General features: G+C 35.1%; 31 protein-coding genes, 6 long non-coding RNA genes, 3 other non-coding genes and 3 pseudogenes across 58 annotated transcripts; 23 read left to right on the forward strand and 20 right to left on the reverse strand.

The window, feature by feature from the left end:
• Positions 1–1,755: 1,755 nt before the first annotated feature.
• Positions 1,756–4,130, forward strand: LOC104725937 (flavone 3'-O-methyltransferase 1). The gene is made up of 4 exons (XM_010444689.2): positions 1,756–2,203; positions 2,999–3,309; positions 3,397–3,461; positions 3,569–4,130. The coding sequence occupies exons 1-4, from the start codon at positions 1,791–1,793 to the stop codon at positions 3,869–3,871; spliced, it is 1,092 nt and encodes a 363-aa protein (XP_010442991.2). The 5' UTR covers positions 1,756–1,790; the 3' UTR covers positions 3,872–4,130.
• A 257-nt stretch (positions 4,131–4,387) lies between these two features.
• On the forward strand, positions 4,388–4,734 carry LOC109127676 (uncharacterized). Its single transcript, XM_019232889.2, has one exon. It carries the CDS (start codon positions 4,388–4,390, stop codon positions 4,634–4,636), a length of 249 nt encoding a protein of 82 aa, XP_019088434.2. The 3' UTR covers positions 4,637–4,734.
• On the reverse strand, positions 4,645–7,251 carry LOC104725938 (uncharacterized). Its single transcript, XM_010444690.3, has 6 exons — positions 6,431–7,251; positions 6,172–6,334; positions 5,888–6,064; positions 5,701–5,784; positions 5,415–5,496; positions 4,645–5,320 (listed from the first exon to the last, which is right to left on the reverse strand). Exons 1-6 carry the CDS (start codon positions 6,784–6,786, stop codon positions 4,821–4,823), a joined length of 1,362 nt encoding a protein of 453 aa, XP_010442992.2. The 5' UTR covers positions 6,787–7,251; the 3' UTR covers positions 4,645–4,820.
• Positions 7,252–8,113: 862 nt separating this feature from the next.
• Positions 8,114–10,048, forward strand: LOC104725940 (transcription termination factor MTERF8, chloroplastic). The gene is made up of 2 exons (XM_010444691.3): positions 8,114–8,454; positions 8,578–10,048. Exons 1-2 carry the CDS (start codon positions 8,217–8,219, stop codon positions 9,849–9,851), a joined length of 1,512 nt encoding a protein of 503 aa, XP_010442993.1. The 5' UTR covers positions 8,114–8,216; the 3' UTR covers positions 9,852–10,048.
• Positions 10,049–12,014: 1,966 nt separating this feature from the next.
• LOC147935424 (B3 domain-containing protein At1g43171 pseudogene) lies at positions 12,015–12,471 on the forward strand (annotated as a pseudogene).
• Positions 12,472–20,426: 7,955 nt separating this feature from the next.
• Positions 20,427–20,647, forward strand: LOC147935425 (small nucleolar RNA U3). The gene has a single exon (XR_015573249.1). It is a non-coding gene; the product is annotated as a small nucleolar RNA U3 (small nucleolar RNA).
• Positions 20,648–21,349: 702 nt separating this feature from the next.
• LOC104725941 (uncharacterized) lies at positions 21,350–21,816 on the reverse strand. The gene has a single exon (XM_010444692.3). It carries the CDS (start codon positions 21,729–21,731, stop codon positions 21,366–21,368), a length of 366 nt encoding a protein of 121 aa, XP_010442994.1. The 5' UTR covers positions 21,732–21,816; the 3' UTR covers positions 21,350–21,365.
• A 132-nt stretch (positions 21,817–21,948) lies between these two features.
• On the reverse strand, positions 21,949–23,851 carry LOC104725942 (protochlorophyllide reductase A, chloroplastic). Its single transcript, XM_010444693.3, has 5 exons — positions 23,727–23,851; positions 23,510–23,617; positions 22,881–23,409; positions 22,444–22,802; positions 21,949–22,340 (listed from the first exon to the last, which is right to left on the reverse strand). Exons 1-5 carry the CDS (start codon positions 23,778–23,780, stop codon positions 22,185–22,187), a joined length of 1,206 nt encoding a protein of 401 aa, XP_010442995.1. The 5' UTR covers positions 23,781–23,851; the 3' UTR covers positions 21,949–22,184.
• Positions 23,852–24,143: 292 nt separating this feature from the next.
• Positions 24,144–28,509, reverse strand: LOC104725943 (uncharacterized). 3 transcript variants are annotated; one of them, XM_010444695.2, is made up of 7 exons: positions 26,557–28,509; positions 26,234–26,324; positions 25,816–25,973; positions 25,675–25,726; positions 25,506–25,588; positions 25,316–25,409; positions 24,144–25,088 (listed from the first exon to the last, which is right to left on the reverse strand). In XM_010444695.2, exons 1-7 carry the CDS (start codon positions 28,099–28,101, stop codon positions 24,532–24,534), a joined length of 2,580 nt encoding a protein of 859 aa, XP_010442997.1. In that variant the 5' UTR covers positions 28,102–28,509; the 3' UTR covers positions 24,144–24,531. The 3 variants fall into 3 exon arrangements, with proteins under 3 accessions (XP_010442997.1, XP_087331800.1, XP_087331801.1); XM_087475674.1 differs by lacking the exons at positions 24,144–25,088; positions 25,316–25,409; positions 25,506–25,588; positions 25,675–25,726; positions 25,816–25,973 and having other exon boundaries at positions 26,291–26,429; positions 26,557–28,456; XM_087475675.1 differs by lacking the exons at positions 24,144–25,088; positions 25,316–25,409; positions 25,506–25,588; positions 25,675–25,726; positions 25,816–25,973 and having other exon boundaries at positions 26,323–26,441; positions 26,557–28,455.
• A 6,856-nt stretch (positions 28,510–35,365) lies between these two features.
• Positions 35,366–36,484, forward strand: LOC147935426 (uncharacterized). Its single transcript, XR_015571597.1, has 2 exons — positions 35,366–35,494; positions 36,207–36,484. It is a non-coding gene; the product is annotated as an uncharacterized LOC147935426 (long non-coding RNA).
• A 361-nt stretch (positions 36,485–36,845) lies between these two features.
• On the forward strand, positions 36,846–37,309 carry LOC109127622 (putative defensin-like protein 66; annotated as a pseudogene).
• A 4,957-nt stretch (positions 37,310–42,266) lies between these two features.
• On the reverse strand, positions 42,267–44,127 carry LOC147935427 (uncharacterized). The gene is made up of 2 exons (XM_087472976.1): positions 42,713–44,127; positions 42,267–42,682 (listed from the first exon to the last, which is right to left on the reverse strand). The coding sequence occupies exons 1-2, from the start codon at positions 43,212–43,214 to the stop codon at positions 42,279–42,281; spliced, it is 906 nt and encodes a 301-aa protein (XP_087329102.1). The 5' UTR covers positions 43,215–44,127; the 3' UTR covers positions 42,267–42,278.
• LOC147935428 (uncharacterized) lies at positions 43,326–43,964 on the reverse strand. Its single transcript, XM_087472977.1, has one exon. The coding sequence runs from the start codon at positions 43,962–43,964 to the stop codon at positions 43,326–43,328; it is 639 nt and encodes a 212-aa protein (XP_087329103.1).
• A 257-nt stretch (positions 44,128–44,384) lies between the features above and the next one.
• On the reverse strand, positions 44,385–45,472 carry LOC147935429 (uncharacterized). The gene is made up of 2 exons (XM_087472978.1): positions 44,942–45,472; positions 44,385–44,828 (listed from the first exon to the last, which is right to left on the reverse strand). The coding sequence occupies exons 1-2, from the start codon at positions 45,470–45,472 to the stop codon at positions 44,385–44,387; spliced, it is 975 nt and encodes a 324-aa protein (XP_087329104.1).
• A 450-nt stretch (positions 45,473–45,922) lies between these two features.
• LOC104725944 (defensin-like protein 69) lies at positions 45,923–46,483 on the forward strand. Its single transcript, XM_010444696.3, has 2 exons — positions 45,923–46,080; positions 46,185–46,483. The coding sequence occupies exons 1-2, from the start codon at positions 46,008–46,010 to the stop codon at positions 46,403–46,405; spliced, it is 294 nt and encodes a 97-aa protein (XP_010442998.1). The 5' UTR covers positions 45,923–46,007; the 3' UTR covers positions 46,406–46,483.
• An 8,186-nt stretch (positions 46,484–54,669) lies between these two features.
• On the forward strand, positions 54,670–55,282 carry LOC147935430 (uncharacterized). Its single transcript, XR_015571598.1, has 2 exons — positions 54,670–54,802; positions 54,902–55,282. It is a non-coding gene; the product is annotated as an uncharacterized LOC147935430 (long non-coding RNA).
• A 343-nt stretch (positions 55,283–55,625) lies between these two features.
• LOC109127435 (uncharacterized) lies at positions 55,626–56,283 on the forward strand. Its single transcript, XR_015570685.1, has 2 exons — positions 55,626–55,769; positions 55,946–56,283. It is a non-coding gene; the product is annotated as an uncharacterized LOC109127435 (long non-coding RNA).
• Positions 56,284–58,495: 2,212 nt separating this feature from the next.
• On the reverse strand, positions 58,496–60,282 carry LOC104725945 (transcription factor MYB41-like). Its single transcript, XM_010444697.2, has 3 exons — positions 60,032–60,282; positions 59,716–59,845; positions 58,496–59,372 (listed from the first exon to the last, which is right to left on the reverse strand). The coding sequence occupies exons 1-3, from the start codon at positions 60,162–60,164 to the stop codon at positions 58,667–58,669; spliced, it is 969 nt and encodes a 322-aa protein (XP_010442999.1). The 5' UTR covers positions 60,165–60,282; the 3' UTR covers positions 58,496–58,666.
• A 3,414-nt stretch (positions 60,283–63,696) lies between these two features.
• LOC104725946 (uncharacterized) lies at positions 63,697–65,159 on the reverse strand. Its single transcript, XM_010444698.2, has 2 exons — positions 64,458–65,159; positions 63,697–64,208 (listed from the first exon to the last, which is right to left on the reverse strand). Exons 1-2 carry the CDS (start codon positions 64,947–64,949, stop codon positions 63,849–63,851), a joined length of 852 nt encoding a protein of 283 aa, XP_010443000.1. The 5' UTR covers positions 64,950–65,159; the 3' UTR covers positions 63,697–63,848.
• Positions 65,160–66,799: 1,640 nt separating this feature from the next.
• On the reverse strand, positions 66,800–71,764 carry LOC104725947 (cyclic nucleotide-gated ion channel 4). Its single transcript, XM_010444699.3, has 8 exons — positions 70,646–71,764; positions 69,816–70,031; positions 68,933–69,246; positions 68,672–68,780; positions 68,314–68,550; positions 68,140–68,226; positions 67,290–67,654; positions 66,800–67,033 (listed from the first exon to the last, which is right to left on the reverse strand). The coding sequence occupies exons 1-8, from the start codon at positions 71,258–71,260 to the stop codon at positions 66,880–66,882; spliced, it is 2,097 nt and encodes a 698-aa protein (XP_010443001.2). The 5' UTR covers positions 71,261–71,764; the 3' UTR covers positions 66,800–66,879.
• Positions 71,765–74,167: 2,403 nt separating this feature from the next.
• LOC104725948 (double-strand break repair protein MRE11-like) lies at positions 74,168–80,217 on the forward strand. Of its 3 annotated transcripts, none has more exons than XM_087473493.1 (23): positions 74,168–74,394; positions 74,750–74,785; positions 75,188–75,323; positions 75,480–75,637; positions 75,809–75,899; positions 76,000–76,119; positions 76,202–76,270; positions 76,338–76,429; positions 76,522–76,624; positions 76,724–76,831; positions 76,950–77,012; positions 77,086–77,157; positions 77,261–77,338; positions 77,537–77,599; positions 77,686–77,746; positions 78,195–78,277; positions 78,421–78,534; positions 78,648–78,725; positions 78,816–78,887; positions 78,992–79,224; positions 79,335–79,458; positions 79,626–79,826; positions 79,948–80,217. In XM_087473493.1, exons 2-23 carry the CDS (start codon positions 74,778–74,780, stop codon positions 79,978–79,980), a joined length of 2,160 nt encoding a protein of 719 aa, XP_087329619.1. In that variant the 5' UTR covers positions 74,168–74,394; positions 74,750–74,777; the 3' UTR covers positions 79,981–80,217. The 3 variants fall into 3 exon arrangements, 2 of the variants coding, with proteins under 2 accessions (XP_087329619.1, XP_087329621.1); XR_015571599.1 differs by having other exon boundaries at positions 74,205–74,394; positions 77,420–77,599; XM_087473495.1 differs by lacking the exons at positions 74,168–74,394; positions 74,750–74,785; positions 75,188–75,323; ... (7 more) ...; positions 76,950–77,012; positions 77,086–77,157 and having other exon boundaries at positions 77,263–77,338; positions 77,420–77,599.
• A 569-nt stretch (positions 80,218–80,786) lies between these two features.
• On the forward strand, positions 80,787–83,126 carry LOC147935431 (uncharacterized). The gene is made up of 2 exons (XM_087472979.1): positions 80,787–81,825; positions 82,531–83,126. Exons 1-2 carry the CDS (start codon positions 80,787–80,789, stop codon positions 83,124–83,126), a joined length of 1,635 nt encoding a protein of 544 aa, XP_087329105.1.
• Positions 83,127–84,245: 1,119 nt separating this feature from the next.
• Positions 84,246–85,040, forward strand: LOC147935432 (uncharacterized). The gene is made up of 2 exons (XR_015570990.1): positions 84,246–84,338; positions 84,838–85,040. It is a non-coding gene; the product is annotated as an uncharacterized LOC147935432 (long non-coding RNA).
• A 176-nt stretch (positions 85,041–85,216) lies between these two features.
• LOC109125492 (uncharacterized) lies at positions 85,217–85,759 on the reverse strand. Its single transcript, XM_087472980.1, has one exon. It carries the CDS (start codon positions 85,757–85,759, stop codon positions 85,217–85,219), a length of 543 nt encoding a protein of 180 aa, XP_087329106.1.
• Positions 85,760–96,269: 10,510 nt separating this feature from the next.
• LOC104754088 (chlorophyll a-b binding protein 3, chloroplastic) lies at positions 96,270–97,684 on the forward strand. The gene is made up of 3 exons (XM_087473499.1): positions 96,270–96,776; positions 96,873–97,034; positions 97,113–97,684. Exons 1-3 carry the CDS (start codon positions 96,651–96,653, stop codon positions 97,620–97,622), a joined length of 798 nt encoding a protein of 265 aa, XP_087329625.1. The 5' UTR covers positions 96,270–96,650; the 3' UTR covers positions 97,623–97,684.
• On the reverse strand, positions 97,619–104,701 carry LOC104725949 (myosin-2). 3 transcript variants are annotated; one of them, XM_087473498.1, is made up of 23 exons: positions 104,262–104,701; positions 103,316–104,004; positions 102,889–102,990; positions 102,646–102,789; positions 102,398–102,548; positions 102,258–102,285; positions 101,974–102,142; positions 101,756–101,819; positions 101,623–101,636; positions 101,452–101,536; positions 101,237–101,340; positions 101,005–101,143; positions 100,809–100,927; positions 100,576–100,728; positions 100,396–100,485; positions 100,238–100,315; positions 99,994–100,152; positions 99,684–99,869; positions 99,261–99,602; positions 98,926–99,169; positions 98,715–98,830; positions 98,418–98,630; positions 97,619–98,322 (listed from the first exon to the last, which is right to left on the reverse strand). In XM_087473498.1, the coding sequence occupies exons 2-23, from the start codon at positions 103,775–103,777 to the stop codon at positions 97,837–97,839; spliced, it is 3,648 nt and encodes a 1,215-aa protein (XP_087329624.1). In that variant the 5' UTR covers positions 103,778–104,004; positions 104,262–104,701; the 3' UTR covers positions 97,619–97,836. The 3 variants fall into 3 exon arrangements, with proteins under 3 accessions (XP_087329624.1, XP_087329622.1, XP_087329623.1); XM_087473496.1 differs by having other exon boundaries at positions 101,005–101,340; XM_087473497.1 differs by having other exon boundaries at positions 101,005–101,340; positions 104,365–104,634.
• A 2,496-nt stretch (positions 104,702–107,197) lies between these two features.
• LOC104725952 (G-box-binding factor 3-like) lies at positions 107,198–108,570 on the forward strand. Of its 8 annotated transcripts, XR_015571600.1 has the most exons (5): positions 107,198–107,343; positions 107,432–107,565; positions 107,880–107,936; positions 108,082–108,156; positions 108,325–108,570. XR_015571600.1 is itself a non-coding variant. In XM_010444705.2 (4 exons), exons 2-4 carry the CDS (start codon positions 107,488–107,490, stop codon positions 108,496–108,498), a joined length of 309 nt encoding a protein of 102 aa, XP_010443007.1. In that variant the 5' UTR covers positions 107,223–107,343; positions 107,432–107,487; the 3' UTR covers positions 108,499–108,570. The 8 variants fall into 8 exon arrangements, 1 of the variants encoding a protein (XP_010443007.1); XM_010444705.2 differs by lacking the exon at positions 108,082–108,156 and having other exon boundaries at positions 107,223–107,343; XR_757984.3 differs by lacking the exon at positions 107,198–107,343 and having other exon boundaries at positions 107,393–107,565; positions 108,082–108,241.
• Positions 108,571–111,603: 3,033 nt separating this feature from the next.
• Positions 111,604–115,058, forward strand: LOC104725954 (cytochrome c-type biogenesis ccda-like chloroplastic protein). The gene is made up of 12 exons (XM_010444709.2): positions 111,604–112,256; positions 112,611–112,745; positions 112,864–112,922; positions 113,236–113,366; positions 113,459–113,544; positions 113,653–113,684; positions 113,913–114,074; positions 114,162–114,234; positions 114,316–114,416; positions 114,529–114,621; positions 114,716–114,762; positions 114,857–115,058. Exons 1-12 carry the CDS (start codon positions 112,178–112,180, stop codon positions 114,930–114,932), a joined length of 1,074 nt encoding a protein of 357 aa, XP_010443011.1. The 5' UTR covers positions 111,604–112,177; the 3' UTR covers positions 114,933–115,058.
• LOC104725953 (uncharacterized) lies at positions 114,983–116,667 on the reverse strand. The gene is made up of 2 exons (XM_010444708.3): positions 115,750–116,667; positions 114,983–115,672 (listed from the first exon to the last, which is right to left on the reverse strand). The coding sequence occupies exons 1-2, from the start codon at positions 116,372–116,374 to the stop codon at positions 115,251–115,253; spliced, it is 1,047 nt and encodes a 348-aa protein (XP_010443010.1). The 5' UTR covers positions 116,375–116,667; the 3' UTR covers positions 114,983–115,250.
• A 1,986-nt stretch (positions 116,668–118,653) lies between these two features.
• On the reverse strand, positions 118,654–123,018 carry LOC104725955 (ADP-ribosylation factor GTPase-activating protein AGD5). Of its 4 annotated transcripts, none has more exons than XM_087473503.1 (11): positions 122,729–123,018; positions 121,946–122,004; positions 121,764–121,854; positions 121,291–121,345; positions 121,105–121,195; positions 120,757–120,988; positions 120,312–120,498; positions 119,997–120,172; positions 119,482–119,721; positions 119,290–119,372; positions 118,654–119,018 (listed from the first exon to the last, which is right to left on the reverse strand). In XM_087473503.1, exons 1-11 carry the CDS (start codon positions 122,777–122,779, stop codon positions 118,850–118,852), a joined length of 1,434 nt encoding a protein of 477 aa, XP_087329629.1. In that variant the 5' UTR covers positions 122,780–123,018; the 3' UTR covers positions 118,654–118,849. The 4 variants fall into 4 exon arrangements, with proteins under 4 accessions (XP_087329629.1, XP_087329630.1, XP_010443012.2 ...); XM_087473504.1 differs by having other exon boundaries at positions 120,312–120,495; positions 122,729–122,999; XM_010444710.3 differs by having other exon boundaries at positions 120,312–120,510; positions 122,729–122,999.
• Positions 123,019–126,262: 3,244 nt separating this feature from the next.
• LOC147935433 (uncharacterized) lies at positions 126,263–127,041 on the forward strand. Its single transcript, XR_015571232.1, has 2 exons — positions 126,263–126,626; positions 126,733–127,041. It is a non-coding gene; the product is annotated as an uncharacterized LOC147935433 (long non-coding RNA).
• Positions 127,042–135,130: 8,089 nt separating this feature from the next.
• Positions 135,131–135,803, forward strand: LOC147935434 (uncharacterized). Its single transcript, XM_087472981.1, has 2 exons — positions 135,131–135,444; positions 135,500–135,803. Exons 1-2 carry the CDS (start codon positions 135,131–135,133, stop codon positions 135,801–135,803), a joined length of 618 nt encoding a protein of 205 aa, XP_087329107.1.
• Positions 135,804–147,203: 11,400 nt separating this feature from the next.
• Positions 147,204–147,276, forward strand: TRNAF-GAA (transfer RNA phenylalanine (anticodon GAA)). The gene has a single exon. It is a non-coding gene; the product is annotated as a tRNA-Phe (tRNA).
• A 1,043-nt stretch (positions 147,277–148,319) lies between these two features.
• LOC104725956 (uncharacterized) lies at positions 148,320–149,740 on the forward strand. The gene is made up of 3 exons (XM_010444711.3): positions 148,320–148,582; positions 148,677–149,013; positions 149,098–149,740. The coding sequence occupies exons 1-3, from the start codon at positions 148,360–148,362 to the stop codon at positions 149,549–149,551; spliced, it is 1,014 nt and encodes a 337-aa protein (XP_010443013.1). The 5' UTR covers positions 148,320–148,359; the 3' UTR covers positions 149,552–149,740.
• A 157-nt stretch (positions 149,741–149,897) lies between these two features.
• TRNAF-GAA (transfer RNA phenylalanine (anticodon GAA)) lies at positions 149,898–149,970 on the forward strand. Its single transcript has one exon. It is a non-coding gene; the product is annotated as a tRNA-Phe (tRNA).
• Positions 149,971–150,277: 307 nt separating this feature from the next.
• LOC104725957 (receptor-like protein kinase THESEUS 1 pseudogene) lies at positions 150,278–153,443 on the reverse strand (annotated as a pseudogene). The gene has a single exon (XR_015573083.1). The product of XR_015573083.1 is annotated as a receptor-like protein kinase THESEUS 1 pseudogene (transcript).
• A 5,791-nt stretch (positions 153,444–159,234) lies between these two features.
• LOC104725958 (3',5'-bisphosphate nucleotidase AHL) lies at positions 159,235–161,682 on the forward strand. The gene is made up of 4 exons (XM_010444714.3): positions 159,235–159,484; positions 159,591–159,883; positions 160,336–161,369; positions 161,473–161,682. The coding sequence occupies exons 2-3, from the start codon at positions 159,730–159,732 to the stop codon at positions 161,301–161,303; spliced, it is 1,122 nt and encodes a 373-aa protein (XP_010443016.1). The 5' UTR covers positions 159,235–159,484; positions 159,591–159,729; the 3' UTR covers positions 161,304–161,369; positions 161,473–161,682.
• Positions 161,683–164,147: 2,465 nt separating this feature from the next.
• Positions 164,148–165,935, forward strand: LOC147935435 (uncharacterized). The gene is made up of 2 exons (XM_087473506.1): positions 164,148–164,896; positions 165,504–165,935. The coding sequence occupies exons 1-2, from the start codon at positions 164,398–164,400 to the stop codon at positions 165,884–165,886; spliced, it is 882 nt and encodes a 293-aa protein (XP_087329632.1). The 5' UTR covers positions 164,148–164,397; the 3' UTR covers positions 165,887–165,935.
• Positions 165,936–176,713: 10,778 nt separating this feature from the next.
• On the reverse strand, positions 176,714–178,060 carry LOC147935436 (uncharacterized). 2 transcript variants are annotated; one of them, XR_015571308.1, is made up of 4 exons: positions 177,922–178,060; positions 177,343–177,363; positions 177,137–177,228; positions 176,714–176,932 (listed from the first exon to the last, which is right to left on the reverse strand). It is a non-coding gene; the product is annotated as an uncharacterized LOC147935436 (long non-coding RNA). The 2 variants fall into 2 exon arrangements; XR_015571307.1 differs by lacking the exon at positions 176,714–176,932 and having other exon boundaries at positions 177,088–177,228.
• Positions 178,061–193,421: 15,361 nt separating this feature from the next.
• LOC147935437 (uncharacterized) lies at positions 193,422–196,406 on the reverse strand. The gene is made up of 2 exons (XM_087472982.1): positions 195,645–196,406; positions 193,422–193,580 (listed from the first exon to the last, which is right to left on the reverse strand). Exons 1-2 carry the CDS (start codon positions 196,404–196,406, stop codon positions 193,422–193,424), a joined length of 921 nt encoding a protein of 306 aa, XP_087329108.1.
• A 19,692-nt stretch (positions 196,407–216,098) lies between these two features.
• LOC104728878 (uncharacterized) lies at positions 216,099–216,872 on the reverse strand. Its single transcript, XM_010447803.2, has 2 exons — positions 216,390–216,872; positions 216,099–216,116 (listed from the first exon to the last, which is right to left on the reverse strand). Exons 1-2 carry the CDS (start codon positions 216,870–216,872, stop codon positions 216,099–216,101), a joined length of 501 nt encoding a protein of 166 aa, XP_010446105.2.
• Positions 216,873–219,411: 2,539 nt separating this feature from the next.
• On the reverse strand, positions 219,412–220,500 carry LOC104728879 (uncharacterized). Its single transcript, XM_010447804.2, has one exon. The coding sequence runs from the start codon at positions 220,489–220,491 to the stop codon at positions 219,412–219,414; it is 1,080 nt and encodes a 359-aa protein (XP_010446106.1). The 5' UTR covers positions 220,492–220,500.
• A 1,130-nt stretch (positions 220,501–221,630) lies between these two features.
• Positions 221,631–222,719, reverse strand: LOC104728880 (uncharacterized). Its single transcript, XM_010447805.2, has one exon. The coding sequence runs from the start codon at positions 222,717–222,719 to the stop codon at positions 221,631–221,633; it is 1,089 nt and encodes a 362-aa protein (XP_010446107.2).
• Positions 222,720–229,666: the final 6,947 nt, after the last annotated feature.

Below are 229,666 nucleotides of genomic sequence, written 5' to 3' on the forward strand. Positions count from 1 at the left end.
TTCCTCCTGGGAGAACTAGAAGACAGCGACAAAGCTCCCGGTGAGACATCTTGATTTGTACGTTGCTTCTCAAGTTTTAGCCGTGTCTTAAATATTGATTATGTTTGTGTAATTGTGAAACCTTGCAGATGATGGTGATGGTGATGATGACTTCGACAAGATTGGCAACTTTGTAAGTTGACATTTGATTCTCTCTTTGTCTTCAACAGATACAATAAGAGAACAAACATCTTGGTTGAATCTAAATCTGCATTCACGTATTTGCAGGATGCTAAAGAAGAAAAAGAAACCAATGCAGCAAAAACATAGAAATATATTAGTTTTGTTACACCCAATTGTGAGGAAGTAAATGAAGATGGTATATGATCGATCTTTTTCAACATCAGTGTATAGCTTTTGCTTTAGAGCATCTCCAATGCATCTCTATTTTTTTTTCTCTATTTTCTCTATAAATAGAGAAAAATATAGCAATCTATTTTAGAGGCAAATTTGCTCCAACTCACTTCTATTTTCATCTCTGAAATAGATATTGCTATATCTTCCTCTATTTATAGAGGAAAAAAATAGAGTTCCTCTAGATATAGAGAAAAAAATAGCAATCTCTATTTTAGAGATGAGAATAGAGGTGGATTGGAGCAAAAATGCCTCTATTGTAGAGTTTCTCTATTATAGAGAAAAAATTAGGGAAAACATTTGGAGATGGTCTTAGCGAAGATCCAAAAGAAACACATTTTATTCATTCAAATTGGCAAAAAACTTTTTTCTTTATTGTTGTAGTAAAAAAAAAGCTTACGAACTTGAATAAAAAATTACCAAAAAAAAATCGAAGCTTTTGACATAATGTATTCGTTGCTGGAGAGGTTTTATTATTAGTTTAGCTCTGTGATTGTAATGACGAGTACATCTCTTCTTTCGGCGTCTCCTTTGACTACAATGTTTTTATTTTATAAATATCCTAAAATTCAATAATCAAATCTCACCAAATACCAAATCATTTTCTCATCAAATTTATTAAAAGTCTCTAACAAATAATGAAATCTCCTAAAATTACACTTAAATCTCTCAAAATTTCAAAATATTAAAATCCCATCAAATCTCCTAAAATATCAAATTCAATACACTCCCGACATATCTTTTACAAGAATATGACAACCTCATAATCATAGCACACTGACGCAACCTCAAACAATATATGATCCATTTATCATTTAGATATAACCTACTCTGTTTGAAATTAATTTTAGTATGTACATTAAATCAACTTGTGACAACAAAAAAAGTAGTACATGAAATTGTGAAGACACTAAGCTAGATCTCGCTAAAAATGGCATAGTTGTTACTTGTTACCGAATTTAATAGCTCCATAAAAAGTAGATATTAAAAAACTACTTAAATAGTAATTTTTTTTTTAGAAGGGATCTTAATAATTTGTTTGGATGTATTATTTATTTGTGTAAGAAATACATAATTTACAATGGCCTATAAGGGCGTATTATTATTTTTTTATTATATTTTCGACGTTAGGCAAGATATTATTCATATGGTAGAATACAAAAAAATACTGACATGACTCGATTTTCAATTGGAGCAAATCATGTTGCCAGATCAGAATTTTGCGTTAAAATATGCCAATCGTCTACCTTCTCTATTATATATTTTCATATAAATAAAACTCTCTCAACCTCCACTTCTCACCCATCACACAATCCTCAAAACAAAAGAAACCCAAAAAATAAAAATAAAAACAGAGCAATCTTTTTTTTAATTTTTAAACTCGAGATCTAACTAAAATGGGTTCAACGGCGGAGACACAGATAACTCCAGTGCAAGTAACCGATGACGAAGCTGCCCTTTTCGCCATGCAGTTAGCGAGTGCCTCGGTTCTTCCGATGGCTTTAAAAGCGGCTTTAGACCTTGACCTTCTCGAGATCATGGCCAAGAACGCTTCTCCCATGTCTCCGACCGAGATCGCTTCTCAGCTTCCGACCAAAAACCCCGAAGCTCCTGTCATGCTCGACCGTATCCTCCGTCTTCTTACGTCTTACTCAGTCCTTACCTGCTCCAACCGTAAACTTTCCGGCGACAGCGTCGAGCGTATTTACGGGCTTGGTCCGGTTTGCAAGTACTTGACCAAGAACGAGGATGGTGTCTCGATCGCTGCTCTTTGTCTCATGAACCAAGACAAAGTTCTCATGGAAAGCTGGTAAGGCTTTTTTTCGATATCTTTCCTCAAAATTACCATGATAGTTCTTATTTTTCAATAGATCTTATGGTAAATCAAGTTAGAAATTGAGTTCATAAGCTATGATTCTTGGTTGATGTGATTATAGTGCAATTGTGCAAAGGTAAAGGTTAAAGGTGATAGAGAGAGGCACAAAGTGTCAAAGACAATCAGACAAATACAGACACAAGGACACGTTTACCATCTTCCACTTGAAAACCATATAATATACAATTCTTTTAGTGGTTAGACGACCTTCTAGACAAATTATTTGTTTGTTTTTGGCTTTTTGCACACTAGACAAGACTATCTCTTTGTTTATAAATTTATTTGTTATGTTCTTGACTAATGTTCTTGGCTTTAAATATACAACTTCTTCCGATTACTGAGTAGCAAAAGAGGGAAATAGAATAGGTAGGTATACATTAGGAAAAGAATTGGTCTTCTGATTATTGAACTACAAATAAAGAAAATAGATGAATTAAAATCTTTGTTCAAAAAAAAAAAAAAAAAAAGATGGCTTAAAATTTCTGGTTTTGGTTCTCTCTAATCAAACCGGCTGGTTCTCTTTTGCATACCGGTAGCTCTTTCTCAACTTGACGTGGATCTAAAATAGAGTTCAATCCTGGGACCAATCTAAACTATTGTTAGTAGTGATAACCAAAAGTTGAGGGTTTAGAATTTGAATGGAAAAAAAAACAATTAGGTAAGGATTAATTTAAGTTTGAGGAGTGTGTGTGTGTTTTCTTAAACTGATACCAATGAGACATGTTTCAGGTACCATTTGAAGGATGCGGTTCTTGATGGTGGAATTCCATTCAACAAGGCTTATGGCATGAGCGCGTTCGAGTACCACGGAACTGACCCTAGATTCAACAAGGTCTTCAACAATGGAATGTCTAACCATTCCACAATCACCATGAAGAAGTTACTTGAGACCTATAAGGGTTTCGAGGGCTTGACTTCTTTGGTTGATGTTGGTGGTGGCATTGGTGCTACCCTCAAAATGATTGTCTCCAAGTATCCTAACCTTAAAGGCATCAACTTTGATCTCCCACATGTCATCGATGATGCTCCTTCTCATCCCGGTATATTACATTTTCCTCACATTTGGCATATCCAAATTTTTTTATTTTTGTTATAAAGATTGTGGTCTTATCTATAAATTAATGCAGGAATTGAACATGTTGGAGGAGATATGTTTGTAAGTGTCCCTAAAGGTGATGCCATTTTCATGAAGGTTAGTGATAAATCAAGTTTTTCAGACCAAAGAAATTGCTAATTACTAAAATTCTTGAAATTTTAAGTAAAGCCTCATAAAAAAACATTTTCTCATTGTTGTAACAGTGGATATGTCATGACTGGAGCGACGAACACTGCGTAAAATTCTTGAAGAACTGCTACGAGGCGCTTCCAGAGGATGGAAAAGTGATATTAGCAGAGTGTATACTTCCAGAGACACCAGACTCAAGCCTCTCATCAAAACAAGTAATCCATGTCGATTGCATTATGTTGGCTCACAATCCGGGAGGCAAAGAACGAACTGAGAAAGAGTTTGAGGCTTTAGCCAAAGCATCAGGCTTCAAGGGCATCAAAGTTGTCTGCGACGCTTTTGGTGTTAACCTTATTGAGTTGCTCAAGAAGCTCTAAAACAAAAATGTCCTTTTAATGATGATTTATACGTAAACATGATATCATGTCTACGTATACTTCTTCACCCACCACCTTAATTTGTTTACTCGTGTTATATTATTGTTCTCCACTTCTCCTACAAACTATGGTGTTTAATAATGGTTTATCAAGAGTTTGATTAGAGTTGGCTTTTCTATCTTCTTATACAAATATCGTACTTTGTATTCTTGTTTATGTAATTATAAGAAAAATAAAACAATGAGCTATTATTGAATCAGTCAAATATATTATCCGATTAGAGCAATCAATCTCACATTCAGACAATCATCCACGTGGACTCTGTTCCTTCACCGACCAAACTAGTTTCAACGAATCTTCATTCAACTCAAAACTTCTCAAACTTCTCAAACTTCTCTTACTCTTTCTAGACTCTTCTACCTTTGCTTCTCTCGTTACCGATTATAAATATATAGTCTCCTTCAACCTTAATCTCGTCAAGAAACAAAAGTTTCAAAAACTAAAGTCGAATTCAAGATGATGTCTATCTTTAGCCCCTTCGAAGCTCTTTACGCTGAATCCAATGGCTTCAAGATGAAGTTCTCCGGTAATCAGAAACAGAGCTCCGGTGATAATCAGTCGGCGGCGAGAGAACAACACAAGAACTCCGCTAAAACTTCGTCGGACGATGAAAAGAGTAATAAGAAGACGAAGAAGATCCAACCGATGAGGATAGCTCCAGAGCTCGATGGTGTTCATTGTTTTGAAACAATTTTTCCTTTTTGATGATCATAGATGTAAAGTTTTATTTTATTATTACTTGTAAAAAAAAAATGTTGCTTTGTATAAAGATTGATCAGACAGCTTACTCCAATTCTACAAAACTAATCTGGAACTATCTGCGTTTTTGGATTATTCTCAATCTGCTAATTCCGTATGTTTATATATCTATATTCTTGGTTTCAAGATTCTATGAAGAAGTAGTCTGATGACTCCGACTTGTTGTTGTTGTTCCTTCGAGCTGACGTTTTCTTCCACCGTTACCAAACCTCTTCCCAAACCCTAAAACAAACGCAGGAGGAACAAAAGCCCCTCCGCTCAAACTGCAGACAACAGCAATAGCTCCACCGATGATCAACAGTTTCTTTAGATTCGCAGCTTGGTTTCCTTGGTTTTGAGTAACGGGAGTTTCAGTGACAGGTGATGCGCCGTTGCTGAGTGAAATGAGATGTTCTGATGTGATCTTGGTGTTGATTTGAGCCATGAAAGCAGGCCGAGAAAGCTTGGTTCCTCCTTCTGAGAGTCTTTGCGTTTGGTATGCACGTAACCCCGGTTCCATCTTCTTCACTGCTCCCCACATTCCTCGTTTCACTCCGAGCTTTGCGATTTCTCTCGGTATCCCCATGTCTTCGTGGTGAAATAGAAGCACTTCGCATGCACTTGTTACTCCATCGTCTCTTCTTGATTCCACTGCATTGAGTTACCACATTAGGAAAAATGTTACACTATGTTTTGAGTTATTCGGTTCTTGAAAGATGACAAAGTGTTGGATACGGATCCTTACCAGGTCGAATACACCAGCTCGAGTAGAACAAGTCCACACGTTTTTGTTTGTTGTTAGGCGGTACAGAAGGAACAGATACTCCCTGAACCAAGAACAAGAAACGATCTTAGAGTGTTGTTACTGGAACTGATTCGTTGCAGTGCAAAATTGAATATTTTCACCATCTTCCTGTTCCTTTTTGTCATAACTTCCAAACTAACCGATTTAGAGGCAAACTAAATGATATGACTTCTACTCTTTATGACATAATGTGTAAACGGTTCCATTTTTGTTACTAGTAACATACCTTTGTAACACAGTAATAAGAGTTCCCACAATTCCATATCCTGCGACCGATCACATACTCTCTATCACTGCAGAAGAATGGGAACTGCAACACAAGAACATACACAAAAGGAAAGATCAAACCAGGAACTAATCATCAAAAAGATACCAAATCGAAATTTGAAGTAACTAGAGAGTCTAATTTTTACCTTGCGTATCCATCTAACAATCATGGTTCCGGAACTAGGACACTCTTCAACAGTAGTGGAATTAGAAAGCATTGTATCCCAAGTTGGTCTAAACTCATCATCCCAGAAAAAGTCTCTTAACATCTGAGGAGTTGCATCTTCAAACACAGTTCTGCTTCTATACTCAGTAGGACCATTCTAAAAAACAAACACACAAAAAGACCCAATTCAAGATTCAATACAATGAGAAACAAATCCTTACTCTTCAAAATACACAACACAAGAACAAATAATATTTACATTACCTTAGGTTCTCTCAACCAAGCTTGATATCTCATACCAGAAGTGAAACGATCCATCATCTGAATCCAAGCTTGACCACCATCTTTCCTCTCAACCAATTGCACAAGATGCCTCAAATCCAACTCCGTTACAGTATTGGGTAACCTCTCCTCATTTTTCTTCACTCTACAAATCCCAAAAAAAATACACAAAATCAACAAACAAAGAAAAAAAAACAAAATCCATTTTCTCAAAATCACGATCCTCAAAATTGTAACTTACCTTGAAACTAAACCCACATGTTGTTCCGAAGTATCAGACGACGATGAAGATGAAGAATCAGGAGAAACAGTTGTTCTCTGTTGTCTCAAAGCCATAGTCCATGTATCACAAACAAGAGCCTTTAAGCAAGGAGCTGATCCAAAACCCTTTAACGGAGAAGAAACAGAGCTTGGAGAAGGAGATGGGAAAGACAAATCAAAAGATCTCGGAGCAGAACAACGCAATTTGACTTCTCCGTCACTAGAAGAAGAAGAAGAAACCCATTTGGGTTTCCATGCCCATCCTATGATCAATCCAACAACAAAAGCGAACCATCCTGTAATTAACCCTAAGATTATACTCTCAAGCAAAGCCATAACTTTTTACACAGAGGATAATATAGAAAAGGGTCTGGCTTCTTTATATATGTTGAAACTTAGAAGAAAAGAATAAAACGAATCTTTGTTTGTTGGATAAAGATTGAGAGAGGCGGTGAGAAGGAAGAAGACAAAGAAAGGGACACGAGTGGTGGTGGTGAAGAAGAAGAGGAGAGCTTTAATCTAATGGTTAAAAGGGTTATTTCGTAGACGCTAAGTAGTAGTGGCCATTGATGTATAGCTTCGAAAGGGCAATGCTTTTTTTTTTTTTTTTAAGAGGCAGAGAATGAAAAAATGGTGGACGGAGAGTGTGAAACGACGACTACCACCGTCCATCAATTAGGACTATTTCTATATTTACGGTTGATTTTTATTTTGGGAGGAGGAAGACTTCAAATCTTTTAGGTAGGGTTTATTTTTCTTTACCCTAATTTAATTTTTGAATTTTATTAGTCCTTCCTTGTTATACCGTAACATTTATTTAATGTCCTATTTTCGTAAGTGTGTGAAAGCCAACTTGACTATAGTATAAAATTTTTGACTTTATTTTTTCTTTTTCTTTGGGAAGACTTGACTATGGGGGTTGTGTCTCACTAGCATTATTAACTCATCTATCTCATGTTCCACGTTTGATCATCTATTTACCGGGTCTTTGATTTCTGTGTCATATTGGTTTAGTTGTGGTCTTGTGGATGTAACTAATAAAAAAAAAAAAAAAAAATTGTGTTGGTTGTAATTTGTAAAATATATAATCCATAATAAGCGTGTTTCACAAATTTATGTAACAATGTTAGTGATGTTACTTACTAGTAATCCAGAATATCATTTACCATTGACTAATGAGTTAAATATATTTGTGTTTTACTAAAAGATAATTTAAATTTATCGCCAGTACAACTTATGCTGTTTGTCATCATTCACCGTGATTAAAAATTGTGACTATGGACGGTAGTGTGATATGGTGGCTATAATAGTAGTGATTGTGTAATATCGATAATGGTAATGATAGTTGCGGCGGACTTAACAATGATTGGGAGTGGTTTCTATGAATTTTTTTAATAATAATTATTACCTAAATAATGTATTGAGGCTTTATATTGTAAGGTTTTTAGTGTTGAATGGCACTATTGCATTTTTTTGGGAAAATTAAGGGTATATATTTACATACAATTGAAAGTTTGAGAAGTTAATTTTTTTATTTTCCCATATTTAAAAAATTAAAAACTAAACATAATTGAATATTATCTAAGTTTGTAACAAAAAAAGAAAAGCAAAAAAAATAAAAAATAATGAATATTCTCATTAGGCCCAATAGTCCAATACCATTGAGCAGCGGCTTTTGTACATCTCAAAAGTTAAACCCAATCTTAAATCAAATACGACCGTTAAATCAAAACCTTCACGGTTTTGTTTTGGATATAGGAGGAGCCATGGTGATCTTATCTCTCGTCTCTTGTTCCTTCTCCGTTTTCTCACCGCCGACTAATCTCCGTCTTCATCTCCCGCCGGTTACAGCTGCTCTCTATTCTCATGGAGCCTTCCCTGCTTCTTCTACATTTCGGTCTGAGCTACGGCCATTGCTTTTCCGTTGCTTAGATCGTCGGGAAACTGCTCTTGTTTTCCGATGTAGTTGCGTTAGTTCTCCGATTGAAGCTGGAAGTAAAACTGGTACGTGAAATCTGAATATCTGATACACTTCTCTTAAACTATTTGTGTTTATTTTTTCTCTGGAGCATATTCACAAACACTTGGTGTGCGTTTGATCCAGTAGCTGTTTTTTTTTCTTTGCAGTTGCAGAGTCTCTGTTTTCGTTATTCCGAGATATTGGGTTTAGAGAAGAAGAAACTGAGATGGTTTTAGAGAAGAACCCAGATATAAAGTCGGCATCTTTGGATAAAATCAGTGCTCGTGTTGCTTCTCTTCAATCTCTGAAAATCAATGGCTTTGCGCTTCAGGGGTTGATAGCAAAGTGCCCTAATTTATTGACTTCAGTAGAATTGGATCCCGTTATTAGTTTCTTGGTTGATGAACTCGAAGGAAGGCTTGAGCCTGAACTAGTTGAGCGCTTACTCGCTGTGGTAGAAACATCTATCTTGCTTAGTTTCATTCAGAAGGTGAGATTGCTTATCCTCCATGGTATACCAAAAGAAAAGATCTCTCACGTATTGAGCAAAGTGTACTTAAATAAACTGCTGTATCAGAAATCAGTTGTAGACATTGAGAGATTGATTAGTTTCTTGGAACCTTTTGGTGGAATTGGTATAATAGCGAGGCGTCCAGTGATTCTCAACAGTGACTTGGATAGTCAGTTGAATCCTAGGGTTGATTTTATTAGGGATCTAAGCGGGGAAGACGATTTCGCCACTGGAACCGTGCTACGTAGACTCCCTGCTATATTGAGTTATAGTGTTGAGCATATGAACAGCCATGTTGAGTTTCTTAAGTCTTTTGCTGGCTTGACGACTGAACAAGTGTTTAAGATTGTTCATGTGTTCCCTAATGTTATCAGCACTAGTAAAGAGAGGAAACTGCGGCCGAGGATAGAGTTTCTGAAGGAATGTGGCTTTGATTCCCCTGGCATGTTCAAATTCTTGAGCAAAGCACCGTTGTATCTAGCTTTATCTGAAGATAATCTCTCGCACAAACTCGGGTTTCTGGTGAAGATTGGATATAAGCATAGAACAAAGGAACTGGCTTTTGCGATGGGAGCTGTGACCAGAACAAGCTCTGACAATATGCAGAGGGTGATTGGACTGTACTCGAGCTACGGTCTTTCGTTTGAAGACATTCTAGCTATGAGCACAAAGCATCCTCAAGTCCTGCAGTATAATTATAGTTCCTTAGAAGAAAAACTGGAGTATTTGATCGAATACATGGGGCGTGAAGTCGAAGAGCTTCTTGCATTCCCTGCATTTCTTGGGTACAAGCTTGATAGCAGGATCAAGCATAGGTATGAAGAAAAGTTGAAGAGCAGAGGTGAAAACATGTCTCTTAACAAGCTTTTGACAGTATCAGCTGAAAGATTCTCTAAGGCGGCCAAAGACATCGAAATGATTTGTTTATGATTGAGTGACAAAAGTTCATTAAGAACTTACAACTGAGAGTTTATATCACAATTTTCTCACTTGGATATCATCAACATTAATACTTTACATGCCTTGATTTATAGAGTTAAGCTAAGCTTTTGTATATTCATTAATGTTCGTGCTTGGATTAGTTTGTGCGTGCGTTAGTCCATGAATAAAATGTAACATATATAGCATTGTCTCTCTCTCGGCTCACATCGGTTCTTCTCCTAGGATCAGGGAGAGCACAATCTCTAGTTTATACAGTTATCGGTGTTTCGTCTATAAATCTTGGAAAGCGACTGATGATTTTACAGGAAATGTACTTCTTTTGGTGGTCATTCGCTGACTATGGGTACCACCAATTACCGGAAGGGCTAGGCGGTGCATGATTGATCATGTTTCTTGAACTGCAAATGTTAGTGCGAACTTTTTGGCATGCCAAAGGCGCACAGCTCCGCAACATGTTCGATTTGTAAACAACTTATCTACTTATCTTCTAATTGGCTCATATGAGCTGATCTATTGATGAAAAAAAAAATTGTTTTTCTTTATAGTAAGTTTCTTTTTTTACTAAGCTCTAAGAATTGCCATTTGACACCCTCTTCTTTCTTTCGATATGTGTCATTTTCTCTTTAGTAGTTTTAGTGTATTTTTAATTGACTTTATATGATATATATTATCTTATTTATCTTCATATTTAAGAAAAAATATATTTTGATATTATACTTTTATTTCTTGGTCTCATTTATTTCTCTTTTAATAGATGTAACTACATCTTTATCTATTAAAGTAAAGAAATAAAAGAGAAAATCATTATAGGACAATATGCTAATCAAATTAAAGAATAAATTGAACATCTTATAACGTATAATATCAAATTATATTTTTTCTTAAGTATAAAGATATTAAGATAATGTATATCATATAAAGTCAATTGAAAAAAATACACTAAAAGTATTGAACAGAAAATGACACATGTCGAAAGAAAAGAGTGTCAAATGGCAATTTCTTAAAGCTTGTTAAAAGAGTGCCTTACTTGATTATATAATATATGCAATTTCATTCTAATTAAAAAAATCTAAAGTATATTTAAATATATAAAATTTATAAATGTTTAGAGAAAATATCTATTAAAGTAAAGAAATAAAAGAGAAAATCATTATGAGACAATATGCTACACAAATTAAGAATTAAATTGAGCATCTTATAATGTATAATACTAAATTATATTTTGTCTTAGAAATAAAGATAAATAAGATAATGTATATCATATAAAGTCAATTGGAAAAATACACTAAAAGTATTAAAAGAGAAAATAACCCATGTCGAAAGAACAGAGTGCCAAATGACAATTTCTTAGAATAATGTATATAAAATGACACATATATATAATAACTACAAGGAAATTGCTACAATTTCAAGATATTTTTTTATGTATACAAAACTTTGTCAAGTTTTTAAAGTATGAGTTTGAGAAAACCTTAATTTATTATATAAACATAAACAAATACACTAAGATAATGTTAGTTGAATACAAAAAATAGAATTTATAAACTTATGTGAGATTTGAGATATGAGTGTTATTGAGATGCATCTATTTAATAGATATAGATGTAACTTCCATGATATGATTAGAAATAGAATATGATCATTGTTTAATAGATATAATTAACAATTATATGAGTATTACATTATTTTGTAATTTTATTCTAATTAAAACAAACTAAATTATATTTAAATATATATAATTTATAAATATTTAGAGAAAATATCTACTAAAGTATATTGAAATTCCTATATGTATCATTATTGGACAATATGTTACATAAATTAAAGAATAAATTAAATATCTAATAATATATAATATTAAATTATATATTGTCTTAAATATAAAGATAAATAAAATAATGTATATCATATAAAATCAATTGAAAAAAAAAATATTAAAAATATTAAAGAGAAAATGATATATGTCCAGAAACTCTCAAATGACAATTTCTTAAAAATTGTCAAAAAGAGAAATTTACTTTATTATATAATATATATATATATATATATATAATATATATGTTGGCATCGTGAACACACAAAATTAAACAAAATACTCCCCACTTTATAAAGGCATCTTCGCTAAAAAAAAAAAAGAATTATTTAGCTAAGATGAATTGTGATAATCCACTAGATCCAGCTTTGATCATCACAAGAACGATTTCAGAGTCTGATCTTGTCAGTAGTGTGGCATTACCGAATAGACAAGTAAAATCTGTCATCGAGAAGATGAATTCCGATGTCGATGTTAACAGTGATCAATATATTACCAAAGAAAAAGTGGAGAAAGAGGGTATTCTAGTGAAAGTCCACGACCGCAAAGAGAAAGATTTGTATATGGTTACTCTGAAGTGCAAGAGTTATAAATATTATTTCGGGTCTGGTTGGAGTGATATGAAGCATTCGTTAGAACTCGGAGTAGGGGATAAACTGGAGCTCTACTGGGATCACTTGGAAAAGGAATTCGTTCTTCTTAATTTTAACTATACTTTATTACTTTTTTAGTAACGTATTTTTTTCTATTTAATGATTTGGATTTCATATTCTATTTAAGTTTGGCCTAAGTTAAGTATTGGTTTTTGTTTTTTTCTAGTTTTATTTATCTAATTATAATTGAAATATCTTAAATTCCAATAATAAAATAATAATAGTTGTTTTGTTGTTTCTTTCTTTCTTATTTTCTTCTGTGTCATCTCTTATTATTATTTTTTTTTATATATCCAACTATAAAAAAATATCAGATGGAGAAAAATATATCAAAAATAAAACAAAAAAAAGTATAGTTAAACATTGTTCTTAGCAAGACAAATCGCACTTTGAGAGTCACAAAATATATTGACCGTACCTTGTTTGAATCCTAATTCCTCTGTCAACCCTTTCAGCCATATGCCTTCTTTGACTGCTTCTACTAAAGCCATGTATTCGGCTTCTGTTCTTGAAAGAGATGTAACGTGTTGCAGACCCAACTTCCAACTCACTGTGTTTTTTCCTGCAGTAAACACATATCCAGTGATGGATCTTCTGCGATCCAAGTCTGCTGCAAAGTCAGAGTCTGAATAACCTTCAACTCTAAAATCTGGACTCTTTCTAAACACCAAACACTTGTCTTGACTTCCTTTCAAATATTTGAGTATCCATTGTACTGCAGTCCAATGAACTCATCCCAGATTACTCATGAACCTGCTCACTAGTCCCATTGCATAAGCAACATCCGGTCGTGTACCAGTCATAACATACATGATGCTTCCTACAACATTTGAGTAAGGAAACTCACCCATCTCTGCACTTTCTTCTGCATTCTGAATAGCAACCAGCTTGAAGTGAGCGCCTATGGGAGTTGACACAGGTTTTGCTTCATCCATTCGAAACACTTGCAGAACTTTCTTGATGTAAGTAGATTGTGATATTGTAAGAACTCCACCTACACGATCTCTCTCTATATCCATGCCCAAGATTCTCTTTGCTGGACCCAAATCCTTCATATCAAACTCACTCTTCAGAAGACTCTTCAATTTGCTAACTTCTGACATACTCTTTGATGCAATTAGCATATCTTCTACATACAACAGTAGATAAACGAATCCTTCATTCTTCAGATCCTTAAAGTATACATAATGATCATATGCACTTTTGAGAAAACCATGTTTGATCATGAATTGATCAAAACAATTATTCCATTGTCTTGGAGCTTGCTTTAAGCCGTACAGAGACTTCTGCAGATGACAGACCAATTCTGTCTCACCTTCGACTTCATAACACTCAGGTTGATCCATGTAGATGTCTTCTTCTAAATTACCATGTAAGAAGGCAGTCTTTACATCAAGCTGTTCCAGTTCCAGGTCTTGATTCACTGTTATCGACAACAACAGTCTTATAGACACATGCTTGACTACAGGTAAATATATCTCATGATAGTCAATTCCTTCCCTCTGTGAATATCCCTTAGCAACCAATCTAGCCTTAAATCTAGGCTCTTCAACTCCAGGTATGCCAGGCTTAATCTTGAAAACCCATTTAGAACCTACTACCTTCTGATCCTTTGGTAGATTCTCTAAATTCCAGGTCTGATTTTTCATGAGAGAATTCATTTCTTCATCCATGGCTGCCTTCCACTTCACCCAGTACTTGCTTCTCCGAGCTTCATAGTAGTCTCTAGGTTCTTCTGATTCAACCTCCTCTGAAACAAAGAGTGCAAAGGCAGCAGCATTTCCATCTGTAAACCTGCTTGGACGAGTGATCTCTCTTCTGACTCTGTCTCTGGGCAGCAGATAATTGTCCAAGTTCTCTTCTTCTTCACCAGATTCATTTTCACTATCATGAGCTTCTTCCGCTGCTCCACCTTCAGTTGTATCATCTGACACACTCTTACGAGTTTCAGCATCCTGAGCAGCATCAACTATTACCTCGTTGCTTCTAATTCTTTCAATCTCAAATTGAGATTTCTGTAGTTTCTTCTCTCTAGACAAGTCTTTGTAGAGCTTATCTTCCGTGAATACAACGTTTCTACTAATGACACACTTCTTTTCATTAAGAAGCCACACCTTGTAACCCTTCACTCCATAAGGATATCCAATGAAAATTCCTTTCAATGTTCTTGGCTTCAGCTTTCCTTTATCAACATGAATGTAAAGCACTGAACCAAATCTTCTTAAATGTGAATATCCATGTGTCTTTCCCAGCCATAACTCTTCAGGGATGTTGTAATCGTTTGCAGACGATGGCGTCCTGTTGATGATGTACACTGAAGTAGCTGCAGCCTCCGCCCAGAATTTCTCCTCCAAGCCTGATTCATTCAACAGACATCTCACTTTCTCCATGATTGTTCTGTTCATACGTTCAGCAACGCCATTCTGTTGTGGGGTGTATGAGCATGTTATGTGTCTCTCATTGCCATTATCTTTGCCGAAACTATCAAACTCAGAGTTACAAAACTCCAAACCATTGTCATCCCTGAGACACTTCACCTTCTTGTTAGCTTGATTCTCAACAAGAATCTTCCACTCACGAAACTTGTTGATAGCTTCATCCTTTGTAGCAAGAAAATACACCCACACCTTCTTCGAGAAATCATCAATGATGGATAAGAAGTATTGCTTCTTTGACAGGGAGAATTGAACGTTTGGGGATCCCCATAAATCCGAGTGTACATACTTCAATACTTCCTCACTGTTGTGTTTACCAACATTGAAACTCAGCCTTTTGTTCTTTCCCATTACACACACTTCACAGAACTCCAAGTTGCTGATCTTCTTCTAGTCAAGAATTCCTTTCTCAATTAGAACTCTGAGATTCCTCATACTCATGTGGCCCAGTCGACTATGCCACAAAGCAATATCATCCTTTGACATAACACTATTTGATTCACCAACAACAGTTTCTCCATCAAGATAGTAGAGAGTTCCGCACAACGTTCCTGGCAGTGCCAGCTTGTTGTTCTTAAAGAACTTGTATTTTCCATAACCACCAGTCTGTTTGTAACCCTGCAGGTCTAGAGTCCCAACAAAAATCAGATTTCTTTTAAGGTTGGGAATATACCTGACATTAATTAGTCTCCTGACTGTTCCTCCTACAGCTTTGATTGCAATTGTACCAATCCCTTGTATTGTGACAAACCTATCATCTCCCAAGAGAACCTGCCCAGTTGTAACTTCTTCAAAGCTATCAAACCAATCTCTTCTAGAGGTCATATGATACGAACAACCAGAATCGATAATCAATCATTCTTGAGATCTTTGATCTGAGACGGAGAGAGCCTTCACTTCCAGCAACTTGTCGATGATTACATCTGCATCACCATCTTCACTCTCCATCTTCTTTTTTCGTGCAAAGCAATCCTTCTTTAGGTGTCCTTCTTTCTTGCAGTACCAACAAGTAATTCTGGACCCAGACCTAGATCTTGATCTGCCTCTGCTTTTGTTCCTGTTGAACGGTTCTCTTGTTTCAGCTATTCCTCTAGCAACATAACTTTTACCATTACCAGCGTTTGAACCATTCTTCCTAACTTCTTTCAGCTCTGTCTCCTTTGATTTTGCAGCTTCTGCAACCTCCTCTAAGGAGAAAGTTTTTCTACTGTTGAGAATCGCAGACCCCAATTCACCTTTGTAGTGAACCGCATACCGCGACTCTACCCCTACTCCTCATCTACTTCACAGATCAGTTTGCATAACATAAACATAACACAGAGATTTAACGAATTCCCCTCATGCAGAGGGTACATCTCGTGTGGGAACCTTCTCCCACAAATCATCACTATCAATCAACCAAGGTTTACTCTAGTGTTTCATATACAAGCTTAGAGAACTAACAACTACAGAGAAACCTGAAGAAGAAAACACATAATAGATCTAGCTTTTCTTCTTCCTCTCTCTCTGTCTCTGGTTCAGCTCTCCCCTCCATGTATAACCCTGAAACACCTCCAGAACCCCAAAGAAGCAGCTCCACCTTCGCCTCTCATCAGAGTGTCCTGAAGACACCCTAAACCTACACAAGGTTATGTCCGGCTCTCATCCCTTCGACCCCAGCCAAGCTTCTGCTCCTTTATCATGGTTATACGCACAGCTTCAAGCTCCATTTACGACGCCTTACGCATGCTCTCTGCACTACGTCTTGCGTCTCTGCATCTGCCCTGCGCTGTGCCCTACAGCCGCCACCAAGGTACCACCAGCTTTTTTAGTACGTCTTTGTGCTTACCGCTTGTTTCTTCAACCATATCTTCCCTTATATAGTGAAACCCTAGAGCTTATGTTGGTTTATCCTTGCAGACTACACAACCTGGATCATGTATGGGCTACACACCAATATAGGCCCAATTCATGGTTCAGACCAAATAAACCCATATGAAGCAAACATTTACAACATCTACCATACTTAAGTGTCTCCTTAATCTGATCATATTGGGATGGTAAAGAACTCAATAACAAGATTGCTTGAATCTCCTCTGTGACTGAGATTTGCAGACTATTCAGATCCGAGACTATCTTGAGGAAATCATCAATATTCTCATCTATAGTCTGTGATTCCAGCATCTTAAACGTATAGAACTTATGTTGCATTTAAATCCTATTAGGCAGAGATTTAGAAAGATATAACCTCTCTAATGTAGACCAAGTTGTTGCAGCGGTAGTAGACCCATCAATTTTCCTGAGGACATGGTCTCCAACATTGAGAATAATCAGATTCATAGCTTTCTCTGATTTTTCAAGCCTTTCGACTTCTTCTTTCTCCACTCTTGCCTTGTATGATTCATCACTTTCGTCTTTCTTGATCTCAGGTCTTGCAGAAGGTGTTGTTGGTTCTGACAGAACATCCTTCAACCCTAGAACCGACAGATGCGCAAGCATCCTCTTCTTCCACAATGAGAAAGCTCCTTTCCCATCAAACCGTTCCACCTCGATCCGTGCGTTCATCATCACTTCGAGCAACCAGAGGCTCTGATACCACTGTTACAACCTCACCCTCGAAACCACCACACACAGACTTGTGTAGTTGTACGCAACAGAGAACGATAATAGTTTAGAAAAGTAGAATAGAGTAGTAAAACAAAGAAGTAAGAGAGAAAGACACACAAAGCTTTAACGAGTTCAGGTATCGAATGATAACCCTATGTCTCGGCTTGACGGCACAAGCAATTCACTAATATTTTCCTTGTGTTATGTTACATCACGTACAAAAGATCCTTATATAGAGAGACTAGTCCTAGATTTGAACTTATCTCTATCTTTGTACCTATCCAACTATGATTCTAGCTTATCACAATAACAAACTCTCCTTATCACTCATATAGATAGAGTGAGCCGGTTACAATTTGAGCCAACCAAATAACAACCACTTAACCAATGATCTTCAATGGACTCTTTGTACCTGTTTGAGTTACAACCAAAACCGGTTTAACTCAAACCACAAGTGTTGTCTGTCACATGAACGATCAACATAATCACTTTGATTTAACGATTCTCGTCTGCATTGATTTTGATTGTTGATGTTTAACTTTGTTGTACTTGTTTGTTTTCATAGGTATCTACTCTCAAGTTGTTGCAAATGCAGAGGTTAGTATACCAACAAAGCCATTACTTGTATTTTCTTTGCTTAGTGTGTGTCATTTATTTATCTTTTTGTAATCCATTCATTGGTCACTATAGTTATCGTCGAAAACCTAGCAAAACAACTTTGGCAGAAGCTGTGAAACCAGTGGCATGTAAAGTGTGACTTTTGAATACGACGCCCAAGGTAAAAATTAAAATTGAAAATCTTTCTAAAAGAAAAGCTTGCATATATATATACTAGGATCGGATCCGCGCTACAGTACGGGATAATATTTATGGATACATATAACTTGTAACGGATTGAAATATGTTACATTTTTATTTTACTATTGTATAACATAGTATTATTAAAAAAAATGAGTACATTAAATGGTAATATAATGATTTTTATATAATAAAATAAATAAAACTTAAATTTGGTGACAGCATAAGAAATATTTACGGGTATTATCATCTATAATGATTGGATACACTATTCATTTTCATTTTATTATAATTTGATTGATGGCAAATAGTCTGTTTTGACCAAAATAGGTTATCGTACCAGACATTTTAAATATGTAATAACCCAAAGTAATATATTGTTGTGCTAAATTATGTTAGATGTTCTCATCCATTGCAAAGTAATAGTTATCTCTATTGAAATGAATTTTATTAATTACTCCAATAATTGTTATAAGCAGTGATGGAGAAATTGATTCAATTAGGAAAATTATTTGTGAAAGAGAATACATTTATCGTTTGAATATAAAAATTTGTCGGATAAAATATACACTACAATTAGCATATGATATGCTCAATAAAATATGTTTAATATTTTGAATTGATGTTTTTAAAAAAAGTATAAAATTATTACATTATTTCTTTTTTTGATCATGTGATCATTATGGTCTCTCCTTTCTTTAAACACTTTCTTCCTATATATTTAGATATAGCATTAATTTTAAAAATATATTTTCTTATAATCTATCATAGAGATTTAGTTATCTGTAATCAAAATCTCTAATTATTATGTGTTTCGTAAAAGAAAATTTGTACTCATGTAATCATCATTAACCGTATAGATGAAAATCATCACTAAAATTTTGAAAATTTTCAACTCCTTAAATCGTGTATTTTTCTTTTCACTATACGATATATCATCATAATCATCATGATTTAAGGGGTTCAAAGTTTTGTTGACTTCATCTAATATTTTATTATTTGAAATATACATTTAAAATCTACAATGTACATACAACAATCTAATATTTTATTATTTGAAACATACATTTAAAATAATGTGTGCCAGCAGGCAATTACTTCTCAGATAAACGCAAGAGTATCTCTCTTAAAGTTCTTTTTTTTTTTGCTTTTTTCTTCAAACATAATCAAGAAATTGCTCTATAATCAAGAACGTTTGGCCTATTCTCATCGATTAATTTTGAATTTCTCTCTTTGACCCTTGAATTTTTAGCTTAACTCTCTATCAAACGATTAACTTTCAGGATTTGGAAGCGGAGAAGCCATTGAAACTGCCGCAACAAAAGGATGAGAAATGGAACACATGCGGTGGTTTCCGGTATCTTTCAAATGAATACTTTTCAGCGGCTTGTTATTACTCTCGACACAACTAAAGAAAATCCGGAGCTTTGTGTTAAATCTGTGACTGGAAAAATAACCACCATTTGTAAAGAATTATGGGAAAATGAAGCAAAGAAATTGGAGAAGGTATGATGAATTCAACCTAGATGACTAACATATATTTATAGGTTGATGTAGATCGGTTACTCGATTAGGGTAGTTTTATGGTATATTCTCTTTAAATTTAAAATATTCTCTTTAAATTTGAAAAATATGGCATAATTGATCGGTTATAAAATCTTTGAATTAATTATTTGTGGGGTTTGTTAGTTTAGGATAGTATTTAACTAGATTTTTGACTTGGAAATCAATTGGGTGACTCAAATTTAGGATCAGTTTGACTCAAATTTGATAATCTAGATATTTGTTGAAGATTGATATCTTTGTTCATAATTGATTTTCTTAAAACACAAAAACGTGTAGGGGGAATGTTCCGAAACTAATGCTCTTTTGAAAACAGTTTTTCGATCATAGATATAAACAGACAATATAACCCGATAACGCATTATGTATGTCGCGGATATTTATTGCCTGGATCCGATTTTGTTGATAAATCATTTTGTACTTCTCTTTTACTATTACTAATTACTATTACTAATATAGAGATATATATATATATATATATATGCTCTTGTTCCCATAATATTTATAAACAAAGTCCATTAGGCATTAATATGTCGGTCACAAAACGAACACTCGAGTTGAGACGATCGAAAGCAAATTGTTCCTTCAGTTGGAATTGGGCTTAAAATCTAAATAAGTTGGCCTTGGCCCGTATATTGCCTAATCAAGCCATGCCATGTGCTCATCTAGGAATAAGTCTTGTTGTATATATAACGTTGAGAGAGTAATGAAGGTCACGACCTTACTTGAACAGGATCTGTTCTATAGGCTCGTACCTCTGTTTCCTTGATTTCTTAGGAGACGGGCCCTTAACCCTGGTTGATGAACCATGACCGTGCGATCAGAGCGTGATTAACACGGCCACGATCTGTCCTCGGACGCATCCGGTCCTGTAGAGGATCGTTACTCGGCTCGGTTCTACCTTGCCGGGGTGGTCGCACGGCGGTCTGACAGGCTCTATTTTTCATCCACTAAATCTTTTTCCTTTACTACTTTGGGCGTGTCTAAATAGCGAACAGAAGCTATTCGATTACATGTGACATGTCAATTTTATTTACATGTGGATTTATCTTTGTTCCATATGGAACCCATAGGTTGATTGTATAGCAAGAAACTTCGTAAACTGAAACAAAGATCTCTAACAAGGTTTATGTACAAATAAACTTCCATGACGTTTACAAATTTCAATATTTTATATTTATTACTCGGAAAAAAGCCGCAGTTTTTAGTTACCAGGAAAGTTAGGCTAACATTATCTTGTGTGATTCTAATCGTACATTGTAAATTTAAATCCACCAACTTAAGTATTTTCACATTTATGGGTTTGTTTTGTTTTGTTGTTCCAAGCCATATGATCATCTTGGAAAAAGGGTAAGCAATAAACCTCATCAACCTAGCTATTTCAAGAATCAAGATTATCCCTCTTTGAGAACAGAACAAACGAGACGTCCATAATTGAAAAGATAATAATAAAGAATGCCATTAGGCCAAACTTGATTGTGTTTGTTATTTATTGTAGATAACGAAACGTAGAATAACCCATTACATGTGAAGAAGATCTATAATAAGCTCTGGCTGGTAATTAGAATAAAGAAACTCTTCTCGAATGTTGAAACTAGAAGCTATAATAAGCCTAATTTAGTGCATTCTGATATACAAACCCATAGTTAAGTGATTACTTATGTGTAGGAGCAGCTGCTTCGATGCGAGAGCAACTATCTTTGAGAAGAGGAGGGAAGAAGGGATTTAGCGGAAATATATGTGGCCAACACTTTGAATCTACATCCGAAAATGCTTTGCAACACGTAGATCCAACACTACCAAACTTTCCTGTGAATACTGATTTGAATATCTCAGCTACACAACCTTCGACACTAGAGAGTGATGACCAGCATTTTGTGATATCAACCGGAGAACCAGGTAGAGACAATCCAGGAACAATAGAGAGTTTATTAGATGTTGCAAGTGAGGGAGCAGCTGCGTTGATGCGAGAGCAACCATCCTTAAGAAGAGGAGGGAAGAAAGGATTCAATGGAAACATTTTGGGCCAACACTTTGCATCGATTTCGGTAAATGCCGATCTTACCTTCCATGGTGAATATTGTTTCTTTTTTTATTCTATAGAGGAGAATGATTTGCTTGGTTGAGATGGTTTGGTATCCAAAGAGACAAACAATTTATATATAGAATAGCTCAAGCTGAACCGATACGGTAAATTTATTACGAGAGTTACACTGGCATAATCTTTGACTCGTTCCTTATGACAAACATTGGATTAAAACATGGAACTGTTACACTTTTACAAATTGATATCAGTAACTCAAGTCGTAGGCTTTTAAACAATTAATCCAAATAATTTTTCTACTTGGACTTTTAACGTTTTAATGTAACAGTTATTTTATTCAATGACTTAAAAGCAGATGTGACCTAGTCTTTTGTTTATTTCACATCTTAAGCCAAACCAAAAGCTAAAACACAGAGGAGATATCAATATTTAGGCCAAGCCTACTAGCTTCTCGCTGACTTCCCAAACTCTGCGAGCCTTCTGGATATCGCTAGCTTCTTGAGACAACTGATTCTCAAATGAAGCCGAGCTCTTGTTCCAGCTCCAATACACTCCCGACTTCGTCAAGCTTGGATCACTCACCACCTTTAAAAAGGAAATACATAGGTTGAGTAAACAGAAAGAATAAGAAACTAAAAGAAAGGTTCTTGCGTCACAAGGAAAATTAGGTTTTGGTTAATTTTCTGACCTGAGCAAGCCTTTTCCCAGCCTCTATCTCGGAGACGTAACCTTTTGTGATGTACTTCTGGAAAGGAGGGAAGAGGGTACGGAAGAGAGGAATATGCTCTCTGAATAAACCTGTCGTCGCGATACAACCGGGGTAAAGGGAAGCGAAGGTGATGCCGGTTTCTTCATGGAAACGTCTATGAAACTCCTGCATTGTCAACATGTTGCAGACTTTACTGTCTTTATACGCCTTTGCACCGTTAAAATCTCCTCCATCTATCATAGCCGAGCTGTTTAGCCCGTTCAATCCCCCCGCTAGTCCCCTCAAGTCCCCAAGATTCGCCTTCGGAGGTACAATACCCGCCAATGTATTAGTGTTTCCTGCTCAACAAGATACATATAACGTTTAGGGTTTCGAATTTAGAGTTTACGAATAAGTAGGAGGGAAGGAGGCTATACCAGTTATGGATCCAACAATGATAAGACGTTTCGACGGATAATCGGAGTTCTTCAAGTCATCAATCAACAGTCTTGAAAGAAGAAAGTGGCCCAAATGGTTCGTCCCAACGCTAAGCTCAAAGCCTTCAGCAGTGAAAGTAGGTTGATTAGCCGTTGGCTGATAAACCGCTGCATTGCAAACCAACACATCAAGAGGCATCTCGGCTCGCCTGAAGTTATCAACGAACTGTCTCACGCTGTCCAAAGAGGCTAAGTCCATATGCATCACAGTGTAGCTGTCCCTAGGCATCCCTGCGGATTTAGCAGCTCTCCCGGCCTTGAGGAAATCTCTGCACGCCATTATCACGTGCCATTTACCTGTCTCGGCTAATGCCTTGGCCGTTGCTAAACCTAGCCCTGATGAAGCTCCCGTGACAACAACGTTTCCTTTTCTAAGGGTTTTCTTGCGGTCTAAGGAAGGTTTTGTGACTGAAGGAGTTGAAGTCGCGATTGCCTGAGCTCGAATAATCGCATTATTGTTCCTCAAATTCTGGCAGAGTAGAAGAAGCAATCGTAGTTAGTTTTCGACTACATCATTTTCCAAGAAAACACTCGTATCATAAACTTAGAAGTAAGATTGTGTTACGTACCTTGCATCTCACTGAAGAAGAGACGATTTCAGCTTTGATTTGTTCCGAAAGTGAAACACCAAACAAACTAGACTCTTTAAATGATGACGCTGAAGCATTAAGTTTGCCCTGCAACCAAAAAACAAAAAGCTAATTAATCTCGGAGACTCGGAGACAGGTCATAAATAAACAAAAAGGAAACGATTAATAGAAAGTAAAAAAAGAGTTTAAAAAATACATCTTTGCGAACAGAGAAAGCAGAGGAGACCAAAGAAGCAGCTTGAAGGGCCATTGTTTCGTTTTAAGACTTTTAAGAGTGTTAAGTAATGTGATGTTCTGCAAATGTCAATGCTTGTGTGTTGTTTATATAGGAGTTGAGACAAGTGAAAGATGGTCCCCTCCCACCCATCCGAGGATATGTGTGGATAAGATTTTACCTTTAGAGAAAGCTTTTTCCAAGTCAGAATCTTACAGCGAATGAGAATTCGAGAACTAGATTTCCTGTCAGTAGATATTATAATGTATTAAGTTCATGGGACTCCATCTCCTTTGGTATGGGGAGGATTGAGAGAGAGAGAGAGAGCTATGAAACAACAATATACTCTGAATCGTTATGGACGCTCTGATCTAAAGATAAAATTTTTTATTGTAATAATGAATTGAATTGTTATGTATTTAGATAGACTGTAATGGAAAATACAATGTGTGTATACAAAATCATATATTCTCCTTGTCGAGTTCGAATATTAAAGACAACACTACATTGTGGTATATGAATACGTTTTTTTTCTGCCTAATTTGATTCTTAAACAAGAATAACATTATATATTATATATATTTGCTAGAGATTTCGAATTTTAGGGAGAACAATTAAGAAAAAATAAATAAAAGAAGCGTGGTATGAAAGCAAAAAAAAAGAAGTCAGTGGACGAACCAAACCTTCTCTCAATCTATACACTTTTGACAGGAGGAGATGGTTGTTACTAAAGTTGAATTCAATTCGCCTTGGGCTTTTTGATTTTTGTAAACCTTTCTTCTCTGCCTCAAAGGCGAACCGGAAATCCAAAATTCTGAAATGTTCTGATTTCTCCTCGTAAACCGCCAGTCACAATCACCATAGACCAAGCTGAGGCACTCGGTTTTGTGTTAACCGGTCCGTTAGACATGTCTACGCTCACACGAGGGCTAGTCCGGGATCTGTTCTTTGCAGCTACCATGAGTTTCTCCTCAGGCCATGTCGCTGAGATTCTATCGAAGAAGTATCGGTTTGTGGCGCTTGAAATGATACCGTTAGTGACGGTTTTGTTGTTGGTTGGATCGTTGACAGGTGTTGGAGGGTTATTGGCTGTGAAGGGTGCCTGCTCGGGGCTGTTGCTGCTTTGGTTGTTGCTGATTTTGCCTGGCCAAGGTGCAGCCACAGAGACATCTCGACAGTAAAAGTGTTCGTAGGAGTTTGTGACTGTAACACGTTTGCTTTTCCCAGCTCGCGAGTCTGAGTCGTAGTTCCATACATACACATTAGAGTCTTCGCTTGCTGAGACTAAGAATTTCCCGTTTGATGTAAGTGAAGCCGAGATTTGGCTATTCGTGTTGCGGAATCCTGCAAACCGAAAATTTTGCTAAAACTCAGAAAAACACACAATACTTGGCAAGAATGCTGAGCTTATTTTCCAACACCGGATTAAGAAAAAGCTTAAGAACACCATATTCATGTGAGGTGGGACTCGTAAGAATCTTTTCAAGCTTCACTTTCATGAACAATAAAGTTATACCTAATCCCCGAGTTCTAAGAATGAAGAAGAGAGATTCTAGCTTAGTATGATTTACCTTTAAATTTGTGAACAAGGTCAACACCGTCAACAACCCGTGTACGTGAATCTGCAGATGTGACGAGCACTTCTGATGAACTTCCCGCCACAAACTGTTTCATGAGCAGAGTAAGATAAACCAGTACAGCGTTCAAACAAAAATACACTTGCAAAGAACAGAACGGTGTAACTTGTTATTTTGGCATTACCTGAAAACCAGTGATTTTCTTGTGATGGGTTTTCTTTTTCCTGTTCTTCAGATTGATTTCACGCCTCTGCTGCAGTTTGTTATCTGAATGAACAAAAATATATTAAGTTCGAAAGACGAGATGGAGAAACAATTTCGATGTCAGATAAGCAAGTTCTAAGCTTATATACCATGTGTGTTGTATAAGCAACATGTTCCTTTGTATGAACCAACCAATGCACCCTTCACAAACCAAGAGAGCTTCATTAAGGTACTGCATAGTTTAAGTTACTGAATTCATTTCGTTACATAAAAAAGACATAATGGCGTACCTGCCCATCCGGTGTATAGCAGGCAGCTGTGACCATCTCATGAAGATCGTTCCAGTCAACAACTTGATGATCAGGAATGCTCCATATCCGAACTTTTGCATCCAAAGATCCGCTGATGAAGTAATTGTCATCCACAGGATTAAACTGGATGCAAGTCACTGTGTCCAGGAAACAGAAAACTAGATGAGAGAAAATCTTATGTCACATAACCACCATATAAAACTTTTTTATCTTTTTGTCTTCTGTTTCAGGGATCTATTTACATGTGGAAGAGGCTTGACATATGACTTCAGAACAGAGTTGACACCTAAAGTGACTTAATATTCTTCTTGCAATGTACGCTTAGTTTCGTAGAGAATAATAAGAACATAAGTGACTCATGGCCATTGATGGGGAATAAGAGGGTATATCCACTCACCGTAGTCACTATGTGAGAAGACTTTCAAACATGTCTTGCTAGATAAGTCCCATAGTCGAACAGTCTTGTCCATGGAAGAGGAAAGAAGGTGCTGGAAACAAAACAACGAGAGTGCAACGTCTTGAGAATTCAAGGTTTTATCCGATCTAGGGAAAATACTGATTGAAGCAGATTCTCACATAACAATTGAGAAAACCTAAAATCAGCACTAGTAAGTTTAACAATGTTATAATTTTGTTCCAAACAATAGAAAAGATTGAAGACCAACATCATGGTTTAAATATAGTTTGTAGCCAAATGAGATGATCGGGACTAGTACCAACCTGAGATTTCGACCATGAAAGATCAAGTACGTCATCCAAATGCCCAACAAATGAACACACCGGTTTCTCTGAAAGACCAAAGACAGCCTCTGGAACAAGAACATTGTCCAAGCTCACTGATTTTCGACTAAATGATGTTCTCCCTCTTCTCTTTGGAGACATTGAAACTGGTTCTGGTGACCCATTTGCTAAAAGAAATAAATTAATGCTCCCATCTTCTTGTTTATCAACGGACAAGAGTTCCCCTTTTTTTTCTGACTCAACAACTTTCCAAATCTGAATAACACAATCCTCACCAGCACTAGCAAGATACCTCCCATCTAAAGTGAACTTAATGCTCCAAATCGACCCTTTATGAGCTTGAATCTCTTGGCTCTTGAAAAGTGCAGTGAGCTCTTTACATGACTTTCCATACTGCCTGACCTTAACTCTCTCAGGGTCATGAAAGGACGTATCTCGGCTATCATCAGTTGCAGAGCTAAACCTCTGACCACCTCTCTCGGACGGTGAATCCCTATCATCGGTGCTTCGTCGCTCTTTATACCCAGTCACACTACTAGCAACATTCTTTATACTCTTTAACCAACTCCCTCTCCTTCTATGCTTAGTCACTCTGCTTCCACTAACATTAGTGTCCATATCAACAGAGTCTTTACAAACATCTTCAACATTTTGCCTCCTCATCAGCTCAAGCACGATAGGGGAAGTCCCAACACACATCTCAAACTCCTCAATAGTCAATTGCCGATCTGTACCTACCTCCTTCAACTTCTCCAACATCCCATCTTCTCGGACCTCATTCACAACAAACTCTCTGCCAGTATCTAGATTCCTAATGGTACACATTTGCTCGTCTAAAACAACATCTCTACCATTCCCATGAGATAAATTACTCAAACTCTCCTTCTCTACAATGTCCCTAAGAGATCTTCCCATAGTAGGCTCTTTGCTTACAACATCAACACCATTACGCATACGAGACTTCCCAGTATGATCATCATTAAGCATATTTACAGGAGAAGAACAAGAACAGCGAGATCCAGTATAGTGACGAGACTTACCAAGATCGACATTGTCACTACCTGCCGCATCTGATCTCAACACGGATTTACCTTGGTGTTTGGAAACCAAAACATCAGAAGGAACCGATCTAGCGAAATGCGAACTGCAAATCCCTTTCCTCCGACTTCTAGACCGGAGCTGAGTCGGCGGCAGAGGTAGATCCGGCTCGTTACTAAGCCCCAAACCACGCAAAAGCCTGATTCGTCTCTCCGAAACAGATTCAGGCTCAGATTTCCAAAGCTCGAAGCCAGAGCTTCCCATAGGGAACACAGGAACAGGGAAGGGACTCGGATCGTGGATCGAATCAGAGATATTGGGATCAGAGTCGTAATCAGAGTTGGAAGTAGAACAAGAGCAAGAAGATAGAACACGATCGAGAGATTCGTAGAAACAATCGTCATTGCCATCTTCTTCTTCGTCTTCTACCTTGGTTTCAAATCTGACGACGTTGCTTCGTCTGTTCATCATCATCATCTTCATCATCTCTTCTCAACCTCAAGACTGAATCAAAGTTATTCTCATCAGCGAGAGAGAGAGAGAGAGTAAAATGCCTCTTAACCTTCTCGTCTGCAGGTAACAACAGTCTTCGAGAGAGGAGGACGAATCAGAAGAATACGGTTGGTTGTGAGAAGTTTTTGACTATAGTATGTATGAGAGAGCTTCAATGAGAGTAGAGAGAGAGAGAAAGAGGGAATTAGGGTTTTCGAGAATCGAAACGAAGCTCTCCAATGGAGTAAGAGAGAGTCAGATCGGATTAATGAGAGAGAGAGAGAGAGGTTTATTATTATGAGAGAGAGAGAGTGTTTAATGTTTATTGTTCAGAGAGAGAGAGGAGGAGGAGGGAGAGAGAAGAGAGAGAGAGGAGGCAACGATTTTAATTTAATTCGATGTTTTTTTTTGTAATTTAATTTCGCTTTATATAAACAAAATACGAATTGCTAAAATTCCATATTTGGGTAATCATCTATGTTAGTTACTAATCTAAATTTACATTGCGACGAATCAAAATTTAGAAATAGTAAGTAAAAAAACCTAGTTTATCTACAAGCACATCATTTTGTATCGTTTATTAAAACAATCAAACTTTGATGTGCATAAAATGGATCATACTTATATTTTAGAGTAATTGAAATTACAAACTTTTTTACAAATTTCTCAAATTTAAAATTAGAAAGTAAGGTAAATTATGTGTGATATATCTTTAGGGATTTTATTTTAGGGTATCAAGGACGACAATATGCTTTTAGTTTAATGGAATAAAAATAACTAGGATGTGCTTGTAGTAAAACTATAATTATTGCGGAAATCGTGCCTAGTAAAACTATAATGGAAAGCATAAGCACATGCTGCTAGACACTTAGACAGTATTAATATACTTTATTTGTTTTTGTGATTAGACATAAATAAATATAGCTATTGTTTGTTCATTCATACGTAGAGAGGCATATATATATATATAGCTTTCAATGTAGGTATACGCAGGCAGGGAAGAGGAAAACGATGTGTATCAATATCTTTACCCATAAATTGCGACATAAATTATTGAAATCAATATGACTTCTGATGCCAATTAATATGATGTTGTGAAATTATTCAAAAAAAATAAAACTAGAAGAAACATGTTTGGCGATATCATTTAGCTTCTTTCGTCTGAGAACGTCTCCAACAGATCCTTAAACCTTTAAAATTTGAGGGTTTTTTAATTCCAACAAACCCTTAAACCTTTAATTTTTAAGGGTTTGAATAGTGAACCTTCAAATTTAAGGGTGCACTATTCAGCTCTTTAAAATTTTATGTATATTTTATTTTAGTGTTTATAACTTCTTTTTTTTTTAACATCTAAGCAATTTTTATTAATATGAATCAGAGTATACATGATCATCAATGAGATTACAAATACAACTAATGATTTGTATAACAAAAATATTATAAATAAGTCTAATAAGTTTAATTATTTGAAATATATCTATATAAATTCAATTGTTTGATTTATATCTATATACATTCTATTATTTGAAATATATCTATATAAATTTTATTATTTAAATATATCTATGGAAATAATTATATTGAATAAATTTCTATTTTACATGTAAATTTATTTTATAGTTTTGATATATATAATTATATATATATTATATGTTGTTTTATCATATAAGGTATTGTATTTTATTAATATTGTTTGATATATTTTTTAATTGTGTTTAGATTTATCTATGAAAGTTTTGTGATTATAATAAATTATTGGTAAGATTATGGACTATAATGTAAATAGAAATTTTTTTAGAAATAAATTTGAGGGTGTACCATTGGAGTAATTGACCTTCAAACCTTTATTTTGAAGATGAACTCCTTTTTAAATGAAGGCATTGTTGGAGATGCCCTAAAAACAATTGATCTTTTTCGTTTTATATATAATCAGCATTGTTTTTGTTTTGTTATCAAATACTCCCTTTGTATCACAATAGATATGTTTTAAGATTTTGACATAAATTAAGAAAAGTATTTAATGTTTAGTAATAAGTATATTATTTATTTATAATAATATATTTTATAATTATTAATCAATAGTATTTCATTAAACTTTTAAATTCTCATTTAATGGTTTTTGAAATTTACAATTTCTTAGCATTAATTGATAAAAATATACAAAAAATTATTCTTTGTGATACAATAAAAAATATTAGAAAATCGTATTTTATGATACAAAGGGAGTAGTTAGGACTTAGGTGTGAGCAAACCTAGGCTGAAAACAAAACTGTACTAAAGACACAAATTTAGAAAACATACAATCTTTGGTTTCATTGTATTATTTAGTTGACAAATTACAAAGAAATATGACAAAAAGAAAAGGAAATTTTTGTCAGTTCAAATGGATAACGATGGGGTGGTATGTTTTTAGTCAAGCAATTTTAGATAGATAATATTTTAGGTTTAATAGTTTTTGGCATATATATATATATATATATATATATATATATTCAATAAAATATGTATGTTTTTGTAAGGGAACATGAAATAAGAAACGAAATATAGGTAAATCAGAACTAGTCTTCTTTTTTACTATGAGAAACAAAGTTACTTTTCTTCAAGTTTAATTTTCTACAATTTTGTGGTAACTTCTTGAAATACTTTTGGAAAATAAGCATGTTATTTAGTAATAATACTGTAATACTAATAACTTATGTTAAAAGTCATAACTAGAAATCTATTTAAACAGCTGCAAATACAACAATAGTTTTTAATTCCACCACACATTATTAATGCACGTTCAAAGCATTAAAAAAAAAAATTGTCATCGAAGGAATAAAAAGAACGAAAACAATCATGACAGTGCATATATTTAAAGTGTCTCAAAAACTCGTCAAAATTTTAAGTAACACAGCTAACTAAACGTGACCGATGAAATAGACGTATACCGTAAAGGCGTAAACTAAAGAGTTACACGTACGAAAATGATGTAAAATATTGTGTTATTGTTATTCGTTTCTTTCTCTCTACCTCTACTAAAATAGGAATGAATATACAAATATATACGAGAGAAATTAAACTGTCGTATTTATTTGTTTTGAATCTTAGCCTTCGAGAAAAGAGATAGCTATAGTCATCTCTCCAGCAGCGAACGACCTGCGCCCATCTTAAATGTGCCTCTCTACCTCTTTAATTCGTTTCATTCATTAAATTCAAAATTGAGTAAGATTGCATATTTGTTAGCACTCACTACTAACCTTGGTTCAAAATCGATAGAAGTGGTCTATTCTAGTTATTGTATAAACGTTGATTCAAATAATCGTAGTTACATCCTGTTTGAAGCCTTAATTGTGTCAAATGCAACAACACATACGTCAAAAGCCAAAAAAACAGAGAATATCTTCAACTTTACGAGTTTAAATATTATTAACTAACTGACTTTTAATATCATATCTAAAATATTTTTTAGACGTATGACTCGAAACTTCTTGATTAGTATAGAAAAATAAAAAACTTAAAAGAGTTTTAGATTATCGTTATATATACGATATACCCGAAACTTTGAATGCATTTACACAAATTGGTTATAATTTTCTAATGTAAATACAAGTGATCCAACTAATTAGTACTATAATAATAAATTTAACTCCTCTCCCTTTCTTATTCTTCTCTTCTTTTCAAAGGAAATTAAATTCGCTAATTTCATGTTACTATCCTCCATTTATATATTGTATTCTCAACCATAATATCCTAAGTTATATAATACGCAAAGGAAAAAAAAAAGGCTCGATACACAAAGTTGGCATTAGAAAAATGAGATTTATAAGACGACCAGATCTTAATAAGAATCCAATTATAGCAATTTTTGTTTCACAAATTTTTAAAAGGGAAACGAAGAAAATTAGAACCATGAGTAATTAACGACAGACTAATAATAGCAAGAAGTAAGAAGTATTATGTATAGAGCAGGTTTCAATATAATAATCACAGACATACCACATGGGTTGATTCTTGTAACACAGCTGTTTAGTTAATTAAGCCTATGAAGACGATTACTGTCCTAAGCCACTGAATATGAAAATTGTATATATGTTTATGTGAGGTGCTGATGATGATCGTTCAATTTTATTTTCAATTAAATTCTAGTTTTTGGCCTTAACAGCACCCAGAACTACTGTCATGGGCCATTTGCAAATATTAATTATTATTTTTTATCATATATATTACATTTATTTTTCATTACATACTAGTTTCTTACTCATTGAAATGAACGTGATCATTAAACAATAACAATATATGTAATTTGTTTTGAAAGTCGGTCGTCTAACCGTATCACAAATTCATAATAATCAAGTTTTATATGTAGATCCAGTGATAGTTTGAAACTTTGAACCATGAAATAACTAAATTTACGATTCATGTCACACTAAATTTAAAAAAGAATGCTCTTACAATTTTATACCAATGAACCAATACATTGAATATGGAGTAATCAAAACAAATTTCCTATCAAGTAATAAAAACGTTTTATCATATATATATAGATAGATTAGTGGTTTGTGTTAATGTTATCTTGTGTCACCATTCAAATTTAAACCCGAGTAGAACAGAGTATTATGTTTTTGATGAAGAGGAAGTGTTTTTGACATATATTGTATACTGTATTAAACCAAAAACGCCCAATCAATAGTCATATATAAACTAGAACTAGTGCATGGATAGGTTTTATTAATTGCTTTATTGACTGAAATGTTTATAAATGTGTTATGTGCGTTCCATATCATAAAACATTTCTAAATAAACTGAAAGGAGTTGATCCGTTTTTTTTAAATAATAAATAATAAATAATAATTATAATAATAGACTACAACTAGTGGTTTCATACCCACTAGCCACCTAACCACAAACACAACCAACAACGGAAATAACCAACTAAAACCAATATCCAAAACATAACCATTCCAATATCAAAACAACAGGAAACAAGGAACCAGCAACCTAGCAAATTCTAAAGACCCAACTCTAGCAACCTAACAATGCCAGACAATATCCAATCGAGTCTCTAGAACATCCCCTCGTCATTGCCTTGATTCCACGATCACACTTTGCCTTTACCTGTACCACAAACACAAATTGCAATACATGAGTATTTTATAAACACTCAGTAAGGCAATTCTCTCATCTACTGAGCTATACACACAAGCAATGGAGACATCTCTAACCATAACCAACAATCAACAAACAACAAATAACAAACCAGGACTCTGCATCGACCGACACCAACATGCATCGACCAACACCACATGGGGATGCATCGACCGACACAAGGGATGCATCGACCGATGCAAGTTACACATGCATCGACCGACACTATCACTGCATCGACCGACGCATGCTCGACATAACACGAAAACCCTAGGTTTTACGCACCGTCCTCGCACATGCATTGACCGACGCACAAAGTGCATCGACCGATGCATCATGCCGAGCATCGTGTTCCCCGAAGCTTCTCGCCGGATCTTTGTTCCTACAACCACAAAACTTGATCCCAAGCCACAAGAAAGCTTCCTAACGTCCCAAATAACCATCTAATAAGTCTAGCAACACATAAACTAGCAGATCAGAGAAGATCTAGTTTAGATAAGCCATGGTCCTGCACTTACCTTTGCCACAGAAGAATCTGAACCTCAAACAAGCAATAGAACACTCCTAGCAAGCTCCTACAACGTTCTAAGCCTCAGATCTCACCAGGAAACGCCACAAACCCACAGAAATCACCAAAAACACTCTTTCTCTCCTTTGTTTCTCTCAAAAACGGCCAAAATCGACTAATGAGACAAAAAAATTGACTTAAGGGTTTTCCTCCTCCCTTTGCCCAAAACGCAGAAAACTGAACCTGCATCGACCGATGCACCTTCTGCATCGACCGATGAAATTCCCAAACCGGGATTTCGGTTCGCGGGTGTTACCTAAACCAACACATTAAGTAACGTATATGACAAACATTTTTTTTTTAATTAATATAGACTATAGTGATCTGTTCTTGAATAAGGTAGGCAAAATAATTAGTACGTTTTAGTCGATACTACACTAAATAAAGCCGAACAAAGAGACATCACTCTTGTCTCTTGGGCCCTATTTCTTTAAGAAACGAAATAAAAACAAAAGTAATTCATCATTAAACTGTTTGAAGTATATATATATATATATATAGTAGTAAAAAATTTAAGATATGTATTTAATATTCCATATATATGTTTGCTTTTAAATGACAAAAGAAGGACTCGTACCATATTTTTCGAGAGCCTAGACAGTTGAAAGTGTCACACTTTTAATCACCGTATAACTTAGATAGTAGATTCGAATTTCTGATATTCATGAGTATCTGCATTTGAATTTATATTTAATAAAACCATATAACATAATGTATATATAGATATAGATATGTATACATAAATTGATACGTTACAGAGATATTACATAGAATGAGGACATTATTGTTAAATGGACCCATGAAACAGTATTAATCTGTGAATGGAAATTGAAACCATCCAACTTCTTTTAACTTCCACTTCATTATGTTCCCTCTGAAACATCTGAAAATAACTGCCAGATTCACATGGTTAATTTCAGAATTTATTATTGTATGTTTTATTTACAATGTCATTTGTATATAAAGTTTGTGCCGAATTTAATTTATTACATTATATCATTAAATCAGCACAAAATATGGCCTGATAATTAATGGGCTTTTTGTGCACAATATCAGGTTGGACATGTCCACTGCAATTATTTCGAGAAAGTCCAGAAGGGTGGCAATTACTGAATTTTAAAGACTTATAAAAAATAAATAAAATGAAAATTTTTAGTATTTGACCATAAAAATTGAGATTTGTTTCTTCACAGATTTTTTTTTTCATTTGTTTGATCGAAGTGTTGTTTATGAAAAAAAGGTTGCATATTTGAATTGTAAAAACAAAAGAATATTAGAAATTATTATTTAATTCTACAATACCAAAAGTTTGTATATGATAGATAATGATTTATAAAACAGCACAGCCTGAGTAAACAACGTTTTTTGAGGCTATATCTTTAAAATGTGCCACGTTATTGAAACTCTAAAGTCTTAATTTTTCTGGTCAAGACAATGGTCATACCCCGAATGGTATGAAGATTAAAATGGAATCCATGGTTATGACTTATGAATATGAGTTCTGACCAACGACTATTTCTTCTAAGTTCTAACTATAAATAGACTTATTACATCCTTGTGCATAATATGAAAAAAAAAAAAAAAAAAATCAGAAGATGAATCCCTCAAAAGTACTGGTTGCCTTCATTCTCATTGTTCTCATCGCAGTTTCTTTCGTCCCTTGCCGAGCAAGTGATCCCACCTCCCGTTCCGGTATGTATATATACTTTAAAATATTTTGGTTATATCTTTTAAAACTCTTAAGTTAAATTTTATAACTCATGAGGGCAAGATAGTGACTCTGTAAGTGGATCCAATCACTGATATTACATTGACCTTTCAGAAGCTAACCCTGTTTCTTGATTCTGAAAATTCTTCAAAGAATCACAATCATATAATAACTAACTAAAACCTATATAATGGAAGAAGAAAAACTTATGTCCCAGCTTTGGAAAACACTAATCTCCCCTTCTGATGCTTCTCCTTTGTTGAGATCTGGCATCTCGTTTTAAGCATAAGTGAATGTAACTGTCTATCAAAATTTAGAGATTCTTACAAAAAAAGTTAAGGATCCAATTCTCACTTCAAAATTGCTGGCTACATCTTGGTTATTTACCAGTTCTACTAATATTTTGTGTGGTATGTTTATATATATATATTTTTTTTCTTTTACTTCTTTAAGAAATGAAATATATATATTTATCTTTGGCATGCTCGCTCTTTGGTTCCGAGGCTTCTATCCTTAATCTCTTTTTTTTATCTAGTTATTACTGCTCTTGTTCCGAGTATGTTCAACTCGGTTGTTTGCTGTCGTTGCTGTGGCACCATTTTTCTTTTCTATTCTACTGTACTCGTAAGTTGAAATATAAAACCAGAAATTTTACTAAAAAAAATATATATATTTATCTTTTCGGAATGATGGTAGGTCCAACGGCAGATAATTGTGGAGATGCAAGTCAGGAATGTACCGAGCGATTCCAAAATGAACAATGCGCGCATATTGTAATGACTCGCCTTTCAGCAAGGGTGTTTGCCTTCTAAGGTCCTTAGTAGGACCTCCTACGTATTATTGTTGTTGTCATAAATAGATTCAGTATGCAATTCTTAGTTTATCATCTTCGATCAAAACATGTTTATGCTTTTCTACTTCCAAGTCTAATAAAGAGTTTTAAAAAAAATATATAAAATAAAGCTCTTATGTAATAGACAAGATAAAATTATTAATTCAATCTTTATATAAAAAAATGGTTATGTTGTTTATGTGTCTTTTCAATTCGTAGTTCGAATATCACTCGATCTTTTACTTAAAATGACATAATTTTTTTGACCAAACAAATGATTTACCTTCTAGTTTATTTGGTCAAAGATTTAGCTTTTCATTAGAAAAAATCTACACTTACTACATTAACAAAATTAGAGAGGAAAACAACTTGCATATACTGTAGTTATAACTTGTACAAACTCTCAGAAGTTAAGATTATGAACTTTTTATGTCATTATAAATAGATCACTTGACACTCAGCTAAGGTACATCGAACTATATACACAATATTGGTTTGTTAAAATGGGTTCCTCCAAACTGATGGTTACATTCATTCTTGTTGCTACGCTGGCCATCTCCTATAACTTTTTCTCTGGTATTTGTTATTTTTAAATATTTATTAAGCTATTACGTATATATTACGTATATATTTTATATTATATATATATATATATATTTTTTTTTAAAAGGGTTCTTACTTCTTTCGTTTAATAATTGATAGTTGAAACGAGAATTAGCGTGCAAGCTGCGGTTCCTACTTGCGAAAAAGATTGTACTGAGAAATTCTTGACTCAAGACTGCTATCAATATTGTGTAGGCTTGACTTATAAACGTGGTGTTTGAATTTTATCCGAAGGACTTCCTCCAAAAACTTCTACATATCGTTGTTGTTGTTCGTAATGAAATATATGATTACTAATTCTCATTGATCAAATATCTATGTTTATGTTTTATTTCCTTTGACAATAATATAGAGTTTTATTTTTCAGTGGGAAGAACATACATATAAAAAATTTCACTGTCAATAGTATTAGATTTCAACTAATACATATATATATATATATTCATTTCACGTATTTATATAATATGATATGTTCTATTTTAATATAGATTAGTCAATATTTGTAATTTATTATCTTTTCAATTTATAGTTGTATAATTTTATACAAATACATATATTTACTAGCTAATATGGAAACAAAATTTTCTGCATAAATATTCTTTAGATGATGATTACAATAATTTTCATTACCAACTAGTATTTGTTTTCTAGCAACTGTACACACGTATAAATAGATATCGATTTCTACAAGTTTTTTTTCTTATATATATATTTGAACAAGAGCTAACCAATATTTAAAGCAGATTTTTCTAATCTTCATCCATAAATTTTGATAAGTCATCTTTTTTTAACGTACTTATATATATATATATATATATATCAATACAATAAAACTTGTTGGTTTTTCACCAAATTCTGACAGCTCAGCTTTTTTATTGAAGGAGAGACTGACACTTCAAAAAAATCTGTAACCAATTAAATTATAACAATTAATATAACTCATCTTTTTTTGACACATCAGAAAAATTTGTAACCAATCAAATTATAACAATTAATACAACTCATCTTTTTTTTTGCCAAGGACACATTGATTTCTTCTTCTTTCTATCGTCCAATTTTAGTATTGTATTTCCTTTTTAGCCAAAAACGATGGTAGTAGCGGCGAAGGTCTTAGCGGATTCGTCGGGAAGATTAACTCAAGTATCCGTAGCTCTCATATCAGCCTCTCGACAAAGCCGCATCCTGAACTTCCTGCTCCTAGAAAGGAAGACCCGTCATAGATTCGGTGTAGGAATGGGGAATTAATCGGTTGTGGTGCTTCTAGGAAGGTTTACATGGGAATAAACCTCGATTCCGACGAGCTTCTTTGAAGTGCCGTTTGCGATTTCTTCTTTTTTTTTCTAATTGGATTTGTAATTTAGATTTTAATTGATTTGTAATTGGCAGCTCTCATATGATGTTGTTGTCGAATATTGCAAGTTACAATATTGCATTATTGCAAGTTACAATATTGCATTATTGCAAGTTAAATTCATAGAAGAAACAACAATAACGAGGGTGAGGAGGAAGGAGAAGAAGAACTGTAGAGGTGCATGCGTCAATGTATATATCTCCTATTCGATTCTAGGTAAGTGAATCTTCAATCCTTTTTCTCCAGATTCAGATCGACTTTAATTGATCAGTGTAAAATTTTGAATTTAATTCATGTGCTTTGTGTTCTCAAAGAGGTAATGCTAACGAAGCAGCTTACCTAAATAATTTTTGCTTTTCTAGAATGTATTTGAAGTGAGGATAAATGATGAACCTTTGAGATTTGAGATTTGGTTTTTTTAAATGACTTGCTTGATTTTCAAACTCTTTGTGTAATCTCGAATTCTCCAATCAAAATTTCCATTTAGTTCTTCATTTTTCAGATCTCAAGTGGGAATTAGAGATAATTATGGATCACAAATGAAATCTAAATTAATTTTCTTTTATTGTTGACTAGCCAACTTCTGGATTTTATTTTTGTGGAGTTAGTTTTCTGTTGTTGCATATATGCTGGTGTGAGGTCAATGCATTTCTATGAGATTGAATTCCTTTTTTGCCACTCCTTGGGTCTGGATTTGGTTCGGCAGATGTTGAGTTTCTTTATACGGAACATTAATTTCTACTTGTTGCAGCAATATAATCCTCTGAACTTATTTTTCATCCACAAGCTTTGATTACAACGAGAAGTGTATTTGGTGGAAGGATCTACTGAACTGTCTTTACATATGGGGGAAGATACAAAGGCAACCGTATATCCAACAGCAAACAACACTTGTTTTCTTGAAAAGCCAATAGAGGCTATGGCTGGAAAAAAGAGAAGGAGAATTATGGAGGTAAGGAAACACAAGAAGTTATGAAAGATGAGGATATGTCTGTACCAAAGAAAATGGAGATAGATACTGAGATAAAAAAGATGATACAAAAGCTGTGACGGAAAATAAAGAGTAAGAGGTTAACTTGTGATTGTATGCAAGACTCATCCTTTGGAAGAAGAGATGTTATAGTTTTATAAATACTAAAAATACAGACAAAAATACCACAAGAGTAAAGAACACTTTTATCTTTGTTCGAAAAGCTTCACGATGGAGCAAGAATAATAAAGATGTTTCTTTGATGAAGAGATTGAAACTAGGAACCCATAGGTCAAACTCTTTTCTTCATTTTTATTTACTCGTAGTTTTGATGTTACATCATGAACATTTTTATTTACTCGTAATTTTGATTAAGTATAACTTTGATGTGATTGCGAATATGCGATAGAGGTGGATATTGAAATATTTTTTGGTTTGATTTGAGGCAGATTTTGTTTCAGGAAATTTCTTTATGAAATTTCAGTATGGTTTTAGCTTTTTGGGATCTAGAGTTTTTTTAATATATAAATATTATCTTTTTCGTTGAATGTTGAAAAATTAGGGTTTTTAAGGTAAAAAAATTTGAGAAATGATAATCAATCAACAGAGGCATTGACTTCTTTTTTTTTGTTATTATTATAAACAACATACAAAAATAATTTTAAAAATAATTAAAATAAAAACAAAATACAAAAATAATCTCGCGGCGTAGCACAGGTACTATCATAGTATATATAACAAGGATTTGGTATAATATAACAAATGAGTCTCTCTGTTAAGAAGGGAAGTTATTTAAACTTATCCATAGTAAAAGCAGATTTTTATAAAAAAAGTTCTAAAATATTAGATCTGCCTGGACAGATGTGGTCGAGTAGTAAGAGAGAATTAGGGAAAGATTAGAAGGAACTAACCTATGTTTGATTCACTCTGTAAATAAAAATTATAGTTGTTTGAAAAGTTTGTCAATTAGGCCTATTGGCCTAAGGCTCAATTGGTTTATCTGGTAGTCAGAAGTGCAGGCGGTCTCACTCTTCCCTGATATTAGTCGAAAAACATTCTAAATTCAGGACGAACAGTATGGAATCTTTCAAAAAAAAATCTATTTTAAAGCATTTCCGTGTCTTTCTATTGGAGCTGACTCGATAAATCTATTGAGTTCAAAAAAACAAAAAAAAATAGATATAACAGTTATCTTTAACCGAAAAAAGGCTGTGCTTATATAGATAACAAAGATTGGTATGAGTTGTCTGACATGTCTAATATCAATGGAGTCGCTTACAAGTAAGGAAGTTATTTACACATAGATTTAGTCAGTATCGTAATGCGTAAAGCAATTGTATGTGGCTCTATTTTTTGGTTTACTATACAAAATTATTTAAATTTGTTAACTAATTATAATACATATAAAATTATGATAAATTAATTATAAACGATTTGGGAGATGAATATTATGTTGATTAACTATATTATTTTGGATTGGTTGTGTAGTGTTGTGGTTGGGAGATGAAAGTTAGAAAATTCAACAAGTGAAGCATTTAACTGAAACGAATGAAAATGATTAAATGATGCCATTACCGGAGGAGGGCCAGGGGCTATGTATGTTTGGGGCTTTGTGATTATATTTAATTAGATTCAATATGCAAAAAAGGTTAATATTAGCTAGATTAAATATATAGGAAAAAATAATTATTTTGCCTTAAAATGGTTTTAACGTTTATGTAGTCAAAGATGCTTATTAAAATAGCTGAATAAGCTTTGGTCATGATCACTTTTTTATTCTATGCTAAACTATATATACATGAACAATAACGTTAAAGCAGAGAAGAGAAGAAGTGAGGAACTAATTCATATATGAATTTGAGGTTTGTAGAGTTTTACACTTTAGAACATAACGTTAAAAACAATTATATCCAATTATATATTAACTAATTCATTACAAATGTAAAAAGGAAAAAAAAAAATCAAACGTGTGCGAGAGGGAACAAATGCAATCGTGGGTATTATTCGTGAGATTACATATATACAAATCTAATAATATTAATTAACATAAATACAGGGTTATCGGTTCGGTTTGGTTCAAAACCGAACCGAACCGTTCGGGTTGAAGAAAAACGCAACCAAACGGTTTGAGGGTATATGTGGATTTGGTTTGGATCGGTTTGAGTTCGGTTGGGTTGGTTCGGTTTGGTTCAGTTCGGTTATGCCCACCCCTAGTTGTGGTTGGGAGATGAAAGTTAGAAAATTCAACAAGTGAAGCATTTACCTGAAACAGATGAAAATGATGCTTTTACCGGAGGAGGGCCAGGGGGTATGTATGTTTGGGGATTTGTGATGATATTAAGAGTTAATTAAAATTTAGGCATCAAAACCCTACTCCCCCTCTGAATTAGGCACTATCGAAATAGTGTTCGGATTTAGGCACTCAAAAGTTGCAAAAAGTTATTTTTGCCTTTGTTTTGTGCTTCTGGTCTTCAACTCCATCTCTCTCTTTACTTACAACTCCATCTCTCCTTTTTTAGATATCTTTTGTGGATGGTGTACTGTAAATTAATCGGTTTGGGTTCTCAATAGCTAGTAGTTAACTAGTGTTTAATTTAGCGTTTAATTTTTGTTAATAAGTCATGAATAAATTATTAATATTAAAACTAGTACATCTTAGACTCTAATTTTTGTTTATGATGATTTGTGGACATTTAGCGTTTCATCGGAAGTCCGGTGTTGTTGCACACTGTCGAAGCCGCATGTCGAAGATACCATCTGAATCGCCACTTGAAGCCAGGCCCACCATCTTTCGAAACTTTCTGAAGATTTGCGCCCACTGCGGAAGCTACACGTCCATCACCACTAACACATGTTTCTCAATTCTTTTTTTTTTTTGGGTGTAATGTTAAAATTTATACCAAACAGAAAAAGGATTACATCGTTCAATGGAATCCCAAAAAACATAAACCTAGCTCTTTAACACAGAAAGCAATGGAACATTTTACTTAAGAAAATAAGAGCTTTGCCACACTAAAGTGGCCTGACGATACAACCGAAATAATAGCCTAAGAGAGAGATTCCGGCAGCTGGATCCTCTGACGAGAAGGAGATGAGTCGATTACGTATTGTGCGATCAATTAGAGACTTAGTAGTTGCAATGGAGCGTGATTCCGTGGAGAAGACTCTGCGATTACGTTCCTTCCAGATTTCATACATCACTGTTTGCATCAAGAGCTTGAAAATCTTACAAGCGAAAGCAAGAGGAGAGGATTGGACATTGGTGACCCACGAGGATGCATTCACAAGCGAAACAGGGGGGTTAGGAGATATTCTCCCTGCTAGTGATAGCCATAGGGCCTTAGAGAATTCACATTCAAAGAAGAGATGGTTATGTGACTCCAATCCGGATGTACAGAGCACACACGTTGTAGGAACTGTCATCCCCCACCGAGACTACCTATCTCTCGTGTTCAAGCGACCCTGAACTGCCAGCCATTGGATAAAAGAGAACCTTGGCACTGCCTCTTTGAACCAAACACTTTTGAACCAAGGCACCGAAGGAGAGCTCTCCTTTATTTGCAACCAAGTTCCTTTGGATGAAAATTTGTCTGTATACATACCTGAGGGGTTCCTCCATTGGTACCCATCGGGACCTCTAAGAGGAGATGGCAGTGTTACAGCAGAGAGGCAGATTTGCAATTGCTCTACTTGGAGAGATCTGGCATTGGGGAAGAACCACTGGCCATTTCGGGTAGCCTCCGGGACTGTTGCTCCTTTGGGGATACGCAACTCCCTTGGTCCCAAATCACCAAAGTAATCAATGAGGGGTCCTAGACTTGTCCAATAATCATACCAGAACAAAGATTTACACCCGTCACGAACCTGGCAACGAAGTAGGCTCTTGAGAGTAGCCTTTAGATCAATCATCTTCTTTAGATTCCAGGAAAAACGCGGAGAACTTTCCATAAGCTAGTAGTTCCTGCGCCCGAAGATATTGAAATCTAACCACCTGACCCAAAGGGAGCTGGGCCTGGCGAAAAGATGCCACACCTGCTTCAGTCTGAAGTCTGTTGCAAACTATTCAAGGGAGCGAATGCATAGACCACCTTCCTGTTTTGTTTTGTTTCGCAAAGGTCCTGCCATGCTACTCGCTCTCCTCTTGCAGAGGAGGTTGCGTTTTTCCAGAGGAACGCAGCACAGAGTAGAGTCAATCTTTTGATAAAAACCCTTCGGCAAAACAAAAACTTGGCTCCAAAAATTTACTTTACCGTAAATAACAGAGACAATTAGGCAAATTTTCCCTGCGTATGAGAGATACTTTGCGGTCCAACAATGCAACCGATCCGTTATCTTCTGGATAAACGGTTGAAGAGTGGGTAAAGACAGTTTGGTGGGGCTTAGAGGTAGTCCCAAGTATCTTGTAGGAAAGGACCCGAGCTTTATTCCAACCAAATCAGAGAGCGCAACCGCCTCTGTCTCATCAAACCCTCCAAGGAAAAGTTCTGATTTTGTTGGATTCATGTCTAACCCTGTATAGGAGTGAAATTGTTGGAGTATATCACAGATGCCATGCAGGGAGTGGTGAGACCCATCAGAGAAAACAAGGAGGTCATCGGCGAATGCTAAGTGAGTGAGAGAAGGAGAGATACACAAATGATGTGCAGAAAACTTGCCTTGCTCAGCCCCCAAATCCAACATTCTTGAGAGAACCTCCATGACCATAATGAATAGGTAAGGTGATAGGCAATCCTCTTGCCTTAACCCTTTCTCCCCTTTGAAAAAACCCGCTAGCTCATTGTTTATTGCTATAGAGAAACGTAGCGTGGATATACACTCTCTTATCCAGGCTCTGAAGAGGGGAGGAAAACCTTGGGCTTCCAATAATTTAAAAATGAAATCCCAGCAGACATAGTCGAAAGCTTTCCTTATGTCAACTTTAATCAGAGAGCTCTTGGGGCACGAAGCTTTCTCATAGTTCCGAATAAGTTCTGAGTCCAACAAGACATTCTTTCCCAGGCTTCGCCCACTCAAAAAAGCTGCTTGGTTTGGAGATATGCAATCTTGAAGAACCGGCTTTAAGCGCTTAGCTAGGATTTTTGAGATAACTTTGTAAACCAGGTTGCAGCATTTAATGGGTCAAAAGTCGGTAAGAGAAGAGGCTTCTGGAGTCTTTGGGATGAGGGTGATAATGGTTGTATTCAAGTCTTTAAGGAGACGACCGTTCCTGAAGAATTCTTGAACGGCGCGTTTAAGGTCAAGACCTACAGTAGCCCAGGAGGATTTGAAAAACTCAACCAGATACCCATCAGGTCCAGGAGACTTATTCGATGGCATGGAGAAAATAGTGTCCCTTATCTCTTCCTCTGTTACCTTTCGCAGCAACTCTTCGGCCTTAGCATCCGAGCACCTGAATGGAAGGAAGTCTTGAAGGTATTGAATGGAAATTGGAGAGGTAGGTAGGTCCATGTACCCTAATATAGACGCAAAGTAGTCCACCGCATGCCCTTTTAACTCTGCTGGTGAGGAGATCTTCCTTCCCTCTGAGTCAGTGAAGAAATGGATATGGTTCTGCGCGTTCCTCTGGATTACCGTTTTGTGGAAAAAAGTAGAGTTTTTGTCCCCAAGGTGCAACCACTAGATGCGAGATTTCTGGAAAAAGAACTTCTCCTCAGCTAACATTAGCTTATTCCAACTCTCAGAAGCAATATTCTCCTCTCTTGCCAAATCAACAGACGGGAACTTAGAAATTGCCTTTGCAGACCAGCAACCTCTTCTGCCTTCTCCTGAACCCGTTGTGAAATCCCACTGAAGTGAGAACGATTTAACCTGCGAAGACACGGTTTCAGCAGCTTCTGTGCCCGTGCTAGTTTGAACTGGCTTGATCCGACTATTGAAGGAGCTGCCCACTCTGCCTCAATATCAGCTGAAAAATCAGGGTGATCTGAAACATGACAAAAGTACTTGAAAGGTCGAGTTATCACATGATGAAGATTAGGGACCAGGAGTAAACAGGGAGCATGGTCTGATTGGTCAGGGTCCAAGAATTCTGCGTAAGCATCAGGAAAACTGCGAGCCCATTGCTCATTGATGAGGGCATGATCAATGCGAGTAGAGGTCGGATCTTCCTCCCTATGGTTCCACCATGTGAAAGGGAGACCTTTGGATGGGGCTTCGAAGAGATTTGAATCTTGTAGAGCTAACTGGAAATCAATCACCCCCTGCATATCAATGTTTCTCAAAATTAAACATAACTAACAAAGTGAAGGTGGAGATGTCGAACATCCTTCAAGTTTGTTGGATCTTTCAATGGAGTTTCGTTATAACTTCGAAGAGAAGTGGAAAACTTCTTCTTTCATGTGATGTCATGTCTCACAAAATTCACTCATTAGGCAAAGGACAAAAAAGTCATCAACAGTGATGTTTGTATGTAATATTGTACCTTTCACTATTATAATGGCTAAATCTGAATCTCACTCCTAAAAAATACCTATTTTTATAAATTTCCCTGATATTAATTAGATTCAATATGCAAAAAAAATTAATATTTTCTAGATTCAATACATAGGACAAAATAATTATTTTGCCTTAAAATGGTTTTAACTTTTATGTAATCAAAGATGCTTATTAAATTAGCTGAATAAGCTTTGGTCATGATCACTTTTTTTATTCTCTGCTAAATTATATATACATGAACAATATCTTCAAAGAGGAACAATCCTGTTTTAATTAAAATAATTGAGAATCGAAAAGAGTTTGAAAATGGGTTCTTCCAAATTGTTGGTTGCATTCACTCTCGTGGTTGTGATGGCCATTTCCTATGACCTCTTCGATGGTATGTCTCTTTTTACCTAAACCATTATTATATTTTACTTCGTTCATTACTTTTTTTTTTTCTTGGTATTTCAGTTCCTTATTTGTTTTTAATGATGATTGTAGGAATAGGAATAAATGCAAGAACTGTGCCTCCGACTTGCTACGAAAGTTGTAACGCAACATTTCATAGTCCAGAATGTAACAAAATGTGTGTAGGATTGGCTTATAAAGATGGTAGCTGCATGTATCCTCCCCCTGCCCTTGATGGTCCTCCTCAGAAGCGACGTTACTTTCCTCGTTGTTGTTGTAACCCTATCATTCTTCCACCTTCTTCTTCTCTTTGATCAATTTATATATTTTGGTTTAAAGACATATATCTAATATCATATGGAACTATAATAATAAAAATAATTAATTTATTATTGACTGTATTTGTCGTTCTAGATTTATTTTAAATAGGATTTTCATGATTCCCATATAATAGAACAAGCAGTTATCATTATATAGAAATGTAAAATAAAAATCTTCAAACTACTATTATATCTAAATTTCATAATTTTTTTTGAACAAATAAACTCTTATATTGAAAACAATTTTTAAATGAGAGTTATTGGTATGAGATTTGAATAAAGTCTTAAAGACTTTAAATGTTATGTCGAATCTGTTGTTATTAAATCAAGATTTTATTAAACTCTGCTAAAGTTTAGTGTTATTAGTTTGTGATTTGTAAAACGTCATTTAAAATCTTAACAAATTTGCGTTATTGGATTCAGATTTTTATAAAGTCATTAAAGTTTTTTTTTTTCCAACCAAACATTAAATTAGAAAATAACTCCAAGAAATGTTGCCCAAACTGGAGGATAAGAGTTTACAAATGATAATTCTGAAACTAAAGATCTCGAAGAACGAGCAAGACAGTCTGCTCTCACATTTGACGTACGTTGAATCATGGTAAGAGTGAAGGCGGGGAGAGATGATGTGAAGTGGCTGAAATCGTCTAGCAAATTGGAGAATGCGGGCCATTTATCTGGAGACTGCACCATCGCCACTAACTATGCACAATCCGTCTCGTAAGCTTGACAATTAACACCTTCATTGTGGAGAGACTCTATACCCCAAATCAACACTTGTTATTCCGAATGAAGGGTGGAAGGGCTTCGTCTAACACATCGTGCTCCCAAAAGTAACATTGTGTCCTCACCATTGCAATACCACCAACCCAACCCCATAAAACGATTCGAATCCTTCCTAAATCCATGGACCTGACAGCAAAAAGAGGGTTCCGGGAGTTCCGATAAATCCGGAGGAACCTGGACTCCCACGGAAAAGGACTTGGCCTCCTCCAACAGCAATTTATCATTAGTAGTCTGATTAATAACATCAATTGGCTCTGCCTGTGGTCCCTCAAAAACTTTTTTATTCCTTTCCTTCCAAATTGACCATAAAATCCAAGGTAGACGGAAACGAATATCTGAAACTCCCGATTGAGAAGATGCTCGCCAGAATATAAAACCAAATTTGAATACACTGAATCATAAGGGAATCCATCAAGAAGTAGTAAAACCTGAGACATCTCCCAGATCCTACGCAAATGAGGACACTCGATAAGAGCATGATTTATAGTTTCAACCACAAAATCACATCTCTTACAAAGGGTATCACACCGCACACCCCGATGAGCAAGTCGTTCCAGCACTAGAAAGAACCGGAAGCTAGCTGCCAGAAGAAATGTTGAATCTTCGGGGGAACTTCAAGTTTCCAGGCTATTTCCCTAAGGGCGGTACACGTCGGTCCATACTCAATTTCCCTAATCAAATCTCGTGCAAGCCGATAGCCCGATTTAACCGAATATTTTGCTGTTTTTGTGAAATGCCAACATACTAAGAATAATCGGGATTTCCTCTGGATCCATGAACTCCTCGAGAATAGGCAAATGTCATTCCTTAGTAACTGGGTTTATTCAATGGTTAATGAATTCAATTAAAATAAAGAATCTAAGATTGTTAATGAATTCAATTATTATGTTATTGGTTCATGATTTTATACACTTTTTTCACAAAATAAAATCATGGAAAATATCACAAAAATACAAAGAATGTTTATAGCATTCTACAAAATTTTAGAAAACTAATCAACAAATCAACAAAATTATAGAATATTTTCTAGCAATCCTTAAAAAATCTTTCACTTATTCACTTTTGATGATTTTGTCAAATTCTTCAAAATTATTTATACATTAGAATCCAATAACACCCCCTTAGTATTCTTCGCAACCTCATCGACTTGGCGATTACAATCTCGGATGATGAAAATAAAACTACACGAGATAATGATTTATATAGAAGCAGAATATCTTGGTGAATCCCGTGAAATTCCTTTAGTTGGAGCTTCGAATTGAGGGCATTGACTAACGATAGAGATTCAAAGGCGAACAAGATGATTAAAAAATCCGATGCAATGGCAACTTCCACGGCTGTGGGAGTTTCTAAAGCTTCGATCATTGATATGTTACGGTTTTGACTCACTTTGACCCCGTTTATTTGATAGTTTTGTAGTTGTTTGAGTCCTTTTCAGGTTATAATAAGAGGCTAGGAAGCTAAAAGCAAGGATTGGAACAGCAGGAGCAATCGGAGCAGAAAGGAGTTGAATTGGAGCAGAAAAGCTGATTTTAGACCCAGGAGCACATGCTCCCGATTTCCGAGCACATGCTCCCAACTCTACGGTTTCATGACGACACGTGGCAAGCATCTAGGCGCCGATTCCCTGCCTAATTCCCCTTATTTTAGGCGATCCTTTGTGAGAGAAAGAGGGCTGAGATCGCTTTTTAATAGGGAGATTTGAATTTGGAATCTTTCCTTATTTTTCTCTACTTGTATGCTATTTAACCTAGGGTTTTAGGAGAGAGATACTTACCTTTTCTTTTGGTTTTTTTGGGGAGCGACGTTTTGTGAGGGAGAGGAAGAGCGGCTACGTTAGAGAAGCGATTCTGAACCCTTGTGATTTTTATATTTTTATGCTATTGAATTTCTCATCTATGTTGGCTATTCATTTCTCTATGTCTGAGTAGTTTTCTTTGCTAGATTAGGGGTTTCAAAAGGGGTTTCATGGGTTAGCAACAGAACACAACTAGAGCTTTATATAATCGATTGTCTTCACTATTGTTAGACTTAATGCTTAGGTTGATTTGATCACCCAATCTATGATTCTAGGTTTATCTATTCATCAAAAGTGTAATAGGTTGCTAGAAAAGACATTAGTGGGCAAATTATCCTAGACCTGCGAAAGTTGATGTGTAGGTGATTTGTGAACTTATCATTCCTGTTCTTTAATGCTTGTCTGCGATTCTGGACTCAAACGACAGTTTAGGGTTTATGGACCGCCGAGCATGTGCTCCGGATGTCTGAGCACGTGCTCCACGTTTCCGCACAGAATCGATCAGATAGAGTTATTGATACCACGACAGTGGATCAGTTTATATTTATGTTTGAGTTCTAGACTGGTACTTAATCTATGCCCTGAATAGTTGTTTAGTTGCTATCTCTGAAATTCCCGAGAATTACCCCTGATCTAGTGTTTTGCTTATTGCCTTTTTATACCGTTTTAATCGCGTTACTGTTACCAAACAACTCCAACTTTGAATTGTCTTAGCTTGAAATTGAACCAATAGAACCATAGAGTAAAACTTGGTCTTCGTGGGATTCGACCCCTAAGTACTACTTCTTTGCTGTGCACTTGCAGTAGGAAAATAGGGTTTAAAACTCTTTGTATCAACCATCAGTGGGGATCCGATGAAGTGGTTAGATCTGACCCTTGTTGGGTGATTTGATATTTTCGATTTTTGAAGACCCAACCAATACTAGCTTTCGCATCTTTAACCAAGGCAGCGTCGGTGCAACAAGTAATTAGGTCACTTGCATGTTGTTCTTGGGATCTCAGTGTTTGCATCGGTTGATTTGGCATTGGTGGTTTTATAATTTGCGCTTATTGCCATTTCTTAGCCTTTAACACTGCTAACATTAAGGTTTCTTCTGCAGGGACCTGTTTCTTGCTAAACAGTAGGTTGGTGAAATCCATATGGTCCAGAAAATCCACGGAAACATAAGTCCTCCACCGATACCAGTCGGGAGGAGACACATTAGACGATTCAGAGCCATGGTTCCTGATTGGATTGAAGATATTTGCTTTGGGACGAAAATCTCCTTAAACGGGGCTTGCTTCCAAATTTTCCTCGCAAAGAGGCAATGGAAGAAAATGTGAAGTTCAGATTCACTTGCTTCGGAGTGCGGGCAAAGGACTGACCCATTGACTTGTCGATGCAAAAGATTCGGCTTTCTGAACTGCCTTCCAAAGTAGCATCTTTGTTTTTGGCGATGACTTAGGAGACTAAATGTGAGATTTTCAGTTAAAGGAAGATGGACTTGAGTGAGTAACATTATGCACTGCGGCATCCCCCTTTGATTTTTCTTCAAAGTAGCCAGATTTGGTTGAGTATATGTCATCTCGGGAAGGTAATACCCTGCTTACTGGGTTTCAGGCTTAAAATTGATTTCTCATGCGCCGGAAATACTTTTTGAATTAGTTCTTTGTTCGAGGACCAGGATTCAGGGAGGAGAAAGTCAGCCACCATCCAATCTTTGGATTCTTCTGTGTGGGGGGGGGGGGCATTGGGGCAGTTGATGAGCTTAAAGAGAGTCACAAATTTCTCTAGACAGATATAGAGTTACCAGCCCCTATAATGTATCCAATCTGAGGTTTTAGAAGATCTCGCCCCATACAGGGGTTGCACCAGCCGTGGGTGGCCGAATTGGGAACAGTACAATCCAAGAAAGAGCTGGACCGACAATATTTGCCTAAGAGAGCTTTGGCTAACAGGCAGGTAGGGGATGTGAGGATGCACCTACTCTTTTAAGACTTTGTCATCTTTTTACATGAAATCCAGCATATTTTCTTCTTTTCTAGTTTTAGTATCCCACCAAAATCTTGTCAACGCTGACTGTATCCTTTTGCACAGATTGTTTGGGATCTTAAAGTATGTCATCGTATATGTAGGCATGGCTGCAAGTACCAACTTTAACATGGTGAGTTTACCTACGGAAGAGAGAAATCTTGATGACCAGATGAGGGCTTTTTGTTTGATTCAGTCTACTATCAAGCTGAAAAGATCTTTCTGTTTACTTCCAAACAGCTCAGGTAGCCCTAGATATTTCCCTTGTCCTCCTTCCTTTTCAATCCCTAGAATTCTTTTAGTTTTTTATTTGGTATCTTCGGAGGTTTTAGCAGAGAAGATAATAGCTGATTTTGATTGATTTATTTGTTAGTTTGATGCTATTTCATATAATTGCAGGATGTTTCTCTATTTGTGACAACTTCTGGGATCATATCAACAGAGGAACAACGTATCATCCGCAAAGAACAGATGATTAACTCGAGGGTTTCCATTTGTGACTCGGATACCAATTAGACTACCTTGCTGCTGAGCTTTAGAGCAAAGTCCACAAAGTAATTCACTGCATATAATGAAGATGTAGGGTGAAAGCGGGTCGCCTTGTCTGATGCCCCGTCCTAGGGTGACTGAGCCTTTAGCTTGTCGAGTAAGGAGGTACGAATACAATATTGTAATTATGCATTGTGTGATCCACTGGATCTATTGATGGTGAAAACCCATTCTTTCAAAATCCGCTTTGATGAAATCCCACTCCAGCCTGTTATCGGGCTTACTCATACTAGTTTTAACAGCCATAAAATATATTTTTTTTGCACTAGAGGTCTTGAGGTAGTGGAGAGTTTCATGGGTTATCAGGACGTTATCTGAGATAGCACATTGCGGGACAAAGACTGATTGGTTCTCCAAGATACATGTATTTAGGACTGGTTGTAATCGTTTAGCTAGAAGTTTGGAGATTATCTTGTAATACATGAACATAAGGTAATAGGTATGTAGTCTGATACCTTCAATGGATTTGTGATTTTTGAGATGAGTCTCACATGAGTATGGTTTATTTTTCGTGGCAAGACTCCATGGTTGTAAAAGTTTTGGACTTTAGTGACTATTTACTCTCCCACTGTTTTCCAGTTCGACTGAAAAAAGCTAGCAGAGAAACCATCTGGACCTGGGGTTTTATCAGCGTGTACAGAGAAACACAGATTCTTCACTACAATATCTAATGGCATCTGGATAAGCTTGTCATTCTTTTCCTGGAATTTACAAGGATTGAGGCCAGCTACGATAATTGAAGCTTTTTCATCCGATTGAGACGTAAAAATGTGCTGGTACTAGTCTGAGTTTACAAAAATGATCTCCTTCTCTTCAAAAAATGGATGTCCCTCCTTTGATTCGATTATAGAAATGTTATTGACTGCATTTCTTCCTTTTGTAGAGGCATGGAAAAAACTGGTGTTCTTATCTCCGAGAGTTAACCAGAGATTGTTGCTTCATTGTTTCCAAAAAGCTTCTTCTTTTTGGTAGGCTAAGAGAAGGACAGTGTTTAAGCGGTCAATGAGTTCTTGGGGTGCACTGTTATCCACCATTTATTCCTCTAATTGGTCTCTGAGGGTAAGAATCTCTTTTTGACAATTGAGATGTAGCTTTTTACTCCAGGTGATAATGGCATCTATGCAGTATGAAATTCTCTGATCTACACTAGAGTCATCATGTAAGTTCCATGCCTCAAGGACAAGTTTATGAACCTCCGGGATATCCTTTTGCCGTCTATCATAACAAAAGATTCCTTTTTTCTTCTTCTTTTTAGGATCAAAGGAAATAACCAACGGTTGGTGGTCTGAGTCTTCAAATCGCAAATATTCACTACGTCTAGACGGGTAAGTAAGGATCCACTCACTATTTGCCATCGCTCTCAGTATGTTTGAGGTCATACAAATCACAAGGGGACATAAAAGATTTCAAATCCAAAAAAAAAAACTCTCTGGCCTTGGTGAGCCTCCTACTTTTTCAGAGATGTGGATAATGTCATTGAAATCACCGGTGATAATCCACGGCGAAGCGTTTGAGGAGGTAAGATCTTGTATGGAGTTCCACATTTCCACTCGTTTAGTTCTGTCTGATTCACCATACAGGAAGGTAACATAGAAATATCTTTCTTTTGCTTTGATTTTGGCATCGATGAAGTGTATGTCAGATATAATGATTTCTACTTCCACACTCTATTTCTAGAAAAAAGCAAGCTAAGGCCCCCTAAATCCAGACAGAGTGGAGGAACCAGATGATGCGAGGGGTAATCCAGCCAGAGAAGATATTGGAGAAAATTTTCAGAGCTGTTTTTCGTCTCTATGAGGAACAAAAGGTCAGCATAAATAGATTTTCTTATTTCCCTTATTCGCTGGACTGTCATGAGGTTCTCCAGCCCACAACAGTTCCAGTTCACCATTTTTAAGGAAGAAGGACGAACAGATTCTAAAAATCCGCCTTCTTATTCCTAGTTGCAGGAATAAGAGAGATTCATGGGGGGGCATGAAGAAGCAGGTTGGTGAGCAGAGTTACCAGGGTTGAATTCTTTGCGAAGAAATTTGAGTTGGACATCTTGAGGTTTGAGAGATATTTGGTGAAGGGGACTTTGTTGTTTTCTTCTGGTTTTCTTTGGATTATAGTTTGCTTATATTTTTGGATTCTGATATTTTCCTTCGTGAGCCTTGAGCAAAGTTTTGTTTTTGTGATTTATCCCCTGCCAGTTTTTGTGGAATCTTATTGTTTTGTTTGTGCGTAGGAAAAATGAAAAATGTTGGGTTATTAACTAAATGCATAATTTTCGTTTAGTGAAAGAGAAGATGGTAATTTTCATATTTTTCTTCATAAGGAGAAGTAGATTTTGGGTTATTCTCATGGATTTAATTAGTTCGGTTTGAATAAACCAGTATTGGGCTAAATAATTCAGTTCATATGACTTATCTGACTGGCAAGATGAAGCTTAAAATTTGGTAACTGGTTTTATTTATTTTGGTTCAAAATACTAATCCTATTGATTAATTAAAAGAACACACCCTAATTCATATTTTTATTTCTTCTTTCTTGGACGAAAAAAAACAAAAAAAAAAAACTTAGTTTGATTGGGGAACATAACTAAATACATTTATAAAAAACCTTAATTATCACTTCAGACAGAGGAAAACCAAAAGTCTAATTTGGTTGAATTCAGATTCGTTTTTAATAAATTTAAACAAACCAAATTTTCAAGGTTCTGAATCAAAATTTTACCGAATTTTATTGTTGAAGCCATTTTTTTAACAATAGACCCTTTGATTTGCTTTTCTAATAAATAGAAGAAGATAATAATATACCAATTTAATTAATTAATTTATTTATGATTTGAAGACTATTATAATATACCCTTTTCCTTTGCTCTTTCAACAAAATTTCTTTATATAATATTTGCTTTGTTTGTTTTTACATCAAAACATAGATTTTACTACCATTGTAGCTAATAATAATGGATCCTTTCTTTTCTATTTTCATTAATTGGGATTACTACTGTTTAATTTACATTATTAAACCATAACTATAGTAAGAAAAAAGTTTGCTCCTTTTACTCTTAACCATAATATTGTGGGCAAAATAATATTTATAATAGAAATATCATATATTTTCATATAAATTGCTCAAAGTGCTCCCTTTACATCAAAATAAACCATATCTTGAAATTATTTTTCTTTTAGAATGACTTCTTCCAAATTATCAGTTGCAATCTCTCTCGTCATTATGTTGGCCATTTCCTATGATCTTTTTTGTGGTGTGTTTCTTTATAGTGTAATCTGAGATATATATATATTTGATGTATCTATTCGTAAATTTTTCCTAATAATATTTTTTCCTTTTCTTATGATTGTAGATATGAAAATAAATGCTAAAACTCAGACGTGCTTTGACCATTGTAACGGGATTATCAAGAGTACGGAGAATAAGAACTGCAACAAACAGTGTTTGGAGATGGCTTTCACGGGTGGCACTTGGCTAGTTGTACTGAACAACATGAATTTCCTCACAAACTTTTTATTAATCGTTCTTGTTTTCTAACTATTATGTATAAACATTATTCTTTTAGTGGGAGGATAATATAATACACAATTTCATTAATTGTCATTATTGTTTTTTATTTAACAATTAGAGGAGGACCAAAACTAGGTGGGAGGTTCTTTTTCAATTTTTTTTGTTTGCAACTTAGAAAAAAAAATATATGCATAAATAAAAACATGTTTTATTTATTGATTAATTTTCTTTGCTAGCAAGTTTGATAAGTAATTCATGTGGTTTCACTATAATATTATTAGTATACACTTTTTCATACTAATTAATTGGTAATGCATCTTTATGAAAAAAATATGGTAACGTACAATATGGTAATTTATCTGTACTGTATTATGGTTATATTTTTTAACTACATGTTTTCTTAGTAATCTTTGGCATATATAGCTATTCTCTTACAGAAGTTAATGGTCAATTGGTCATACTATGTATGGTAGAGATATAAAAATGAATTTATGGTTATGTATATAAGTATTGACCAACCATTTGGTGTAATTATAAATACACATACTACATGCCTGCAAATTGATAAGCAAGAAAAAAACATAATCATAACACATAAAACTATTCAAAACTGTGTAAGAAATTGAATTGTATGAAGATGGTTTCCTCGAAAATGTTGGTTGTATTCACTCTCACTATTCTCATTGCGGTCTCCTCCGATCTAGTATCCGGTATTTCAAATATCTAATTTAACAAATTCAGCATGATTTACTAAAATACCTTTTTTAATTACTAACAAGAAGAAGAAAAAAAGTCAAAATTGTGGTGTTTATATTAAGAGTGGTTTTCCTTGTTTGTGTGTCTTATATAATGAATTGGGCTTATCTAATGGATAATTTTCCATCAGGGGAGCCTTCGAGCCAACTCTGCTTCAATCCTTGCACTCCTACACTTGGCAACAACGAGTGCAACACGATTTGTGTGAATAAGAAATACAAAGAGGGTTCTTGTGTTGGTTTTGGAAGTCCCCCTACTTTCAATTATTGTTGTTGTAGTAACTAAATAATTATTAATCAGCGTTTGAACGGTATTAATATTGTGATTCTATTAAGTTTGGGGATGTTATAACAAGATAAAGTAATATATATATATATATTATATTTATATATAAATTAATTAAACATTTTATTATACATATTTAATAAAATGATATTTTCAAGATAAAATATTAAAAGTTTTGTCTTCCTTGCATATTTTTCTAAGAAAATTGTCTACATTACATCTCATTCATCTCTTGTGTGATGAAGAAATAAATACAAAAGGGGGTTCTTGTGTTTCCTATGGAATTCTATTTTTTTCCAATATTGTTGTTGTAGAAACGAATTAATTATTTAGTGAACATATTAACTCTCGCTCAAATAATATAGAACTTTTCCTCTCATACAATATTTAAGTAAATGTGTATTATTTATTAATTTTATTTTTCTTTCATATCATTTCATTATTCTATTGTATATTTTGGCCGCAAGGTTCAATGAATGGTTAGGCGTATGTATTGTTTTGAATAATCCAAGAGAGACTAGAATGGACCACATATTTTTATTATATACTATGATATGTATATATCTGTACATGTACATAAGTATAAATGTGTAATTCAGTCAATAACATATTTTCAAAGTAGCATCTAGCTCCTAATTAATTAGTTTATGTTATATGTATATGACGTTCAACACCAACCTAACTAGTAACTATCAATAATATTGGTTTATATCTATTTTTCACAACTAAACAAAAAAAGAGAGTTAGGAAATTTGCAGTAGCCTATCAACATGGGGTGCTTAACTGCTTGTAGCATATTTCCACCGTTATGAAATTAAATAAATTTTGTTACGTCATTTCATCTTGCTACAATGGTGGACCTCGTAAAAGCTTTTGTAACTGATAAATATTGAAGTTAATTAATATAAAAGGATAATCATTATTACCTAAGATAAGAATGAATATTGTAGTATACAAAAGATAATAGCGATCTGGTTGACTAATTTAATGCATGATCGTATTAGCATTAAGCCATTAACATATAACACAAAAAAGTGTGCATGAATAAATTAGACAAAAAAAAAATAGATAAAGCAAAGATTGACTATATATCTCATCTCACTGTATGAAAGTTTTATAAATTGGGTTTGGTGTCTTGAACAACCATGACTATATATATGTATCTACTAGTTAGTGTATGGATCTCATATACCTTTTCTTCTAGTGGATAACTATTTAAATCTACCTTTTAGGTGTCGTATTATTCAATGTTTTTTGCTTATTTCAAACTAAACATAAGGGAATAAATACAAGTCGACGATTGCTTTGTTCTTTTATGTTGAAATTGAAAAGTAAACTTCTATGAGTCTATATGACCAATTAAATTTAGTCACTATTATGTCGTACTCCACCAAATGTGTTCTTAATCATCAAAATTCAAGATAGTACAAGTATAGGGAAGTGCGTACAAGTAGAATGAAGACCTTTTTGAACTAATGAAAAGTTTTTCGATTTTAAAACAACAATTTAAGTAGACACAAGAAAGCCAAGATAAAGGATACAGTACTTAGCTTTTAAAATACTAAGTATGTATGTAATCCACTTACGCACTTGTCAACCATTTTATGACCTTTTGAGACGAAACAAATGGAAAGGTCTTCGACGTACGTAGAGAAACAAAAATTAGTATAAGAAAATGCACAACAAAGCAAAGATAGATGACACAATAAGCTCCAAAATAATATAACATGTAACAAATTTCTATATTTAGGGGTTACGTTTTATTTCTTATTGATTGATAGATTCCATATAAACTTATAAATAAATTATGACTGATTTTGAATTAACAAGTTTTATTCATACACATTTTAAATTTAATGCGAATATATAAGATCTAATAACAAATGATATTTCTTTGGATTTAATAAAATCTATGGGTTATGCGATGAATAATTGGAGCCGATATTATTGACGTCGTTTTTCTCACGGATTGTTCATATCTGGTAAAGATGGTGTCTTTCTCTTCCGAGTGATCAGCTTTCTCGATAATCTACGCAAACAATATGCAAGCTATGGAGGAGTTCAATTATTTTCTCTTTCTCTAGTTCTTTGAAGTGCAAATGTTCAAGTGGATTCTTTGGCACCAAAAGTTTGTGCTGAACCGTTTAGTGTTACCTTTACAACTAACATCTTTTCCAATTGGCTTTTTTTGAGCTGATCTAGTAATGCCGTTGACAAAAAAAAATTATGAACCAACGAAATCCTTATGAATTTTTGAGAGTAGACAAGTAGAAACTTGTAGAAAAGAGAACTAGTAGAATGCACAAACAAAAACAAAAAGAACTAGTACACTGGCTAGCTACTATAAGTACGTGAAACACTTCACACACTTATCAACCACCTTAATTCTTAAGACCATTTGTGTAAACAAATTGAAAGTTCTTCGTATTCAGAAAGTCGAAGGAAAAAAAGCATTAACATCACAATAATAATAGACTAAGCTCTTAAAAAGTACAAAATTATATGTAACACAATTACAAACCCCACAAAAAGAAAAATAAACCAAATAAGATCAAGAAATAAAACACTATGATAGATTCAAAGCATTATTATTATGATCATGATGCTGATGAAACATCAACATGTCGCTACCGTAACTCTCTCTATCGTCTTCGCTTCCACCATTGACATGAAAAGTCGAAGACGAATTCAATGGTGTCGAGCTGCTCGACGAAGTTCCCAGAAGCATTGATGAACTAAAATTCCACCCGTCCTTAAAAGTCTCACCGTCGTTAATTTGGTCGGATACAAATGCGGCCGCTGAGTGGTTTCCGAGTTGAGGGACTTGGTTACTAGATGGATCACCTGAACCGGTATAACTGAGATAGTCTCCCAAGTACTCTCCATTGTTTTGCCATTGAACTGGTGGTGTTGAGTTGAGCAAACCGGTGAAAGTGGTTTGATCAGTGTTTAGGTCGTTTTGAAGCTGTTGGTTTGGTTGGTGATGTTGGTATGATTCGTTCTGAACGTTGTTGAGAGAGGAAGTGAGGTGATTCAAGATATTCGGATTGATATTTGAAGTAGTGAGGTCAAATGGATTATTCATCGGTGGTGACATAGATTTGAACAGTGATGAGGTGAGAAATGAAGAGAGCTGGTGAATATTGATTCGGGGACAATGAGTCACCGGATCAATCCCCATTCGTAAGAGTTTCTTTTTTATATGTGTGTTCCAATAGTTTTTGATTTCGTTATCTGTTCTTCCCGGTAAGTGAATAGCAATGGCAGACCATCTATAGAAGAGAAAGAAACTGAGTTAGATTTTAAGTTGATATTAAAAAGAGAAGTATAAATCGTTTTGACTTGCTAAGATATTTGCTGCGTAAAGAGTTGAAGATTGAAAGCTTAGCTTTAGACATTTGACCTTGATATAGTGCTTATGATCTTGTCTTTTAGTACAATTTAAATAAGTATGTGCAAGTAATATTATAACAAAATTGTAAAGACATGGAAGTCCAAATGAAGTAGGTGTAGTAGTGGAAAACTAGGTCATGTCACTTAATTTAATCATACATATTAACAATTATACACTAAAATGATGAAAAATAGGAAAATTGAATTAAGATATAGACTAACTTGTTTCCAAGAAGACGATGAAGTTGAATGATGGTTTCTTCCTCTTGAAGAGAGAACTCTCCTCTCTTGATATCGGGTCTTAGATAATTCGTCCATCGTAATCTACAACTCTTCCCGCATCTTCTTAACCCTTTTCAAGATTAACATGCATATAGGATAAGAACCATGATTTTTTTTACGTTTTAATTGTAATAAAACACGAATGTTGACATTTAGATGATATAACAGGCTAATCATTGTTCTTAATCTTTAAACGTAAACGTAAATACAAATCGCAAAATTTTGCTATATTTTGCTAGTTGGGGAAGAAATTTACCGGCGTTCTTGGGAAGGGTTCGCCATTTTCCGGGACCGTGCATTTGAATATAGCCGACAAGCTTCTCGTCTTCCTCTGGAGTCCATGGCCCTTTCTTCACTTCACTTTCCTCCGAGCTTGAAGATTTCCCCATGTTTTTTCCAAATGTTATGTGTGAGCTCAAAAGAGAGAAAGAGAGAATGAGGCTAATAGCTTTTTCAACTTGATTACAAAGAAATTATGGTTTTTTCATGAACATGTATATACAAAAATATATAATATATATGGAATATGCAAAGTCAAGTCAAGATGATTTGGTACCGTCCTTCCATCATCTATCTAAATACGTGTCTTTTCTTGATGAAATACGTAGAAAATAAAAATAAAAGGAACAGCTTATTATGTTGACAAAACAAAAGCTGGTAAAAATTGCTTTCTATTTTTAAAGTCCTTAGAAACAAACAAAGAGCATGAGACTACTAAACCCATCTCTATTAACCCTAAACTAATTAATTTCGATGGAGAGAGAACACGTGGCATAATCTGGGTGGTGTATGAAGACGTATATGTCATATAGATTTGTGAGGAAGGTTCCATTTGTTTTGGTCCCTTTGTCTCAAATCATCAAACAGTTTTCAAGATAGCTAAGTTTGTTTTCAAGATAGCTATGTTGCGTGTATGTTGTTTAGTGTTTTACCCATTAGTCATCACTATACAATTAATTTAATACTTGTATGTAAATAGTAGCAACTGATATACATGCATACATAAATAGACAGACGAAACATATAGAATATAATTGACCAAGACGTGGTTACTGTTTATATTCAATGAATATGTTTATTTGTAAAATTTTGAAAATAGAAAAGGATTTGCCCAAAAAAAATCGAGTAAGGAAGTGTGTAAAGAATGACTCTGATAGAGTAAAAAAAAACATAAGTTATAAAAATGCAAATGGATCCAAGTGTTATAAAATTTCAGAAGCAAGCTATATTATTGTGCTGCTTGAATTTAGAAATCCGATCAAAGTGGTTGAAACTCTCAGTTTGAGTTGGGCATCACACCAGAGTTTATATATAACAACAACAATAAGTCAATAACTGATCATAACCGTAGACATGTATTTTGTTTTTACTAAGTTAGGTAAATTAACGACAAAGCGTTGTAGCAGTGAAACATACGTAAAGAACAAGGCATGTCAATGGTCAAAATACATGTGTAATTGATCAAACAATAAAATATAATTTACATGTGTCTGTAAGTGAGTGAGTGCAAAATACCGCCTGGTGTTACTGAATTGCAAGAGACTTTGGTTTCAATCCGAAATGGATGATTTGACAAGTCGATTAAGGAACTTGATTTGATATTGTAAAACTTATTACTATTTCAGATCTTTTGGAATCTATATTGATCTGTTAATGTATATTCATAAGCTTTATAATCAATAGATTCTATTTATCAGTGTAAATTTTTTTTTCCGATGTATAATTCTATTTGTAACAATAAAAAAAAAGTAAGATATCAAAAACAAAATAATAATGATAATTACCAAGACGACAAAAAAAAATCCGGACAATCTGGTCAAATATTATTTAAAGGAAATGCTGTAAATTATTATTGGTAGATTATGTTATTGCCTGGTTCTATCTACAATAATCCCAACAACCCAATATTAAAATTTAATTAGCACAATAATTTGTCTTCTTAGGAACATTAAATATAATCGCTGTCATAGAAAATTTTGACGAACACAATTGGGACGTCGTTTCAAATTTATTAGTTTTCCTTTATAATTTGCAACTATCAATTATGCAAGTCTTTTCATAACATAAACTATCAATTATGTAAGTCTTCCGCATGTCAATTCTTTAACCAGCTACCACTTTCATTTTCGTTTTTATAAGTTTAAAGTTTCTTCTTCTTCTTCTTTCGTATGAATTTCTATTGTTGTTCACAATTTTCAAACTTCGTTACATCATTTGCTTGCTCATCCTTCTTTCTCGATTTTCTTAATAATATATGTTCAAAACGACATTTAAGTTTGTTCTAGAATATGCTCTAACATTACAACTGATATATGATCCGATCGGACGAACCGTACTGATTGAAAAAATAAAGAACTACTCAATTAGTTAATGTTATATATAACAGTCCCTCTCATTTTGCTATACTTTAAGTAGCTAAAAGTTGCATATCTACTTCGAGTGTATATTTTATGTAATATTATTATGCATTTTATTTTTTTATTTTTAGTTTTCGCATGTATGCCGACCATAAAGATAAATACATGAAATATTTATATACAGTATATATATATATATATATGAAAAATATAAAGACATGAATTGAAATTAATGATCGAAAAAACCTTGCTTATTATCTTTCCAATTTATTTTATATTAAAAACTAATAAACACACACACACACACAAACTGACGTAACCTTTAATACAATAAAAATAGAAAAAAGAGAGGAAAAAGACTTAGAAATTTGGCAAAACAAAAAAAAAGGAAACCAGACCTAACGTTAGATTTCATGGTGGAAAATATATCCACGACGCATTGAACACGTACAAATGTGGTAGCAAGTAAAACCAATTATATGATTCTCTCTTGGATTTTTCTCATATTCAGATATCATATTCTTTTAGATTATATTTAACTAAAGTTAGGATTTGTTAAAAATTATGATTAAGGAGTAGCCTTTAAGAACTCTGCTGAATTGGTAAGTTTGATTTTCACTGCACTTTTGTTTCATTAACATTTTTATTTCTGTTAACCTCATAAATTTGAAAATTTGAGCTAAAAAACAAAGGCTAGACAGACTATAGCACCTTCCAAGTCGAACCAGTCATCTTCATTATATATACGGTTTGACACATCTGGTTGTAAGACGTCGTCCCACGGACTTAAAGAAAAAACTACAATGAAAACATATATAAATTATTTAATTTGCACTAGAGACTATAAAGAGACACCGTATCCATATTGAAACAGTTATTTATATGATTTTAATTTGCATCTAGTTGCGAGACATTTGTAGTAGTCGTCGGCTACTCGATCGTCGCATGGACTTTAAGAAATAACAATATAATGATACGATTTATGAGGCTGTATATAAATTATGTATGATTTTCCTTGTGTAAAAATTATGTATAATATTTTTCGATTAGTTAGATAAAAACTATTTGTATAGTCGGATAGACTTTTAATCGGGGTATCTCAAGTTAATGGTTCATGTAACTAACATTAAGTTAGTAATTTTTTTTTCCCCTAACTTTTTCTTGTAATCAAATGTTTTAGACACAGAAGAAAAAGGTCCGTTGACATGTTTCTTTCTATGCATTAGTTCAGTTTGCTGCGTGGATAATGTTGTACGAGTAGGACACGTTCCAGTAACTTTCACTATTGTGTTTCAATTATTATCGTCCCTACAAAACTTAATGAATTAACACAAGTCAAAGAAAAAAATATATATTGTCAACATGCAGCGGATTAACACCCCACAAACCACAAAGATAATGTCGTGGTTATATTTTATATTTTTGCATCAGAATTATTGTTTTTCCGTTGACAACATCGAAGTCGGAAACATCGGCCAAGAAAAAAACGATGTTAGTCAACTATCACCTAAAAACTAATCAATTAGTACAATACTATCCTAAAAGTTGAGTGGGAAAGCATAACTTAGAAGGAAAGAAAACTGAATGATTTTAAACAAAGCAAAATGCCTATAAACGAGAGTGACAAATTTCCAATAATAAACCAAATATGAACGAACACACAAAAAGAGTAAATTTCATTTTCTCAAATAAATTTCAGAATTTTTGTTTCTTTTGTCAAATCTCATCAGGCAATTGAAATCTCTGCGTACCGAAAATTTGAAGAGATGTGTTCTGTAGAAAAACAGCGACTCCACATTTAGCGCTGTTGAATCCATCCCATACCGTGAAATGAGCCGTCCCTGACACAATCTTCTTCGGCGTCAAATCTTTGACGTTGCATAACTTTTCTAGCTTTCTCACAACGTAGTCATTGGACAAGACTCTTCCTGAGTTCTCTCCTCGAGGACAATCGTTTACTAAACCATTCTCGTATAGCGCCACCATTATATCCATCCCGTGCGAGTCCACTTTCATCCTCAAAGGTCCTGTGAGAGTTACTTGAAGGGTTTCTGAGGTTGGTCTTTGGAATGTGGCCTTAAAAAAAAAACAAGATAACAGTTTCACTGATCTTGATATCACAATGTAACCATGAAGATGTTGATAAACCATAGCCAAATTCATGTTTATGTTACAACAACATTACTTATACAAATTAATGATGTAATGCTTTGAACCATTAACGTTCATGTTAGTCATTAAAATAACACATAGAGTAGTAACTAGTAAGAAATCAATCATATAGATTCCATGCATCAACATGACACAATGTAAGAAATTACTCACCCGAAACGCCGGAGAAGGAAACCTAGGAGCTTCAACAATAGACTTAAGCAACGTCTCTTCTTCGTTCCCAAGAAATTGAACACGACCTTGAACAACAAACTGTGGAGTAAACATCGTATCTTGATTCAACGCCTCGATATAAGCCTTTTGCCTCACCGTCCACTGACTCGATCCATGCGGATCTTTCCATCCAACATGATCCCAATAATCAACGTGAAAAACCAAAACCAACGCCGGAGAACCACTAGATACACCATCTCTTCGGATCTTTCCATCGAAATCACCACGACCAAGACGCGATACGAGCATCTCCGCCTCAGGGGAAGTTTTGCATCCTTGAGAAGAGAAAAGCTGAACAAGAACAGGTCCATCACCTACGGGAACATCCGCAGCTACAACAGCCGCGTTATGACCGGAAACGCCTTTCCCGGTGGTGGTGGTGGAAGTTGAAGATCCTCTGACGCCAAAACATGCGAAAAGACGAGGCGCCATTGGAGGGAGAAACAAATCAGAAGATATTCAGAAATGTTTCCCCAAGAAAAAAAAAAAAGTGAAAATGTTCAGAGAAACATTGAAATATTGGAGGAAGAGACAAGTCTTAGGCTAATGGTGATGAGAGAAAGGCGGCAACAAGGTGTCTTTAGCCAATATTATTCTTCTCTTATTTGGCCTTTGGTGGCAAAAGCTGTAATTTGTTTGAAGTTTTGTTGTTGTTGCTTTGGGAGGAAGGAAGTGTTGGGTGACACGTCGTCATATGAGTCCATGACAGGTTACCAAATCTTTCAACGAACAGTCACCACATAGATAAGTCAAACCGGTTGGTTTAATTTCCGGTACAAAATTGAACCAACAATTTTGCAAACCCAATAGGATTTTCTTCACATATAGTTATCAGTTATTTAAGATTAATATGGGGACATTCAATCGGATTTAACCGATATATTAATACTCCCTCCAGTTAAAATTAGTTGTCGTTAAATTGTTTCACACAAACTAAGAAAATAGATTAATGTTTTATTATACAATACTAAAATTCCAAAATATTTAATATTTTATTTATCTAATCAAAAGACAAATAAGATTAAAAAAATAATTAAAAATGACATAAAAAACGAAAAAAAACGACTAAATTTGTGAACCAAAAATAATTAAAAAAGTCTTTCTAACAAACATGATATGGTCCCAAATATTGACCACTTGGCTAGCTACAACCTACATGCAAAGACTAATAAAGAAGCTCTAACATAGTCTATTTCGAATGGACCATGTTTGAGAGTTTGGTTCATCTCGTCTCTAAAAGATTTGAGGTTCTCCATTTGTAGGTGTAAGAGGTGTCAGTTCAAGTTCTCAATCTAAGTTAAATTATACTTTGCATTAGTTTCAAGTAGCCGATCTAAGTTTAACTACTTTCAACTTCAAGTATTGATGTCAGATTATCCATAAACTAGGTTCATTAATAGACAATTATTCTTTATGCATTTGTTTAAAATTCTCAAGAGTGAGAACTTTATCTTTTTATAACCTGAAATTCTTCAAGTTAAACAGTTGAGCGATCTATGCCCAAAGTTCAAAAATACAATTAAATTTTCAATGAAATGCTTCCAAAGAAACATGAAATTATTTGATCAAGACTAAAGCAAAGGATTCATCCACCACAAATCCAATGATTTCACGAAGTTAATAAAATTAAAAATGAAAATTTAATCGACATGAACATTATATATTCTATAATTATTATGTATTTTAAGATGAACATCCGACATAAGTTAAAATTACATTATTTATATGATTTTAAGTTTCTATGAAAGTCGCAAAAGAGACAATCATTCTGGCACACAAGGGTAATGCCGAACAACTTCACGTAAAGGCGCATGAAGCGGTGGCAATAGTTCGCAATGCAAAAGTTGATGTGTTAGAGCAAAAGAAGTTGATGGATACCATTAGAACCACGATTGACTGAGTTATGGGTAAGATTGATTAGGCGATTTCTATTTTTGTGTTTGTTTTTAACTATAGCCTTAAACCCCAAAAGAAAAAAATTCTACAATACGTATTCCCCTAATCTTCATAAGTTTGTATCTATTATCACAAAATATTTCAAAAGATAAAAAGAAAAAGAAAAGAACTATAATGATACTAATGGAGGGAAGAAAACTTTGTATGTAGTTTTCTCACAGTTAATTAATAAAAAGAAAAATTCTAAAACGTCTATATTACTCTTTTCTTTTTCACCTATGTGTACCAAACTGTTTAGCTAAAGCTACCATAATCTTTATTAATTTAATCATATGCTATTCTATGATTAATTATATATATATATATATATAATTAATAAAAATTGATGACCACAGAAATAATGTAGTAATGAATTTTGGAGAAAAAAAAAATAGTAGAGATAATAAAAATAGTGATATAGTGTCAATCAATAATCATCGAAATCGTCGGGATTAGGTTTCGGAGAGGTTAAGATTGCTGTATAGAGCCTCAATTTGTCTTCTCCTAACGAAGCACATCTCGACAATGGTCTTCTCGGCCTTATGAATGACAGTGACGTCAACGTTAGCCTATGCTTGTACCTGTCACGTTAATACAAACTATTTACTTTCTATGTAATGCCATTATCACATAATTAAAAATGTCTTCAATTTGTATATAGATAAACAAAAGAAGCTCTTAAACTACCACTTTTCTATTTTGGTTGCTTATAATTTGAGAGATAAAATAGAACATAGTTATGCATTTTTTTAATATGCAAAATAAAAGAAATTTTTCATTTTTTTTTTTTGAAAATGATTTCAATGAGTTTGAATATACTAAAAAAATAAGACGTACCTCCGCCAAGCTAGCTGAACCGCAACCGCAGCCCAAGTCCGCCAACCAGGAGAATAATAGCGAGCACTGCGTTTAACTTTCTCATTGACAAAAGTGTAACGAAAATGCTGCGTCACGTACTTAACGTCCTCGGCGTCGAGCCCAAATGCTTCGGTGGTCTCGAGTGTTACAAGCGTTGAAGAAGACGACGGTAGCCTCTCCACGAAGGGCCGTCGGAGACACCACGAGAGAAGCTCGTCGCCACTAAAATTTCCCGGACCTAACATGCAACAGCTCTTGACGCCGTCTCTTAATAACTGACTGCTTTGAAGATGACCTCTCACTACGAATAACATTCTCTGCACTGCATCTCCTTCTTTCTGAATCTGCATTTAAAACAAGAACATTACTTTGTGCTAATCGTTGAAGGTTTCTTGGCTCCCACGTTACACAATGGTTAGAAACCCGTTACGATCTCTTTAAATGCAACAAAAGAAAAAAAAAATATATAAATTATGTCGCAAACAAATTTCAACGGAATTAGTTACAAAGTTGTCGCACAATCTTTCACAAACTAACCCAATCACAAAATATTGATCGATTTGTATGAATCAGTTTCATGCTACTATTGCGATAAAGAATCACATGTGGATGAATTAAATTCGAGACCAATAAAACGAAACCTTTTAGCAAATCAGAATAAATAAATTAATAAGTTTTGCAAATTTTTTTGAAGAGTTGTTTAAGTGTTTTCTGTGTTTTGTCTTTGCATATTATTATTCCGCTCTATAAGTCTATAATATGAATTTCTAAACTAGATAGCTTCGTGACATTGAAAAATATATTTCTAATGGTTTTGAAGATGACTTACTGTTTCTCCTTTGGTGAAAATAAGAGACTTGACACGGTCGCATATATTCTCAAGCACCAAATCATCCATATGCTGAAACAATGGAACCTAACAAAAATCCAACTACTGATTTGATCAATTATCATTAAATCGCTTCTTCTTCTTGAATAAATAATTGATTGTAATGAATCTAACCTGTCGGACCAAATCTAAACAGAGATGGTATTTGATGTCTCTCCTAAGACCTTCCGGAAGGTTCTGAACCATCTCACACTCGTCTACACCGCGCATAGCGGCCCATCTCTGCCGCTCATAGTTCCGGACTCGCTGCCTAAACCCTAACGGCAAATGTCTCTTCTTCATCCACCACTCTACGTTTCTCATTTTCAAGTGCATTGCTTGCTTCTTTGAAGTTGTTGCGTGCAGAAATACCTTCATTTTTAAATGTGAAACATATCAAAATTCCGTAGCGTAATTACCATTTTATTAACTAAATTATGAGAAAAAGATTTTAGCTATATATATGTATATATATATATATATGTATATGTACCTTGATATTACCGATCAACATGGTAACGAGAAGAAGACCACTTGTTAGAACTATTATATTGAAGACAACCTCCGACCACTCTGTTGTGCTCTCCAAATTTCCAAATGTGCTGATTAAGTATGTAATAAAAACAAATGAATTAAAGATAAAAATTTATTCGATTAAATTTGGTCAGACGTTTCTTCTGTGAAGAATTAACTAAAATTCACACCGTACTGGTTTTGAAAGTTGAACAATTAAACCAGTTAGGATATGAAATACCTTAAAGTCATGAGACCCCAAAAGATAGGAAAAAGGATTTTCTCCAACCGGCTTTCATTGCTCACAAGTTGAATGGTCCACTGATAAGCACCATATGTGTAGTTAGTGTTGATATCTAAGCAAACAGATCGGGCTTGATGGGTTTGTGCCCAAGCCAGTCTAGCTCTATCAAGGACCATCACGGTCGTGCCATAGTACACCGGTTCTTTACATGACAACATCCTTATGTCGCATCCTATCGTACCTTCACATTGTTCTTTAAGACATTTCGCTGATCTTTGAACTCCTAACAGGTACCAACATGCTCCTGCTGCCTATAGTTCATAAACATATATATGAGATAGTAGGGGATTATGATTGTAAATAGTAACCTGATGAGTCATCCAGGGATAAATAAAAGTTAAGCTAATGATTGCATATTTTAATATTACTCTAACTTAGACTTTCGTAATTTAATCATACGTAAAAACCAAAGCAAGTTGTGTTTAGTTTCATTAAATAATCTGATTGCGACTTGTGTGATCGAAAGAATCATACCTTCCTCCTAACAAATCTTTTCTCAATATGGCATTTTCTGATTTATTTTTTCTTTTAAAAGAAAACTCCCACAGCAATGGAAAAGGTCCATGTGACAAAAAATTTTAGGTACCTTAAATAATCTTACAACCAAAATCTTATAAAATATAATTATTTGGCACCTGAAAAATTCAACTCTTTCTCCATGGATTAGTAATTTTATTAAATTACCCACTCAAAAAAATAAAACATTCAAAACATATAACTAGTCGTAAAATAAGTTGTATATGTGTATAGCTCAATCATTGAAATCCTAATCCGCCGTGAAATGATAAATTTACATATACTAGATGATAAGATAACTTACATGAGCCGCGACGAAATAAGCAATCATGTTTAGTGCAATTCCCCACCAGACGGTGCCGAAGATGTAACCGGAGAGAGTAGCATTGCGGCGGAGATGGCGGATTGAATGATATATCTTCGGTAGATATTGAAAGAGGAATGTTACAAGCAAAACTGACACCACTAAAGTCACAGAGCCTCTCTTTAGAAGAGAAGGTATCACCACCCACAACACCACCTGCTCTCAATATTTTTATTTATAACTTTTAAATTAAATAATTGTAACAAGAAAACAAAAATGTACAATACGAATAGATAATTGAAAACGAATGAACTGTATTATTTTTGGTCCACACACGAACATGATTAGGTCAGACTAAGTGAGAGTTCTTTCAGACCATATAATTATTTAGATATAAGATTCTTTTTTCTAGATTAGTCAATTTTTAGTTCAGTACTAGATTTGATTACTATGATTGTGCCTTTAAACAATGCTAGTAACTGTATTGTTAACTCGCGAGAAATCTTCCTCCATATGTAGAAATATTTATTTATGTTTGTCACTATCTAAATGATCATATTCTAAAGTAAACTTGGAGCGACTAAATGTGTGCATTATTAAATAAGTGATATGATCGTCCAAAACAACCTAAATAAGGAAGTGCATATTAAAACTATATGATATGATCGTCCAAAACAACTTACATAGCATAGTTTTGAACGATTTCTAATGAGTTTATTTTTTTTGGTAAACTTTCAAAATTTCTCCATGGATTTTTTTCTGTAGTTTAGAAAGAAATAACAATTAAAATCAGTATTCTTTAAAATAAGACAGTTAAAATATTGACTAACCTGAGGTAATGGTAAGATGACGAAGAGATCGAAGAAGAACCCTCTCTTCTTAACGTAAGGTGGAACAACCCTCGTAGAGCCCCGTATCACACCTCCTTTGTTGTTATCGTCGTCGCTATATCCGCCGGGATAAGGCCACCGGCGAGCAATCTTGAACTGAATCCAAATATTCCACAAGTGCAAAAGATCGGTCATGGAGCGTAAGGCAGTGACGGTGAGAGCGAGCCAACCGTCGACGAGGAGACACATACACGCGTCGTTCACCGATATGGTGTAGAGAAAAAGCGGGTCTACGAATAGACCCGTCGCGCACACGAGGAGAAAGACTCTGTTCCATTCTTGAACCCATTTGGATCTCGGGTCAAGTATTCGACCCAACATCATCCATTTGTTGTTGTTATTGCTTGACCCGTTTCTTCTTCCTCCGCACGTGAGCCCTACACGTGGATCTTCTTCTTCTTCTTTCTCCTCCTCTTCAATCTCTTCCATCTCTTCTTCTTCTTCGTCCTCCTCCTCCTCAGTGTTATCTTCGTCTGAGTAGTATCCAACGCTGCTTGACGCGCGTGAGTCGCGTGAGAAACGTAGCGTCCGTGTGAGTTCTTGCTCTGTGGCCATTGAGAGTACTAGCTAAACGCATGCAACACAGAGAGAGAGGGAGAGGCAGATGATAAAATTAAATAGTTCTTTTTGTGAAGTTCTCTACAATGGAAAGAGTTTTTTCTTTTTTTTGGAGAATGAAGAGAAACGTTGTCTAATTGTCTAAGAAAAAGGATATTCTATAAGCTAGAGATGCTAATCCATTTACCATTATGCCCTTGTAATGAATATTTATTACATTACTAAGAGTAAATTCCTAGTTTAAAATGTTGTAGAAAAATTATTTTACTTTTGTACGTAGTCAACTAGTAGTAAGTAGTAACACACAAACATGTAAAAAGTTGTAACAATTCATATATCAAATTTTCATGAGGGACCAAAAGAGGTTATGAATGGAAAGAAAAGAATAAAATATAAATATCAGGGAGCAATGTAGTATTTTAAATGGTATAAAATCCAAAATTTAATTATTAACAAAAAAGGATCACTTCAACATGAAGCCAATATTTAGTAAGATATCTCACGACTATATTTTAGTTACAATCTATATAAAAAAAAAATAATGCTCAGTTCAGAGGTGGAGGGTGTTCCTGTAATTTGACAACAACGTAAGAGTACCATGAGTTCGGACTGTTTGGTCTCATTCGTAGATACGTTCGAAGCAAATCAACAAGAGAGAGTCGAAAAGGTTTTGTTCTTTTTCTTCATCGTCATAGATGTTTTTTATCTTAAGGATTATGTATTTTTTGTTTCTTATATTTTTAATAGCTTTTGTAGTATACTAGAGAAGCAAACAAACATCTAGATGGTGACTGTATATATCATTGTCGATTCAATAATATACGAGATCATTATTAATTGATCCTGTTAAATTAGTAAAACAAAGTTGAAATAAAATAACATAAAGCTGAAATTGTACTATAAGCTGATAAGAAATGACACAATAGTTAATAATTGAAGAACAAAGGTGTACGCATATAATATATAACGATACGTTAATTTTAGTAGAATAACGGGTTTACATTAAGAGTATAAATAACACTGTTAGACAAAAAAATGGAGCTTAAATAGAATTTTGTCGAGACAACATATATGCTAATATGCTATTATAGTAAAACAAGAAAGTGATAATTTAGTAATTTTAATTAGTAGACCTCATTAAGCCAAAGAAAAGTTTAAATTACATACAAGTATGCATATATAGCAGTGTTCAAGAAAGCGGTCTAGGCGGCCGCCAAGGCGCCGTCTAGGCGCTAGGCGCTCAGCAGACGCCTAGATAACCGCTTAACCCGCTTAAAATTACATACATTTTATTTTAATATTTATTTTTGATTTTTAAATTACATATAATTAAATTATTATGTTTTATATCTATATATGTAATTATAAATATTTATATGTTGTTAATATAACTTAAATAAATGTATTTTTCTTACCATTGTTTATAATTTATAAAAATTTTATTTTTTATAACATATATTTTAATATAATTATATATATATATATATAATGTTTTATGTTGTAAACGCCTAAACCGCCTAAAAACCATCTAAACCCCGACTAAGCGTTCTAGGCGCTAGGCGTTGGATCACCGTCCAGATTCCGCCTAGCGCTTTCTTGAACACTGATATATAGTATACATGACGGTAAACAAAAAGTGATCATGATCCAAATACAATTAGAACTACTTAATATTCCCATGTAGTTATCGCTTGATTGTCTTCACTCTTCTACATGATGATTACACCTATTTGTTGATGTGAGTCGTCAAGTGACGATTAATCCACTAACTATTCATCAACGCCTCATAAGCCCTTCATGTGTCTATACAATTAGAAACATTTAATAGTTCATGGAGCTATCGTTTGATTATCTTCTAAACATTCAACGCCGGCCACTTTATTTTTGTATGCATGCTTGATTCGGGTTCATGAAAATTTGTAAATGAGGTTAGTGGATCTCCAATCCAAAAATTATCAGCGGTAGCAACACAAAAATTGTTATATTATTATATCTCTATATAAGTATTCTCGATAAAGGAGATATACCACATATAATCTTAAGCATGGAGATTATATTGTCAGCATATAAAACCGAGTTTATAAAATAGAAAAAGTGGAAGATAGAAGATATGTGTTTGGCATGAGTCACATGAAATGTTCATTTTTGTTGGGTTTTTGAGTAATAAAAGTATTTTGAACTTCCTTGTTCACTAAACTCCAACATAGTGATTTGTCATCTCTTTAGAATATGTACATAACTTACATATGGCAATTCTAACCATCACTCTCTAACGTCTCCCCACCTCAAAATTCGATCTTCCAACTCTTTATCTCTCTTTCATTATTGTTTATTACATTATTTTTAGACCGTTGTTCTCTATATACTCGCTGTACTCTTTGGGCATATCTTTGTTTCCTAAATTATTTTGTAAGTTTCTCTCTATTGTTTTTTCTGTTTTTTTATTTATTTATAATAATATGAAAAAAGCAACAAAAAAAAAGTCTTTATGGGCCGAGGCAGTTTTTGAAATATTGAGCGATTGTAAGATTGTTGGGGGGGGGGGGGGGGGGAGGGGGGAACCATAACCAAAATCTTTAATCAGAACAAAACCGAAATTTGTTGTTTTAAACCGTTTGATTTCATAATTTTAAAATCCAACACATAAACCGAACCAAAATCAATTTTTTCAAATTAACTAAACCAAACCGATTAGACAAAAAATCATTAAAACTATTATACATGTCTTCTTTTTTTTTTTTTTTCAATCGTACACAGTATATAAAAATCGTAATTACTTATAAAGAATAATTATTGATTTACATGTTAACATTTTTTTTTATTACAATCAAACCTAAACCTAACCGAAAACTAAAATTCACAGAAATTAAAACTTTTAAAAGTTTGGGAACATAAAGATAAAACGAAACTAATAAGGAGGACCATTTATGTAAATATATTCACCTCAGTACAAGTTTTCGTCTCCCTAATTTGGGTCCTTCTTCTTCTTCTTCTCTCTTTCGCCTCTGAGCTTTGAAAATTCCCCGCGCCTGTCTCCTCCGATTCTCAATCTCGCTTCACTCCGTCGTTATTCTCACTGTTTCCGGTCACCGGAGCTCCGTCTCGTCACTTTAATCCTTTACAAAGACCAGGTTAGGGTTCTATATATCTACACTGGCTACTGAGGAAGTGCGAGAGAACTAAAGGAAATTTCTGGAATCAGTTCCTAATGATTTAAATGGTTAAATGGAGAAACACGTTATTGAATTGAACAATAAGCGTTATTTTATAGCCAATTTTGGAGTTTTAGTTTTGTTTTTAGGAACTTAATGGCGATTTTTAATTATATCGAAAGTTTTATCAAGTCCACACACATTCTTTAGGGTTTTAGCTCAATGGATTCAATCAATGATATGTTGGGGATTGATTCGTATCTGAGAGATTGTTTCCCATTTGTTATATTTTGTATGTAAATTTTTTCGTTTTGGTCCTTTTTTTTTTTTTCAGGTTTACTGAGCTGCAAGCACTTGTTATCATGTCTAGGTGCGCTTTTGGCTTTTTTTTTTTCTCACTCTTTCATGGATACTTATAAATGTTTAACTATGATGATATGCAAAAGATGAGAAAAATATGCTAGGACCCAAGAAATGGATGAGCGGTTTTTTCTTTTGCTCTTGTTCTATGTCTGCTTCTGCGAGCTGTGTTATTAATGTGAAATGCGTCATCTAATCTCTATCTTTCCGTGTTCAGTGACTTACAAAAATGATTGCTGGACGTTAGTGTTGTGATAAAAAATCGTTATTCTATTCACAAAGTCCTTAACTTAGAGATTGTGATTGTGTAGATTCAATGCTGAATGTTGCCATCTCTACAACTGTTACTTTTGTTTTCTAAAGAAAAAATACTTACGAGTGTCAGTGTGTGTGTGCTTGTAAAACTTGACAGGGAGGATTTTAGTGATACACTGCGAGTACTTGTGGCGACTGATTGCCACTTGGGCTACATGGAGAAGGATGAAATCAGACGGCATGATTCGTTTAAGGCTTTTGAAGAGATATGCTTTATAGCGGAGGAGAAACAGGTTTGATATTGACTAATCCCTTGCCAGTATTATCAACCGTTTGGATCATCTTGACAACTAGTGAATGATACTTTGCCTGACACAAAATATTCAACCAACTGCAAGGAAGGACTCTAAGAAAGTTTCATTTCATCTATTTTCACTCTTTTGAAACAGGTGGACTTCTTACTCCTCGGAGGTGATCTTTTTCATGAGAATAAACCCTCTAGAACTACACTTGTCAAAGCCATTGAAATTCTTCGTCGCCACTGTCTCAATGATAAACCAGTGCAGTTTCAAGTAGTCAGCGACCAGACTGTAAATTTTCAGAATGCGTGAGACTCTACTCTTCTGCTATTAATGATATCATATCAGAAAATATTACCAACTGAACTAATTAATTGGCAGATTGAATCAAATTTGTGTATAATACATAGTTTGTTGTACACATAGTTTTTCAAGATATTGATTCATCTGTATTCCTTAACATTATTATCTGGCTACAGGTTTGGTCATGTAAATTACGAGGATCCACACTTCAATGTAGGCTTGCCCGTGTTCAGTATTCATGGAAACCATGATGATCCAGCCGGAGTGGTACATAATTTACATCTACAGAATCATTTGAATAGATATTGGATTACTTAGAAAATACGCATTTTATTGTGTTTTTGTTCTATGTCGCTTCTGGCAACAGGACAACCTTTCTGCAATTGATATTCTTTCCGCATGCAACCTTGTGAACTATTTTGGAAAGATGGTTCTTGGTGGTTCAGGTGTTGGCCAAATTTCCCTCTACCCTATACTTATGAGGAAGGTTGGTGTAAAGAATTTTTTAACTTAGACACCTATCTCCTCCCAGACTTCTTGGACTATCATTTAATCAAATTAATGTTCAGGGTTCAACAACCGTGGCTCTCTATGGTTTAGGAAACATCAGGGATGAACGTCTCAATAGAATGTTTCAGGTAATCTAGAGGATGCTCACCTTTTGCTATACAATTATTATTGTTTTTATATTCATTTGTTTCACAGACCCCACATGCTGTCCAATGGATGAGACCTGAAGTACAAGAAGGATGTGATGTATCTGACTGGTTCAACATTCTGGTCCTTCATCAAAATAGGTTGATTTCATTGCAATAATATATTTTTAGATTGTTTTCTTACCGTTCTATATATGAAAGTTGATTCTGTACTCATATGCTATGACTTGCAGGGTGAAATCAAACCCCAAAAATGCAATAAGTGAGCACTTTCTTCCACGGTTCCTCGACTTCATTGTGTGGGGCCATGAGCATGAATGCCTTATTGACCCCCAGGTTCATTAAAATTTTGATTTTTGGAGTTATTGCATTTAAATAAGAGTGAGGCACAATGTTCCTTGCCTCTTTGAGCCAAAAACGATTAAACTTTTGAAGGAGGTATCTGGAATGGGCTTCCACATCACACAACCAGGATCATCTGTGGCAACGTCGCTTATTGATGGGGAATCAAAGCCAAAGCATGTTCTTCTCTTAGAAATCAAGGTTCTTCACCAAACAATCTAAAATTTCATTTTCACTTTGTTCGTACTGCTTAATCTATAGTTCATGTATGGTTTTTTTCCTTTTTAATATAAGCCTGAGTAAAATACATGACTTACAGGGAAATCAATATCGTCCTACAAAGATACCTCTGACATCTGTGAGGCCTTTTGAGTATACAGAGGTAAAGTTTATTTTGCTTATATGTTATGGATGGTGGTGGCAGATTTCTTTGCTTACATATTTTCAGAGTGCAGATTGTTTTAAAGGATGAAGGTGATATTGATCCCAATGATCAAAACTCAATTCTCGAACACTTGGATAAAGTGGTAACTATTTCCTCTTCTCATAGTTCGGAGATTTTTCTCTCCTGTCTCCTTTTTGATTAGGTTTAGCAAGTCATTAAATTCCTCTACTATACAAAATTTTTAGGTCAGAAATCTAATAGAGAAAGCCAGCAAAAAAGCTGTTAACAGATCAGAGATCAAACTCCCATTGGTTCGAATCAAGGTAACTTGTTTCCATGTTTTCTTCACTCTACTGCAACTTCTAGCAACACTCATATAATTAAACCTTTATTTTCATACACAGCTAGAGGCTAGGCTCTGCCAGTTGGATGCATGCACACCATAGCCACAAACACATATTTGTTATCAAGAATATGAAATGACTAAAGAAAGACTAAGATCTGGTTCAATCTTCTTTCAGGTAGATTACTCTGGATTTATGACGATTAATCCTCAAAGGTTTGGACAGAAATATGTGGGAAAGGTACTTAATTAGTTACTGTAACATGATGCTGACCATGCGTTCTAGAATGTTGGGCAAACTTATGACAAATTTTCACATACTTTCAGGTTGCAAATCCTCAGGACATTTTAATATTTTCCAAGGCTTCTAAGAAGGGTCGGAGCGAAGGTATGGGAAATAGTGTATTAGCAATGTATTCAATTATTTCGGGATTAAATTGTTGCGTTTGCTTTTACTCTAGCTTGGAATTGCTTATTGATGAGTATAACTGTATAAGAGGAACTAGCAAGCTACAGAATCTGAATTATAGTAATGGAGAACAATATGGGCCTATGATAATCTCCTTTGCTGTGTGGAGCTTGATATTGATGTATTGAGTCTAATTTTCACTTTACTTGTTATACTGTTTATTAGTGTATAACCTGTAGCATCAGAATTCCGCCAACCCTACGGTTTATCTCTAGTTAGCATATTGGATACTTAATGGAAGCGGCATTTCTATAATTTGTTGTCTAGTGAATTGTATAAGGCAATGATGCATGTCTTGATAGTAGTACAGTTGGACCATTTTATTGATCTGTCTAGTTATTATATATTTCGATCTTCCATTTCACAGCCAGCATCGATGATTCTGAGAGGCTTCGTCCAGAAGAACTGAACCAGCAAAATATAGAAGCTTTGGTAGCTGAAAACAACCTGGTACATTCTACAACCCTCTTTTCTTATGATTGTGTTATTATCGTCTACCCCTGTAGAACTTCGCCACAGAAGGATATAGACTTGGATAGCTACCTAATGGGCACGAGTACACTATGGGATGATCATTCTATCCTCTTGTGCAGAAAATGGAGATCCTTCCAGTTAACGATCTGGATGTTGCTCTTCACAATTTTGTGAACAAAGATGATAAACTAGCTTTCTACTCATGTGTTCAGTACAATCTTCAAGAGACTCGGGTATGTAACTTTTGTTGTAATTCACCATTCGAGACTAATTCCTGCATAGGTTGTTATATTTATTAGCACGTCCTTATTATCGTTTATGATTAATCTCTTCCCATTTTGTACAGGGTAAACTTGCAAAGGATTCAGATGCCCAGAAAATTGAGGAAGATGACTTGATTCTTAAAGTGGGAGAGTGCTTAGAGGCAAGAAAGATTTAATGTTTGGTTACTTTCTGCCGCAAATCAATGGGAATCAGTAGAACATCGATCTGACTTGCATTATTGTTTTCCCAGGAACGCTTGAAAGATAGGTCCACTCGGCCCACTGGTTCCTCACAGTTCTTACCCACTGGATTGACATCAGAGGTTTAAATTCTCACTCTTAAGAATATTGGCACAGAATTTTATACTCACCTCTCTATCCTGCTCTCACTTACTCGCAATGCTATTTCTACCTGATATTGGTACAGAATTTGACGAAAAGAAGCAGTGGCATTGCGAATGCTTCGTTCAGTGATGATGAAGACACGACTCAGATGTCTGGTTTAGAGCCTGCCACTAGAGGACGAAGAGGTTCATCGACTGCTAATACATCTCGTGGTAGAGCTAAAGCCCCAACCAGAGGAAGAGGCCGTGGTAAGGCCTCAAGTGCGATGAAGCAGACCACTCTTGATGGTTCTCTTGGTTTTCGCCAGTCTCAAAGGTAACTTTTTAATTACGTTTAACCAGTTTGGGGTAAGATTCAAGGACGTGGAATGCTTTGATTGGCATCACTGGTTAGCTAATGTTACGTCCCTGATTTGTCTTTCGTAGATCTGCTTCAGCCGCTGCGTCAGCTTCCTTCAAAAGTGCTTCCGCCATTGAAGAAGATGATGTAGATTCTCCTTCAAGCGAAGAAGCAGAGCCAGAACATTTTAACAAAGTTGACAGCAGTTCGGTATGGACAAGTCCATGTAGTTGACAGCTCTTGGCATTGTTATCTCTCTTACGCCGTTATTTATTCATTACAATTAGAAAAGTCCATGTAGTTTACAGCTCTTGGCATTGTTATCTCTCTGTTTGAAGTAAATATGCATCATGATTCTTGTGTTGATATCCATTAAGGAGGACGATGAGAACACTAAAGGCAAAGGACGTAAAAGACCAGCTACTACTAAGAGAGGCAGAGGTAGAGGTTCTGGGACATCAAAACGTGGTAGAAAAAACGAAAGCTCTTCTTCACTTCATAGGCTACTCAGCAAAGACGATGACGAGGACGAAGATGATGAAGACATAGAGAAGAAGCTTAACAGATCTCAGCCTCGGGTTTGTTACTCACACCTATTTTCCATTGTTTCGTTGCTTCGTGCTCATTAGCCGGTTTAAGCAACTTCTTATTTACCATTTGAGATCAAAGCTGACTTAATAGTACAATATGTAAATGCAGGTTACTAGGAACTATGGAGCTCTAAGAAGATAAATTCATATCAACCTTGAGCTCTGACATCACAACCCGCAAGGAAGCTTCATTTTTCTGTTCTTTTCTAACAACCTCCCAAGCGAAATAACTTCTGAAAAAAAAAAAAAAAAGTGTTGTGAGCTGTATAGTGAATTTTGGTTTTTTTGCTCTGTAAGGTTTTGTTGTTTATGAATGAGACAATACAATTGATCAACAAGTTACTTAGGCCATTAATTTAACCTCTAACTAACCTTTCAACGTTCGATTAGAGAGATCTTAATTTTTTCTTTTTTAGTTTCTTCGTTTGGTTTATTTTAAAACCTCTTAAAATGTTTCCGTAACTTGTTTTGTTTAATTTCATACTTTATATCCTAAGCCTACAGAGAAAATGTTGCCCCAATGTGTTTATATTTTGAGGTGAAATGTGGAAAGGGGCCAATTGTACAAATGATGACAAGATTTACAGCGATTTCAGATGCTAATGTCCTCAATTGCCATCAATAATCATTCAAATCAATACAACTACAAAATGTGAGACAGCGATCGTAAACGCTTTGCTCTCAAATTCTTTTAGCAAGATTTGTTTCCACTTCCCAAATAAACTCCAAAGAAACGTTTTGCTGTCAAATTTTCTTAGCAAGATTTGTTTCCTTGTTCCAACTACACAAATAAATTTCTGAATATCCAAACAAAATATATATATTTTTTTTAAATGTGTCAGACAAAAGCTTGGCGAGCAAGGCCATATTCATTCATCTGTATTTAATATAGGGTTTTAAGTGGAGAAGATTACCAATTCTTCCATAAGGGTTTTCTCTGATGAGAACATGTCTCTGCTTCTTAGCCGGCGGCTCTGGAGGCTCCGCCTAGGGAAACCCGCTCTTCTGACTCTCTCTAATAGCTTCTCAACTTCTTTGCTGGTGCAAACCCCTCCTTGTTCCATCATCGGTGCTACTCCTCGTGGAGAACTCACCGTTAGATATTTTAATGAAGGTGACTCCACTACTTTGGAAAAGAAGGTTCCCGTGGAGTTGGTGTATAATCATCTTGGTGATTATGCAACTGTAACAATAGGGGCATCTCATGGCTGGGTAGCTACATTGAATAAGGAAGATGGAATCCTGCGTCTCCATGATGATCTAAACCCAAATGCATCGTATGTATTCCCGAAATGCATTCCCCTGCCTCCTCTTGTTACTCTGCCTCGTTGCCAAAGCCAAATCATCACCAACGTGTCAATGTCTTCACCTTCTCCTGATGATGATAAAGACTGTGTTGTGGCTGTCAAGTTCTTAGGACCTCAAATCAGCTTCTGTAGACCGGCTCAAAGCAACTGCGAGTGGACCAACATCAGAATCGAAAACCCTTGTTTCTTCAACTCACGTGTCGTGTATTACGAGAATATGTTTCGCCTGCTTGGATCTGGAGGCCACCTCATCGGATCATGGGATCTCCATGCACAAGTGCAAACACCCATGCTTCAGAGTTTGCGATTTGATAACCATAACCTTCCCAAGCTGACAGAGAAACGGAAGCTTATGGATTCGTGCTTCACGAGTGAACACTTGGTTAACTCTCAATCCACCGGTGAAACATTTTTGGTTAAGTTGTACAAGCGGACCATATTAGACGCTGCTGCTAAATTGAAAACAGAAGCTTCAATGGTGTTCAAAATCGACCAAGAAGGAAACACGTTTTACAGGAGAGACATTGGAGATCTCTGCATTTTCCTCTCACAGTCTGAACCTTTCGCTGTCTCGGCTACTTCCTTTCCCGGGGGTGCCACGTCCTCTAACTGTATCGAGATCTGGGATGCCGACGAAATCGCAACTATCATGTTGGCTGCTTCCTCACACATCATTAGTGGTAATCAATTCGAAGTCTCGGCCCCTTACTATATTCCACCTCAAAATATGTAGTCTAGCTAGTAGTTTTTGGAATCGAGTCTGAGTCTAAGAGTGCTTTTATATCTTAGAAAATAGACTAGCTGGCTGCCTCTAGATGTCTCCAACCCTCTTGCGATAAGCAAGTGTGAGAAGCTACATTGATGTTGCTGGTGTTGTTTTGTTATATTTTGGCTTATGTTATGTACCACTTTAGTTGGAGAGAACTCAGTAATCACATGTATTATAAAAATCGTGAGTAAAAAAGTCATGTATTAATATTTGAAATAGTTTAACTTGTGAACAAGAAATTGTATGTAACATTGTGACAGAAGTGTGTTATATTCATATAACTTCATATGTTTTTAATTTTGGATTAAATGTGCTTTTTTCTAGTTTGGAATAGTTTTATATTATTCTTTAAGATTAAAATAGGTGTCTAACATATATATACTTTATGTTTTAGTTTTGCAAATAAATTCATTACCATTAAGAATTAAAACTTTAACACATATCACTAATTTAAGGTAATTTTTTTTAAGTATTTTTATAATTTGATATAGTAAATGGGCCCCATTTTTTGAGAAATCATTTAACCGTTGGATTTAGGTATACACTTATATCAAATAATAAAGTCGCAACAAACTCACCTTCCAAAAACTAAACCGTCACTGGCAATGGGAGTTAGGAGAAGCAAAGCAAGAAACTGATGAATGGTTAGCGATCTTGGCTGCAAACACGGAAATTTCATCCCAAAACCGATCATTTACCAGCAATCACAGACGAGACACTTCTAATTGGCAGAAACCACCGTCTGGTTGGGTTAAATGTAATTATGATAACAGCTTCATCAATGGTGAAACACAAGCTACTTCAAGCTGGATAATTCGAGATGATCAGGGTCTTTTCAAAGAAACGGGTCAAGCAAATGGAATCGCAGTAAAGTCGCCTATCGAAGCTGAATGCCAAAGCTTAATAGCAGCTATGCAACAAGCATGGAGCAGTGGATACACAAACATTGTTTTCGAAGGTGATTGTCAATCTCTTATCAAGGCAATCCACAAAAACAGCTTACGGTTTGATATTTATAACTGGCTACAAGAAATCCACGGATGGGCAACAAGATTTGACAGCATTATGTTCCGATGGGTTACAAGGCATGCGAATGAACTAGCTGATAAATTAGCCAAATCCCAGCGTTTTATGAACTCAACTGTAAATCTGTTTTCTACATTACCACCAAGTATCTCGTCATTATTTAATTCTGTATCCGACAACAGCTAAAGCTAATGCAGTTCAAGGTTTAAAAAAAAAATAAAAAAAATAAAGCCTTCTTCTTAAAATATCAAATGAAGAAAAATACTGCCATAAAAAAAGAATTGGTTAGAGTAACTGACATATCACAGCAACATATAACTTTTGCGCGCAATTAATTTATATGAGTTTTTGTTATGGTTGAGTGTTGATTTAGTGACACATGGGTGATTTGAAAAACTTAAAATATACCTACATGGCTACATGTAGCCCTGGGCATGTAATCAACCGAATACACAGTTATAATTTCTATACATTTTGGAAGGAAGATTTGAACTTGGGACCTTGAGGTTAAGGAACACACGCTCTAGCCATCTGAGCTACAGTAAAACCTCTATAAATTAATACTCTATAAATTAATAAACACTATAAATTAATAAATTTTGCTAGTCCCAAGTCGGGACAGTGTAAAAATTAACAAATTTCGATAAGATAATAATATAATATTTTTTTTTGAAATCCCCATGTAAAATATGGTTCCGATAATATCATAAATTAATAATCATGTAAATTTACATATATATATATATATATTTAGATGCTGATATAGTAAAGTATGTTTCTCTTAAACCTCATATATATAAAACAATTGTTATGTTGTATCTTCCAACTATAATGATATAAAATATTCTATAACATTTCATAAAACAGCTAAAATTTTTTAAAATTTTCAATTTCTAAATATACATCATTTACATTTTCATAGTTTGATAGAGTATTAAAATACGAGAATAGATATTCTTATTCATAAATTTGAATATTTATGTCATATGTATAAGTGAATTTGTCTATAATATTTATAATTCATTGTCAATAATATTTTTTAATTATTTCACATTCAATTCCAATACCATAAATTTTACAACATCCAAAATTCTTATCTTATTTTGCAAAAATTGTCTCAATTCATTATTTTTATTAAACTAAACAATTAAAAATATACCTATAAATTAATAATTATTAATTTACACTATAAAATAATAATTATTAATTTATAGATAAATTAATATCACTATAAATTAATAAAATATCTTGGTCCCAACATTATTAATTTATAGAGGTTTTACTGTATTCCAATTTTTGATATTACTCTCCAAATGATATATATACGTCGGAACCTTTCTCTGTTCTACGTTTCAAATTGAGGAGTCACATCTACGTTTCTGGTGTTGCATGGTTCCGGTTCGTACAACTTTTTCTCACAAGTTTTAGATCTAATGAAATCGTTTATGTTATATATAATGTTTAGGATCATGCAAGAACAGTACTGGAGATTATTTTACTTTTCTGTAGGTTGGGGTTGCAATATATATATAATGAGGTCACGAATTGCCTTTAGCTTCATACATCTTAAAATATGTTATGATTCCATTTGTGGCTCTCTATGAGAACCTTGGAATTTTGTACCCTTACCGGTTATCTATTGGTGTTCTATATATATTAGACTTGAAATGAATTGGTGAGTAGCTTTCTTTCCAAGTAGTTCTACTCAGTCCTTTGAGACTGCTCATAATTAGCGTGTTTAATTAACTAAGTTTTTGTTACCATTTGAGATCAACAGCTAACTTAAGAGTACCATGTTATAGTTAGGAACTATAAAGCTCTGAGAAGACAAATCCATATATATCAACCCTTGAGCTCTGACCTTTTTTTTTTTTTTTAATTTTCTTTTATTTTGTAGAGACTTCTCAAGAAAGAAACAACCCTGAAATAATATTTAGGGAATAACAAGAAAAAGCTCCGAATATTCATTCATGCAGCAGCACACACAATAATATTGACTTCCAACAAAATGATTTGATTTATAATCTTTATCTCTCAAAGTAACATCTTAAAAATTTCAATATTAATCTCAAAGAATAACCTCTTATATTTGAAAACCAACTGCACAAAGGCAATTAGAGTAGTACACAAGCAAAGTATAACAAAACAAAGCAACATTTTTAGTCAATAACTTGTCACACACACTCAATCATCAGTGAGTCTACTCAAGGCTTGGAGGGGATTCAGAACTGTGGGTGCATAACTCATACTCATTTCTAAACTCCTAGAAATATTACTCAAGGCTTACCAATATTACTAATGATGGGGTTGAAACCACCCAGATCGACCAATGAGATTCCATCCACATCCCAGATGAAGACAGTGTTAGAGTGCATGCCAGGAAAGGAAGAAGCAGGGACACAGAAAGGTTCAGACTTTGAGATGAAAATGCAGAGATCTCTAATGTCTTTAGTATAAACCGCGTTCCCTTCTTCGTCAAGCTTGAACACCAATACATCTTTTGTTTTCATTTTGGCAATACCGTCGACAATCTCAGCACTCTTCTGGTACCACTTAACCAAGAAAGTTTCACCAGTGGAATCTGACTCCACCAAGTGTTCGCTTGTGCAGCACGAAACCAGAATCTCTCGTTTCGTCTCTGTCAGCTCGGTAAGGTTTTGATAACGCAGCTTCTGAAGCATGGGTTTTCGCTTGTGTTCACGGAGATCCCATGATGCGATTAGATGGCCTCCAGATCCGGGAATGCGAAACATGTCGTCTTTCTTGGAAAATATGATACGGGAGGAGTAAAAACAAGGGTTATCTAACTGATTTTCCATCCATACATGTAAACCATCCAAAAAGAAATTAATGTTTTCTTTGTTAAAATAGATAGAGTAATTGATGTCAAAATGGATAAAAAAAAAACAGAATAATAAACTAACAATATATGATTTTATCAAACAATATGTATATTTTTTAATCTCCAAAAAAGATATATATATTTTTAACTAAAAGAGATGTGTCATTTATATCCTGTTGCAGAATTTAAATATTGTGTACATCAAATTTAGTTTTATATGAGTAATATCAACAATGTTATAACTAACTTTTTGATAATAAAGCTAAATATGTGTAAATACCGATTTTAGTAATTTAACATATGCACAATACTAAAAAAACAACAATACTTTATGAATTTTTTTATTTATCCAGGAGTCCAAATCTTAACTAAAAGTAATCACAAGTATGTGATGGAAATTAGGGTTAACATTAGTACACTTATATATTTTTGCGGCTTGGTCTACAAGCACAAACAATATATCTTCAAACTTAATTTTATATAAAAGGAGTTAAGAACTACTACTAACCCGCTCCATCACACTCATATACAAAATTAACTATCTTTTTCTTTTATTTTAATAACTAAGAGGTTCTCGAGAAAAATAACTAATTTCAAATTATTTTAACATATGCTTACTTTCCCAACAACTAATTTTGATTGATTCAATTCCAAAATAAAAGCATTTTGATTAATTAAATTCCAAATGAAAATAATAATTTGTATATAGATAAAGCAAATAAAATTACAAATATCTCAATATTATTATTAAAAAAAATTTAAAATATATATTTGATCCAACATAATGTTTTTTATTAAGTAATATAAAATATGAAAAAACATAATTACGCAAAGTACCGTGCGTTAAAATCTAGTTTGGTTAGAACTTGAAATCTACTAATTAAAAACGTACAAAGATTGCCCACCAAGTTATGCCTATATATAAAGTGATGCAATCTATGGATCTTACACTCACTCTCTCTTTCTCTCTCGATCACACATATATACACTTCTCTCTCTCACGAAATGTTTTCAAGAAGCCTAAGTTTGAGAAGCATCTCATCCCGCTTCTCTACTTGTTGGCTTTCCTCCAGCTCCAGATCCGGCGATGCAGAGGAAGAGGCATCTTTGCCACTCAAGACCAACCACCGTCGGTCGAGAGCCCTCTACAGCCAACAAAACTGGAGAAAGAGATGTTGGCCACACTCACGGAAAATCAAGAGGACTAATGCTGTAATAGTTTCAATTTATTTGCTTTAGTTAAGTTAACTAAAAAAAATTAAGATTATGTCAGTTCTCTAGTTAAGTTAACTAAAAAAATTTAAGATTATGTTAGTTCTCTATATATATATATATATATATATATATATGTTTTGTCATATCTTCTTTTTTTTCTTTTCTTGCGTAATTAATGTCTCCAACTTAATATAAACCTACAAACTCAAACTATAAGCCTTAAAACCAATATATCCTTAAAATAATTTTAGTTATGTTAAAATAATGATTAAAAAGAAAAGAATAAGAAGTGTCGGAAAGCAATAAGGATTCTAGTTTCGTATAGTTACAAAACTTTTAAGCAATATCCAAAAGAAAAATACACAGTTGATGTAAGTCTGTAGTTTTAAGACTCGATCGCTAGATGGAATCTTATTGCATGCAAAAACAAATATCGCAAATATTCCCTTGATCTTGAAATAATTTGGCTTAATTTATATAAACATTCTAAGCTTTTCTTAATGATAAGTTTGTATCTATTATCAGTAATTTTTTTTTAAATGATAATTAATTCCGTTCTTGATTATAAATAAGCTTCGTTTTATTGTTTATGGTTTATTGAGAAACTCGATGATGGATGGAACAATAAGCTTCGTTTTATTGTATGATTGTGTTCTTTCTAGTCAATTTCGAAGTAGTGTACAATTTTAATTAGTAGACCTCATTAAGACAAAGAAAAGTTTAAATATACATACAAGTATGCATATTATACATGACGGTAAACAAAAATGCTCATGATCCAACCAAATACAATTAGAACTATCTAATATTCTCATGTAGTTATCGCTTGATTGTCTTCTACATGATGATTATACCTATTTGCTTATATGAGTCAACGATTAATCCAACGCCTTATAAGCCCTTCATGTGTCTATACAATTGGAAACATTTAATATTTCATGTAGCTATCATTTGTTTATCTTCTAAATGATTATTCAACGCCACTTTATTTTGTTTGCACGCTTGATTCGAATTCATAAAATTTGGATATGAGGTTAATTAGTTGATCTCCAATCCAAAATTCTCAGCGGTAGCGCAACACAAAAATTGTTATATTATTATATATCTAAGTATTTTCGATAAAGGAGATACATACGACATATATTCTTAAGCATGGAGTTTATATTGTCAGCATATAAAACCGAGTTTATAAAATAGAAAAAGTGGAAGATAGAAGATATGTGTTTGGCATGAGTCACATGAAATGTTCATTTTTGTTGGGTTGTTGAGTAATAAAAGTATTTTGAGCTTCCTTGTTCACTAAACTCCAACATAGTGATTTGTCATCTCTTTAGAATATGTACATAACTTACATATGGCAATTCTAACCATCACTCTATAACTTCTGAAGCATGGGAACAAGGAGGTTGCAGCAAGGAAGTTGAGAAGTCATTAGATGGAATAAGGAGAAGAGAGGATCTCACGGACCCTAGGCGGAGCCTCGAGAACCGTCGGCCGAGAAGCAGAGCCATGAAGAATTTTTAGGAATAAGTTGTAAACGCAAAACAATAAAACTCTAATGGAAGACGACCGTATACAAGATGGTTTTGAGCTTGCCCACCAAGTCTTCTATCTCCTAATTGATTAACGGCATGAGACGCATTAATTTTTTTTCCATATTTTTCAAAAAAATATTATTTCACATATTTTAGAAAATATATAAAACCTGGGATGGTAAAACTAGATTTGGTTTGTTGAACAATGTTAACAAAAAATGAACTAATTAACTAGATTTTTACCCGCGGTACACCGTAGGACAATTTTTAAAAAAATAATAATATTTTAATCTTTTTGTTTTTTAAATTTAGTTTGTTTTGTTTAATTAAATAATAATTTTGTTTGGATTGTCAATTATTAGAACAATAATAGGAGAAATAAATACATAAATATGTAATTTATAAGCTATTGTCGGATTAAGTCACGATTTTACCAATGATTTAATTGTTTTACAAAATTTTAGTTAAATTACTCTGATTTAATATGTCTAATATTCTGATATTAGTGGTATTGACCAAATTATTAAAGGAAGATTTAACCCGTGTTTCAAAACTGAATTAGTAATATTTTATATTTATACTAATGTTAATTCAAATTGTCATGTTAATAACATTTCCCGCTGTATAACAACAAACCATCATATTAATGGTTTAACCCGTGTTTCAGAACCTTCATATTAGTGGTTTTGGTTGTGTGTTGTGTTTTGTTTGTGAAGTTGATATTTATACATGGAAAATGCTTGATGAGCAATGAGTTTACGATCCGTAGCAATAAAAGAGAGATTTTAATGTTTTAATATTTGAGTTGATAACATTATCGCATAATAATATTCAGTTTCTTAACATGGTATATATTATATTAAATGTTTTTCTTGATGCTAAAGTTAAATATACCCGTTTATTGAGTTTTTAAAGTTGGGTTCTCGTTTTTATGAACTTTATTAACGTTATAATAATTATTGCGATTGTAATTATTTGTTACTCAAACTCGGCTGTGTCATTTAAAGTTAAGAGATCATACAGTCTCTAAAAATCTATTAAAATAGGTTTGGAGATTTTTATGGGATTAAAATTTAATGCGTAGAGTTGTTTTTGGAAAAATCGAAATGTATAGATGTTGTCAAGCTATTTATGGCAATAAATGTATCAAATAGGTCGATTTTAAATAGTTCCATTAAATGAGTTTCCAGAAATTGTTATTTTAGAAAAATAATTAGGGGTTAATGTTGTAAATAAAACAAATTAAATAACTAAAACTTCAAAGACATAACACAAAATGTACTTCAATAATAATAATAATAATATAGATAGCTAAGGTAAATAACTTTTGAAATCTCTAGCTACAAACATACGAAACTTTAGTGGTATTTTATCTTCAACCACATTAAAATAAAAGTCACATACTGTATATAGAGTTTAGACATCCAGTGGTAACTACAACACATAATTTAAATCCTTAGATGTTCCTACCTATAAGAAATGAGAATAAATGAAGCCTTTAAGTATGAACAAAGAGTGATTCTCACAAGGTACTCAAAAGTATATGTCTTAGCCGGTGAACGAACTATAACTTGCAAAACATACTTTTTATTTGGTCAATGTCTTCAAAAGAGAAGAATCAGTGTGCTTGGATAATGATCTTGTTCAACCTATGATATGCTCAAATTAAACACTAGAATTACTCTCTCAAATTAAGAGGACACTGTAATATTTACGGATCGAATTCCACAAGAACTCTAGACTACACAATAAATTATTGAGTTTTATGATTACGCTAAACAAATTAATTTGAATTAAAATAAACAATGCAAAATACTAAAATAAAACTGTTGTAAATTTAAAGGATTAAAAAGCTAGGTCTAGGAAATTTCTCAGGAAATTATGGAATATCAAATCAATAATTTAATTAGGATTCAAGCAATTAACAATCAGATCTAGAACTCTAACACATTTGTAAAATAAATCAGTTTTCACTGCAAATATTATCTAAATTTAAAACCAGAAAATCCAAATCTCTTTGTAAAATTCCAGGTTAAAAATCAGCTTTAAAAACAGGTTTAGATAAGTTCACAAAATTACTAAATCAAATTTCTTTGCAAGAAGTAATTTTGCTTATCAAAGGTTTTAATCAGGAAAATCAATTATATTCTCATATCAATTTATTTTCCTAAGGTATTAATTCTAGGTGATCAATCAAGACTTAATACGAAGAACAACTTACGATGAAGATCTCGAAAGATAATGAATCCTAAATAAACAGATCTAATAAACCATAAAAACTCTGTGAAAAATCTTGAACCTAACAAGCAAACTACTCAGACATATTCAATGAAGAACAAAACATAATTCTGAATAATAAGCAATTGAAATTAAAAGAGTAAAGAGGGAGTTTATGAATTCTTCTTTCAAAGAAGTTCAGATCTCTCTTTTCCAAAAGTTCTCAAAATATCACAAGGTTGCAGAAAATAAAACTTACTAGAATAAAACTTGTGGGTTTCTAAAACCTAAAAATACTATATATATATATATATATATATATGTCCTAAAACACGTCAGAGACTTGTGCTGCAAATATGGAAAACATTGGGCAAATTTGTAAACTTCCAAAACTTGGCTCTCTCGTCGGATTGGACTGGGTGTCGACCGATGTTAAACGGTGTCGATCGACACCATTACTCTAAATTGATTCTAAGTTGATTCCTTCGGATTAATGCTCCAAAATGATCCAAATTGCTCCACTTTGCTCAATCCATGCCAAAATCCTATAAAACTTGTAAAGACTATAAAACTTTCTAGAAAACAAATCAAAAAACTCAAAAATCACACTTATATCACGGCACCAGTTGTAGCCAAGAAAGATCTTCCTAAGATGAGAGGGTCTTTAGGCTCTTTATCATACTTGAGCACCACAAAGTCAGTGGGAATCATGAAGTTTCCAACCTGAATTAGAATATCCTCTAAGACACCTTCAGGAATTCTTCCGTATCTATCAGCTAAGATAAGAGATAATCTAGTTGGCTTGAATTCCGTCATCCCAAGTTTCACAGCAACAGAATATGGCATCAAGTTGATCTAGAACCGACATCACAGAGTGAGTGAGCAAACCGTTCTGCAGAGATAGAGCAATCAAGTACAAAGCTTCCAGGGTCTGGTAACTTCTCAGCAGTCCTACACTGAAGTATTGCACTCACTTTCTCAGAGACAACTACCCTTTGCTTCTTCTCTTTCTTTTTATGTGGAGGCTGGTTCAAAAGAATCGCACTGACATCCTTGGTAAGCAGTGCTCCTTCTTCAGGGCTCAAACCATTGGACACCATTCTCTTCACATACCGCTTAAGTCCAGGAGAAAACTTGACTGCATCAACTAAAGGTATCTCAATCATTACCTTATCCATCATTGTCTTGCATCTAGCTTCCTCCATCTCCTGCTTGGACTTTCTTGGCTTAGGGAAAGGAATCTTAGGCTTGTACACCCTCTCAACAGCTGCTGGAACCGAAGATTTTGTAATTTCAGGTTCTGTCTGAGATGAGTGTCGACCGACACCATCGTCTGAAGTCGAATTCTCCGTCGATTGCTCACCTTGTTCTGCAAAAGCAATTTCACTTTCATCTTAACCTCTCACTGATATGGAATTACAAGAATGTTTGGGATTTGACTCAGTTCTCCCAGGGAGAAATCCCTCTTGCCTTTTGACGGATCCAGCTGTTTGTACAACCTGACTTTCCAGCTTCTTGACATGAATCTTCAAAGCTTCAAATTTCCCATTAAGTTCAGTGTAGACTTGTCAAGCTTCCCATTGAAAGTCATTGTCATCTGCTCCTGACCTTGCAAAAGCTGCTCAAGCATAGCTTCTATCTTACTCTCAGAAGAAGTCGGTGAAGGCGGAGACTGATATGATTAGTTCCCATAGGTTCTTGTATAATTGTTGTTCTGTTCCTGCTTCTGATACTCTGGCTTGGGAGTGTAGCCTGAAGAGTTCCCACTGTAAGGCTTATTGCCTTGTTGATTACCAAATCTTTGTCCTTGATACCCAGCTCCATACACATAGTTGACATTCTCCTATGTATTCTCTGGCTCTGGCTCAAATGTCTCAACTTCAGCAGCAAATTGGACTGACTTCTTACCCACAAGAAGATTGTGAACTGAATCTAGCTTAGCATTGACTGAAGCTAGCTGGTTTGAATCAAATCCTCCATGTAATCTCTTTCTTTCAGCATCTGCTCTCTTAGTACTATTGCTGGAGGACAGATTCTCAATCAAATTCTCAGCTTTATCTGGATATCTTGTTTTAAAGTTTCCATGACTAGCAGCATCCAAGGCTAGCTGATATTCCCAGTCAATTCCCCTGAAGAAGATACTCAGCAGTTGCACTCTTGAAAAACCATGGTGTGGACAGTCCCTCTGATATGCCTTGAATCTCACCCAAGCCGCCTTGAAAGCTTCATCTGGTCTTTGGTTGAAGGAGGACAGCTTGACTTTCAGCTTATCAGACATTGCATCATCATAAAAGTAATTGAGGAAAGCCACCTTGATTTGTTGCCAAGATGTCAAAGACCTAGCGGGCAACTGTTTCAACCATTGAGATGCCTCTCCTGCAAGTGAATATGGGAAGAGCTTGCAGTAAATGTAGTCTTCAGTCACACCATTGGCCTTGATGCTGGTCACCAGATCTTCAAAGTGCTCAATGTGGTCCAAAGGCTTCTCATTGGGCAGGTTAGAGAAAGGTCTCTGCCAAACCAGTTGAAAATAAGCAGGCTTTAACTCAAAATCATTCATCTGGAATGGGGGAGGAACAATAGCAGACCGGTTCTCATACACAAGATCAGCCTGGTTGTAGTCAGCAATGGTCCTGATCAAGTCTCGGTTGTGCTCATGTCTTCGAACTAGGTTATTAACGTGTTTTGCAGCTCCACGTCCGTCTGCAGGTAGGGGGTGTCGAATGACACCCTGTTAGTGTTGATTGACACCATCGGGCTGTTCGTCGACAGCAACAACTTCAACAATAACATTCCCTTTTGCATCAAGCTTTTGGCCCTGCTCGTTGCGCAAGTGGCCCTCTTGATCCCTCAAAGCACCATCCTCATCACGCATCAGAATGACTGTGTTAACCATCTTCAAGGATTTGACTGCTTTTCGGTTTTCACGCTCTAACTTTCCCAACTCTTGGTTTGCTCCTTGTGTTAGAAAAACAAAAACGTGTAAGTAGAAAATAAAAAGAAAAATTTAGACGAAATTAAAAACTCAAATCTAATGGTAGATCAAATAGTCCCCGACAACGGCGCCAAAATTTGATATGCTCAAATTAAACCCTAGAGCTACTCTCTCAAATTAAGAGGTCACTGTAATACTTAGGGGTCGAATTTCACAAGGACTCTAGACTACACAATAAATTATAGAGTTTTATGATTACGCTAAACAAGTTAATTTGAATTAAAATAAACAATGCAAAATATTAAAATAAAACTGTTGTAAATTCAAGGGATTAAAAAGCTAGGTCTAGGGAATTTCTCAGAAAATTATGGAATATCAAATCAATAATTTAATTAGGATTCAAGCAATTAAAAATCAGATCTAGAACTCTAAACACAATTGTAAAATAAATCAGTTCTCACTGCAAATATTATCTAAATTTAAAACCAGAAATTCTAAATCTCTTTGTAAAATTTTAGGTTAAAAATCAGCTTTAAAAACAGGTTTAGATAAGTTCACAACGGCGCCAAAACTCAAATCTAATGGTAGATCAAAGAGTCCCCGACAACGGCGCCAAAATTTGATATGCTCAAATTAAACCCTAGAGCTACTCTCTCAAATTAAGAGGTCACTGTAATACTTAGGGGTCGAATTTCACAAGGACTCTAGACTACACAATAAATTATAGAGTTTTATGATTACGCTAAACAAGTTAATTTGAATTAAAATAAACAATGCAAAATATTAAAATAAAACTATTGTAAATTCAAGGGATTAAAAAGCTAGGTCTAGGGAATTTCTCAGGAAATTATGGAATATCAAATCAATAATTTAATTAGGATTCAAGCAATTAAAAATCAGATCTAGAACTCTAAACACAATTGTAAAATAAATCAGTTCTCACTGCAATTATTATCTAAATTTAAAACCAGAAATTCTAAATCTCTTTGTAAAATTTTAGGTTAAAAATCAGCTTTAAAAACAGGTTTAGATAAGTTCACAAAATTACTAAATCAAATCTCTTTGCAAGAAGTAATTTTGCTCATCAAAGGTTTTAATCAGGAAAATCAATTATATTCTCATATCAATTTATTTTCCTAAGGTATTAATTCTAGGTGATCAATCAAAAATTAATATGAAGAACAACCTAGGATGAAGATCTAGAAAGATAATGAATCCTAAATAAACAGATCTAATAAACCATAAAAAACCTGTGAAAAACCCTGAAACTAACAAGCAAACTACTCAGACATATTCAATGAAGAACAAAACATAATTCTGAATAATAAGCAATTGAAATTAAAAGAGTAAATAGGGAGTTTATGAATTTTTCTCTCAAAGCAGTTCAGATCTCTCTCTCCCAAAAGCTATCAAAATCTGACAGGGTTGCAGAAAATAAAACTTGCTAGAATAAAACTTGTGGGTTTCTAAAACCTAAAATACTATATATATATATATATATATATATATATATATATATATATATATATATATATATATGTCATAAAACACGTCAGGGACTTGTGCTGCAAATATGGAAAACATTGGGCAAATTTGTAAACTTCCAAAACTTGGCTCTCTCGTCGGATTGGACTGGGTGTCGACCGATGCTAAACGGTGTCGATCGACACCATTACTCTGAATTGATTCCAAGTTGATTCTTATGGATCAATGCTCCAAATGATTCAAATTGCTTCACTTTGTTTCATCCATGCCAAAATCCTAAAACCTGTAAAGACTCTAAAACATCCTAGAAAACAAATCAAAAGACTCAAAAAGCACACTTATATCATAGTTAGAAACCGTAACAACCTTATCAACCTACTATAGTACTAATTGTTATGTGAGAATCCTACTTCATTTAGGATGTGAGAACCTACTAGTTCAATATAACATAATCTGACACCAAACCCAAATCTTTTTATTCTATTATTTTGGATATCAACTTCAGAACTTTGTCTTCAAATCTTTTTTTCCATTTTTCGGATTCAGAAGAGTTCTCAATCTTTTTCGAACTCTTAAGATTTCAAAGCCTAGGTTTTTTGTATAAAAGTAAAGAGGTGAGTATTGTAGTCACAAAGGGGTTTTTCGAAAACTAACAACCCTCGTAAAGAACAAAGAAACAAATGTTTTCTCTCAGGTGGCTAGCGCATTTTTTTTTTGTTTTCTGATGTTATAAGAATACTTTTGAGAATATCTACCAACTTACAAGAAATTATGAAAACTGTATTTTGTGAGGTATAATGTATAGAGATCAGTAAACGAATAAATAAGATTTTATATACTATGAAAATGTTTTTTTTATTTGAACAACACAAAATTTTTGTTGACTTCTATAAATTATGAATCCAATAATCCTTAAACTTTAAAATATTTTAGAAAATTGTTACAAATGTCTAAATTAATTAATAACACCAAAATTTTGATCAAGTTTTGAAAATCATAATTGAATAACAGAAATTAAAAAAAAATCTGAATGTCTACAACTCGACCAAATACAGTAACCACTTAACCAGTATATCAGCTGGACAAGAAATAGCTTCTCTGGGCCAAGGAAATCCGGAACACCCCTTCTGTTTATTTAAAAAAAAAATATTCGAAGCATGAGTTATTTTTCAAAAAGAAAGAAAAAAAAGTAAAAACAAAAAAACCCTTAAATGGGAAAGGACAAAAGAAATATGGATAAAAAAAAAGAGATGGAGTTAGAGATACTTCAAAATCCAAAGCTGATTCCTGATTGGCTAATCCTAACATCTCACTCTCTATCTATATCCCAACTCTGATTCTCCCCACCTCTCTTCTCATCCACAAGACACTAACATAAAAGTCAAAGTCCCTGAGACCCAATACTTTCACCAAACAGCAAAAGCAGAAGAAGAACAACAACACTAAGCAAAAGAGAAAGCTCAAGCCGAGAGAGAGAGACAATGGCATCAACATTCACGAGCTCAAGCAGTGTTCTGACCCCAACAACATTCCTTGGCCAGACTAAAGGCTCAAGCTTTAACCCTCTTCGTGATGTTGTCTCTCTCGGATCTCCCAAATACACTATGGTATGTTTCTTTTGGTCTTAATCTCATCATATGAAAAGGTTTCATCTTTCTTTTCTTGGGTTTGTGTCTGACTTTCTTGTAAATGTTTATGTGAAGGGAAATGATCTTTGGTACGGACCAGACAGAGTTAAGTACTTAGGACCCTTTTCCGTCCAAACTCCATCTTACCTCACCGGAGAATTCCCCGGCGATTACGGTTGGGACACCGCTGGTTTATCTGCAGACCCTGAGGCCTTTGCCAAAAACAGAGCTCTTGAGGTTAGTCTCTAAATCTCGCTCACTCAATACAAAGAGACATATTGATGAAAGAGTAGATCACTAATCATCATTTTGCAGGTGATCCATGGGAGATGGGCAATGTTGGGAGCTTTTGGTTGCATAACCCCTGAAGTTCTTCAAAAGTGGGTACGTGTGGACTTCAAAGAACCAGTCTGGTTCAAGGCCGGTTCACAGATCTTCTCTGAAGGTGGTTTGGACTACTTAGGCAACCCAAACCTAGTCCATGCTCAGAGCATTTTAGCCGTCCTTGGCTTCCAAGTCATCCTCATGGGCTTGGTTGAAGGTTTCCGCATCAACGGTCTTGATGGTGTTGGTGAAGGCAACGACTTGTACCCCGGTGGCCAGTACTTTGACCCGTTGGGTCTTGCTGATGATCCAGTTACTTTCGCGGAGCTCAAGGTGAAAGAGATCAAGAATGGAAGATTGGCTATGTTCTCTATGTTTGGCTTCTTTGTTCAAGCCATTGTTACAGGAAAAGGTCCTTTGGAGAATCTCCTTGACCATCTTGACAACCCTGTAGCTAACAATGCCTGGGCTTTCGCAACTAAGTTTGCACCTGGAGCTTAAATTTCAAGTCTTGATGTGATTCTTGTAATGATATGAACATAAACTTTCTTGTTCCTCTCAAATTACAAATCTCTATCTGCTATGCACAATAGTAGTCGAAAATTACATGTCTCGCGGCTAAATCTACATTGCTCTCAATCTAACATTTTGAATCCGACATACTAATAGTCTAATACAAAGCTAACTGGAAGATTCCACACACTAATAAACAACCCTAGCCTCTTTTTCCCCACCATTTCCGGTGACGACCTTTATCACCATCTACTCTATGGAGTCTTGCTTTGGTATCTCTTAATCTAGCTTTGTAATCTTTCTTCCATGTCTCAAATCTTTGCTTCAGTCTCCTAAATTCATCTTCTGGATGTTGCTGTTGCTGCCCGTTTGGAGTTGCCTGCGGTCCAACTCCAAGCTTCACCTCCACAATAGCTCTTGCATCTTCATCGAAATTGAGTCTCCTTTGATCAAACTCTCTTGCGAGATGATTAACCGCGTTCAAACTTCCGTTAAGCTCTCTGATTCTGAGCTCAGGAGTGTTTCCGTTAGTGAACTTAGTAGTGGGAGTTCTTACTCCCGGAGTTCCAGTAGACATTGTGTCCTCTGATTCATAACCAAAAGGTGATATTGATGTGTCTTGGCGTCCTCCTGCTTGACCCGTGATGCTCTCTGTAGCTAGACTCTTTCTAGCTGCGGCAAGACTCATCTGCAAAAAGACATGATGCAAAACTATGAAAATTTCAGAAAACTTTGGTGTGTTGAGTGTTTGAATGGACTTTCATAACCAGTTAAACATTAGACCTGCAAGGACGACATTTGCTTTTGCCATGTGTCCTCCATTGACTTCATCTTTACTTCATACTCTGACCATCTCTCCTCAAATTGCCTCAACTGCTCTCTCAATGCTGTGTTTTCTTCTTCCTTCTGCGCTAAAGCTGCTTCAGATTTCAATACTCTCTTTTGGAGATCAGACATAGTCGTTGGTTGGACTTGGAACTGCTCCAGAGGAATATCCTAAACCGCAAACGAGAGAAAGTTATAGCGTAATATAATATAATTCAGAAATACACAATCTTCCTGTTGATAGCAAGTAGGTACCTTGTCTTCTGAACTCCTCCTGCCCGCTTTCTTCTTTGATTTCGTCGTCACACTGAGTAATTCTTTCTGTCTTTGCATACTACTGAAACGTTTGCGAGCTAACCATCCACGAACCGCTGCAACAGAGAAAAATGATAATGAGCCTTAAAAACAATATCCAAATTTGAGAACCAAATACTTTAGTATACCAAAGAAAATAGTGTGGCTTTACCAGATTGCAAGTGTATGACTGCAGTCAACTCATCTGTGCTTGCTTCAGAAACAGAATCCGCATGGATTTTTGCTTCAGCGTCATACATTCTTCGGGCATTTTCACCTCGTACGTATGACTGAAGTACCAATGCTACAGCCCTCATATTTTGGAAGTATTCACGAGACAAGTGACCACGGAAATGCTTTTGTAAGCCTACTATGCCTTGAAGAACTTTTCTTCTTCTATCTTCAAAGATACCAATCTAAAAACATTTGACGATGACTACGTAAGAATTTGTATCAACAAGATCAGGAAACAACCTCTATATATCTGAGTGAAGACGAATCACTTACTTGCCCAGTTCGAAGGTAGAGTTTTGTATAACCAACTTGATACATTTTAGGATGAACGTCATATTGTTTAAGAACAGCGATTGATACGCTCAGAGGATCCTCAGAGACATTTTTGTCTGACAATAAGAACCCATATCTTCCTGCAAACTCTTGATGTGTCAAACGAGTAGGATATCCAGATCTTGATATTCTAACGACTTCCAACACGCCACAACATCTAAGCTGTTGTAAGACAAGATCCTCTTCATAAACTCTGGGACGCTGCTTCGAATTCGGCTTTATGCATCGAATGAAGTGAGGACTTGTGTTCTCTAACGTGTTCATCAACTTGAAAAGTTGACCCTGTACGAGATAATTAAACATGAGAGTGCGTCGAGGTAGATCACAATTGAATAAATCTGCAGGATTCAGCAAATCTTTTACCTTGAACTTTGTTCCAACAGTTTGGTTCGTGGAGTCCGATAACATGAGTGGCTTCTGAAATTTGTCACGCATTTTGGTAGAAAACAATTTCAACAACTGGCAGTCGCATGATGATAAAAGATTGATAAGATCAGCAGGCAACGGATCCCTGTTCTTCTCCAAAAACCCATTTGTATCATACAGAACCTGTAAACAAAACCATCATTCAAAACATAAAGCATAAATACAAGAAAATCTACACACACAGAGATCCATATAAACCTATTTAGCATACAGCGTCTAGTTTTCGGACTTAAGGGCAACAACTGACCTCTCCGGCATAATGATTAACTCTGAAGGCTCGACCTCTCTCTCCTTTGAAGCAAGAGTTGGTCTTCAAGTGTTGCTTGAGCTTGTTGGCAAAGGTCAAATCAGTTGCTTTTGGAAAATTTGATTCCTCGTCTAGTAGAGACAACAAACCAATGGGTTTCTACACAAGCAAACATATTCAAAAGATTACTTTAAAGAACATGACAAAAATAATCTTCTCAATTAGATCTAATCACATTAATTACCTTCTCAATTAGATCTAAGCACTCTTGATTGTCAACAAACTCGACCTTAGTCCAATCAATTCCATCTTCTTCATATTCCTGAACAGAGAAAACAATACTTAATGGAGCAGTAACGCAGAAAGTACACAATAAACTATTTAGAGGAAAAGAAAATTAACCTCTTGTTCAAGTTTAAATAAATGCCGGTTGAAGTGTTGTTGCAATCTCTCATTTGCATAGTTTATACAGAATTGTTCGAAGCTATTATTCTGAAACAAAAGAGAAACAGATCATCATTGCAAGATTCAAAAGTAATAGAGAGATTGACAAAATCTAAGGCATGTATGAGTACTACTAACCTTAAATGATTCAAACCCATATATATCAAGGATGCTAATAGATCTTCCCGTACGTGATTTACCGACTTCAAGTGCAATGTTTATTTGCTCAACAAGCCAGCCGAAAAGGTTTGCATAGATAAATTTTGCTATTCCATCCCTCATGTCAGTTGCCTGAAGGTAAAAACAGTACAGCAACTCAAACATCACCTAATGATCGATGTGTATGAAAACAAGAACGATGGAAACATTACCTGCCGCAGCGTCAGTTTTTTGGCAATGCAATCCGTACCAGCTTGAAGTTTACGGGTACACAAAACCACCATAAGCTCTTCTGACTTGCAGCCCATTAACATAGCAGCATTGGTAACAGCTGTAAGAAATAACAGCCAAATGATAAGCAAGTATCACCAAGTTACATTTTTAATGAATTAAGACAGTAGATTTTACCTTCATCTGCTACCACCTCCACATGATTTTCATTGTCAGTAACTCGGAACGATACATTCCCTAGCCACAACACTGCAGCAAGCAATGCAAATGCACGCTCTTGATGCTCTTTAGGGATTTGAACAATGTCAAATGCTTCCTGCAGAAATACAGATGCGGTTGTGAGGAATATAGAAAAAAACAAAATCTGACAATGGGAACGCCAAGCACTGTAAATGAAAAAACAAAGTACCAGTAGTTTGTGAAATTTCTGAGCATCATCAACACCTTCAATGGTCAAGCAATCACTCTGGCTCAGGTAGGTATACTCACTTGCGGTTTTAAGCTTCAGTCTCTCTACAAATAAAACCATAGTAATAGTAGTTTAGCCACAATAGATACTACAATGCCTGTCAAATAATCAAGAATGCACTATTGAATCTTGGAAACTTCATTATGAAATGTTACCTTTTAGAATCGGCGAAGCACCTGCACACAACTCATAAAATATATGGTAGGATCGTTCGCCATTGAACAGCTGAACCACTCTTGACTGGCCAAAGGAGATTACCAATTAGTTACTAAATGGCTAAGTAGTGAAAGTCTGATGAAAAAGCTTGTCAATGGAAACAAAATTACCTTCTCTAGCAGAACTATGGGCATTCAGTAAGAGTAGTTATGCAAAACATGGGAAGAAGACAATAGAAACGAGTGAGTTCCAAATCTAAAAAATATGACAAACATATCATATAAATGCTCAAATCCTACTCACAAGTTTCAAGTTTGGCTCCACATATCTTTCCCAATGCACTAAAATGAATTTCAGTGAGTTTACCCTGTGCCAGTTAAAATATAGTGTTAAATTAAAATAGACTAACTTCTAAATCCACAAATATGGTGGTCAAGCAGATTAATTAACACAATTATAATAACTTGACAGAACAGGGAAGGGAAAAAATCGGACAACAAAAACTTGTGCAAACAACTCACAAATCGACTAGAGTTAGCATTTCTTGATGTTTTGGCATTCCCAAAAGCTTCGAGTATGCAGGTTGTCTTTAGGATTTCATACTCTACTCCACAGCTACCTCCACCAAGAGCTGCCAAGTACTGCATTGCAAATTTTGCAGTCTCAGTTTTCCCAGCTCCACTTTCTCCACTACAGAACCATAAAGATAAATTTGTAGTTGATGTTAATACCAGTAATCACAGCAATGATCAACAGTAAAAAAGCATTCAGACGTCTACAAAATTCAGAATGCAACGACTCGTACCTTATAATAATAGACTGATTCTTCTCTTCTGCATGTAAGAAAAGTTCAAATGTAAGTGCCAGATACTCATTTGAAGACCGATTAGGACTTCCCGGAACATGGAAATACGAAAAAGTGTGAATATAAATTTGTCCCCTCACCTCTCATCATTTCATCATAAGCTGCATCGGCCACAGCATAAACATGAGGAGCATCCACAGCCTTCTTCTGATAAGCTGAGATGAAATCATTTCCATAAATCTCGACATTCTTGAACGGGTTCACTGCAATCAGTACTGGCCCTGCTTTACTCTATAGAAAATAAGAAGAATGAAAGTTAGTTAAGACCAAGGCAAAAGAAAGGTGAGAAACTAATCAGAAGAGTTCAAAAAAGTTTCAGTAAACTCACATAGATCACATCTTGTGAATATCTGACACGAAGGTTATAAAGAACTGATGGTTCATTTAAATAACTAAGCTGTATAAGGTCTTCAACACCTTCCAAAATATCAGGGTTTGCAGGAAAAAGCTCTTCAGTAGACACTTTCACAACCTTTGATAACACAAAATCAAAGAAAGAAACCTGACAGTCAGACCGCAGAAACTCTTCAATATCACAGATGGAGACTACAACATTCTTAACAAAACTTACATTTGCAGTGGACAACATAACAAGTGACGAATCAGCGGAAGTAGACTGTATCTTCCCCAGTTGCCACTGTCCATTAGCAACCCGACACCAAACTCGAAGTTTCTGCAATACAATACAAATACAGTAACCACAAGTTCCCAAAATAAAACACCCTTTGAGTAACCAAAGAAGATAAAAAGCCGAGCTCTAGATCTCAATTCTTCATTAGTAGAAAACTAAACACAACTGTAAAACCTCCAAGCATATGATCTACCAAGTACAAACATATATATCCCTTCCACAAAAACACTCCCAGATCAGACTTTTCTTGCACAAAGTTCAAACTCTCACTGCTCAGTCACCACTAAAAGATTCATTCCTGATCTCAACCCCCTGAGATGACCACTCTACAAGATAATTCAACCTCACCAGAAAACAAAAGAGTTACCTTCTTAATGAAGTACTCAACGTTATTGTTCCACTCAGGTTTATGCTCCTCCGTGTTCTCCACAGGAACAGTACTAACCTTAACACCTACCTCGTCTTCCTTCTCTGCTACATAAGGAGACTCTGACTTAAGACCAGTCCTCATCTTCTTGCTTCCAAAACTATTCCTCTTAACTCCCAAATCCTTCTCTTTCCTCTTCCCCCCTTCCTCTCTCCTTTCCGATTCAGTTTCCGCCGCAGAAGCAACACTCCCGTTCTGATCTTCGACGACACTAGAAACATTAAACTTGGCAGGAAGCGAACGACGAGCAGAAGGAAGACGCGCTCTTGAATTAGGACGAGAAGGAAGCGCCGGTGGCATATCTTTAGGAAGACGATCACACTCATCTTTCTGACGAAGAGACTCAAGCATCTCCTCTAACGAGCTTTTCGCTAGTGTGTTCGGCGATGCCGATAACATCATTCCTTGCTTTTTTTTTTCCAATCACAGACCTCAACAAAATTGAATCCAAAGTTGAAAACTTTCCAGAAATATCCTTCTTGTGGTTGAGTGTCTTAATTGACAAGCATTTTCACGAAATCCAAGCTTCCATAAACCCTAATTTCTCAATCTCAAATCACACGCCTCGTTAACCATGCATACTTCCCTCGAAACCAGAGCAGAGCTTCTTGGGACCAAACAAAAAAAACCTAAAAAAAAATTCAAAAATTCAGCGAAGAATCTCTAAACATTTTTTTGTAAACACAATCTCGAGGCTCCTCCTCCTTTCTCCAATTCTCATTTATGGATTTGAAAGAAAAAAATTGAAAATTTCGAAATGAACAAAAACTCTGACTTTAATGGGAAATCAACAAAACCTGATCTTTACACAAACCCAGAAACGAAGAAGAGAAAGGAATTGAAAGGAAAAAAAAAACAAAAGAGAGAGAGAGAGAGCGAAACTTACGAGGTCAATGGAAGAGACAAAGACAGAGAGAGACTCTCTATTTCTCTCTCTCTCTTTTCAGGTTAGTTTTTTTTGTTAGAGGAGAGAAACAGATTTTGGTTACCTGAGAAACAAAATTTTTAAAACCCTAAGAGATTTGCTTGCTTCTCCTTCCTGGTTTGTTTCTGAGAAGAAGAAAAAAAAATTGAGGATTTGTTTTGTTTTCTCCAAAAGGATGCAACTTTTTTTTGGGAAAGAAGAAGAAGAATGAAGATAAAAAAGAGTAATGAATAAAAATAAAAATCTCCTCTGTTCTTCTCCTCTTTCTCTTCGACCAACAACAACAAAAAATTTGAATTTTTTTTGTCTTTTTTTTTTCTTCTTTAATCTGTTCAGACAAAAAAAGGGTCCGAATCTGAATTATATTAATCTCTCAAAAAATTTCAAAATTTAATTATATACTCCTATTGTAAATATAACGTTGCTATCATTTGCATTTATTTGAATGTGCCCCTGTGTTTTAAAAAAATTACAATTAAGGTACTGAATCTTTTTAAAAAGAAACATTAAAATCCACTTTATCATAAATTGTAGAAATGTTAAAAATTTACAAAACAAGATAAATTTAACATTTAATATTAAAAAATCACTTTATAATATTATTTCTTTTTACGATTTAGTAGAAATTTGGAAATGTAGAAATGTTATCATCTCATTTTTTTTTTAGTTATTCTAATTATTATCAAAGAGCATTAACTATTTTTTTTCCTTATTTTTTTTTTTAAAGAAACTAACATTTAGATAGCTATTTTAGTTTAAATTTATTTTGTAGTTAGTAAAAAAAGAAAAAACCAATTCATTTCTCTGTTGTTTTCATTGTTCCTCTATAGGTTGATCAGTTGATAGACAAACCAATCTACCCAATAATGAACTAAGGTGGGTTGTTAAGAAAACGATTAACTTAATTTTAAACAATAATCAACTAATTATATAATGACCGGGAAAAAATTGTATCGTGGTTCTTGTGTCTGCTTAATCTATTTTATTTTCCGAATACTAATCTCCTGATTTTGCTCAAAATAATCATGAGCTTTATGTTAATATGTGTCTCCACTTACTTTGTATTATATTCTAAAAGCCGTTATTATATCTTTTAATTTTATTTTATTTTTGTCAACAACGCTCAAACAAATTAGCTCCAAGGTTATTTAAAATTTGAAGAAAACAAATGCACTAATTTTAGTGAACATGAATAGACGTTTTGTTGCTTTAATATTAAAATAGATCCACACAAATGGACAAAAGTCAGAAGTATTTGTGTTTTTTTTTTCTTTTTGAGTAGTTGTGTAGAACGTGACACGTTGGAGGAGGGAAGAATGGTCGTTAAATGCTTTGGTTGATCAGAACTTGACGATCATATCATACCACTCAATTCAAGGCGCTCACGTTAGCAAACTCTAGAAGTGATGTAGTCTCAACTCCAACTAGTAAACTACCCACCCTCTCGATTCCTCTCCACAAACTTACTTACCCGTTTCTTGGTAGTATAGCCAAGTAGGGTTCGGACTTCGGACAATGATATTCGTATCTGTTGTTATCCAATTCGTATTTGTCTCGAAAAGGGATTATATAAAGACTATCACAATTTTATTATTAATGAATTCATCGGATAACAGATATTATGTATTTCGGTATCATTTTTCCAAATCAAACATAGATATTAAAACTTTTATTCATATTTTATACTTCGATAATTCACAATATCAATTTTAAAATAGAAAAAAAAGATACACGTTTATGCACGCCCGAAAAACTTGTTGCTATGTGAAAATCCATCAGTCTCACTATATTTACCAATCTTGCGTCGAAAATATAACGGCTCCATCATTCTTTACTTCGACGACGACCGAATAAAGACCGTCTAAATCTCAAATTCAACAGTACAAATATAATAAATACTATATAAATCTATGAGACGGCCTGATACACGAATTTTTCACATTTTGTTTTATTGTTCCTTAAGTAAACGTGGCTTCCGCTAATCTAGCAAATTTAAAAGAGCACTTCAATTAGCCAAAAAGCGTAAGAACGAGTCAACAATCCGGCTGAACAAATAAGGTGTCGCAGTCTTTTTCCCTTTGGAGCTTTAAAATGTTAAGAACCATCAATAACAATAACACATTAATTAATGTTTCAGACAATTATTTTTTCATTAACTGGTCCGGTCACCCTTTTAATTTGATCATGCCATGAATCGTTTGTTTTAATGTGCTTGACATTTAAAACCAAACTATAGTAGGAGTGGTAGTAATGGTTTCCTTTAACAGAAAACAGGCAGTGCCAAATTAATTTTGTAGTGACAGAATTTTAAAACATTTATAGCTTCTGTTTTAGATATATTTTTATGGAACTATATGCATTGTGGAACTGTGAAATACATGATCCGGAAACAAATTAGAATGTTGATACTTATGGTCGCACACAATAACAACACCATATAGCTACTCGGAGCATATTTTAAGTTTTCTGATCTTTGACCAAAAAAAAAAAAAAGTTTTCTGATCAATTTTCTCTAGACGTACTTTTAATTGCAAGTGACATAATTTTGGGGCTAATTTAGATTTGCTGTTAAGTAGATGTAGATCCACCAATAAAAGTAGAGATAATATTGATCGTTGTTATTTTTTAACCAGACAACTTCAAGTCAAAATATAGTAACCAAAAGAAAAGATACGTCTAGTTGAAAAATCAATTTAGGACCTACATCCACGTACGTGTAGGATGCTAACTAGCTACACTAAGACTATTTGATTTTTTATAAATTTCTTCTAATTAAATGATTGGTTATCCAAAAGTTCAACATTTCATGTATCATAAACTTTTATTCCGCTTGGTGAGTCTAATCACTCTAATCAAACACATATATAGACTATAGTATAGTTGATTGTTAATACACTATTTTAGGTTATCTCCATCGAAGATCCTTAAAGATATTTTATGAGTATCTTAGCTCAAAAAAAAAGAAAAAAAAAATCAAAACTGCCAAATACACTTAGCATCGGCGTTTAGATAAGTGACTTTAGCATCCTTTGGAACCAACGACGTATCAGTATATTGTTGGCTATATTTTTTAACAAAAGAAAAAAATAATTACCCTATTTCATTTTCATCTCTCTCGTCTTTTTCCGCAGTGACAAACTTTTTTGAAGCGGAGGAGAAAGTCTGAGAAGGAAACGGCCTGAAGTTTATGCTTGAGAAATCTGTGAACAAGGGTGATGCTTCTACTGTGTTAAGTTACAGAGGATTATCAAATTCAACGGCGGAGGTGTGTCCGACTTTTTTTTCCTGATTTCAGTTTTGATGGATTTGTTTGTGTTGGATCGTGTTTGGATGGGGTTATTGTTAGATGAAATAGGTTATTTTGCAAGTTACAGCCACATGATCCATTGAATTGAGCCTAAGATATTAGGAATTGAAGTAACTGATAAATAGAGTGTGAAATTGGGATGAATATTTTTTCTCAATGTCAATAAAGTTTAATCGGTTACACTAGCTGGATTAGAGGGTTTGTTGGGTCTCTTAATCGGTTACACTTCTACCCATGATCATTGATTTTCTTGTATTTGTTGATTGAAACAGTGGCTCGGTCTAGACAAAGAACTGAAGAAGCTTGTGGTTGACACAACTGCCAATCAAGTAAATTATCTATGATCTATAAATGCGATATCTTTACTTTGGTGTTAAGTGATTGGTTTTTGTTAACATAGTCTCTCTGTCGTAAAACATTGTTTTGGTTTAAAATAAGAATCTGGTTTTTTGATAAGTTTGTTATCTTGTTTAGTTTTATATGATTTACACAGAGAGACTATGTGAGGAAGTGTTGAAGTGTTGATTAATTTAAGGCATATCGGTGGAGGTAACTTTTCTACATCCATACGTCTTTGGACATCGTCAAGACACTGTGATTTATATCTTCCCTTATCTTGTTCCCTTTATGAAATGTAATCATTTTGAACTTTGAAGTTCGTTTAAAATTTAGAAATGGTTTTGTTCGTTGTTTAACAAGGGTCGTTTTAAATGGCAGCCGGGGACGCAGTTGAGCATCGACACTCCTACTAAATCTACAGGGAACACAGACAATGGACTGATGAAGAAGCTGAAAGAGTTTGATGGACTTGCTATGTCTCTAGGAAATGGAAATCCTGAAACTGGTACAGATGAACATAACTTTTCAAAATTAAAATTAATCATTTTGTAATCTATTTTTAATATGTTTTATGTCATGTTTGTTTAAACTTTTATTGAATGCAATATTTTTAAGTTTTTAAAAGTATACAAGTCTTATAAATTTTAACAAAATACCATAATAATTTATAATTACAAAGAAAAATATTTTTAAGAACCTCAAATTTAACAACCTTCGATAGACCTATGAAATGTTAAAGTTTCTTAAAAAGTTCTTAATTTCATTTTTATTCAAAATTAAGAATAAAAACTGTTTTAAGATAATTTCAATACAACCTTTGATGGAGGTACTCTAAGTGAAAAATTAACAATGATTAGTTCACGTCAACACTCGCCGATCTCCATGTAGTGTACAAATCAATAACCATAGCTTCAAGTCCAACTAGTAATATAAAAATATAAAATTATCTCGGCGCGTGTAATAATTATATACACACACCCATAAGTATTGTAATAAGATCATTTTCCCTTTTAGAAACACAGTTAACGTACACACACAAGAAACCCCTGCAGATTCATAATAATAGAAAAAGAACAATTGAAAGTATAATTTTCACGTATGTCTGATTTTTGGGGCTGAGAGAAAAATACAGAAGAAAAAACATACTCTTCTGTTTTACAATATTGATGTAATTATATGAGTTCTGTTAATCTGTCCACATAAATCAATTTCATTTATTATGTCACATTTATTTCAGAGATCAAATGTATATAGACGTGTTTAAAAAGTGAATTATTGAAATACTAGACTACTATTATGATGATGGTTTCCTTTTGTTCTGAGTTAAAGTAGACCACTTTAGATGTTTGCGGTCCAATTCATAAATGATGAGATGTGTTCGCTTAAGGTACGTAATTAATAATTTACATAATACTCGTGATTTTCAATGTGGCATGTTACATGATGATGTACTTATAGTATTTTCGTAGTCGAAACACATTAAATCTCAGTCTGGTGTATGCATTTAATAGTTATTGATTTATACCAGCAACAACAACCTTCTTATAAACCGGCAATTGGGTTACCACCACTTCACTTAACTTATTGTTTTTTTGTACATGATAAATGTTTTCATTTGCATTTTTTTTTTCAAAAGTTTATTACTCGGGAAATTTCTAAACCACAACATTTGTTACCATTTACCAAGTCTCGATGGCAACAAGTCGATATTCATCTTTTTATAATTGCATTTCGATATTTTATGCGAGACAAGTCAAACTTTAAATCCTTTAACTAAAAAAGGTCAACTTTAAAATTTTCTTTGTCAACTTCTACCCCACTAAAAATCTATGTAATCCTATTTACTTTAGGGATTGGTTAGACTTCAGGGCCATAGATAATACAAAATTATTAGCGAAAATAAAACTGTTTTTATCTTCTAAAATCGTAAGATTTCTCTGGTTCTAACCTTCTAACTATAGACAGTAATTTACTTTTCGCTCATTCTCCTTAATAAATCTCGACATGCGATGCGACGAGTTAATTGCCTAGCATCATTGAGCATGATGGAGAGAAGGTGTGAGAGCAATACCTTAATTTAATAATTTTTCTGACATGTGCACAAGGGAATGTCCTCATTTACACTCATGTCTCTTCATGTCTATCCCAATCTTTTTGTCCTAAAGTATCTGACATTCTTCTTCTTTTTTCTTTCTCACAAAACAACTGCTTCTTTATTCTTGTTTTGTTGTCGTTTGTGTGCTTGTGTTCGAAGTATGAGGGGACGTAACTCCTTTAATTATTAAGTACTTTTGTTTTAAAACAAAGTCTTGATTGTTTGTTAGTATTTGTAATTTTTTGTAGTTACGCCCATTGAGAAAAATGGTTGGTTCAATAATTTCAATCATATATATCAGATCAGATTAGAGAGTGATTTAAAAACCATTTAACTACTACAAAATTCATATGACTGATCGACTGCATTGTTTATTGTGATTAGAGTTTCCTCTAAGTATAGATTAGAAAACAGAGTTTAATTAAACTCTATATGTTAGTAACGTAAGATTTAAACTAGTGTGTATATATCCCGTACGTGTATAACACTTCAGACAGATTCGAGTTCGTCAGGTACGTAATACTATATTATTCGCCTACCATGGTCTTCAACGTATTTCTCGAGAGAGTGGGTATACAAATAAATATATCCCCCAAACTTTGAAACATATATATAATTTATCTGAATGATATTTCTATTTGTTGTAACGTCATACGTTTTATTGCTTTAATAAATTTTGCCAAACGCAAAACCCCAAATTGCCCACTATTTTATGTTCCTTGCTATATTTCCCCTTACCGCTCCCATGCATATTTCACAATACAAAAGTTACAAGATAATCGAATAACTGGTTCGTGCATCAATGCATGTATAGTTAAATAGTATATGTTATATGCATGGTTAAATCGACTAGATTGAAATATGTATGAACATTAGAACATATAAATATGAATTAACGTCTTCAAAATTGATCTACTATGCTTTAACAACAACAAAAAATGATCTACTATGCTAAAACACCAAGCGACCAAAAATGTTTGAGACGATCAGCATGTTTCTAATAAGCAGATCAATTATTCAAAGAATGAATGTATTCCAATATAAGATCATGTTCTAAACGGAAACTCTGAATTAAGTTATACGCATCATATGCACATTATAAAATTGGTGTATCTATAATTATGATCACATCACATGCTACATGTGAGTTCAAGATTATAACGTTGTTTCTAATAGTAGCTAGCTTGACAGAAAAAAGAGTAATATCGTTTGATCTTAAGATCAAATGAATCACAATTATTGAAACTTTATGAATCGAAGCGACGTTTGAATAAGGAACAAACATGTAAATGTAATGTAAACCGCTCCATTTATATAAAATTAATAAGATTGGATAAGTCTTCCCCAAATTCATGCATATCTATCTTAAAAACAAAATTGTCCCCACGAATTGGTGTCGACCACAACTTTTGATTTTAATACTTATGATATGAGTGGGGATATGGCTACAAAGTATAAACCTAAAGTGGGCCAAAGTGTCTTTTTGATTTTATAAAATTGGTTTTGTTGGAAAGTTTGGTAAAATCAGCTAAATATAAGATGACAATTGAGTTTATTATTATGCTTTAAAAACTTCACACTACTACTCACTAGCTAGCCCACTCATTGCGCGACGTGATTATTAACTACAAATCGTAAAGTTTAATGATCTATACGCGTTTTGTAATTGCTAGTAGTTGTTTGTTTGGTAATTTAATGAGCTTGTAAACATAATAATCAAGGTTAAAATGTAATTATGATGCAAGCTTTCTCGAGTACTGATAACACGTTATTGGTTGGTGCGTATGGAGTTGATCCGATCCACTATATACAAATATGGTCTACAAGATTTGAAACTACATGCTTCTATTGGGTACGTACGAAGAACTGCGGTTGAGTATTATTATTACTTCCTAATTCCTACTATACCACCAAGTTAGGTGATTTTGGATCACTAATGACTTCTTGTTGTAAGAAAAAGTAGAAAGAAAAAAAAAAAGAAAGTGAGGGCAGAGGGATAAATAGTTAAATGGGCCTGGTGGCTAAAAAGATAAAGCCCATTAGTATATATCACGGTAAGCGAAAATTAGAAAAGACTGAAGCAACGAGAGAGGACCGTTAAACGACGACGGAGCCTTATCTGGGAGCAGGATAGCGATGAATCTGAGTGTGAACCGATGCATCACCGGTGGTTTCGTCGGTGGGTTCTCCAGCTGTAGACTCAATCGTGGTGGTGGTGAGTTTTTTTTTTTTCTTTTTTTTTTTTTTTTTGAATTTAAGATTCAATCAATACTTAGAAGGACGGTATAGTAATCTGGATTTTTTTTTTATAATTTGGGAATTTGATTGAAGATGATGTATCGTTCTTCGTTGTTAGTATCTGGGATTTTTTGAGGTTTGAATTCGGATGGTGATGAGAATATGAATAATCACACAAGTCTTGTTGTCATTTCAGCTACCACATGTTATGTTATCTTCTTCGTCGTCTTCGTGTTCTCTTTGTAATTTGATTAGGAACAGTTTTGTTTAAAGTCAGTAATTTTGAGCTATTGAGTCATTTACTGAGTTTGTTTTCCCTGTGGGCTTACAGAGAAAAAGTGGGTTCGTGCTGCCAAGAAGAACTCTGAGCTTCAGAGAGACAGAAGTTTAGTGTCTGATGCCGTTTCTTTACAGAAGAAAGAGAGCACAAGTATTAAACTTGCGATGCTTAGTACTGGTTTAGGAGGTAATGTGTAATCTCTTAATCTTTGGTCATTAAAAGTAGTTTAGTAGAAAGCAGTATTAATGATGCTGGTATTGAATCATCTGATGACGAGCACCTTAATTTTGTCTTGGTTTTTCAGTGGCAAACTTGGTAACTCTTAGCTCAGCTAAAGCTGCCGACTTGCAGATGATTGTCTTGGTAAGGTGTTATCACAGATTGTGATCTTTTCAGATTGTTTTCATACTTCTGTGATCTCTTCATTGGTTTCTGTTAGTGGAGGCTAGTTCAATTATGTTCCTCATCTTAACCTGAATAGTGTATTGAGAATATCTAAACTAGTGTTTTTTTTTTAAGTCTTCTCCTTGGACCTTGTTTAGGGGTTACACTTCAGTAACTTTGTTTGGAACGAATTTGTGCCTTTGCTTTTTCTGCCTTGAGAAACTTCTACTTTCGGCCATTATCTATTTGCTATTTGCTTGTAGAATCAGAAACTAATTTCCCCTTAAGACAGGATCAAGCCACTTCCCTTTACATCTTGGCTGAAGGAAGCCTTGGAGATTCGGTCGGAAACTTCTTGTATTCAGCTAACCAACAGGCTAACGAAGCTGTTCAAGATCAGCTATCAGCTCTCAGTGTCACAAGGTTTCTTTCTCGTGTTCTCTCTCAATGCACATGTTTCCGAGATTTTGACCATTGAGTCTTCTGGCTCTTCTAATAATTTATCCCTTTTGTAGTTTGGCAGTAATATTTGGGGCAGGCCTTGTGACAAGTTTGTCTCCATGTACACTCAGTGTTCTGCCTTTGACACTTGGTTACATTGGTATGATAACATATCTCAAGATTTTGCATTTTTCACACAGTTTGTTTTAGAATAGTTTGATGTTCTAATTCTTTACTTACCTGTCCTTCATATGGCTGTGACATATAGGTGCATTTGGGTCTGGCAAGAGTAGAGGTCAGGTTAGTCACTCTTCCGATCAGATTTCTAGATAAAAGCTGTCGCAATTAGGAGTTGGTTGGCTCATTGTTGTCGCAGTGTAACAAAATGTAAAAGAAGTTAAAGTCGAGTTCTCTTAAACAAATCAAAGCCCCCTCAAAGGAACAGTGACTCAGTCCCAACTTAAATGCATCATGCTTCATTCACAATTATAGTAGTTTTTAGTGACCTTCAGTTCTCCATGCATTTAGGTTATTGGAGATACAGTTGCTTTTGCGTTGGGATTAGCAACTACCTTAGCACTTCTTGGGATAGTAGCTTCTTTCGCCGGAAAAGCCTATGGACAAATAGGACAAGGGTTACCAGTAGCTGCGTCCGGTCTGGCTATTGTAATGGGTCTCAATCTCCTGGAGGTAATTTTTGTTACATTCAATATCCTTTTCGTATTGCATCAACTGGAATGGCATGTCTAACACAATGTATCTCCTCTCTTCTTACAGATAATCGAACTTCAGCTTCCATCTTTCTTTAACAACTTTGATCCTCGTGCAGCAGCAGCAAACTTCCCATCTAGTAAACCTCCTTAGATATCATACCTTCCAATACTTTTTTTTTTGCGGTTTCTTATACTTTGGAAACAAAATGTTCTGTTAGGCGTACAAGCGTATCTAGCTGGTCTCACATTCGCTCTTGCTGCCTCACCTTGTAGTACTCCAGTTCTAGCCACCCTTCTTGGCTACGTGGCTACTTCCAGGGTAACTCCGTTTTTTTCTCCTTCCATTTAAAATGTTATTACCTCAAGCATGAATATGAGAGAGCTACTTAATTTTTCGCCTTTGTTGACAAAAAATTTAACCTATACAACAGGATCCAGTGATTGGTGGAAGCTTACTCTTAACCTATACAACAGGTTACGTTGCTCCACTCATCGTCGCTGCTTCTTTTGCCGGAGCTTTACAGGTATCTTTATTCGCCAAATAGTGAAATGCAAATTTCTTAGTTAATTTTCTTATAGTAACGTGATGTTACTCTTGTCTTAAAATTTCTTCTTCAGAGCTTACTTTCGTTGCGAAAGGTCTCTGCATGGATCAATCCCATAAGGTAATGTTAAAGTAAAGGCATTGTACAGCTATGAATGGATCATAGTCTAATTCACTAAATTCGGTTCCATTTTTCTATATGTTGTTGCTCACAGTGGTTCTCTTCTACTTGGAGGAGGTTTGTATACTTTCTTAGATAGGCTATTTCCTGCTGCTACTATGGTCATGTAAGTATTTTACATATACAAAAAACAACATTACTCAAATTCTATCAAAAGAAGTGTTTGTAACAAAGTATATAAAAGTATTGTGTATAATGTAATATTACAATGATTAGAAAAACAATAGATTCGATCACTACACTAGTCACTACTGTTCACATTTCATTTTCGACGCCAAGAAACATTAACAATCACATAAATAACACATTTTTTGCATCATTTTTGAAATTGAAAATCATAAACCCCTAAAGAAGGAAGTCAAGTCAACTTTTGCGACTGTGCTGTCATTTTCTCCTTCACCGACGACACGACAGCTAAAACAAAAAAATTACAAACGAGTCCCTCCATTTACCATTTCGTTGTATTTAGCCAACGATTCTAGTCTTTGCAATCTCATCTCTTCGTTAAACTTCTTGATAAACGCTTCCACGCGCCGATTCAGCTCCTCCTGCCCCGGCGACGGCTCGCGTTTCAACAACACCGTCTGCTCCTCCGCCGAAGGAGCATCATTCACGTCGTTTAAATTATCGGACTTGGTCATCTTCTCCTTCTTCTTCTTCTTCTTATTATCCTCCTCCGGTGAGCTTTGTTGCGCGTGACCTCTTTCTTGCCACGTGTCGGATTTAGTCAGGTGCTTCGTTAACGGCGTCGAACGTCCTTCCGTTATCTTCTTCCACGTCGTCTCCAGCGTGTCTTCCCTCTTCAGTGGCTTTGTCACTCCCAACGCCACCGCAGACTTTTTATTCCCACCTTCAAAAAAGAAAAAAAAAACTTTAATTTACGATTTTGCCCTTACCGGAGCTCTAAACCCGAAATTTAAATTATACCTTCAGAACCAGATTTAATCGGTTTTTGCTGGTTAAATCTCGGCGGTTTTCTCGTACTATGCTTCGGAATCGAAATCTCCGGCGGCGAATCATTCTTTGGTTTTAGCTTTTCCGGCTCCGGTTCGGGCGAATCGCTACTCGGTTTTGACATCTCCGTATGCTGAATCTCACGAATGACTTCTGGAAACTTCAGATTATCTTCTCCAACCGTCTGATTAACCGGGGAATCATCGGTTTTCTCAACAAATCCGGTATAACCAGAAACAACATGATCAACCACGTTTAAATAACCGGTATCGATATCAGAACTAGAAGGTACCTGAACCGGTACCAGTACCACCGGCGTAACAACTTCCGAGATCTCATCTACGGCGGTGGAGGATGATTTATAATGAGTGAGCTTAGAAGTAGCGACGATGGAGACGATGATACAGTTGATAACCAAGTAAAGGTACGGTGGTTTCAAGAGGAAGACAGTGTTATCGTATACGATCGGTAAGGAAGAAACCACGAAATGTGAAACGGGAGGAACCGTGAAAATCACAGCCGCCGCGATTGATAAAACGACGGCGATGACGACGGTGGCTGTAGATTTAAAGGAAGAGGTAAGGAGAAGAAGAGGCATTGAATTGAATTTGGCTTTGGGAATTTCAAAATTGTGTGTGTTTAGTTCGGTGGTTTGGTTCTTCTCTACAAAACAAAAAATAAAATAAAAAGCTTCTGTGAGAGATGTGTATTTATATAGAGAATTTTTAAAAATGTGGTCAGTGTTGTATGGGCCTTTTAAAACAGAATCATAAATGGGCCCATTATGGTGATGGAGGCTTACATATGAGTGACACGTGGTGTGTTTGGGGTTTTGATGCTTCTGTTCTAAGTTTGATGTATAAATGTAATAAAATAAATAAATGAAGCTTGCCTAACATTTGCAACAATTTTTTTTTTTTTGATGACAATAGAAAGAAGTAATATTTTATGCATTGAGAGTAGATACGAGAATCTACCACGTACGTTACCAAGTAGTACCGTTGATTTTTTTGGATTTTTAATGATTTCAAAGTGTTTACAAGAATTTATATGGTTTTGAATGAGATTATACACAGAATTTTCATTTAATATTATCAAACTTCTTTGCTTAACCCTCAAATCATTCAACTTGTTTGAGTTACAATCATTGTTTTAGGAAAAGAAACAAATAAAAAAGATGTAGTTACTGTTGAGCTAGGATTTTGTAGGTAGTGTAGGCCAATTTTTCATTGACATTGTAAAAAAATTAATAGTTGAAAATTCAGAGTGAGGATGCGAATTATGATGTATGTGAATAATGCTTTAGATAAGGACATGCGCAGATCTTAAATGAAAAATAATTGAGCTGGAAGTATTAGCATACGTAAACATCATTCTCAAATTCCAAACGTTCAATTTTGTTTGCAATATCAGTGCTTATATTAATAGTATATTTTGATTTGACAATTCAAACTCTCATGAAAGATATGTATCGCATTACGGGTCAAGAAGCACAACAAAACTCTACCGACCATTTTGGATTTTTTTGATTTCTTCTATTCTTCCTATGCATAAAATATTGGCTTTATCCTCTATATATTGTAGAACTTTAACTTCAAACTTCTGCCCTAAGGTCGGTACAAGTCCGACAATGGTATTTTTTTTTGTTTTAATAACCAAATAAGTAAGGCTAAAGTCCGATGTGTTGTATAGTTCATGTTTGTATTAGATCAAGGACCATCGACGTGTAAAAGAAAACAAAAATACAAGAAAATAATAATAATACAATGTACAACTTCATTTGAAGATCTAACTTTGCTATCAAGCGAGGATTTATATATACGTCTTGTAGATTTTATAGTTTACAATTACATTAAACATTTATCAAGATTTTAGAATATCATACAAGTACGTACGGTATACGGATTGCTTTCATAATAAAAAACTCTTTGTAACGCTTATCTAGAACTGAATTGGTTCACGAATTCTTTCTAATAAAACATCTTAGCTTGTAACCGAAAAGGTAAACAAAGGTTGGCGGCGAGTGGGAGGTACTACACAAAAATTGTGGTGGAGGAGAAGGATGAGCTTTTAAGCCAATTTGACTAAAGAGCCCGACAATGAGCCAAACTCAAACCTTTATAAAGGCTAAAACAGCCGTCCATACCATAACAAGAAACTAGTTCAATATCAACACGTCGCCTTTATTGATCTTACCAATAAAGGTTGATTAATTTATTTTCTTGTTTTAAAGGCATTTCGAACCGTTTCTTTGTTTTGCTTAATTCCAAAAAATTGGTATGTCACAACTCACAAACTTCATGTACCAAAGCAATGACTATATATATGGTTTGGCTTAACTAATTTATATTGTGAATGTAACGTTTATATGCATGTGTGGGTTTTTTTCGGTTCAAACATTCAAAATAATTACTAATTAGTTATCGAAAAGAAAAAGTGAACAGTGAACACACACGAAATATGGTGAAAACGGAAAAAATAAACACTTCTTGCGTTTACAAACAGTCCCAAAACAAAGCTATGTTTATTTTCGAAACTGATTTATTTCTCAAATACAAAGGATATGACTAAAACAATCGAAAAATGTTATGTAATACATATACAAATAAGTGGATAGATTTTGGGCATTAACACATTTAGAAACATGAAATATATAAACTCGGTCTAGATAATACGTATATATAAACTATTATTTGTTTATAAAAATTTATAAGAAATATTGACGAAATTTTGAAACTGTTACCCAAAAACAAAAAAAACACAGTATGTGGTGGAGAACAATCCAGGATTTGTGGCGGTCACACCCATAATGACATTCAACATCACATGGATAAATCTAATTTTTTTCTTTCTTCACAAGAATTACATCTATTAATCTTTCAGCAATCAAGTAAAAATCATAAATCAAAGCCCCGCTGCTACAACATACAGTTCCAAAGAAAGTAACAGAAAAAAATTGTTTAACAGAGAAACTGTCCAGGGATGATGATTGTATATATATATTCTTTTGGTTCTTCAAATTTAGAACAAAGATAAAAAGGCAAATTCAGAAAAGTATCTCGCTCTCTCTTGATCAATGTTTTGTGAACATTCCATCCATCAAGGAAGAGAAATCAAAGTCTTTGCCTGATTGTGAAGATGGTGTTGTGTTTGTTGGCTGTGCCGCGGATGATGACTGAGGTTTACCGGTTGAGTTTGGGGTCGAACCGTTCACCGGATTAGCTTGTCCCATTGTGTAGAAGCTGTGCATCAGTAATAACAACCAAAAGATCATGTGAGAGTTAGGTTAAGCAGTTTTCATAATCTATCACAAAGATGTCACAAATTAGGACTTGACACAGTGGATTTATGAAAACAAGAAAGCACTCTTTCCCCAGTCGGGGCATGTTTATATAAGATTTGATTTAGAATAATATAATCAGACGTGACACAAAAATGGAATGAAAGGATACTGTTTCACAATATGATGTTTTCAAACGAAACAGACAGAGAGATTTAGTATTGTGTACACACCTGGAAGACGGGTATTGTAGAGTGTTTTCTTGCGGTTGCGCAGGTCTCATGTTCATGTTTGCGTTCATGTTCATGTGCATGTTCTAAAGTTAAGGCGAGATAACAGAGAAGCAAGAAATGGTGAGTATTTTGCAAGAACTTGGTCAATGGTAATATAGAACTTGCTAAAAAAAGGCAAATGGGAGATCTTACTTGCATAAGTTTCTGGAGATCAGCTTGACCACCTGCTGGGTTAGTCATTCCGGGGATCTGGTATCCACCAGTGTTTGACCAATTTGCAGAAGCTAAGTTAAGAGCATTAGCAACAGCTTGTTGATTCACGCCGTTTGGAGTGCCTCCTGCTGCTTTTGCTGCAGCCATGTACAGGGCTTGCTGCTGGGCAAGCATAGCAACCTGTTGCTGATGCATGGCAAAAGGCGACACTATATTTGTCTGCAACAAATGGAACACACAGAGTTATATCACTTGACTTTGGTCTGGAATTCCAAATGTTCATCGTTGAAGGAATCTTAGTAAGTGAGAAAAGAGACAAATCAAAGAATCTGTGTTGAAAGAATCAGTCGATATCTTAGTAACTTGTAAGTTAAATAACCATACAAATAAAAAATAGAAACTTGGAAGCTAAATATCAGTAGGAAGGTAGATAGACCCAACAAAGAAGTAATTAAGTAAATCTGAGGAGAGTATATAATTGACTAAGTATTTACCTTCTCAAATAGGCTCATGATATCGCCTTTCACATCTTTCTGTGGTGCTTGTTGGACTGTTAAATTAGGTGTGTCTTTAAACAAATCCTCAATCCCAGTAGCTGGAGCTGGAGGAGAACTGCTCTCATCCGGCTTCGTTGTGACAACTTTCTCTGCTGTTTGACCACTTCCAGCCGCTACAATTTTAAGATTCAGAAATTAATATATTTATTACTCCAAAGCATTTTCTAGAGCAGAACGATTAACATAAAGTTAACAAAGATAGGAAAAAGTGTGCCACAATGTTAATTATGCACATGCTAGAGAGATACATACACTGAAAGCCAGCCCATGAGTTATCATCGGCAGGAGTTGCCTCTGACGTATTTGTAGTTGAATCATCCATTGATAGCATGTTGAAGAGATCAGTAGCAAAATCCACCTTTGGAGGATCTGATGCTGGTGCAACATTTACTGCTTGCTTTTTTGTCTCCACTGGAGCGGCTGCAGACTCCATTTTCTGCTGTGGCATAACCTGTTATTTTTTAGCATCATGTATCAGAAAAATCAGGTTTGGATAATGTTAAAAAGTGATATTGAAAGATTGTAAGGCCCTAAAAACAAAGCGAGTTAAATAATGATCTAATAGCTTCATATGCATTGACAAATATAATGATCTCAAAGCTGATATCCTAAGATTATTAAATAAGATCAAAGGAATACGAATTGTAACTAAAGGTATGGCTGTCTATACATCTCTTCAGCGAAGTATGTTTAGTACCTGACCGGGTCCTTGGGGAGGTACGGGAAGATTTATCCTCGTTGCAGCAACATTATTTTTTGTTCTAGATACTGGAATAGTTTTCCTCTCCTCAAACAAATTTACAGGACTACTACTGTGCCCATGCTCATATCCAGGCCCACTTCTCTCCACAGATTTTCGCCGTTCCTGCTCCACTCTAGGGGGTGATCTAGCCTTTTCCCCTCTAGAAACCCATCTCTTCTCTTCATACCTAGAAAGGTCATATGTCAGAAGAATGATTCCGGCGTCCATATGAATAGCAAGATAGACAATTCAATAAGGTGGAACTAACTGAAACGTTTGTACAATGAAAAGAGAAATACATACTTTGCCCGTATGAAATTCTCAATTCCAACTCTATCATAGTTTGGGGGCAGCTCTGCTTCCCAGTAACTATTTGCTTTCTCATTTCCCATTGCTGCATGCAAGTAAAAGATTATACACTTTACATGGCGTAACCAAGTAACCAACCCATGACTCGGCCATAGAGCATTAAGTTTGAAAGACACTTACACTGTATAAATGCAACCTGCTCGGGGAGCCATGTGTCTAGAGTGGCAGATCGAACCTGCACCCATCAGCACACTCAGATGTGTTGGTAGAAAAGAGAAGTAGCTTGTGCTGCAAATGCTAAGGTTAACATCTACTTGACAAGAAGGACCCTTCTCAAACAAAAGTCATAGGGTGAAACCTAATCATGTAAATTTGCACAGAACTGCTTACGTTCGTGTGTAAACTGGATAGACGACAGTGATAGCAAAAGAAGGTGAGGAGATTTAATGCATTCATGCCAAACTTTTCAGCTCTTGCGATGGAAAATACAAGATGAAAATGTAAATATAAAACTCCAGTAGAAAACCAAATTGAAAAAATTTGCAGAGAAATTGAGCCAAATGGAATGAATTATTCATCAAATTAACATCTGAGCTATCATATAAAAATACAGCATCAAGAAAACAAATGTAGAAAGGAAACTGAGAGACTACCTTCGATATGTGTACCCCGAGACTCCTGTGAATCCCAGAACATTGCATGCAGATAAAGATACCTAAATTAACACTAGCCCATCTTGGACCTCTGCAAAGCAAAAATGGAATAGTATTAGCCAAATATAAAAATGAACCAGCATAACAATGCTGATAATTCAAATCAGCTACAAAAACCATACTTTGTTTTGCAGTCAGCACATTCTCTGTTCTCTGGATGTTTAAGAAGCCCTTCAAGAATCTGCAAATAAAGTAGCACCAAAAATCAAGTGAATATTCAAGCAATCGTCTAGATAAACGAAAAAAAATTCAAATGATCAGAATTTGACATGTTTAACAAACCAAAATGAATCAAAGTTCTCATTGCAGCCACAAGTAGGAGATAAACTTCGTCAATGAAGAGCGAAGTTCTCAGAGACATCATTACTATACATATTACATGTATGCATTCACCAAGGCCACAAAGCTATCTCAACTAAAAACCAATAGTTTCAACACTGCAGATAACTCAAAGACTACCAAACTAAAAAAATGAAAATCCCTAAGGGACGCTAAGAGCTGCTCCTTCCATCCCTTTATCCGATTCTTTCCAAGCAAAATCGAAAAACATTTTTCTATAAGATCAAGCTCCATGAAACTAGAACATATCACAAAATTCAAAAAACCCGATCGTGATCCGTTACAGACAACAAATCGAAATAGTTATAAACCATAATCCTAAAGCTCAAACGATCGAAAAAGGCGAGAGATCGAGAGGATACAAAAACATCTCCTAAAATTGAAGAACAGTAGCTGCTAAAAAAACACACAGATCCAATTGAATTGAGACCGTATCAAAAATCCAGGATCGATCTCACCGATCGTTAACAACCAAATTCAAATATATTGACCACAAATCCACGAATCTCGGAGGCAAATTAAAAAAAAAAAAAAAAAAAAAAAAAAGAGAGAGAGATTGGAGAAACCTTTCTATGGCGGGCATTAAGCTCCTTAGAGACGTTGGCTTTCTCGTTCATAGCGGCGAATAGATTATTAAAAAAAATAAAAAATCGAAGAAGGAGAAGAATCGGCAAACGAGGAAGAAGAAGAGCTGAAGAAAAAAAAATGATCTACGGAGACGACAAGGTCAAAACAGTCTTTTCCGTCTTCAGCGCTTCTTAATATCTCTCTCTTCTTCTTCTCTCGATGGAAAAACAAAAAATTTCCTTTTTCTTTGGCCTTTCGGAACGAGCGACCAAGAGAGAGAGATGGGGTCAATACTTTTTGGACCGTTCAGATTATGGTATCGGTTTACTAAATTCGCTTTTGCTTTTCAATTTCAAAATTTAATTTTGGTTCGGTTTAGTTTCTCTTCGGTTTAATTTTAGAATAACTCGGTTACTGGAGTAATTTGCCTTTTATAAAATTGCCTAGTCAATCCAAGGTTTATCAAAATTTAAAGACCGGTTTATCTGATGGTTAAGTGGTTAATCAAAATTTAAGATCGGTTTATATGATGGTTAAGTGGTTTTGTTTTGATTGGTCATCAATATAACATAGAGAAGGTTGTGGGTGGAAAATATAAATCACATGGCCATCTCACCTGTTATGTTTGTTTCCACTTTGGAGTTGTTGTTGTATATTGATTCCAATTTCTTTGTTTATTTATGTATGTGATGTTTATGGGACACAGACATATTTTATTTGCTAAGATTTTTATTTGATGTGATTAGTCTACCAACCAAAACTCAATATTTCTTGATAATATTTATTATACTATTATGATCTTGGATTCGTTATTTTCTAAACTCATATTTTGTTTGTCATTGCGAACTAAGTAATCCCAAAATTCGACAACCTCTAAATTTAATGGGGTGTTAGGTACAATTATGCGTTGTGTATGTGTGTGAATAAACCTAAAAGTAATTGTATATATTCCAATATGAAGTGGTCTCTCGCCAGCTCTAAACCAAGCTAATTGATTTCATTAATCACATTTAATTGTGATTTCCGAAATTTTATTGTGCAGTTAAAAATAAAATCTTATCTAACACCTTTTCAAACTTTTAATACAAATAATTCAGATCTCTATTCACCGAAATACATCTTTCATATTCATACTAAAAAAAATGACAATCGTTTTTCAGTTTATAATGTTAAACTGTCATATAAATTATATTTTATTTTAAAATTATAATATAAATAAAAGAAATTTTAATCTAGTTAACAAGATTAGGATATCCATTCTAAACAACATACATATAACTAGAATAATAATTAAAGTCTCATAATAACCATGAAAAGAAAAACCTTAATTAAAACATGCATGATAAAATGAGAAAAAAACGATCAACTTTATCCTCGTTAACTTACGGCCACCAGACCTTGCTTTTGCCGCTGCCGCTGCGAGAGCTTCCACGTTTGCTGGAGTTTCCACGTTTGCCGGAGCTTTGGTCAGAGCTGTCCAAATAAAAGAGAAGGTTTAAATAAAACATGTAAAAAAATGAAAAAAAAAAAGATTAACTTTTTTTTGTTCTCTTTATATATTACTTATGGGTTGTTTTGCCGCTGAAGCTTTGATCTGAGCAAGAGATCACACCTTTGCTGCATCTCTCTTTGCCTTGTTAAAGGTTTGAGTCTTTTTGGGTCGAGGATCGTTTTGCTTGTCTTGAAGCGTCTTCATTTTGGCTTTTAGATCTATCATTTTGGCCTCCTTAGCATCTTTTCTCTGAAGTTGTTTATCTTCAGCTTTTGCTAATTATGTTAGGACCATAATATTTTATTAATTTATAGTGATATTAATTTATTTTAAACTAATAATTATTATTTTATTGTGTAAATTAATAATTATTAATTTATAGATTATTTTTTAATTGTTTAAATTTTCTTAAAAATATGAATTGAGACAACTTGGTTCGTTACATAAGTCTAAATCTTGTCTAAATTTCATGGGAGCTGTTAGGTACTATGATGCGTTGTATATGTGTGTGAATAAACCTAAAAGAAACTGTATATATATTCCAATATGAAGTGGTCTCTGCGCCAGCTCTAAGCCAAGTGATTTCATAATCGGTTTGGTCTTCTAATAATTGGAATCATTTATTGTTTGTGAAATTTGAATTCGCACTACACTTATCTGTTTGTGGAATCTCATCGAGAGTTATCACACAACTCCTAACCCGATCGATGCCTTAATAAGTTTTTAACTCGCTCGACATATGCTTTTCCATTTTTTATCCACATATATGCATGCCAATGTACAATATGCTTTTTAGGGGCTGAGACGTCGCGATTATGATGGGATGAGCTTGGAACTATAGTCATAGCTTTCTCTATTTGTTATCACTGCCAGGGTTTACATGAGGATAGATTCTACATCTGCAGTAGAAAAGACCACTAACTTTTAATTGCTTCTCGAACTAACACCTAAGTCACAACGTGGGCTAAAACTACCTAAGGTTTGCCCAACAAAGAATGGTTAGCCAAATAATGTATGTTGGAAATATTTGTCCAATAGTTTTCATAGGGCCACTAAAGAGAAACGTGGCGTTCATGGTATGAATGTTAATATCTTTCTAATTATATGACTGAAAAAACATTTTAGGAATAATTAAAACTGCTCTTTTTAAAAGTTCGTGCACCATTATTTTAAATTGTCGTTGTATGTAATTTTTTTTCCCCCTAATAAGTATATCGACAAAAGAAAGAAAAAAATAATAATAAGATGCAAAAGGAAACATAGAAAGTAAGAAACTGAAATAGTGAAATATATACAAATGTCCAAAAAAACAAAAAAAAAGAGGGAAATATATACAATGACAGCTTTACTACATTTGACTAGACATAGCTGGAGTGTATAATTACAATGCTTAAGCAACGTAAATTTAAATTTCTATACAGTACGTTTATGTTTCTTTGTATTTGCAATTATTCAATATACATATACAGAAAACAAGTGAAAAATAACATCACTCCCTAAGAGTGAAAGTATAATATATATTGTGATTACTGTACTTGCTTTATTTTTTTATTTTATTTTAATTCACATATATCAGTTAATATCTATTTTATATATAAATAGTATCAACAAAAAATTACATTCAATTTCTTAAAGAGTTAGTAGTTTACAATGAACTAAAAGATACCATTTTCAGAAAATATATTTTAAAGAAGTAGTTTTAGAATTTATTTTATAGTTTAACGATAACCACGTCTAATGTAATATTCATAGATGGTTATATTTGAAATGAGTAAAGAAATTTCAGATTATGAAAAGCATATTGGTACATAGTCCTCACAAAAATATTATTTTTGGAAGACAGAACAAGTAAAAATTGGATTATATAACTTCAAATGGTTTATTTTCCACAGAAAAACCAAAAAAAGTGAACTGTAAATTAGTCAGATTAACACCAATAAATCCTTTAAAAGAAAACTATGAATTCAAAGTCGGTTTATGGTTTCAATTAAATATTATTTGCCCTTGGAGATTATATACCTTTTAATGAGTGAAACACACCAATAAATAGCTTTATTTCCCATTAGTCCTCTCAACAAATATAGAGTCTCCTTCTCTCTCAAACCACAAAAGAGATAAGAGGACATCTCTTCTAACTCTCAGCAAAGTTTTTTACAATATGAAGAACCAATTATCATCTATGCCTTCTTCAACCTCCTCACCACACAAACATGATGAAAAACTCAGAAGTGTTGTTTTGGCCGTGAAAAATCCGCCCAAGTATAACAATAAGCTCTACATCTGTCATTTGTGCAACAGAGTGTTCCTAACCCCTCATGCCCTTGGCGGTCACCGAACTACCACCCCCAAGGAGGACCAAGAATCGGAGAAGCAGCAGAAGAACCACAAAAAAAATCATGACTCCAGTACGTGCCGTCCTCGTGTGTCTAAATACCATTTTGTTGCTAGAAACTGGCTTGATTCGTCTTATTATTGCTACTAATCTTTCTCATGATTTGTTTTCTTTACAAGAAAATGGTTCGGGCTCTAGTCACTCGAAAAGTCCCATCTCGAAGGGAAAGAACAAAGCTGCTGTGGTGGCGGAAGACTAAGAAGGAGATCTTGATTAGCATCAGCTAGAATAAGATTTGGGGCCCCGTGATTATCGTTTATGTCTCTTTGAGATTTTCAGTTTAGAGGTATCTTATAGCTGTTGCGGCTTTTGTTCACCTCATGTAATTTTCTATTCTTAATTTCAAATCATCTGTTTTGTTATTGTTTAATGTAATTCATGAATCTTTTGATTATCAGTGCCTATATCTCATGATTATATTGTTCTAATGATTCTGGGTTTTTGCTTTAATTTTATTTTTCATAAGTTAGAGAGAGAATCTGGGTCTTGCTTGAGATCCTTTGTTAAAGAGACATTTGTAGTATTTCTACCGTTTTACCTTTGATATATGTATTTATGTAACTTATAATACTATATACACCACATATATTATAGATTATATTTTCTATATCGAAGTTATATGGTATAGTATATCGTGTACATAGATAATGAAGAACACTTCTGATTGTTTGTCCCCATCTTGCCAAACCCTAAAATTTTTCTTGATATAAAAATGATACAAAACCGAACGATTTAGCATTTAGGGATGGAATTGACTACAAAGTTCCGCATACTTAATGTCCTGGAGTATTCCTTGCAGCCATCGTCTATGTCTAGAAAGGAATGGATTTCACTTCATTGTCTAGGGTTACTCTTCCCAACCGAACTTTATTTTGATTTGGTTTGCGAGATGTCTCCACATAAAGTATGATGGATGATCAATGATAGAGTCTTATTTACGGTCTTGGAAACTCTAAAATTTTTAGGAATTGAAGTTTCAAGAAATTGAACGGGGATATATATATATATATATATATATATATATATATATATATATATATACTTATGTCCAACGCAAGTATGCGTGTAATATCATATCAGATACTGGATTGCTAGGAAAAAAAGAAAAACTTTATGTCTTGACGGTAAAATATATATATATATATATTTCATATTGCTTTGATCTCTTGTCATAATTTACTTCTATGGTCTTGTTGGGTCACGGTATTCCCGGGGAATCTCCTATAAGATGTCTCAGCCAAGCTTTTGATTGAACATATAGTTTCATTTTAAACCTTCGAATGTTTGGAAGCACTTTTCTAAATGCTTGATGTGGACTTCGTTGTTAATGTTTTTGACATCAACATTAACAACTTATCACAATAGATGTGGTACAAAAGTTTAATATGCATTTTTTGAACAAAAGGTTTTATTTTGTATGAATAAGTTTAATTGAAACCTACTTTGTTATTCTATATGATAGAATTTCGAAAAAATTGTAATGTTGGCAGCATCAAAATGATTTTCATAAAGGTATTATATTATGTGGTGATAAAATAAAATATCTAGTTAAATCGTATTATGTGGTGATGAACCATTACTTATGGATAACTAATGTATGATATGGAGATATATGTCCAATAGTTTCACAGGGCCAATAGTATAAACTGTCGAAAATCCATCAGTAATCAAATAATACAAACGGCTACAATAACATATACGTTTATCGACGAAGTTTCGACAGATATTAATTAAACTGGTCGGAATCCGTCGGTAATCGATTAAAAAAATAGTTTTAAAAATGATTATAATAACGGAAATATTTACTGACTGAATTCAGACGGATGTTACTAACGGTGTATTTCTGTCAATAATCTACCAGACCGACCGACAAATTATTGACGGATTTTGTCTGTCGGTAATGTACAGACGGAAAACCGACAAACTCATACAGCATAAAAAATCGGTCGGAATCCCGTTGATAATTACCGACAAACTGTTTTCTGTCATAACGTCTGTCGGTTTTGGCCTTGTTTTCTTGTAGTGACTGCAAGATGGTATCAAACTGGCGATCATATTTTACAAAAAAAAAAAAAAAAAAAAATGGCAATCGTAAAAGTTCATGCACACCTATTTTAAATTGTCAATTTGTCATTTTAGGTATGTTTTTTCTAATAAGTATTTCAAAAATTAATAAAATAAAACATAGAAAGTAAAAAATAAAATAAAAACATAATTAAAGAAAAAATACATTTTATATTTGTCAATATTTAAGGCAGGATAAGAAGGAGAACCAAACATAGCTGGCGTGTGTAAGTACTGAAAAGCTTCAAATTTAGTTGTCTATACATAAATTGCTTTTACATTTTCATTGTATTTGCAATTATTCAAATTATACATAAAAATAAATGAAAATAACATCACTCCATTAAATATAAAATATAATATTTTGATTACAATTGTTTAGTAATCCTACTATATTAATTGAGAAGTACAAATATGAAACTAATCTTATAAAGTGTAAAATATTACATTTTCATGCCATTGATATAAGGCAAATGTTAAATTCTTATAAAAGATAAAAATTGAATTTTAATATTAGACTAATAAAATATTTTAAATAATTATTGATTTCCAAAAAAAATATTTTCTCTCTCTAATTAATTATGACTAATTAATTTTAAAAAATTTGAAACCAATCAGAATGTTAAAAAGTAAGATTTATATCTAAGTATCCAAATTATTATTTTAATAACTATAATTGAAAGATTTTATTAAGATTTTAAATTATGATACTCTTATTATCTTTCTTTTATTTCATTTATAAAATATTTTGAATTATTATATAATACATATGATAAATAAATATGTAGATTTTTTCTGCATATGTTGTGATTTAAAATTTTTAAAGATGAAGATATATTACTCAATCTATGAAGAAAAAAACGTGTGCTTTAATGTTCCACATGGGCGGGTTGGTAAAACTAAATTTCTGGGGTTGATAAATTAATAAATTTTATTTGCTCACAATTAGAATATAATAATTAATATTTTTATATAATTCCCAAATAATAATGCAAATACAACAAACAATATAAACTGATAATATACATCGAACAAATGAAAATATTATAATATTCTAAAATAATTAGTATTTAAAAAGATATATGTAAATTTATCAAACAATTGGAATATTAAAAGTAAATACTATCTCAAACAAAATAACATTTTAAAACAAATATAACAATAGTTATTATTATTATTATATTATATTTTTTGAAAAAGATGTTAGATTATATTTTTGAAGAAAATGTTGATCTGTACTTTATAGCGTGGCATATATCCTAGTTGTTATTTATTTTAACAGATCAGTTAATATATTTTTCATCTAAGTACTTATGATAATTGACTTTAGATTTATTGAAGAGTCGGTAGTTTGCAACGGTCGATTTAACGAACTTACGAGCGCCATTTTAAAAAAAAAAAAATATATGAAAAGAGATAGCTTAAATATTTTTTATACTTGGAGGCATAACCACGTCTATAGGTGTAAGAATTATTGATGGTAGTATTTGAAATGAGCTGTAAAGAAAATCAGATTACACAAAGCCATTTGGAAGGACAAAACTAGTAAAAATTGGATTATATTAACTTTAAATGATTTATTTTCCACAGAAAAAAGTGAACTGTAAATTAGTCAGATACAAAGCAATATATCTTTTAAAAGAAAACTACAAATTCAAAGTTGATTTATGGTGTCAATTTATTATACTTTAAAGTTTGTCCTTGGGAGATTTTATACTTTAAAAAGCTAAACCTTTCATCAATAAAATGGATCTCTGGCTCTTTTCTCTGAAGAATCACAACACAAAAGAGCAAAATTTTCACCAAACAAGCTATGGAGAATCAATCGCCTGCGTCTTCAACAAACTCCTCCTCCCCACCCAAACATGATCAGAAACTCAAAAGTGTCGTTGTGTCCGAGGAGGAGGGGGTGACGATGAAACCAAAGTCTCCTCAAGAGGTTGTGTCTGAACGGACTATCCTTGAGAAGCCTCGTTTCATTTTAGAGACAGTACGAACAGTAAGCGATGAAGAAACCTACCTCTGTGATATCTGCAGGAGGGAGTTCCCAAGCCGGAGGTCAGTTTCCGCTCACCAGAAATTCCACAGAAAGGAGCAAGAATTGAAGAGGCAGCGGATATTGTTCGGGTCAAAGCATTCTGATGATGCTTATCTTGGTCCTTCCGACAGCTATGAAGGGTTGTCACTTTCGCGTTTTAGGTATGGAGGAGGCGATAGCAGCAGCAGCAGCAGGCCTTACCTGTTCTCCACTGGCGAAGGAGTCAAACAAATGGAGACGACCATGTTTCCTCCTCATGCTCTAGACCGCTCCCTCACCGGGAACCCTAGCTATAGCACTTCACATGCTTTTTCAAATGATGAGGATCATATTAATCTTGATCTCACTCTTGGTCCATCTAAGCCCATAGGAGGCAGCAGCAATAGCATTAAAAACATCCCTAACTCATACTTGGATATGGAAGCCACTAGGAGAACAACGAATCTGTTCGGTCCCGTGTGTCCTCGTGTGCGTCCATTCAATTTTGTTGCTGGAAACACCAATCCTTGTCATGAATTGTTTTTTTTGCAAGGGAATGGAATGGGCTCTAGTCACCCGGAAAGACTCTTCTCAACGGGAGTGGATTCCAAAGCCATGGTGCCTCCTTTTGCTCCTCCTTATCCAACTTCCACCAATATTTGTCATGATTTGTTTTCTTTGCAAGAGAATGGTTTAGGCTCTGGCCAATCAAAAAGTCTCATCTCAAAGGGGAAAAACAAAGTCATGGTGCCTGATGATGATGATGATGATGATGATGTTAAGGATCTCGAGCTAAGGTGGCTGACCAAGAAAAAAAGATCAAGACAAGCCTGATCTTAATTTATTCATGTCCCTTTGAGATCGTGGCTTAATTATGTTTCACCTCTTTTGTTTCGTCATGCAATTTCTTTTCTCTCTCTTTGTTTCTTCATTGTCTTTCTTAAGTGTTCTCTTAGGGTTTAGTTGATGTAATTTCGATTCATTAATCAAACCCTTCTCTTTTTGTTGTTGTCAATTTCTATATCTCTTGATTGGTCTATAATTTGAAAACATCCCATGTTGTATCTCTATCTATATATGATAACGAAACATTTCACAAAAGATATGTAAATTGTTAAGGTTACATAAGATTTTATTATATTTCGTCTATAATATTTTGTTTAGTTATTGATGCTGAGTTGGGAGAGCGTCAGACCGAAGATTTGAAGGTCGTGTGTTCGATCCACGCTCACTGCATTTTTTTTGTTCGGAACAGTTTAAAAATAACAAAATTCGATAAAATAATAAGATAATATCTTTCTTGAAATCTTCAAATAAAATATGGTCCTAATAATATCATAAATTAATAATCATTGAAAGTTACAAACATACATATATATATATATATGCTGATATAATAATGTATGTTTTAAAATTTAGAATTTTCTTTATATCTATAAAACAATTATTATGTTGTATTTTTTTAACTATAATGATATAAAATACTCTATAACATACCATAAATCTAGCTAAAATTTTAAAGTTTTTAATTTATAAATATGCATCATTTTCATTTTGATAACTTTATAGGCCATTTAAATACTATAATTGATATTGTTATTCATAAATTTAAAATTTATGTATGTCATGTGTATAAGTGAATTTGTTTATAGTATTCGTAATTTATTGTCAATAATGTTTTCTAAATATTAAAAATTTAATTCTAAACCATAAAATTTATAACATCCAAAAGTCTAATTTTATATTGGTAAAATTGTCTCAAATCTTAATTTTTAACAATTTAAACAACTAAAATATATATCTACAAATTAATAATTATTTACACTATGAATAATAAATATTAATTTATCTATAAATTAATATCATTATAAATTAATAAAATGTCATGGTCCATCATTATTAACTTCATTATATATTCTTTTTAGTCGAATAACCGGGTATAACATATTGATATTGCAAGTATAATACTCCCTATGTCTCATTTTAATAGTTTTTTTTTGTAATAAACTATTAAATCAATATAAAAAAAATATGCAGAAAATTATGAAAATATCTAATAAAATGGTACCAACAAAAAAACCTTCAAAAAGCGTAGATTCCAAACAGAGGGAATATTTTATGGTAGAGTAAACACATACATAAATGCTACCATTTTATGCGGGAGTGCATTGGAACTTCTAAAATATTTTTTTAGGTATTAAAGTTGCAAAGAATTCAATGGGAATCTCCTATTGTCCAATAGGATGTTTCCGACAAGCATTTGATAGGACTTATATAGTTTCATTTTAAACCTGCGACTGTTTGGGAGCACTTGTCTAAATGCTTGATGTGGGCAACCACCTCAAATGCTTTGACGACTATATCGTATATATGTTCATCATGTCCCGTTTTAAAACAGTTATTCACACATCTCTTATAGATGGATCCCACATTATTCTCTTATATAATGACATCGACATTAACAACTGATCACAATGTATGTGATTAAACTGGATCTGTTCGTATGGAAGAAGACATCTATACTTATGACTTATGAGTAGTTCGTTTTATGTGGCCGTGGCATCCGCCATTTAATGTGGAAAATGAAGAAAAATGAGGAGAATTAATAAGAATGAGTGTAATTAAGAAGTCAAAAACAATGAGAAAATAAAGAGAAAAAAGGTGAAGAAGAAGGTAAAAACCATGTAAATATTTCACTTTTTAACCAGCTGAAGAACAATAGTCGAAGGAACCACGTTTCATATTTTCGGAGAAGATGATGACAAGGAATGATGACATTGATGATGCGTCCGAAGTGGCAAGTCAGCAATCAAATGAACATGTAAATCAGCCTAACTAAATCAGCCATCAAACAAGATTATAACTCAGCCGCAACATGAATACTATTACAATAATTAAATAGCAAAAAAATTGCTGTCAAATTCATCCGCTTAATGTCATAACTCAACTGAAAATTTGTAACTGAGCTGTATTGTTTAATAAGTCAGCGTAACTGAATGATATTATAGTAATTAATCTTTTGCTACTAAGTCAGCCGTAAAATGGCCGAGTTGTACGATAAGTAGCTTATGACGGCTGAGTTATGGTGCTTAACCATAACTCAACCTTAACGACATCTCATAAGTTAGGCGTTGTTCATAACTCAGCCAGCCGGAAAAAGTTAATTCAGCCGTTTCGTAGTGATAACTCAGCTAAAATTTTGACAACTCAATCATCGGGTGAAAACTCAGCCGTAAGGATGGCATAGAAATTTTGACAACATGTTGGAGATATTTGTCAAAAGATTTTCATAGGGCCATATAAATTGTATAAAACTGTCATACCACATATAGTTCATACCACACATGTCAGCTATGTCTTAGTCAGCTTTACTACATTTGGTTCTTCTTTCTTATCCTGACTTAATATTGACATATATAAATTGTGTATTTTCTTTAATTATGTTGTTTTTTACGTCTTACTTTCTATGTTTTATTTGGTAACTTTCGAAATACTTTGTTTGGAAAAAATACATGTGTAAGTACAGTGTTTATGAAAAACTTGAACTTTAGTTGTCTATATTGCTTTTCAATTTCGTTGTATCTGCAATTATTCAATTATTCAAATATATATAATAAGTAAAAAATAACATCACTCACTCCATTGGAATTTTTTTTTTCTTTAATTTAGAGAGTAAATCCCAAGACTTATGGAGGAGTCCAAGACTAATCTCTCTGGAGAGAAGGTATCCCACGGGTAGGGTCTCCCAGATATGTAAATGGACTGTAAGCAATGGACTCATACCCATGTGGTCAAAGAGATAAAGCTGAGTAATTATGCGTTTGGGGAAAATCGATCCATGACCTAGACCAACAGGACGACTCTTCCACCAAGGCTAGAACCACTTAGCCTAGTTTCCATTAGAAAATTTTATAATGTGATTACTTGGTTTAGTAATTGTTATATATTTGAACACATCAGTTCAATATTTAAAACCTACGATTTATTAAAAAGTCGATAGTTTGCAATGGTCGATTTAACGAATTCATTGGCACCATATTTTGGGAAAAAAAATATATAAAAAGAGATAGTTTTTAAATGATGTTCTTTATACTTATATGCACTATATAATCTATGATGTAACATTGGTTGATGGTTATATTTGAAATGAGTAAAGAAAATCAGATTACACAAAGACAATTGAAAGGCCAAAACGAGTAAAATTTTGATTATATTTATAGATATATCTTCAAATGGTTTATTTTACTCAGAAAAAAAAAGTGAACTGTAAATTAGTAAGAGACACACCTTTACGGTTTCAATTAAATATTGTTTGCTCTTGGGAGATTTCATACCTTAAATGAGTTAAACCCTCTCACCAATAAATAGTGTAACTCCGGCCCTTTCCTCTAAATCACAACAAAAATGAGATAAGGCAAATTTTTACAAAACAACCTATGGAGAACCAATCACCTGTGTCTTCAGCAAGCTCCTCCTCCCCACCCAAACATGATCAAAAACTCAAAAGTATCGTTATGGCCGAGGAGGAGAAGGTGACGATGAACCTTCTGGAACAAAAGCCTCCTCAAGATATTGTGTCTGAAAGGACTATCCTCGAGAGGCCTCGTTTCGTTTTAGAGGTTGTGAAAAGAGAAAGAGCTAGCAAAATTTACTACTGTAGGTTCTGCATGAAGGAGTTCTCATGCCGGCGAGCTTTAGGCGGTCACCAGAACGCCCACAAAAAGGAACGAGAACTCCATAAGAAGCTGAAGTTCATCAGAGGCAATGCTTTGAAAAGATACTTATCGTGGGCCTTTTGGCTGCAGCTATGGAGAGATGTCCTCTGGGCCGTTTATGTACGGGGGAGGAGGTAGCAGCAGCAGTAGACCTTACCTGTCTTCTACTGGTCGAGGAGCCAAAAAAATGAAGACGACCATGTTTCCGCCTCATCACCATTCCATCCTCAACTGGAGCAATACTGCTGGCCGCCATAGAAGTTCTACAAGATATCCTTTAACCCCTAAAAAGTATACTTCAAATGCTTTTTCAAACGATGAGGATATTAATCTTGATCTCACTCTTGGTCCATCTAATCCCATAGGAGGCATAATAATCACGTCTATAATATAAGAGTCATTGATGGTTATAACTGAAATGAGTAAAAGTTTCAGATTATACAAAGTCAACTGGAAGGACAAAAGCAGTAAAATTTGGATTATGTATTTAGCTTCAAATGGTTTATTTTGTTCAGATCATCTCTAATGTATATCTTTATTTTTTACTCTAATATAGAGTAATTTTAAAAATAAAATTATGTAATAAATAAAGGTGAGAATAGAGTTACTTTTAATATAGAGCAATCTTATCATTTTTCTATTTTAAAATAAATTAAAGCAAATGTTGCTCAATAGTAGAATTTTGACCTCTAAAATAGAGCAGGGTTGCGGTGTTGGAGATGCATCAGAGAAAAATGAACTGTAGATTACTTAGAGAGGTACCAATATCTTTTAAAAAAAACTGTAGATTCCAAAGTCGTTTTCAATTAAATATTGTTATCACTTAATTGGTTTAGTAATTGTTATTTATTTGAACACATAAGTTCAATACTTACAATAATCTTCGATTTATTGAAAAATCGGTAGTTTTCAACGGTCGATTTAATAAACTCGCCAACACCATATTTAAAATAAAATAAAATGAAAAGAGAGTTTTAAAAGGATGTTTTTTATACTTATATGCATTATTTAATCTATGATGTAACATTGGCTGATGGTTATATTTTAAACGAGTAAAGAAAATCAGATTACACAAAGCTAATTGGAAGGACAAAAGGAATAAAATTTTGATTATATTTTTATATATATATATCTTCAAATGGTTTATTTTTCTCAGAAAAAGAAAAGGGAACTGTAAATTAGTCAAAGACACCTTTAAGGTTTCAATTAAATATTTTCTGCCCTTGGGAGATTTCATACCTTAAATGAGTTAAACCCTCTCATCAATATATAGTGTGACTCCGGCCCTTTCCTCTAAAATCACAACACAAAAGAGATAAGACAATTTTTTACAAAACAACCTATGGAGAACCAATCACTTGTGTCTTTAACAAGCTCCTCCTCCCCACCCAAACATGATCAAAAACTCAAAAGTGTCGTTGTGGCCGAGGAGGAGAAGGTGACCATGAACCTTCAGGAACAAAAACCTCCTCAAGATATTGTGTCTGAAAGGACTATCCTTGAGAGGCCTCGTTCCGTTTTAGAGGTTGTGCAAAGAGAAAGAGCTACCAAATTCTACTGCTGTAGGTTCTGCATGAAGGAGTTCTCATCCCGGCAAGCTTTAGGCGGTCACCAGAACGCCCACAAAAAGGAACGAGAGCTCCAGAAGAAGCTGAAGTTCATCGAGGCAATGATTTCAAAGGATACTTATATTGGGCCTTTTGGCTGCAGCTATGGAGGGATGTCCTCTGGGCCGTTTATGTATGGGGGAGGAGGTAGCAGCAGCAGTAGACCTTACCTGTCTTCTACTGGTCCAGGAGCCGAAACACTGATGACGACCATGCTTCCGCCTCATCACCATCCCATCATCAACTGGAGCAATACTGCTGGCCGCCATAGAAGTTCTACAAGATATCCTTTAACCCCTAAAAAGTATACTTCAAATGCTTTTTCAAATGATGAGGATATTAATCTTGATCTCACTCTTGGTCCATCTAAGCCCATAGGAGGCAGCAACAATAGCATTAATAACACCACTAATCCATCGTTGGATGGGGATGCTACTAGAGGAACAACGAATCTGACGACTCTCGTGTTTCCTCGTGTGCCTTCATTCAATTTTGTTGCTAGGAACCCGTCTGATTCATTCCCAGGAAGCACCAATCTTTGTCATGATCAGTTTTCTTTGCAAGGGAATGGAATAGGCTCGAGTCACCCGAAAAGTCTCTTCTCAACGGGAGTGGATTCCAAAGCCATGGTGCCTCCTTTTGCTCCTCTTTATCCAACGTCCACCAATCTTTGTAATGGTTTGCTTCCTTTACAAGAGAATGGTTGGGGTTCTGGTCAATCAAACAGTCTCATCTCAAAGGGGGAAAACAAAGCCATGGTGCCTGAAGATGATGATGGTAAGGATCTTGAAATAAGGTGGCTGACCAAGAAAAAGAGATCATGAAGAGGCCGCTCGTAATCTATTTATGTCTCTTTGAGTTCTTCAGTTTTCAGTTCGCTATCGATGCTTAAGTTCACCTCTTCTCTTTTTTTTTCTTTTTCTTCATGCAATGTTTTTCCCTTTTCTTTTTGTTTCTTCATTGTCTTTCGGGCCTTGTTCTCTTTGCGTCTTGGTTAATGTAATTTCGATTAATTAATCAAAACCTCTATATTTCAATTCCTATATCTCATGAGTCTTCTAAAATTTCTGCAATTTTCAATAGTCATGGTCCTTTTAGTCGTAAGCGAAATTTATTTTTTACAAAGGTTAAAGAGATTGTGCATTTTGCATAAAATCTTTTGTTAAAACTTAAAAAGACATTATATTATCTCCACATATATTAGTTGTTAACTTGTAATATATATAAATCCCTTTAACAGACAAAAAAACACTCTTGTAATGTAGATTTTCAATTGTTTGCCTTGGGAAATTGACCAAAAATTTACGAGACAAAAATATGATAACTATACTTACTTTTTTATATATAGTTATTATAGCCTTGTACTCCCTGTCGCAATGTAAAATTTGAATTTATACTAAACTTTTGTGAACATGAGCTATTACTGGAAGGCGCATGATTATTTGGGAGAAGTTGTTCACGAATTAAATAACATACTGCGTAGATTTCAGGACTGGATTATTGACAACCCTAACGGAGGTCTGCTCCGAATCCAGTGGTGGTGAACACGGAGAATCCCCTGGCGGCTCACGCGGCCTTTATAGACTGCGGTAATACACTTATGAACCGAATTACTGCTAATGTTAATCAGATCACTGGTGTCGTCCCTACCGTAGGACCCGCAGAGCTACAAGAAATAATTGACTTAGGCATCACCATTGGTGATTTTTTAAAACTGGAATCTCAAGATTTATTTTATTAATATTTTAATATAATAATATTATCTAATTTAATTAGTTATTTTTAAAAAAATTGAACCAATCATATTATGACACATAAGCGAGACAGGGTCAGAAAAGTGTATCGGTGGATCTGCTGCGAAATTTTGTGTCTCTTTTTTTCCTCAATTTTTTAATTTTTTTTTTAATTAAAAGACATCTCCAGCGTATGTGGGATGAGTATGCTCTGTCTCGGAAGTCAATATCCTTGTCCTTGACATGATTGGAGAGATGATAAATTCAAGCTCTGAGCCATCTGAGTCCAGTTCAAGTTCAGCTGGGTCAGGTTAAGCTCATGATCGATATATATATATTTCTTGAAGACTTCGTCTGTTTATTTTCTTCCCGTCGTTTATATTAGTGGATACGCTAGTAAAGTTCCACTTTTTATTTTTATTTTTCTAGGGTTTTTATCATCTCTGTTAATCCTCGACTCTGATTTCATATATATATATATAAACTAGTAATATTCAATCTCCGTGATTTGTTTTTTTAGCCATACAACTCAAATTTTCTTGCATTTAGAAAAACGAACAAGGCAATTTCTCTTCAACATTTTTCAATCAATGTATAAACTCTTCATGAGATAACATCAATCAACATGCTGCAAATAGATACGAGACAATTTCTTAACTGATATGGTTACTAACTTACTGAAAGATGTGTTTGGAACCATGACGAAGGGTTAGAGATTAATCCTTCAAAACCCAAGCCAAGTTTATTCATTAACGTATGTGGTTAAATAAAGTTCTATCTCCTTATTGCATTTTCCCTCAAGATTGATTGCAACTAGAGAAAATAGACAATAAATAGATAATTGGACTTTAATTACTCTAAAGTCAAGCTAAGTCATTGATTTTTGACCAGCAAGTGCTTTTAAGTTATTCCCACCACGTAACAACAACAAGTAAAAAAGCATGCAAATATCAATAGAGGCTTAGGGCAAATTTTAAAATTGTGGCCTTGTATATATAATTATTTTTTCAGAAAATATATATTTTTAATATATTAAAAAGGAAATATTACCATTTTTCAAATATTTTCATTAAAATGAGATTTAGTGAGTTAATATTATAAAAAGCAAAAATATTTTTTATAAAAGTTAGTTTTATGATTTTTGCAAAGAAAAAGTCCTAAAGCACTATTTAAGAGTAAATATTAAAGCTAATTTTGAAAAAAATGTGGTCTTTTAATTCTTTTATATTTGGGTGGCTTAGGGCAAATGCCCTTAATCTCCCTTACTAGCCCGGCACTGCATGCAAGTCACTGGGATTGAGACAGGAATTCACCATAAAAAACGAAGGCATATAAAGTAACATTATCTACCAGCCTCTATCGAAAAATCACACATTCTAGTTTCCACATTTTATCCTATATTGACAACTTCAGGCCAGGAAAAAAGGACTTCTCCGACAATATGAATAATTCTGACTAAATAAAACTCACCTACCGAGGAGCCAGGTCTCTATCAGAGAGAGACATTAATATTTCCCGGCATAGATTAACCAGATCAGGACTGATACTGGCATTTGACGCCATGCCTAAGCACTGCAGAGAACCAATCTTGGACAGACCATGCCTAAGCACTGCCACGCCATGATCGCTTGTTCATACCATCCGTAACTTGAAATAGACCAAACACATAGTTTCAAATTAAAATAATAGATCAACACACATAGTTTACAGAGCACTAAAAAATAGCAAATTCCATCACTTAAGGGTTTGATACAAAGAAGAAAATCATGCTAATAACGGAAACACTTATATAAGTACCCACACCAACAGGAGAAATTTATACATAAAAAGAGTGATCAGCTTGTTCCTTCCTAGAAGCCAAGGCGGCCAACTCCTTAAGTCTCGCTCTGACTGCATCTGGCGGAAGATTAGGATCACAAAATCATCGCTACCATATTCCCATTGCTCAGATTCAATCTTCTTAAAACCCATGTTCCCAAGCCGGCGGACGAATGGTGCCATCTCTTTTACTTTGTCTTTCATGTTTTAGCAAAGTGAAAGGCATTTTACATGGTTTGGCAAAGTGGAAACAAAATAAGAATATGTCTCATGAATGGAAATTTAAGTAGGGCGTGTCGACGACAACGATATAATATTCTACGTCAGATTGAAGAAGAGTTGGACAATATATAAAACCATTAAAAATGTGTTTGGTTTTGCAATACTGTGTAGTAAAATTTGAAAAAATGACTTATTTAGTTATATGTGTAGTTATCTTTTGAACATGTCTGATGTATTTATTGTCAACTTAAGAGAGAGTGAAATATACTGAAAAATATATGAACATATCGTATATCAAGTATGATAGCACTGAATAAACGTATAATATATGTAGCAATAGTATTTCGCTTTCAGATTAGAGGTATCTTAGCTATTGAGGCTTTTGTTCAGCTCGTTTTTATCATTCAATTGTTTTTTCTCTTCTTATTTCTTTCTTTGCCTTTGAAATATTCTGTTTTGAGATTTGTTCATGTTTCGACTAATTCACGAATCCCTTTCATTTTCAATGCCTATGAATAAAAACACCAGACCTGATATAAAAACCTTTAAACCGTTCACCACTTGACCAATGGATTTCCACAGATCTATTCATTGGTTGTTAACTTATAATGTGTATATATATCGAAAACTAATACCGTTTGCCTTGGAAAAAAATTGACAAAAAAATATATATTCGAATCTTTCCCATCTTATTATTAGTGTTGTAACCTCCCAATATTTTTTACATAAGCTATCATCTTTCATGATATATTTAACAGAAAGGATCATTATTCATTAACTATCGTTATTTGTATGTATTTTTATTGTTATTATAGTGTAGTTATCGAAGTGCTAATTAACTGATACAAAACCGATTTAGGAATGGAATATAGGCTACAACGTTTTGCATACGGGGTAGACAAACAAATGAGATAAAGGAAGTTTTCAACACTCAGTGTCCTGAAAGTAGTCCTTGCAACTATCGTCTATGTCTGGAAAGGAATGGATTTCACTTCATTATCTAGGGTTACATTTCCCAGCCGAACATAGTTTTGATTTGGTTACGAGATGTCTCCACATTAAAGTATGATGGAACATTAATGATATAAAATGAGTCTTATTTAGTGTCTTGGAACCTCTAAAATACTTCTTTAGGAATTGAAGTTGGAAGACATTTAACGGGAATATACCTTTTTCCAACGTTTGATATCATATCAGAAACTGGAATGATACCTTTATGTTTGACGGTAAATATTTTATATTGCTTTGATCTTGTCATAATTTACTTCTATGGTCTTTTTGGGTCACGGTAGAACCGAGGAATTCCCTATAAGATGTCTTGACAAGCATTTTTGGTAGGATTTCGTTTCATTTAAAACCTTCGAATGTTTGGAAAGCACTTGTCTAAATGCTAGATGTGGAGTGAGCTGTTAATGTTTTTGACATCAATTGGATTTTAGTTCGTTTTAGATATCAATTGGATCTGTTTGTATACGAGAAGCAAGACATCCATGGATAACTAAGTAGTTTTCACTTATGAGTAGTTCGTTTCCTGTGGTGTGCATCCGGCATTTTTCTAATGTGGAACAATAGAAATTGATATTATGTATATGTTGATTTTGATATGTGGTGTGGTACAAAAGTTTCTTATGTATTTTTTGAAATTTTTTTTTAATGTTGTATAAATTTTTTTTTATTGAAAACTACTTAGTTATTTACAGTAATAGAATTTCAAAAATATTGTAATGTTGGCTGCGTCAAAATGATTTTCATAAAGCTATTATATTATGTGGTGATGATGTCAAAACGAAAAACAATGAGGTAATCAAAAGGCGCATTTTTTAGAATTTTCCAATGTTTTCACGACCGGATAGGATCGGCCAGTCCGACCAGTTAATCTGCGATCCGAACAATTCTCCGGTTTAGGTTCACTACTAATAACCGAAAATCTTAAAACGGGTAAAACTCAGAAAAAAACGCTATAAACCCACGATTTGGAATCTTTGATTTTTAAAACCAAATATAGGGTTTAGTTTTTTAGAACCTCTCGTCGCTTGGCTTCATCTTCTCTCGCAGTCCTCATCTCTCGTAGTGCTTAGCGAACAGTTGGTTATCAAGTTCTCTTTTATTTTAAATTTTTTTATGTCTCTGATCTCCGTCATTACTTGATTTTGAACATTAACATAATACTTTTTTCATGATCGTGGCTCTGTTTTTTAATTGTGGCTCTGTTTTTTAAACTATCATAGTTAATCATCAATCCATCATCATGTTTACATATATAGAAATCCATTATGTCGTATACTTGTATTATAAATAACCGATCCTCATGTGCTGTGCATCTCTTAAGAATCTGTTATAGTACTATGTTTGAACTCTGTCGTTTTTTTTTTTTGTGTAGTAGTTGTGTATTTTACAAGTAATGGAAACTGAAGAAGACTATGAAGAAATAGCAGCTGCAAACCGTTCAGTCCGAGGAAAAAGTGATATAGCTTGGTCCTATGTGATTCAATCAAATGATTCAAAAGGTTCATTCACTTTATTAGTTTATTTTTGTTTTTAGATTCATAATTTGTTAACTATGGTATGATTATTTTTATTTTAGTATTTTATAAAACTATATAATTTCTATAAATATACTAATATAGTAAACAAATCATAATCAATTGACCCGCAGTCGAACCTGGTTGAACCGATGATCCGGTGACCCAGAAAGTAGTCCGGTTCACCTTCCGGTCCGGTCGTGAAAATATTGGAATTTTCCCTCAAATAAAAAATAAAATACCTATTAAACCGTATTGTGCGGTGATATAAACAATTAGTTATATATGGATAAACTAATGTATATTGGAGATATCATTCCAATAGTTTCATAAGGTCACTAAAGATAATCTGACAATAATTAATGCACCATTATTTTAAATTTTGATTGTGGATATTTTTCTCAAACAAGTATTTCGCCAGTTACAAAATAAAAATAGAAAGTAATAAATAAAAAACAACATAATTAATGAAAATACATTAAAAAAAAGTGTTCAAGAAAGAGGCTGCCTGGATGCCGTCTAGGCGCTCAACAGACGCCTAAATAACCGTCTGAACCATCTAAAATTGCATAAATTATATTTTAATATATATAATTTTAATTTTTAACTACATATATTTAAATTATTAAGTTTTATAACTGTATATGTAATTATAAACGTTTCTATGTTGTTAATATAAGTTAAATAAATGTATTTTCTAACTTTTGTTTATGATTTATTATTTATTATTTTAACATATATTTTTACATAATTATATATAATATTATATATAACATGTTTAATGTTGTAGAAGTCTAAACCGCCTAAAAATCGTTTATGCTCTGACTGCGTTTTAGGCATTATCACCACTCACATACCGCCTAGTACTTTATTGAACACTATAATATTTCTATTTGTCAGTATTAAATTACGATAAGAAAGAAAAACCAAATGTAGTAAAGCTGATGAATATTAGCTGGCGTTTGTAAGTACAATGTTTATGACTTGAATTTAATTGTCTATATATTGTTTTCATTTTCATTGTATTTGCAATTATTCAAATATATGTATGTATATCTAGAAAATAAGTGAAAAAGAACATGTTACTCCATTACATAGAAGATACAATACTGTGATCACTTGATTTAGTTAATGTTGTTTATTTGAACATATCAGTTAATATATATGTCATATAAATACTTACCGTAAATGACGATCGATTTACTGAAGAGTCGGTTTGCAATGGTCGTTTTAACGAACTCACGATGCGCCATTTTTAGAAAAAAAAATATGAAACAGAAAGTTTGTAAATTATTTTTTACACTTGTAGGCATAATAATCACGTATATAATATAAGAGTCATTGATGGTTATAATTGAAATAAGTAAAAACTTCAGATTATACAAAGTCAACTGGAAGGACAAAAGCAATAAAATTTGGATTCTATATTTAACTTCAAATGGTTTATTTAGCTCAGACCATCTCTAATGTATATCTTTAGTTTTTACTGTAATATAAAGTAACTTTAAAAATAAAATTATGTAAAAAAATAGAGATGAGAATAGAGTTACTCTAAATATAGAGCAATCTCTTCATTTTTTCTATTTTAAAGTAAAATATATAGTATAATTAAAGTAAATGTTGCTCTATAGTAAAATTCTGACTTCTAAAATAGAACAGGGTTGCTGTGTTGGAGATGCATCAGAAAAAGAAAAAAAATTAACTGTAGATTACTCAGAGAGGTACCAGTATTTTTTAAAGAAAACCGTAGATTCCAAAGTCACTTTATGGTTTCAATTAAATATTGTTATCACTTACTTGGTTTAGTAATTGTTATTTATTTGAACACATCAGTTCAATACTTACGATAATGTTCGATTTATTGCAAAATTGGTAGTTTTCAACTGTCGATTTAACAAACTCGCCAACACCATATTTAAAATAAAATAAAACGAAAAGAGAGTTTTTAAATGATGTTTTTTATACTTATATGCATTATCTAATCTATGATGTAACATTGGCTGATGGTTATATTTTAAATGAGTAAAGAAAATTAGATTACACAAAGCTAATTGGAAAGACAAAAGGAATAAAATTTTGATTATGTTTTTATATATATATCTTCAAATGGTTTATTTTGCTCAGAAAAAGAAAAGGGAACTGTAAATTAGTCAAAGACACCTTTAAGGTTTCAATTAAATATTTTCTGCCCTTGGGAGATTTCATACCTTAAATGAGTTAAACCCTCTCATCAATATATATAGGAGTGTGACTCCGGCCCTTTCCTCTAAAATCACAACACAAAAGAGATAAGACAATTTTTTACAAAACAACCTATGGAGAACCAATCACTTGTGTCTTTAACAAGCTCCTCCTCCCCACCCAAACATGATCAAAACTCAAAAGTGTCGTTGTGGCCGAGGAGGAGAAGGTGACCATGAACCTTCAGGAACAAAAGCCTCCTCAAGATATTGTGTCTGAAAGGACTATCCTTGAGAGGCCTCGATCCGTTTTAGAGGTTGTGCAAAGAGAAAGAGCTACCAAAATCTACTGCTGTAGGTTCTGCATGAAGAATTTCTCATGCCGGCGAGCTCTAGCCGGTCACCAGAACGCCCACAAAAAGGAACGAGAATTCCATAAGCAGCTGAAGTTCATCGAGGCAATGCTTTCAAAGGATACTTATCGTTGGCCTTTCGGAAGCTATGGAGGGATGTCCTCTGGGCCGTTTATGTACAGCGGAGGAGGTAGCAGCAGCAGCAGCAGACCTTACCTGTCTTCTACTGGTCCAGGAGCCGAAAAAATGAAGACGACCATGTTTCCGCCTCATCACCATCCCATCATCAACTGGAGCAATACTACTTCATATGCTTTATCAAATGATGAGGATCATATTAATCTTGATCTCACTCTTGGTCCATCTAAGCCCATAGGAGGCAGCAGCAATAGCATTATTAACACCACTAATCCATCGTTGGATGGGGATGCTACAAGAGGAACAACGAATCTGTTCACTCCTGTGTGTCCTCGTGTGCCTCCGTTCAATTGTGTTGCTGGAATCCCGTTTGATTCATTCCCTGCAGGAAGATATGTTCCTCCTTTTGGAAGCACCAATCTTTGTCATGATCAGTTTTCTTTGCAAGGGAATGGAATAGGCTCGAGTCACCCGAAAAGTCTCTTCTCAACGGGAGTGGATTCCAAAGCCATGGTGCCTCCTTTTGCTCCTCTTTATCCAACGTCCACCAATCTTTGTAATGGTTTGCTTCCTTTACAAGAGAATGGAATGGGCTCATCAAGTCACTCGAGAATTCTCGTCCCAATGGAAATGAACAAAGCCATGGTGCCTCCTTTTGCTCCTCCTTATCCAACGTCCACAAATCTTTGTAATGATTTGCTTCCTTTACAAGAGAATGGTTTGGGCTCTGGTCAATCAAACAGTCTCATCTCAAAGGGGGGAAACAAAGCAATGGTGCCTGAAGATGATGATGGAAAGGATCGTGAAATAAGGTGGCTGACCAAGAAAAAGAGATCATGAAGAGGTCGCTCGTGTTTGTTCAAAAAAAGAAAAGAAAAAATTTATGACCATTTGAGTTTTTCAGTTTGCTATCGATGAAGCTTATATGTTTCACCGATCTTTTGTTTCTTCATGCAATTCTTTCTCTCTCTCTCTCCATGTTTCTTCATTGTCTTTCTCAAGTGTTCTCTTTGGGTTTAGTTGATGTAATTTCGATTCATTAATCAAATCCCTTTTTTTTTTCAATTGATTGTTCTAAAATTTCAGAATATCTCATGTCGTGTCTCTCTTCTATGATGATGAAGCATCTGACTAACAAATTTGTGAGTTGTTGTTTTTATTGGATAGCTAGGGTTTTGCGATGTTTGGTCTATATTGGCTTCTGTAAGTATTAATGTCATCGCGGGGATAGCTCAGTTGGGAGAGCGTCAGACTGAAGATCTGAAGGTCGCGTGTTCGATCCACGCTCACCGCATTTTTGTTAGTTTTTTTACTCTTATATTTTAGTTCCTTTGCAAAACGACACCACCTTAGAACGTATGTATTTCACTCAGTTTATTTTAATGTATATGGCCGGTTAAGGACCAAATTCTCAATCAATTACGTACAGGTTCCTTATATACTGTATCACATTTTTAAATAATGATTATTCGTCTATCATAGAACCACTACACATGCAATATACAACAACACTTCCAAAAGAAAAGGAAAAATATATACTTGAAAGTGAAAGAACTCTTGCAAGATGATTAAAGTACTCTCGGATATTAAGAGAAATCACTATTTGACAATTCGGTCTGATGCTGTGAACTGTGAAGTATGAACAATTGTGCACCTTTTTAACATTAAAAAATATTGCCCTAAGCACTTATGAGTCAAATTCACTGGGTTAAGAAAACATTTGAAAAAAAAATCATAAGAACAATGTATTTTTTTTGGTATTCTTTAGATGAATTTTAATTTTTCTGAAAACATAATTGATACTTTGTTCACGAATAAAATCATACATAAGATAAGAGTAACACCATGCATGAACCAATATGAAAAGATTCGTAACAGGTCATAGGTTATAAATTATAATTTAACACATGCTCAACAAAAATGTCATTGTCCTATTTATTAGGACCGAGAAATGTGGATCACACTGCTTTCTCTACTAACAATTTTAATAACTTCGTTCATATTTATCGAAATTACGATGTTTATAGTTTCTTGACATATATATCGTCTTACCGTTGTACTAAACATAAAATACTTGGATTTATGATTTAGTCGTCATTACAAAAACTAATCTTAAACCGATACCTTAAATTGGAGAAATAGTCATACTTTTACTTAGAAACGAAGCAGTAAAAAAGGTTAAGTGCAATCGTTGATGGTGTCGCCGCAAAGTTCGTCCAAAGGCGCACAGTCTCCAACTTGTATCTCAATAATTTATTAACAGAATAGCCCCTTTATCAAGCAAGCATTTGACTTTTCACTCCTATAAATTCACAATTAACAATTCTCATCATCATCATCAAAACAAACCAACTCTCCTTCTCTAATCAAAACAAAGATGGAGATCTCAAAGACCCTTTTGCTAGTGACGGCTCTGGTGGCTGCAACTTGTTTCTTGCAAGCCAAGGCAGCTGGAGTTTATTGTAGTAACCCTTACACTCGATGTTACCGCAAGTACATTAACTGTCCAGAGGAATGCCCAAGCACAACAGCCATGAACTCCAAGAACAAAGTCTGCTACGCCGATTGCGATAGACCCACCTGCAAATCCCAGTGCCGCAGTAAGCTTTTTTCTACTCCTTAATCATAAAGTTTCCCACACACGTCTTTTGTGCACTTTAGAGTCAGTAAACCATCATATGTTTTTGCGTGTAGTGAGGAAACCAAATTGCAACAGACCTGGATCAGCTTGTTATGACCCGAGGTTCATTGGAGGAGACGGCATTGTCTTCTACTTCCATGGAAAGAGCAATGAAGAGTTTAGCCTCGTCTCTGACTCTGACCTTCAGATCAATGGTAGGTTCATTGGTCACAGACCCGCTGGTCGTGCCAGAGACTTCACATGGATCCAAGCCCTCGGATTCCTCTTCAACTCCCACAAATTCTCCCTCGAAGCCGCGAAAACCGCCTCATGGGACAATGAAGTCGACCATCTCAAATTCTCTTTTGATGGCCAAGATCTATCTGTCCCAGAAGAAACTCTCTCCACCTGGTTCGTATTTGATACAAAACCTCAGTTTCGTTTTTAGACTACATGTTGATTATTGAAACTCTTTATGTTTTCTTTATAAATTAGGTACTCACCAAACAAGGACATCAAGATCGAGAGAGTGAGTATGAGAAACAGCGTGATCGTGACAATCAAAGACAAAGCCGAGATCATGATCAATGTGGTTCCAGTGACAAAAGAAGACGACAGAATCCACAGCTACAAAGTACCATCAGATGACTGTTTTGCACATCTTGAGGTTCAGTTCAGATTCTTTAACCTTTCACCTAAGGTAGATGGAATCTTGGGACGAACCTACAAGCCTGATTTCCAGAATCCCGCTAAGGCCGGAGTCGCCATGCCAGTCGTTGGTGGTGAAGACAGCTTCAAGACTTCTTCTCTACTCTCCAATGACTGTAAAACTTGCATCTTCTCTGATACACAAGCAGAGATTGATTCAGTTAAGTCAGAGATCGCATATGCAACTTTGGATTGTACTCGTGGAGCATCTTCTGGATACGGTATCGTGTGCAGGAAGTAAAAGAAAAGAATCTTAAAAGAAGAGTAATGCCAGAGAGCACTAGCTTCTACTGGAGATTTTCCAAAGTATAATTTATAAGGAAAAATATGTAACTTTGCAATGTATTTGTATTGTATCATCAACCATGTACTCTAATTTTGTATTAACCTAATCATTGTTACATAATACTAATAAACATTGCTTAATCTACGAATCTAAGTCAATAAGTTCATGATGAATGCAGAGAATATATTTGTTTGAATCAATATGTGTAGCTTGTAGCTAGCTTAAAGAAGTGTCTGGATTGAATATGGTTTTTGTTTGAATAAATTGGTTAAGTACCATATTTTCTAAGAAGATAACAAATGCGGGGATAGCTCAGTTGGGAGAGCGTCAGACTGAAGATCTGAAGGTCGCGTGTTCGATCCACGCTCACCGCAATATTTTGTTTTTTCTCTATTTTACGTAACTTTCTTGAAACGGCGTCGTTCTGCATACTTTTAACTTTTATCCTTTCAGAAGATTGAAACGTCATCGTATGGCTATAAACTATGCAAATTAATAAGACTGATGAAACGGCGTCGTTCTTGCAAATTAACTTTTATCTCTTCTTTCTTAAGATTAAGTTTCATAATCTGAATCGAGTATTCTAACAATTTTAACAGGAAAAAAAGAAAACTGATGATAAATGAATTTTATAAACTTGAATTAGTTAAAAAATATAATCACATTCTGAGTCTTGATTGCTTTTATAAAAAAAAAACATCAGTACTCACTATATTACAAAACAAATACACCGTAAAAAATTCAGACAATGAATCATTTTGTTGTTTCCAACCCAAAAGTGTCTTCAACAAATAAATATCTTTTCTTTCTGTAAATTTTTTCAAAAACAAACAATAATGTCTGTCTCTGTTGTTTTCACCAAATATGTTTTTATCTTCTTCTCCTACCTTCCACGAGGGTGAACAAGCTGCGAAAACACAGCACTCGTAGTCGCGTCTTCCGCATCATCATCAGTACCTGTCCCTGAATTTACTCCTCCTCCTCCTCCTCTATCAATTATACTCATACTGTTATCAAACGGCTCCATTGGCGCCATTGGTATCCCTGGAATATGGTTTGTGCTATTGTCATCAGGCTCCATCAAAGCCGAAGATGTTTCTTCTAGCTGTAACGCGTACTCCAAGTTCCACAGTACATCTCCCATAGAAGGCCTGTCCACACCGTATTCAGCCAAACATTTCTCAGCGGTTTCTCCAAATTTCTTAAGCGATGCTGGATTCACTTTCCCTGTTAAGTTACTGTCCATGATCTGATCGAGCAGACCCTTCTTCTGCCAGGCCATCGCCCATTCCGCTATGTTCACTTGTTCCCTCGGTAACACCGGGTTTAAAGCAGGTCTACAACATAGAACTTCCATTAGTACAACACCGAACGAGTACACGTCGGACTTCTCTGTTAACTGCTGTCTCCTGAAGTATTCAGGGTCGAGATAACCGAAGCTTCCTTTAACCGCCGTGCTCACATGGGTTTGATCAAGTGAAGGGCCAGTTTTGGATAGTCCAAAGTCTGCAACTTTAGCCACTAGATTCTCATCGAGTAAAATATTCGTGGTCTTCACGTCACGATGTATAATGCTTTGAGATGCACCGGTGTGTAGATAATGTAATCCTCTCGCTGCACCAATGCAGATCTCGAGTCTTTGTTTCCATGACAATGGAGCAAGATCAGCTCCATAGAGATGACTCCTCAACGGTCCATTAGCCATGTACTCATAAACCAGAATCATTTCGGATCTCTCGTCACAGTAACCGATTAAAGACACGAGATGTCGATGTCTGAGTTTGGACAACATTTCGATCTCGGTTCTGAACTCAGCCATACCTTGCTCGGATCTTGGATTACCTCTTTTAACCGCGACTTTAGTCCCATCTTCTAAAGTTCCTTTATAAACCCTGCCGAATCCACCAACACCAAGCAACGAGCTCTCATCGAACTTATTAGTAGCATCCATGATTTCTTGAAACATAAAGCAACGTCCAAGATGCGTAGAAGCTAACGAAATGCAACTAGCTGTAGCACTCTTGTGAGAAGCGGTTGATTTGGTAAGAGTCTGAGACAGTCCATATAAAGGCAACGGCAACCATGGATGTCCATTACCAGCTTCTTGAGGACTCGTTGATCGCTTCTTCCTCGAAGCAACCAAACAGCAATAGCAACAAACTGCAATCAACAGAACCACAAAGAACGAACCAACAGCAGAACCAATGATCACAGCTTTCTTCTTTCCTTTATCTGATCCTCCAGGAACAAGTGACTTAACCGAAGAAACACCACTTAAGCTCTTAGCTTCATTACTAATCTTCAAAACCTCTAAACCATTCATAGTCGCGTTAGTGATATCTGCTTGTGAATCAGGCCCAACGCTAACGGTTAAAACATTGGGAGACTCAACGGAACCATTGGAGATAAAATCTTTAAAGTAAGGAACTTTAAGACCATTAGTCAACGTAGAGAGATCAAGACTTCCAAGAGCAAGATCATCATTCACATAAAGATTGAAAACAAGCGTGTTCAAAGCTTGACTCACGACATCACAGAAATGTACACGAACAAAGTACCTGAAGTCTGGGTCTACAGGGAGAACCCAAGTGACGTTAAAACTAGGACTCGCTACATTAGCTTCACCCATTGTATCAGCAGTAGCATAAACCATGTTTGGAGCTGTTTCTTGAGTCACGGAAGCAGAGTACTTAATCGAAGAAGGATTCGCCGTTACGACAAGAACAGAGCTGTTCACATGAAGATACTCTGCATCGTTATCCCATTGTCTCCCCAACGTATCGTTTTGAGAAGTCAACAATGGTCCTCCCATGTTTAACCTGTAGACTGTTTCAAACGCAAGCTGAGAGAGACCACTGAACGGAGTTGAAGGATTCAAAGCCAAAGCTTGATCAGGGATAAGACTATCCGGAACAGAGACAATCTCAATCGCGTTGACAAACACCACCGAATCGTTTGATGGAATGAAACTCAAAGTCAAGAACTCTGAAGTGACATTGACTGTGTACTCCTTGAAGAGGTAAGAGCCGTTGAAGTTCTTGAAAGAGAAGTCGTTCAAGAGCACGAAGTCGTCTGTGACAACAGTGATTGAAGCAGAGCGTAAGTTCCAAGTAGAGTTCTTGATTGGTGAGAAATGAAGACGGATCCAATGACGACCCAAAGAATTGATTTTGAATCTGTAAGAAGCTAAACCGGAGAAAACACGAGCGGTTTGGTAGATCGAAATGCTTGAATTGGAAGCGGCTGATGTTGCTACTGAAGAGTTACCGATTTTGAGTACAAGAGATGAGTGGAGTGAATCAGGAACAAAGATTCTGTTTTGAAAGGTAATGTTTTGTGATGAGCCACAAGAGATCAAGTAATTGTCTGGAGGATTGAATAAGGCAGATGAAGAAGTTGTATAACAAGAGAGGAACAAAAGAAGAAGAAGTAATGATTTTGTGAACACCATTGTTGTTGTGTAAGAACCCTAAAAAGAACCCAGAAATAGAAACAAATCAAGCTCAATGCTAAAAAAAAGAATCAAACTTTGGAGATTGCTCTGTAGATTTGATTGAGAGAAGGTTTGGGGTTTGGATTCACATGGCTAAAGGGAACACCCAATTGGAGAAGAGAATGTGTGTGTGTTTTGGGAAGAAACAATCAAACTCAAGTGAGGAAAGAAATGGGAGAAGAAAAAGAGAAAAAGGTAGAGACTTTTTTGAAGTGTTACTTTTAGTTATTTCTGCAAAAATTTCTTCTTTTTTTATCGAATAGCTCTTTCCAGGCTGGTTGGTTTTGATTAGGCTGTCATCTTACATACAGAGAGGAGGAGAAGCAACTCAAAAGGAAGCCTTCACAAAAGGGCCTACACACACAGAGAGAGAAGATGACTAATTAAATAGACTAAAACAGAATAGGATTAAAGAATTAATTAATAATAAGATTAGTTCTTTTACTTTATAAAGTTTTTTTTAATTAGGTTAGGTGTTAATCTTTTGTCTGTTGTACTAATGAGGTTGCATAAAAATTCGCGGCGGGTATTAGCTGTTAATTTTGAGTATTTTTGGTTTGTAAGGGTCTTTTTTCAATAACTATATATTGTGTGTCACTGTTTAAGTGTTTATAAAAATCACAATTGTTTCGAGAACATTTTTGTGTTTTTTTTTTTTTAATGGACGACCTATCGTAATCAACTCGTGGTGTTAATTTGCGTTTCTATACGAATATTTTCAACTAACTACATAATAAAATAGGTATGTGGACAACTAACTAAAATTACTGTGATTAAAGCATGTACATCTGATAAATACTGATTTTTTTATCTTAACTAAAATGAGGAAACAAGCATATCAAAATGACTGATTAAGTAACCAGTTGATCTCTGTATACACTTTATATAGTATCAAAGTCGTGATATTTACTACTATCAAGTATGGAATATTTAGTAAGTTAGATTTCGTATACAAAAATATGATTTCAATGGTTTTTTGTCAATAAAGTGTGGTAACCGGTGGAAACCTAACCTAACTATATTGTGATCTTGTTGCATTAATGGTGTAAAGAAGTTGTCTTCAGTATGTTTCAACCACTAAGTTAATTAAATAGCAGATGCTAAAATAATATACAGAGCTTTTGATTCATTGGTAGCAAGAGGCAGTAGAGGTATTTACTTATATAGTAACTTATTGAGCTTTAAGAATATGTCAAATTAACCAGCCAAGTTCCCAACTAAATCTATTAGTAAGGACCATGGATCGGATGAATGAATCAATTAATTCAACTCAACTATTCATGGTTTCAGTTTTTAATTCAAAACCAAACTACATTGGCGTAGAAAATTAAATGAGTTACTTGATAGTTGATATATACTATATGATTTTTAAAATAAAGTATTGATTATATGTGTTGATTGTTAATCTTATTTTTTTAAGGAATCGGCTAAGCATGAGACAGCAAACGGCATAAATATTAACTCATTCGATCACCACTGCGTCAAGTCATATTCCAATTTTTCACGTCTCAAGCGAAGACAATTACATAAGCTTTGTCAAGATAAAAAAAACATATGCAACGATATTCTTAAACAAGATTTGATATGTCTAAACTCCGTAATTTTTACGTGACTCATTCGGTGTATGTGAATGATTAGAAGATTTCTGTTCAGTTCGATAATATGCTCTAAGATATGCTAATCAGCCTAATCTATAATACTAATATAGTTTACATGTTGACAACTTCCGCAGGTGGTGCATAGGTAATAAATTTGGCTTTAAAAAAATATCAAATCGCAACAAAACTCGAAATAAGTAGAATCCCACAAAACGCGACTTTTGGAAGACGGGAGTGGACAAAGATGGCGGCGCCGCAACCGACGGTGCCTTCTCTTCTTCGTTTGCATTTGCTAACAACAATACATGATCATAACACCAAACCAGAACTGTGACGTTGTCTTAACTTGGGAACACACACAGACACACATAGAAGATGTATGTAGCACTGATAGAGAAGAGAACAAACACACAACGTAACAACACGATTTCGCGTCACACGTTGTTTGTTTATTAAAATAATAGTAATAATATAGTTTTTCAGCTAGAAAAGTTTGTCGTGGTTCCGTTTATGATTTCGTTACTCCAATTTCTGTATTTTAAAATTTTAAATTCTATTATAAATAGAAAAATAATATATTAAAATTTTGTGTGTATTCTTTGGTGAGGTAAGCTTTTTGTTTGATTACGTACTTTATCAGATCTTATATTCAAACATGAAAAAGACTGTGGTCTATATAACGTGTTAATATGTCTTCTCGCTATATATATGATGGAGTAAATAAAGTCTATATATTTATTTGGGGAATTTGCCAATCATAATACGACATGAAAATTTCGTTATCATAAGCAAAAAATATAATTTTATAGCAGAAAAACAATAAAAGTAAAATGCAATATTCGAAGACAAATAATATGATAGTGGAGGATGAAGTCGTTAGGTCACACCATGTGCCTGCACATGCGTTCGCATATCAAACCCACATGATTCCTACAGCTGAATCTTTTATTATTTACTTAAACAAAAATTTAACTTATTATTATAAAGTTCAAATGCAGGAATTTAGAAGACGACTAATGTATGTACTAACTTATAAGACTTTTTTAGATTTGTTTATCTAATAATTAATGTGACTTAATGGCACCAAAAGTTCATATCATATTCAGATTAACGCGTTGAATTAATTTTTAGGATCTAATTAAACAAATTCCCATCTTTGAAAGATTCATCAATTATGTATCAACTCGATGATAATCAGACAATCGTCCAAACGTATTCTGGTAGGATATATTGATTGGAAATTTTTCTAGGGCATATTTATTAAACTATTCGCAGATTATTTTGTATTTAGACACTTAATCCGTATCCACTAAAATAAATTTGTTAGCAATTAAGTTTTCTGTGACATGTTCTATCTTTCTAGTATTTATAATTAAACTATTCGCATATTATTTTGTATTTAGACACTTAATCCGTATCCACTAAAATAAATTTGTTAGCAATTAAGTTTTCTGTGACATGTTCTATCTTTCTAGTATTATTTTTTGTGGTTGTTAGAACAGTGTATGTATTCTGGTTATGTGTTATCGTTTATCACTGTGACATATTCGCGTATTCGGTATTCCAACTTATGTGTACAACTGTTTATTCAACTGTACATGTACAGCATATACAGCACAGTGATAAACGATAACACATAACCAGAATATATCCATCGTTTAATTGACTGCGCAAGTCGGGAACGACGGGAAGTGTTCACGTAGAAGTTAATTTATTATATGTAGATATTTGGTTACTTTTTGCGTAAACATGTTTATATATAAACCATGAGGTGGTGGGCTAGTGGTTCTAGTCTTGATGGAAGAGTCGCCGTATTGGTCTAGACCAAGAATCGATTCTCCCAAAGTGCAGAATTACTCAATTTTATCTCTTTGCCCACATGGATATGAGCTCATTGCTTACGGCCAATTTACATATCTAGGGAGACCCTATCCGTGGGATACCCTCCATAGATATGGGGATTTATTCTCTGAGTTAACAAAAAAAAACATGTTTGTATATAATTTTTTTTTGAAAAAGAAAAAATAATTAAAAACTTGTATATATATAAGTTGATAATTTCTTTAAACGGGATTTTAAGAAGTCTAATAACTATTGCAGTAATTATTATTTTTAGCTAAATAAAAAAAAAGTTCCTTTTATAATTATGACTCCCAGATGTGAATGAAAAAAAACTCAACAAAAAGAGATTATTCTTATTTATAAAAATGAATTGAATTGAAAATGCGGGGAAACAAACTGAAATGGAAAACGTTGGCCACGTCGAGACCGTCAATCACGTCGAGACCGTGAATACAGCCGAGAGGTGCGTTTCGTTCTTTAGCCTTTTTCTGTTTTTTTTTTTTAAGAAGATATAAAAATAAGGTTAACGGGTAACGACTCTTTTCTTTGACTATCCTCATTTTTCCTCTTTTAGGTCCAACCATTTCTTCTTGTATTATCCATCACATTCACATATCATCAGATCATACATCATCTTGATTAACTTCCTTACTGGACTAGAGAGACACATAGGGAATCCACAAACAAGTTGGATTCCTAAAAACATTGATTTGATTCATATATATGTAAAACCAAAAATGCCATCGATAGAAATAAATTAGTTAGGTGATCTTAACAGTTTGAGATCTGTTATTGTAAGTTATGTCTTTTCTCACTTTCGAATGTGAGGTTAATAACATGTTCATTCAAAATGATGGGACTTTTTATTCCTGTCATTTATACAATGTGGAATTCATAGTAAGTTAAGTATCTCTGTTCATATTTAATGTGGAGTTTATCTAATGATTTGAACAAATCTTAATTTTTTTTAAGTACAATATAAATTTTTAAATTGAGGATAACTATTTATACATAAAAAAACCATAATACTACTAAAAACATCACCAAAACAACAATATATCAACAGCGGCATAAATGTTTGCTTGACATATTTTCATACTATAATATAAGTACTGTATAAGTCTAAAAACAAAAACATGCGTCGGATGATAAGTTAACGCGTAAACAACTATAGAAGGATCAACGAAGGAACATTAACTATCGTGTTGGGACAGTGATAAGAGACATGATAACTTATAATTCTTGCCCATTCAATAGACAAACAAGGTACATAACAGCAATTATAAAATGTAAAAAAAATGTTGATTATAATAAATTAAAAATCAATCTAGTGGTGTCATTATTAAATTTATTGGACACCAATTATGCATTATTGATCCAATCCAGTATATATTTCATTATAAAACAACGCAAATAATACAATATTACATCATATAAGTATGTTTGATGTATTTCAACAACTTTAAAACAAATGAAAAGTTTACATCTAAAAAAAAAAAAAAAAAAGAAAAGTTTACATCAATAAATAAAAAGCTTGGTGCTAACACAGTTTCAGTATCGATGCATGTAATAAGCTTTCTCAAATCAATAAAAAAGTTAGCAAAAACAAAACTATTTAGAGATAGTAGAATACTCCTGTATTCAAACGAATTTGGAGAACTTTACTTTTATAAATCATAAATCATTTGTCCAAATTCCTAAGTCCATATAGAATCAAAATCATTTTTTGGACTTCATATGGGCATCAGATGCCAGAAAATTTCCATACAGCCCAATAAAATATGTCATATTGGGCTCAGTTATATTGATATGGTTGGGAGTTTGGTATAAATATAATACAACTATACAAGCTCGTGTACGTATGTTGGCATTATCTTTGGGCTCATACGTACATTATTCGTATTTTCGTTATTTTACACACACACCAAAAAAAAAACATTCCAAGCACTCGTTGAAATAAAAAAAAGATGAACTACCACAATCAGCTACTTTTTGGGTGTTTTAAAATTAAGTAATTAAACCACACAATCAAGAACTAGTATTATTAGTATAATTGATGAACCATTCGTTTCCCAACCTCAACGAGAGAAACCACCGTACGATTACTTTGGACGGTTAACAAGATAGATTATTAGTACTAACATAATTTTAGTCCTAGGCTGATTAATTAAAATAAAATAATTCAATTTAATTATACAGAAGCAAAGGAGCTTTCTGTCCACATGCATGACCATGCACACTTCCACCTTTACGGTCTACATACATTTTGTGATTTTGACCTCTTCATCTATAATTTCATGTTAATTTTTTTCTAAATTATTTAAGCCGTCCATGTGTTTATTTATTTCCCCCAATTTTTTTTAATAATCTTTCCCTGGCTATGCAGTTAATATTTCTTAAAGCAAATATATCAGACGAATACGGTCATGTTAAAATAAAAAAAAAGGTTTAGTACTATTTATTAACTGAAAAAAAAAGAGTATGATGAAAATTAAAGAGAACTTTTTAATTTAATTCGATTTTTTTTTATTCCACACGTGTTCCCTTATTCACCTAACTAACTAACAACAAGTCTACAAAGTACAAAACCAACCCACTTCACACGTTATTATTTTTTCTAGTACATACATTATAGTATAATTATTCTAATTATTGTATTTTGGATGCCCTTATAAAATGCTCACTAAGATACCAAAAAGATACTTACCAAGATTGTTTTCCAATATCGTTTTATTAGAAAAAGCGTCGACATAGCTCAATGTGGTATCAATTAATATGTATCAATTAATATGTATTACATTTCTTATATTTGTGGTACGTTTTCCACGATTCCACCCACACACAAAAAAAAAAAAAAAAACCTACAAAATCTAGTAGGAGACAATGGAAAAAAAAAAAGAGAGAGTATAATTTGAGGATATTTTTTTAAATCAACGTTTGTTTTTAGGAGAAAAGGTAAAATTTTATTATTTTAATAAAATGCGACAAAAAAGCCACAAAAGAAGTACATGAAAAGTAAAAAATTAAAAAAAAAAAATTAATAATTTTTGCAAATAAAAAGGTTGGAAACAAAGGGAGAGGAGATGATGCAGTGGAGAGAGAGGAGAGAGCATGTGAAGAAAAACAAAAAAGCGTGAAGCTTTTTGATAATCTTCTCCTTCTCCTCCTACTCCTTTGTCTCCGATAGATTTCGCCGGGCGATGGCGGTGGAATCCTTAGAAACGGAGATTGACACAGCGGTGCGTGTGGTTCACCTCGCTTCTTCTCTATGTGTTAAAGTTCAAGAGAAGCTTCATCTTCCTAACGGTGGCCACGTCAAGTCTAAAGACGATGATTCTCCTGTCACCGTCGCAGGTTCGTTTTCTCTTTTCTCTCTTTCTGGATTGTGTTTTGTTTTTTCTCTCGCTTTAAAAATATCGAATTGTATGAATCTTTTTATGTTTTGTAATTGAATTGTATTGCAATTCCGAGATCTGTTTAGGTTTTGAATTGATAAATTTTGATTGTATTTGTGATATTGGATTGTGTCAATGTTTGGTGTTACGAATTAAGTTAAAATCGAATAATCATAGTTACTCGTGTTCTTACAGAATGTCTTTTAAATCTTTAAATCAATGTTTTATTCAGTGCTAATCTTTAGTATTACAGAACCGTGTAACTTCTCTGTGTTAGTAGTTTAACAGTGTACTTTATTGTACTTGTTTTAGTTTGAGAATGTTGTAGATGTAAGTAAAGCTCTGTTACAGGCTAATTAGAGTCTCTGCATTGATATAGATAATTTTACTTATGTGGTTTCACTTTAACAGATTTTGGTGTTCAAGCAATTGTGAGTTGGGTTTTAGCTGAAGTTTTTGGTGATCAAAACCTTTCAATTGTCGCTGAAGAAGACACTGAGGCACTCTCAGAGGCTACTTCTTTAGGACTTTTGGGAGCTGTCTCGAATGCGGTTAACGAAGCGTTGTCTGAAGCTCCCAAATACGGGCTTCCGAAGCCAGTTAAACCTTTGGGATCAAGTGACATTCTCAAGGCTATTAGTAGATGTAACTCTGTTGGAGGTCCTAAAGGAAGGCATTGGGTGCTTGATCCTGTCGATGGAACGTTAGGATTTGTTCGTGGTGATCAGTACGCTGTTGCGTTAGCTTTGATAGAGAATGGTAAAGTTCTGTTAGGTGTTCTTGGATGTCCTAATTATCCGGTTAAGAAAGAATGTTTGAGTAACGGTGGCAACCAAGCTATGAAGACGAAAGCTGTAGCTGGATCGGTATCGAAAGGATGTGTCATGTATGCTAAGAAAGGAAGTGGTCAAGCGTGGATGCAACCGTTAATTGCTGGAGGGTTCCCTGAATCTGCTACACTACTTAAGGTTTCTTCAGTCGATGATCCGGTTTTAGCTACGGTCTGTGAGCCAGTTGAGAGAGCAAACTCAAACCACTTGTTCACTGCGGGACTTGCCAATAGCATGGGAGTTAGAAAACAGCCATTGAGAGTGTATAGCATGGTGAAATACGCAGCGATTGCGCGTGGAGACGCTGAAGTGTTTATGAAGTTTGCAAAGTCTAGTTACAAAGAGAAGATATGGGATCACGCTGCTGGAGTTGTAATTGTTGAGGAAGCTGGTGGTGTGGTGACTGATGCGGGAGGTAGAAACTTGGACTTCTCGAAAGGTGTATACTTGGAAGGTCTTGACCGAGGAATCATCGCGTGTTCTGGTCAAGTTTTACATGAGAAGATCATAGGTGCTGTTTATGCTAGTTGGGAATCTTCCAGCCTTTGAAAAAAACTTTATCCATAGTCCTCACTTGGTGCAGTATCATCGAGCCAACGTCTTAAAAGTAAAAAGGTAAAAAAAGAAAACAAATTGTGTTAGCTATATATAGCAGATTATAGTGTTCATCTATTTAGACGAATTCCGGTTTTGAGTCGGGTTTTGTTTTCCGGTTTAGGGGAGGAAGGGCCATGCGGTAAACACGATTTACAGTGTGGAGAAGTAAATAGTCGAGTAAGCAGCGGTAAAAGTAAGAATCTATTTATTTACTTATCTAGAGTAATAAAAGCTGCTCTCCCGTATCTTCATCCTCGTCTGTAATTTTTCTCCTCTTCAAAACGCGGATTATGCATGTCGTTTTATGAGAAAAGACAAAAATTATTTAAAAGACTCTTTAACTTCATGATATTTCAATGGTAGATGAACAAGGATTTGTCAACGAACCAAATTGTCTCTCAAATTTAAAGATTCAATTAGATTTTAGGGATGTTTATTATGGTTTATTGGTAATGGTCCATTTATGGGCTAATAAATTGTGTTTATTAGGCCGACACGATCGGGTTCTGATCATTTTTGTGTTTTTTTGGGGACCTTTTCCTCTCTATGATTCGTTTTTATTGGCATGGTAATTATTAAACCAGACCAAATTAAAATGCGTTGAACTCGGTTTACCCGACATGTTTGGCACCCTAATGAGAATAGCTTCAGTCAGTTTTTATGCGTTAGTCTAAAGATTAAAAAGTAAAAAAGTTTGATTCTGCCGACAATTTCTTGGATTTGGTGCTGTTTAAAAGATTTTGCTCTTTGATTTTAATCAACTTCCAACCTTCAAATAGGCTTTTCTCACACATTTATTGAACAATTTATCATTATCATTCACTACATCGTGTCTTCATCTTTGTAAGTACATAATTACTAATAATAATTCAGTTCTACTACTAATAGAGGAGGGCCAAAGTGTCAGTAATGATCCATGAATGGTTCGTTGATAAACATCTCTTTCGTATGAATTCAATTTTTTTTCGTTTTTTTTTCTTTCAATTTATCTTTATTTTTGTAAGATTCCAATTTTTTTGAATAGTAATTGTAATATACAATGTAATCAAAGATTAGCTTAAGTAACAATTGGTAACAAAGTATCATAAAGTAGCTACTGACAAGGATAGTTTCACTATCATATACAGTTCACTACCTACCTATGTCAAAAAGAGAGTCTCATATACAGTAATTACCTTCAAAGTTAAAAAGAAAAAAAAATAGATAACTTTTCATATGAACATTTGTCTGTGATCCTTTTTTTTTTTGCTCTTTATTTTGAAGTAACAGAATAATAAAAAAAAGATTCGAAGATTGGTTTCCATCTAAAATTATAGTATATTAAGATTTTGGTTTTTTTGTTGACAGTACACATGTCATTTGCTTGCCGACGAAACCATGATAATATATGTTGCAACATATTTGATTTATACATCTATCTATATCTTTGAATTTAATAATTTTGACAAAATTAGACGCACCAGATACATGTTCAATTTATAATAAATAAAATTACGACATGTGTCTTCCCATATTTTTGAACATCCAACTATATAGCACATGTACAAGGAATTCAGAATTCGAGTTATACCACAACCATAGTTGTTGTTTTTTTTTTTTTTTTTTTTTTTTTTTTTTTTTTTTTTTTTTTAACAGCTACCGTCCATAACCATATTTAAACACGATATATTCAAATATAACTTTGACACTTCTCCCATTGATTTATCATCAGAAATTTAGAATACAAAAAAAAAGAGGATAGATTGAGAAAACGAATTTCAACATCCAATTTACATAGATAAAATTCATAAATGTGATAAATTAATTTCTAAGAAAGGAAAAAAATGATAATAAATTCCATGTGCCTAATCAAGTGTCGGAGTCAGATTCCGACCTATTTGAAAGACCTTTGCATGTGCCTACTTCATTCACTAGCACCACAAAATTCAACCCTCTCTTTTTCTTTCCTCCCTTTCTAATAAAGGATAATGGTTCTAATTTCTAAATATTGTAGACATGAAAGTTCATATAAGTTCAATCACATAATTGAACTTGTGTGACATATTTCAAAGTTTTAATAGTGATATATAGGTGGAAATTCTCCATTCTTGTTTAAATTATAGAAATATTGCACCTAGCTATAATTTAAATTATTAAAGAAAATATGAAGATTTTTAAACAAATTATATTTCGAATTAAGAAATGAAAATCAATTATACAATATAACTACTAGAATTATATTAGTATAGGAGTTTTTTTTAAATTAAAAAGTTGAATATAAAATATTAATAGAGTAACAGAACAATACAGAAGAAAGTAAACACTATTAACGAATGAGAATAAAATAGGTAAATATAATGAATAAAGGAGAATTTTTGTTAAAATTATGAATCCTATGTTTTTTTTAATCTTAAAACGATATTTGAAGAGAGACTAATCATCATGACTCATCATGATTAAGGGAAACATAACAAGTTTAAATATCTTCTAATAACGACAAAAACAACACAAAAGGAGAGAAAGTTCATTTTTAAGGGAGGACTTTTAAAATTTCAAATTCATAAGAAAGCAAAATACATGAAAGAGTGATAAAGTGATAACTCACCAAACAAACAAATTTCAATTTTTGTTCTTTACATGAAATATTGGCCACTCACCAAACAAACAACCTAAAAAAATTAGATAATATGCAATTAATAATACGAAATTAAATTATTATTACTAGGAACGGTTACACATTCAAAATTTGTGTGTGTTTGACTGTTGAAATACAAATAACCAAATACATATACACACACACCATACAAATGTTTATGCATGACACACTATGTGACAGTTATAAATAGAGAAAACTCCCACATGAGAAAGAAACGTTACTACTCATCATTATATATATAAATGTTATGTCTCTCTATACATTTTTATAAGCTTCACTGTGATTTAGATTCTGTCAGAGTCTCTCTCTCTCTCTTTCTCGTTCACCATCTTTCTCATGTTTCATTGATCTTTCGAACCAAGCTTTTGTAACCATACTTGATACTCTGTTTCTTCTTTCACTCTGATCTTAATGGGGAAGACGAGTACTGGGACGAGAGACTGGGCTCAGATCTACGCTATCTACGGGATCGAGCAGAAACACACACTCTTGTTCCTCGTACTCAACGCGGTTGCTTTCTCTGTACTCTCCGCCGTGTTTTTCATCTACTTCAACCCGATCTGCGTCTTTGTAGAGTCGTTCTTCTTCTTCCCTAACGCCGCCGTGGCTAGATTCTTAGCCGGGTTTCTCGGAGCCGTGACGGCGCTTTCCGCCGTGTGTTTGTTTTACGCTGCGGGAAACTTTTTTTACTCGGCCGTGCCGCTAAGGTACGAGATGGCGCAGAGGATGGTTGGATCTGTTGGAGATTGGTCGAGTGTGAAGACCGCGCTTGATTTGGGTTGTGGTCGTGGTGTTTTGCTTAATGCGGTGGCGACGCAGCTTAAGAAAACTGGTAGTTCGGGTCGGGTCGTTGGGTTGGATCGGTCCATGAGTACTACTCTCTCTACTCTTCGTACTGCTCACATCGAAGGTTCGTGAGTTTATTGTTTTTTTTGTTTGGTTGACTTTTTGACTTTGTCTTTTTTACGTTACAAAAAAGTCGTTTCTCGTTAACCAACATATTATTATTTTGTAGATGTATGACTCTATTTGCGTGATTAACGGGTTTTTTTTTTTATAGTAATTATTACATACTATGTGATTATAGTGAAAATTTGTGAATCATCTACAAGAATAGAGCATTCTAAATATCAAGAATATTGGATTAAAATTCAAATCTAAACTTTGTTGTAATTGGAACACAAGGCGAGATGATAAATTACATTCTAATACTGAATTTGAGTCCTTATGAAATCATAACAAAAGTTTGAACTTTGGAACCGTTGATTTAGTGTTAATATTAAACATGTCATTACTTTTTTTGAGGAGATCCAAATTTTGTATGATTTATATATTTTAGCTTTAGAAAGAAATAGTTTCCAGTCTCTGTCTTGATTTTGGTTAAATATCTGAAAATAGTTCCAAAAAATATATTTACTTTTGTCATTTGATTACAAAATTTTGATGTCTTTGTTCATTATTTTATTCAAAAATCAAGTTTTGTTTAATTAGTGTATTGATTAACTTAATATGTATAGGAGTACAAGAGTACGTGACTTGCCGTGAAGCAGACGTAAGACGGCTTCCGTTTAGTGATAATTACTTCGACGTGGTGGTCTCCGCCGTGTTTCTCCATACAGTCGGTAAAGAATACGGTCAGAAGACGGTGGAGGCGGCGGCAGAGAGGACGAGAGTTCTCGGAGAAGCCGTGAGAGTGTTGAAACCTGGCGGAGTTGGAGTGGTGTGGGACTTAGTGCACGTTCCTGAGTATGTTCGGCGGTTACAAGAGCTGAGGATGGAAGAGATTAGGGTTTCGAAGCGAGTCACTGCGTTTATGGTTAAGAGCCATATGGTTTCGTTTAAGAAACCTAGTCAGCATTTTGTTGGTTCTGGCGAAGTACGTTTAGATTGGAGATGTTGAATGACGTGAAATTTGAAAAATCATAATATAATTTCATACTTTTTTTTAATTAGTCAATCCAAGCAGCCATATATAAGAGACTTTCATCAATCCGCATAGAGTTTACATACTTTGCTTTGATGTATTTATCTAAGGTTTTTATCAATTAAATCGGTCTTATATTGTCATATTGATTTAGAACCATATAGCAAAATATCGATTGTATCTGATTATTAAACTTAGCCTAGCTGCAAACAACTTGTACATAAATTTTTCTGTTCAAACATTTGTACAATTTAATGCGAAACTAATCATAGATTGATTGAACTAACACTAACCGTTCATAAGACATTTAACAATTTTTGTTTTCTTTCATATTTTAAGTGACGGTTGTAGTTAAATGATAATTGGTATTGGTTTATCTTATGAAATATATGTATGGAATACGATCTGAATGTGATGGAAGCTAGCTTAGAAAATTAGGTTTGGATATTAATGCACTATTTAGCTATACCAAATATAGACAGTTGATTATGTGGAAGCCTTTTTTGTTTGCTTCAAAACGAAGTGATAGTTACTTTAGTTAGTACATAGTGTCACTGTCACTATGTTCTTTTATTTGTTTTCATTCAATTAATTTATGAATAAAACTTTAGTATTTATATTTTCTTTCAAAAAGATAATAATCTGACCTTGTTAGCAATGCCGTTATAGAGCCTATAAAATTAACACCACTATCTAAACGTGTAATAGACTAACTATGGAGAGTAAAGAGCACCGGTTTTTCACTTGTCCGTTTTTATAACAGGTGTGGGAGGCGCTCGTTAAACGGTTACTAGCGGATAATTTTAAGGCCGATTGGAAGGAGGTCATGGTTCTACTAGCTGGCGATACTTTGGACAAGACAACAAGGTTTCTAGTGGGATACGCTTTCCAGAACACAATTCACTCTATCTGGAGGGAACGAAATGATCGTCGACATGGTGAGCATCCTTCGACGACGGAGTGACTTGTGAAGATCATAGAAAAGAACGTCTGAAATCGGTTGAGCACAACAAAAGAGGATGGAGGTCCTAGCATTCATGCTTGGTTTACAACTAGATTTTATTAAGCAAGTTCTAAAAAACATGTTTGGAAATGACTAAACTAGCTTTGTAAAATGTTTATTTGTTTTTGAATATAATTTTACATTAGATTTTAAAAAAGTAATAAACTAACTATTACTAGTAGTATTGTTTTTGTCGTTAGGGAGTGACAAATCAAAAGGAAATGAAAGAGTTAATTACGAAGTTTGGGCCGGGTCTACTAAATTAAACGGTATGAGGGGATCTAAACATTCAGGTGTGGGGGCATTTTCTTTTCATTGTCTCATCTTCTTTTGTCTTCCACTCTTCTTTCGTCTGCTAATTTTTTACCCAACAGTCGTGTTTGAAACGACATGTGGTACTCTTTAACTGTTCTATTCTTTTTATCTACATATACTATATTTTGTTTCATTTTGGATAAATTTTAGTTTAATATATCACTTTAGTCCGTTTCTAGAGGAAAATAAAACATATTTTCATCTCAAAATGCCAAGTTTGAATATAAAGTTCTCAACTAAACGTATAACTTTATGTTATAAGAAAATGTGTTTGAGAATTTCAATGCCACAACACAGTTACCTGAACCTGTATTGCTAATCTAGAATTAAAAATGGCTCATTTAAGTTTTCTAATCTTTGTTCATGACGAGTACTTTACTCAACAATTTACGAATTTATTTGTGGAGTAAATTTCGACTCAGTTTATTTATTTCCTCTTTGTTCTATACTTCTTTCATCAGTTTAGTTTAGTGTATGTGATCTCTGTTTGTCTTACTTATGTTTTGACTCTTTTAGTTTCTGTCTTCCTGCAAAAAAGAGAAAAAAAATTTCTGTCTTGCTCACTCCCTCACTATTTGCTTCTAATTATTATATTTAACTATGATTTTATTTTTCCGAAGTGATCCTATGTTCCTAGGAAGATCAAATGTCTGACTAAATTGAACTAGTTTATTTATAACAGTTAGTGAAATGATATTATAATGAACAATGCTAGTTGTATCTTATATTTCAGATTTTGGTGATTAATAAAGTCAGAAGTTATTAAAATCTCATTACATAGAATAAAATATTGCTTTTTACTGAGAATGTTCCTCCTCCATGGGTACACGGCTATGCATCACAATCCTATAGATAAACTTGTGGAGTTTCAATTTACTCATTGCATATAGTTTTTCTCTTGTTTGTGTTCTTCAATCAACTACTTATTGATAAGCTACTTCTTGACTGGCTATAACCTAAATTCAATCAAGATATGATATAATACTAGTTATTTAAATTAACACAAAATTATATCAAATTCGAGATATCAAACCAACACACTCACACTCACACTCAATTGTATAATGGAATGACACACAATTTCTTGATTTCCGTATAGAAAATTGTTTTGCAGATCAGTTCTCTATTTAAGTTAAGCTTGAAGATTTTAATGAGACAAAATTTCACTTTCCAGTGACTTGTAATACAAGGCAAGTATGACTAGTTCAAAAGTTGAAAATGTAGTAGTCGTTATTATTAATGAAGGTAACGCTAAATGTGTCAAATATGAGTGAATAGAGTGTGGATTGTATATAACTCAAAAATAGTTTTTTCTTCATGAAAAGCGAGTGAAAGACTACAGTACTCTTTAAACTTTTAAATGTGAATCAACACAGTCGTTATGAGAATTTTCAAATATGTAAGTATTTTAGATTATATTTTAATAATAAATAAAAACACTATATTTTACTGTATAATTCAAAATTATTTGAAGTATTTCTAGTTCAGAAAACATGTCATCAACGAACATAACTAGATATAAGATATATATGTATCATAATATGTATAAAAAAACAGATTTAAATCAAAATCCAGTGGTGTTTTTTAAGGGGTGCCTAACACAGACCACATCATACCAATTCCACAATCTAACTCTTAATTTCAACCAAACAAAAAAAAAACATAAGAGACAGAGCAAAAAACAAAGCTATCCAAAACTATTTAAATAGCTTTCTCATCACGATAAGGGAAACCAAATAAGACTTCAGATGAGGTACCTAAATCGTGGGAGCAACACCAAAAGAGAATAATGAAGAATGTCGAAAGGCTCCATGAGAAACCAAATACACACGAAGGAAACGGTGAAGAAGATGATCAATGGAAAAGCTCGGAAGCGATGACCAGCAACCCAAGAAAGAAGAAGAGAGACCAAAGAAGAAGATGATCAATTGAACAGCTCGGAAGCAGTCGATGTGATGCGAGAAAGAGAGAGACGGTGGGTGAAATCCGGATTCGTTGGCTCGTCGAGGGAGGAAAGAGAGAGAGGGTCGGGAAAAAGAACGAAGATGTTGGAGATGAATCCGGTTATTCTCTGGTTTACTCATGGTTAAGAAGAATTGGTCATCAAGTTGGACGTGATTCGCTCGAGATCAGCTGAGTGATTTAGTTTCCTTAATATGCAGAGATATGATTTGTACAGATTGTCATTTTTTGTGTTTATATATATGTGTAAAGATCGAACATCAAGAATATAGAAAACTTTTGGATCCTCTATTTGTTCATGGTATCAGAGCCTGAACCTTTCCTATAAACAAAAACGTTTCTTTTGTTTTCTTTGAACGACGATGGTGGACGGTGTTAATTCTCCGACGAACCCGAACGGTAATCATGCCGTGAACACGACTGAAGTGAGGCGGACGATCTCACCTTACGATTTGACCTCTGCTGATAATCCAGGGGCTGTCATCTCTCATCCATTGTTGAAGGGAGACAACTACGACGAGTGGGCTTGCGGAATGAAGACGGCACTCTGCTCTCGCAAAAAATTTGGTTTTCTTACGGGAGCAATTCCTAGGCCTGTAGAAGGATCTGCTGACCTTGAAGACTGGTGGACTATCCAAGCACTCCTTGTGTCTTGGATCAAGATGACCATTGATCCTGCGCTTAAGTCCAACATCTCCCATCGTGATGTGGCAAAGGATCTTTGGGATCACTTGCAGAAACGTTTCTCCGTGATGAATGGACCACGACTACAACAGATTAAGGTCGAACTTGCAGGCTGCAAACAACGGGGTTTGTCTATTGAGACTTACTATGGTAAGTTGACAAAGATCTGGGATAACATGGCGATTTCTCGTCCCTTGCGAGTCTGCAAATGTGGCAAATGTGACTGTGACCTTACAACAATCCAGGAACGTGATCGAGAGGAAGACAAGGTTCAACAGTTTCTTTTTGGACTTGATGATACTCTGTTCCGTACGGTGCGCTCGAGTCTTCTTTCTCGCAACCCGGTTCCATCCTTGGAGGAGGTGTATAACCTCGTGAGACAAGAGGAAGATGTGCTTTTGAATGGCACCAAGGCATTAGAGATTCAAACAGAAGCTAGTGCTTTCGCTGTTCAGCTACGGTCTCGTACGGGGTACTCACAATCTCGGAATGATGACAAGGATAAGATTGTTGTATGCAAACACTGTAACAGGACTGGACATGTCTCAGACCGGTGCTATGCGGTCATTGGATATCCCGAATGGTGGGGTGATCGTCCACGTAGCCGGTCTTTCCAGAATCGTGGTCGTGGAGGAGCAAGCTCTAGTGGAGGTCGAGGTCATGGTCAACCTTATGCCAATTGTGTGACTGTTCCGAACATCGACACATCTCAACAAGCTAATCACGTGGTCACCGATCAGGATCGTGATGGTGTTAGCGGGTTGACCGATGATAAGTGGCAAACCATTAAGAAGATCCTTAATGCTGGAAAGGGAGTCTCCACAGAAAAGTTGACTGGTAAGTCTCACTCTCCTTCTTGGATTATGGATACGGGGGCTTCTCATCATATGACAGGGAACTTAGCTGTTTTGACGAATATACGTGAGATGGCTCCAGTTTTAGTTATTTTGGCTGATGGTAGAGAACGAATTTCTGTCAAGGAAGGGACAGTTCATTTAGGGTCTGATCTGGTCATGAAGTCTGTGTTTTATGTAGAAGGCTTTCACTCTGATTTGATTTCAATTGGTCAATTGATGGATGAGAATAGATGTGTTTTGCAAATGTCTGATCACTTCCTTGTGGTCCAGGACCGCACTTCGAGGATGGTGATTGGAATGGGTACTAGAGCGGGTGGCACATTTTATTTTCGTGGTATGGAGTTCGCGGCTACTGTCACTACGAAGGAGGCAAAAGAATATGAGTTGTCATAGTCGTATGGGACATCCTTCGGCGAAAATTGTGTGTCAACTTCCTGCTGTTTCTGTTTCTTCTATGCATTTGAATAAAGCTTGTGATGTATGCCTTCGTGCTAAGCAAACTCAACAGTCTTTTCCCTTAAGTTTGAATAAAACTGAGCGCATCTTTGAATTGATACATTGTGACTTATGGGGACCTTACCGTACCACATCTCATTGTGGAGCTAAGTATTTTTTGACAATCGTCGATGACTACTCAAGGGGTGTATGGCTATATTTGTTGGTCGATAAAACAGAGGTTGCTCGGCATTTAAAAAATTTTCTCGCTTTCACGAAACGCCAATTTGGTGAAACCGTTCGCACCGTCCGTAGTGACAATGGTTTGGAGTTTTTGTCTATGACAAAATTTTTTCAAGATAAGGGAATCGTTCATGAACGTTCCTGTGTTTATACGCCGGAGCAGAATGGGAGAGTTGAACGAAAACACCGGCACATCCTCAATGTTGCGAGAGCGTTACGTTTTCAAGCTCATCTTCCCTTAGAGTTTTGGGGGGAGTGTGTTCTCACGGCGGCTTACTTAATCAACCGGACGCCAACTCCTGTGCTCAACAATCAGACTCCGTATGAACGTCTTCATAAGAAGCCCCCAAAGTATGAACACTTACGTGTTTTTGGTAGTCTCTGTTATGCTTATAATCCACGACGTCATGGTGACAAATTTGAGTCGAGAAGTAGGAGATGTGTTTTTGTGGGTTATCCTCACGGTCAGAAGGGGTGGAGATTATTTGATATCGATGCACAAGATTTTTTTGTCTCTAGAGATGTGGTGTTCTCAGAAGCTGAATTCCCCTTCTTTTTCCAGTCTCCGTTGTCGGCCACAGTCGTGAACGAAGAAGACAATCCACAGTTATGGGCTTCTATTTCTTCTGGCCCGTCTACAGAAACTGAGCCTGTCTCACGAATCAGTCCATTAACAGCATTAGGCCCATCTTCACTGGGCTCTGGCCCAACTGTCACACCAGCTCCACTCTCTCCCGATCCTCACCCTTCTCCGTCGCAGATTCACGAGCCTTCCACTCCGACTGCATCTAATTCACCTGGTTCTCCGTCAACAACTTCCTCGGCATCCTCTCCTTCTCCGGTGCCCCCGCTACAACCTCCCCGACAAAATCCAGCATCCGCTGCTGCTGCTGCTCCGACAGTCTTGCCTCCTCCTCGACAGAGTCAACGAAGACGAGAACCACCGGTGACTTTGAAAGACTATGTCGTCAACTCCGCTGAATGTGCCGTTTCTGATTCGGTCCACTATCCAATCTCCAATCACGATTCGACGAGGCGGTTTTCTGGGTCTCACGTTGCTTATATGACCGCCATTGCAACTGCTCGTGAACCCCGTTCGTATAAAGAGGCAGTGGTCGACAAACGCTGGCATCAGTCTATGACTACTGAAATTGATGCGCAGGACGCTAACAAGACTTGGTCGATTGTGGATTTACCTCCAGGTAAAAGAGCTATTGGGTGTCAGTGGGTTTACAAAATCAAGCATAATTCAGATGGCTCGGTTGAACGGTATAAATCTCGTCTTGTTGCACTTGGTAACAAACAAAAAGAAGGTGAAGATTATGGTGAAACCTTTGCACCGGTTGCAAAGATGGGGACCGTTCGTTTATTTCTTGATGTCGCCGCCAAACAAAACTGGAAAATCCATCAAATGGATGTTCACAATGCGTTCTTACATGGTGATCTTCAAGAAGAAGTTTACATGAAACTGCCTCCCGGTTTTGGTGCCGCTCATCCTAACAAGGTATGTCATCTTCACAAAGCCTTATACGGCTTGAAACAAGCCCCCCGATGTTGGTTTGAGAAGTTAACAGCTGCTTTGAAGAGTTACGGGTTTGTACAGTCGCTTTCTGATTACTCTCTGTTTACTCTCGACAGAGGTCCTGTTCACATTAATCTCTTGATATATGTTGATGATTTGATCATTGCCGGCAACTCTTTCAAGGTGACTCAGGATTTCAAGGCCTATTTATCTTCTTGTTTTCACATGAAGGATTTAAGTCCTTTGAAATATTTTTTGGGGATCGAAGTGGCTAGAAACGCCACAGGAATCTATATCTGTCAACGCAAATATGCGTTGGATATCATTTCTGAAACTGGTCTGATGGGTGCTAAACCAGCGGCGTTTCCTCTCGAACAAACTCACGATTTGTTTCTCTCTACGTCTCCTCTTCTTCCTGATCCACAGAGGTATCGAAGACTGATTGGTCGCTTGATTTATTTGGCTGTAACGCGACCTGATCTTGCATTTTCGGTTCATATGCTCGCCCGGTTTATGCAGCAACCTTGTGAGGCCCATTGGGATGCTGCACTTCGTATTGTTCGTTATCTGAAATCTGACCCAGGTCAAGGTATCTTGCTTCGTTCTAATGGTGGTTTTTGCCTTACTGGTTGGTGTGATTCTGATTATGCAACGTGCCCTCTCACACGACGATCAGTTATTGGTTTTATTGTTCAGCTCGGGGACTCTCCAATCTCTTGGAAAACGAAGAAACAGGACACCGTCAGCAAGTCGTCTGCAGAGGCAGAGTACCGTGCTATGTCTTTCCTCACTTCAGAATTAAAATGGTTGAAACAGTTGTTGTTCACGCTTGGGGTGCGTCATGATCAACCGATGGTTGTGTGTTGTGACAGTCAGTCGGCTATTCATATTGCTACCAATCCGGTGTTTCATGAACGGACGATACATATAGAAGTTGACTGCCATTTTGTTCGGGATGAGCTTGTTCGAGGAAATATCACCTTTCGTCATGTAGGTACAGCTTTTCAACTTGCTGATATATTTACAAAACCACTTGGGCGAGATTCTTTTGCGCGATTCCGTGTCAAGTTAGGCATACTAAATCTGTATGCTCCAACTTGAGGGGGGTGTTGGAGATGGATCCGGTTATTCTCTGGTTTACTCATGGTTAAGAAGACTTGGTCATCAAGTTGGACGTGATTTGCTCGAGATCAGCTGAGTGATTTAGTTTCCTTAATATGCAGAGATATGATTTGTACAGATTGTCATTTTTTGTGTTTATATATATATGTAAAGATCGAACATCAAGAATATAGAAAACTTTTGGATCCTCTATTTGTTCAGAAGAAAATAAGGAATAAAAAAATTGTGTTTTATTTTGAGGACGTCAAATTCACCTGGACCTCAAGGAACAACAACAAATGTGCGGACATACTAGCAAAATCACCTTGACCACCAAACACTGCTACCATTTATTGTAAAGATTGAAGTGTTAAAAGAAACAAAATTGTGTTTTATATTTTAATAACATCCAACCACAAGTTGCCACGTACCGTTTTTTACCAGATTCTGCTTCTCAGAACAACGGTTCTCAATTTTTGTGGGCCAATTTTTTAGTTTTTTTTTATTTTTAGGCTGAGAAATTGTATAAGCACCCCTTAAAAAACACCACTGGACTTGTTTATTAACTGATTAAACAATTTGAAATAGAGAGATTTCAAAAATTGAAATTAGTATTTTATTGATTTTTTTTTGTAAATATGAACTTTTTCTCCATGAAAAACTCAAGTAATTAAAATTCGACAGGCGTCTTATATACTCATTACATATATAACAAAAGCATATTCTTGTTCTTTGCGGCGACAAATTAAGCTACGTCACGTTATGAGCCATTTTTACTTTGGCTTGATTTTATTTTTGTTCAGATGACGTACAATCAAACCTCTATAAATTAATATTCTATTAATTAATAAACACTATAAATTAATAAATTTTGTTGGTTCCGAATCAAGCTATTGTAAAAAATAACAAAATTCGATAAAATAATATATTTTTTTTGAAATTTTAATATAAAATATGGTCCCAATAATATTATAAATTAATAATCATGTTAAAGACCCAAGCCTTTAACAAGGCAAAAAGAGATGTAGCAAAAGTGCAATTTTCTGCTCAGAAAAAAAGCTCCGCCAAAGGTGGAAGCTCTGGCGGTAGGAGCAGAAACAACCCGTAAATAATATATAAAGAGAACAAAAAAAATCATTTTTTTCATTTTTAACATATTTTACTTAAAGCCTCTCTTTTGTTTAGACATCTCCGACCAAAGCTCCGGCAAACGTGGAAGCTCCGGAAGTGGCAGCGGCAGAAGCAAGCTCCGGTGGACGTAAGTAAACGAGGATAAAGTTGATCTTTTTTTCTCATTTTATCATGCATGTTTTAATTAAGGTTTTTGTTTAATTTTGACATATCTGGACATGATATCAGTACTTAATTATGCTTTGGTTATTATGAGACTTTAATTATTATTCTCAGTACTTGACCAGAGATGATGATAAAGGTATCAAGTTTGACAAGGCTAACAAAGGTGGGAAGTCTGGCGGCGCTAACAAAGGTCAGAACTTTGTCGGAGATAACAAAGATGAGAACTTTCCGGTTCAAACCACTACAAGAAAATAATCATATTACAACACTAAAAATTGTTGCAATAATTTAATATATCGTTGCAAATCATGATATTGCAACAAAATTGAGATACATTCGGTTCGTTGTTGTTTGGACGTTGTAAATTTGTTGCACATATGTTATAAAGTTTACAATGAACTAACTTTTTGCTATATATGTCGTATTAATATAACTTTCTATCATAGTAAATATGTCGCATAATTGTGACACACGTTTGCAACTCTAAATTGTTACAATTTATTGCCATATAAAACCTGTAGCAAATAATATTACAATTTTCTAACAAATTAATTTAATGCTATTTGTGTTGTAGTATTGTAACTTTATTTATGCAGTAAATTAGTGGTATAATTACGATGTTTCAATGCAACATAAATCATCATAAATAAAAGCTACGAAAAATATGAAGCAATTATTGTGGCAAATTTTTAGTAATTATTTTTTTGTATATGATTGTTACATATATTTTATGACAATGTTCAAAATAAAATGGTTGTAAAATATTATTAATGCAATTTTTATTCGTCGCGTAGCTCCATTGCATATTCGTAAGATGCAATTCATTTTACAACATTAATTTTAATCACTGTATTTTGCTATATCATTTGTTCGGCACATTAGCTATTAGTTTAATATTGTTTATTTATTTTTTTCAAATTAAAATATATATATCTTCATGATTAAAAAGTAAAAGACATAACTCATTTTATTAGATAATCAAATATTAAAATATTACAGCAATGCATAAATAAAATATAATTACACAAATGATGTGAAATAGTTTTTCTATAATATTTTTATTTCTTCTTTCACAGATGAGGTGTTCTTGATGGGCTAAAAAAACCTACAACGGCCGCAATGCCTCCTTGAGCTTAACCTTCATTTTCAATATATAATAATACTACAGTAAAACTTATACCAGTCACGACAAAACTTTATTACTAATCAGAACCTATAATAAAACTGCGGATTAATGGAGAACTGTATTTACCTTTGGAGGAGAAATGTTGCTTGCTAACGTGTTGTACTGATAGACCTATAGAAGCACCTTCTTAAGCTATATTATAAGCAAAGATACTGAATAACAGTAGATTTAGCCAAATCTGTCAAGTATTATTCAAAAAAAAACTAATAACAAGGCGAGCCGACGAAGCCGCAACATTAATTATATTTCCCATGCACACAAGCTAAGAAAAAGTACTCCAAATTCGAAAATAATTTGTAAAGTAATATTTTATTGAACGTAAATTTAGATTTGTATAGTTTGCCCAAATGGTATGGTAAAATGAAGTGAGCATCTTCAACGGTTGGATCCATTTTTTGGGATCCAACAATACTTATAACTGAAAAAAATGAAAAGTTAAAAGTTAGACACTGTAGCAAGTTTATTAGTTTTGACATAGTCCAATGGAAGGGTCTAAAATAGGAGGATCTAAAAATTCAAATTTTAAAAAACTTGTGTAAACATAAAAGTGAGAATGCTTAAACACAAGACAAAGATGCTTATCACAGAACTTCAGCTGATAAAGATGTGTTGATATGTATACCATGTTTACAATGATGTCATGAAGCCTAGATGAATTCCATTGACAACAAAGCCAGCCTTGCAGACGGCGAGAGAAACAGCATTAGCGCCAAGCTGAAAGCAAAACCAATAAGCAAGCTAGTTAAGATCATTTGTCAATATCTTAAGTGAATCCACAAAACAAGAAATATTCTACAACGAGACTTAAGTGAATTGTTTTGGTCTCACATATCCAAGCCATGTATGCACCTGCAAATGAAACAAGAACAACAATCATCTTCTATTTGACAACAGACGGACCAATATATACAGTGATCAAAGATTGATTCACGAACAGATTAAAGTATTGACATATATAGCTGCAGCATATAAACATCAAGACAATATTGAGACTTCTTTCCCTGAAATTTCATTCGATGGAAATAGGCACTGCAACCTGTAGCTGATATATCGTAATGTATATGTATAGAGTGATCACATTCAGACAAGAAAATTATAGCATTCACAACATCAATTCAGTGTTGGTCGTGAGGACCATGGAGTATTTTAATTAGTGTTGATCAAAGCCACGGACATACAAATATTCAGTGTTAGCCTAGTCTACTTGTCATGATAAAATACGACGACCAAAAGCAGTCAAATATTGTGAATCAATATCTCTTTTACACAACTTCAAGATAAGAGAAGATGCATCTATTATTGCACTGGGCCAGACCATCAGTGTTTGTACACAATAGCATACATCTAGCTAGAAACACACGCAATTAAGAGAATTGATTTACTAATTAGAGAGGGAATCTAACTTACAATGAGAAGTAGAGGGTTTATAGTACAGATTCCCATCCAATCTGCACAGTATTGTAAATTGCCGCTAATAATAGTTCACAATGACACGTATGGTTATAGCATTATCGTCGATATTGTAAATTGTAAATGGTTATAGCATTATCGTCGATATGACAGATTCCCATCCAATCTGCACAGTATTGTAAATTGCCAAGACTGAACGAATCGATGGCTTCAATCAAAAGCTAAGATCATTTGTTGGACGAACAAGAAGAGTTCAAAATCCAACTTTTCACCAATATCATTAAAGTGAAATGATACCTTAATTTCGCCGATTGATTTACTATCGAAGAAGGCGTCGCACTGCTCTCAAGACAAAATTTAAAACCCTTTGCTTCCTAGTACTCTGAACTGAAGGATGCGTCTTCGCTGAACCAGCATCGCCGATCGTGAACCGCGTAAGTGGAGATGATGTTCACGGCGGATAGAAGACTCCGACGAGCCAAATTATCCTCCATCTGCTTCCGATTTCGTGAAGGCTCGTCGGACAGAGAGAGAAAGAGGGAGAGAGAGAGAGTAGGAAGTGGAGATGATGTTCACAATGACACGTATGGTTTATACTTTATATAATATATACTATAAGTTTTAAAAAAGGGAATATGTTTATATTATATATATTATTATTATAATGTTTGAGATGTCAAAGAAAAGGGCATAATCGGGTGACTAACGCTGGACCGATATATGATTGATTGTACATTATACAATATATGGTTATAGACAATTATAGTGATAGAGATGTCATAAATGTGTATATTGCTTTTAGATACTAGTATGTTGTAATTCAAATATATCTTAATCAGTGATAAAATCATGACAATTATATTAGTCATAACATTTATGTACTGATTAAATAATCAGTATGTTTATTGTATTTTAGTTAGGGAAATATAAACACTAATCAAAAACTTATTTTTGATAAAATAAACCGATTACAGGTTTAGCTTTTATTAATTTTCTATCTTTCAAAACTTAAAATGATTTCATTGTTTAAAAAGTAGATAAGTGTTTGAAATTATAATTAAAACTAGATTTTAACCCGTGGTGTACTGCAGGACAATATTATAAAAAATAGTACCATTTTTTTTAATATATTTAGTTTGTTTTGTTTGATTAAATAAAATTTTGTTTGGATTATCAATTATTAGAACAATAATAGAGGAAATAAATATGTAATTTATAAGCTATTGTCGGATTAAATCACAATTTTACCAATGATTTAATTGTTTTACAACATTTTAGTTAAATTACCCTGATTTAATATGTCTAATATTCTTGTATTAGTGGTATTGACCAAATAATTAAAGGAAGATTTAACCCGTGTTTCAAAACCGAATTAATAATATTTTATATTTATATTAATGTTAATTCAAACTGTCATGTTAATAACATGTCCCGCTATATAACAACAAACCATCATATTAGTGGTTTAACCCGTGTTTCAGAACTGTCATATTAGTGATTTTGGTTGTGTGTTGTGTTTCGTTTGTGAAGTTGATATTTATACATGGAAAATGCTTGATGAGCAAGGAGTTTACGATGCGTAGCAATAAAAGAAAGATTTTAGTGTTTTCCTATTTGAGTTGATAACATTATCGCAGAATAATATTCAGTTTTTTAACACGGTATATATTATATTAAATATTTTTCTTGATGCTAAAGTTAAATATACCCGATTATTAAGTTTCTAAAGTTGGGTTCTAGTTTTTATGAACTTTATTAACGTTATAATATTGATTGCGATTATAATCATTTGTTACTCAAACTCGGCTGTGTCATTTAAATTTAAGAGATCATACCGTCTCTAAAGATCTACTAAAATAGGTTTGAAGATTTTTATGGGATTAAAAATTTAATTGCGTAGAGTTGTTTTTGGAAAAATCGAAATGTATAGATGTTGTCAAACTATTTATGGCAATAAATGTATCAAATTAGGTCGATTTAAATAGTTCCATTAAATGAATTTCCAGAAATTGTTATTTTAGAAAAATAGTTAGGGGTTAATGTTGTAAATAAAACAAATTAAATAACGAAAACTTCAAGGGCATAACACAAAATGTACTTCAAAAATAATAATATAGATACAGTCTCTAAAGATCTATTAAAATAAGTTTGGAGATTTTTATGGGATTAAAAATTTAATGCGTAGAGTTGTTTTTGGAAAAATCGAAATGTATAAATGTTGTCAAGTTATTTATGACAATAAAAGTATCAAATTAGCGAACACACAACTACACAAGTGAACCGGCGGACCAATATAAACAAAATAGAAAAGGAAAACAGAAGAAAGCGATAATACCATATGTGGTGCAATTTACAAAACCTGTGTCAGAACTTTGAGTTTAGATCTGTTTTCTACTTTACGAGTCAGATGAGATAGTTAGACCAAAGTTAGGGAGAAGATGTAAACATGTCAGGGTTTTGTATTAATTTGGGTGGAGAAGATGTAAACATGACAGGGTTTTGTTGCTTCTCATCCTAATTCATGTCTTTGCTGTAAGGAAAGGCTTGATTGTATTGATCATATGGTTACAATATATATAGTCATACACATAAGGGTTTTATACACTACTAATTACACATTTAGCCTTAGTTATACTTCTTTGTTCTATACGCCCTCTCAAAATGGAGGCTGCTTCTTGACGCCAATCTTGAAAGTTAACTCCTGAAACCGCGGTGGTGGAAGTGGTTTGGTGAGAACATCGGCGAGTTGATCATCACCTGAAATGTGAGCCACCCTAAGTGTACCAGACTGGATGTTTTCCCGAACAAAATGATAATCAAGCGCCACATGTTTCATCTTGGAATGGAAAACAGGATTAGCACAAAGATATGTAGCGCCCATGTTGTCGCAATATATTACCGGAGCCATGGGAAGATCAATACCCAATTCAGTCAACAATGAGCATATCCATTAAGTTCTGAGGCTGTGTTAGCAATAGCCCGGTATTCAGCCTCAGTCGATGATCGAGAGACACTTCGCTGTTTTTTTGACGACCAAGACACCGGACTGCCACCAAAGTATATGATATAAGCTAAGACACTTCGCTGAGGCTTTGTAGACACATAGTTTGCTTTATCACGACCCCAATCAGCATCAGAAAATGCATGGATAGTAAGAAAAGCATCACGACACAGAAAGATACCGTGGGACCTCATTCCAGCAAGATACCGTAAGACGCGCTTCACAGCTTTCCAATGGAGATTGGTAGGCTGATGCATAAACTGCGAAAGGCGGTTGACCGGGAAGGCGATATCAGGACTAGTGAACGCGAGGTACTACAGACTGTCTACTACCATCCGATATTTTTTTGCATCAGCTAGTGGTATACCAGAGAGGACCGTGAGCTGAGAGGAAGAAGACATTGGAGTCGGGACAGGTTTAGCATCTTGCATTTTAGTTTTGACGAGAAGATCAGTAATGTATTTCCTTTGCATCAAATGAAGTCCAGAAGATGTGCGTGTTGCTTCTATACCTAATAAGTAGCTTAAAGGACCAAGGTCCTTAAGCGAAAAACGGCTAGCAAGGGAGGAGTGAAAAGTACGTACCAGAGAAGCAGGACCGGTGATAATAATATCATCAACATAAACAAGGACATACACATGAGAATTTTTGTGTTTAAAAACAAACAAGCTGTTGTCCCCAACCGAGGTCTTGTAACCAGAGTCAAGTAAAAACCGTCGTAGTTCGTGGTACCAAGCACGGGGTGCTTGTTTCATGCCATAGAGAGCTTTTTTCTAACGACATACATGATGTGGGCGATCACGATCAACAAAACCTGGTGGTTGAGATACATACACCTCTTCCTCTAATTTGCCTTGTAAAAATGCATCGTTGATATCAACCTGGTGAATCATCCAATCCTTCTTAACTGCAATCTCCAAAACAAGACGAATCGTAGTGGATTTAATCACCGGACTGAAAGTCTCAGAATAATCGACCCCATATTGCTGATTAAACCCACGAGCAACCAATCGAGCCTTGTACCTAGCAATCAAGCCATCCGGGTTGTATTTGAGTGTAAAAATCCACTTACAAGTGATAACATTCTGAACCGATGTTGGAGGCGTGAGATCCCAATAATGTTCCCAGAGCTGAGCATTAATCTCCTTAACCATAGCAGCCCGCCAGTTTGGATCCTGAAGTGCAGCTGCTACCGTTTTCGGAATGGACGGTGTGGAGACAACAGCGAGACTGTACTTGGGATTCGGTTTGTGAATATTTTTATTGGATCGTGTCTGCGTAGAATGAGGTATCGGAGGCGGAGGTTGCTGAGGTGATGAAGCAACCGACAGTGTGGAGGTTGCAGAGGAGTCCGATCGAGAGGAAGAGGATAACAGGTTAACCGAAGATAGACTTGTCGTATTTGTTGTTGGACTCGATGGGCCTGAAGAAGTTGGGCCTTGTGAAGTATAGGAATGAGTTAGGCCTAAAGAGGCTCGTAAGGAGGATTCATCGTGAGCTAGCTTAGTTCTGGTCTCGTGATCCAAATCAAAGGAAGTCGACGATGACGACTGCGGGACAGACGGAGATGGAACCGGAGAAACCATTGTCGAGAAGCTGGGTCCGCAAAGGAGGCAGGATGAGGGTCATTGCACGGGGTGAGTCCGACGGGGCCAATGAAGAAGCCGGAGATAACGAAACAGGTGGCTGCGACACCGAAATCAAAGTCGATGGAGTAGAAGAAGGCAACAAAACCGGCGAGGAAACCATCGTGGGCAGTGGAATCGCGGAGAGTGGAAAATGATTCTCAACAAACTTCACATAACGGGATGTGTAGAGCCTCGCATTAGCAGCATCAAAACAGAGGTAAGCACTCTGTGTGAGTGAGTAACCGAGAAACACACACGGTGTAGAACGAGGCTCGAGTTTGTTGCTCCGATATGGGCGGAGCCAGGGATAGCACTCACAGCCAAAAGCACGCAGTTTGTGATATTTGGATATGTTTGAAACAGCTTGTGATACGATGAGTCGCCTGCGACGACATCTGTGGGCATTCGATTTATGAGGTAAACCGTCGTAGCAAAGGCGTACGACCAGTAACTCTGAGGAACATAGGCATGAGTGAGCATAACAAGACCCGTTTCGACAATATGTCGATGTTTCCTCTCTGAAATACCATTGTGTTCAGGCGTATGAGGTGGCGTGGTGAAGTGAGATATACTGTGTGACGACAGAAACATACGCAGGGCAATAAATTCACCACCATTATCAGAGTACAGTGTTCTAATCCGCATTTGAAACCGATTTTCAACCAAACCTTTAAAAGCAATGAAAACATCTTTGACTTGGGACTTGAGTTTTAATGGGTAAAGCCATGTATATCTGGTAAAATGATCAACCAAAATAAGATAATACTTGAAATTTTCAGAAGAAGTGATTGGAGAGGACCAAACATCTATATAAATGTATTCAAGTGGTTGAGTAGAAGAGATTGTGTTTGAAGAAAAAGGTAGTTTATGACTCTTATTGATAAGACAATCTGAACAAGATAGTTGTTTTTGGGTGGATGAAGATAGAGGTAAAGAAAACTTAGAAACAAGAGTGTTTAAAACAGATAACGAAGGGTGCCCAAGACAAAGATGCCAAGAGGAGAGGTCAGTTTTTGATGTTACAGACGCGGAGAAGACATTAATGGTATCACAATGAACCGGCCACTCATACAATCCATTTTTAGTTCTGCCTTGGAGTAATCGGACCCCCGTGCTCAGATACCTCACCTGAAAATAGGCAGGATAGAATTCTACAAAAACCTTATGAGCGTTACACATGCGATATACAAATATAAGATTCTTGAAAAGATCAGGAACATAGAGAACATCTTTTAAAGCAAGAGAAGAGAATGAAAGGGTGTAGGGAGTAAAGCGGAACCGTATGTGTGATCTTTAAACCAGAGCCATCAACAATCTGAACCTCTTCACCACCGGAGTATGGTTGATGTAGAGCAAAGTTGGATAGATCAAAAGTAAGGTGGTGGGTGGCACCGCTATCCATCACCCAATTTGCCGAGTGCTACATGGGAACAGCAGCAACATTAGCATGAGGAGTCCCATGCAAACCAGGAGACGGAAAGTAGCCGCCACCACTAGGTTGGAAACCGCAAGCAGAGGCGGGTAACTGAGAACACCGCCGTGCACTGTGACCAAAGACACCGCACAATTGACAGCGACCCTGGTAACCTCTACCTTGACCACCATGTGAGAAGGAAGATGAATTACCCCAAGAAGAAGAGCGTTGATGACACGAGTTGTTGTTGGGATGACCATAGGATTTGTTGAAAGCAGCATTCGCCGTGACAGGCACGACAGAAGAGATGGATGCGTGGGATTGAAGCTTCATGAATCGCGGCCATGGTGGGAGGAGTATCACGACCCTCGATCTGGTCAATGATCGATTTATAATCTTCTGAAAGACCACCAAGAAGATACTCGATTTGTTCCTCATATTCATAAGGTTTACCAAGTGTCGCAAGTTGATCAAAACGAGACACCAAACCTTGAACATATTCATCAATCGTTTGAGTACCTTTCCTCCACTGTTTGATCTATACCTGCAATTGTTTGATATGATCCCAAGTTGGTTTTGCATATGTAGCAGAGAGAAGACTCCAAATCTGGGCTGAAGTGGATGCGTTAGAGAAAATGGGTTGAAGCTCAACGGATATCGCCCCGAGGAGACTAGCAACCAGAAGCTGATCTTGACGTACCCAGAGTTGATACGCCAGATTGGGAGCAGATGTACCAGTAACAAGGACAGTGGGTTCCGGAGCAACGTTAGTGCCAACGAGAAACCCCGCAAGCCCATAACCAGCAAGTAATGCACGTACCTGGCGATTCCACATCAGAAAGTTGGAAGCAGTAAGCTTGGTAATATTTGCCATGTTGATGTTGTGAAGAGCATTCGGGGAAGTAGTGTTGATGACATCAGAGAAAGCCATGACACAGGATCTGAAAAAGAAGGAAGAAAGTAGAAGACGAGAGAGAGGAGAAGAGCGGCAAAAAAAACAAACTTTAGGTCTAGGATTCACTACTCTGATACCTTGTAAGGAAAGGCTTGATTGTATTGATCATGTGGTTACAATATATATAGTCATACACATAAGAGTTTTATACACTACTAATTACACATTTAGCTTTAGTTATACTTCTCTGTTCTATATTTGCTTCTCAGCCGCCTCTCAAGGTTTTGCCTTGGGAAATCTGCGTCAGTGAGATCTTCTCTTCTTCTTATTCTCTCTAATGGCTACTCATCTTCCTCGCTGCAAACCCCTCCTTGTTGCATCATCAGTGCTCATCCTTGTGGAGAGGATGTAAGAAAACTTGTGATTATGAATGCTAATGAACGTCAATGCAAGGTTTTGGAAAAGAAGGTGCCCATGGAGTTTGTGTATGATGAGGAAATTATAACGGTCAGATCATCTCACGGCTGGGTAGCTAATTTGAAGGAAGACAGAATACTGCGTCTCTAAGATGATCTAAACCCAGTTGCATCGGATATAGATCCGAAACGCATTCCCCTGCCTCCTCTTGTCACTCTGCCTGGTTGTCAAACCCAAATTGTCACCAACATGGCCATATCCTCACCTTCTTCAGAGAAAGAGGACTGTGTTGTTGCTATCAAGTTCTTGGGACCTCAACTCAGCTTTTGTAGACCCGCTCAAGGTAACTCCCAATGGAACAACATCAGAATAAAAAACCCATGCTTCTTCTCCTCTTGTGTCATGTATTCCAAGAAAAGATGATATGTTTCGAATTCCCGGATCTGGAGGCCACCTCATCGGCTGATTGGATCCCCGCACACACGAGAACAAACCCAAGTTTCAAAGGTTGAGGTTTCAAAACCTCCCCGAGCTGACCAAGATCAAATGGGAACTTTTGGATTCCTGTTACACACGCGAACACTTGGTGGAGTCAAGACCAACAAGGAGGCCTGCTGGAGAGGTATGACGAAATTGAAAACAAAAGATATAATAGTGTTTAAGCTTGACGCACAAGGAAACGCAGTTTACACGCCAGACATTGGAGATCTCTGAGCCTTTCTGTGTCCCTGCTAGCTCAATCTACAAAAGGTGGCCTAACTTCGTCAAAGTCGTAGATGTTGACGAAGCCGCAGGTTTCCTTCTGGATCAGCCCTTCCTCATTAGTATAACTAGATCATTCCGACTTATTAAGTACCTAAATGTTGTTGCATCCATCACATGGGAGTATGTCTGCTCATAGTCTATTACTGGTCTTTGAGAGAATCCTTGTGCTACAAGCCGTGCTTTATATCTCACGATTTCATTTTTCTCATTTCTCTTCCTTACAAAGACCCACTTATGTCCAACTGGTTTTATTTTAGATGTTGTCCTTAAGATCGGACCAAACACACTTCTCTTCTTTAAAGAGTTTAACTCCACGTCAATGGCTTCTTTCCATTTTAGTCAATCTTTACTTTGAGTGCACTCTAATATAGACGTGGGTTCATGATCCTCATTTATTTCAAGTGCTACCTTATATGCAAATACTTCATCAATGTCGACATTCTTACGGTTCCATTGTATTCCATACATGATATAATTGATTGAGATCTCATTATTATCAATAACTTCAGGACCTTGAGGTTCAGCGTCCAAAACCTCACTTGGTACCTTAGGATTTGCCGCGGCCATGTCTGCATTTTCCTTAACCTCGGTTTGATTTGCACCTTTCTTAGATTTCTGAGGATTCTTATCTTTGGAACCTAATGGTATACCTCGTTTTAAACGTGGCTTAGACTCTGTAGCAACTTGATTGTGTTCTTTTTGAACATCAATACGTACTGGTGCATTACAAGCTGGTATGTACGATTTTGTTACTCTCTTTGGGTCAGCAAAGGAATTTGGCAACTGATTAGCTAGCTTCTGTAAATGAATAATCTTTTGAACCTCTGCATCACATGCTAGAGTTCGAGGATCTTGCCAATTTAAGGATGCTTGATTCCATGTTAATTCTTTAACCAGCTTGCTTGTCTCTCCACCCAACATAGGAAATTCGGATTCTGTAAATTGACAATCCGCGTATCTGGCCTTAAATAAATCTCCTGTAGTTGGCTCAAGATACTTAATAATGGTGGAAGACTCATATCCAACATATATTCCCATCCTCCTTTGAGGTCCCATCTTAGTTCTCTGTGGTGGAGCAATTAGTACATAAACGGCACACCCGAATATTTTGAAATGGGATATGTCTGGCTCATGACCCGTTAATAGTTGGGATGGTGAAACTTATGTTCGCTAGATGACCTGATGCGTATAATTTCTGCTGCATGTAAGACTGCGTGTCCCCAAGCCGACACAGAAAGCTTCGACCTCATTAGCAATGGTCGAGAAATTAGTTGTATTCGTTTAAAGAAGGATTCAGCTAATCTGTTTTGTGTATGGACATGTGCCACAGGATGTTCCACACTTACCCCCATGGACATACAATAATCATTAAACGCTTGGGATGTAAATTCACCAGCATTGTCTAGACGTATAGTCTTAAGTGGAAAATCTGGAAAGTGTGCTCTTAGTCTTATAATCTGAGCCAACAGCCTAGCAAATGCTAGGTTCCTTGTGGATAACAAGCAAACGTGTGACCATCTAGTTGATGCATCGATCATAACCATAAAATATCTAAACGTCCCACAAGGTGAGTGTATTGGTCCATATATATCACCTTGTATCCTTTCCAGAAAATTTAAAGTCTCTTTATTGACTTTTACTGGTGATGGTCGTATGATAAGTTTCCCTTGTGCACATGCTACACACGTGAGATTTTAAGGGATAACTTTTCTTTCTTTAAGAGTGTGCCCATTCGAACTCTTAATCAATTTACGCATCATGTTCGAACCCGGATGGCCAAGCCGGTCATGCGATAGAGTGAACTGTTCATTGAACATTTTATTCTTTGCCAAGTTAGCTTCTATCATGTTAATCTTAGCATCGTATAAACCAGTGGCTAGTGCATGTATAGTCTCTAGGACCTTCTTATGTCCATTCACGATTTCAGTAATGTATAGAAATTCTTTGCTTCCTTCACCCTTTGTTTCAACATGATAACCATTCAATCAAATGTCTTTAAAGCTCAATAAACTTCTCTTAGAGCTGGGTGAGTACAAGGCATCACTTAGTTCAATATGTGTGCCATTAGGTAATAATATGTGATCTTGGCCGTAGCCTTCTATTAAGCTTGCTATACCCGCAATTGTACTAACATTGGCACTTTTCATTATGAGGTTTATGAAATATCTCTTGTCCTTCAATATTGTATGGCTGGATCCACTATCCACCACTAGTACACTCATATCCTCAGCCATTTCTATAATGAAAATAATTTTGTTTTAACTTTAATAAAACAAGCAAATATATATTGAAATGAAATCATTGAATTTAAACCAAAATAATTATCCAATACATAAACCGAAATTAAAGCATAAGAGCATAGAAATTAAACCAAAATCAGGATTTAGAACTAGTTATCTTCTTTAAAACAATCGGAAGTCTCATAGTCTAGTGAATCATCATTCTCATGGTTGAAGTCATCTTCACCATCGAGATGCACATAGTTGGCTTCTGGATTCTTCTTTAAAATCTCATGATAAGCATCAATAAGATGCTTAGGGGTTCTACAATTCTTGGCCCAATGGTTAGACATACCACATCGGTGACAAACCGATTTAGCCTTGGATTGTGGTTTAAAGGACCCACGGCCCCTACCACCACGGCCACGACCTCCACGGCCATAACCATCAAAACGACTAGCTTGGTACTGTCCACGACCACCACGTCCTCTGCCACCACGGCCACGGCCATAGTGTCTTTTTCTGTGGACATAGTTGGTCTCCTTGGCCTCTTTAGGCTCCTTAGGCTCTTTAAGATTTTGCTTTGCCATATCTACCTTGTGTGCTTCTGGTAATGGGGCTGTACCAGGAGGTCTCATAGCACTATTCATCAACAACAGCTCATTGTTCTGCTCAGCTAGCAGCAAACATGAGATTAGTTCCCCATAGGTTTTGAAACCCTTTTCGCGATACTGTTGCTGAAGCAGTATGTTGTTAGTGCTAAAAGTAGACAATGTCTTCTCTTGCAGTTCTTTCTCGGTTACCTCAGTACCACACAACCTAAGGAGTGAGACAATCCTAAAAAGCTCTGAGTTATACTCATCCACGGATTTGTATTCCTGGATCCTTAGGTTTTTCCAATCAAATTGAGCCTTTGGTAGGAGCACTGTCTATTGGTGTCCGTATCTGCGTTTAAGCTCTGTCCAAAGGTCAAGAGGATTCTCTATGGTGAGGTACTGATTCTTGAGACTCTCAGCAAGGTGATGGCGCATATGCATAATGGCCTTGTAATTTTGCTTATCAGTTGGTTCATAACCTTCCTCAATTCACTCAAATAAGTCCTTTGACTTCAGCATGATTTTAGTGTCCAATGCCCATTGCAGATAATTGTCTCCAGAAGCATTCAAGGCAGCATAGTCTAAGTTGTTTAGCCTTGCCATCTGCATAACACAGAAATAGACAACCGATCATTAGCATGCGGTAATAAGAGACCAATCTATGCAATAAATATTAAACTTTAGGTCATGCGGTATTTGAGACCGAAACATGCCTTAGGCCATGCGGTATTTGAGACCGAAACATGCCTTGAGCCATGCGGTATTTGAGACCGAAACATGCCTTGCCCTTTACTCATTATTTTCGGTTTTGGTATGCATGGAAAACAAACAAACCTAGATAGGAACTAGCATGCAACAATTTCCTTTTTCTTAAATAGTTTTGAGTTTTAGAAATTTTCCTTTTTACTAGATTGGATTTCCTTTTTTTTTTAAGATAATTTAGAAATTTTCTTTTTCCTTAACTTTTCCCTTTCTAATTAGGATTTAGACAAATTTTAGGGAACTAGACTTTCTCTAGTTTAATTATGATTTTAGGGTTCTAATGCAGCCAAATTTTATAGAATTAATCTTAGCAATAATCGATTAATTATACCCTATGCAAGTTCGATTTAATTTCAAAGATGCATGCAATTCAGATTTTAAATATCCTAGAACAACCAGATTAATATTTCTCTTATGAATTTCGAATTTAACAGTTTAGTTCTAGGGTTCTTATGCAACAAACAATCAAGTAACAACAATCAATCCGGATTTTAAACTTGACATAGTTTGGTGCAATTCACAATCAATCTAACAATCCTAAACATCCAATTTTAAAGTTTTATATGATTTAGAGGATTTAAACTTTGTTAGTTGTGTACTTGCATGTTTAGGGTTTAATAGTTTTAAGATCCAAGTTCGATTATATGATCCCATAAGTTTCGATTTTACCTTAACACCAAAAAGAGGTCTGACCAGTTTTGATCTGGGAGCTAAAGACCTCAGATATTCCTTGATCACGAACCACGAACCTCGAACAAAACTGCAAGCTGCTTTCCCACGAACAGATCTCGGACCGCTCCTTGTACCGCTCACGTCCCGTAACCGCGAACCACACACGTAACGGATCACAAAACTCAAACTTGTTTTGGATGAAACTTGAACACGAGCACAGGTTTGCTTGTGAACACTAATAGATCTTCGAAACAGGAACTGGTTTCGAACAAAGGGGAGGAACGATGGCGGTTTAGGGTTTTGATGGAAGGAGAAAGATGAACGGCGGCGGTTAGGGTTTTAGGGTTTTTACTCAGCTAGATCTTTAGAACAATCGTGCTGATAACGTGTTGTAAACTAGAGAATCGAAAGATGTAATTCTCTTATTTTTATTATTGATAAATCGAATGAGGTTACATATATATAGCAGTGTCAAAGGCTAAAACCGACTAGGCAATAGTAAATAGGCCGTGGTCCATCGGCCATGAGCCATCGGCCATGGGCCTTACACATCAAGACACATAACAGGCCCGTTATGGAAGTCCACTCCAAGTGTTTTACAACACTAAACAAATTCTTAGTATTTTTGTTTCTTAAAACATATCCGTTAATTATTATTGTCAAATGAGCACTCCCTAACTTTGGTCTAACTTAGGGGGTATTGGTTTAGGATTTAGAAAGAATTTTAATGACATTATGTTTTTTAAAATCTTGCTGATTTTTAATGACTTTAAGTAAAAAAATGAGGATTTTAAGAGATTGTTTAGGAATTTTTTTTTTAAATCTTGCTGATTTGTTTTTTCTAATCTTGTAAAATCTTTCATAAAATCTTTCAAACTTTCTAAAAAAATATTGCATAATATTCTCTTGTTTATTCAACGCTTTTGTCAAAAAAGAGGAAAAAAAAAAGACAGAGTCTAGTAGGAAGACATGGTGGGAGGTTAAAATCTCCAGAACCCCAACGCCAAAGTCATATATCTTACAAAATCTTTGGTAAGGAATCTTCAAAAGGGTTAAATCTGTTTCTTTAATATCTTGACTCTTGTTCGTCAAATCTGTTTTTGTATGATGAACTTTTGCAGATAGAGATAGAACAGCTAAAATCTCTTCTCAAGTCCAGAAAATTACATCCCAGTGTCAGGAGAATTTTTTTTTTTTTGAACGAAAAAGACCTTTCATTTCTAAATTAGGGATTCTTCTACAGAAGGAGAGCCTCCTTTGCCAGACAATCGGCTTGTCAATTCTGAGATCGGGAAATGAAATTAAACGAGCATCTAGTGAAATTAGCGGATAGTGCAAGGACATCATGGAAAGTCCCATGAAGTTCCTTTAAGCAGATCTTCTTGTTTAGAGCTTGGGCCAGCATGAGCGAGTTCGAAGCGAAAGAGAGTTCTGTGATGTTCGATTCAAGTGCAACTCTTACCGCGGTAAGAGTTGCCAGTGCTTCGGCCATCAATGGGGAACCTAAATGATTCATCGATGTAGAGCCTTCCCATTTTACTAGGTCATACTTATCCTTGATCACCCAGCCTAAACCTGCAGCATCGTCATTCCAAGAGGCGTCGATGAAGCATATAAGTGCAAAGCTAAGATTTGAGGGGCCATGGTGGGGTTTTTGGGGTGGATCGGTTCTGACACAAGAGGAGTCTGCATTTTGCCATTCTTTGGCTCTTGCCAAGGCTAGATGCATTGTTTCCTCCTCCGAGATCCGTCTTTTGCTGAAGGTTAGTTGATTTCAGGTAGTCCAGATCGACCACAATAGCCAAGGGGCGATTGGTCCAGTTCCCACACCAGTTGGTGGTAAGGAGATAAGTCTATTTGACAAATCGATACCTTGTTTTATTGAGGTTATAGTATCCAGATGGATTGGTGTCTTAACAGGAATCATTGTCCAGATCTGGCGTGCAAAATCACAATGAAAGAACAAATGTAGGATCGTTTCCTCTTCATCACATTGTGGGCATTTAGCTGAGTTGCTGATTGATCGATGGAGAAGATTTGCACGTACAAGGAGGGCGTTCTATGCAGCTTTCTAGAGTAGTAACTTGGTTTTTGGAGAGGATTTAAGTGACCAGATACTTCTTTGCCAGTTAAAGGGATCCTCACTAGTAGTGGCGTTTTGGTTATCTTCCGGGGGATCGGCCTCAGAGTTTGTGGATTCAAAGTATCCCGATTTTGCCGTGTAGCAGCCATCTTTGGTAGGTAACCAAGCCCAAACGTCCTCTGCTCCTTGAAAACTTGGTTTCAGCAGCAGCATTTCTTTCTCATAAGCTGAAAGTATGAGTTTGATAAGTTCCAAGTTCCAGTCTATGGAGTTTGGCAGGAGGAGGTCAGCGACTTTAAGGTTCTATGAGGCTTCAGTTGGTGGTCCTATCGGAGCTAAGGGGGTATTGCTAAACAGCCAAGGGGTTCGCCAGATTGATGTGTTAGCTCCCGACCCTATTATTCTCCCAAGGTTAGACTTTAATAACTCTCTGCCCATAACGATGCTCCGCCATCCATGAGAGGCTGAGGATGGGATCCTGCACTCCAGCAAAGGTATGTTTTTGCAGTACTTACCTAGTAGTACTTTCGCTAGGAGTGTATGCGGTTTAGTTAACAAGCACCAACTTAGTTTCGCCAGTAAAGCCTTATTAAAGTGTTTGATATCTCTGATATTCAGACCTCTAAGTTTTATCGGTTTTGTGATTTTCCTCCAAGCAATCCACGACATTTTCTTCTTTTCAGTATTCGTGTCCCACTAAAACCTTGTAAGAGCTGACTGTATTCATTTGCATAATGAACCAGGCAGGTGGAAGCACGACATGGTATAAGTTGGCATGGCTAGTTTCCCAGAGTACTGACTTGAGCATGGTTAGTTTCCCAGCCGTGGATAGGAAACGTGAAGAAAAGCTGAGGGCTTTTTGCTTTATACGGTCAACAATAGAAGTGAATAGATCCTTTTTCTTTCTGCCAAAAAGTTCAGGTAGGCCTAGATATTTACCTTGGCCTCCCTCCTTCTGGATTTCAAGTACCTCCTTTGCTTGTTGTCTCATGATTTTTGGGGTTTTTGCAGAGAAGGTAATAGAGGATTTAATCTGATTGATTTTCTATCCTGAGGCTATCTCATATTTATGGAGGATGTTCTTGAGGTTTCGACAGCTCTGTTGGTCGGCTCGAATGAAGAACATAGTGTCATCTGCGAAAAGGAGGTGGTTAACTCTAGGGCTTCCTTTCGCCACCTTGATACCAACTAGGTTACCCTCTCTCTGTGCTTTCAAACAAAGCCCCGACAGCACCTCACTACAGATGATGAAGAGGTAGGGGGATAGTGGATCTCCTTGTCGGATTCCGCGTTGAGGATTAACCATACCTTTTGCTTGGTCGTTTATCAGGAAGGAGTAGGAGACCGTTGTGATGAGGGATCATCTCATAAATCCCTAAAAAAAATTAGCAAATCTCCTATCTCCCTCTCTATTCTTTGTATCCCTCTTTCTTTTAATGAAATATGTGCAGACTATTTTACCCTTCCTTCCTTTTTTTTGTTTTTTATTTTCTAAAAAAATAATCAATCACGATTTCTTTTCTTCTTCAGTCATTTTCCATCCTTTTTCGCCGGAGCTCTCCAGTCTCCACCGTCTCTGTTTCTTCACCGGAGCTCTCCATCCCTGCTGTTTTTCACCTTTTTTTAGTTCACGTCTCCTTCAAAATGCAGGTGTATTCTTCAACATAAGAATACATTCTTGATTAAATAGGGTTAGGTTTTTAAGTTTGGAAATTTAGATTGGATTTTGCTTGAAATACTTAGCAAATTGGGTGTTTTACCATGGGTTATGGGTCGATTGTGCTATTTAGTTGATAAGAAATGAATCTTACTGTTGAATCATAGTGAATTGTAGAGATTATAATCCCAGACCATTCAATTCGATTTTCAATAATTGCGACTGGGTAAAACTAGTAATACTAGTAAATGTAGTATTACTAGTAAAACTGGTAATATTTATTAATCTAGTACAACCAATTAAACTAGTAGTATTACTACTTGATTTTTTTTTGGAATTGTTTTGGCAGGATACAATTAAAGAGAACCTATGCCATGACATATGCCATGGATATAACTTTGTTGATGTTAAAAGCAATGATATACAAGAAGCTTGAGTTTGTTGAAAGTCACGTTAGATTGTAGTTGAGCTACACTCCACTACTAGTAGGAGCATCAGTACAATGTGATCTTAATGATGATGAGGATGTTAATGTCTTTTTAATGTCTGTTGATCATGAGAAGCGAAGATGTATGTTGTTTGTGAACTTTGAGCAATCTTCGTCCTCTTTTTCCACACCTTGTTTTAGCCATTTTGGAGTAGCTAGAGAGTAGTTATCTTTGAAATCTTGCAATAAACGTAAAACGAAGTATTACCAAGTTCTATTAATATTTCAAAATCGCACTAGTTTTACCTAGTTATACTAGTATTACTACCCAAAAATTTAAATATGAACATAAACCCAGAATTCACAAATTATAATTCCAAAGCTTGTTAATTTGACACATCTTCCTTACCAATCGAACATAATAACAAAATACCTAGTTTTCAAATTTCACGAAATCGATTTTGAGATAATAGTTTGAGAAATAATTGATGAGAACGATGAGAAAAAAATGTAGCAGTTATTTGATTTTAGAATTAAAAAAAAAATATAAGTAATTATATGTTTGTGGATTAGATCCAATAGATATTGGATGGGTGGATAAAGCCCAGGTAATACATGTAATATTTCTGTTTTTGTTAGGGTAGTAAGGTAATAGGCATACTTTTTGAATTAAAAATAATTCTAATAGAAATTGTTTTTCGGGAAGGGAGTTTTGAGATTTCTAAAAAAAAATTGGGGACTTTTGAGATGAAAACTCCCGTTGTGATACACTGCATGATCCATCGAATCCAGGTTTGATGAAAACCTAATCTTTCCATAGCTGCTTTTATAAAATCCCATTCAAGCATGTCATAGGCTTTACTCATATCTGTTTTAACTGCCATGAAACATCTTTTTTCAGCTCCCGAAGTCTTTAGGTACTGTAAAGCTTCATGTGTTATTAACACATTATCCGTGATTGCACGCTGTGGGACAAAGGCGGATTGATTTTCAGAGATGCAGTCGTGCAACACTGGTTGGAGTCTTTTGGCCAGAAGCTTTGAGATAATTTTGTAGTAGACAGAACAAAGAGTAATAGGTCTGTAATCTGAAACTTTTTGGGCTGTTGTGGTTTTTGGAATGAGTCTGACATGGGTGTGGTTTTTTTTATGTGGTAGGTTGCCCGAAATGAAGAAAGTTTGGACCTCCGCAATAATAACATCTCCCACCGAATCCCAATTTGACTGGAAGAAACTTGCTGAGAAGCCATCTGGGCCTGGAGCTTTGTCTGCGTGGATTGCGAAACAAGCTTGTTTGATTTCTGATGGGGAGGGCATAGCTATAAGCATCAAATTCATTTCAGGTGAGACACAAGTTGAGAGGGCTTCCTGAACAACTTTATCTCTTGTCCCTGATTGAGAGGTAAAGATATCCTGGTAATAATCAGATATGACTTTAACAATCTCCTGTTCTTCATACTCTTTGCACCCTGAGGAAGATTCTAACACAGATATGTTATTGATGGCTCGTCGGTTTTTTGTTGCAGCATGAAAATAGCTTGTGTTCTTATCTCCAAGATTAAGCCACAGCTGTCTACTTCGTTGCTTCCAGTATTCCTCCTCTTGTTTATAAGTCGTAAGGAGTTGTTGATTCAGGGTATCAATGGTGGACTGACTCACATTGTCATCACACATTGCTTCTTCAAGTTGTTCGCTAAGGGAAAGGATCTCCTTTTTGCTATTCAACATTTGTTCCTTGCTCCATTTAATGATCGCTAGTCGACAAAGATGCATACGTTGATCAATCGATGCTGTAGAGTTCAGGCTCCAGGCTTTGAGGATAAGATTTTTCACTTCTGGGTTATCTTTGAATCTCCTGTCATAACGGAACAGACTTTTGTGGTGTTTTTCAACAGGGTCGAAAGAGGTAATCAGAGGCCGATGATCCGATCCTTCAAAACGTAACATAAAATCTCAAGAGAATCTCAAGTTACTATATTCAAAAGAATAACAAAAAGTCATGGACTCTATGATTCACAATTTCTCTATTTGATGAAAGAGTTTTCATGATTTTTTTTTTGTCAACCATTGGGCCACAACTGGCCGGCCTATTAGCCAAATTCCTACATTCGTAGGAACCGGGACTCGATCCCGGGTGTGATGGTGCCTTCTACAAATGGACTTACCTCCTGCCACTGCACTAAGGTCACTTCACAGTTTTCATTACTTTTGTTATGAAGGAAATGATATAAAATTCTAAACCAATAACATAAAATTTTAATTCATTAACGATCCAAGATTCTTTTGTTTTACTTGAATAACATAAAACTTTTAATGACTTTATAAAACTATTAATCCAATAACACTAGATTTATCAAGATTTTAGATAACTTTTTATAAATCCACAACCAATAACACCAAATTCTTAAAGAGTTTTAAAAAGCTTTGATTAAATAACAACATTTTACATATAACTTTTAAAGTCATTAAAACTCTCAAACCAATAACACTACTATCTCATCTGATTTGGAAAGTAGAAAACAGATCTAAACTCAAAGTTCTGACAGAGATTTTGCAAATTGCACCACATTTGGTATTATCGTTGGCTTTGTTTTGTTTTTCTTTTCTATTTTGTTTATATTGGTCCGCCGGTTCACTTGAGTAGTTGTGTGCTTAGTCAGTGTATTCGGTTTAGAGTTGGTCTAGTGTTGCGATCCACAAGTCGGAAGTGTAAACTAGTAAACTCGTAGCAAAAGTTGGTTCACTCGAATTTATTTATTTACAAACCAAACGGGATCCAATACCGGTTTTTTTCTACCAATTCGTGGAACATTGAAAATTATAAAAGGTAAAAACAGCACAACACAAGAAAAAAAAACCCTCTACATGGATGGATCATAGATGCCCGAATGTTTAATAATAACCGCCGCCTTGTTGATCGAAAATATTAGGAAAACTCTTTAATCCGCATGCATGTACACGGTTTAAATATAAGATCAGTCATCATTACACTGCCTTAGTGAATTGTATATTATAATTTGAATCATAATTAATCCAGAATATTCTTTTATCACGTACGAATTGTTATTATACCGTCTTGCCACGACCAACGAGTAGAAAAAAATCTTTTATTTTGATCTTTCATTATAAATTGGTAAGTAAAGTTCCATCTTATCTTGAGCAGAGTTAGTGCCAAGAACACCGTCTTGCCACGACCCACGAGTTACCGCGGAAATTGGATGTCATGAGGCCTATTCCAACAAACAAATGGAAGAACCCAAGAAGTATTATATAATCAAGTCTTTAAAAACTATGTGATACAAGGAGGTAGGTAAAAGAGACAAAACAGCTCTTACCCTACGATTGATCTCAACAAGTGAAGACGTACGAGAGGCTCATGCAAATGATTGAAGATGTTAGCAACAACAACATTCCTGGAAACTACTAAATCAGATATGATATATACTAATTCATCAGTTAACACAAAATCAAAACCAAATCCAAAATATATCAAACTAACATACACATTCAATTGTAATGGAAATGAACGATAAATTTAATAATTTCCGTAGAAAATTGATTTGCTGATCACTTCTCTATTTAGTGTTAAACATGACGAATTCAGTGAGAAAAACATTCACTTTACATTGACTTGCAATACACGGCAAGCATGATTAGTCCAAAGTTTAAATCTAAATAGAATCGTTATGAAAATTTAGATTATATATAATAAAAAGGTCAATACTACTGTATAACTCAAAATTAGTAGTGTTTGTAGATCAGCAAATATGTCATCACCCTCATCAACGACATGGATGTAACTATACATAAGACCCGATATATAAACATATAACATAATAGAAAAAAAAAATAATAAAAAGAAAAAGAAAAAGAAAACAGGTTTTTATTTTTTTTGGTCGTCAAATCGTCAAATTGAGAGATTTTTACATACTGACATTAATGTTTTTATTGATTGTTTTTTTTGTCCAAAGAGAGAAAGAGATCCTCAACGCTGAGAGAAACTTGGTTTACAAGGAAAATTCACCAATTACAAGTTGACAGCTGTCCTTCCTTACTACTCATTACACCTACAAAATCAAAATCGACAAAGATGTTTTTTGGGTTTGTATTTTAGAGATTCACTGCTCGGCTTTATATGTTTTCTTTCACTGTTGCGTCTCTCAGATTTTTAAAATAAAAATTATGTTGTTTTGGTCTGACCCGATGACGTACATCACATAACATGATTCATTATAATTTTTTTTTTTGGTGTAGTGGCCAAAAATATGTAGGTAACTTTTAAGAGAAAAGGAAATTTTGATAGATATTTAGTTTACTATTTGTAATTGTTGATGATATATATCTTGTTTTTGACCCGTTTTAATTAACCATTTTTTCTTACACTTTTGATCGATTTAGCAAACTTAGGCTACCTCTATACTGATTACAATCCGAACGAAACACACAAGTGAACCGGCGAACCAAAATTGGAACAAATATATAAATGTATTCCTTGTTCCAGAAAAAGGTTTCCTGTCAGATTTTTGGCAATTGTTACACCAAGAAAAATATTCATAAGTATGTACACATCAAAGTTTATTCACTATATTAATGGATCGGAGGTTTATTCATTATATTAATAGGTTTTGTTTTTCACTCGCTTGCTCTTCAGTTTTCACGAAGAACATCTTATTTATGTCTCTCTCCTTCTCACCCGACTCTCAAAGCTCTGTCTTGGGAAGCCTGCGTTTGTAAAATCCTCTCTTCTGATCACTCCCTCTAATGGCTTCTCATCTACCGTGCTGCAAACTCCTCCTTGTTCCATCGTAGAAGCTAGCTATTCCATATGGAGCGGTTCTTGAAAAACTCGTGATTAATGTACGCTAACGAAGATGGCTAGCTACACTTATTTAGAGAGAATAAGATGGCTAGCTACACTTATTTATAGTATACAAATGTATAATTGTGTCTATGTTTCCTCTGTAATTAATAAGTCCAATAAATTTTACGCAACAAAATTTTGATACAAGTATATGTAATTAGTAATAAATTAACTACGCACGGCTTTTACATGTTTATATTTAACATATATACGGTATATATGTTACATACCCATGTGGTAGTATTTCATATTTAGATAATTAGATTTATGTGTTTATATTTAATAATACGACGTGATTATATATTGATAGTGCATCAGAGCTCTGAAGGTAACAGGAGGCTGTGGAGTGTCTCATGTCTCAGAGGATTGCTATGCTGATGTGGCGGCGTGCTGACGTAGAGATATTTTGTGGGACACGATGACAAGATGCGTGAGAAGGAAGAGAAAAGAGTTCAAGATATACTCGAGGATATTGAGAGTATATTTGATTAGAAGAGATAAGAAAGGATATTGTCTTAGGGATAAGGAATATTTCCTATTAGTTAGGATACACTAAGATCTAGGTTAGAGATCGTTTGTGGGGATATAAGTAGACTAGTGCTAGCCGAAAAAAGAGCTAGCACTCATGGGATAAAAGTTGTGAGTTTTGTAAACCTTCAAGCGAACACAAAAAGCTTTGAAGGTGAGTGTATTTTTAATTCTTTTAGATCTACACAGGGTGTTGTGTTAGATAGATAGGAGAGTGAGCTTAGTTTCAAGTTTTGTAAGAAACTAGAGTTTTTATAAGATTGATTAAAGTGTTTGCTTGGCGCGTTCCAAGTGTGTTATTTTGTGTGTGGTGTTCTCTATACCTTAACAATTGGTATCAGAGCAGACACCTGATAAAAAGTTCTGGTATATTTTTCAACAGGTGAGATCTTGCAACTAGGGTATGGAGAAATCCCTGGAGTTTGTTGCGTTACAAGGACCATTGAAACTGGATCCGGAATGCTTTGGTTACTCGAAAGTTTCGATCAAGCAGGTCATCTCGAGCCTCAACATGGAAGCATGGTTTGCAGTGGAGGACGGCTGGTCACACCATACTGAGAAGGATGAACAAGGTGAACTGGTACCAAAACACAGGAAGAAGTAGACAGATGAAGAAAAGGCAGAGTCCAAGCACAATTCGCAGGCGCTGACAGTCATCTTCAAATCTCTGCCAAGAGACATTTTCAATCAAGTTCAAGGATGTGTGTCAGACAAGGAGGCGTGGGACATTCTGGTCATCAAATTTGAAGGCACATGTAGAGTTAGGCGCACAAGACTGGAAAATCTTGCATCTGACTTTAAAAATTTACAAATGACTAAAACCGAATCTGTGGCTGATTATAGCAGTTGTTTGAGTGGTATTGCACAAGAATCTGTTGTTTTGGGAAAACGATACAAGGACAAGAAGTTGGTCAAGAAGTTCCTCAGAAGTTTACCTGACAAGTTCCAACCTCACAGATCTGCTATTGATATGTCCCTGAATTCTGATGAGCTCAAGTACAATCAAGTCGTTGGGATGATGCAGGCGTTTGAGATGCAACTAAAGAAGAAAGAGAAGATGAACGCAAAATCATTTGCTCTGAAAGCTATAGAAGAAAAGAAACTTGCTGAATCTCAGGAGGTTGCAGACGAAGAAAAAGTGGGTCTGTTGGTGAAGAAGTACTTCCGTAAGATGGAGAGAGGTCAGCAAAAGGGAACAACGTTACTCACAAACGCTGATTCTGATAAGGGGTTCAGGAAAGGTGATAAGTCGGAGCGTCAGTGTGCTGAGTGTGAAGGGTATGGGCATTACAAGGCTGAATGTCCAAACAACAAACGTAAGAACTCTCTGCAATGCTATGGGTGTAAGGGTTATGGTCATACCAAGACTGACTGTCCGTCACAAGGAAACAAACAGAAGTCTTACATCACATGGAGTGAAAGCGATTCAGATGAAGAAGACAACAAAGGTGAAATTCTGAACAATTTTGTGGCTCTGCTGGGGGTTATTGAGGAAGATGAAGAAGATGAAGCTCTGTTGTTAGAAGAAGACTTAGATAAGAAGGTTGAATCTGATTTAGATGGAGAGTGAGTGTGCAGCATGCTTGTCAATGGAAGATCATATAGGGATCCTTATCAAGACTGTGTTGCAAAAGACTCATCACATCAGTGAGTTGACTACCGAGAGAGATACTCTTCAAATGAATGTTGAAATGCTTTCTAAAGAACTGAGTGAAGAAAAAGCCAAGTCTCTGCGTCTTGAGAAACAATTGGAGGAACAACTGAAGAACATCAGAATGCTAAGTAAGGGTATCAAAGATCTGGATACCTTACTTAGTACTGGACAACCAAGCACCGTAAAGTGGGGTCTGGGTTATCAAGGAGCCAACTAAGACAAGTCTATTCAATTTGTTAAAGGGCAGAACTCTGAGCCGAAACTGAAGGAACAGTTTCAGGTTACATCAACCGGTCAACATAATCAGTTCCCTAAACGGAATCCAAATCACAGGCGAATGAGTGTGCAGCATGGGTTGCCGAGAAGACAGTCGTATGACTCACATGGTTATCAACAGCCTGCTCAGCACTCTGTTCACCTCAGCAGAAGGAGAGGATGTTGGTATTGTGGTCATCTAAATCATCATAAGGCTCAGTGCTACAAGTTTCAGAATCGTGTGTCAAATCTTGTGCAGCATGGCAGCTTTTATCCAGTTGTTAGAAGAGTTAGACAAGGGTATGTCAGGAAAGATGATCTTTATTGTAATGTTGCATATACAGCCGATAGAACTGAGGTTGATCAGGCCAAATGGTACTTTGATAGTGGGTGCTCCAGACACATGATAGGTGCTTTTGACAATTTGTCTCATATAAAAGATATTGCTGTTGGAAAGTCACGTTGGGAGATGGAGGAAAGGGTACTATCCGAGGAAAGGGTGCAACTAGTGGTAACACTCAACCACATCAGAAGGATGTATTCTTGGTTGATGGTTTGAAGGCTAATTTGATCATTGTCAGTCAGTTTTGTGATGAAGGCTTGGATGTTACCTTTACTAAGAAGGACTGTATAGCGGTTGATCAACAAGGGTCTGTAAAACTCAGAGGAAAATGATCTGGGAATAATTGCTATATGTGGAAATCTGAAATGCAATGCTTTAATGCAACCGCTGAGTTGAAAACAGAGTTGTGGCATCAGAAACTTGGTCATCTGAATGTTCGGACAATGCTGAAGTTGGCAAGACAAGAAGTTGTACATGGACTGCCTAAGCTAAAAAGCGATCCACATTTCACATGCGGACCATGCAACAAGGGCAAGTAGATCAAGGCATCTCATGGTCCTTTAACAGATATTCGCACAAGCCATGCTCTTCAGTTGGTTCACATGGATCTGATGGGTCCTATCCAAGTTCAAAGTATATCTGGCCGACGATACATCTTTGTGATGGTTGATGATTTCACTCGCTACACCTGGGTAAGATTTCTTCGTGATAAATCTGATACACTTGAGTGCTTTCGTATACTTGCTTTGCAGATCAAAAGTGAGAAGTGTTCAATCGAAACCATTCGGAGTGATCATGGTGGAGAGTTCCAAAACGACAAGTTTGAACAATTTTGTGGGCATCAAGGCATTACTCATCAATACTCTGCACCAAGAACACCAGAACAAAATGGAGTTGTTGAACGTAAGAACATGACGCTATAAGAGATGGCACGAGCTATGCTGCATGGAAATCAGGTTCCTCAACGGTTCTAGGATGAAGCGGTGAACACATCCTGTTATAACATCAATCATGTGTATGTTTGCCCCGGGACCACTAAGACTCCCTATGAGTTATGGAAGGGGAAGTCTTAGTGATGAAGGCATCCTTCTGGGCTATTCTGGACATAGCACTACCTTTCGGGTTTACAACAAACGCATGCGATCTGTTCAGGAGACTGACAATGTTGTGTTTGATGATAATTCCTTCCTACAGATTGCAGTGGTACCTATTGTCTCTGACAAAGACCTGGTAACTGATGATGAGAAGTCTGAGCCAGAATCTACCAGTCCTATTGTCTCTGACAGGCATGTGTTATCTTCAGATTCGGTTCCTGTATCTTCTCAGGTTCATCGTAATCACTCCTCTACTGATGTTATAAGTGCGATTCAAGGGGGGGGGGGGGGTAGAATTACTAGAGGAAAGCAAATTGATTTTGCTTAGCTAGCTGGAAAGAAACAAAAGGCTATTGTTCCGGAGTCTGTTTCTCAGGACTCTGAAGTAGTGCAATTTGCATGTTTTGTTTCTACTATTGAGCCCAAGAATCACAAGGAGGCACTTCGTGATGAGTTCTGGGTTGCTGCTATGCAAGATGAGTTGGAACAATTTGAACGAAGTGATGTATGGGAACTCACTCAGCGTCCTGCTAATGTCAATGTAGTAGGAACGAAGTGGATATTCAAGAATAAGAATGATGCGAGTGGCTGCATTGTGAGGAACAAAACAAGGTTGGTAGTCCAGGGTTATTCTCAAATCGAGGGAATTGACTTTGATGAAACCTTTGCTCTGAGAGCAAGATTTGAGTCAATCAGATTTATGTTTGGTATGGCATGCGCTCTTAAGTTCACCTTGCATCAGATGGATGTTAAAAGTGTCTTTCTAAACGGAATACTCCAAGAGGAGGTTTATGTCGAGCAACCAAAAGGCTTTGAGATCTCTCAGCATCCTGAACATGTTTACCATCTAAAGAAAGCCATGTATGGTCTAAAGCAGGCACCACGAGCATGGTATGAGAGGTTGAATACGTTCCCTATGGACCAAGGATACAGTCGAGGAAGTGTGGACAAAACGTTGTTTATTCTTAACAGCAACAATGATCTGATGTTTGTTCAGATCTATGTAGCTGACATTGTCTTTGGTTCCACATGTCAACCTCTGGTAAAAAAGTTTGTGGAAAGCATGTCTCAGGAGTTTGAAATGAGTATGGTGGGAGAGTTAAGATATTTTCTGGGATTGCAAGTTGAACAATCGGCTGATGGGATCTTTGTATCTCAGAGCACCTATGCCAAGGAGTTAGTGGAGCGATTTGGATTAGGAAAGAGTAAAGAAGCAAAGATTCCTATGGGCACGAATGACAAACTCTTAAAGGATGAAGAAGGAGAGGATGTAGATGAGAGATTATACAGAGGAATGATTGGAAGCCTGCTGTATCTGACTGCTAGCCGTCCAGACATATGTCTGTCAGTAGGGATTTGTGCACGCTATCAAGCCAAGCCCAAGATGTCACATCTACTAGCTGTAAAGAAGATCATCAAGTACATCAAAGGGACTGTAGACTTTGGTATTTTCTATACAAAGGATACCAACACCGCTCTGAGTGGGTATTGTGATGCTGATTGGGCAGGATCTGGCTGTTGTACACAACTCCTGTGGATGCGTCAAATGGCTTCTGACTATGGTATGAATTTTGATACTCATTTAATTCATTGTGATAATTTGAGTGCAATAAATATTTCCAAGAATCCGGTTCAGCATTCACGAACCAAACACATTGATATTAGACACCACTTTGTTCGTGAATTAGTTGAGACGAAACTGATTGAGATTGACCATGTGAGCACTGATTTATAGTTAGCTGATTTATTTACCAAGCCTTTGGACTTCAACAAATTTGTAAATCTAAGGAAGTCCATTGGTGTCTGTGAATTCTAATCTATTTGCCTGAGCTGTGTTGATCTGAGACAGGAACGTGAGCTAGGACAGATCATGGAAATCCTAGAATATATAGAAAATCAGCACTTTGAAAGTAACTGTGGGAAATAGCTGCTTGTCATGCCGGTCTGTCCATTCTGTCAAATGTTGTCATGACTTAAGGAGGTCAAAGAGCTGTGAAGAGACATGCACATACATCCTCATGATTAATGGTCTGATTGGATAACAAGTCTGGGATCAGTGGTTGAAAAATCAAGTGATGTCACTGATGTTCAAGATGGTGAAACAGCTATCAGAAGGGTGAGTGAAATATAAAAAATATATATAAATATATATATATGTGATCTTCAAAGAGAGAATCTTCAACTGCCTTAACATGTTGGGAGGGACTTTAGACTAAAGGCATGTCAGTGTGAAAGACTACCCACATGCAACAAGTCCCTAATTTTCAACAATTCAATAGGTCGTGATAGCTCCTGGCAAAGGTTCTAAACAAGTGATTGACACAGCAAAGGTATGTGTAGTGCTTTGTTTTGTTTTATGTTCAAATATATATATATATACATATATATTCTGCTGACATGTGTTTTTTCTCGATCTGGGTGCTTTCACGTTTATTCTTAGTGGATGTGTGTATCAGATGTTTTGGTTCATGGACTGATTATGTTTTCTTTAAAGGGGTGAAGAATGTGATTTATGAAGGTCCTGTGATTAATGCATATGAGATGAAAAGGGAAAAAGATTCGATGTGCATTAACAGATTCATTGAGTGTTTTCAGGGTTGATATGTTTATTGGGCCGAGTCACTTCAGCCCATTAGGTCACACGAGGGTGTATAAAAGGAGTGTCTAGGGTTTTGAGTTTTCCTCATCATCTTTGCAATTTCAATTCATTGTCGATTAAACTTCTAACTTCTTTTCTCTCTTGATTTGGTGCTCTAACCTTTGATCATCATGAAATATGTCTTTAGTGGCTTTCACTATGATTCTAGTTCGGATAAGGAGCTTCACACCCCTCCGTCAACCCTACCTCCGCCGTCTCCGCATGTTCCGATCGATCCAACCACGGCGATGATCGTCTACAAGCCCCGAGACGAATTGACTTCAGCAACCCTGACACCAGATAATCCGCTGCCCATGCCTGCTTTCATCGAGGAGGATCACGACACATGCAACTCTTCGTCTTCTCCGCCAAGGAAGTTGTCCTCTCGTTTTCCGGTGGTTGATTTCACCGGTGATGTTCCTGTGCCCGGTCTGTCAAATCAGGGAATCTCATCCCGTCTGTGCAAGCGACAATCGACTGCTGATGTCAACAGCCGCGACTCCAAGCGTCTGTCTCTTGGCAAGGAAAAGGGTGTTTCCACTTCTCGTGGTGCTCCTTCAAAAGAGTTTGACTCAAAACGGTTCATATCCTCTGACGCTGCTCGTAGGTATGGTTTCTTTGCCTCTCGAACCCTTGCCTCTGAAGTTTGCTACTCTCTGGGAGTAGATGATCAAGCTAGGGAGCTGATTGATCACGTTGGTCTGTTGAAAACCATCACCCAAGTTGGATCTTATGATTCTGATGTGGTCTATGAGTTTTGGGCGAATCTCCCAGCGGTTAAGGTTGAGGGGGAGTCGGTTGATGTGCTTGTCAGAGATTGGATTTATGATTTTTCCATAAGTCGCATCAATGCCTTGTTCGGTCTCCAATTTATTGATGTGCGCGAACAATGACTGCAGACAGCTGCTATTTTGGAGGAGGACCTCGCTCTTTTTCTGTCTGGTGGCAAAGTGAAACCCTGCAAGCAGCTGGTGTAAATAGCAATCAAGGACCCGGTCATCAAGGATCTGCATAAGATATGCTGCAGCAACTGGTCTCCCACGGTGACCACCGGGTACGTTTTGACAAACAGAGCAATGGTGATCTACATGATTATGCATCGCATTCCGTTTGACTTTGGGAGGATGATCTACGATCAGATTATCCAGTTGGGTCTTCAAGCTCAATCAGGTTTCTGGTTGCCGTTTCCCAGTCTCATCCATCGGCTCTTGGAAGCTCAGCGACCTGTTCCGAGTCTTCAGTCACAGGACAAGAAGAAGACCAAGGGGAAGAAAACCGTTTCTGGTCCTATGGAGTTTGTTCTTCGGAGTGGTTCGTCTGCAGAGCGCAAAGTCATCTGGTTGGCCATTCAAATACTGCAAGACGCCTTGGAAGCTGGTAAGTAGTCACTGCTCTGTGTGCACTTCTCTGTTGTTATTGATATTTTTGACTAATCTGTGCCAAACAAGCAGGGGGAGATGAGTCTGATTCAAATGCTTGAGGGGGAGTTTGAGCTGAGGGGGAGCTGTTTTTTTTGTTGTTGTTTATTTTTGCTGCTCCTTGTAGTTTTAGTTTTCAGACTTGTGTCCCGTTTTTAGTTTGAGACGTGTTTTTGGATTTGTCTAACATTTTGATTGGTCTCATTGTTTATTCGGTGATCGTTTAACTGTATGTTGTCTTTGAGAGATGTGATGCACTGTTGGTACAGTTGTGCATGTTTTTGGTCTTTGTTGGTTGTTTGTGTTTCACAGGTTAAATGCAACGGATGCTTGTTTGACAAGTTCAGTCAAAAAGGGGGAGATTGATAGTGCATCAGAGCTCTGAAGGTAACAGGAGGCTGTGGAGTGTCTCAGAGGATTGCTATGCTGACGTGGCGTGGCGTGCTGACGTGGAGATATTTTGTGGGACGCAATGACAAGATGCGTGAGAAGGAAGGGAGAAGAGTTCAAGATAACTCGAGGATATTGAGAGTATATTTGATTAGAAGAGATACGGAAGGATATTGTCTTAGGGATAAGGAATATTTCCTTTTAGTTAGGATACACTAAAATCTAGGTTAGAGATCGTTTGTGGAGATATAAGTAGACTAGTGCTAGCCGCAAAAAGAGCTAGCACTCGTGGGATAAAAGTTGTGAGTTTTGTAAACTTTCAAGCGAACACAAAAAGCTTTGAAGGTGAGTGTGTTTTTAACTATTTTAGATCTACACAGAGTGTTATATTAGATAGATAGGAAAGTGAGCTTAGTTTCAAGTCTTGTAAGAAACGAGAGTTTTTATAAGATTGATTAAAGTGTTTGCTTAGCGCGTTGCAAGTGTGTTATTTTGTGTGTGGTGTTTTCTATACCTTAACATATATCTCTGGTTATGTTTACAATATTAAATTATTAGATGTATTTGGTATTATCTTTGGCTTTGTTCTGTTTTCATTTTCTATTTTGTTTATATTGGTCCGCCGGTTCACTTGTGTGTTTAGTCATTGTAGTCGATTTAGAGTTAGTCTGGTGTTAGTTGCGATACAAGATCCACAAGTGGGAAGAGTAAACTCGTAGCAAAAGTTGGTTCACTCGATTTTATTTATTTACAAACCAAAACCGGTATTCTTTTCTACCGATTCTCGGAACATTGAGAATCATCAAAGTAAAAACAGCACAAGACAAGAAAGAAAAAAACCCCTCTACATGGATGGATGCCGTGCCAACGACTTGAGAGGCTTAGGGCTAAATTTTTTTTAATTATTTTTAAAAAAGTTTAATCAATATATTATCTAAAATTTGGGTTAAAATATTTTTTCATAGATTTTTTGGATCAAATATTATGAGGTATAAAAGATGACAACAAAAAGATAAAGATAATGATGATAAAAGATCAAATTTTTACTTAAAAACACTTGAATATTAAAATTAACTGAATAAATTCTAAAAAATATTTATCAAATGTGGCCTAAAAAAGTATGATTGGGGATGTGGCCTAGGGCTATTGCCCCTTTTTATATCAAGTAAGCACGGCACTCATGGATCATGGATGCCCGAATGTTTTATAATAAACGCTTTGTTGATCAAAAATATAAGCAAAACTCTCTAATCCGCATGCAATGCACACGGCTTAAATATTAGAAAAATCACTCTCATAATCGGATTTATATGAGGCTGGTTAATATATATAGTCATCAATACACTGCCTTAATGAATTGTATATTATTATTTGAATCATAATTAATCCAGAATAATATCATGTATAAAATGTTATTATACGCTTGAATAGTAAGAGTCTAAAATTTTCAATTGTCACATCATTGCATACAAATTATACAGTACTGCAATGAAACAGCACGTTGTAATTAATCGGAACATTACAAAATTATCATTTATCAATTTTAGGCACACTTTATTCTCGTTATTTTTAGTGTATGTAAACTCGAATTACCGAGGAAAGTAATCGGCTGAGACGTAGAAGCGACTAAGCGTGAGAACGTGAGATCACAAAAAGTATAGATTGAGTTGAGGTAAATTAAAACAGAAATATAAGTAACCTTGACAAGTTGGAAGAAACCACAATTAGAAAGAGATGGAACCGTATACATGATGTGAACAAAATATCAAAGAAACAAACCTCGTCTAATCGTATATATACATGTGATAAGGATCGCAAACCCCTGCTTCCTCTCATAACGTGTCATGTATTCTGAGCCATGCGTTATCCACAATTTTTATATCTTCAAAAGTAGATTTCACTATTACCAGTTTGCGTAACAGTTCATATAATTGCCTTGGTGCATGTGTTTGTCGTTCCAACAATTTGAGATAATATTGGATTTGTCACACTTGACTCTCGAAATTGTCGTTTTGTTTGCTTCCCTGCTACTGAGCGGGCTTTCGTATGCCTTTGGTTTTGAATCAGAGAATAGGTGTACTTTCTGAAGTATCGTTAAGAAAACACCAACGGAGGATCTCGCTCCTCTCTCTCCAATCTTGAACAGGAAGGTACATGTTTACCATTTCCTCTGTTTCTAGTCTGAAGAAGCTCGATCCAGTCTGGTTATGTGAGAAGGATGCTTTTGAGAGAGTCAAGCGCGCTTATATTAATTGGTGACGACTAGGCTATTTAAGATGGATGAGAATCTTTGTGTATTAAGAAGCAGGATATGGGTGGTAACCGGATGCTCGAGCTCTTTGCTTCTACCATGAAACCCTGAATTTTTTAATTCATGTTTTATGTTAGTCTGTTGAGGACTTTGATCTTGATGTGTCGTTTATTATGTTGGTATTATTGGTGGTACTGGAACCTTAATAATGTGTGTGTTCATCTTTATGAATGTGAAACATTTTTATGGATCGATGAGGAAGATGACAACATTCTAAATTAAGTTGTTGCAAAAAGTTCTTTTCAAGTTCATATATATTAGTTCTTTAGATATCAATTCTATATCATTCCAAAACACTTTTTACATTGAACCTGAAAACAAAAACGTTGGCTAGCCTATATATAATACTATATATATATATCAAACTCTGAGTTCATCGCCATGCATACATGCATTAAAACGCTAGGCAGCTAGCTTCTATATATATATCAAACTCTGAGTTCATCGCCATGCATACATGCATTAAAACGCTAGGCAGCTAGCTTCTATATATATATCAAACTCTGAGTTCATCGATTCGTCGTCTAAAGATTATATGGTATCGTTAAGAGATAGCAGCATAGAGACAGAGAGAGAGAAGAGTTGTTAGTTACATATAATGTGGGTATGAGAATTAATGAACCAATCAGAATAACAAAAAAGACAATGAGAAATAAATTTAAAAAGAAAGATGTGATAGATAAAAACTAAACGAAGGCGACATTTGCTGACGTGTAAAACAAGTTAAACAAAAAAATGTATGTTTGTTGTGAATCTAAAACGAAGACATTGGTTGGACATTTTAAGTTTGTGTGTTTATTATTAAGTTTGTGTGTTTATTATTCTAGTTATATTATATGTTTGGATAACATTAAATGTCAGAAACAGACAAAAAAAGACTGAACATATATATATATACGGAAGTTGGAGCTCTGTTCTAGTTGTTCCCCTAGATAATTTTTGGTAGGGTCTAGATAATTTTTTTGCTTGGATAAAACCGTTTGGCCTTTCGTTAGATTATAGTATTATACTAAAAACGGTCCAAAAAAATTTGACTCTTTTTTTCTTTTAATGGTTTACATACATTATCTATAAATCAAATGTTAATTTTTCTATATACATGATACAACCTAAAACGTTTTGTGCATTTGAATACCTAAAATGTGTGTGTAATTAGAAAGAAAACAAATTTAAAAAAGAGGTGTTTTGATGATTTGAGACTATCTCTTCACTACTGAGATTTTGCCACGTGTTGTCCCCCCCATTAGAAATTTAGAGTTAGTCTCATCATGCCTTTAGTTTGTTACGGATAAAAAACAAACAAAAAGTAATGATGGAAAGTATACGAAGTCAGTCCGCCGTTGTTGCACCAAGAAAGAAATCTGAATATAATGTTCAGTGTGGACCACTTTCAAGTGTTTGTCCAGTCTGAGATGTGGAGTGTGGACTGCTTTTTTTTTATTTTGTCAATGTGTGAAGAAGCAAATGGTTAAAACTGTACAATATACAAAAAAACTATTACACACACCAAAACGTTACTCCATGATCTCGAGTACTTTCAAACACTGAATCGATAAAAGAAAAAAACAGCTTTTAAATCTTTTCATCTTATACAATTTTTTTTTTTACCCTCTTATTAGATGTGGCAAACTAAAGTTCATGACTTTAAAGAGAGATGTGACAAACTAAAGGGTTCATTAGAACTAGCGTTTATTTCGTGTACTTAGTTTTGGTTATTAACGCATGTGTGTGTGTGGATGTATTTTATTCTGTGATGTAAACAAAGAATTAAGAAAAAGTGACAACTTGTGCCCAGAAAGGTGCCCTTGATATGGAAAGACCAAAGCCTCAGAATTTGCTATTTTCTTACCATATATCTTCATGTCTACATATGATTTGTTTGGCCCTCATTATACAACGCACAAAATGGCGTAGACTGATTTTTGCAAAATTGGATAGAAGGGAGAGGGAAACAAAGTTTTACTTGCGTTAAATAAACCTGGAAAAAAAAACAAACTTTTGGTAAAACAGACTATTATATATCCTAACATAATGAATACACATGTTGATCAACTGGGCCCGACTGGTTCAACAGCAGCGTTTGTGGTTGCGTTTGCGAGAAATTGCAGAAGTGGATTGTTGCGGTTTCAAGCGTTTTGAATGATTATTTTAGCGTTTTAAAATGGATACGTTTGCGGGAGTTTACGAATGGTTGACCAGCGAGTGCAATAGCAGTTAAAACATAATAAATGTTTAAAAAGACCAAATTTTTTATTAAACTTGATTTATAATTAAAAATTATTAAAAAAATACTAAAATGATAATTTAAAAAACAAATAAATTTCATATTGAAATACTTATTATTTTCTGCATTTGGATTTTTACCAAAACTTTAATCAAGTAATTTGATAAATGACAAATATATGTTTTAGATTGTAGATCTTCTTTTTAAATCATACACACTCAATAAGTTTCGTGGGGCAGTAGTTGCATTAGTAGTAATGATCAAACGAGAGTTGAGAAGACTTGTGATTTGTTTATATATTTTTCAAAAAATAATCTTATTTTTAAAATTTCTGATGAAATGTTATATTTATTTAGATTTTTTTGAACATATGTGCGATGTGTCATTAAATTTACATCAAATTTTCTAAGTTATTGTGAATTGAAATCTTATTTTTCTTCAAATTTTTTATTTTTTAATATTCTCAATCGTATTCGTACTTTATTTTCTCCAATCTTTAATGAATAAAATAGTTAGATAAAAGATATATATAAAAAATATTTTATTATCATTGATTTGTTTCAAGTTAAAAAAAAAATTCAACCGCAATTGCCCGCAACCGCAAACGCTTGCGGGAAACAGTTTTAGAAATTCAATGGTTTAAAGCGATTGAGAGAGATTTGGAGCGTTTGGAAGCAGTTTATGTGATTGGTACCAATCACTAATAACCACTACTACTTGTAAACATTGCGTTTACGGGTGGTAGCGGGAGAACGAGTGAGGTCCTAAAAAAATGGGATCATGCAAATATAACCGGATAATCATATTATAGTATCATTAAATCAACATATAAACCTGTAATCGAAATACCACACGTGCATGTATATAAAAAAAGTTGATATTTTTTTTTTATTTTTTTCATGTTTTTAATTAAGGTTTTTCTTTAATTTGGGCATATTTTATTAGATGTATTTCACAATAATTTATCAGGTTTGTTAACGAATTTTTCTTGGGTTTCATAACTATGTCTTTTATCTATTGAGACGGTCTTGATCAAAGTTACAAGGATGTCAAATAATGAACCTAATCAAATCGTCGGAACATACATGCATGCAGCGGAAGCAAAGAAAATCGCATTTAATGCTTTATGCATATGCAACAATTATGGACCATATATATATGCATCATACTACGGATCATGTATAAATGACGTAGTTACAAATTGTGTAGATAATTTTTAAAGTAATACAAATGTATAATTGTGTCTATGTTTTCTCTGTATATTAATAAGTCCAAAAAATTTGACGCAACAAAATTTTGATACAAGTACGTATATATGTAAGTAGTAATAAATTAACTACGGCTTTTACATGTTTATATTCAACATACGGTTTGTTACATACCCATGTGGTGGTATTTCATATTTAGATAATTAGATTTATGTGTTTATATTTAATAATAAGATTAATTTTGTTCATACTTTATTCGCGTCCATGTGTACTCAACTAATAATGATTATGTGAGAGGATGTGATATGATATGTTTATATTTTTGTCTCTGTGCCTTTTAAACCGATGAATTAAATAAATAAAAACGATAAAAGCAAACCGGAAAGAAGAAAATGAAGAGCCTTTTGTTTCATAAGCAAACAAACGAACTCATAAATTTTATGTTACTCTCTTCTCTGCAAATAATTTTTTGATACACTTTTAAGGTGTCACATTATAATTGGTCAAGGGACCTTAGGGACGTCAGGAAACTGAGGACACCGACCTTAATATTGTCGACCTCTTTACTACTCTCTCCAGCTAATAAAGTATTTATTTGGTATTATTGCCAATGAAAAAAATATACAAATTAGATAAATAAATAGATAGAGATATATACATGGAAAACATATCCAATTTGCAAAAACCACTTTAGCCATTTTTGGTTTATCTGATGAAGGCTAAATAATTATGGTCTTATGAGTTATAATCAGAGGAAAATAAATATAATAATATATATAGACATTAGACGGGTCAGTAGGACACAACAAAAGAAATGGATATATGAAGATGGTATTTGTAACCTTGTGGACCTGCTTTGGTCTTTCCTGGGACACAAAGTAAGTTGTCACTTCACATATTCTTTTACATTACAGAATAATAAACAAATTTCAATTTATCTTATAATATATATCATATATCGTAAGTAAACTACATATTTAACAAGTTACCTTTTCTCTTAGAAAAATAGCTATTTTAATTTGGCCACTACAACGTAATTTTTATTTTATTTCTAAAGAAAAGAAATCCGAGTGACGCAACAGTGAAAACAAGCAAAGCCAATCTGTATATACAAACCCAAATATTTTTAGGATTTGTTTGGCATATTAGTACCTCTTTTAAACTTAATTGACAAACTAATACATTTACTATTCAAAATTAGAAAAATAGGTGTTGTGTAATAGAGAATGTGTGAGATATGAGAGATTGTGGGACATAGGCTTGAGTGAGAAGATTACCAAAAGAGGTTTGTGTATAGATGAGAAATAAAGTTTTTTAATTGTTAATATAATATTTTTTTGGATACAAAAAAATCTATATTTTTTCTTTACAATTTGATATAAATTTTATTTAATAATTTTAAAATATATTATATACATCTTTTGTATCCGTACACCTTATTTTGTCTACAGATGTCTATATACCTTATTAAGTGTACAAACACATATTATTAAGTGTACAGATGTAATTTGTACAAAATCATTGCAATACATATATCTGAAAACCTAAGAATTAAACAAATTACATCTGTACACTTAATAATGTGTATAGACATCTGTACACTTAATAATGTGTACAGATGTGTGTACAGACATATGTACACTTAATAATGTGTACGGATATAAAATTTGTAAAAAATATTTAACATTATCAAATAAAATTATCAAACAAAATGCATATCAAATTATAAAGAAAAAAACATAGATTTTTATACATTTTTAAAATTTTAGAAAACAAATTTTAATTAGCCAGTATTTTTGTTTTAAAATTGTAGAAAACATATATTAAAAAAAAAATCAGAAACTCAATGACATGTATTGTAAATATAAAATGTTGATGAATAGTAGACAATAGTAAAAAATGTAGAATTTGTTCATTATAAATAGTGATTGTATTACTTTTACAATTATTTTTTTAAAACTGTCTAAAATACCAAATATCTCATATTTTTAAGGCTCCCAAAAATAAGAGACCTCCTCCTTCACTTCATCACGTGACCGACAAGTACTCTCTCTCTGTGGCACAGTGCAACAACGGCGGTATTCTTTTGCATATCTTTGGATATAGTACACACAGAGTCACCATCACAGTTTTAATCATTACTTTTGTTTTGGACTAACAGTGCAAATATAAATTTATTTTTCAAAGGCTTGGACATATTTGATATTTGCTTTCTAGCCTTCATCAAAACAACTAATAATTCTAGTAGGGTCGGACCACGTGGCACAATCTGAATAGTGAGTAATGTACCTATGAGGATTTGTGAAGAGAGAGATAGTCTCACTCAAACCATCAAACAGCAGCTTTCAAGATAATTCTTTTACGTGCATGGACTTTGTGTCCCCCATACCTAATATTTATAATTTGTTATGGCTAATTTAATCACACACATTTTACTTAATTCACATACGCAAAACGTCTAAGTTGTAGTAGCATCACGTAAAATAATGGAAAAAAAGAAAGAAATATTTGATCAATTTATAATTAAGGAAGTCACTAATTCAGTAAATTCAAGAAAAATAAACATCACTTTTGACGACGACCGTACTTTTTTGGTCTTAGCCACATGATCTTTTTCCAAGCAAAAAAACAATTATACACAATGGGAGATTAATTAACCAGTCTTTTTGTTTGTCGGTTTTCTCACATTTAATGGAAATAAAGAAGGATGCAAGATTAGGCCATTAGGGTATCCTTCAGCAAACAAGATTAAATAAAGATACAAAACGAAAAGAAGGATGCAAGATTAGGGTATCCTTAAGCAAACAAATACTAAACTTACTCTTCCTCATCATCCTCCTTCTCTTCTTCTTCCTTGTCCTCCTTCTCTTCTTCCTCCTTGTTCTCGTCCCCATCGTCCTCCTTCTCTTCTTCTTCCTTGTCTTCTTCCTCATCATCCTCCTTCTTCTCTTCTTCCTCCTTATTCTCGTCCTCATCATCCTTCTTCTCTTCCTCTTTCTTCTCAACTTGTTCCTTCTTCTCCATCTCCTTCTCTTGTTCCTTCTTCTCCATCTCCTTCTCTTGTTCCTTCTCCTTCTCTTGTTCCTTCTTGTTCTCTTCGTCCTTCTTCTCTTGTTCCTTCTTGTTCTCTTCGTCCTTCTTCTCTTGTTCCTTCTTATTCTTCTCTTCTTCCTTCTTCTTCTCCTTTCTTTCCATCTTCTCCTTATACGCCAGATCTTTCTTTTCCTTCTCTTCCAACCTCTTCTGCTTCTTAGCCGCCTTGTCCTGCCTCTTTTTCTCCTTTTTTTGTAATCGATGTTTTTGCTGAACGTCTTCAATAAGTGTCTCATTTTCCTCCTCCTTCTCCCTTAGCTCCTTATTCTCAGCATCCTTGGCTTCTGCCAAAGCTTGAGCATCTTTGTCATCAGTTTTGGAAGAAAACGGGAAATTTCCCAAGCTCTGAAGGATAGAACGTATCCTTGGAATCGGTGGAGAAATCTTTTTCAACATGCTTTTTTTGGTGTTTTTTTTAGAGAGAAAAAGAGATATGTGATTTTATGAGAGAGAGAGAGAGAGAGAGTGATCGGATATGGATTTATAGAGAGGCTCTCGCTATAGTGGTCATCACTGCACCGCTTTAATAAATAATAAAATATTAATCCAATATTCGTTTATTGGTACGCTGGTTTAGGTCTGCGAGAACCAATAAGTAAGTCGGAAGTAGAATCTTAGCAAAAAAGCTGGTTCATTCGATTTGGTTTATTCACAAACCCAACTGGGGTATCAGAAACTAAAACCGGTTTTTCTTATATGGTTAGCTAATAAGTTTCCATGTTCGTCTTAGATTTCACTGAAATTGATGATTTGCTAATCACTTCTCTACTAGTACTATTAGTTAATTAAGCATGACGGCGGTTTTAATTAATGAATAATCAATAATGAGACAAACTTTCACTTTCCAGTGACTTGCAAATACAAAGGTAAGCATGATTAGTCCAAGTTGATCAAAATGTAGTACTAGGCGTAACTAGTATTAAAATGAATGTTACCAGTTAGAAGTTCACTTGGAAGAGATCAGATGATGGTAGATTATATAAGATTAGAGAGAGTGCGAGCTAGTAGTCGTATACAATATGTGGATTTATACGATGTATATTATTAGTTGAATTATAATTAATCCACCAATTGAAATTGATCGTCTACAAGGAGGAAATGGCCTTGCCCACCAAGTTTTTCGACATTGTGGAGTATTGAAACAAATTCCGGTTTATTACCACGTCAGCCAAATTCCGGTTTAAGTAAATGTGTGTGTGTGTTCTTTTTTTTGTAATGCCTAGAATAACTTATCTCATGCATCTATCTACCATGTACTGGTCTCACTCATTATCTTATGGAATTGGTCCTCTTCGCCACACTATTACGCTAAAAGAAACATGAAAATAATTAAATACTACCCTATTTTAAATCTATGCTTTTTATTTAGATTTTGTATCTGGACGAAAATGTACAATGAAAATCAAGGTGCTCCTGTTGTGATGGTAATGTATGTATGTGCTACACTATGTGGCTTAGTACATAGAACACTGTCGGATCATCTCCTTTTAAAAGTAATACAGATATGTAGCTAGCTAGTCATACAGATAGACATAAGAACAAAAATCAAACGAAGTATAGCAGAGTCGACAGGTGAAGTTGATAAGAGATTGTTTTCTCTGTTTAAAGCTTATGTAGACATGTATATAAACAATGTAACATATCATTTCATTACAATATGTAATTTCAGCGAGCCAATACCAACAAAACGAGTTTTTAAAGTGAAGGGACAAATCCAATATTATGAATCTCAGAAAGTTTCAAAACTTGAACAACAAAAACGACATACGCCAAATTATGATCTGTAACACCAACTACTCGGGAAGATAAGCTTTTAACTGTGGATTCATGACTCGGACTCAATTCCAAAGTAGTAGCTAGCTAGACTATATTCATGACTCAGAACACCAAGTTTTAGTCTTTTAAGTCACACTCAAATCTTTTTGGATATTTTTGTGGAGTAAAAATGGAACCTAAAATTGACAGCAAAACTTGGACTAATAAGTAAGTTAGTGTAGTTTATATTGGTAAGATATTTGTAGTTTATATTGGTACGCTAGCTGGTTCACTGTTTATACTAACCAGGTACAAAAATCAAACTAAGTTAGTTGCTTTAATAGAGCCGGTGAAGTTGTTAAGAGCTTCTTTTCTCTGTTAAGCTTATGCAGACTTGTAACATATCAATTAATTTGGCTAAAGCTATTAGATTATACCACTGAAAGATCTGATTCTTCTTCTTTTTTTTTTTTTTTTTTTTTTTCTGTAATGGTCATCAAAGTAACTTAGTTATTATGTATCCTCTCATAAATGAGCTGCTTCGTTTCTTAATCGGTTCTGTATTACTAGAGTCTAGTATCTAGACCATCTAATCTCTTCTACTGTATTTAGTCTATACATGCTTGCTCGTATACGCACGTGTTTATATCACAAATGCATGCTATTTAATGCATGCTGATTAAATAGCAACATTACTAGCTCTCTTCTCAGAAAAAAAAAGAGAGCAATCTTGAAACAGAACCACCTTCATTTGATCCTTCCATGGGGGAAGACGACGACTTTGGAGATGACATATACACCCGAACACTAACAATATATGTAGCTAGTCACTCAGATAGACAGAAGTACAAAAATCAAACTAAGTTAGTTGCATTAACAGAGTCTCGGTGAAGTTGTTAAGAGTTTGTTTTCTCTGTTTAAGCTTATATGCAGAGACATGTATACAAACAATGTAACATATCATTTTATTACAATGTAACTACAGCGAGTCAACACCAACAAAACGACTTTTAAAGTGAAAGGGACAAATTCAATATTATGAATCTCAGAAAGTTTCAAAACTGGAACAAGAAAAACCACATACAGCTATGATCTGTTACACCAACTACGTACTCGTGAAGATAAGGTTTTAACTGTGAATTAATTCATGACTCCGACTCAATTCCAAAGTAGTAGCTAGCTAGACTATTTTTTGTGGTGGAATATAGTAAGGCGCCTCGGGCGTACAATTTCGACTAGTGATGAAAGAATGCTCAACACTGACAGTGGCCTTTTCATCGACATCCAAGACGTTGACGATGTTAGAGAACATGCCTGGAAAGGAGCTAGCAGGGACACAAAAAGGTTCAGACTTTGAGATGAAAATGGAGAGGTCTCCAATGTCTGGAGTGTAAACTGCGTTGCCTTTTTCGTCAAGCTTGAACACCATTACACCTTTCGTTTGCATTTTCACGGTACCACTGGCGGTGGCCTTCCTGTACAACTTAACCAAGAAGGTTTCACCGGTAGATCCTGACTCCACCAAGTGTTCGCTCGTGCAACACGAATGCAAAAGCTCTCGTTTGGTCTTGGTCAGCTCAGGGAGGTTATGAAATCGTAACCTCTGTAACTTTGGTTTGTTCTTGTGTGTGCGAGGATCCCATGATGCGATGATATGGCCTCCAGATCCGGTAATGCGAAACGTATCATCTTTCTTGGAATACATAACTCGGGAGGAGAAGAAGCAGGGGTGTGGGATTCTAATGTTGGTCCACCCGGAGTTACTTTGAGCGGGTCTACAGAAGCTGAGCTGAGGTACCAAGAACTTGACAGCCACGACACAGTCTTCGTCCTCAGGAGAAGGTGTGGACATTGACACGTTGGTGACGATTTGGGTTTGACAACGAGGCAGAGTTACAAGAGGAGGCAGGGGAATGCGTTTCGGGGCTGTATCCGATGCAAAAGGGTTAAGATCATCTTGGAGACGAACCACGCCGTCCTTTAGAGTAGCTACCCAGCCATTGGATGATCCTATCGTTCCCAATTCCCCCATCAACTCCATAGGCACCTTCTTTTCCAAATGAGTGCAGACACGGACATTAGCATTCCTAATGGTGAGTTTTCCGAGATCCGCTCCACATGGAGAAGCGTAGACGATGGAACAAGGAGGGGTTTGCAGCAAGGAAGATGAGAAGCCATTAGAGAGAAGCAGAAGAGAGGATCGTACTAACGCAGGTTCCCCAAGGCAGAGCTTGGACAGCCGGGTGAGAAGCAGAGCCATTAATAAGATGTTCTTAGTGAAGAAGAGCAAGAGAGTTAAATACAAAACCTAATTACTTAGCGGCAAAACCCTAATATTCATTATTCTCCACCAAAAGCCCTCCATTAATACAATGAATGGCCTTGCCCACCAAGTTTTAGACTTCAAGTCACACAATCTTTTTGGATATTTTGGTGGAGTAAAAAATGGACCTTAAATTAACAGCAAACCTTTTTGGAAGGAGGATTAATAATACATTTGTTGTTTATATTCCTAGGCTGGTTCACTTGTGTGTTTTAGTCAGTGTAGTCGGGTTAGAGTTAGTCTTAGGTGTGCGAGAATTAACGAACCAATAACTAAGTTGGAAGTAAAATCTTAGCAAAAAAAGTTGGTTCATTCAATTGATAAGAGCTTGTTTTCTCTGTTTAAAGCTTATGTGACATGTATATAAACAATGTAACATATCATTTTTTTATTACAATATATGTAACTTCAGCGAGCCAATACCAACAAAACGACTTTAAAGTGAAGGGACAAATTCAATATTATGAATTTCAGAAAGATCAAGACTGGAACAACAAAAGCCACATACATAGATTTAGCTTTTATATTTCTGATCAGGACTTTTGATTTACTTAGGAAGGCCCAAATGCTTGACGAAATAGTAGTGTTAGTGAAGGACTCTATATTTTAATCAGCAGGACTTTATGTGTTGCTCACTAATTCTTGAATTACACGAGAACAGAACCACCTTCATTTGATCCTTCCACGGGGGACGACGACGACTTTAGAGATGACATATACACCCTAACACTAACAATATGTGTAGCTAGTCACACATATAGACACAAGTACAAAAAATCAATCTAAGTTAGTTGCATTAACAGAGTTGGTGAAGTTGTTTTCTCTGTTTAGGCCTATGTATATAAACAATGTGACATATCATTTATGTCACAGTATGTAACTTCAGCGAGCCAATACCAACAAAACGACTTTTAAAGTGAAGGGACAAATTCAATATTATGAATCTCAGAAAGTTTCAAAAATGGAACAAGAAAAACCACATACAGCTATGATCTGTTACACCAACTACGTACTCGTGAAGATAAGGTTTTAACTGTGGATTCATGACTCAGAATCAATTCCAGAGTAGTAGCTAGCTAGACTATATTTTGAGGTGGAATGTGATAAGGGGCCACAGACGGAGAATTCATACTTTTAAGGGAAGAATAATTAGGTCTGAAGAAGGCACTTTCGTCTACATCCAGGAAGTCGATGCAGTTAGAGAACATGCCTGGAAAGGAAGAAGCAGGGACACAAAAAGGTTCAGAGTTTGAGATGAAAATGCAGAGGTCTCCAATGTCTTGAGTGTAGATAGCGTTTCCTTCTTCGTCAAGCTTGAACACCAATACATCTTTCGTTTGCATTTTCACCCTACCACTGGCGGTGGCCTTCCTGTACAACTTAACCAAGAACGTTTCACCAGTGGATCGTGACTCCACCAAGTGTTCGCTCGTGCAACACGAATGCAAGCGCTCCTGCTTTCTCCTGGTCAGCTCGGGAAGGTTTTGAAATTGCAACCTCTGAATCTTTGGTTTGTTCGTGTGTTTACCGAGATCCCATGATCCAATCAGGTGTCCTCCAGAACCGAGTAGGCAAAACATCTCATCTTTCTTGCAAAACATGACACGGGAGGGGAAGAAGCAGGGGCTTTCGATTCTAATGTTGGTCCAATCAGAGTTACTTTGAGCGGGTCGGCAAAAGCTGAGTTGAGGTCCCAAGAACTTGACAGCCACAACACAGTCTTCATCCTCGGGAGAAGGTGAGGACATGGCTACGTTGGTCACAACTTGGGTTTGGCAACCAGGCAGAGTCACAAGAGGAGGCAGGGGAATGCATTTAGGATTTATATCCGATGCAAACGGGTTTAAATCATCTTGTAGACGCACCACGCCGTCCTTAAAAGTAGCTACCCAGCCATTAGATGCCCCTATTGTTACAGTTGCATCATTCTCCTCCACCAGCTCCGTAGGTACCTTCTTTTCCAAATCAACGCAGCACAATCCATTAGCATTACAAATCACGAGATTTTTAAGACCCTCTCCACAATAACCAGCGGTGATGATGGTACAAGGTGGCGTTTGCCGCAAGGAAGTTGAGAAACCATTAGACAGAATCAGAAGAGAGTATCTTATCAACCCAGGTTTCCCACGGCAGAGCTTCGGTAGCCGGCTAAGAAGAAGAGACATTATGAAAAACCCTAGTTTTGTATAAATTGGTACTCTTCCCCACCTAAAAAAACCCTACACTAATTTATTACAGAGGAAATGGCCTTGTCCACCAAGTTTTTCGATATTGTGGAGTATTGAAACAAATCTACTTGAATTACCTTAAGTATATACTGTACATAAAAGGTTTATTACCACGTCAGCCTAATTTTAATTTGTGCATTCAACCAAATCATTATGATCTATTATTAAACAAAATAATTCTAGCTCAGATGGTTTTGAGTATTAGACTATGAATGTTTGTAGTTTTTACAATGGTTTTTCGCTTTCCCCACCTAAAAAAACCCTACACTAATTAATACAGACGATCCTTTACAGAAATGGCCTTGCCCACCAAGTTTTTCGATATTGTACATAAAAGGTTTCTTAATTTATGCTTTCTATTTGAACGGATAGTGCTCCTGTTGTGATGGTAACTAGTATTAGACCCGCGGGATTATGATTATAATTTTTATATAATCAAAACTTAAAATTTATAACATTTAGTTAAAAGTTTTGATTTACAATAATATATAAATTTTTAGATTTGTTTTGTTTTGCTGAATAACATATTGATATACATACTATTTTGTTTGTTTTGATGTGCATAAAATCAGTTGTTGAAAAGTAAGAAGGTCTATACATAATATTTGTTACATTATAGGATATAACCCGCACGACAATTTTTCTTTTACTTTTATATTTAATAGTATTAGATTATATGATATAACTTTTTAGTGTTCTGTTAAATTTAACCCGTTATCTATGTAAAATTTAGTCGTTTAGTATCCCTATTTAAAGTGCTTTATCAAATTAGAATAACTCACAAACCTCATCTGAATTGGAGTAAAAATAACGACCGAAAATGACTTTCAGTTGATTATTCCCTAAAACCAGCAAAAATAATGACCAAAAATGTTGATTTTTATCGAAAATTAAGAAGAATTATAAGATTATTTAAGAATATATACATTTACATGTTTAAAAATTACTGTTAAGATTTTAAGAAATATTTTTATTAATTCCAACTAATAAACATATATTATTATTAATGGAATATCGCATATAAAATAAAATAATTTTAGACTTCAAAATTATTTAACAATATTTTTCTTATATTTTTAAAAAATATAAATTTAATATGGATAAATATATACATTTTTTCAAATGATAATCCCTTAAAGATTTTATGATGGTTTTTAAAATGAAATTCGTCGTATGACTAACAGGTATACATTTGATGAGATAGATAAAATATTATTTTTTGTTACCAAAATAATTTGCTTGGTAGTTTTTAATATACTAATCTCAAAATTAAAGTATTTTACAATTATTATTTTTAATTAGTTATTAATGATTTTTAGGTATTTTAGGTAAAATCCATATTAAATACACATGGATCTTGGATTCTATAATTGGATGGTCCAAATGATTTTTTTCATTAATACCAAATTGCCTTTATTGATTTTGAAATTCTTTTTCTAAAAACAATAATTCAGTGGCAATTGAAGTAATTAAACTAATAATTTTGGACATTCTTAAATTTGTACTTCTTTTTTACTAGAATTAAGATGTGTGTATGTGCTCTATAATTAATGATGTACATAGAACACTGTCGGATCATCTCCTTTTAAAAGTAATTTCTCCTTGATTATATGGCTACACTTGCTGCATAATAATTTGATTCAATACCTAACTTTCAAACTTTTAGAGAGCCATAAAATTTCTACAAAGATGGATGTGAGTGGCACATGTAGTCAAAACATAACTATTTGGTCAATTCAAAAAAAAACATAACTATTTAGATTTAAAGTAGACTAGGTACCAACCCGCACATAGTGCAAGATAAATCGATTTAAATTAAATATTATGAATAATATTATTATTTGAGATTTAAGATTTGTTTCTGTAAAACAAAATTTGTAAGTAAAGTTTTTTTTTTCGTTTTTTCAAGTTTGCGTTTATTTTGTGTAATACATTTCACCCTTGAACTATTTAAACGTGAAAAAGAATTTCAACGTGGTGGAGAAAGTTTCATTGTCTTTTTGTGTTTCTAAAATTAAATTCACATCTTTTATGTTTCACATTGTTATCTATATTATTATGCCATTAAATAGATAAAACAATATTTTTAGACTAATAGAATTAATTTAAACTAATCCTAAGTGTAAAAATGCAATGAAAAAAATGTATAAAAAGTGGTAAATAATCAAAGAGTGTAGTTCTGGTGAAAACTTATAGGAAAAATGATTGTCGTAGGGTTTTTAAAAAAATAAATAACATGGATACCATGTTAAGATTGCTGAGTCACATATATATAAATAGTCATTAGAATTTTTATATAGAAGACAAAGTTTTTCTTTTTCAAAAATTTAAATTGGTGAATAGATTTAAAATTGTTTGTGAAATGTTATTTATTTTTAAGATTATATCGTGATAATTAATTTTTAATACTTGAAACCAGAGAGTAAGTTTTGCGTTTCAAAAATTTAAGTCGGTGAATAAGTTTATATTGTTTCTGGTATGTAATTTACTTTTATGATTAATGTGATAATTTATCATTTATTTTTAAAAAAAAAAATAGTTGAATAGTCATCAGACTTTTTCAAAATAGGAGAGTAACTTTAGCATTTCAAAAGATAAATAAATGGTTTATAATTTTTTTGAGAAATATAATTTAATTTTAATAATTAAATAGGTTATGTAAGTGATAATTAAATATATTTCCGGCTTTTAAAAGTTGATTGAATCTTGGGGGATTTTCAAAAATACTCCTTTTCCTATGTCACTTTTTAAAATTACCTTTTCATGTTGGTCATTTTCAAAAATACCCCTTTTCTATGAATAAAATCACTAAATTCTAAACCCTAAAATCCAAATACTAAACCCTAACCCCTCAAAACTATATCCTAAATGTAAAATGAGAACCCAAATTTAAAAAAAAAATTAAAAATGAATTTAATACATTAAAATTATGTAAAAGAGGGTAAAAATGAAAATGTTCAAAAAAGAGGGTATTTTTGAAAATGGGTATCCCAAAAAGGGTATTTTTAACAAATTCTCTTGAAGAGAATCTTTCATTTTTAAAAACTAATAAAAAAACATTAACTCATATATTTTAATAGCATATTTAAGTAAATAGTAATAAGAAGTAAGGGCATTTATTAAAATGGTACAAGAGCTCAGTGAGCGCGACACCTCAGCTTTTTAGTGAGAGTGCTTCTCTATTAACATATAGGGGATTTGGAGTTTTTTTTTAAAAAACAAAAGAAACGAGGTAATTGAGTGGAAAATTGTTTACAAACAAGACATAAAGCAGAGAAAAGACACGCTTGACGCACCAGAAAGTCTGCTCTTACATTTGCATTTCGATAGATAAAAGATAAAGAGAAAGTTGAAAATTTCTCCCTGTCAAGCTGAATGTTGTCAAGGTACGCCAAGAAAGCTGGCCAGTCCGAAGGCTAAACACCATCTTCACCAAGTCTGAACAATCAGTGTAAAACGCCACATCTCGGAGGTCAAGGCCAATCATACATTGCATTGCCTAGATGAACGCTTCAACTTCAGCATGCAGAGGGGAGAGATTACGCTGGAAATTGGTGGCTCCCCTAATCGGCGATGCATCGTGGGAAGATAAACAGAACCATCCCGCACATGCAATTGACTCATCCGCTTTTCAAGATGCATCAACAAAGCAGCAATAACCTGAAGAAAACAGCGGGAAATTAGCAACAGCCACCCTCTGCCGGGGGCTCGAAGATAAAGAAGAAATTGGAGAATCCTCATCAACGCCTTCCACCTAAGCCTGATGCCATGTCAATGCCTCACCTTCTGCAACCCGAACAATCTCCTCAGGCCGCTCATCAACATTTTCAAAAACGCGAGCATTCCTTGCTTTTTAAATATATCTCATAAGCCTAGGAAAAGTCAAAACCTGAGACCCAGGATTGTGTTGGCCCAAAAAAATGGTTAACATTAGCATACACAGACTCTGTTGGGAAGGATATCGGTCCCACCAGCATATATGCTAAAGCCCAAACCTGTCGAGTCGAAGGACAAACTAAAATGGCATGATTAATTGTTTCCTCATCAGCACCACACCGTACACAACCCAAATCACACACAATACCTTGCCGTCCCAATTTGCGAAACACAACCTGATAAAACATGCAACATAAAATGTTGAATCTTTGGTGGACAACGAACCCACCAAACTCTGACCAGCAGGGGAGAAATCTCCGGACGACAACCAGGTGCTTGAAAAGTCCAAGGGACTGCCAGGCGTGTCGCATGATAACCTGATTTAACCGTATACTTTCCTGTTTTTGTAAAATGCCAACCAAAAGAGTTTGCCTTTTGAAAACCTCCTATAGGAATAACTCAAATCAAAGAAACATCCTTCAGATCAAAATACTCCCTGAGCCGATCCATATGCCAAGTATTCAGATGACGATCAATTAATTGAGTCATTTGGAGAGTGGAGTCTTGAAACGGAGCCTTACTTAAAGCTGGTCTCGGGAATTGGGCTGGTATCCGGGAGTCATTTCATATTGAGATGAAAACCCCCGAGCCAACCCTTTTAATAAGTCCTTTGTTTACAAGAGAACGAGCGGAAAACATACTCCTCCACCCATACGATGGAGTGTATGACCGAATTGGATTGAGAGGATGCAAATTTCTAAAGTACCTACTTTTGAAAACACTGGAAAACAGTGAGTCTGGAACCTCAATCAGTCGTCGTAATTGTTTAGCCAGCAAAGCCGTGTTAAAATCATCAATGTTCCTAAATTCTAACCTGCCCAACTGCTTACTGACACATAAGTTTTCCCATGCAAGCCAATGCATAACCCCTGACTAAGTGACCAAAATTTTGCCACTGCACTAGTGAGTTTAGATGTAATGTTTTTGGTAACAGAAAACAAGACATCAGAAACGTCGGAGCAGCAGTTGTCGCCAACTTAATCATCACTTCTCTTCCCCCTTTCGAAAGCAGAATGACCGTCCAACCATTTCTCTGACAGTTCAACCAATCCTGAACAAAGGAGAAAACTTTCGTGTTAGCCCCACCCAAGCTCTCTGGTAAACCAAGATAAGATCGCATACCATCCAAATTTGTAATCCCAAGAATCCCCTGCATCTCCGCCTTTGTTGTCTCATCGACCTTGTGACCAAACTGTATTGAAGATTTTGTAAAGTTAATTTGTTGTCCCGACACAGACTCATACTGTTTTAAAATATCCAAAATAACCCTACAGAAGAAAAGACTATCATCGACAAACAATAAATGCGTGATGGATGGGAATTTATGCGCCACTTTCATTCCTATAATAAGTTTATCCGTCTCCGTTTTCCGAATATTTGCAATTAAAACCTCCGAAACTATCAACCCATTTGATTGGCTAGGCCTGGGCATTCGGGTAACCCAATCGGATTTGGGTAAACAGGTTTAGAAAAAATAGAACCCATTGGGTATTTTTTTGATATATAAGTTCGGTTTGGTTTGGGTACTATCAGATTCGGGTCGGTTTGGGTTACAAATTTCATAACTCGATTAATATCCGAACTACCGGGTATTCGAAAATAAGTCTTTAAAACTAATTAAATTGAATTAAATTTAGCTAAATTTTTCCTTATTTAACAAATAATTTTTGATATTTTCATTATTTTTTATATATAGGTATAAAACTAATTGAAATATTCAAAATTACAATTACAATTTTGGGTAATTGAATTATATTAATGCTAAATATTATAAATATTTTTAGATATATTTATATATTTGGGTTTGATAGGTATCCTAACCCGAACCCATGGGTATTGGAAAAGAGAACCCAATGGGGTTTTATAAGTAAATCAGTACCCAATCTGAACCCAGTTTTTCAGGTCAGTTTTTGGGTTGGGTATTCGGGTACAGTTTCTATGCTCAGGCCTATGGTTGACCATTCAAAAGAACTTTATTCTCAACCAAAGAAACACAAAACATAATCCATGCTATCCATGTTTCCGCAAACCCCATTTTTTGTAGTAACACCTCAACAAAAGCCCACTCCACCATGTCATACGCCTTGTTCATATCTGTTTTAATTGTCATAAATTTCCCTTTACAAGACGGATTTGTACATATACCGTGAAACATCTCCTGAGCATTCAGGATATTATCTGAAATCAACCGATCTAGGATAAAAGTCGATTGAGTCTCAGAGATAAGACCCGGTAAAACTTTCTTAAGTCGCTGACACATAATTTTTGAAATAATCTTGTAGCCCACATTGCATAAACTAATAGGACGTAATTCAGCCATCCAGGTTGGCTTTACCATCTTAGGAATGAGGCAGAAATGCGTTCTATTGAAGCTCCGATGAAAAACACCCTTCCAAAAAACTGACTGACCAAAGACACAAGATCTGTTTTAACTACCCTCCATGCCTTCTGGAAAAACAAAGTTGTCATCGCATATGGGCCAGGGGATTTATTCGGATGCATCATAAATAAAGCCGTTTTACCCTCAGCCTCTGTAGCTGAAACTGTTAACCACACATTGTCCTCATCTATAATAACCGGTTTGAACTCTAGTAAGACCTCCTAAAAGTTTTTCGGGTTGATTGAAGTAAACAACTCCTCAAAATAAGATATTGCAGTATTGCATATATCAACATCCTTTGCTGACCAAATATCGTTTTTGTCAAACAGACCAATAATCCGATTGCGGGACCACCTTTGCTTTGTTTAGGCATGAAAATACTTGGAATTTTAATCCCTCACTCGCATATCCATTTATTCTGACTCTTTAGATACCAGTAGACCTTTTCATCCCTACAAGATTCACTTAAGCGATTGTGTAAATCATAGATGATTGATGGAGAAGTTGAATCATCCTCCTGGGCCACCTCCAGCTTCCATTTAATATCCTCAATTGTGTCCCTACCAAA

The sequence above is a fragment of the Camelina sativa genome, chromosome 11 (genome assembly GCF_030686135.1).
Source record: "Camelina sativa cultivar CO46 ecotype springtype chromosome 11, ASM3068613v1".
NCBI lineage: Eukaryota > Viridiplantae > Streptophyta > Magnoliopsida > Brassicales > Brassicaceae > Camelina > Camelina sativa.

What these genes read in the sequence shown, in the direction of transcription:
- LOC104725943 (XM_010444695.2), bottom strand. Translation starts at nt 28,101, where the DNA reads ATGATGAAGATGATGATGATGAACAGACGAAGCAACGTCGTCAGATTT. An exon ending in TTGCTTATACAACACACATG is followed by an intron (nt 25,589 to 25,674) that starts GTATATAAGCTT and finishes TTGTTCATTCAG; the next exon opens with ATAACAAACTGCAGCAGAGG. An exon ending in AGAAAATCACTGGTTTTCAG is followed by an intron (nt 25,410 to 25,505) that starts GTAATGCCAAAA and finishes CTCATGAAACAG; the next exon opens with TTTGTGGCGGGAAGTTCATC.
- LOC104725948 (XM_087473493.1), top strand. An exon ending in GGTTTTCGCCAGTCTCAAAG is followed by an intron (nt 79,225 to 79,334) that starts GTAACTTTTTAA and finishes TGTCTTTCGTAG; the next exon opens with ATCTGCTTCAGCCGCTGCGT. An exon ending in TTAACAGATCTCAGCCTCGG is followed by an intron (nt 79,827 to 79,947) that starts GTTTGTTACTCA and finishes ATGTAAATGCAG; the next exon opens with GTTACTAGGAACTATGGAGC.
- LOC109125492 (XM_087472980.1), bottom strand. Translation starts at nt 85,759, where the DNA reads ATGGAAAATCAGTTAGATAACCCTTGTTTTTACTCCTCCCGTATCATA.
- LOC104725947 (XM_010444699.3), bottom strand. Translation starts at nt 71,260, where the DNA reads ATGGCCACAGAGCAAGAACTCACACGGACGCTACGTTTCTCACGCGAC. An exon ending in TGGGGTCTCATGACTTTAAG is followed by an intron (nt 68,781 to 68,932) that starts GTATTTCATATC and finishes ATACTTAATCAG; the next exon opens with CACATTTGGAAATTTGGAGA. An exon ending in TGTTGATCGGTAATATCAAG is followed by an intron (nt 68,551 to 68,671) that starts GTACATATACAT and finishes TTAAAAATGAAG; the next exon opens with GTATTTCTGCACGCAACAAC.
- LOC104725937 (XM_010444689.2), top strand. Translation starts at nt 1,791, where the DNA reads ATGGGTTCAACGGCGGAGACACAGATAACTCCAGTGCAAGTAACCGAT. An exon ending in TGATGCTCCTTCTCATCCCG is followed by an intron (nt 3,310 to 3,396) that starts GTATATTACATT and finishes AAATTAATGCAG; the next exon opens with GAATTGAACATGTTGGAGGA. An exon ending in GTGATGCCATTTTCATGAAG is followed by an intron (nt 3,462 to 3,568) that starts GTTAGTGATAAA and finishes TTGTTGTAACAG; the next exon opens with TGGATATGTCATGACTGGAG.
- LOC147935427 (XM_087472976.1), bottom strand. Translation starts at nt 43,214, where the DNA reads ATGGAAAGTTCTCCGCGTTTTTCCTGGAATCTAAAGAAGATGATTGAT. An exon ending in TCAGGGTCGCTTGAACACGA is followed by an intron (nt 42,683 to 42,712) that starts GAGATAGGTAGT and finishes GGGGGATGACAG; the next exon opens with TTCCTACAACGTGTGTGCTC.
- LOC147935428 (XM_087472977.1), bottom strand. Translation starts at nt 43,964, where the DNA reads ATGGAGGTTCTCTCAAGAATGTTGGATTTGGGGGCTGAGCAAGGCAAG.
- LOC104725940 (XM_010444691.3), top strand. Translation starts at nt 8,217, where the DNA reads ATGGTGATCTTATCTCTCGTCTCTTGTTCCTTCTCCGTTTTCTCACCG. An exon ending in TGAAGCTGGAAGTAAAACTG is followed by an intron (nt 8,455 to 8,577) that starts GTACGTGAAATC and finishes TTTTCTTTGCAG; the next exon opens with TTGCAGAGTCTCTGTTTTCG.
- LOC147935434 (XM_087472981.1), top strand. Translation starts at nt 135,131, where the DNA reads ATGGAGAACCAATCACCTGTGTCTTCAGCAAGCTCCTCCTCCCCACCC. An exon ending in GAACTCCATAAGAAGCTGAA is followed by an intron (nt 135,445 to 135,499) that starts GTTCATCAGAGG and finishes TTTTGGCTGCAG; the next exon opens with CTATGGAGAGATGTCCTCTG.
- LOC147935437 (XM_087472982.1), bottom strand. Translation starts at nt 196,406, where the DNA reads ATGTTACGTTTTGAAGGATCGGATCATCGGCCTCTGATTACCTCTTTC. An exon ending in GAGATGTTATTATTGCGGAG is followed by an intron (nt 193,581 to 195,644) that starts GTCCAAACTTTC and finishes TTGAAAGCACAG; the next exon opens with AGAGAGGGTAACCTAGTTGG.
- LOC104725938 (XM_010444690.3), bottom strand. Translation starts at nt 6,786, where the DNA reads ATGGCTTTGCTTGAGAGTATAATCTTAGGGTTAATTACAGGATGGTTC. An exon ending in CTTGGTTGAGAGAACCTAAG is followed by an intron (nt 6,065 to 6,171) that starts GTAATGTAAATA and finishes TTTGTTTTTTAG; the next exon opens with AATGGTCCTACTGAGTATAG. An exon ending in CTTATTACTGTGTTACAAAG is followed by an intron (nt 5,497 to 5,700) that starts GTATGTTACTAG and finishes TTCTTGGTTCAG; the next exon opens with GGAGTATCTGTTCCTTCTGT.
- LOC104725955 (XM_087473502.1), bottom strand. An exon ending in GCAGGTTGCATTTATACAGT is followed by an intron (nt 121,196 to 121,290) that starts GTAAGTGTCTTT and finishes ACTTGCATGCAG; the next exon opens with CAATGGGAAATGAGAAAGCA. An exon ending in CTCATGGGCTGGCTTTCAGT is followed by an intron (nt 120,173 to 120,311) that starts GTATGTATCTCT and finishes TTAAAATTGTAG; the next exon opens with CGGCTGGAAGTGGTCAAACA.
- LOC104725956 (XM_010444711.3), top strand. Translation starts at nt 148,360, where the DNA reads ATGGAGATCTCAAAGACCCTTTTGCTAGTGACGGCTCTGGTGGCTGCA. An exon ending in CTGCAAATCCCAGTGCCGCA is followed by an intron (nt 148,583 to 148,676) that starts GTAAGCTTTTTT and finishes TTTTGCGTGTAG; the next exon opens with TGAGGAAACCAAATTGCAAC. An exon ending in GAAGAAACTCTCTCCACCTG is followed by an intron (nt 149,014 to 149,097) that starts GTTCGTATTTGA and finishes TTTATAAATTAG; the next exon opens with GTACTCACCAAACAAGGACA.
- LOC104725953 (XM_010444708.3), bottom strand. Translation starts at nt 116,374, where the DNA reads ATGCCTCTTCTTCTCCTTACCTCTTCCTTTAAATCTACAGCCACCGTC. An exon ending in GATTAAATCTGGTTCTGAAG is followed by an intron (nt 115,673 to 115,749) that starts GTATAATTTAAA and finishes TCTTTTTTGAAG; the next exon opens with GTGGGAATAAAAAGTCTGCG.
- LOC109127676 (XM_019232889.2), top strand. Translation starts at nt 4,388, where the DNA reads ATGATGTCTATCTTTAGCCCCTTCGAAGCTCTTTACGCTGAATCCAAT.
- LOC104725949 (XM_087473496.1), bottom strand. Translation starts at nt 103,777, where the DNA reads ATGATGTTATCGGCATCGCCGAACACACTAGCGAAAAGCTCGTTAGAG. An exon ending in TCTACCTTCGAACTGGGCAA is followed by an intron (nt 99,170 to 99,260) that starts GTAAGTGATTCG and finishes AAATGTTTTTAG; the next exon opens with ATTGGTATCTTTGAAGATAG. An exon ending in AGTCATACACTTGCAATCTG is followed by an intron (nt 98,831 to 98,925) that starts GTAAAGCCACAC and finishes TCTCTGTTGCAG; the next exon opens with CGGTTCGTGGATGGTTAGCT.
- LOC104725945 (XM_010444697.2), bottom strand. Translation starts at nt 60,164, where the DNA reads ATGGGGAAATCTTCAAGCTCGGAGGAAAGTGAAGTGAAGAAAGGGCCA. An exon ending in AACCCTTCCCAAGAACGCCG is followed by an intron (nt 59,846 to 60,031) that starts GTAAATTTCTTC and finishes AATCTTGAAAAG; the next exon opens with GGTTAAGAAGATGCGGGAAG. An exon ending in CATCGTCTTCTTGGAAACAA is followed by an intron (nt 59,373 to 59,715) that starts GTTAGTCTATAT and finishes TCTCTTCTATAG; the next exon opens with ATGGTCTGCCATTGCTATTC.
- LOC104725946 (XM_010444698.2), bottom strand. Translation starts at nt 64,949, where the DNA reads ATGGCGCCTCGTCTTTTCGCATGTTTTGGCGTCAGAGGATCTTCAACT. An exon ending in TTCCTTCTCCGGCGTTTCGG is followed by an intron (nt 64,209 to 64,457) that starts GTGAGTAATTTC and finishes TTTTTTTTTAAG; the next exon opens with GCCACATTCCAAAGACCAAC.
- LOC147935429 (XM_087472978.1), bottom strand. Translation starts at nt 45,472, where the DNA reads ATGCAGGGGGTGATTGATTTCCAGTTAGCTCTACAAGATTCAAATCTC. An exon ending in GGAGAATATTGCTTCTGAGA is followed by an intron (nt 44,829 to 44,941) that starts GTTGGAATAAGC and finishes ACGGTAATCCAG; the next exon opens with AGGAACGCGCAGAACCATAT.
- LOC147935431 (XM_087472979.1), top strand. Translation starts at nt 80,787, where the DNA reads ATGTCTCTGCTTCTTAGCCGGCGGCTCTGGAGGCTCCGCCTAGGGAAA. An exon ending in TTCCTCACACATCATTAGTG is followed by an intron (nt 81,826 to 82,530) that starts GTAATCAATTCG and finishes AATGGGAGTTAG; the next exon opens with GAGAAGCAAAGCAAGAAACT.
- LOC147935435 (XM_087473506.1), top strand. Translation starts at nt 164,398, where the DNA reads ATGGGGAAGACGAGTACTGGGACGAGAGACTGGGCTCAGATCTACGCT. An exon ending in TCGTACTGCTCACATCGAAG is followed by an intron (nt 164,897 to 165,503) that starts GTTCGTGAGTTT and finishes TAATATGTATAG; the next exon opens with GAGTACAAGAGTACGTGACT.
- LOC104725944 (XM_010444696.3), top strand. Translation starts at nt 46,008, where the DNA reads ATGGGTTCTTCCAAATTGTTGGTTGCATTCACTCTCGTGGTTGTGATG. An exon ending in TTCCTATGACCTCTTCGATG is followed by an intron (nt 46,081 to 46,184) that starts GTATGTCTCTTT and finishes TGATGATTGTAG; the next exon opens with GAATAGGAATAAATGCAAGA.
- LOC104725952 (XM_010444705.2), top strand. Translation starts at nt 107,488, where the DNA reads ATGCTTGAGAAATCTGTGAACAAGGGTGATGCTTCTACTGTGTTAAGT. An exon ending in TATCAAATTCAACGGCGGAG is followed by an intron (nt 107,566 to 107,879) that starts GTGTGTCCGACT and finishes TGATTGAAACAG; the next exon opens with TGGCTCGGTCTAGACAAAGA. An exon ending in TTGACACAACTGCCAATCAA is followed by an intron (nt 107,937 to 108,324) that starts GTAAATTATCTA and finishes TTTAAATGGCAG; the next exon opens with CCGGGGACGCAGTTGAGCAT.
- LOC104754088 (XM_087473499.1), top strand. Translation starts at nt 96,651, where the DNA reads ATGGCATCAACATTCACGAGCTCAAGCAGTGTTCTGACCCCAACAACA. An exon ending in GATCTCCCAAATACACTATG is followed by an intron (nt 96,777 to 96,872) that starts GTATGTTTCTTT and finishes GTTTATGTGAAG; the next exon opens with GGAAATGATCTTTGGTACGG. An exon ending in CCAAAAACAGAGCTCTTGAG is followed by an intron (nt 97,035 to 97,112) that starts GTTAGTCTCTAA and finishes ATCATTTTGCAG; the next exon opens with GTGATCCATGGGAGATGGGC.
- LOC104728878 (XM_010447803.2), bottom strand. Translation starts at nt 216,872, where the DNA reads ATGTTGAAAAAGATTTCTCCACCGATTCCAAGGATACGTTCTATCCTT.
- LOC104728879 (XM_010447804.2), bottom strand. Translation starts at nt 220,491, where the DNA reads ATGGCTCTGCTTCTCACCCGGCTGTCCAAGCTCTGCCTTGGGGAACCT.
- LOC104725958 (XM_010444714.3), top strand. Translation starts at nt 159,730, where the DNA reads ATGGCGGTGGAATCCTTAGAAACGGAGATTGACACAGCGGTGCGTGTG. An exon ending in TTCTCCTGTCACCGTCGCAG is followed by an intron (nt 159,884 to 160,335) that starts GTTCGTTTTCTC and finishes TCACTTTAACAG; the next exon opens with ATTTTGGTGTTCAAGCAATT.
- LOC104725954 (XM_010444709.2), top strand. Translation starts at nt 112,178, where the DNA reads ATGAATCTGAGTGTGAACCGATGCATCACCGGTGGTTTCGTCGGTGGG. An exon ending in ACTTGCAGATGATTGTCTTG is followed by an intron (nt 112,923 to 113,235) that starts GTAAGGTGTTAT and finishes CCCTTAAGACAG; the next exon opens with GATCAAGCCACTTCCCTTTA. An exon ending in CTGGCAAGAGTAGAGGTCAG is followed by an intron (nt 113,685 to 113,912) that starts GTTAGTCACTCT and finishes CCATGCATTTAG; the next exon opens with GTTATTGGAGATACAGTTGC.
- LOC104728880 (XM_010447805.2), bottom strand. Translation starts at nt 222,719, where the DNA reads ATGTCTCTTCTTCTTAGCCGGCTACCGAAGCTCTGCCGTGGGAAACCT.
- LOC104725941 (XM_010444692.3), bottom strand. Translation starts at nt 21,731, where the DNA reads ATGTTTCCATTGAATCCTTTCTTCCCTCCTCTTCTTAAGGATGGTTGC.
- LOC104725942 (XM_010444693.3), bottom strand. Translation starts at nt 23,780, where the DNA reads ATGGCCCTTCAAGCTGCTTCTTTGGTCTCCTCTGCTTTCTCTGTTCGC. An exon ending in CTTTCTCTGTTCGCAAAGAT is followed by an intron (nt 23,618 to 23,726) that starts GTATTTTTTAAA and finishes TTTTGGTTGCAG; the next exon opens with GGCAAACTTAATGCTTCAGC. An exon ending in CATTGTTGGATCCATAACTG is followed by an intron (nt 22,803 to 22,880) that starts GTATAGCCTCCT and finishes CTTGTTGAGCAG; the next exon opens with GAAACACTAATACATTGGCG.